At 41.7% G+C, this 264727-nt stretch overlaps 4 protein-coding genes and 1 non-coding gene across 11 annotated transcripts; 2 read left to right on the forward strand and 3 right to left on the reverse strand.

Moving 5' to 3' along the window:
* Positions 1 to 82285: 82285 nt before the first annotated feature.
* On the reverse strand, positions 82286 to 86377 carry Adra2a (adrenoceptor alpha 2A). The gene is made up of 2 exons (XM_028875073.2): positions 85470 to 86377; positions 82286 to 85377 (listed from the first exon to the last, which is right to left on the reverse strand). Exon 2 carries the CDS (start codon positions 85068 to 85070, stop codon positions 83673 to 83675), a length of 1398 nt encoding a protein of 465 aa, XP_028730906.1. The 5' UTR covers positions 85071 to 85377; positions 85470 to 86377; the 3' UTR covers positions 82286 to 83672.
* A 12789-nt stretch (positions 86378 to 99166) lies between these two features.
* Positions 99167 to 182851, reverse strand: Shoc2 (SHOC2 leucine rich repeat scaffold protein). 2 transcript variants are annotated; one of them, XM_028875067.2, is made up of 9 exons: positions 182775 to 182851; positions 141151 to 142088; positions 127183 to 127320; positions 114518 to 114648; positions 105957 to 106145; positions 103682 to 103804; positions 103158 to 103295; positions 102717 to 102834; positions 99398 to 101618 (listed from the first exon to the last, which is right to left on the reverse strand). In XM_028875067.2, the coding sequence occupies exons 2-9, from the start codon at positions 141851 to 141853 to the stop codon at positions 101410 to 101412; spliced, it is 1749 nt and encodes a 582-aa protein (XP_028730900.1). In that variant the 5' UTR covers positions 141854 to 142088; positions 182775 to 182851; the 3' UTR covers positions 99398 to 101409. The 2 variants fall into 2 exon arrangements, with proteins under 2 accessions (XP_037061983.1, XP_028730900.1); XM_037206088.1 differs by lacking the exon at positions 182775 to 182851 and having other exon boundaries at positions 99167 to 101618; positions 141151 to 143037.
* On the forward strand, positions 136923 to 137029 carry LOC114697077. Its single transcript, XR_003735109.1, has one exon. It is a non-coding gene; the product is annotated as a U6 spliceosomal RNA (small nuclear RNA).
* Positions 182462 to 198375, forward strand: Bbip1 (BBSome interacting protein 1). 2 transcript variants are annotated; one of them, XM_028875072.2, is made up of 3 exons: positions 182462 to 182660; positions 197167 to 197242; positions 197878 to 198375. In XM_028875072.2, exons 2-3 carry the CDS (start codon positions 197197 to 197199, stop codon positions 198042 to 198044), a joined length of 213 nt encoding a protein of 70 aa, XP_028730905.1. In that variant the 5' UTR covers positions 182462 to 182660; positions 197167 to 197196; the 3' UTR covers positions 198045 to 198375. The 2 variants fall into 2 exon arrangements, with proteins under 2 accessions (XP_028730905.1, XP_028730904.1); XM_028875071.2 differs by lacking the exon at positions 182462 to 182660 and adding an exon at positions 182667 to 182920.
* On the reverse strand, positions 190989 to 232180 carry Pdcd4 (programmed cell death 4). 5 transcript variants are annotated; one of them, XR_005091645.1, is made up of 14 exons: positions 232051 to 232169; positions 228470 to 228576; positions 226317 to 226619; positions 224750 to 224844; positions 222629 to 222742; positions 210089 to 210310; positions 208648 to 208745; positions 207415 to 207529; positions 203634 to 203741; positions 203104 to 203214; positions 202315 to 202454; positions 200261 to 200369; positions 195899 to 195959; positions 190989 to 193006 (listed from the first exon to the last, which is right to left on the reverse strand). XR_005091645.1 is itself a non-coding variant. In XM_037206100.1 (13 exons), exons 2-12 carry the CDS (start codon positions 228510 to 228512, stop codon positions 200309 to 200311), a joined length of 1410 nt encoding a protein of 469 aa, XP_037061995.1. In that variant the 5' UTR covers positions 228513 to 228576; positions 232051 to 232169; the 3' UTR covers positions 193780 to 195959; positions 200261 to 200308. The 5 variants fall into 5 exon arrangements, 3 of the variants coding, with proteins under 3 accessions (XP_037061995.1, XP_028730902.1, XP_028730901.1); XR_005091644.1 differs by lacking the exon at positions 190989 to 193006 and adding an exon at positions 193780 to 194236; XM_037206100.1 differs by lacking the exon at positions 190989 to 193006 and having other exon boundaries at positions 193780 to 195959.
* Positions 232181 to 264727: the final 32547 nt, after the last annotated feature.

Consider the following 264727-nt stretch of genomic DNA (forward strand, 5'->3'; position numbering starts at 1 on the left):
GATGCTCACATCCTACTGATGCTCACATTCCTACTGATGCTCACATCCTACTGATGCTCACATCCTACTGTTACTCATATTCTACTGCTCAGTTCTCTTTCTCTACTCTTAGACCATCCAGTACTAAAAGTAGGAAATGTTGCTGTTCACTTTTAGACTGGGTCTTTCTGTATCAGTTAATGTAGTCAAAACCATGCCCCATGAACATGCTCACAAACCAACCTCATCTAGATAATCCCTTGAAGAGACTCTCTGCTTTGGTGATTCCTGATGTCTATATCTAGATTCTAGAAATGTCAAGTTGACAATTAAAAGTAACTATTACAGTTCCCAATCTGTTCACAAAAAAATACATTAAGTGTGAACCATGTTTCCTGCCACATCCTTGTATACCTGGATGTACTTACTGCGCCTAAGAGGATACCTGAAAATTTTCTCATGTGTAAAATCTTACATACACACACAAAACTGGCATGATTCATGTTCTTCATTGCTGATTAGCTCATTTGGTTAAAATGACCCAGATATCATGAGGAAGCAGGCCATCCCCCCTGCTCCTATTTCTACACAGCCTGTGAACATTGGAAGTTGAAAGGCCAGAAGCTTCTTTTATTTAGAAAAAAAAATGTTGGCTTGTTTTAAACTGAGATTTAGGAAAGAGCTACTTTACAGTCTTGAATTCCCTGTCATCAGGTTTCTCAGCTTTATTTTATTTATACTAAGATTTGTTCTTGTGGGCTGCAAGAACATATTATAGAGATTCAGCTATATATTAAAGCTAAACCTAGAAATTTCAAGGCATTTTTCTAGAGGAATCCATTTATCAAGGAATATTTGGTGTTATTCAGTTTTTAATATTTCAGCTGTCTTCTGCTATGAAATTCTTGTGGGCCCATATACTACTAGACCATATTGGCAAACAGTGTGAGCTTCTCAGATGCTGATCCACTAGGTAACACTCCCTGGCCCCCCAGAGCCTAAGAGACAGGCAGGTTATAGATGCACAGCTTTGTTCTTGTGCTAATGAAGCTCAGACCATCCCCTTCCTTCAGGCCTAGTGGCATTGCAGAGTGACTGAGGACGATAGGGCTTTCTGCATAACCAGGTGCAGAAAGGACTGGAGTGGGATTCCAGAGGCAGGCAGAGAGTCGCATGGCGAGGAGAGGAAGAACAAGGCAGTTTTCTGTAGATGGTAGGCAAAGCCACATGGCCAGAGAGAAAAGAGAGAGGCAGAGATTCTGTAGATGGCTAAGGCAGATCTCTTGTAAAGTTTTCTCAGAGACAGGAGTATGGGGGCGGGGATACTATGGAGCCAGGGGTTAGTAAAGATGGCCCCAGGGAAAGTGTAGAGGGTGGAACCCATGTTGTTTACAAAAAGATATGATTGGAGCTTCAGGTCAAGAAAGATGATGGACAACACTGTAAATACTGTAGACTAGACACATGTTTGGGTAACCTTAAGCTGATTGGCCCAATGGGACATTTACTCCCTCCTGAGCCTTTGTGTGTGTGTGTGTGTGTGTGTGTGTGTGTGTGTGTGTGTGTGTGTGTGTGTGTGCTTTAAAAAGAGCTTGTTGTTTTTAAATAAACAAGTCCTTGCCTGACTTGGCTCCCTGCTAATTGTCTAATTGTCTTCCAGGAAAGGCGGAGGCTAGGGAAAGGTCAAGCAGCACACTTACCTTTCCTCAGTTCAGGTTGTCCCTTCTCAGGAGACCTAAGTTCCCAGTGGGGCAGGACCCCACAGGAGTAAGGAGCAAGGAAAGAAAGATGCAGGATGAAGGAACAGAGGATGAAGATGAGGTCAAAAGCATAAGGGCTTAGGTATTACTAGGGCTATGAGCGGACAGAAAAAAGTAGGTACAGAGAGGAACTGAGAGCCAGGGCGGAACTGAAGCTCTATAGGTAGAATTTTGTCATAGAGGAATAAAGTAACGGACAAGGAGCATGGTGTACATAGATTCTTTTCCCCCAGATAACCCCACCAGAGTAGCCTCTTCCTCAGGACTCAGGGAGGAATTTTCTCAGGGCAAGCCCCAGGGAAAATTCCATTAATTTGTCACCTTTGAATAACAGACATGGACTGGAGGCAAAAATCAGTGATTGGTCATCTCACTTTGTAGCATAGGGTTTGACAGTGTTACCAAGGTAGGACTCAAACTGTGGGCTCAAACAATCCTTCTACCTTGGCCTCCAAAGTAGCTGGGACTATAAACTCAGCCGACCACTCCCAACCAACCCTAGAACCAGAAAATCAGCCTTTTCTAATAAATTTCATCTGCTTAACTGCTGGCTGCCATATCACATGCATTGTCTCTGTCGTGTATCACGTGTGTATCACGTGTGTATTACGTGTGTATCACGTGTGTATGTATCTCCATCTTCTGCAGTAGCATTCTATCCAGTTCACCAGTAATGAAAAGAAGTGAAAAAGCAGAGCTCCCTGGTTTTTTCACTCTTCTTCAGGGACCACCATACATATGGAGTACCAAGATCACCAGTGACCCCTGCGGGTGATGGATATATATATACATACATACATACATACATAGACACACACACACATATACATACACACATACATACATACATACACACATACATACATACATACACACATACATACACACATACATACATACACACATACATACATACATACATACATACACACATACATACATACATACACACATACATACACACATACATACATACACACATACATACATACATACACACATACATACATACACACATACATGCATACGGATCCATGCTATCTCCATCTTCTAGGCAATACATAGACATTTGGACTCTCTACAGACATAAAACCAAATTGTTTTAGGATGAGAGGAACCTGAGGGTTTCTCCTGAGCTGATGCTTCATTTAGTAAGAGGACTGCCATGGAGCCACTTAACATGACAAGCTCTTTGTGTGCCTTTAAATGGAATTGGATTACACAAATTAAATTCGTATAGATGCTCACATTTCCAGGAATATGTCCACTGTATATAATGAGATGAACTTATAACATTATTTGGCTTATCTTGCAAGGGCTCTAATGTAAACTGGTAAAACACAAGGTGAACATCCCGTGGCCATCGCAGCATTAGGAGACTTCACGTGGTTATTGCTGCTGTCCCAGGGTACACTTCTTCTTCCTCTGCCTACACCAATTACCGTCTTGTTTTTACATCAAATATGTGCACGGCCGAATCTCTGCTTCATCCAGACCTCAGTTCAAATGAATCTCCTCAGAGAAGGTTGGGGGTCACAATTTCAGCTCAAATAATTCTCCCTTCCACATTCTGCTAATGCTAAGATTTTCTCTTCATGGTGCTCATCACTGTGTGGGCTATTGGCTCCATTAATGGCATGTGTGTGCGCACACGTGTGCATGAGTACATGCTTGTGTGTGTATATGCATGTATACAGGTGCAGATGCGCCTCTGTGTGTGCCTATGAGGCCAGAGGTTTGTGTCAGGGATTCTCTTCAATTGCTCCACTTATTTTTTATTTTCATTTATGCTTTGGCAATCATACATGAATACAATATATTTAGATTACATTCAGGCTTTTTTTTTTTTTTAGACAAGTTCTCTCACTGAACCTGGAGATTGGCAATTCAGCTGGACCGGGAAGCCAGAGCCCCGGGGGTTCTCCTGTCTCTGACTGCCCAGCCCCGAGATAACAGGCACACACCACCACACCCACATAAACAGCTGGGTGGGTGCTGGGAACTGAACTCGGGTCCTTGTGCTTACATAGCAAGCACTTTACCAGTGTGGTGATTTAGTAATAAATAAAACTCCTCTTTATTTATTTATTTATTACTAGATGCTCTGACTGAATTGTAAACTTCATAAAAGCACGGATATTGTTTTGTTTTCCTCTGTTCTCCAGCTACATTTCTGGCTCCTCGAAGGGACATCTGGAGCATAAAGTCAATAACTATTGAAGGAAAGAAGAAAAGAGCCAACGAGTTCTCACTCTCGCCTCAAGTAGATGCTGGACCTTCAGGTCCCTGAGCCGCTCTGCACCTGTGGCCACCTCAAGCAATGCTGCATCTGCAGAGTCCTCCCTCAGACACGGTCCTCCCACTGCAGAGCCCTCCCTCAGACACAGTCCTCCCACTGAGGAGCCCTCTCTCAGACACAGTCCTCCCACTGAGGAGCCCTCTCTCAGACATAGTCCTCCCACTGCAGAGTCCTCCCTCAGACACAGTCTTCCCACTGAGGAGCCCTCCCTCAGACACAGTCCTCCCACTGCAGAGTCCTCCCTCAGACACAGTCCTCCCACTGCAGAGTCCTCTCTCAGACACAGTCCTCCCACTGCAGAGCCCTCTCTCAGACACAGTCCTCCCACTGCAGAGCCCTCTCTCGGACACAGTACTCCCACTGCAGAGTCCTCCCTCAGACATGATCCTCCCACTGCAGAGCCCTCTCTCAGACACAGTCTTCCCACTGCAGAGTCCTCTCTCAGACATGATCCTCCCACTGCAGAGTCCTCTCTCAGACACAGTCCTCCCACTGCAGAGCCCTCTCTCGGACACAGTCCTCCCACTGCAGAGCCCTCTCTCAGACACAGTCCTCCCACTGCAGAGCCCTCCCTCAGACATGATCCTCCCACTGCAGAGCCCTCCCTCTGAAGCAGTCCTCCCCACTGTCCCTGGCTAAAGAGACATTTCTGCAATCTCCTCTTTTTCTACTGTTTTATTTCCCAAATTCAATGATTAACCATCTTCCCCCTCCCGATTTCCTCAGTTATTCAATAAAAGACCTGCCCCGTGCCAGACAGTGTGCAGGAGCAAACAGGAAATGACTAACCAGCACACTGGAGCTGGGATGAGAGTGAGTGGCCAGGGAGAGACTGGGACCAGAGCGGGGACTGGGCTTTGAGGGATGAACCAGGAGAGCCTGCTGGGGTTGGGGACCAGGAGTCCTCAGAGGCGCAAGGGAAGGAGCAGGAAGGACAAACAGCTTGGGAAAGACATGAGCAGATGAGGGCGGGACAAAGCAATGAAGTGAAGTCTGACTTTCCTGTACAGAATAGAAGCAAGTGAGACCCGTGACCAGCCACTGTCTGCCCATCTCCACACACACGTGTTTCTCCCCCTGCAGTGGGGACATGCAGTACTCAGGAGCTAAGACATGTGAAGAGTGTCTGAGTGACATTCCACACACACCTCATGTGGGACAGGCCGCCATCTTCCTTTTCAAAGAGGAAGAAAGCAAGCAGCAGACACATGACCCAACAGGCAGTCACCACACTGGTGAGATGTAACCTGAATCCAGAACCCCCAGTGTGCTCAGTGACTTTCTCTGCTGTTATGGAATTCCCACCCCTCACACACATACCCCGGTGCTAGGGACCAAACCCATAGCATCATACATGCTCCCACTGAGCCACACTCCTGCCTGTAGCCTCTGAGCAGGAAGCTGAGCAGTGACTCGATTTACCCATCTTTCTTCCAGCATCCTCTTTGGTATCTGAATTCGCCATTTCCTCAAATATCCATCCCCTCCAAAAAAAAAAAAAAAAAAAAAAAAGCTTCTTCCTCATGAAGATGCTCTGCCCATCTCAGAGGGGTCATTTTAATCTACTGTCACCACCACCCCCATCATGCTATCAGTGAGTCAAGTAGACAAGTCAGACAAGCAGGTTTCTGAGCCAATGAGACAAAGGACAAGTATCTGCCAAGGGAACTAGAATCTGGGAGGACCAGAGTGTGGAGACCAGGGGGGACTGATGTAGACATGGAGGGTGGAGCTGGCCTTCAGGGAGGAAGCAGCATGTCTCTGAGAGATAGAAAGCATCACTGGGCCCCATCTACCATGCTTCAGCCCAGCCAGTCTCTCTCCAGGTGCACAGTTCTGAGATCACACTCTCTAAACAGTGGCATCATCACCCAGCTCCCAGGTCCATGAAGGCCAAATGAAGAAATGTCCACCAAGAGTTCAGCCAGAGCCCTGCACAAGACTGCACTTTACATGGGAGCTTTTCAACAAGAAAGGGGAGAGAAAAGAATAAAAATGTGCGTCTGATGAAGACCAATTTTTAACTCAACCAACATGAAGGGCCTGTGTCCATGAAGGGACTCAGGGTTCAGGACTGCCACAAAGTATACAAGCTACATGGTGCATGCTGTGCAGCAAGAATTTGTGCTACAGCATTGACCTTCACAACCCAAAGGAGCCCCGGGAGGTCCTCCCTTCATGTTTACCACACTACTGTAGACATGGCGCTTTTTACTTGAACACTTTTCTGACTGTAAGTGGATTTTATTAATAAGATTACTAGCCTGACCATTCTGTTGAGACCAGAGTGAAGTAGTCCTTTGTGAAGGTCTGGCACCCAACTACGTATAATGGAAACCCAGGATAATCTGTGCTTGTTCCCATGGGCATGACACAGCCCAACCAGGCCCCCAGCTGGTGGCAGACTGGAGAGAATGCTGAATCACTGACTAGATGGGTTCTGTAAGGGGCTCACAATGGCCTGTGCAGCTGGTCTGAGAACCTCCAGATAAAGATAAGCCTCCCCGAGTTCAGTCACAGCCACAAGTCACTTTTAAAACTATGAGTGTAATACTAGATTTGTTTTGTTTTCTAGACTATGAGCATGGAGAGGTAAGGGAGTGCTCCAGAGTCCCCTGTAGCTCTCCTCAGGATGGGACATCCCCATCACATCATTCAACACCTGATTATATAAAAGGAAACCACCTGTAACCAACTGAAGAGCACCTAGCATGCATGGGCACTGGGGGTGAGGAGGTGGCATCTTGGTTACAACCAAAGGCAGTCGTGGAGCCAAGGCCAAGCGTCCCCTGCCCTGCAGTGAACAAAAACAAACTGAGGAAGTAGCATGATGCTGAACAAGCCGGGTCTCATGCTAAGCAAGGCTGACCTCGGACAGCCGGGACTTCCTCATCTGTATTCAGATGCTGGCTTCTCACCTACAGAGGAAAAGTTATTTGAGAAAATGAAAAGTTGGGACATAATTTGAAAGAGGGAATAATAGTTGTGTGGGATGATGCCACCTGATCCCCATAGCTCCAGGGCCCCAGATCTCATCTTCCTGGAGCCAGTCCCCTAATAAAGATCTAGACCATGTCCCTGGTCCACACTTCATTCCTAGCCCTGTTTTTCAGTCAAAATATACATTCTTATAAGAGATAGCAAGAAACTATTTCAAACAGCGCTCTAAATAGCTTTTGATGGAGAGGGAAACCTCACTAAAGCAAAGTAAGAAAAACAAAGTAGAGGCAAAATGTGCTCACAGAGGAACCTTCAACAGGTAATTACATGTGCCTGGCTGGAGAAAGAGACTGGTCATGGCTGTTGCCATCAACATCTAGAAGATGGGAAATTATGCCAATGATGAAAATGTCTGAACAGCAGCTACTGTAGGACCGTGAGAACTGAGAAAGGGAAGAGATGTCCAAGCAGGGTTCCTCAGTTGCTGGGCTGAGGATACACAGATATAAATGTGAGCAGCGAAGGCATCTGGACTCTGTGAGGCAGAGGGAGAAATTCAGAAAACCCACAGGGATCCCTTTACCTGTTGCCAAACACCAAGCTGGCACTAGCAGGGAAAACTCTGAAGGCCCAGAGGCTTTAAAAGCTGAATACATCCTGTAACCAAAAAGACAGGGAGAGCTTTCCTATCCTCATCTTCAGGGGACCTGCTGTCCAGATACACATTTTCATAAGGATCCTGCGAGGAAGACTACCCAGCTTGGGGCTGAATCCCTGGACACTGTAGAGTGCAAAGGCCAAGCTCCAGCATGAGGAAGGGATTCCTCCCAACCAGTAGTAAGCCCAGAAGATGGCCATACTTTGTCTGACTACAGCATTCCAAAGGAGTCTACCTTTCATCCTGGGTTGAGACTTTGTGGTGGTGCTAAAAAGGATGGAGGAGTCAGACCACTCCCAAGGAAAATAAGCATCGGGTGTTTTAGATAGGCACAGTAACACAGCTTCACAGTTAAACAAATGCAACATAAACAAAAGTAACACATCTTAAAATAATATTCCTCAGCATTTGAGCGTTTGCCTGCATGCACATATTTGCACTACAGCACGCCTTGTGCACAGACAGACTAGAAAAGGGCTTCAGACCCCTAGAACTGGAGTTGTAGGTGGCCATGAGACACCATGTGGGTGCTGGAAACTGACCCTAGCTCCTTTACCAGAGCAGCCAGTGCTCATAACCAGTGAGCCATCTCTCCAGCCCCACTAAATATGTTTTTTATTTTTTATGAAGATAAGAATGAAAGAATTAAAATGGAATTTTAGCCATCAAAAATATATCAAAATAATTTTTTTCTGAATACAGTTGTGTTTCTTGGGGTCATGGGGGGGGTGGCAGATGACCCAGCAGGAAGGCATTAAAACACAGAAGAAATACATTTTAAGGAATTGGTTCACACAATTATGATGCTAACAAGTAAAAAACATGCAGGATAGGGCATCAGAATGGGTGTCCAAGATGCTCATGTTGAAGTCAAGTCCAGTAGAAGCCATTTGCAGAAATCGTTCTCAGGAACTCTGGCTTGGGGGAAGTGGGGGGTCAGCCTTTCTTCTCTAACCCTTTCAATTAATTGTATAAGGCCTGCCCTTATAACAGAAGGCAACCTGCATTCCTCCAAGCCCACCAACTTGAAACTGAAATGTTCACCCCACCCACAAAACAGAGGAATGAATAAACAGCCCAACAGAATGATGTTTGACCAAATGTCTGGATAGCATATCCCAGCCAGACTGACATGTCAAATTAACCACCATCTTTTAATCATGTGTTTGATATCACTTGGAAAGGATCAAAGTACTGAAAGATTCAATGATTTAAAAAAAAAAAAAACAGAAACACATAAAGGGAAGAAAAAAAATGAAATGTTTAAAGGTACCAGAGTCTCAGTGACCAGTGACAGAAAAGCCAGCAACAGTCTGCCATTTATGTAACTAGAACCTCAGAAAGCAGGAACAGGGATAAAGCAGAAAACATCTTTGAAGAATAATAGCCAAAATTTTTCTGAATTTGATTTAAAAGTAAACTATAAACCTACAGATCTCACAAGCTTGATAAATCCCAAGTAATATGACCATGAAGAAAACTGCATAGTGATGTACAATAAAATTGTCAAAAGGCAGTGATAAGAATGTACTGAAGACGGTGGGTCTGGGGGAGACGGGACCTACAGATAAACGAGGTGAGATGATTACAAGGTCAAAAGCAATAAAAGCAAAATGACACCCAAGAGTGAGATTAGTGAATAAATAAATACCTGCTGAGCTGGACTCACACTCTATTGAAAAATGAAGGCAAAGAGCTAGGAATTGCTCAGTGGCCGAGCACTTACTTAACATGTGCCCATGTCTGGGTGCTAGCCCCTCCACTGAGGGGACAGGGGGCAGAAAATAAAGGCAAAATAATGACTGTAAATGAAAAACATAACCTGCATGATTTCATCAACAGTTCAAGAAAAGTTACAAAAGTCTTGACAAAGAGGAGCATATGAGGCGGACTCCAGGTGTGTGAGCTATTGTGGAGCCCACAAAGGTTTCCTAGCAAGATCTGTCCTTGCTTTACCCAGCAGAGCTGCATTAGAGGATTGCTTGACCATGTGTATGGTTACTAGGTCATTGGAAGGGTCTACACTTGGCTGAGCTAGGGGGTGGTCTTTGCTCCACCCCTTGGCATTCCTATAAATAGCCCTTTAGATGTGCTAGAAGGGGCCAGTGGATAATGATCCAGGCCCTCCTGAGACTATCCTGTGTTTCTGTTTCTCTTCCCTCTATCCTTCTATCTAAATATTTCTCACTTCTCCTTCCTCAAGAGTACCCTGAAGGGAAAAAGTGGAAGCTGGTCTCCCACAAGCTATGGAAATTGGGAAACCAATGTTGACATGAGAATTTAGCATTAACTCAAAGGACTGAAGAGCTACAGAAATATACCCCACCTACATTACAGAAAGCACTCTGCTTTCCTCAAAGCAGGTAAACATGAAATTTTAAAAACTGTGAAATAATAGCTATACAAATATAAAATAATTTCCTTTTTAGAGGTATTTTAAAGTATTTCTTTTTTTTTTTTTTTTTCAGTTTCAAAGGTTCTATAGTCTCCAGGCTGAAAATGTTGAACTCCATCTGTCAGGACTGATCGATGACCATGTTTCAGACTAAACTCTCCGTCTTGACATTATGTGAATCCTTACAAGCCCAGTTTCATTCTCCTCCAGGGTCTTCTCTTGGAGTTGTGCCTGATTTTATTACCAGTTTTCATCTAAGTCCATTGAGGAATTGGAAGATTTTGCTTTTGTTTCTTGGCCAGGAATTGCTTGATTCTCAAAGTCGTGAGAAGACATGGCGAGGAGCCAAGTCAGGTGTACAGCGCACAATGGCAGAGGAAAGAGAAGAGCGATATCTCACTTTTTAACAGTACAAAAACGCAATGTGTCTGTAAACATTTAGAAGGAAAGGAATGATCATAGTAGACAAAGAGAAAAGGAAATATGCTCTGTGAGTTTTTACATAAATTTGTAAATCTAAAAGAAAAACACTAAAAATATTAACTGAAACAAAGATCTTTAGCTAATAAGTTAACAATGGAAATATGTAGAATGCTAAAAACAAAACCACAAGAAAGGGAGGGATAGATGGGGCTCCTGGAAAATAATGAGATGATTTTACACTTGATCATGTTGATACTTATATTAAAACTCAGATTGGCAAGCCCGTGAAAGGGCAAGTTCAATATAAGATGCAATAATGGCAGCATAAGAAGAAACAAACACGAAGCCCAGGACAGGGGCAGGCTGCTTTACACACGGAAGCACCTACCCAGCAGATGCGACCTCAGTGTTATGGACCCTGCATGCAAAGCTTCAGAATATAGAAAGCAAACTAACAGACCAAAAGCACAACTGATGGAAGTAGAACTCACGTTCAAGATGCCAACACACCTCTCTTAATAGTTAAAATAACAGACAACTTTGAAGTTTGTAGGGTTATAGAATGATTAAACAATGACGTGGGAGATAATCCAGAAATGTCAGCTCTGGAAGATGCAGTTGTGTTACAGGTGAGCAGACTGTGTACATGCTGCAGTACTGTGGGGAAGGGATGGGCTCCTCAGTACGGTGACAATTCAATTGCAGTTCTATGAGGAGAAAGCAACAGTCTTGACCTTGACCACATACTAATCCCGAACATCCATTTTAGACAGACTGAAGGTCTGAATGCAGAAGAACCTAAGAGAATGTTTTAAGTGTAGACAGAAGTTTCACAAATGTCCACAAAGTGCACTAGCCACAAAGGAAAAATTTGATAAATTGAACTACATTAAATGGTTTTGAAAATTATTCATGAAAAGATTTAAAGATTTTTTTTCAAAAGAAAACAAAAAGCAATTGACTCATCCAAAATATACAAAGAACCTGTAGTAATAAACAAAGACAACTGATACAATCAAAGCAGGGCAAGTGACTGGAGCAGGTGCTTGAAGAGGATCCCCACTGGCTAGTCCACAAGGTGTACGACTTCGTGTGTCATCAGGGAAATACCAGATTACGACGACGATGCCACAAACAGGAACCACAGGGCCTCTGCCCCCACGGAGAAGACAAAGGTGGCCATTTCAAACATCTGTGAGGACTTAGAACGGAGATGCTTTCATCACTGCCATGAATGGACTCTCAATTAATACAACCACATTGAAGTTCATCCCACTGTGCTGCTAAAATTGAAATATTTGTTCACTGTAACCCAGAAATCTCATTTCTGGAATTATAGTCAGCATATATGCACAAATGTACTTGCACAAAAAAAATGCTCATAGTGGCTTACTTGTAACACCCCAAAATCTGAATAATCAAAATGCTCATAAACAGTAGGATGCATATTCATTAAAATGCTGGACAGTGGTAAGAAGAAGGTTCTTACAGGACTCCTCCAAGGCCTGAGCATCAGTTCCTTCCTCCAGGTTCTTATCCCAATGTTCCTGGATGGTGGCTGTAAACTGAAATAAACCCTCGCCACAAAAGAAACAAAATACCAAATGTGTCTCAGTTATTTCCTTTGTTGTAGAAGTTTAGAACGTTTACTAGGTATAATGAGAATAATTAGTGATTTATTACTGCTCCCATCATAAAGTTTAAACTTTGTAGTCCTAAATAAAATTGTAAGGACAAGAAAAAATGTTCAGCCCACAAATTAATCTGTTGAAGCAAAGCGTCAGACATATACAAGGTATGCTTCTGTATTTACAACTAAGGGCTAGAGAGGTGTCTCAGCAGTTCAGAACACTTGCTGCTCTTATAAAGACCCAGGTTCTGTTTCAGCATATACATGGTGGCTTAAAACTACATGTAACTCCAGTTCCAGAAGATCTGATCCCTCCTCTGGGTTCTCTGGGTGCCAAACATGCATATGGCACATATACTTATATGCAGACAAATAATCATAACACATAAAAGTAAATAAATTTTTGGGGTTGGAGAAATGGGTCAACAAGAGTACTTACTTGTTCCTCTCGCAGAGGGCCTGGGTTCAGGTCCTAGGGCCTGCATGGTTGGTCCACAGCCACCTGTAACACCACCTCCAGGAATTCTGATCCCCTCTTCTGGCCTCTTTGGTCAACAAGTATGTGTGCAGTACACATTTACACTTGCAGGCAAAACATTCATATACATACAATAAGATCCTAATTTTTTAAATAAATATGGAAAAACAAGTAGAACTGAACTATGGGTAGCATTAGGAGTTGGAACAGTAGGTAACTGAGGGCAGGTTTGGGGGGCCCTGGTAGCATTCTGTGTCTTGATGCTGCCACTAAGTAGACAGCTGTCCTCTGTCCTCAAGCAATACAGCTAAGACTTGTGTCTTTTCTCCGTGTATGTTAAGGGCAACACACCTGGGGTGAAAACGGTATGCATTGCTCTAAAGGGCCTTAAAGGAGCCCTGCAGGGTGGGAACAGGGGAGAAGTAAGCTCTCCAGTTTCAAGGAGAGCCCAGAGGCCATAAGTGGAGCTTGTCTGTGAAAACTATCCTTTGAAATTGCCTCCCAGTCCACATGGATGGATGGAAGTCTGAGCATGCACAGCTCCTTGCCCTTGCCTAGCCCTTTCATCTCTCCCAGTGAGCTGCCGTCAGCTTCTCTTCTCTAGTCCTCTCCTCTCCATCTTTACCCCCTTCCATTCTTCCTCCCCTTCCTCCCCTCCTCTCTGTCTGGTCAGCATGAGAATGAAATTGGAATCAGAAGACTCACCCTGGACTTTCTCTGCCTTAAGCTGTGCTCCCTAACTAGCTATCCAAATTAGGAACTCAGTCTCAATGCAAGCGTACAGGGAGATGCAGCCAAGAACCCAACTTCAAGGATCAGACAGGACAGAGACAGGTCACCCTGAGTCCACTGAAGTCTTCCTTGGTGAACAATGGTCAGAGCACTGTACAAACACAAAGTTCTTCTTGTCAACAAGAAATGTGAAGCTCTGTCCCTTCACCCTGCTATCAATCAAAGTATCCCAGTGATTTCATCTCTTGATAAATAATTCCTCTGATGATATGGATGTCTTGCCTCAGGATCATAAAGTCAAGATTTAGAACCCTATGAAGCAGGAAGCTTGGGGGCTAATTAGAATCGTCTGGAACTGGTCTTTGGATCACCATGAAGCATCTTTGATTTAATACCAAGTTCAAGAGGAGGGACAAGCAACAGCATTTGACTTCCGCTGACCTTCTGTGCCTCCCTTAGATCATCTGTCTCCCAATGTCCCCTGCATTGACTGGCCTCCTGTGACATTTTGTGAGTCAGAATGACCTGGGGACTGAACTGATTTCTGAGCTACAATGACAATGTTCTGAATCTTGCCTTGGCACCTGTTAACCTAGTTGCCTTGCCAAAGCCACTGTGACTGTCCTTCCAGGCCAAGATGAGGATCCCTTCCATGATGGCTAATCTTGTCAACTTGACACACCTGGGAAGAGGAAGCCTCAACTGAAGGATCGTCTCCATAGACTACCCTGTAGACATGTCTGTAGGGGCATTTTCTTGATTGCTAATTGAAGCTCAGCCCCATGTGGACAGTACCATACTAGACAGGCCTAGACAGGTGGGTCTGGACATGTAAGAAAGGCAGCTGAGCATGACCCTGAGAACAGCATTCCTTGGGTCTATGCTTCAGTTCCTGCTTTGAGTTCCGGTCCTGACTTCCCTCAGTGACAGACTATGATCTGGAAATGTTAGCCAAATAGACCCTCTCCTCCCTTTTAGTCAGTGTTTATCACAGCAACAGAAAAGTAATTATAACACCCTTCTATAATATCTCCCGTCACTGCTCCCCACAATACCAGTGCCCCTTGTACACAGCTCTGTTATTGAGGGCTTGCACAGCCGTATTATTGGCTGACACGGTTTTCTGCTCCATCGGACTTTGACCTTTAGGAGGGCGGAGGCCATACTTATGAATTATAGTCCTTACCTCCCTGCACATTGCTTAGTATATTTATTGCTCTTTTTGATAACACACACAATATGAGGCAATATAAAGTTCAACTCTGACAGACATACAATAGCAGCTGTAACACTGGCCCAAAATCTCTGTGCCACAGGATAACTAGTTAATTTGATGTATATTCTGCCAACCATTTGCATATTAAATATAAATTATTAATGTCAAAATATTCTCTAAAGATAAATTCATTGTCTACATGCTGTCTTACAATTTGCTTTCATTACTAAACAGCGTAAGATAAACACATGGGTTCCCAATGAAGCCCGTGTCTTTACCTTGGATTTTTTAATTTTGAGAAATTATAATGTTACATTTTCCCTTCCTCTCCTAACTTCAAACCTTCCCAGGTACCTCCTTCTGCCTGCTCTCTTTCAACTTCATGACCCCCATTTCTCTAGTTGTTGTTACACACACACACACACACACACACACACACACACACACACACACAGACTGACGTTTGGTGTTGGACAATCAGTTGGTGTGCTCTTTCCTGGGGAAAACTCTTTCTCCCACTCTCTACATTCCTGTAGATTTAGGATTGAGGCTTCCAGAGCTTTCCACCTTCTGTATTATTACCATGTCTATCAGTGTCATCCTTGTTGGGTCATGCTTGGGCACCCATGCTGTCTACCTTGATTTTAATAGCTGTGGAGTATTCCCTGTGACAGAGTGCATAGTTTATGGACTGCTCTTCCATGGACAGAACTGTGGGTCTCACACGTATTCCTCTCTATACAGTCTGTCACTGGGAACCTTTTGTTCGTGTCTTTTTCATACCTTTTAGTGCCCATAGGGGGTTTTTCAAGGAAAAAGTCTAGGCTTTAAACATTAGGTCCAACAGTCCTTTTTCATTCCTCAGTTGAACTGCTGCAGTATCTAGACCCAAGAGTACTCCAGAAATGACAGCTGGTTGCCCAAACAACAGGATTCTGTAAAAAGAAATGGCCCTGAAAAGACTATTCCTGCTTCTTCCTATTTATTTATTTGGGGGGGGGGTTCGAGACAGGGTTTGTGTAGCCTGGAGCCAGCTCTGTAAATCAGGCTGGCCTCAAACTCTCAGAGCCTGCCTCTGCCTCTTGAGTGCTGGGATTAAAGGTGTGTGCCACCATTGCTCAGCTCTTCCTGGATCTTGATGGAATAGCTTTTGGAGAGTGGGTCTAGGTGTTGAACTCAGTCTGTATTTTAAAGAACCAACATAGCACTTTCTCCCCTTTGGGCTAACGAGGAGGATCATATCTTCTTGGTGTTTGCTCACTTTGCCAAATATTTTCTAAGCCTAGCCTAAATTAAGAAACAATATCAGTAGTAATTTCTGATTTAATAAAAAAGTTCATAGTTCCAATGAAATGCCAGTATCTTCTATTAGTTAATTCCCCTCACACTATCTTCTGGGAGTTCAGCTCTTTGACCTAAGGTTGTCCCAACATGCACCTGCTCTGCTTCCTGTCCCAGTCAGGGACAGGGTGGAGCTCAGTGGCTGGTGCTGCCCAACAGGTGTGACCCAGGGTCGGCGCATGTGTGCGTGCACCTTGCTGCAAATTACAACAGATTTGGGTCAAGAATAATAGCAACGGTTAATTTCTTTACAAAGAGTTTATATATGTTGCTTGACCTCATTTTAAAGTCATAGTGAAGGGGAACAAGGATCATCACTGACTGAGGATCAGAAGACAGGGTGATCCACCTAACAGTGTGGCCAGGAAAAGGCAGATTTGCTACTCTAACCAGGACTGGTGATTTTATGACGTAAAAACACAAAGACTAAACGCACTTCTGTACTGAGTCATGTGAACTGTCCTCCACCCTTATTTATGGCTCTGTAGATGCTCCTCTCCCCTGGAGTCTTACATGCTCTCATTCTCCAAGTAAACAAGAGGTTTCTGAAGAAAGGAGAGGTGGCAGAACCTGGCCCAGTGTCAGCCAAGGAGCAAACCGGAAGCTGTCCCGCCTATCTCACCTGCACATCTCTCTCTGCAAGGTGACACAATTCTCAGTCTTATCTGACGCTGGCCTAATTCTTCCCGGATGTCGTCATGAGACACAGGAGAAGAGTGACTGAGAGCTGAGGACTGGACTAGGAGAGAGAACAACAGAAACAAGACTTGGGTCGGGGAGCCAACCCATCTTTCCAGTGTGCAAATGAAGCCCTCCATTTCCTCCTCAGCTCTGTACCTGTGTGAGGTGGGAGGCCCACGCAGTTACACTATTCCTAAACAGGTTGGCTGCAGCTGACAGTGTCTGCTGTGCTTTCTTGTCATTTTGTACCATTAGTGTCCCACCCGTGAGGAGTTTCTCCTCCCTGGGGAGCCCACAAGGCCGGCCTGCTGCTCTTCTCTGCACCCCATGTATTTACAGCCTAGCTTCACCACTTCCCTGGCTAGCTCCTATTGATTTTCTTAGCTGTCTCTCTTAATATTCAACTCCATTTTTCACTGTTCTCTGACATCTTTGGTTTCCTTCCTCAGGGCTGGCTTCCCTGATCTCCAGGGAGTTCTGAAGCCGGTGATCATTCTCCAACATTGACCGTTGGATATGTTATTCTCATCTGCGCCTCAGCTTGTGACAAGCCTATTCCACAGCACCTGTGATGACTGCCTGTGGCCCAGGACCTCTGGACACAAGAGTCCTAAGTGAATAGCAGAAGGCACGAGAGAAGACTAGTACCCCAACAGATTCCAGACATGGCTATTCAACCCCTTAGTGGGTCTGGCACTCTCAAGAGACCTGCATAGCAGCTGAGGTGGTAATGTTTGTCACACCAGGGATGCTTGGAGTTAAGAAAAATTTGTATTAGGAAATGGTGAGATTCCAAAACGATCTCTCTCAGGGGCAGTCCTGGCCTCTAAGAGCTAGTCCCACCTTCTCGATGGCTGTACTTAGATGACTCTGGGGCATCTTCAACCTGACAGGCGCACAGCCAAGCCGGCCATTGTCTCTCCCCTTCAGTCCAGCCTCTGCACCTCAGGAGAGAGCCCATCTGAAGCCCTCACAAATGTCGGCACTGGCAGTATGCCTCGTTTCCCGACATGATGTTACTGACACACCCGTACCTCCGCAATGCTTCTCCATCCATTGTTACTCTGTAACTTCACCACCCTTGTCCCTTCAAACCACCATGATCTCAGTTCTAGACTGTTCTTCTAGCCTCCTGAATGGCCTTCCTGATCCAATTCCTACCTCCCTTGTACTGGTTTTAACTTTTAGGATGAGCAATGAAGGCCACCAGCAACTGCATAAACACTTCAGTGGATTCTTGTTGCTTTCAAAATTAGGTTCATGAACTTGGCCTTGACTTACAGAATCCCATACCATCCCCTAGTCTCATGTCTCTTCACACTGCTGCATCCTCGCCTTCTTCTAGCTGCTCAGCCACACTGTCTCTCCCTACCCTAGAATTTTTGTGCCTGTTGCTCATGAACATCCTTATGGGTTGCTCTGTCTCTACCCAGCTCCACCCAGAGGATTCTTCCTCATCCTCTGGTCCCAGCTCAAACACCACCTAGAGGTGCCTTCCTGACTCTCCACAGTGACCTCTCATCGTATCCTGTATTTTCCAGATTGGATTTAGATCAGAAATGCTGTGGATATTGCTCTGTATAAATAAAACACTGATTGGCCAGTAGCTAGTCAGGAAATATAGGCGGGACAAGCAGAGAAGAGAATTCTGGGAAGTGGAAGGCTGAGGGAAGGGAGACTGCCTGGAGCCACTGCCAGGACAAGGAAGATGTAAGGTACCAGTAAGCCACGAGCCATGGCAAAGTATAGATTAATAGAAATGGGCTGAATGTAAGAGTAAGAGCTAGACAATGACAGGCCTGAGCCAATGGCCAAGTAGTTTAAATAGTATAAGCGTCTGTATGTTTATTTTATATGTGGGCTAAGGGAGTGTCGGGGCTTGGTGAGACCTGGAGAGAAAACTCCAGCTACACAGAAATACTTACCTACTCTTTGTGGAAGGACTATGTCCCTCCACTTGACTCCTATCTAAAGGAGTGGGAAGGGCAGAGGTCACCAGGTGTGATCCTACATCCTGGGTGTCAAATGTAAATATGATGGGTCCAAAGTAAATGTTCAGGACATGGAACTGTGAAGATGGGGCAAGCTGATGGGAAATGGAAGGGAAAGGAAGAGAAGGCTGATGTTTAGATCTGCTGTGAACTTACTCTATGCTTTGAACACAGGAAAGAATATTTTCTTTGATAACTTGAAAGGAAGCTATTGCTTTAGGGGGCAGCGTATATATTTGTGTATACAAATTTATTTTCCTTTTCCATCAAGCTTAAACTAACATAAAAACCTAATTAAAATCTGAAGAAAAGTCCCAGTAATTCGTAAGGACTATATAAGGAAAACTCAGTCAACTGTGGCAAACCTCTGCTTTCCCAGATTCCTAAGAGCTAGAATGGCAAAGACCTGAAGGTAGCCTCTGTTGTTCCTCCACTTGCAGTGTGCTGATCTTCTTCTAACCCTCTGTTCCCTCTTTCCAAACACTGCACATGTCCCCAGAGGATGTTAAAGTTTCAGAATCTTTGGCAGTATTAGTGTCACTCTAGAATCCACAGTCCTGGTGTGCTGTTAAATCTTTCCAGTGAACGTGAAGATATCTGGCCCAACAGCTCTGCCACAGAGCTCTACAAGAGCACCGTCAGATTAGTCTGGAGTTTCCTGGGTTCAGGGCTGCTGTAGAGTGATGAACAATGCTCCCATGCTGCTCACACACCCACCATTCCCATGGACAGCTTCTCCTAAAAGATCAAACACACTTTTCTAACACAGAGCTGTTACTCTAACTAGTGCTGCAACCACCCCTTTCAGATCGTCAGAGGTGGCAACTTATTCTCTGAACTGCAGTTCAGAGAATAAAGTTTGGGGAAGTGTCTACGAGACATTTGACTCAACAAGTATGTCAACATACAGGACAAGTGAGTTGAGAAATACCAGTTTGTTTGATTTTCAAAATACCCACTGTACCTGGGGATGTGGCTCAGTTGATAGTGCTCGTCCAGCATTCATGAAACCCTGGACTCAGTTTCCGGCACCACATCAGACTTGGCGTAGTGATGCATGCTACAGCTCAGGAATGTGGGTAGCAAGTTCAGGCCAACCTGGGTTGTGTGAGGACCTGACTCAAAATACCCACTGCATGTGATCATGACATAAGAAGTCTCACATCTCAATTCACTTTTCTGCAGGTGCCTCTGAAAGAAGTATCCTTAGCTGTTCTAACAAGCACAGGAGGACACTGTCTATATATTTCCCATGACAGAGCAGGCTGTGGATCACCTGTGCAGGCGTCGCAGGAGCTTATTAAAATGCAAGTGTCTGAACACTACCGATGGAGAAATTAAACTAAATCTCCCCCATGAGGAATGGAAAGGCTGAAGGGAATGCCCACAGGAGAAGCAAAAGGCTGAGTGCTTAAATGCAAGAGCCTCCAAAATAGGAGGATATTCCCAAGACTATAAAAGATACCAGACAAGATAGGCAGAGAGGGAGGCTGGGGCAGGGGATCATAGAATGGTCCTTAAAGCCAGTATGCAAAGTCAATTTGTAATCTCGGCCTGGTAGAGAGCAGGACTGTTTCCTCGAATGTGTCGACCCTGGAAGAACCAAGACAGCCTTGTGGGCATGCTCAGCAGCATCTGTGTGTCTGTTAGAGAGGAATATTTCCACCCGGCTGAATGGTCTCTGCTATGACTTCAGAAAACATACAGAAAGCACTTAAGAAAACATGGCAAAATTCAATGTATGCTATTTTCTCATTACTATTATTGTTGCTGCTTATAAAATGCCAAGGTAATTTTTGGTCTACTGAACACATGCTGCAGTATTCCCTTCTCACTATTCTTGTTTTCCTTTGAAACTGAACTGAAGGCCACCAGCACACAAGCTCAACTTCAGAAACTTAAAAACTATAAAAACTGCTTCTCCCTCCTCTTAGTTCTTTTGCAGGGCATCAGATATCACATTCTCCATCCACTTTGTTCTACTTGCTAGCAGGGAATATCCATAAATGTAAGAAGTATGTATCCAGTCCTGGGGCTGAAGCACAGAAGTAAGAGTACTAGCTGCTCTTCTAGAGGACCTGAGTTCAATTCCCAGCACACATGTGGTAGCCAACAAGCATCTGTAACTCCAGTTTCAAGGGATCTCACCCTTCTTCTCAAATCCATGGGCACTGTGCACATGAAATGTCCAGATATACAGACAAAATACCTATACTCATAAAATAAAAATAAATAAAATTTAAACACAGGAATTGTAGCCCTATAGATTTACATATGAAAGCAACTCTGTAAACTCTCAATTCTTCCTATTGATGCTTTATTTCCAGTTTGTTCCCACTTGCCCCCGCCCTGAGACCCACAAGACTTCTTGAAGTTTCCCAGTGCTAGCCCAACCACCCCAGTTCTACTACTCTTGAGATTCAAGACATTTTCACCCATAGAATCAGCAAGCCAAAGGACCCTGCCTGCCATGTGATCATACAGTGGGAAATGTCCAGAAAATCAAATCCCTTAAGAACATTTAAAAAGTCTTAATGTGCTCTAAAATATGCCATGTTTGCACAAGCAGAATTTTTGATGGGTTCTGAGGACTTGAGCAATTCTAAAAATGTTCTCTGGATGAATCTGAAGAGTCACTAGGGAGAAAGCAGAATGTTTGCCATGTCTGTCCTGATGCTATGTGACTGTTCAGTTCTACAGTCATTCCTCATACGATGGTAGACTTGACACCTAAAGTCTCTTGATGTCAGATGAGGAAGAAAGTGATGCCCTGGGTAGAAAGGTCAGGTGAACTGGACGCCATGAATGGGGCTGAGGAGGAGCAGCTTGCCACACCAGCCTCAGCGAGGGAAACTCCAGGGCAGCTCTGCCGGGACCACAGCAGAGGGTGGGGTGCTGTCGGGTGAAGCCTTTGGAAGTCACAGAGAGCTGGACAGAAGGCAAAAGGCCATCCCCCAAACATTTGGCCACTCTGCAATTGATGACAAAAAATAGGATCTGGAGAGACAGCCCAGTTAGTAAAGGGTTTGCTTTACAAGCATAAGTGTCTGAATGTGATCCTCAGAATCACATTAAAGTAGGGGGTGGGAGGTCCTGTGTGATGGTAGATTCAATTGCAGTGCTGGGAAGGCACAAACAAGTAGAACCCCGAGGCTTGCTCACAAGGAAACCTAGTCTGCTCAGCAGGATCCAGGCCAGTGAGAGAGCCTGTATCAAAAAAAAAAAAAAAAAAAAAGTGGGTGGTACCTAAGAAACACTACCCACACTCATGCACAACCATGAATACTCATGCACACACACATTCCCAGAGAGACAGAAAGGGACTGGTAAGGAACATACGTCCTTTGTGCTGCCTTGGTGCTGAAGCTGTCGCCATCTCTTCCCATTTGCTCTGGTGGAACTTCCTTGGGCTTTCCTCATGTACCATCTGCATGGCAGCCTCTCTAAGCAGAACAATGACCACTGTAGGCTCAAAACACTGTCGAGGTAGCAGGACTAGGAGAAATGTCTATCATTGCTATACTCATGGGACAATGGAAGGTAACCAAATCACTTCATCCTCTCCCTGAAACTTTTTCCAAAGAGCACTCAATGCAGGCCCTGCCCAGCAGCACTGCACACCTGGCCCTGATCAGGCAGGACAGAAGTGATGTATTGTCCATTTATAATTATCTTCTAGCCAGCCGGCAGTCAAAAGTCAGGTAGTCCCATCATGATTGTGAGCCGGGGGGGGGGGGGGGGGGGGGGGGTATGAGCATCCAGGGAAGCAATGGCAAAGGCTAGCCTTCCCATCGTTCTGTTACCAAAGGATGGCAACTCAAAACAGGGGGTGCTCAGGCACTTTTTAATTTATTCTTTAATTTTTAGAAACTACCAGGAGAGATTGACTTATAAGTTAAAGGAGACATCTAAAAGACTTTTCAGTTTGCTGTCCATAGCTCAGATTGTTTTTAACAAAGCAGTAGGAGACTATGAGGTAGAGCATATGCTTAGAATGCACAAGGCCATGGGTTCACCCCCAAGCAGCAAAAAATAAGATAAGCAACTGGATAGAGACACATGATACACACACACACATATGGAGGGGGAGGGTAGAAATTCCTATTCTCTTAGCTCTTCCCTCAAGCCCTGTTCCTCAACACCAGAGGCATATGCCCCAGCAGGGTTAACAATGAGCTATCTGAACTGCACATGCTCTGACTATCCTGGCAGCTGAAAAATAAGAGAGAGGAACTTCTAGGCGGAAAATATTTGTCAAATTGGAGGAGTCCCTATATTTCCCTGGTTGTATTCCCAAACACCAGAAAAAAGCATGATGCTGGCCTTAAAAAGACATCTATTGAGTACCAGCTTCATATCAGGACCTCTGCTAGATGTTTGAAGAGACAAGACGTACTAGACACAGAAGCCCTGTGTGCATAAGAGGCCATATAACAAGCAAGCATGCAGGAAAATGAGCAAAGCAGTGCAGAACAGACAGAAGGACAATGGTGCAGGTCCCTGGAGCGAGGGCATCTTCCTCATGAAGGCAGACCAGAATCGTCAGGGAGGCACCGCACTGAAGCCTCTTCCAGCTGTGCAGAGCGCAAAAGGACTGCAGCCAGCTGTGAACAAGAGTCGTGCCCCATCTGTGTGCTTGAGAGTGCGCACACATGTGCAAGTGTTCTTCAACAGAGGCTACCCCATGGGCCTTCCACAGCTGAAAAGTAAAATCTGGCTGGCTGGCTTTAGTTACCAAGCTCAAGGCAGATCCAAATATGAAAAACACAACCAGCTGCACATGCCAACCCAGTTCACAGCACATGGATCACCCACCATTCTACTCCAGCAACAGCTAGGGCTCCTTCTCCATGTTCACTGGGTACAGAACCCCCAGCTTCTCCTGTGCTTAGGGGAAACCATCCTCATCTGTCACCCACCAGGTTCAAGGCACCTTTCCCTCCAAACAGTCTGGGGCAGACAGAGCTCACGTTTCACAATAGGCTGGGACTGGATTTATTCTGGGTCATTGTGCCCCATTAGGGTTGCCGTGGTTACAATGGGTCTGTCTTATCTGGACTCTTGATGTGCTAGACACAAGGGCAACAGCTGTGTTGCCTTTTCTATTATTTGCCAAAAAAATGGCAGAGAAGTCAAAAGGTAAAAGTGCTGAGAAACAACAGGTCTCCAGCGTTTAAGGGAGGGTGGGTAGAAAAAGGTACCATCTGCTAATGAAAAGTCAAGGCCAGTTCCTTCTTAAACCCACTGCTCCTGAGATCCACCAGGACAGAGGCTCAGACTGACAGATCTTGATATGTCCAACACACAGAACAAATGCTCGATAAATATGACTGGTTCCTTGTGTGGTGAGGTGAATATGAGCATTAGAATTCAAGCAAAGAATGAACTATCTCTCTTTGGAAGTCAGGGAAAAAAAGAAATTACAAGTGAAACCATGTACCTCTCTGCAGACTGGAGAACATAGGGTTAGAGATAGGGTTCACTAGGTAAGAAAAGGGACATGTGCAGCTACAGCAGGAATGGCAGCATGCCAGGTTCACTCCCCCGACCCAGAAGCAGAGACCAAGACAGCATCAAATTGCAAGACATTTGAGGAAACACCCATGAAGAAGAGGAAGGGGAACGAGAGACACCTTTGAGCCACAAGGTAATTCCAGCAGCAATGGGGAAGGGGGCTGGGAGAAGATTGAGCAAGAGGCACTGAGGAGAGCAGAACAACCCTGGGAAAGACTGGGGCAGGGGGATGGACAGGCTCTGGATAAAGGTCCCCATTGAGGAGTCCATACTAAGCAGCAATGACAACTCCAGTGTCCCCACTACCCTTGGTCACCAGCCAGGAAGGGCCCAAGGCAAGTGCAGTCACAACATGAATATCACAGTGAATCTAGAACTGAGAGCCCCTGCTCAGCAATGTTCCCAAGCCAAGGATATCCGAGAAAATCTTCCTATGATTCCCAAGGGGGCAGGGATGAGGTAGAGGAGGAAGAAGCAGAAGGTCCCTGGGGGACTGGAGCCAATGTGTGCAGATGTGGAGAATGTCTGCAGAGCACCAAGGTAAGACAAGGAGGTGGTTGGAAAACTATGTCTACACTGATTTTATATCTACTTGCCTTCTTCCATCAGCACAGAACCAGCCTAGATTCCCTTGCAGCTAGTAGTAGCCCTGGGACCCAGTTCTGGCCAGTGAAATATAAACATGGAAGCAGAAATCTATTTTATTTTCCAGTTGAAAAATAAATACACATTAATTTGAGTGGTTTCTTCCTGCGCTTTCCTCTTTCCCACCTAGAGCATGGACCTGAGGCAGGCAGGAGAAGCATGCTACTACATGATGATAAGCCTGAGAGTAGAGTCTACCCACTAGAGATGATGGAGTGCAGAGACAGATAAAGCCTGGAAATTCGGCAGCATAGTAAAGTAGCTGAATGCAGGTATCCTACACCCAGAACCCTTGTAACAGAAAAATAACCCCATGTGTGGTGATATGTTGTGTACCCCGATAACGCTTGCCTGGGGATCAGAGGACAAAGGCAGCCTGTAGCTCAAGTTTTCCTGCCTTGCCCACAGTCAGGACAAATCTCTGTCACCCACCAGTCCCACAGCTGCTCAGACCCGGCCAAGTAAACACAGAGACTTATATTGCTTACAAACTGTATGGCTGTGGCAGGCTTTTTGCTAACTGTTCTTATAGTTTAAATTAATCCATTTCTATAAATCTATACCTTGCCACGTGGCTCGTGGCTTACTGGTGTCTTCACATGCTTCTTGTCATGGCCGTGGCTGGCAGTGTCTCTGTCCACCTTCCTGCTCTTTCTTTTCTCCTCTCTGTTAGTCCCGCCTATTCTTCCTGCCTAGCCACTGGCCCAATCAGTGTTTTATTTATTGACCAATCAGAGCAACAGATTTGATATATAGACCATCCCACAGCACCAGCCACTGTCTTAAACATAGAGGTCAGGCAATGGTAGCACATGCCTTTTATCCTAGCATTCAGGAAGCAGAGATCTATCTGAATCTCTGTGAGTTCAAAGCCACACTTGGAAGAGAGCCAGGCGTGGTGGCACATGCCTTTAATCCCAGCACTGGGAAGGAAGGGCAGAGAAAGGTATATAAGGCATGAGTAAACAGGAAGTCTTGCTCTTGAGGCTGAGGATTTTGTAGAGGTAAGAAAGTGACTGGCTTGTTCTGTTTCTCTGATCTTTCAGCCTTCACCCCAACATCTGACTCTGGGTTTTTTTTTTGTTTTTGTTTTTGTTTTTAAAGACCTTTTAAGATTCATTTTACGCTCATAGAGTTCATCTGTGAAGTCAGGCTAGCATTCATGTAGCCAGAACCCAAGTCCCAAGCAACCCAGAAGAAATTCAGGTGGAGGATATCTTTGAAGCCAGTGATGGACTGCCTCCTCCAACTTTGCATATGACAGCCAGTAAAATCACATGACCAACCAATGTTGTTCTATACCCTTGATAGGAAAGGTATTTACAAAGAGGAGTGGGCATTTGAGGTTACTCTGTCTTTAAAGTGCATCTAGGGTAAGAGAAGAAACAATTCCAAAAGAGCTTTGACATCTATACTACAAAAGGGCAAATCCAACTCTGCCCTCTCCTGGGATGCAAAGCAGCTAAGCAAACAAGGCAGCTAAGTTCCATGCTAATCTCTGTGTTAACCTTTACATTCTGCATTTATTCAAAACCAGCTTAACATTTCACTCTCAAGTCATTCTCTTTAACACACACACACACACACACACACACACACACACACACACGCGCACGCGCACGCGCACGCACGCACACGCACGCACGCACGCACGCACGCACGCACACGTGTTCCATGGAAGTTCAGTAATAGTCGTACTGTTTTTCCATTTCTACCAGGAAGACTTGGTTTTCCCTGCCCCCCAGACAGCCTCTAGCACTCATATGAACTTAGCTCTTGAAATGAGGTCTGTTTTTATTACCTGACTTGACGTCAACCACAAACTTGAAGAATTTAAATCTGTTGTAAGAACTCCTTCATTGGTTGATATACATATCTATCCCCTCCTCATAAGGTCCTAATAGCAAGTCAACATCCACTCGAAGTAACCAATGAGTTTCTTAGGCTTAGTTACAGAGCCTGGGTGGGGGTGATAGGCAAGTAACCAGAGTGGAAGGTCTGTACCCAGTATGTATGATAGCTCTATCTTAAATGGAACCCCCTCCCTCAGCTAACCTTCCCACCCTATATACTGTAGTTCTCAAGGCCACAATTAGGACAGACTTGCTTTCAAATGGCTGAGAGGAGTGGCTGGAAACTCAGAGGAGGATCCAATGACCCTCCCTACTCCCTGCTTCTATGCGGGAATGTCAGCAATCAACATGCATGGTCACAATGGATTCTTGCAAGGAGACACAACTGATCTCATGAAGACAGAAGCAGTTCTGCTGTGTGAACAAGAGTTCCTGGAAAGCAGCTGTGTCTGCAAAGACACATTAAAACTTCAATGGTCTCTGTTAACAGATTGAGATCATTACAGAAAACTACAACCAATCCAAAAATCAGAGCTGTGGAGTCCAATCCCAATGGATACCACTACAAAACAACTCCCGAACCTAAGGCTCAAGGAAGACTATGGAAATGGGGCAGAAAGACTGTGAGAGTCAGAGGGTCAGGGAGTTTACTGTGAAACTGCTGTGTCCCCTAGTAAGGTCAGAAGCTACACTCGTAGTTTCAATGACACATCTGCCTAAATATGACCTGAACAAGGGCAACAATGGACACGCCAAAGTGGATAAGGGAAGCCCGTGAGGCCTCAACCTCTACACACAGAACGGAGTGGAAATAAGAGTCTTCTCTGGGGAAGAGCACACCAATTAGTTATTCAATACCAAATCATCAGCCCTGAAAACATACATGATTCATGAGAAAGGAGGCTATGAATTAGAAAGAGAACAAGGAGAGATATATGAAAAGTTTGGAGAGAGGAAAAGGAAGGATGAAATGATATATTATAAAGCCAAAAATAAAATAAAATTTTCAAATTAAAAAAAAATCAGTGATATGGAGAGGTTGGAATGTTGCAGTTCCAGAGCCTAAATACAATTTGTCTTGGCCTATGTTTACAGCCACCTAAAGAGCCATCCCTTACCCACCTCTGTCTCAGACCTGTCATCCTGTCACTCCTAGATAAAGCCAAACCTAATATCCTGACAACAGATTTAAAAAAGAAAAAAATCTTTGGAATGTTCTAATTCAACAAAACTACTCTCCGCCAGTCGAAAATCTAAGAATTCTGTCATAAAGCATCTGGAGCCCATGGCAAATGTTTCTTCTCCTGGCTATAACTTCCCTCTTTGATGTGCTCATCAGTGTAGTTTTAAAATGCCTTGATTCTTGACTACCTTTGTTCTGTCAGTATAAAAATTCAATGAAACTATTTGCACATTGGACCATGGAATGTGCAATGCCATGAATCTGTGTTCCCAGGCATGGTTACTTATATTTGGTTCTAGAAAAAAGTTTACTTACTTTTAGGTGAGAGCTACATTTTTGCATTGACAGTTATAAGGACCACATTCTACAAGAACACACACACACACACACACACACACACACACACACACACAAAGTAGAATACATTTTTTCCTCTTATCCTAACAGAATTAAGACAACTTACTCCTAGAGATTCCCAGACAATGACTTTTTCTCAGACACTAATGAGTGTAATACAAAGAGCCAGACCCGTTCTTCTTGCCCCATCTTTCGTACTGTGGGAAGTGGAACATTCCCCCATGACGTCTTCTGGCCATGACATCGTCTTCTGGGGGACGCCCCACTTCCCACAGTACAATCACTATGACAAACGGTACAACTTGCAATAATGGAAAAGAGATTGCAGGCTACATGTCACCTGTCAACATGTCAATCACAGAATGTCAAAGAGAGGATGATTTAACACCATGGTTTGTTCTACAGGTCAGGCAATGGAAATCTGATCAGCTAGCCTCTGTGTTCCCTGAAGGCGCAGCTCACAGTCCGGAAAATTAATTAAAGCTTCTGTAGGACATAGGAAACTTCTGGTTTGACAAGTAAAGCCAGTTCCTCCTCCTCCCCACCTCACAGAGTCAGTCTTCTGAAACCAAGTTCCACGTTCATTTTTGATTGTCTCCGTGGAAAAGCTCCCCCGGTCCTTTTCAGATGCTCCTCCAGTCTGGAGAAAATGCACTTGACTGATGACCATGTAAGTACATTTCCAGTCTATGGCCACTGTCACTGGACAGAGCAAACTCAGAGCTGCAACCATGACAGCTGCCAATAACTCTACCAGCCGAGCCTTGGGTTTTTAAAAAGGAATTATTGCAGGCTGAGAGATGGTTCAATCAAGGTCACCGGCTGCTCTTCCAAAGTACTGGGATTTGATTCCCAGCACCCACAAGACAGCTCACAATAGTCTGTCACTCCACCTCCAGAAGAACTGATGCCCTCTTCTGGCTCTGTGGGCAGCAGATGCACACATTATGCACACACATACATGCAAAAACACCCATACACATAAAATAAGTAAATAACTTTAAGGGAGGGTCTCACTGGGGATGAGCAAAGAGGCTTTGTAAATTTTGCAATTCCCATGCAGTTTGGCTGGAGTTTGATATTTGGTAATACTTGAAGAATAAATTCAACTCTATGAAGTAGAAGAGACGAAATTAGGGCAACAGAAGCCAGCAAAAGCTAGGAACTCAAAGGGGACGGCAGAAAATGAAGTCTTCTGTGTTCTTCTTTTCTCAGCCCATTTTCACTCATCCTTTCATTCCCACTACAGACTGCTAAAATGCCCACCACTAGCCTAGAAAGCCTCGTTCTCCAACTCCCAACTCCTTCACTCTGGTTCAGCATCCTGACCATTCACCAGACCTGCTTGGCACAAGTTTGCCAACTAGCCATGATGTCCTCATCCCCTTAGGCAAATGCTGTCACTTGCTGTGATAAAATGGAGTGTCTTAGGTGTCAGCTTGACTTAGCCAGTCCCCAGTTATTGCATCAAACTCAATGCACTGTTGTAGATGTGAAGAAAACCATCATCAGTTGAGCTAAGAAAGGGAGGTGGTTCTAGGTAAAGTCCCATGGCTGATCCAACAATCTGAAAAGCCTCAAGGTAGAGCAAGGCCCCCAGGTAAAGAGATCTCTCTACAGGCTGTAGCATTAGCACACACACAAGCACTCCTGCTCAGCTTTCTGGAAAGCCTGAACTTTGAATTTTGGACTGGCCCAACCCAATCACCCCACAGTCAGACAACTCAAGTCCTTGTCCAAAATTCCTTTTCAATATATCTCCTACCATTTCTGCTTTGTTGTTTTAGCCGAGCTTTAACCAACACATATAATTAGAATGTTTTATGTCAGTCATTCACCTCCAAAAGATGTATTTTTATGCAAAATTTTATATCCCTAGCTTAAGTAGAGAACTAGTACTAGCTTCCATAATAGAAGCAAACTTCAAAGATAAATACAACGGAGACAAAAGTGGGACCATGAAATTCAAGCTAGACTCCACTATCTTCCAAAGACTCCAAGTCTGCCCTGCTTGTATTAAGAGAGAGAACACAGGAAAGAGTTGGCCTGGTGCTCAAATACGTGTCCATCAAAGATAAAGTCTAAAAGATTCTGGTGAGACAAACTGATAGAGGGCTGAGCTGGAAATCCATGTCTCACAAGAGCTCCCTGTTATTTCATGGTGTGTGTGTGTGTGTGTGTGTGTGTGTGTGTGTGTGTGTGTGTGTCTGAAATCATCTTGTGGGACCAGATTCACATCTGCCTCTTGCAGACACAACATTCAGATTGTGAGCAGGTGGCCAAGGAGTGCACACAGAGGGCCTTTAACTGTGATGACTCAGTGTCTACAGAAGATTTAACTACAAGGAAGACGCTCCTCCCAGAGGACAGTGCAATAAATCAACCTACCCCATCTTTACCGTGCACCTGAGACTGAAGCCCAGCAGAAGACTCTCTAGAGGCACACAAGGATGGACAGTTAATGCCTCTCTCTCTCAGAAGTGCAGATGCCACCGTGACCCCTACCTCCAGCAGCTGGATGAACAAACACCTCAAAGCTCTCAGGCTGTGATTTCTGGGGTCCCATGTACCAAAGGAAGAGGCTCCATGAAAGCAATGTCAGAGGGAGACTCTTGTGACTGTACTGCACCATGGGCAGTGCTGGCTCTGTGTCATCTATGGTGCCACGATTGTCTGGCATTGCCCTCAGTTCACAGGGAACCTGCATGATCTTCAGAACTCTCCTCTAAGCTCTGCTCTGTGTGACTGGGCAACCTCTTGCAGAATCGTTGCCCCAGCTGCACAGCGGAGCTGCAGGTCTTCCGCAAGAAGGAAATGCAATGTGTTTGGGTAATTAAAATAAAGGCCAAATGATGGAAAGAAGACTCCAGAATCTAGTGCGTGGGGCCAGCAAGTTTTCTTCTCCTACCTTTTGTCTCTCCGCCGTGGTGTGGGTCCAGTAACAGGATTGTGGTAGACGTCTTATGTGTTGCCTCCTTGGAATCAAATGACCCCCTGCTTCTCCTTAGATGCGCTCTTGCCCTTCTCAGCCTATCTGCTGTGGGTGTGGATGAGGAGTGGACCTTGCTCCTTCACCTCTAGCTTTTTGGTGTGTGCACACATTTACCATCTCCTTCACAACCTCAGCCAGGCCCTGTCACCTGCGAGATAGAGTAGGACATCTTGGGTGTCACCTTCTACAATCAGTCTAGGCCTCTTTCATGGTTCAGGTATGAGCAGGTAATCAACACACCTGGTGGTTCGAAAGAAAATGGCCCGCAAAGTGAGTGGCACTATTGGGAAGCGTGGCTTTGTTGGAGTAGGTGTGGCCTTTTTGGAGGAAGTGTGTCACTGTGGGGGTGGGTTTTGAGGTTTTCCTTGCTCAGGATACTGCCCAGTGTGTCAGGAGACTTCCCATTGCCTACAAGATGTAGGACTCTCAGCTACTCCAGCACCACATCTGCCTGCAGGCTGCCTTGCTCCCCACCAAGATGATAATGGATTGAACCTGTGCACTGTAAGCAAGCCACCCCAATTAAATGTTTTCTTTATAAGAGTTGCCATGGTCCGGCCAAGCACCAGACCGAGCTCCAGAAGTCCAGTCAAAGAGAGGGAAAAGGAATTATACGAGCAAGGGGCATCAAGACCACGATAGGGAAACTTACAAATACAACTGAACCAAGCTATCAGGAACTCGTGAACTTTGGACCAACAGCTGTGGAGCCTGCATGAGACTGGACTGGGCTCTCTGCATAGGCGAGACAGTGGTGTAGCTTGGTCTGTCTGAGGAGCCCCTGACAGTGGGAATGGGATCCATCCCTGGTGCATGAGCTGGCTTTTTCGAGCCCAATGCCTATGGTGGGACACCTTGCACAGCTTTGATGCAAAGGGAGGGGCTTAGACCTGCCTCAACTGAATGTGCTGGGCTTTGCTGACTCCCCATGGGAAGCCATACCTTTTCAGAGGAGGGGATGGGGGGGCTTAGGGCAAGGCTGGGGGGAGTGGGAGGAGGGAGGAGGAAGAATCTGTGGTTGGTATGTGGAATGAATAAAAAATTTCTTAATAAAAAAATATTAAAAAAATGAGTTGCCATGGTCATGGTGTCTCTTCACAGCAATAGAAACCCTAACTAAGACAACACCTTAATCTCTTTTTTAAAAACTTTTAATCAGGTGGGGCACAAATTGGAGCTACCAGTGGACCTTTTTGCTACCTTGTGTGGAGTTTCTTTGGAGAACAAAGTCAATATAAAGGAAGGCAAAGAGGAAGAGGAAGATGGAGAGAGAAGGGGAGATGAAGGGATGGGGGAAAGTTCTGATCCTATCATTTGTACACCGTGATCCAACCACCTCTAAAGTCATCTGGATCTAAGCCAGGGGTGGGTTTTGCTTTCATTTCATAATAAAACTAGCTTGGACATCAAAGAGAATAGAGGTGGGGTACTGTCAGCCACAACCTAAATAACTACGCCTCCTAATACAAGAATCATTTGGAAGTGCCATAAAACCACGGAGTAGCACCTGGCATGGTAAGCCCTCAACAAATACTGCTATTTAGGAGGCTTAAACAAAATCATGCCTTTAAAGCACTTGTCCCCTTGCTCACATTGGGAAAATGTGCTGTCCCTCCATGGCAGCCACCCAGAGCACCAGTTCAGTCACCCAGCAACCCAGCCAGCCTGGCCTTTACAAGAGCAGGTGTATTTCAGAAAACCTACATGTCAGGCTCTAGAGATGCAAAGTTAATGAACTGAAAAATGCTGTGTCTTATGGCGGCAAAGCTCACTGCAGAAACTACTCAGTGCTGGGTGGTTTGGTGGCCCTCAGCATAGCCACCCAAACGACAGAGCATCCCTTTCAGTCAGAGAAAGCTCTGGAAAACAACCAATAGACAGCTGCAGAAGCTGGACATGGGTGGGGCACTTTTTTTAAAGGAGTAAAAGAGGAAATTTTCAACAACAAAAAATGTAAACTTAGTTGTGTATGACACACAACCTCAATTTTATGGCAAAGGATGTTTAATAATTACTCTTCTTGAAGGTTGATGTATTTAACCATTCTTCTAAAAATATCAATATGGGCGGGGGAACAGACGGAAAGTGACGTGATGCGTCAGGTGCTCACATCCCTCCACAGCACGAGCAGCGGTCAGAACTAAGTCAGTCCCCATGCAGCTAAACTGCCATCTTGTCACTCTGCTACAAGGGCAGAAGTCACGTTGCCCCTGCTCGGCTGACAGACACTTCCTCTAAAAGGAGAGAAAAGATGACAGATGGGTATCGCTGGCAAGCCTTTTCCTTTTTGTATTAATTTTAATTTTAAAACTGACTTTTCTTTTGAATGTTCATCATGCACACTTATTGTACACTGCACTGTGCTCTGTCAGGACATTTTCACACACACTGTGTGTTGGACACTTTGCACATGCCCTGAACTCTCTCCTCTTTCATGCCTCCAATTAGTCTCTTCCGTTTCCCTAGACAGTTCGGCTTCAATGTTCACGTCATATGTATACACATGGGTGAGTGTATGTATCTATATAAAAATCTAGGAACTAAGAATAAGAGAAAACACATATTTGTCTTCCTGAGACTGACATGATCATCTCCACATTGCTCCCTTTCCTGTCCACACACGACTTCATCCTCCATGTGTGCATGTATACTACATTTTCTTTTCCATCCCTTAGTTGTTGGATAGGAAAGCTAGGTTGGTTTAACAGTTTAGTTCTTGTGAACAGTGTTGCAGTAAACACAGGCAAGTATCTCTGTGATATGTTAACTTGGAGCCCTTTGGATACAGCCTGAGGAGAAATGTAGCTGGGGCATGTGGTAGATCTTTCAGTCCTTTGAAGATTCACCATGCTGGTGTTCACAGAGAATGGTCTAGTTTACATTCCCATCCGTAATGGATGGAAGTGCCCTTTGTCCACATGAACCCAGTCAGTGGAGGATAAAGTCGCAGGGCTCACACCTATGCATACAACGCAAACATCGCTAGGAGAAGCACCACCTTGGTGCTGACATTGTATGGAGACAAGCCAGCTGCACACAGATCTCAGAAGGCAGCAGAGCTGCAGGACCTAGGGCAGAATGGCTGACCTCTGCATCACCAAAGCTAGAGAAGTACACAGAGCAGAGGACCCAGAGGTGAGAAGTGGCCACACCGCTTCTTGCAGGATCACAGTGTATATGAGGTAGAGCCAGAGAAGGTTCTTTCCTCTATATCAAGACTATTACCCCAGGCTGATAAACTCCAGGAAGTATGATCCATATCTCAAAAAAAAGTCATTATAATAATAAACAGCAGGCCCTCCCTCCAAAGTTGGGCATTGGAGATTTAAGAAGCAGGCTCTGTGGCCCACGTCCTGTCTCCTTGCCTGCCTCTTCACCCCTACAAACCATACTTCTCAGTTCTGGGATGACCTACAGATACGGAAGATGAAGTGAACCGAACCTGAGGCAAGGGCAGGAGGCGAGTGCTGAGAGACACCAAGCACGAGGCCTCTGTTCCATTGGTCACTCAGCAAGTGTTAGTTGAGCGAGTACAGAATGCAGAGCGACTCTTCACCAGAGTGGAAGGTCAGCATGAGATCGGCTCTCTGCCCTGCTTGTCACTCGCCCCTTTGGCAAAGCTCTATTTAGAAATCTCATTCATGCACTGAATTAAAATTGTCCTCCCCATAATTTATCTCCTTCCCTCTGAATACTGGTTTAAACTGCTATATAATTAAATTATGAGTATTTAAATGTTAAGACAAAATTTAAAAAGCACAGAACACAAAAGGATAGTTGAACATATAATCATGGGTCAGGACGGATATTTCTAGGTATGACAGGAAAGACAATTTATGACAGATTTCTCTACATAAACTCTAAAATAAACACAAACAATTTCAAAGCAAGAAGCAAAGTTAATGGAAATATTTGCAACCTAAATGGAAAAGGGCTAATAGCACTGACATTAAAAACTCTCAAAGTAAATAAGAATATATTAGCAGCTGAAAAATTAACAAAAATGAATATATAACTGAGAAGAGATTAAAATGTCAAATATGGTAGAAAAGTTTAGTCTCATAATGCAAAATAGAGATATTAAAACAAGATATCATATTTCACTTATAAACAGGATAAAATAATTCAAAGTAAAATGCCAAGTGCTGGGGAAACACAGGTACTTTCATATTGAAGTTGTATAAGGCACCATTGTTTAAAATATGAACAAACAAACAAACAAACACAACTTTAAATGGCCATAGTTCTTCAAAATCTTCTACTTCTAGGACGTCACATATGGTAAAAAGTCAAGAAAGTGTGCCCCCTGCCAAGGATGCTTATCCCAGGGTTCACTACATAGAGGAAAAAACTGTAAGAGAGGCCAATATACAAAACACACCTTTGTAAATATATTAAATCTTTAAAACAGACCATTTTGTAACACTTAAAAGTAATGTTCAGAAAATAACTTGATGATTTTGAAAATTATAGTATTTAGTTATATTGTTTTAAAAATAAGTTGTAAAATGTGCAAGGCCATACTGTATTTCTTCCTAGGGGAGAACAGAAGATTATAATTGTATGTGTTAACAGAAAATTGTGAAGGATTCACTTAAGTCAAACCTAATGTGCTTCTCTGTGTCTGTGTGTCTCTGTCTCTGTGTGTCTGTCTCTCTCTTTCTCTCTCTCCCTTCCACCTCCTTCTCTCCCCTACTCCTTCCCTCCCTCCCTCCATCCATCTCCCTCTCTCCTAACCATGCTGCCCATAGTTCACACTCACTTGTGATTTTCTGACTTCTCTACAGTGAGTGAGTCCCTGTCTTCACAGCAGGACTTTGTGTCATAAGCTGTGTTGTGCAGTTTTCCCATAACTAGTCCATGTTAACTCCTTTGTAAAACATAAAGTCTGTTTCATTTTTTTCTTGATCTGGCAAAGTTGAGTACTCGGACCCAGATGCCAGCCCTCCTCCCTCCGTGTCCAGCCCTCTGAAGTCCTTTGGCTCCAGTGCATGTCTTTGTTTTCTAGTTTAAAAAGCACACCTTCCTGTTGCTCTCTGACGGTACAGAACTTCCCTCTCTGAGGGTACAGGCCACTGTGGGATCTTTTTGAATCTCTGTTCTCCAGAGTGAGAACCTGGAATGATGGGGCCAAAGCTGTTACCATGACAACCACAGGACCAATGGGGGGGTAAAAGGGTGGAGGAGAGGGGATGGTACCCAAAGAGAGAACAGACAGAGAAGACACAGAAAAAAACATTCTGCCTCCAATCTGATTACACAGCCAGAGAAATAAAACCTCTGAGGCCAGCTCTGCTGGCTGTCTGCCTCATCCACAGACCCAGGCGCTGTGGCTGGCCTACTCTTCATCATTCACTTAAGTGGCAAAGATATCTGACAGAGTGGCTCAAACCACCTCCCCACAGGGGCCTAATGTGGTTAGACTTGGAGAATTATTCACGGGAGAATAGACTAAAGTGTTTAGTGTCCCCTGGATGCATTAGAGGCAGGTTCTGCCAGTCTCTGTGAAGCACCTTTGTGTGTTTACCGTGAAAACGTCAGAACCGTCCAGCCAAGATGCCCTGGGTCCTCATGTCGCAGAGCAATGGCTGTCTTGATGCAGTTGTTCAGATCACTGCAACCCATTTCTCTTTGGACACTTGCCTTCCTCATCAGTGGAGTCGTGATTCCCAGGCAAGACGCAAAGGGCTCTTATCTAGATCCCTGACCTACCCAGCCCAGCATATTTCTGCTGTGGTATATTATTTCAGCTATGTAAAGATGTGTTACATTTGTTTATGCTGAGGAATAGTTGACTGTGTAAAGGTGTGTTACATTTGTCTTTGCTGCATTTGTTTAACAATGTAAGGATGTGTTACATTTGTCTATGCTGCATTTGTTTAACATTAAGATGTTTACATTTGTTTTTTTTTTTTTTTTTTTTCTGCTGCATTTGTTTAATAATGTAAGGATGTGTTACATTTGTTTCTGCTGCATTTGTTTAACAATGTAAGGATGTGTTACATTTGTCTATGCTGCATTTGTTTAACAATGTAAGGATGTGTTACAATTGTTTGCACCACATTTGTTTAATTATGAAAAGATGGGTTGCTGTTTCACCTTGCCTGCCTAAGGTACCTGTTTGGTCTGATAAAAAGCTGAATGGCTAATAGCTAGGCAGAAGAGGGACAGGCAGGGCTGGCAGGAAGAGAAGAAGGAGGAGAGAACAAGGAAGAAAGAGAGGGAGATGCCTGGGGCCAGCCAGCGGACCCAGAGTAGGACATACAGAAAGAAAGATAAAAAAGCCCTGAGGCAAAACAGATAAAGAGAAACAGATTAAAATAAGAGCTAAGATAAGGCCAAGTATTCATAACTAAGACGTCATGATTTGGAAGCTAGTTGGTGGACCAAAAAAAAAAAATCCTGCTACCCATTTCCCCTCCTGGGGTCCCTCCCAGCATCTCAACCTGTCCTCTTCCTGTCCTTCGGGGTTGTGCTGGACCCACCTTTTTCAAACATCTCCTCAGATAGCTGAAGTTGGGAGTTCGCTCTGGTGTCAGACTCCGGATTTTCTCTGCCCTACCTTCCCCCCGCCCCAGGCAGTGAAGGTGAGGCAAGGGTGTGTCCTGGGAGCCTTTGTGACATGGTAGCATCTCTCACAAGGAAGAAGAGCATTCCACACTGCTCTCTCGGGAAGCCACCCGCCTGGGCTCTGTACACATGAACTTGAGTTTCCTGTGGTCTGATGATATGTGAGAGAAGAAGAGTTTTGCCATGAGTCCCAGCATCACACGAACACCCACCTACCTCCTGCTCTGAAGTCTGAGGGTAGGAAAAGACTTCCACTTTCTACTAGAAACCTTGTAACTACTGCCATTATTACTACACCTCGTCTTCATCTGCTGCACCGTTGCTGTGAACAGCGCCCTGTTCCATGACCTCTGCATTGACTTCTTCAAATCTTTGCACTAATGTCACAAATCCTAACTGCATTAGAAATGGGAGATCTCAGTATGGGGAAGTTCAGATTGGGCCAAAGACCTGATTACTGGGATTCATTTTCCCTCCTCCATTCCATGTATCCTGTGAACACTGGAACTCACCCTGCAATGTGTGAGTGCCCAGCTTGTACTTGAGGGTTTTGACTGGGGAGCAGGTGCATGGGTAAGAGCAGGACTCTGCAGCCAGGTCTGCTGGGTTTAAAACCCGACTGTGCCATGGAACAGCTGGGAAACCTCATTCAAGAAGCTTCTCCATCTTCACACAGCTGCAAAGTGGCTCTATGACATCCAGGTTCACCAGCCCTGGTGCCAAGCAAGGAGTTCATTAGACTGTCCAGACAGTATAATCACTTTGACAGGAAGTGGTGGGGGGTGAGGGGGTAAACACTTGGAAGATGCCCTAGAGAACATTCCAAAGAAACCAAAATTATCTTGTAGGTAACTTGGAAGTTACTTTTTTTTATTATAACCACCACCCTTTCGGAAGCATGGGGTTCACCCATCCTAATGGATTTCCTGTGGGAAATGCCTGTCAGGACACGAGGAGCAGAAAAGAAGAGCCCTGAGTTCTCCAAGTCATTCAGCCGGGCAATGGTGGTGCATGCCTTTAATCAAGCACTCGGGAGGCAGAGGCAGGCAGATCTCTGTGAGTTCAAGGCCAGCTTGGATCTAGAGAGTGAGTTCCAGGACAGCTAGGGCTATGCAGAGAAACCCTGTCTCGAAAAACCAAAACAAACAAAAATACCTCTCCTTCAACAGGTCCTCAGTGTCAGTAGGTAAAATTCCAATTGACTGTGGTTGTCCTGTAGGAGCCTTAGCAAGCTAAGTTTTTGGTAAAATTTGTTTCCTCTCACTCCATTTCGCCTGCTACATTACCTGTTCTAACGTCCTCTGCTCATTAGAGACTTCGCTAAGCTCATTGCCATTGTGTCTCTTCTGCTACCATCATTTTGCACAGATGTCTACTGAAGAAAATTCCCACCCTGGAGGTTTCCATTATCAGTCCTGGGCAGTGAGCTGGCTCCCAAAGAGCTTTGAAAGGTTGCAATCTAACAACTCTCCTCACACAAGACAGCTCACTAGCTGATAGCTAAGTACTCAGGGCATTCAAAGGTTGGCCCATCCTTGACTTGGTGCACACAGGATCCATGGTGAATATTGGTGGCATGAGGAGCATTTACAGGATCAGACAGTCTCACATGATGCTAACATAAAAGTTAACTGATCACGTGCCTCTCATTCAGTTACCATGGTAACAAAGGTCCAGGCAGTGTTGCAGGCAAGAGAGTTCCTAGTTGGAAGATCCAGGTTTAAGTCCCAGGTCTTAACGTCTACCAGCTGGGTGACTGAGAAAGTGTACTTGACTTTGGGTAATAATTCCCCTTGCTCCGGTTTGGTGCAGGGCATGAAATTGGTTCTGTGCCCTTGCTGTTTATCTTCCTAACCACCAGCCTCAGGATCCAGAACTGTGCAGAGCTGAGCTGGTAGAGGATCAAGTCTAGTGTAGAAATGGTGCCTTCCCAGTTGGGTATCTTTTGTTAAATATAATGTTTGTATTAACTCTTTGTCCATTCAGCAGAATAATAGTAGTTGTTTCACCCCTGGGGCCAGTGAGCTCCCCAACTTTGGGTTCTTGGCGAGATTTATAGTACCAGACATGAGTTCCCACACAGAGTGACATGAAATCCAGCCATAAAGTGGCTGATTGCTCCCATAACGTGTGCCACTCTTGCATCATAGGCATATATTGAAGGGTAGCATATTTAAAAATCACACACGCATGCGTGAATGCATAAATACATGATGTTGGGGCAGATTTTTTTAAACTCTATTTATTTTGTCAATGTAAAATTTGAAAACACTCTGCTTTATGAAAATCACTTACTATTTACACCCAGCTACAGGTCTAATGTATGATCATGCATTCAATTAAATATCTGTTGACTTTCATGGCTCTGGTCCTCATGCAAACTGAATCCTCCTAATACATCACTTGTTGAAGCAAGACATTTACAAACCTCTAGCAATGAAAGATTATATAGGCACCTGTTCTTTATTATATCTGTGACCAAAGAAAGAGCAAATTTTAAAAAAGTTATCTCTTAGGATGGCTATTATCAACAACAAAGGTAGAAAATAGCACATGTTGGGGATAATAAAGAATAAAAACCCATATGCAGCCGGGCGGTGGTGGCTCACACCTTTAATCCCAGCACTCGGGAGGCAGAGGCAGGCAGATCCCTATGAGTTCGAGGCCAGTCTGGGCTACCAAGTGAGTTCCAGGAAAGGCGCAAAGCTACACAGAAAACAAAAAAAACCCATATGCATTGCTAGTAAGAATGTAAAATGGCAGCTACTACAGAAAAGACTATCTCAGTCTGCATCAACTAAGCAGGGAGATGCCATGCAACCCAGTAATTCCACTTCTGGATATACACACAGACCAATAAATAAAAGGGGGCTGAAATAAATAATAAATAAATGCTTGTGTGTCAACACTTGAGGCAGAAGCATTCACAATAACCGAAGGTATAAACAATTCCTGCATCAAAAGATAAATAGATAAAATTCAGCATATGCACATAGAGGCATGGGATTCAGCCTTAGGAAGAGCAGAAACTCAGACACACTTTACAACACAGACAAACTTGAAAACATTATGCTAAGGGAAAGAAATCAGTCACCACATGATTCTTGAAATGTGATCTGGAGTGGTTGAACTCACAGAGACAGAAACAGCAATACTAGTTACCAGGAGCTGGGACAGAGAGATGTGAGGTTGTCTGAGATGCCCAAAAAGTTCTGAAAATGGAGCCACACACTGTGAATGCTAAATCAGCATGTTAACTACTCAAAAGAGGTTAAGTGGTCATTACATTATATATGTTTATTACAACCATTTAAACCTCAGAATACACGTGGAAGACATGCCGGTATGTTCCAATACAATGTGGTGATTGAAAAACCCTCTAAGTTGCTTCAGTAGCATCGCTGGCCAGCTGGTAATGGGCGCCAACCTGTTCTGTTTTAGGAACCTGCATTTGGAAGGATCCTGAGGGGGCACGATTTTCAATTCCTCTTCCAAACGCTGCTCAAAGGTTGGAAGAATGTAGAGCTGGCCATTCTTCTTCTAAGGCCTGGAACTCTCTAGCAGCTCTCTGATGAGTGTGACACTCCCTTTCTAGTCCTACCCAGCCACCATATCCTGTCACCAAAATGACCCAGAAGAGCTCCTTAGGACCGAATTAGGTAACCAAAGTCAACACACTGTTGTTATATGCTTGATGAACTAACCTGCTGCCTCTCCCAGAAAACATATTTGCATTTCCCTGGGTTTTCTAGAGACAATGGTTTAAATCAAAAGAATGAACACAAATCCATTCTCTCAACAAATATTTGTGGCTTATGAGTCTCATAGCTCTAGGAGAGTTTACAAGGGTGGCCAGGTTCCGTGTCTCAGGGCAGCAGGGGAGGTCTGAGTTAACTTGCCTCAAGGGAAAGAATGGCAGAAAGCTCCCCTCTACATGCTGGGCACTGCCTCTAAGGGAGACCCTTGGCCTCCATTCTCTCTCTACTGACCTAGTTCCAGATTACAAGAATGGCCTCAGGCCGTGAACATCCAAAGCTCAGCTCCAGCCACATGTGCCTCTAACTGCCACATTTCAAAGTGGGGACCTGGAGGTAAGCAACACTGATTCTCTCTCATGTGATCACACAGGCTGCCTGAAGAAGGGGCGAACATCTGTCGTGTCTTCCTCTGTGTTTTATAGTTGTGAGAATGTTGGCCCCACACACAACTTTTCCATCTAAATTCCCTCAACTCAAAACTGGACCTTGAAACAAGCTGAGAATCATCCCCAAATGAACTGCAATAGATTCTAGAGGGAAAAAACATACATTTTGCTGAGAGAAAGAAAGGATGAACTTCCCATCGTGGCTATGGGTTCCAGGCAAGAAGAGGTTCACAGTTTAGCTTCCTTGAAGAAGGCAGAGAAACACAGGGCCCTGATTGCTCAAACCAAGCCAGGCCAGATAAGTAACTCCAGCACAACAGGGTAGGAAAGGGGATGGAGTGAGGAACCCTGGACTTGGTGACAGAGTGACGCTGTCCACTTGTTTAACCAAATAATCCCATCCAAGAACATGGCAGCAGCTGCCACCTCAAAATACGTCTAACAGATCAAGTGAGTCTGCTTTACAGAATCTTTTCATTTAATAGTTGTATGAGATTGGCTCTTTTCCTCCCCTCCTCCCCTTCCTCGTCCCCTTCCTCCTCTTTTTCCTCCTTCTTTTCTTCCCCCTTCTCCTGCTCCTGCTCCTTATCATTTCTGTTTTGAGTCAGTCTAATGTATCCCAGGCTGGCCTTGAACTCTGGTCCCTGTCTCCCCTCCTGGTGATGAAATTCTGGTTGTTTATTCAGTACAGAGTATCAAACCCCGGGCTGCATTTACGCAGGCAAGCATTCTGTCACCTGGGCGCTATCCCCGGTCTTGCTGTCTTCTTTATAAATGAGGGCTCTGAGACACAAAGACATAAGCTGAATATGAAAGAAAAAAACACTTGCAGCTGCCCTCACCTCCCAATAAGTGTCCGAGAGCTACATCCTTCAGCTATTGGCTCATTCATCCATAAAGTACACCTCACCTTTCTAACTAGAAGTGTCATCTCTGTAGCTCCACCCTAGGACAATACTTTGCCTGCCTCTGCTCTTCTCTTTGCACATGGGACACGGTGCCATCCTGTCGGTACCAAGGCAAGTTATCTGTCCTAGGTCCCAACTGAGCTGAGCCCAGTGCTAGAATCAATACCTCTAATGATATATGGGATGTCACAAGAGAAAGCCGCAAGGACACCAGGTGTTCATTCCTGGGGATGCTAACATTGAGACCACTATACACCCTGTCCCCATCCTCAAGCCAAAAGGACAGCCAGCTGATCCTTGACAGATAGATACCCAGGCCAGACTTTGATTGTACAAACCATGTATTTCCTTAGTCTTATGTAGTCATTTGCCTTGAAAATGCCCAACAGCTGTGCAATCCGCTGCCAGTTGTACATTACTCACGCATCACAGGGGAAAGTGCCACCATGGCTTCCAACTCTTCAGCTAGCATCCAGACAGGCACCTAGCTTCTGAGCTGCAAGGGAATAGAGGCGGGTTTCTAAATTCCAGCTGGCCCTGTCCAATGGCTGTGAAGCCTCAGACATCTGGCTAGGGAGGTTGGCAACTGTGTGGTCCCTTGGCTGTGGCAGGCAGGATCACATAAGGGTTTGAGCTTCATTGAACAAAGACAGATCTGCTCTCTCCAGCCCAAGTCTGCAAACGTCTTCTTCCGGCTTGTCTTTCTGTTTCCATTGCTCTCCATCTCTGCCTCATCCATACACCATCTTCCACCCACTCCTAGGTTCCAACAATCCAGGGCAATATATGCTGTTGTTGTTTTTTTAATTAGACTGTAAATACTAACTGTAAATTGCTGTTTGCTGAAGACCTACTAGATGCCAAGGATTTCACAGGCTCTGCCTTGATCCCCATCAGCACCCAGCTAGCTGAGCACTGTGATCCCTCATTTGCAAATGCCGAAGCAGATGAAACTGGGGACTTCCCGAACCACTCAGTTGGGAAGTGACAGAGCCAGGAGTCGAACCCTGAACCCATGGATTCTCAGTGTTTACTTTTATGCTTCAAAATTCTCAAGGGTCCTCCTACTAAGATCAGTATCTCTAAGCCCAGAAATGAGAAAAATGTCACCAGACAGGCTTCCCTGGGGTGGAGCAGGGACAAGGGGAGAGGGACAGGGAATCAGAAGGCTGTCAGAGCAAGAGAAGCCTACCGAGGAGGCCATGCAGAAAGAAACTGCTTGTTGAGAAACTTTCAATTAGTGCCCTTGGGGCTAATTTATAATCAGGGAAATGAAGTGATTCCATTGGCCTCCTGTCGCTTTCCAAAATAAATCTGCCAGAGTCCGGGGCGAGAGGGAAGAGGGGAGGAGATGAGAGCTTCGCTGTTTTAATTCGTTTTTTCCACACTTTGCCAAGTGTAGGCCCAGGCTCCATTTATCCATGGGAAGGAAGCTGGCGACTGTCCTGAGGAGCCAGCCACTCTGCTGGTCTTGGTCCCTCTGCGGCCACATTTCCAAACGCGAACAAAAACAGAGCCCAGCTTTGGAAAATGGGGCAAGTGCCAGTCTGCACCGAAAGAGAAGGGCGGCGGGGAGCGGCAGCCAGCTCTGCCACTGACAGGCCTGGCACTTGGGTGAACTCCCTCCCAACTAACAAATCGGGCTCCGTAATGATGATGCCCCTCCCCCCAGCATCTCCAGGCATCCGCGGACTCCCGTATTTTGGGTCAGTGGACACAGACTAAGAGTGGGGTCCGCAGCACCCTTCTCCTTCCATCAGCACCCCCATCCCTCTCTGAGTCAGAGATGCAGCTCTAAGGAATTAAATGGTGGGGCCAGCTCAGAAATCCAGGTCCGAATGTTCAACTGATGCTCCAAGCTACAGCCCCAAACTGTCGCCTCCATCCCTGCTTGCCACGTTGTGCCAACCTCGTGTCCAAGGCACCGTCATATGAAGTGTTGTCTCCCAGAGCTGTAAGCAACCAAAGACAAGACACCGTTCCTTTATTCTTCATAAACTAGCTCAGAGGCAAAAACAAAAACAAACAAAAAACACGGTGCTTTATTTTATCCCAGTGCATTGCTCTCTATAGAAACCTAAAATACACTTATTGTATTAATTAATCACTCTGTCATACGAGGTGGCACTCTTAACTAAATGGAGAGCCAGATCTTCACCAAGACAGGGGACATATACCTTTTTCACGGACAACTCTAAAAAGACAAGAGCAGAGCTACGAGTGAGCTGGTGATGCCAGTGGAGGGAAACCAAATTATGCTCATTTGCTCAGAACTCCAGTATTCTGAGCAACCGTGCTGGCTCCATGGAGATGAATGTCACCAGCTGATAAGGGTGCCAAAAGCCATGGGCCACTGGAATCTTCCTCTCCCAGATGCCCAGCCCTGACCATGTCTGCAGGGAGCTGTAATCTCTCTCTTGGCACAGCTTCCTGGTCATTTCCTCATCTGTAGCCTTCCAACAGGGTAGCCTTGCTCAACTGCTGTGGCAGAGGCAGGAACTACAGGATGCTAAGATCTGTGTGAGATCTTCTGGAAGGCGCAGCACCCACCAGGGAGTCAGGGTCCTTTAAAGTCAGAACAGACATCAAATCAACACCAAGGCATACTCTCATCACAACGGATCCATGACACACAGCTGCCATCATAGAGAAATTATCCTAGCTCCTAGACACATCAGTGGTCCCCAGTGGGACCACGTGGACTCTATGCCCATCTCATTACTCATGCTTTTCCAAAATACCACAGCGGAAGGAAAACACATCCCAGACACTCTCTGTGAGTGTTTTTAGTCAATTGATAGCTCAGGTTACCAGCAACTACTCAAACTGCCTGAAGATATTCCTGCCAAAGGAGCCAAGGAATACAGGCTGGGAAGGTGACCAGATGTCCAACCAAGTCCTGAATACCTCGGTTCCTGCTCTTCGGGCAAAGATGGGGCAAAGTGCTTAGAGTAGGAGATCATTCCCATCTTTTGAGTGCTGGCTACCCTGGTCTGCTCTCCAGGAGACACAGAGCATCAGATGAGTGCTCCTCCATCAGTGTGTCTCATGCACCAGTGTATTGATGTATCACTTGGGGAAGTGTGTGCAGATTTGGATATAGGACATGTGAGGGTCCCGTTCCCACTGGAAAATCTCAGAAGATACTCAAGTTGCTGCTCTACAGACCTCTCCCAGCACCAACTATATATATATATATATATATATATGAGAGAGAGAGAGAGAGAGAGAGAATTTAGGATTCCTAACCAGTCAGCACAGACTAAGCTATGCTGTATTAACAAATGAGTCCAAAATCCCCATGGGTAAACACAACCAAAATTTACTTCATGATCCTGCTACATGTCTGAGTCTGAGATTGATCAGTGTGAGGGGTTTATGTCCATACTAAAAAGGCTTCATCTCAACATACAAGACTATGACCATCATGGATGAAGGAAGGAGTGTGTTAAGCCACACTCAGGCTCTTGCAACGTGTCTATATATCCCTTTCATTCAGATTTCTGAGACCAAAACAAGTCCCAGGACAATGGACTGAGGATCTACTGTATCTTGCATTCTATGGGGACAACACGATAGACCTAAAGTTCAGGACTGGGGAGATGGCTCAGTGGGTAAAGTACACCGTGTGCAAACGTGAGGACCAGAGTCTGGCGAGTGGTCCCCACATAAAAGCGAGGTGGCCCTACCTGTAATACCAGTACCTGGAAAGCAGAGCCAGAGCAGGAAGGGTAGACTAGCTAAATCAATAAAGTCCTGCTTTGGAGTGGAAGATCATGCCTCCATGTAGAAGGTGGACAACAATCAAGGAAGACATATACATCAACGTCTGGCTTCCACACATGTGCATGTGGCCATACAGGAGAACAAACATACATACACATTCATGTACATAACACACACACACACACACACACACACACACACACACACACACATTAAAAAAAGATACACATAGTCCATGGTCTCATAGAGTTTACATTCTACAGAGGGTGAGCAGGAGGCACATCAGGAAATTGCAGCAGACGGTGAGTGTCCACAGAGTGATGGACAACAGGGTGAGGGAATGGAGGGCGAAGAAGCGAGATGGGACCTCCTTCAGCTAGAAAGGTGAGGGAAGGCCGTTCTGAAGTGAGAAACCAAAAGATGAGAAGGGACCAGTGGGGCAAGATAGGGGCAGGGGTGGAAAGCTGCAGGCAGAGGGAACAGCAATTGCAAAAGCAGGAAGCAGGAAGGAGTTGGCGCCCAGAGGGGCAGGCGGAAGGTGCTGGGTGCTCACTGAGTGCGGTGGGCAGTAGCAGCGGATGATAGGGTCATAGAGATCAGCAGTGTCCTGATAGTGCAGCTCTGCTAGATAGCCCTGTTGCCTGACCCGGATCCTGGGATGCTTTTTCTAAGGTCTAGAGACAGGTGACACTAGACCCAGCAGTCTGAGGGATACGACCTTCCAGAAACACCCACCTATCCAGTTTTCTTGTCTCTCCTTCTAAGGCCTAGCTCCTGAAAGTGCCTCTGTAAGCTCAACAGATTGCTCATTTTCCTAGTACCAAGATTTATGCTCGTCTCTCCGCCCCTCAGCTGTGTGTTTGGTGCTCTATCTCCAGATGGCCTGCCTTCTTAAAATTCTGTTGTGTCCTCTCCACCAGTGCATAGACAACACTTCCTGTTTTTTAAAAAAAGTAATCCTAAATCCCATCTCCTCCATGACATTCTAAAGACCTCCTGCAGCTGGAGCCAGCTGGCCTGTCCTTGAAGATTTGTCTTCTACCACAGGACTAATTTGGTCCTATGGCATGGACTACTACTTCTCCCAGGATCCTTCTCTCTCCAAAGAAACTGCAGGCTCTTGGAAGACAGGAATGATGGAGCCGAGTCAATGCTCCCTTGAGCACACAGCAGAGTCTCCAGCATAGGAGCAAAGCTCAGGAGTAGTTTGATTCCTTAAGAGGCAACAAGTGACTCTGTTACCCATGAGCATGCCCATATCTGTCCAGGTAGAGCACTTCTATATGCTCAGCTCCCTAACGTAGCACCTAAAGCTGGCCAGGGCTCAACAAATGCTTGTGGGATAATTCACTAGCTATTGGGATGTGTGACCTGACATCTTTCAGTCTCCATTTCCCCAGCTCTAGGTGAGAAGTAGTGTGGGCTCCTTCCCATAAAGCCATCCTGAAAGTCAAGCAGGGCACAACCATGCATGGTCCGAGAGTGAATGGACAAAGCCTGGCTTCGCAGACCTTGTAATTTTCCCATGGACACCACACTCAATGGAGAAGGATATGAACTTGAGCTGGTTGAGCACATCCTGCTTCCTAGAAGAGCAAGCCAGACCAAAAGCAAAGAATAACAATGGCATCGTGTTTCAGGGAAGGGTGCCTGTGCTTCTGAAGGAGTGCCTCACTCCTGTCATGATCGGCTGTCAAGGCCACCAGCCCTCTAATTCTTTCTGCTTGAAGGGAAGAGGGAGAGTTGGAGCTGCCTGGTAAAGGGGGGGGGATTTGAATGGTGAAGTTTCACATTTGGGGAGTCACACATCTCCTTCTATCTCTCTTTTTTGTCAAAGGCTTGTTTAAATTGGGTTACCCTCCAAAGGTCTGCTCCACCATCTCACACATCCTCTATATCAGAGAAGAACCCTGGGTTCCTAGAAGTATCCAGAAAAGCCAGTGAGTCCACCATCTGCTCAGAACAAGAGGTTCTGCTCCTCCTGAAGTTGAATAATACAGAAAGGAGACCATTCCCAGTACCTACATTCTCAGGTAACATTTCACAGAAACATAGGGCTGAGTAGAATTCTGACTGCTGAATCCTTTAAACCCTCAGAATTTGAGTTTCCCCCAGCACCCACTTCCCATGATTGATGTAACAATGCATTTGGATGATGCTTACAAGGGATTTAGCAGTGTCTGTAATATGAACATACACAAAATATCTTAACTTACTTTCATTTTTCTACCATTAAGATACAAGGTACAGGGGTTTGACAAGTCTCCATGTGGAAGCCTGGACACTCTGGTCTATGGTTTTCGCATAGCTCTTCAAAATGTAAGTAAGTGTTACCACTTGATAATGCATACTTTTAAGACACGAGTGTCTCTTCCATCACTCTTGCCCACTTACACACTCTAAGAACAGCCACTGGATAATGATGTCTCAGTCCAGTATATCTGCACAATATTCAGCCTATCCAGGCCAAACAACAATGTCTACACCGCCACATTGCCAGGCTCTGATGGCCACACTTTGAAAGGGAGATGGCAGAGACACACGATGAAGATAAAATCAAACACAAGCCCAAGTGCCCACTCAGCACGCACCATGAGGAGCTTCCCTTGTCTTCCAGTGAACCTGGAATTAAGTCTGCCTCTCCTATTCCCCAGAGCAGAATGATAAACTGGAATTTGTTACCTCGCCGTGTCTCTATTCAGATTCTGAATCTTTTAAAGACAGAGACAAGTCTATGTATCTTTAGAGACCCACCACCTGACACAACAGCATACATAAGAAATTCGGTAAGGACTGAGGAGATACCAGCCAGGAGAGTGTCTGCCACACAAGTGTGAGGACCTGAGTTCACCCCTCAGAATCCATATGAAAAAAAAAATCAAGCATGGGAGTGTATGCTTGTAATCCCAGTGTTGAGGGAGTAGAGATAGGTGGATCTCTGAAGCTCGGTGACTGGCTGGCCAACAAGCCTAGCCAAGTTGTCAAGCCCAAACCTAGCGAAAAGACTTTGACTGAAAAATTACGAATGGTTCCTGAGGAATGACCCCAGGCTTGGCCTCCAGCCTCCATGTGTAAATACACACATGTGTGTGTGTACTCACAGGAGCACTCGCAAATGCAAGAAAAGTAAATAAATTAGAAAATCAAAAAAATACCTGTTAGATACAGTGCTTTGAGATCATCTTATGTATCTCTCCACCAGTGCAGAGAGTAGCAGGCTCTTGCTCCATAATGATAGAGGCTGGGAAACCGAAACCTTCATTGTAAGCCTGCAGGGAGTGGGGGCGTGGCAGTTCAAGTTTGAAGGTCCTTTCCCAACAGAAATCCCTCTTCTATATTCCCCAATTCCCCATTATGAGGAAGGTTAGACTTTTCCTATTGAGAAGATCTTCAACTGATAGAACGAAGCCACCCACATCATGAGCCACAATCTACTTTACCCACAGTCTATTCATTTAAGTGTTAAACGCATCTAAAAGATAGTGTTCTTCCTAGAGAGAAGCGGGAAGTAGACAGAGGGGAATCGAGGCAGGAAAGAGAAGATGAACTAGCCAGATAGACTTGAAATGAGGTGACCACATGAGACTGTCCAACTGGCTTGTGAACTAAGTAAAACTCAGGATGTGGAGTATCATGGGAACCCAAACAAGGCCTGGGCATAAACAAAGTTGACAGAAAGTGAAGTAGGTCATGTGGCCTGATTGTGCACCTGCCACCAAGGCCAGTGACAAACTGTGGCACCTCCCTCTGCAAGCCAAGAGGCCAACTCCACAGTTTCATGAGACGTTGCCCCAAGCCCTGCAAGTACCTCAGGACCCAGGACAGCTAAGTGGTAGATCTCCCTGGACATGGGCTCCTGCAGAGTCCTGGCACCATGACCCCACCATTCAAGAGCTAATCGTGGACAATGTTTGCAAATTCCAAACTTAATTGAGACTCATAAGACATTTGTATTCCAATGTCTTCAGTTCTATTACCAAGCTCTTGGGGAGCCAGATGAAACAAAGGATTACCACATGTGCCAGCCAAGAAAGAAGTGTCCAAACAGCCTGTCCCACCCCTACTCCCCCTCAAAACACTGACCTGTTACTTCCTCCAGTTTTCCAGAACAGGGCTGCATGTGCAGGACACTCAGACAGCCACATTTCTTGGTCATATGCTGAATATTTTGTGTATCAGCTGGTATGGCTCCCATTGCTTAGTCTATGTAGCTCTGGCTCAGCTCCTATCCCAGATCTCTCCAAACTGCCCCACCATCAAGCAAATAAAGGGCTCACATCTGGGACAGCAGAGGCCTAGGTGTGCTAAGTTTCCAGGCATCAGCAGTGGAAGCTGTTGTGACACTCAGACCTCCAAGTGAGTGTGCAGATATGACATGGTCATTGTCATCTCAATACTAAAACAGCTGTGTTTACCTGCATGAGACCCTCACCTTTACACCTGCTAGTGAAAGAACAAGAGACTCATAAGAACCATAAGGCCCAACCCCTCCATGGGAATGCAAAACAATTAATGTCTACCCAGGAGGAAGACTCTTAGGTAGTGTACCTGCCCAAAAGTTGTTCATGCATTTGCAAGTAACCCGGCTGGACTTGTGTAGAATCACTTCTTCAGCCTGTGACTTAGTTAGGTTTCTGATGCTACCTACATGCCACTCAGAGACAAGAGCACTGCAGAATTCCAGGAGCCCAGACTCCAATGAGTGAAACAGATGTACATTTCAGCCCCTGCTGCTCAGCTGCTGTGGGACCCCTGCCACAGGAAGCAGGGTGCTTTCCACAGGCCAGTCTAGTTAGCTACAGCCTGAGCTCTCCTCCTACTCCAGCTAAAGGGCCTCTTCTTAGATGCTCGGGCAAAAAATCAGAGGCTGTCAGAGCCACAGCTGGCACAGCTGTCCCCTCCACAGGTACCATCACTCCCTCCCTGGCCAACCCATGGAGACCTACAGGAGACTGTGACCCGGGACTCAGCTCTCAGCTCCCTGAGTCTACCTGCCACTCATCTGAATCTGAGCAGCTCAGTTAGGAGTTGGACATCAGTCATGCATCAGTCTCTGAGCAGGCGCAGGACGGAGAATACTGCACCCATGCCAGTTCTAAAGCAGCAGGGAGAACCTCAGACCTCTCACCAATGCACAGAGATTTTCAGGACTTGGCAATGCAATACCAGGACACATCTACCAGGGAGGTGCTTACAGGTCAGTGAAGAAATGCATCTGGCAGAGGATGGAGAAATAGAACAATGTCTTTGAGGATAAGGCAGTAAGAACATGAAACAGGAACTTTTCTTTATGCCTGGATCTAAAACTAGCGCCCTGGGAATACTCAGGGAAACACTCAGGAGAGAGGCAACCCACCTGCAGGTGTATGGGGCAAGAGCGAGGAAGCTTCTGTGGTTCCAAGGGCTACCTCAAGTCCCTGGGGCTGTTGCAGAAAGCTTACTCACCACCCCATCACAGGGCTACCAGGGAGGGAAGGACAAAGGCCATAACTTCCTCCTCCCTCCTGAGGAGTTACAGATTCTGAGTTCCCATCCCATTCTGCAGGTGGCAGAAGTGAGACCACCAAAAGGTAAGCCTGATGGCTCCAAGCCAATTATGGTGGTCCCTTGGGTCCTGGACATGTGATTCTGACAAGATACAGGACTCCTGGAAGGCTCTAGGAAAAGACCACCTCTGGGGGGGAAAAAGTCATGGCAGTCATATCTGGATTGTCATATGGAGATAATGCACCTATCTGGTGACTTGAGAGGTGCCATTCCAGGGACAGAGCAAAAAGAACCTGAGACCACTCTACTCAGGAGGCGTAGCTGGACAACATAGCCTCTGAACTCATTACCAAGCTAAGTTCTAGATGTGAATGTTCTGATAAACATGGTACATTATGTGAAATATGCTTTGAAGAGATCAAAGGATTTAAAAATAAAAATTTGCCCACTCAAAGAGGAAAATGGCAATTGGGATTGGAATGTGGGCAGTCTCGCTTTAGAATCTGGTAATCTGGGTTTTTAATTTTTTATTTTTTTGGTTGTTTGTTTACCAATGATTGACTTATAAAAATACCAACAGAATTGGAGAGGACATGGGAGAAGGCACAGGAGTAGACAAGCTGATTCTAAAGTTCATAAAGTAAAATAAAGAGACCAAAATACCAGTAGACGCTCTGAAGACAAGAACTATGGAAAAGTGCATGCTATTGAGTTCCAGTATTTAAATCAATGTGTCACTAACATGCCCAGAATAACATCTCAATGAAATAGAAAATGTGAGAAAATACATTGAGTGTGCGGTGAACGTGGCCTCTCAGAGGAGGGAAAGGCGGAGGAATCCCTAAGTGTATGGGTCTATCTGGAGAAAAGGACAACATAGGATCCATGCACCACAGTGAACTCCAAAGGGACCAGAGATTTAAAACTAAAGTGCTAGGGACTGTAAAGTGACCAGAAGGAAGCAGCAGAGTTCCTCCATAGCCTGGGATGGCATCACTAACTGAGGCTCAGATTTACAGGATTCATGAAAAATAAAACGTAGATCAATTTGACTGATAAAAATTAAAATTGCTGGGTTTAGTCAGTAAAGTGCTACAGTTGGCATGGTGGAGCACACTTCTAATCCTGGTGATAAAGAGGTGGGAGAGGCAGAGCCTGGCTTACAGGCCAGTCAGCCAAGTGTCTTACTGCAGCCCATAAGAAGCCCTTCCCAATTTACAGAAAGAAAAAAGGAGCTGATGCCTGAGGATCTGGCCTCACACTCTCATACATGCACACATACACACAAACCAACAAACAAACAAAACTAAAATTTCTGCATGGGAAAAAATGACAAGAGAAATCTAGGGGGACTCTAACCAACCCATGTCACATACTAAGGGCTGACCTCCCTAAGATGTGCCAACCTTTACAGTAGGGGAAAGAGGACTGTGACAGAAATGAGCGAATGGAAGAGAACTTTACAAATGACTCTAAGATATGAAAGGATGCTCAACTATGTTCCTAATAAGAAAAGCGCAAACCAAATTGACGCTGAAATTGTGTCATGTAGCTAGCAGCTTGGCCAAGAGCCAGATTTGAACAGCCCTCTCTTTGGCAAGGCTGTGGAAAACCAGGCTCTCGGACAGCAACAGAGAAGCCTCCACAGAAAGCAGTTTAGTAACTTCCATCCAAGTGCCAATGCCAACCTAGACCTTGACCCCACAATCGCATCCTGAGAGCCTCCCTACCAGACTTGCAGACACCGTAAGCGACATGTTTGCAAGGTTATTTGCTGCAGCGTGACTTATTATAGCAGAGGATGGGAAACAAACGAGCATTCTCCAACCAGGGTGGTGAGATAAATTATGGGTTATGGTTCATCCACCAGACAAAGGGGAGCTGCACAGCTGCTTGGAAAACCGAAGAATGGGGAAGCTCTTTACGCACGCACACAGAAAGCGCCCCAAGATACATTCTGTTTAAAAGAAAGTGCGGGCTAGTGCTCATAATATCATCCTTTATGTATTAAAAACAACTGGGGAACGAGGGGGATTTTCTCTTAATTTACTTACATTTTCAAAAGAAACTAAGTGAACAGATAAAAGTGTTTACCTTTTAGCCTGTGAGGCAGTGGATACAGAGAGGGGAAATTGAATGGGGGTATTTTTTTTTCACTCTAAATCTTTTTGAGGGTTTTATTCCAGGAGAAGGGGAATTAAGGTACATGTGTTACATACACGTTACACACGTGTGGAAGCCAGAGGCCAAACTGAGATGTCATTCCTCCACAGGTGTGGGTCTACTTTGCTTTTAGAGACAGGGATCTCTCTCTGGGGCAGGGGTGGGGGGTGGGGGGCGCTGGTCAGCAAGCCCCAGAGTTCTGCCTGTCTCTACCTTCCCCAGCTGGAATTAGAAGTGCATGCTGCCACACCTGATGTTTTACTTGGCTTCTGAGGCCTGAACTCTGGTTCTCAGGCTTGCAAGGTGGGCACTCCACCATTGAGCTATCTCCCAAGCCTCTAAGCATTTTTGTTTAAATCATATGAATATATTACCTACCCAAACATTCATTTTTTTTAATCTAATATTGTATTTTCAACTTCTTTCGTGGCTTACTAAGCAATGTGTAAGAACAATGTCCTGTGGTCCCCACTCAGCCTCCTCCTATTCCAGATCCTGCTCTGAGGCCGGGGACTGTTTAAGTGGAAAGGGATCAAAGATAGCTAACTGCTGGGGGTGTTGCCTGGAAATAAAAACTATTTTTTTCATTTTGGTGGGTCTGCGTCAAAATACCCCAATGTAATTCCAGAAACAGGAGACTGCAGGGGTACCCAGGTGCAAAACCCACAGCCTCTGCTTCCACTCTGAGCTCCATCTTTCGTGATGGTTCTTGGTCCTACCAGCTCTTGGAAACATCTGGGAAGCTTTAACAATACCAATTATCAATTTAAAACGTTTACCCATGTCAAATCAGCTGGACTTCCCTCTGATTATGGCTGAAATCACACATATGTGTGCATGTTTGATTAGCCACTCACTATCTTGAACAAGAAGCTCATAGGTGCAGGGTCTGTATTTACTCTGCTCGCCTCAGTGGAACAAGTGCCTAGCAAACAGTTGGTGCTCAACGTATTTTAGATGATTAAATGCATGAATGGATTCTAAGATCTGCTGAAAAAACAGAGGATAAGAGAGACGTTAAGGCAAGGGTTATGTGGAGGCAGGCCCTGCAAGGTCCTAAGTGAGACCCTGTTAGGCCCAGCAGCCCCCAGGAAGGTGTCTCAAGCTTCTGTTCCCACTAAGCCCTGAACCATCTTGGCTGTGTTGAGATCCCACCAGGACCTCAGGACATACCTATCCTCAGACATAACTGCTTCAATGACAGCTCTCCAAAGGGCAGAGGACACCAAGTGCTTTGAAAGGAAGAGAGCAAGGCTAGGACTCTCTTCTCTGGACACTGTCCCTTCTAGAACCTCTAATAAAACCCAGATTTGCACACAACAGAAAGTAGACAAATGAAAGATACCCGTGGAATATCCTGCACATGCTCTGGGCCTTTTATCCTCGTCGTGTCTTGGTCCCTGACCTGTAGCTAGAGTTTTTCTGCCTTGCCCACAGTCAGGACAAATCTCTGTCACCTGCCAGTCCCACAGCAGCTCAGACCCAACCAAGCAAACACAGAGACTTATATTGCTTACAAACTGTATGGCCATGGCAGGCTTCTTGCTAACTGTTCTTATATCTTAAATTAATCCATTTCTATAAATCTATACCTTGCCACGTGGCTTGTGGCTTACCGGAGTCTTCACATGCTGCTTGTCATGGCGGCGGCTGACAGTGTCTCTCTGCCTCAGCCTTCCACTTCCCAGAATTCTCCTTTCTCCTTGTCCCACCTACTTCCTGCCTGGCCACTGGCCAATCAGTGTTTTATTTATTGACCAATCAGAGCAATTTGACATACAGACCATCCCACAGCACTGACTCAACCAACCATTTCATCCACTGTTGCACCTGGTCTCTCTAGACCAATGGTTCTCAACCTTCCTAATGCTGTGGCCCTTGAATACAGTTCCTCATGTTGTAGTGACCCCAATCATATAATTATTTTCATTGTTACTTCATAACTGTAATTTTGCTATTATTATGAATCATAATATAAATATCTGTGTTTTCCCATGGTCTTAGGCAAACCATGTGAAAAGGTTGTTTATCCCAAAAAAGGGTCTCAACCCACATGTTGAGAACCACTTCTCTGGACCCTACTTTCTTCATCTGTAAAATGGAGCAGCAATATTGCACTTGTGCTTATTATAGAACAATATATCAGTCCTCAACAGATGCCCTCTGGATCCAAATAAACCCAGTGTCCCTGTCCCAAACCCAATGAACAAAACAGCCCTTAAGGAGATCAAAGGTATGGGGCATATATGCTTTATGGGTTTTTGTTTGTTTGTTTCTTTGTTTGTTTTCTTGCATGTTTTGTGGATCTGTTGACTTCCAACTGTTATTCTCATCTCTCTAGCAAACTCTTAACATATAGAGGAGACAAAAACCAGAGCATGTGTCAGATGCCCCAATGGTCTAGGTTAGACCAGAATAGGGTAGATACTAAGAGAAGGAACCTCTGCTCTCATCCAGGAGTGATGTGCAAAAGCCTTCCTTCCTCCATGGAGAAGATGCTGGGGGCCCAAGTGGTGGGCTGTGCTTCTTCATCCCTGTGAAGCATCTAAGCCAGCTCTGTCCTTGAAGAGAGATAGGTCCTGGGGATACTCGGGGGTAGCCTGAGCTCCTTCTCCTCTCTGTGCATGCTGGTTCTAGATGGCTCATGATTCTCCCTTCCTTCCCTGTGTACTAATTGAGGGCTGACCTACCTAGTCATGAGATAGATAGTAGGCTAGAATGGTGGATTTAAGAGGAAGGGTAGCCCTCAAGCATGACTCAAATGTGTTTCCCAAAAGTTCATATATAGGGACTTCAGCCCCAGTGCAGTGTTGAGAGCTAAGACCTTTGGAGGAATGCCTGGGCCACATGGGTTCTTCCTAACAAATAAATCTATGCACTCATGGACTGGTGGCTTTGTAGGTTACTGTAGGAGTGCCTTTGTTACGAAAGCAAACTCTCTCTGGCCATGTCAGCCCTCCCACCACATTACAATGTAGCAAGAAGGCACCCAGGAGACTCTGTTCCTTTAAGGGTGTGGTCCCTGACAGTTGACCGTGCTCCAATAGATGGTCTCACACTCACTTGGACTCAGTGGATTATGTGAAAAAAAAGACACAAAGTTATGAGAAGATGGAGGTAAGGAGTAGATCTGGGAGGAATTAGGGAAGTTATGTGGATTAAAATGGTCAAAATACACTGTATGCATATATGAAATTCTCAAAAAATTAGTAAACATGTTATATTTTAAAAGAAGGCCCTTGGATGATAAAGGACGCTTTTCTCATGCCGTTGAAGTTCCCTACTTCCAGAACCATGAGTCAGACAACCTTCTATGCTTTATAAATTACCCATTTGTTCTCAGATATTTTATCACAGCCACAGAAAATATCTCACCACAGCCTCCACCCTGTGCTTTCAGCTGGTGGGTATTAGTTGTAGTATTAAAGCCACTCCACATAGTTAAAAGGGAAGTTTATTTTATGGGGTAACTTACAAGTAAAGGGATAGGTTACAGGGTCTGGGAAAGGTGTAGCGCTGTCCGGCAGTGTTCTCTGGAGAGCTCTGCTCATCATCTGGATCTTGGGTCTTCAGGGCTCCTGTCTCGGCCTCACCTTGTAGGCGTGACAGTTACCGAAGCCTCAATGGGGGTAGTACCTCCAGTTCAAAACTGGAACAGCTACCCACTACAGGTGGGATGGGACAAGATGGGTCTAGATCCAACTCAGAGAAAACTTACGGCTCAGCCATCGCTGAACAAGGCCAGGTATCACACATATCAACAGCCACTGAGAAGTGAGAAGCCCCGTCAACCCCTCCTGCGGTCACCGTTCATCCCCACAAGCTGAGGATCTGGCTGACGTACACCTTCCCTGAAGGCTGGGTGTGCCCCATGCCAGATTCGTGCTGTTCCTTGACTGGAACCGTCTCCTCACCCTTCCTTCAAGGCCCAGCGTGAGCTGTTCTCTGTGCCCTCCCCTGGGAGCAGGCCCTCTCAAACCTCTGCTCAGTCGCCTCCTCAGCAGTGACCCCCAGAACAGCACCTGCTGCCTCAGCTCTGCCATCCCCATCACAGTCTTCCCACCTGGAGAAGTCGCCTTGTTTCAGCCCAGCTTCTCTGAGGTCTCTGAGGCCCAGTCAATCAAGGCCCCTTCTCTGCTTTCACCACCGCAGTGCGCCACGTCGTGCGCTAAGCCAGCCACGTCCGGTCAGTGGCAGGCTGGAACAAGTGAGAATCAAAGGTCACTGAAGACTGGGGTGTGGCGTCATATCCACCTGCAATCCCAGCATTTGGGGAGCACAGGCAGGATTGACAGCAAGTTCCAGGTTAATCTGGGCTAGAGCATAAGATTCCCAAACCATTGTTTGCAAGTCACTTTACAAATGCTTCCTGAAGCTCATTCAACTTCACATGGATTCAGAGAAAAACCTTGAGTGAACCCCTTCGGAGAGCCAGGGGCCCCGCTAGGCTACAGTGGCTCACAGACCCCCTGCCTTCTACCGGCTGATGATATAACAGGAAATGGCTCACTGTGTCTTTAGTTTTCTGTCTGTGGGGTCACAGGCAACGACTGAGAAATAAACAGAATGTTCCGAGGAAACCAGTGCCACAGATGATCTTAGAAATAGACACAAAGATCTCACCAAGGAAGTGGCACTGTGCCTGGGTCTTAGATGAGAGAAAAATGGGAGAGTTGTTTCAGATCCCAGAAACCGCAGCACCTGCAGAGGCAAAGAGGTAGGAAGGGGCGCTGAACTCCGGACACCGTGAGAAAGGGGTTGTCATGCCTGCGCTTTAAGGTACATTCAGTGTAGCTAATGAAAGGCGGGGAAAAGGTGGGATCCAAATTTTGAAGAGCCATATGCGGAACTGGAAGCTGCGGGGTGATGTCCATGTTATCGGAAGTTCACTTCATGAAGCTGAGTGGAGGCTAGCCCTCTATGGAGGAAATAAGGCAATACAATAGATACTGGACCCCTGTAGAAGAGAACAGATCTTTTATTTTAGACATCTGCTGACCACAAACTGGATAGTTAGGAATGGGGAAATTTCACTCATTCCCCCAAATAGAAGACAACATGGACACCCTCACTTTTACCTCCCAATGGCAAGCATTGCTAATCAATTGTAGCACTATTTTCTGCTGAGTCTGGCCCTAGCCACTGACTTCTTCCCAGGTGGCCACCATCTTTAACCAAGGTGGCAACTGTCTTTAAGCAAAGTGGCACACAAAATGAAGGCTGTTTTCTATGCTTGCCCCAGGGAAATGAAGCCCAATATTGACATTAGTCCAAACTAAACAACATCAACTAGATAAGAGTCATGTAAAAGTTCCAAAGAAGTAGAATCCACAATAAATACAGGGGTGGAGGGGGAAAGCTTGGGACTGATTTCACTCCAATCCAGAAGACTCATACGGTCACCACTGCACCATGCATCTGGCAATATAAACAGTTTCAAGGCTCTACCACTGCTGTGTCGGCCTTCCAGTTTCCATTCTCACCTGCACAAAGGGAAAGGCAGAGAAATCAAGCTGGGATTCCTGCTCAGTCCTAACAACATGAGTTGTGCCCTACCCGGGAAAGAGCTGAGACTCTGCCTGACCTTGTCCCGCTGTACTACCCAGCCCAGGATTACAGAATGATAGCAGGCCCAGAGCCATAGAAGAACACAGCTCTTGCTCTCTCCATGCAGCTTTTGGCAGGTGACTGGGCCACGCAAACAGAGTCTTTTGATCCTTCCGTCTCTGTACTTGACCTCTGCCCAGGCCTTCACTTCCTTCTCACATCTCAGCGTCACCTGAGAGAAGGAAATCAATATCAGGCTTGTCTGGATAAAAGAGCCATCATCACCAAATCCCAGCATGGTGCTGGGTGAAGGAGTCCGCCTCTATTACCTCCCTCTTCCTTCCCTGGCAGGGTGCCACAGACAACTACCTGTTTGTTATTTGATCTCAGGTACAAAGCCCCAGGTGGTTATGACTGTCTAATAGTCTGAACCTCACACCAAGCTTGAGGAAGAAACCAGTTCCCACATATGACACCAAGCCAGAGCGTATGAGGCCTGGCATTCCTTGGCTCCCAGAGGAAAGCTCACAAGGACCCACCATGGAGGAGAGACTTAATCCAGTGTGTACTTTGGAGACAACGGTCTTGTCCATAGGCTGGTCTCAGGGGACAGTGAGGACTATGACAGAGGGGACGGAGGTCATCTTGTCATAAGCAAGACTCATTTGGGGAGAGGGAACCTCAATTGAAAAAATGTCCCTCCCAGGCTGACCTATGGGAAAGACTAGTATTTTATTGATTGATGATTGAGGTCGGGGAGCCCATCTCACTGTGGGTGGTGCCACCCCAGGGCTGGTGATCCTGGGTGCGATAAGAAAACAGGGCGAGCAGGCTGTGAGGAGCAAGAAAGCAGCACTCCTCCACGGCCTCTGCATCAGTTTCTGCACACAGGTTCCTGCCCTGTTTGAGATCCTGCCCTGACTTCCCTCAGTGATGGACTGTGATGTGTAACTGTAAGCTGAAATAAACCCTTTCCTCCCCAAGTTGCTTTTGGTCATGGTGTTTAATCACAGCAACATTAACCCTAACCAAGGCAGGGGCTTAGCACAGGCTGACTATCATTTGAGCTATGACTTACTAGCTCCTGGTATCCAGGAGTTAGGAGCTGGCCATCCTGCGAGGTGGTTTTCCTAGTCTTTGGAGAGAACAAGAGGCCTGGAGCCATCACACCTTCCCACCAGGCAGCAGGAAGCTTCTCATCCTTGTCAGAGGTAAGGAATGAAGTTTCCACCATGGGAGGAAGCGCTGCATCAACCTCCTTCGCCTGTGTCCTATAATGTCAATATGGACTGTTTTCCTCCAGGCTCAAGTGTTCGATGCTTGGTCCCCAGCTGGTGGGTGCTGATAGGAGAGATAGGACCTAGCTAGAGGAGGTAAGCTACTAGAAGCATGACTTCGACATTAGACTTGGCTGGGGCTGAAGAGATGGCTCAGTGATTAAGAGCACCAGCTGCTCTTCCAGAAGACCTGGGTTTGATTCCCAGCACCCATATGGTGGCTCACTTCAGTCTGTAACTCCAGTTTGTGACAATCTAATGACATCTTCTGGTCTCTGAAGATACCAGTGTGCAAGTGATACATGGACATACACACCAGAAAAACACCCATACACATAAAATAAAAATTTAAAAATAAATCAGTGTAGTTAGACGTGGTACCCTGTGGTGGTCTGAAAGAAAACGCCCCCCATAGGGAGTGGCACTATTAGGTGTGGCCTTGTTAGAGGAAGTCACTGTGGGGCGGGCTTTGAGGTCTCATATTTGCTCAAGCCATGTCCAGTGTGGAACAACAGTTCGCTTCCTGTTACCTGCACATCAAGATGTAGAACTCTCAGCTCCTTCTCCAGCACCATGTCTAACTGAGCACCACCATGTCCTACCATGATGATAATGGACTGAACCTCTGAAACTGTAAGTGAGCCACCCTAACTAAATGGTTTCCTTTATAAAAGCTGCTGTGGTCATGGTGCCTCTTCACAGCCATGGAAACCCTAAGGCATACCCCATCCCTTCTTTGCGGTCTGCTTTCTGCTCACCATGAGGTAAACAGTCTCCTCCACCACAAGTTATTGATGCCACTGTGTTCTTCCCCAGGACATGGTCCTATAAACTAGGGACCAAACTCTCTGGAACCCTGAGTCAGAGTAAATGATGCTGTCTTACACCATTACATCCCTGTCTGGTGGTCACAGCACAGCAAAGGCCAACATGCTACTATCACCTTCCAGGCCAGTGAAATTACAAGCAGATGCTACAATAGTCTTGGAGCCACAGCCAGCCCAGGTTCCTGGAAACCGAGGTCGTTTACTAATGTCACACCCCACATGATCCCATCCCAAAAGCACAAAACCGGGCTATACAGCTGGCCCCAAAATGGGAACAAGCCATGGTTCTCCCATGTGAACATTGACATACACTATGAAAATGGAGAGGGACGGGGCTCCACCCTGTCACTGGCTGGTCCCACTCAGTTGAAGGAAGCCCTGGAGTTTCAGAGCAGGCGAGATCAACAGTGAATTGGCTGGTGGGGAGGAAAGATGGCTTTTTTTTTTTTTTTTTTTTTTTTTTTTTTTTTTTTTGCTAATGGAACTAAAAATACTGTGAGGGTTTTTTTGGAGGCTGAATAGTGCTTCAGGATGTGGCTGCAAGACATTTTTCACAACAGTATGGGCTTCACTCAGAAGCCCGCACAGTGACCCACTGCTGTTCCAGATCACTCTCATTCTGGTGCCTGGCCTTCCCCCACGGGCTGAGTTGCCCACATCCTGAGTTTCAGCCACTTTCCAGGCAATCTTTCTAGAACTTTCTCCCCAAAGCACCTCACCACCCAAGGGGAATTTGCAGTGGGAGAGAGATGTCTGTCGACACCTCTGCCAGCATGCAAGGCCCTCTAAACCTGTCTCAGCCAAGAACTCATGGAAAGGTCTCGTTCTTCTGCCCTCCCTGGAGTTCAGGTTTGCTTTTGTGCTTAAAAATCCATTTCTCTAAGTTATTTTGTTACCTCAAAAAAGAAGGCCCTGTCCTGTCAAGAACCCCTTGCTACCACGGCCAGCCAGGGAGCCCTGCAACAGTGAGGCAAGACTAAGTACCTCAGTCTCTGAGCTCCTGTGGTCCTTGAGGACTCATCCATTAATTCATTCACTTATTCACTAGGCAAAGAAGCCAGGATATGCCATGGAGAAGCTCAGCCCTCCCTGGGACTCAGTGTATGGAAGAAACACACAAGGAAGCTAAGTGTCATCCATATGCGTGATAAGTGCTCCAATATAGAGTAACCAGAGGTCATCCATATCTGTGATAAATGCTCCAATATAGAGTAACCAGAGGGCTCTGGGAGCCTAATGAAAGAGAGAGTTGGCAAGCCCTGGCAACCACTGAGTCCCTCGGCTGTAAAATGGGCATGATAGTCACATGGGTTAAGTGAGTCTTCATTAGAGCAATTCAAAGTGCCTTCCCGTGGTGCCCACCTGGTCCTAAGTGTTCACTGAGTGTTACATATTTACTTGAGACCTGAGGGAGGGCTGGCACAGGGGTGTGGGGGTGAAAGGAGATAAATAACGGAAGTGTTTGCTCAACAAGGGAGCATCATGCTGAAGAACAAACAGTATCTCCTACACAAGTATATTCATTGAGAGACGTGACCTGGACAAGCTCACTCCAGCTGTTGTTCCCTGGCATGTACCGAGTGGGAATTAAGCCTCCGTGTTTTTCCAGGAAGAACAGCAAAGATGCCTGAGGGCGGTGGCGGTCTTTGCCCCTGTGGGATCCCACAGGCCTGAGACAGACTGAAGAGTCTTATTCCTTGGTTCCCCCAAGAATGACCAGATCTCTCCTTTCCCCCTTTCATGTCTTTGACTGTCACTTCCCCACCCGGGGTGGGGGTGGGACAAGACCACTGGAAAGACCAGTGTGGGCACGTAGAGAAGTGCAAGCTAGACCAGTGTGGAGTACATAGAGAAGTACAGGTTAGACCAGTGTGGAGCACGTAGAGAAGTGCAAGCTAGACCAGTGTGGAGTACATAGAGAAGTACAGGTTAGACCAGTGTGGAGCACGTAGAGAAGTCCAGGCTAGACCAGTGTGGGCACATAGAGAAGTACAGGCTAGACCAGTGTGGGCACATAGAGAAGTCCAGGCTAGACCAGTGTGGGCACATAGAGAAGTACAGGCTAGACCAGTGTGGGCACATAGAGAAGTGCAGGCTAGGCAAAGGACATGGGTTGAAGCTCCAGGACAACCAAAGGGTAACGCTACAGCTTTGGCGTGTCACCCAGGACAGCTCAGACAACTCGCTGGACTCCTGGCAGGAGCAGATACAGGGTACAGGGTTTTAATGAGGTGCAGTGGGGTGGGGGATACAAGGGGGTGGGTGTGACAGGGCCTGGGTTTTGGTGGTGAGGCACAATGGCTACCCAAACTGGTTCTCACTGCAAAGAAACAGTTTCTGGATTCAGGGCTTTTAGTGCCCAAACCAGGACAGTCTGAGGCAAACAGACATGAGTCAGTCACGCTATAAATCCCGCGTGGTGGCCCTGGAAATCCATCCTAACTGACTGCCATTTTCTCCTTTCCCACCTTCTACCCCACCGCCCCTTCAGCTCCCAGGGATTCCATGTGGGACAAAACCAAGGTATCCCAGGATTCATGGGATCTGGGCAGTGGAAACTGGAGTATTCGGCTCTCCAAGAGGTCAGAATGGTGGCATTTATGGCCTCCCATGGTACTGACAGATGTCCTACAGTGACAAAGCAATTCTTTTCCTGTGGCCACAACTCTCTCAGAGACACTGAACCCACCACTGTCCTGCAAGAACTCAGTGGGCTAGTCAACCTGGTGTTGCCCTGCTTGGACACGTGGACCAGAGTTTGCAGAGGTTGCACTTGGCCAGGACTCGATTCTACCCATGCTGAGAAATTCAAGGGAGTCCCCAGAAACCTGCCCAGCTCTCAGGGGTGTGCCCTGACTTCAAGATGGCAGCAGGCTCTCTGCCATCCCATCAGAGAGACATTCTGTGGTTTCAGTTACCAGTCTCCACTTGCATCCTGGTCCGAGCTTGAATGCCGGGCTATATTAGGCCATGCAAGCCAAGTCTGTTGCTCTTTCTCATTAGCCACACCATATTGTATTTTAAGGGGTAGTAGAAACAGAGACAATGCCAGAGGGCAAGTTTCTCTCCTGAGTACCCATATGCTACCTCCATAAATATATCACATGTGGAGGTCCGAGGCTTATCACTTCTGCCATAATCTGGGACCAAGCTCTGAGACCAGGGATAAATCACTGAATAAGCCTGAGGCCTATGAGTCTTGTGCTCTCATGTGATTTTTTCCATCCACTCCAGCTACTCCAACATCCATGACCGTAAAATCATGCCGGACGTCTGGTTTCTTGTAGCTCAGGGTGGAAGGACAAAGGTTCCACGCTGTTGAGAGGATCAGATCAACCACCATGGAGCAGCCCTTCCTGTCTGTCTGTCCTACACCTGCCCAGACCACCATGGAGCAGCCCTTCCTGTCTGTCTGTCCTACACCTGCCCAGACCACCAGTAGTGCTGCAGTATGCATGTCCTGTGTTCTGTCATGGCTATGGCAGGACACAGACCGTTTACATGGTATAGCTTCCTCACTAGATTTAACCAAGGAAGGGGAGGCAGGATACCCATTTCCCAGTTGAGTACACTGAGACTGTGAATGGGAAGGTGATGTCATCATAGAGATACCATGTGAGAGAAGGACTGGTGCCTATTTCATGGACCCAGAAACTTGGCTTACGGTCCAGACCTTCCTTTCTGGATGGCCTACAGTGACACCCAATGACATTGGCTTCCTTCCCTCAATGTTTGCCCGCTGGAGGGGAGGAGCACTGGGAGCTCCTCTATTCTTAACTCCTGCTCCTAAGCTCACAGGGCTTTGGGCAGGGAAAGAGGAAATGCTTTCAGTGACCATCCGCTTGTGGTCTGTCCTTTCTTCCTGTGTATTCTTAACAATCTCTCTCTTTCTCTGTCTCTATCTATCACACACACTCACGCGTACACACGTACACACACACACACACACGTACACACACACACACGCACACGTACACACACACACACACACACACACACACACACACACAGTAGAGGCACATGCAAGAGGCCCCAGTTCCCAAAGACCATCTCTGGAACGGGCAAGGGAACAGAACTGTTCATCGGATGAGTCGTGAGCCTGATGCCAGTGTGCCCGGGACTACGGCTGTGGAATGGCTCCCAGGGTGGGTAGCGCTTAGACTAAGGTGAAAGCTTTGGGGATGGAGCCTCATGTCAGTGTCGCTCTTTAGGAACAGGGTTGGATCATGAGATTGCTGCATCCACGATAGCCAATAAGGTTGCAGACAGTGGAAGGGAGTCACAGATCAAACCTGGATGTCCTTCTTGATCTCCACAAAGGAAGGACAACGGCAAGTCCTCTGACCATAGCTCCAAGTCCTTCCCACTCTGTGGGTCAGAACACAGACCACCTACCAGGGATGGTAGATACAAGGGATGTCACCAACTAACACAACTTGACCATGTTAATTTCCCATTTACATTCTATCTGGGCTGCTTAAATACAACACATTAGAGGATGAAATCAGGATCCTCTTCTTACAATATTATTTGATTTTTTTGCTTTACCTCCATCTCTCCCTCCCTTTTTTTCTATGAACCCTTCTCACTTTCCAACTGAAATCTAGCATGGTACCCTGGCAGAGATGTTTGGTATGGACTTGTGGATCAGAGGGCCTTTATTGACAGGCAGACTGTTAGCCAGTAGGTTTGAGAGAAGGAAGAGTATAAAGTCAGAATTGGGTTCAGGAGAATGGAGAAGATGCCAGGAAAAGGATTCTGGAGCCCCATCCTTTTGTTTAATGAGTGTTTATGACTCCACTGAGACTCAAATAGAATGATCTTGCATCACAGCTCGAGTTAGGGACTTGGAAACAGAATTAACCCCAACCACCTAAGCTAGGAGAATTGCCTGCTGCTCTGAGGTCCATCCCCTGGGCCAGCTCTTCCTCTATGCCACCTCAATCAGACTGAGGGCTCCACTGTGTCATATGCCAGTTTCTTTCCTCTGTCAGAGTTCTATCATCTTCCACGATGGCTTTAGATGGCTATCATCTTCCACGTAGGCACAGCATGGACCGTGGAAAGTGATAGACCCCAAAATCTAGGGTACTACCTTCTCGAGTGGACGCCCCAAGAACCCAGACTCCGGTCCAGTTGATGCAACAGCACAAGGTTTATTGAAGCGACTGTACAGACGGGCTACTCTTGTCCTGAGAGCAAGAGTCGCATCTTACTGCAGCCACATAGGTACTTTTAAAGGAAAAACTCACAAAACCCACAAGATTATAATTCCAATACAATTTCATTTTGATTGATTTATGTCTAGAGGCTAATTTCATAAGATCATGGTCTGATCACAGAGTGGGTACAGTCACATCCGCATGCACATTCTTCCCGAAACCTCAAGGGGGGTATCAGGGTGGGAGTGAAGTTTACACAAAGGTTACAGTGGTCCTTCCTGGAACACTTGGAATTATCCCAGTCACAGTTGAGCACATCTCTTAATAGAAATCTCTTTATATTGTTATATTGTGGCAGGAGGGTAGTTGAGTAATGGCTGAGTCAGGTTGCCCTTGGAACTAGATTTTTTAGTTCCTCATTCTCCTGAGGCTTGGGGGGTGTAAGCCTGAAGGGTTAGGGTCTTTCAGAAAGAACATCTGCTCCCTTCTAACAACTCCAGCCAGTCTTTGGCATTCCATTATTCCATTCACTGTAGGTGGGAATACACTAACTAGCCTGGACCTAGCCTATAAGACCATCTTGAAGCCCATCCCAAACTTCCCAGACTGAGAGTGCTAATTTTCCAGCATCTGTTTGTCAGACCACTTATCTTTTATCGGTGTGTGAAACACCTGAGAAACCTAAAGGAAGAAAGATTGGTTGTAGACAACGACTTCAGAGTCTGCATCACACAGCTGTCTGACACCACTGCTTCCAGACTTGTGGCAGGGCAGAAGCATCATGACAGAGAGGGTGCAGTGGACCAGCACTGCTCAGCTCATGGTGCCTAGGAAGCAGAAGAGTAGCAGGAAGGGGCCAGGTCAAATACAGCTTCACTTTCTCCCACAAGACCCACAATTCCACCTACCAATGGTGTGCTTAGATTTTGAATCTATCAATGAATATTGAGACAGAACCCTCATGATTTAATCCTCTCTGGAAATGCTCTCACAGCACACCCAAAGGTGTATTTTTTTTAAGATTTGTTGATTGATTGATTGATTATGTATACAGTGTTCTGTTGCATGTATGCCTGCAAGCCAGAAGAGGGCATTAGATCTCATTATAGAGAGTTGTGGGTGCTGGGAAATTGAACTCAGGTCCTCTGGAAGAGTAGTCCATGTGCTGAACCACTGAACCATCTATCCAGCCCCAAAGTTTCTTTCTTTCTTTCTTTTTTATTTATTTATTTATTTATTTTGGTGTTTTGAGACAGGGTTTCTCTGTGTAGTTTCAGTGCCTGCCCTGGATCTTGATCTGTAGACCAGGCTGGCCTCGAACTCACAGAGATCAGCCTGGCTCTACCTTCCCGAGTGCTGGGATTAAAGGCGTGGGCCACCACCGCCCAGCCAGAGGTGTATTTTTACTAACTTCCTAGTTGTCTCTCAATCTAATAAGTCAACAATTAAGATGAACCACAATAGTGTCCAAATATATATAAGAAGTGGGGTTGTTTTAAGAGAAGAAATATATTTGGTAGGCAAACCATAATTTCACCTTGGAGTGTATAACAATTTATACATAGTCCCCATCATACACATGACACCAAAGAAATACAGACCGAAGCCAGTTATCTTACTAGTTTTATCTCCATTTCCTCTGCTCCAGTATGGGGCAATTTCTAGAAATACTACAGAAAACCTGTGGATATGAAGAAAATAAAAACAAGTGTCCTGCCCCATGAAGAACTTAAGATCTGCAGCCTACTGAAGAGGATCACATGACTTCTGCCTTCCTCATTTAGTTCCCATGGCCTTTCCCCAGCCATGGGACTGGCTCAGACCTCATCTATAAAGCTGGACCAGCCATCTTGCCTTCCACAGTAAGGCTCAGGAACTGGGTCAATGGAGGGATTCCTAAGATCTTCACCACTGTTGCTGGGACAAGAAAGCAGGGCACCAGTGTCACCAAGCAAGTATCATCATCAAGAGAAACCAATACCCATAAGACAACAGCAAATGCCAAATCTAAAGCCTAGACAACTAAAGCATAAAAGAGAAAGTAACCACGGAGGTACAGAGATCACCATAACAACCAAGAATGCACTATGACAGTGTGAATCAAGTGAGTTATGAGAGGCTCAAGATGAACACTAAGGATATGAAGCACAGACCATAACTGTCCACAGATGAACAAGAGCAGTGGGGAGGAGGTCCAGGTCTTGCCAAATCCAGGGCACAGGACAAGTAGCCAGCCTTTCTCATTCTCATGTGCCCAGAGCAACACTGACCTGGATGCTGTCCTTCAGCAGGCTCCATGGAGTCTATTGTTGCACACCAAGCCACAGCCACCCTTAGAGAGTGGAAGCCAGGTTTATCTATGGCATAATAGCACTACACTGCCGCGCACGCGCGCGCGCACACACACACACACGTTCTATACATAGGCTCTACACCTATGAATTCAACAACTATGGATTAAAAAGCAAAAAATGTTCAGAAAATAAACTACATCTGTACTAAAAACATCTATGTGTTGCTGTTTTTCCTCAAACAAGATTATAATATAACTGTATATCATTAATATTGAGTGTTAAAGGTAATACAGAGAAAAATTAAAGTCCATGGGAAAATTATATAAATTATATACCATTTCATATAAGGGAATCACTTCTTGCAATTATGTGATGATTTTATTCACAAACATACACACAAATGAATTTATGTACATATATGTGCTGCTATGTTCTCAAGGTACAGTGAAAAGTTGTTTACTGGAGGATGCCTCCGTGACCTTCCAGCCTGCTCTTTTCAGGCCCTTCTCGGACTCTTTAGCCTGCAGGACTGTCCTAGCATGCCTTTGTATACTACCTTTAGTCTCCAACTGTTTGAGGTTCTTGGAAGTCAAAAGCTCTGGGTCCTGTTGGGTTCAATCTTTTTATTGTTTTGCTTTGCTTTGTTTTGTTTTGTTTGAAAAAGATCTCACCTACCATAGCCTGGGCTAGCCTAGAACTCTCAATCCTGTGACTTTAGCCTACCAAGTATGGGGATTATAAGAATGCTCTTCCACGTCTGGCTCTTATCTCTGTAACTAAATCAACCTTTGGGAATATTTAAGGAGCAGGGACTGTGGTCACGAAGACAGGATACCTCTGCAGGACAGCAGTGTCCTGTTCCAAAAAGACATTATTTCTGTAACACACATCAGCATCTGTGTAGTATGTCTGTCTGCCTGTCTGCCGGTCTGTCTGCATTCCTGTCTGCCTACTTTCAGCTTTCTGTATCACTCTTGACACCATGTACTCACATACATACCCATAGGGCCTGTGTGGTGTGGAATCATTGGAATATGCCCTAAGAGAGACCATTTGGAATATTTTCATTGTTTTGCTAATATAAACAGCATCACAGGGACTGAAAAGATGTCTTAGTGCAATAAAGTGCTTGCAGCAGAAGCATGAAGATCTGAGTTTGGATCCCTTGCATGGCACCCATATAGAAGCCAGGCAAAGCAGTGTGCACCTATAATCCCAGGACTGGGGAGATGGGATGAGAATCTCTAGGCTTTCTGGCCACTGGCCCAGCCAAATTGATGAGCTCTGGGTTCATTGAGGGATCCTGACTCAAACACTAGAGTGGAGAGCAAGAAATGTATCCAACATTGGCTTCTAGCCTCCAAGTATATGCTGGCACACATATACATGCAGCTGTACACATATGTGCACACACATGTGCACAAACACTTATATACACCCACACACTAAAAAAAGAGTATCAGAGATATCTTGGAACAAACATCCCCTTTTCTTTCACATCTTAGTATTTTTTAGGAGCATAGCAATGAAAATAAATGATACAGGGATACAGGCAGCATAGCCCTTTTTATTCGTTGCCACATTTCTTTCTGAGCCCATTGTATATATCCTATCAGTTTATGTATGAACACACATATTTTCAGGGTGTCATTCAGAATATTGGCACTGGAAAGCAGGCAGACATCAGCTGTGGCCATCCTGTACTGCCACAGCCTTCCAAGCACTGGACTTTATGATTCCTCTTTTGCACTGTAACTTTATGATTTCCTTTTTTTTTAATTACTGCTCTGTCAAACCTCACAATTGTTCTCTGACTTATTTCTTATATTGCTAGGACACTGTTGTGTTGGCCAGATGAAAATGCACTCACATCCTCATGTGTCAGCCCTCAGCAAGGATATCGAATTCCCCTCATCATAATTAGCCCATCCCAAATGTGCAGGATATGAGATCTTCCTTGACTGTGCTTCTTACCTCTTGTCATTTCCCACTGTATCTGTTCCCTTTGGATGGCTTCATTCTCGGGTGTGAATCTTTTTAATTCTCATGTTCACCTTCTCTCCTCACAGCAGCACTCGATTCCTTAAAACACCGGTGCTCGTTCGTCTGCTCTCCAGACTGGAAACACTGCTATGTGTCCTCTTTGACCTAAAGAAAACGTCACTTTTGTCACAAAGGTGATGGATGCACAGTCACTATAGGAAAACATTTAGATGTATGCAAGAAAAAATTTCAGAGTAAAACTTGCCCACAAATAGATTTTATAATGTTTTACAGGCCGTTTTTTTTTTTTTAATATGTAGCAGGTTTCTCTATACTTTGTAATTAATTAATGAGATTTTTTTTAATGGTCTGAGTAATTTTATGATGGTCAGAAAGGTTAAAGTATTCGGATCGCCTGGTGGACTTTAGCCTGTGGAGTCGGTGGCAGGAGTAACAGCTGATACTTTCTTTCCCTGAGGACTGTGGTTGGAACCTGGGATTTCGGGCACATGAGCATCCGCTCTACATTGAGGATTTAATGTAGTTTAATCCTTAATTTGTTAGTTTCTAATTGCAAAATGAAATCATAGAGTGCGTACTCATGAGCATTGCTAATTTCTATATAAATCAAGTTTTTGTTGTACAGGTGAGTTTTTATTTTGTTTATTTTTTATTACAAATGGTTATGGATCCAGAAATATTTAAAGTCATGTATTGAAAACTCTGCCTTTACTTACTAAGGTTTTAACATTTTTTCTTTTTATTTTATTTATTTATTTACATCCCAACTACAGTTCCCCTCTCCCTCCTCTCGTCCTAATCCCTTTCCCACCTCCCCTTCCTGGCCCCATCCACTCCTCCTCTGTTGCTCTTCAGAAAAGGGCAGGCCTCCCATGTGCATCAGCCAGTCATGGCATATCAAGTTGCAGTGAGACTAGGCACCTCATCTCCTATTAAGGCTGGACAGGGCAACCTGGTGGGAGGAAAGGGTCCCCAAAGCAGGCAACAGAGTCAGAGACAGCCCCTGATCCTACTGTTAGGAGCCCCACAATTGTAGCTTATGTGCAGAGGGCCTAGGTCAGTCCCATGCAGGCCCCCTGGTTGTTGGTTCAATCTCTGTGAGCACCTATGAGCCCAGGTTAGTTGATTCTGAGTGTTTTCTTGTGGTGCCCTTGACCACTCTGGCTCCTGCAATCCTCCTGCACCCTTTCACAGGATTCCCCAAGCTCCATGTAATGTTTAGCTGTTGGTCTGCATCTATTCCCATCAGGTGCTGGGTGAAGCATCTGTGGTAACAGTTGGGCTAAGCACCAACCTATGAGTATAGCAGAATATCATTATGAACACTTTCAACTATGTTTATAGCAGCTCTATTTGTATTAGCCAGAAACTGAAAACAACCTAGATACCCCTCAACTGCTGAATGGATAAAGAAAATGTGGTACACCCAGTTGTTTAAAACAATGACGTCAGGAAATTTGCTGACAAATGGACGGAACCAAAAAAGATCATCCTGAGTGAGGTAACCCAGACCCAGAAAGACAAACATGGTATGTACTCACTTATATGTAGATATTAGCCGTAAAGTAAAGGATAACCACACTACAATCCACAGACCCAGAGAAGCTAAGTAACAAGAAGGGTCAAAGGGGGATGTGTGAATTTCATTTGAAGGGGAAATAGAATAGACATTGTGGATGGATGGGGGGAGGGGGCTTGAATGGGAAGGAACGAGAACAGGAAGAATCAAGTTGGAGGAGGATGGAGGGAGAGAGTACTGGAAAAGACAACTGGAATCAGGGGCATCTCTGGGATGAGCTAGAAACCTAGTACAATAGAAACTCCCAGGAATCTATGAGGGTGACCCTAGCTAAGACTCCCAGCAATGAGGGATACAGAGCCTGAACCATCCATTTCTTATAACCAGGCAAGACTTCCAGTGGAGGGATTGGGACATCAACCCAGCCACATAACCTCTGACCTATAATTTGCCTTGCCTACAAGATGCGCTGGGCTAAAGGTAGAGCAGAATCGTGGGAGTGGCCAACCAATGACGGGTCCAGCTTGAGACCAGTACCATGAGAGGGAGACCACCTCTGTCACTACCTGGAGGGCCAGGACCCAGAGGCTAGATAGCTCAGAGACCTAGGATAGAGCCAAGCAAAAATGGCAAAAAATTATCCCTAATGATATTCTGCTATACTCATAGGTTTTTAACAATTTTCTTTACCCTGTTTCAGAAATCCATGCTTGGTCATAGCTCCTGTGCTCATATGCCATCATTGTCTCTTAAATAAATTTGCTAATTGGATGCAGGAAATGTTAAAACATGACTGTGAGTCAGCTAAAAGAATAAACATTTGAACAACAACAAAGAAGCATTACCTAAAAACTCTCACTCTGAAGATAATCATCAACAGCTTTTACTGTTGTTGTTATGTTGTTATTATTATGTTGTCGTTGTTGTTGTTGTTGCTGTTGTCTCTGTGTGACCACATTCGACTAGTATTAACCAAGAATCTTCTCTTTGGAAAAATAAGGGACTGGAGAGGCAGCTCGGTGGATACAGCACTTGTCACTCTAGAGCGAGAAACTAAGTTCAGATCCCCAGTCCCCCCGTAAATGCTGGGTAGAAATGGGCACCTGCGATCCCAGCACTGAGGCATTGACAAGGAATCCCTGAGTCCTCTGGCTGGCAGTCTAGTGGAACTCAGTGAGTTAGAGTTCAGGGAGATTCAGTCAATAACGAGCATTTGGGGAAGGTAGTAGACATTGATGGATGGCCTCCATATGCACATGAACTCACACACATGCAAACACACATACACATATGCAGTAAAAAGAGAAATGTTCTATAAATATCAACATAATCTGTAATTTTTCCAAGCAGATCTGATTTCTCTTTAAATATGTAAAATGGTCCATTCTTTAAATGCTGCAGTGTTAAAGCTCCATTTTGGCAAGACTTTACTGTTTTTGGTTTCTCTCCATCTATTCTTACACACACTCACAATGTGTTACCACAGCAGTTTGTGTATCCTCTCCATCACTGACAAGGCAGGGACTAGGTCTTTTCACCCCAGGAAGCCAGAATGCAAGCTAGCAGACCATCACTGATGCGATCGGGAGCTACTTTACAGCAGAAACTGCCATGAACTCCCGATGATGCATCGTTATGTACATGCACACACACCATTTTACAGATGATTCATTAAGGCATAGAGCAGTCAAGAAACTCATTATGAGTTCCCTTTGCTTCTCTTTATTTTACATTTCTTCTCAGAACATACACCTGGACAGGCTGGGCAGGGAGCCTGGGAAAGACACTCAGTAGAGCGTGGCTCTGGAGCATTTCCCTCACAAGTCCTGGGGACCATGGGGCTAACTGGTGGAGGATGACTGGGAGCGAGGTAGAGACATCCACACAGGACTCTTGAGCATCTCTGCCTTTCACAGAATCCCCTCTCCAGTCAGCCCTACACATGTTTAAGGAAGCAGAGGAAGAGCTTCAGGGAAAGCAAGCAGAGTCCTACAGAGACAGAAGTTATTGCATCACATCCAGGAGAGAGTAAAACCAGCCTAGGGCCGCAGAGCCTGAAAGCACTGACCTATTCCAGGAGCCTAGTTTCGAGGGTGTTTCATTAGAAACCCACTAGCCAACATGGGTCTCGTGCAGGTCTGGAAGCTCATCCAGTCCACCCTCTCACTCTATTGGGTTGCACAAGGTCTTTCAGCAGGCTGCAAGAGAGAAAGCCCAAGAGCTCAAATCCCCGTTGTGAATTCCCCTAAAGCCCTGGCTCTGAAGGCTGATGAGGGTGCCACACAAACCTGCCAGTCCAGCCCATTCTGCCTAGAATGGCTTCCTAAGAAAAGGCCTCCCAGCTCCCAAACTGGAAAGGAAAAGGCCAGCAACACAAGCACACATTGACGTGCAAGATGTCACACACAGCCTAAGCCTTGAACACCAGTGATTTCTTGTCCAACTACACCTGAGGAAACTGGGGCCACCTGTTCAAAGCAAAAACCAAAGCTGCATGGCAGGACAAAGATTTCATCAAGTCTTTCTGATCCTGAAGCTTAACTTTAAAATGGCCACCTCAGAAATGCCAGCGTGCTGTTTAGGTTTTATTGTTAATCTAACACAGCCTAGAGTCACCTGGGAGACTCTCGAAGAGGAATTGTCTGGATCAGATTGGCCTGTGAGCATATCTGTGAGGAATCATTTTGATGGTTACTTGAACCAGCCCATTGTGGGCATTACTGTTCCCTAGGCAGGGGATGGTGAACTATTTAAGAATGAAAAAAGCTAGCTGAGTAAGCCAACAGCAAGAATATGTTTGTTTCACTCTACTCTTGACTGTGGGTGTTATGTGACTAACTGCCTTGAGTCCCTAACTTTAACTGCTATGACTTCCCTCGATGGTGAACTATAACCTGGAATCATAATCTAAATGAAGCCTTTCCTCTCCCAGGTTGATTTTTGTGAGAATTGGGGTCATGGAAATAGAAATTAAACTACACTGCATTCCTTCTCAAGCCTGAGCACCTCTCTGTAGGCTCTTGGGAAGTCTCCGAAGAGAAAGGAGAGGGTGCAGGCAGAGAAGCAAGCATAGAAAGCCACAGGAAAGACTTGTCCCAGAGCAGTGAGCTGCCTGGTTCCAGGCAAAAGAGTTAGGGTGTGCCACCGATTCCCTAAAGTCTTTGAAAACAAATGACAATTCTGAGGAGTCTTGATGTGCTGGCACTTCAGTAAAGAGGATGAGACCCAGAGGTGAGGCTTTTCAGAGGAACCCTGGGTGGTGACACTCCGCAAATACTTTTGCCCTTTCCAGCCAATCATGGCCATGCAGTGTGTGCTCTGGGGTTCTCCTCTGAATATCGCACCCACATACCATCCCCGATCCACCTCACCCTCACCCCCACCACTGCCTGAGAGTAGTCGAGGCTGCAGAAGTCAGGAATAGGAAGGAAGAAGGGAAGACCAGCTCCAGGACCAGTTTCTACACCACCAAGGCCAACTGGGAATTCTCCAGTGGAATTTTTGCTTTTAGCCACAAACAGGGATCTCTGAGACCGGGAACTGCCCTGAAAATTGGCTGTTCACACAAGTGGGTACCCTGGTGCAAGCAGGGACAGCTCTAGGTCTGAGGAGATGGGCACTGCAGGGTGACCTTTTCAAGAGGAGGGACCCCAAGCTTCCCCGAGTGTCACCACATCAGCCCCTAGTGAAGCCGTTAGCACCTCTAGCTTGGGTGACTGACACACACTCCTCATCAGTTTCCACCCAGTGGCCACAATGATTGTTCCAAACAAACTCAATCATTGCCCTCTCTCATTTAAAAAGATCAGAACAGCTCCCACTGCCTCCAGGACAAAAATCTTCCACCAGCAGCTGCCTGGTCTGTCGTGCCCGTCTCTGTTCACTCAGCACCACGCCATCCTCCCAGGGGAGACTTCATTTGCTTGCTCCCATCCAGCTCCCCCTCCCCATCTCCTTATCTGGCTCATTCCATTCTGCCCCTCAGTTCTCAGCTAGCTGCATACTTCTCCAGCATCCTTTTTCTCCGTGCTGGGAGCCTCTGTCTCTCATCTGTCACTTCTCTGCTACCATTTGTATCAGTCTCCCTCACAAAAGCAGTAGCTCTGATCTCCTTGTTCACTGCTCTGCCCCCAACTCTACCAGTGTAACCACAGCTTTGAAACATAACTCTTAGATGGAAGAAGGAAGGAAGAAGTGAATCTGTCATTTGCTCACTTCATTGTCTCCATGCCTACACTAGGACCAGAGTATAAAAAAAAAAAGTGTGTCCAGGGAGTGTGCTAAGACAACTGTTGAGGAGGGCCCAGAGATGAGAAGTGAGTGACAGAATTCCCTATGTATCCAGGGCTATGTGATGACTTTGGCTGGGGCCAGTCCCTACTTCCCTGCACCCAGACCTCAGCCTTAATGGCATCTTTTCTGGGCAGCTTAATGGCTGCTTCTTGGCCTCTGAAGTTCATGCTCAGAAGCTCACACTCAGACATAGACAAAGCAGTAAAGGCCCAGAGAAGTATGGCTGTGAGTCTCTGGGGCTCCCCAAACTGCAGAAAAGAAGAGTAAGAGGACGATGTGTGAGAATGGGTGTGTGCAGACCTATCCATCTGTGTGTCTGTGTGGACACACGTATGCACACCCAGTAAGCCATGCTCATGACGGTATGGAAACCGTCTCTCACATCCTCAAAGGAGAAGGCAGGGTCTGCTTTATTTTCTCTACAGCTAGCTGCCCAGTGATGCCAGTGGCTGGCACAGGAGTTAGGCAGACGGCCTCACCCCAGCTCATCTCCCAAGGAGCAATCGTGGTGCCTCGTCCTGGCTTCAGGTCTGGTATTAAATGCTCTGCCCCTGCCTCTGCAGTGGACCACCTGAGCTGAGCCACGGCAGGCTGACCCTGAGAGCTTTCTGTACTCTCTAAGTCTGCAGGGAGGACTGCTACCAGCAGATCCAGGTGCAGTAGTAAAAGAGGCAAGGGTGGAGATTCTCTGCTTCTCCTCCTGCCCAAAGGCAGCCTGGCTAAGGCCTCCCATCAACGGCATCTGCCAACGCCTTCCTTACAGCATCAGCTGTGGGAGTTTGATCAGCAACTCTCTCCCTTGGGCCTAAGGATGCTGAATGCCCCCTGACCAGTACTGTCCCTTCGAGGTGTCTCTCAACCCTGCCTGCACCTTGTGAACAATCCTTCAGTCTCCCTCATTTATCCCTTCTAAGTGTGCCATCATTTCTGTTCAGATCCAAATTGCAAAGAGGTCCTACATTTCTAGCTTTGACCAAGCTGGAAGGAGCACTAACAGCTTCAGCAGCCTGGCCTCCCTCTTTCCCTAGAATTCCTTGAGGCAGGAGAGTGTGGATGCTGAAGGAAATGGAGCTGAGAACTAGTGTTGGTCTGTCCAAGATGCTTACATCCATCATTGATGATCTAGCTCTGCACTGTTACCCTGGTCAAGGGCAACTCTCCAACTACAGAGAGCCTGCTCTAAGCTTGAGGAGGGGCTCCTTGCAGTTAGAATCTGTGAGCCAATTTCACACACCCCTTGATCTTTCTTTGCAACTTCCTCCTCTGACACATGCATGTCTGCCTTCAATATTCTAGATCTTCCAGCCCAGATGAGCCAGATGGTCCTGTGTATCCAAACACACAGAAAGCACATGCACACACAGACACATCATACAAGTGCACACACCCATACATTCCTGTAGTCGCACATGTACACTCATACATACTCACATGTACACATGTGTACAGGCGAGCTTAGCCCACATCTGTCAACAGCAGCCCAGTTCCAACCCTTATGAAGTACAGTGCTGCAGGAAACACCTGCCCTCAGGAAGAACAAGACCCATCCCTACACATGCTTCACCCAACGTGGACAAGAGAAAACAGATTTAGTATTTTCTATCATCTTAAAATGGATCAGCAAAAAAGCCCCAGAGATCCCTGAGACAAGTGTCCCTGCAAACACGATTCACTGCAATTTGTGAAACACAGCAACTAAAGGGACCTGTCAAAATTACATTATACAGAATGAACATATTCTGTGTGTATATTTAGGCACACACACAACAACAACAACAACAATTGATGGAATAGAGGCCATGAATTTGAAAGAAACAAAAAACAAGGAGGGGTGTTACATGGAAGGATTTGGAGGGAGGAAGGGGAAGAGGGAAATGATTTAATTATAATCAAAAAATTATTTTTGAAAGGCACTACATAAATAATAATAGATGAATAGAAATCAGGTGACAAGTGGTCACAGGTGGATGAGAGATCCAAGGTTGATGGCCTTATGATGTATGTTTGATAGGTAAGAGATAAATGCATAGGTACACGGATAGACCAGAGATAGATTTAATTAGCGCTACAGAACACATGTCCACATAACACTACACCAATCAATGAGTTTCCTTTTGCAAATCCTTCAGAGAGATGGGCTCAAGGTCACATAGCTAGTTAACAGCAAAATTAGGGCTAGAAACCCAGCTTCCTGATAGCACATCTACTTTCTTTCCAATGGGCCCTGATCCTTTTTCTGCATCGAACTCCAAACCCCAGGATTTCTGTCAATTGAAGGGATAGATGTTATTTCCCAAGTAAACTCTGATGTTTGTGACTCTGCAGTAGTGTGACCTGGTTCCCATTACAGGTAAACTCTTTCATGAGGATGGTGTTTGTGACTCTGCCATAGTGTGGCCTGGCTCCCATTATAGGACTCTGTGTAGAAGATGGTGTGTCTTTGCAAGACAGACTCTTGGACCCACTTGGAGATTGTCAAAGCCCAAGGTGTACTGAGGGCACACTGGCAATGAGCTCTAGTTCTGGAGAGAACAGGGTCCTGGGGTCCTGGATAAGGAAGACAACCCTTTTAACAGATATCTTGAGTAGGTACAGGAGCTGCCCTTACCACCACCATGAACAGGCTGTTGAAATCAAAGCCAAGGTCTTGGCTGGGCCTAGGGGCCCATGGCCTGACAGCTCATCTGCTAGAACTAAAGCCAATCGCCCTGTTCTGACCTCAGCCAAATCTCAGGACCCCCATATTCCCTTTGAACTTTTCCTTCCAATGTGCCCATTACTCCTTCTGCCACGCTGCCACTATGGCCCTCTCCACACAGGCACATCTTGTCTTCTTATGCAACTCTAAAGCTCACAGAGGGTGGTGAAGACTCCCTGCTAGCTCCTACAGGGACAAAGGATGACTGCACAGTGCATGCAGGAAAGGAGAAGGTCATGCAGCGCACAGCATGGTGCTAGATGCAGAGCAGGCAGAGAGCCAGTGTTTGGGACTTCTCAGCAGCCTTTCACACCCTCCAACCAAACAGAATCTGTGATGGAGGTAGGTGGTAACCGACAGAGTCCAGGGGAAGAGGGGAGTAAGCCTGATGCATAACCAGGCAGCTCTCAGGATCTCTGCTTAGGCAGTGTGGAGGCTGAAGGGGCTCAGGCCACATCTGGGCTCTCAAACTCTGAATTGAGTCATGAAGAAGGGAAAGCCTGAACCATGTTATTTTACCATCTCACCTGAGCTCTTGAACAAAGCCTTGTGGGAGGCAGCTGCTCAACTATCCAAACAAAAATGAGGCTCCTACCCTCCCCCCAAACCCATTGTCCTCACAGCAAGGAACCCAGCCAGACCCAGCAGTTTTACAGCCCAAGAAAACTGTATGAAGTAGCGCCGCTGTCTCTCTTGGCCCAGAGGAGAACCAGGGACCATGGACCCGGGATGCTGGACCATCTCCAACCTTTTGCTCCTGATGGTAAGATCCATTCGTTACCCCCACTTGCTCCCACATGCACCTTCACAAACTGCTGCTTGAGCCCTTTAAATGAACAGCAAGTCCTACTGTGAATTCAGAAGCCCAATAGTCCACCATGGGCTCCAGCCCTCGTGTCCTCATTTTCTAGGCTAAACCCATTTCTAAGGCTTCTCTGCTAATGTATTGAACGGGAGATGCCACAGTACCAGACCCTCCATACACATCACTGCCTTCACTTTTCACTCTAGGCAGCAGTTGGCCTCCGGGGATACAGGGAAGGTAAATACCTTCTCAGCAAGCAGAGCAGAATAAAGCCAAGGGTGAGCTACGATTCTATCTGCCTCTATGCCTGGGTCACACAGCTCTGGTCCTGGAGGCCTGCCAAGCTGGTCTATTGTCTAGCACTGTTTGCCTTTAGGGCAATGGGTGCCCTAGAATAGAGGGATTGGAGTCAGGGTAAGGTAGGGTAAGAGCAGGTCTCAGTACCTGACCAGGGAGCCAGCCTTGGTGTCGCGGGCCTGGGGATGATCTGTGAAGCCCCTGAACAAGGGGTAACTGGAGTCAAGTGCCTGCCTTTCCTCCAGTCTTCAGGCTTGGAGAACCCAGATGACTACAGGACCTCCTCTAAAATCCTTTTGTCTTTCTCTCCCAGGCTCCTCTGTTCTGGGTCTCCTCTCAAGGCCATCTACTGCCCATCTCTGCACATACCCCTTCACAGTAGGCATGATGCTGCAAGCCTGTCCGAAGGCACTTGGGACCCATGTCTGGAGCATGCAGAGCTGGTCTGCACACTTCTGGAGCATGCAGAGCTGGTCTGCACACTTCTGGAGCATGCAGAGCTGGTCTGCACACTTCTGGAGCATGCAGAGCTGGTCTGCACACAACATTCTCTCTCCCATCAAAATCACATCCTGTCATTTGTATTTGTCCCTCAAAACCAGCTCCTCACTAAGGTCTCTCCAAGCAGCTATAGCAGGAGACTTTCCTCCCAGTCATGCAGAGGACTCAGCAGCTCCCTAACTCAGGGTAGCCTGAGGCCAGGGCTCCATCACCTACATGTGTGGGAGCCTAAGCAAGCTACTTCCACTGGGCCGCCTCCTTAGCTGTGGCATCACCAGGTCTCTAAGACCCTGCGGGCACTCAAGTACTTTAACCGTCACTGTGAAGGTCTTGAACACTCAGAGGCAAAGGGGCAGATGTTGACATGAGAGACATACAACAAGGATGCATGCTTCTGGCTAGAGAATAGAAGCCACCAACTAATATATTATGTGCTGATACCAAGCTATGGAGTAGCTAACCACATTGTCTATCAGCACATTTTACTCTAGGATGCACATTTTCAAGTGCATACACATATTGCACTTTGGGATAGATACATGCTTTGAGGAATACACACACTTTGGGACATATAGACACTTTAGGATATGTATATACTGCACACCTGGGATACCTACACTATGTGTGCAATGCACTTACATTCAGAGGAATGTCAGTACCACAACTCTGGAAAGTCTGGGGTTAAGAGCACAGACTTTTCAACCAGATGAAATGGAACATAATGAACTTACACGTCTGTCGACCCCGAGTAAGCCAGTTGCCCTCTGCACTCAATTTCTTTACCTGTAAAATGGGAATAACAATAGGACTTACCTCACAGTGTTCTACAAAAGATTAAAGAAGGCAATGTCCAGAATAGGCACACAGTGGCTGGCAATGGAAGGAACACGGGAATGGTAGTTTGTCACTGCCCAGAGGTTTAAAGATAATTTACAGTGTGTGTGTGTGTGTTATGGATAAGCCCAGAGTTCAAAGACTTGAAAACTCAGACAAGAGGACCACTTAATTCATGTTTATTTCACATTTGATCTGTAAACTTTATTTTTTAAAAATCCACTGTCATAAGCAACAAGTGCTGACATTTAGTTTTTCTTTCGTGAAGTCAGAGCACAGGCCTTCCCTGTCTACCTAAAATAAGTAGAAACCCTGCTGTAAACACGAAGTTCCTGCCCTTCCCCACCCCCACTTTGGCAATTGTTAGTGACATGATCTCAGCCAGAAAAGCCGGGGGAAGGGAACACTTTCATAAGGAAGAGCTCTTGGGGCTGGCCCTGTACAGTGTGGCAGCCCATTTGTCTTCCTCTTGTTTACCTTGCGCAAATTGTATCAGGTTTGTTTCTTCCACATAATTTCCACTCCTGTGTAGCTAAAATCAGCAGCTAAAAGATTCCCCTTAGTCAGCATTTTCTGGGGGAGGGGCAGCACACAGACAAGAAACATACATGTTCTTCTTCAAGCCTTGGCCCCAGAGGAGTGGGAACCACAAAGTCAGTTTTAAAGTGAGTTACTGGGGCAAGTGGTGCCCCAGAGGATAATGGCTTTATACACAGGGCTGATGCAAGGCAGAAGGTTCATTTCCTTCTGTCTTTGTCCATCGCTGTCATATTTACATAGGAAAAGGCAATTATGCTGTTAGGCACAGGGGGGAAAATGAACAGAAACCCTTTCTCTGTCAGAAAATCTCAAAGCAGGTCCGTGTCCAAGGGACAGTCACCAGTTACTGGTGAAAAGCACTGAGAGCCACATAATAACACTAGGAAAGGGCTTGCATTGCAAAGGAGCTTGGTCTGGATCAGGTACAGCCACTGTCTGAGTCTCTAACTGGAGAGCATCTCCACGGCCATGATTCCCACATCACACCAATGCAACATTGAGGACTTCAAAGTATGCTATCAAAAATAATGTATATTTACAGTGGGGGTTGGGAGGGCAGGCAGGGCTGCCCTGAATCTTTTTTTTTTTTTTAAAGAAGGGAGAGTGGTAATTAGCCAGGGCTAGGAATCTTGGTTCATTAACCCTTTGGCAGCCATGCCCTCTCTAGCACTGCGCTTGCTCTGAAGAGTTTGGGAAAAGTCAGACTAGGGAGGAGGATAAGAATAGTATTAGGAAACAATACTGATCGGGGTAGCCCACCAGGAAAATGGCTATGGGTGGAGAGCAACCATAACAGCCACCAAAAGGCGCATGTGTCCCTCTCAACCAGAGCTTTACACATGTAACAAAAGGTGCCCTCAGAGACCAAGGGGCTCCCTCCAAGTTAGATAACACATAGAGCAGGTAGGTCCTGGGTTTCAGGGTGCTGGGGCTGCCTGAGTAGACGCGCCCCCTCGAAGCCCGGAGCCTGCTCGGACAAGCGTCTGTAAGCTGGGCACATCCCACTCGCTCACACGATGCGCTTTCTGTCCCCGCGGCAGAGGATCTTCTTGAAGGCGCGGCGGAAGTCGTGGTTGAAGATGGTGTAGATGACCGGGTTCAGCGAGCTGTTGCAGTAGCCGAACCAGAAGAAGAAGTTGAAGAGCTGGTATGGCACGGGGCAGCCGACCGCTATGAGTGTGTAGGTGAAAAAGAACGGGAACCAACACACCACGAACACGCCGATGACCACGGCCAGCACGAACGTGAAGCGCTTCTCGCGGTTCTGCCGCCCGCGCCAGCGTGACGCTTTGGCGCCCCCACCGCGCTCCTCTCCCGGCCCCGACCCCGAAGCCCCGGGCCCCGCAGCCCCCGGCCCGCGCCGCGGCAGACTGTCCCCCGGCTTCACCTGGCTCGCCCGGGTCTTGCCCTTGGCCCGGGGACCGCGCTCGGGTCTACGGGGCCCCGGGGGCCTCTCGGCGTGCTCGGACGACGAACTCTCCTCTAGGTCCAGCGCATCCCCATCGTGCGGCCCAGCCGGCGCGGGCTCCCCCGGGGCGCCGTTAAGCTGAGTGGGGAGAGGCTCGGCCTCGGTGCCCCCGGGGCCCGCGCCGCGCTCCGGGCCCAGGCCGTTGGGCCTGCGATCGGCGCCCCCAGGCGGCGCGGAACAGGCATCCGGACCCCGGCGGCTAGGCGGCACGCGGGTGCGACGCTTGGCGATCTGGTAGATGCGCACATAGACCAGGATCATGATGAGGCAAGGCGCGAAGAAGGAACCGATGGACGACGAGATGACATACCACTTCTGGTCGTTGATCTTGCAGCTCGGTTCGGCCGGTTGCTGCCCGCCGCCAGCGCCCTTCTTCTCTATGGAGATCAGTGGCGGGAAGGAGATGACGGCCGAGATGACCCACACGGTGACGATGATGGCCTTGATGCGGCGCGGCGTGCGCTTCAGGTTGTACTCGATGGCCTGCGTGATGGACCAGTAGCGGTCCAAGCTGATGGCACACAGGTGCACTATGGACGACGTGCAGAAGAGCACGTCGAGCGCCAAGTAGATCTCGCACCACACCTTACCAAAGTACCAGTAGCCCATAACCTCGTTGGCCAAAGAAAAGGGAATGACCAGAGTGGCCACCAGGATGTCCGCTGAGGCCAGGGACACCAGGAAGAGGTTTTGGGGCGCTTTGAGCGCACGACTGGTGAACACCGCAATAATAACCAGCACGTTGCCAAACACTGTGAACAGCATGAGCAGGCCAGCCAAGCACACCAGGGTCAGTGTCACCTGCAGGGAGTAAGGGGTGGCCCGGGTGCCGCCCCCGGGCGCCTCGGTCCCGTTCCAGCTGGTGTTGCCGGCGTCCGGCTGCAGGGAGCCCATGGGCGCAAAGCTGCCCTCGGCCAGCGGCTGCTCCTGGCGGAACATGAACGCGGGCGCCGGTTCTCCTGGGCCTGCTGCCAGCTGTCTTCCGGCCCCGCGTCCGTGGGTCCTCCTCTTCCTCCGGCACGCGGATCGTCCCGCCGCGCCTCACATAGGGAGAGGGCCGCAGGGAGCCCGGGCCCAAGCTGGGGGACCTCTAGTGGTCCATGGACTGGCGCCGGCGAACTGGCACCGGCTGGTTCTTCCGACGCTCCTGGTGGGCGCCTTCTCTCTTCCAGCTCCCCAAACACAGCCAAGTTTTATTTCTACGCGGCAGGATAGAGTAGGGCCAGCTAGTGGTTAGAGATTTATTCTTCAAGAAAAGAGAAAAGAAATCATCGGTGGCCTGATGACTTGGAAAGACGTCAGAAAATTATACAAATATATTTAAACAGACATCTATACCTTGACTCTTGAGCTGAGCGAAAGCAGGAAGTCTTACCCCAAGAGGCAGCCGAGGGGTGTTGGTGCGGGCTCAGGGTCCTAGGTCTGTCTTCTTATACCCTCGAAGCGATTTCCGACTCTGTCGCTGCCCCTCCGGCGCGATGGCGCGGGCTGGGCCAGACCTCGAGCGAGGGCGCGGACTCTGCCTTCTCTTGGAGAACCACGGGACTTCCAAAGTTGTACGCCTTGCTGGGGCTGGGACGCAGCGCACAGAGCTCGGGGGCGGCGGCGGCGGTGGGGTGAAGGGGGTGGGGGCCGCATGAAGGCGCCCCCCACTCCCTGTCCTCAGGACCAAGCTAGGTGAGCGAGCCGCTCTCCAGGAGCCGCGGCGGAGGCAAGGGTGGCTGTTAACCGCGAGCTGGGTGGGCGCTGAGCGCAGCAGACCCGGTGGGGGTCCGAAGACCTTTCGAGTTTTAGCAGGACTCTGGGCTGAAGGCGCTGGGGCGGCTGGGCGGCTTGCACCGGCTGCTGGGCGTCTGCACTGAAGCGGGAGCCGCTGCTGCTCCGCCGCGCTACGGTGAACTGGTTTTATAGCCCCAGGATGAAGCCGGCGTTGCCGAGCAGCTAGCGTCAGCCCCCACGTGGGAAGCCGACCCTCCTCCGCCCTTCGCGCCTCCCCTCCTTAGGTCTAGAGCCTGCACTAGCGTCGGACCCCAGAGAACGCTGCCTCGCAGGCTGGACCAGCCTTTTGGAAAGGCGGGTACTGTGAACGAGGGGCTTTAAGAGAGAGCCTAAGGAGTGGGGAGCGGCCCCTGCTGGGAGTTGGCCGTGCAGCTCCGGGCGGGCCAGGAGATAGTAGCACCCAGGAACGCACCGATCTAGCTGGGTTCTAGCAGGAAAGGGTGTTAGGGTACTGGGACACAAATTAGGAGACGCAGCGTTGCGTAGGGGGTCGCTGGCGAAGCAGCCCCGCCCCAGGCCAGGCGCAGGTGCTCCTGGTGGCCGGGATGAAAGGGATCCTGGAGAGATAAGAATGTGCAGGTTCCTATGGAACCGCTGGAGCGGAATGGACAGCACCCACGCGTGAGCAGATCAGGCCTGAGTTAGTCATACTTGGGAAGGAGAAGGCCACGTATCCTTGCAGCCATAGAGCTGTCTGCCGGACGCTCGGGGGCCTGTGGTCTGTACCGCGCCCCCTTGAACCGCAGTGGGGAAGGGTCCTGGAGGCGTAGGCCCTGAGCCGAGACAGAACGAGAGAGCACTGACACCTGCTGGCCGCTGAGCGTCACGGCTGGGAAGCGACTTGAGGCTCCAGGCTCCAGTCTCTAGTCCTTTCCTACATCTCCTATCTTGGGGCAATCTGGATCTAAGCTTAAGGGGAAAAAAAAAATCCAAATTTCAAATTTCACTGTGTCATGTTGCAGAAATCCTCGGGTTGTATGTGTCTACCTCCAACGACAGTGAGGCTCGAACCTTCTACAGATGTGAGGGAGTCCTGCGCCCTCCTCTCTGCTTGCTTTAAACTGCTGGGAACCATTAAGCATTTGTTGAGGCACAGATATTTTATGAAGAACTAGAAAAGAGGAGCGCCACAACATCATAAGTAGACGTAAGCCTTAATCACACTGTTTTAATCAGTACATTTTGTGTGCATGTATTAAAGTATCACATTGCAGTCCACAAATGTATACAATTATTATGTGTTAATCAAAAAGGTTTTTTCTGTTTATGAAAATAGAAATGTTAACTTCCCTGATTTGGTCATTACATGCTGTGCAGAATACCGAATTAACATACAGCACCTCACATTTGTACAATTAAAATTAAGAGAAAAAAACCTTAAACTCCACCCCACATACATGTGCCTTCCCCTTACACCCCCAACACACACACACACACACACACACACAACATCTTTCAGTGGAGGCAGGGTGCTAGCCAAGAACGGCTATTCCCATGCTCTCTCTGGGAAGAACGGCAGGAGCGCGGGAAGTGATCAAGGTTCCCGAGCATGCTGGATGTCTGTAGCATCAGATTCACTGTGCCATCTGCACTCCAGATGAGCAGCAGGCAGATTGGGAAGTCCAGGAGAGCAGGAAATGTCAACAGGGTGGACATAAGACCTAAAGAAACAGCTGTCATACTTCAGAGATCACTAAATCAAATGCCATATGCTGTCATTCAAGCCCAAGTTCCAAGCTCTGAGAGGAAACCCCCCTGGGCATCAAGGTGCAGGCTCAGGTCTGGCTGAGGACTGCAGGCTAAATGAATGACCTTGACCATCAGTTCCAACTCCTCCAGCTGATGTTTTCATCTCTGACTAGCAACAGGGTATTTGATGATGCTCCTAAGTACTTCTCGGATGTCTCCTCTGAATGCAGCACCTTTACTCCCCAGTCCTTCCCTGGGTAGAGGGCCTCTGTCCAGTCTTTGTACCGAGAAGACTTTCTTAGACAATCAAGAAAACCAAGGAGGCTGACTGTGACCTCTCTGTTGAGACTCTTGTCCCCTGTCTTCTTCTAAGTCTCTACTCTGAGTCTCTTGGCAGGAGCAGGGACATTGCCAGTGTGTTCATTTGGAAATGTGACTGAAAGTGGTCAGCAGGAAGTGTCCCAATTATGTGAAGATTTTTGTAAAGGCAATGAAAGCTACAAAGAATGAGCTCAGGATGAGAACTGCAGTCTGGATCTCGGATATGCAGACTTCTAGAGTGGTATCACAGACCCTAAAGGAGCTGAGGCGGATCACACAGTGGAAGTTGTCATTGGTGGCCTGAGGGAAATCCATCCCTGAACATACCCATGAATGTCTATAAATATTAGTAAAAAAAAAAAAATACCAAAATATCACTTCTTAGTACTGGCCCAGGCCAGGCAAAACACTAAGCAGTTTATAAGATGTATATTATTTTGTATGATCATTTGCTTATATAAATAGGAAAATAAAGGTCAGAAAGGCTAAGTACATTGCCAGCCATTTATTGGACTGTTTCCTGAATGTAAGCCCAAGAATTTTTCCACCACCACTCCACCAACTGAGGCTCTGCCCTCAGGACACTGGCAAAGGCTCATCCAGAGAGTGTTGTATGGATGTTGCTCAGAGTGGAGTCCTTAACTAGCATGTATGAAGCCTTGGGTTCCATACTCAACACCACTGCATAAACTGAGTGGGGTGGTGCATTCCTGTAACCCAGCACTTGGGAGAAGGGAGCATGAAGGTCACAAGCCAAAGGTCATCCTCTGTTACATAATGAGTTTGACCCTGTCACAAGGAAGGAAGGGTGTTGGGAAGTTACAAGTACCCTTCTGTCCTGGGAGGTCTCCTCCAGTTGTGACTACTACAGTAGGGCACGTGTGGGGCACAGTGTGTGACTCCCTCCGAATCTTATGCTCGCTGTCCTGGCATAGCATGGGCACACTCCATGGGAGACTGAACAGTCCTCATGCTCTGATACAGAGCAGGAAGAGATGAGACTCCCTCTCTCCCCTGAGTATCAGTGCTAACTTGAATAAATTTACCCACTCACACACACAGGGGCTCATGCTCAGCCCCCCACCACACATCTCAGCACACACACACACACAGGGGCTCATGCTCAGGCCCACCCACTCACACACACAATGGGCTCATGCTCAGGCCCACACACACACACACAGGGGCTCATGCTCAGGCCCACCCACTCACACACACAGGGGCTCATGCTCAGGCCCACACTCACACACACAGTGGGCTCATGCTCAGGCCCACCCCCACACACACTCTCTTAGCCACCATCACACACACAGTGGGCTCATGCTCAGGCCCACCCCCACACACACACACAGTGGGCTCATGCTCAGGCCCACCCACTCACACACACAGTGGGCTCATGCTCAGGTCCACCCACTCACACACACAGTGGGCTCATGCTCAGGCCCACCCACTCACACACACAATGGGCTCATGCTCAGGCCCACCCACACACACATGCTCATCTCAGCCCACCACACACATGGGCTCATGCTCAGGCCCACCACTCACACACACAATGGCTCATCTCAGGCCACCACCACACACACAGTGGGCTCATGCTCAGGCCACCACCCACTCACACACACAGTGGGCTCATGCTCAGGCCCACCCACCCACTCCACAGAGAGTGGGCTCATGCTCAGGCGCGCACACACACACACACACACACACACACACACACACACACACACACACAGTGGGCTCATCTTTTATTCCTAGAGCATCCCTGAAGAGGGATGCTTACAAATCACATTTCTGGGAGTGAGGATATCTAGTTTTCATAAGGCCCTGGGTTCCATGCCCAGGACCACTAAATATTTTGGAATAATTTGAGAATGTCAATTCACTAGGATTAAGGTGGGGTCTTAGTATTTGCATTTTTAACATAAATAATTCAATAAATACTGCAGAGAATACACACAAACCATTTTCTAAATGCTCATGACATGAATGAAAGAATGAATTCCACATCTGACTGAGCTGCCAACAAGACAGCAGGCCCACAAGTAGACAACCAAAATGTCCAGTATTTCAGTCCCCAAACAGGATATAGCTACACTATGAACTAATTCATGGATATAGATAGGCACAAGACCCTCCCACTCTTATTTTTTTCTCAAAGGATGTTTAAGTTGGCAGAGGCACTCTAATCGTGTCAGTTAGATGATTTGCCAAAGTGAATGCTGCTTAAGCTAAACAACGTTTGTCCTTGACCTACATCTGGTTCCGGTGTCAAACAAGACCCAAGTGTGCCCTGGCCTCTCAGCCCCACTGTTACAGCTTGAATACAAAATGTCCCTCGTAGACTTAGGTGTCAACAGTTTGATCCCAAGCTGGTAGCATTATTTTGGGAGGTTGTGGCAACATAAAGATTAGCTGAAGGAAGGGCGTCACTGGGGGCATACCTTTGCTGTGCTTAGAACTCGGCATGTCTCCCACAGGCCCACCCATGCGTTTGAACGCTTGGCTCCAGCTGACAGCACTGTTTAAGAAGTTGTGGGTCCTTTAGGAGGTGGAGCTTCACTGGAGGAAGTGAGTCATTAGGGGTGGGCCTTAGGGTTTTATAGCTGGGCCTGACTTCCTGTTCACTCTGTTCCTTGACTGTGGGTAATGTGACCAGAACAGCAGCCTCCTGCTCCTGTCACCCACCATAAGGGACTGTATTCCATCAAACTATATGCCAGCATAAACCCTTTCTTCTTTACATTGATTCTTGTCACAACAAGAAAAGTAACTAACATGCCTTTGAAGAGTTTGCCTAGTCCCTGTCCCTCCTGCTACCATGATATTCTTTCCTTCAAGGGCACGAGGTTAACCATGGACCAAACCCCCTGAACTGTGAGCCTAATTGGTTTCTGCCAGGTATTTGGTTACATCAGTGAAAAGTAATTAATCTGCTTACCTTGATGGTAACTTCAATTTAACAGAAATGGAGAGCTGAGTCAGGGAGAACATTATTATTATTATTATTATTATTATTATTATTATTACTGTTGTTATTTTGGTTTGGGGTTTTTGTTTGTTGTTTTAGAAGATGTGATTAAGGAAAAAAAAAAAAAACAGCATACCTATTAGCATGTACTCCTAGGCAGTGTCAAAACTCTCAAATAGAAATCTGCCACACATTCAGACAAACACAAGCCACCCTCCACCCCCCAGAGAGATGGTTCTTAAACACAATACTCTCACCCATCTGAACATGATGAGAAGGTGTGGAACACAATGTTCCCAACTACTGCTCATGCTGTGCACACAGCTGGAGCCACAAACATCTGTCAACCCCGAGCCTTTGCTGATAAGAGGGGAGAGAGGACTCACTAGAGGAAAATACTGCTTCTCTGGGCTTTTACCTAACTGCCCCATCTTACTTTCCCTATGCTGAAGCTTGTGAGCACGCTATGAGGACTGCGTTGACAGGAGCCAGAAGGAAGGGCCTCTGCAGGCAGGCGTGTTGTGTGGAGCTGCCTTCACCACCCCTCACGACTCACACTGATGCCAGATCTCCATGGCTGTTCACAAGCTCCCCTAAGCCCCGCCCGCCACTGCCTTTCTCTCTTCCGAAAGCATCAGCCCGCCATGTGCTGGCCTGGAAACTGAAGCCAGGTGTTTTGCTTTCTGAAACGCCTCCAGCCAAGACCAGAATCAACTGGTCTTGATATCAGTATCAGCTCCACTCTGAGGATGCCAAGGAAGGTGGAGTTCCCTGCAGGCTCTCTGCTGCAACCTTACTCTACATAGTGTGTCTGTGTCTCCACTAAAGTGTGACTTTCATGAGTTTGTGTGCACACACAAAGCATATCATCACCTACCTCAGGGTTCTGGAACAGTCCTCACAGATAAGTGCCTACCCCACCCCAACAAGCTGAGGAATAATGACCCTGCTTTGTCCAGAGGAAAAGCAACCCTTGAATTGGCTACGGCGAGCAATGGCTATTTGTTCTCACACTTGACATGTGAGATAGCAGCACCAGCCCATGGGTACAAAGTAGACATTTGTCACCGACCGTAATAACTCTTAAGCTAACATTCCATTAATCTAATTAGGTAAAGTGAGTCACCCTTCATGTTTGCTCAAAGAAACTACAGAGACAATGTCCCTAAAGAATGGAGACAGACAGAGAGAAAGAGAGAGAGGACTCCAATTATCACTATTACTTAAAATGATCTTTTTTCCACTCTCCATAGTCAACACCACCAAGCACAAACCCTTCCTTGCTAAAGAAACTCCTGCCCAAAAGGTCCTGAGAGACAATTCAAGTGAGACATTGATATTTGGACTTGGGAGTGAAATAAAAATGAGTTCTGGCCCTGTTTCTGCCATTTAATAACTATTTCCTTGACTTCTCTGGACCCTTGCTTCCTCATGTGGAAGACAGGAAATAGTTCTAGACACTTGACACGTGCTTCTACATGGAGATTAAATGTGTGAATGCATTAAAAATACTCAGCTTAGACTTTGGTTTAATGGCTACAAAATATACATTAGGTATTTTTTTGTTTATCTAGCAACACTGTCTCCATTATTAATCTAAATATCCATGGAACCAATGTAAATAGATCCTATGATCTTAGCAGTGGATTGTTAATAAACCAGCACTAGAAATAAACTAAGCCAGCACTAGAATGTCTTAGCAATGGATTGTTAATAAACCAGCACTAGAAATATGAAGGTAAGCAAAATTAACATAGAAGTGGGAAACACAGTTTTAATAGGTTTAATACATCTTTCTTAGATTTGTGTGTGAAAGGTAAGGATGTACAAAAACAGCAGTTGTTATGAACTGTTCATAATAAAAGAGGATATGCATGGGGTTCCTTACACCAGAGAAGACGTACAAACATTGGTAAACTCAGAGAACCAATAAAGTTGGGCTTAACAGGGAAAGCCTCTTGGCAGGGTCATCCATACTAAAATTTATAACAGATGGAAACTAGGAATCACCTCTTTTGGAGACAATTCAAAAGTAGGATTCACAAGTATGTATGGATCTAGAATGGGATGTAGACTAGACAGCAGGGGTAGGAGGCAGAAAGGAGGAGGGGAATCCAGCTGTTAAAGCTGAGGAAATTTAAGCTGGATAAACAGACTGATGCTTCCAAGATGTCGTCTTCTGCAAGCTAACTCCACTGAAGCTAACTCTACTGAAAACAAAACAGAAAATAGATTCATTCAGGTAAATGACATATGGTTCAATCCAGGGGCAGAGATGGCTTTGGGGCAAGGTGGATGCCGCACTCTCTACCAGTCCACTAAGGAACCGGTTCATCCTCTGCTCTCTTGCTCTCCTTTTCTCTCCTTCCCTCCCTTCATCCCTTGCCAAAGGAAAGAGGATGAAGCAAAAGCATAGGTTAATAGATACAAGGAGCCATACAGTTCTCAACACATCGGGAAAGAAGCCACCACCATCTGTCCCAGCTCCATGTCCAGTTTCACATGTGAAAGTGGTTGAGTCGCTTCTTTCTCTTCCTTCGACCCTAAGTGACCCTAAGAGACTCCACAGCCCACACAACTACTCCCCACTTTCCAGTTGGTCTCTCCTCTGTGCAATCACGCTTGGCTGGAATAAATGGATGCAAGAGCTTTAATTAACAGTAAAACTATTTATTGAGCATCTCAGTGAGTCAGGTCCATTGATGGAAATCATGCACAAAACATAATTCAGTCCATCCTGAGGATTCTGGGGGTAAATTTTATGTTAGGCTTGAAGATACTCAAAATATAACTGAGCTTTTCTGAAAAACAAAAAGTAGTGGAACACAAACCTTTAATCCCAGCACTCACAATGCAGAGGCAGGCAAATCTGAGTTCAAGGCCAACCTTGTCTAAATAGTAAGATGCTGTCTTTAAAAAAAAAAAAAAAGTATTTACAGAAATGATGGCACTCTTAAGATCAGATTTCAAGACTTTTTGTCCAATCAAGTGGAAATAAGAAACAAAAAAAGAGAAATTTTAAGATGCACTATTCTGTAACAGAGGCATTAGGAAGCAAGTCTACCCCAGCCACGAGATAGTCCAGTGACATATACTAAGCATTAACTAAAACATGTGAAAAACACAAAAAGCAACAACCTAAAAAATAAACAAGCAGATTAAGAAGAAAAAACAAAAATTGAAGAAACCTACATGAGAGGTGTCTTTACCTTTTACCCCTCAAACCTGTCCTCTGGGTCTTAAGCTGGAACTCAGTGGGAGGTGTAAACCATAGACAAAGATTGAGAAACTCCATCTCTGTGGCCAGGGAGCTCGAAAAGGGTCCTCTGGGGCCAGAGAAAGTGGGAACTCAAAGGAGAATAATTTCTTCATTTTTCTCCCCTCCACCCCTTGTCTCGGCAATTCCAGTTGGAAAAGTGTTGGTAGCAGGGTGAGGGGGGAAGGTTCCTTTCTAAAGGCTGTATCAAGAAGGAAGGGTTCCAGTGTGCTGTGTCAGGGTGGGGAGGACTGGCAGACACTTGCAGGTACTTACCGTCTTCCTAAGTATAGTGCATTTTGCATCTCCACCAGCAACCAGCAATTTGCCATCATCCGTAGTTTTCTTTTTGAGGCTCTAATAGGTGCAAGAGGCTTCTTACTCGTTTGGTGACTGATGTCCAGGACTCCTTTCAATTTTTTTTTTCCTTTCAACTTCTTTGCCATCTGCATATCACCTGAGTTGTCCATTTTAAATTGTCCATTTTTAAATCAGTCATTCCCTTATGCTGAATTTTTAGAGTTGCTTGGGTTTTTTGTTTTTGTTTTTTATTATTTCAAATTAAAGTCTTTATCAGATTTATCCCTTGCCAGAATTTCCTGTCTATGGTGATTTTTCCTTTTGTTTTCTCATTTTCTTGATAGTGCCTTTTGCAGAAAAAAAAATATTTATAAATAAATCTATTGACACTCAACTTACAAATGCTTTCCACAAACGTTCCTTTGGTGCTACACCTAAAACTGGATAGTCAGACACAAAGGCCTCTAGAATTTCTCCAGGCCCCAGTGCAGTGAGTCTCCTGCCGGGCATGATGATAGCTTCAGGGTTGTGTTGGGTATTCTGGTTTTTTGCTCTCCATAGAACTAGAAGCTTAGAGTTTTACAATCTATATTTGTGCACATGGTTTATTTTAGGTTTTAGGATTTGGATTTGACTAGATACAGACAGACAGACAGACAGGGACATAGTCGGATATTCCCATATCATTGAAAAGGCCATCACTGCTGCAGCTTTGGAAAATTAGCTGCTGAAAGTTACCACAAAGAGGTTCTGAGTTTTATCAAGCAATTTTTCTGCACTGATTGATATGATCATGTGATATTTTTCTTCTTAACCTGCTGGTGTCATTAATCATACCGTGGCTTTCTAATGTTGAAATAGTCTTGTGTATCTAGCATAAACAATGCTTTGTGTTGTATAATTCTTTTTGTACATTAATTTGTTGATATTTTGTTGAGGATTTTTGCATCTAAGTTCATGAGATATTTGTGTATTATCTTTCATTGTAAGGATTTTGGGCTTAGTATTAGAGTAATTCTGAACCCAAAGAATAAAGAAATGGCCCCTCCTCCCATCTTCTGGAAGGAACTAGAGAACAGGCTGTAGAAACCATTTAAACATTTTTTTTTCTTTATATGCTTGATGAATTCTACTAAATAGAAATACAGATTCAGTTTCTTCAATAGGTAACAATATACATATTTTCTTGTGTAAATTTTGGCATACTGTATCTTTCAAAGAAAGATACATTTTGTCTTAGCTATCAAATTTAGGGCCATAGAAATTTTTATACTATTACCTTTTTAGCCTCCATGGGAGCTGTAGTGACATCCTTGCTTCAGTTTATGGTAAGAATTAGTAGGGTAGCAGGTCCTAGCCTGGCTAGGTTATGAGTTTACTAATATCTTCAAATAACTCATTTTTTGTTTTATTGATTTTCTCTATAGATTTCTTGTTTTATACTTCATTGATGTCTATTCTTTGGATTTTTTTAGATTAAATTTGCTCTCTTTTTAAGGTTAAAAGCTTCATTTTATTTTAGTTTTTTTTTTTTTTTTTTTTTAGTAAAGGCTCATCTAGACTCTGCTTTTGCCACAGCTTCGGAGGCAGAGTCCATAATGGCAGAAAGAGGCTTGGCAACAGGTGGCTGGGTCAGGAGGCTGAGATCACCTCTTCAACCAGAAAGCAGAGAGCAAACAGGGAGTGGATTGTCCACTCTTTCTTCCCAAGATACACAATATAGAAAATATCTACATCCTAGATTTTCCAAAGGTGTAGATATACTTTCCAAACTTAGGATATAGGAGAACAAAGAAACACAGAATTAAGACAACCACCCTACAAAACACAACTGTTATTAATTTATATTTAGACATGTTCTGGGTCCTGGGGAAAAATGCAATCTGTCTACAACATCTGCCACTCCTTTACTCCGCTAGACTCCCTGAAGCCGTTTAGGACTGCTGCCAGGAAGCTCCCTTTCTTCAAGGTTGTACTTACAACTCTAAACAACCTCTTCCAAAGATGAAACTTTAAAAAGGTTTCCTCAGTGATCAACTAAACTCCCTGCCCCCACATTCAATGTGACAGACAGAAAAGCACTGCCTCAGAGTGTTCTACTGCATTATGTACTTCTAAACTAGTATTTACCTGAGAAGATAATCTCAAATTCCTTAAGTCATCACCCAAGTTAAAAGTTTCTTGTACTAAAAAAAAAAAAAAAAGCTATGCAAACAGAAACAGCTGCAGATGATGTATACATTACATACAGCAGACTTGAGTCTTGTACTTGAAGTGTTTTGGCTCAGAAGGATAACAAGTGTGAAACTTCAGGTTTAGTATATGCATTTCGGAGGGTCTGAATGCACCAGAATAACTGGCTAGCTCAACCAGGCATCGCTGTTTAATCCACAGCCTGGGCTGTGCGGGTGCTGTTTGATTGAGGGAAGCAGCACATCGGAGTCACAATACTGCTTAGGGGCCAGATGTCCCTGAGTAAGTTCAGCAATGATGTGATACTAGATGAGTATGTAACCCAATCCCTTTCCTAGAAACTCCCTCGTCTTGAAAGTAACATAGGCAAATCGATTTAAAAGGGGGGGGGGATTAATTTTATGACTCAATACACAACTGACCCCTTAAAAACAAACATCTTAAAGCCCTAAACAAAGTAAGTTTTTAAAGGTTTCAGAAAACTTGGATCATATTCAAAAATGTATGATCAAACTGGAATTCTGATAATCCAAATTATCAAAAAATTCATGAACAAGTAACAGTGGAAGAAAATGTTATTAAATTCCTGTTTGGATAATTAAGTATAATAGAACTCACTGCATTAAACTTGAAGGCAGCCAATGAAGAATAATTGATAGTGGTTGTTCTAAAGGCTGACAGTCAGTTCATGGTCTTCAAGTATCTTCCATGTTGTCATCTGCAGTCCCTGGCTGGAGACAGTGCTCTGAAGGCTAAAAAGCCTGGCCGAGAGAAGTAGGCCACTCCGGTCTGGGTCTGGCCAGCTTTCTCTGCTTCCTGGTCCACTAAGCCACACACTCCACACCAGACAGATCAAATCTGCCCTGCCTTCCACACCATACCAGACTTAAGTCTTTCTGAAACTAAACCAAAACAAACCTTTCCTCTCTTACTTCCATCAAATCATTTGCTTTAGTAACAAGAAAATAAACAAAATTGCTACCAAGTAGGCATTTGGAACTCGGGTTTGGGACGGGGGTGGGGTGGGGATTGGAAGAGTACAGTACAACAGAGTAAAGCAGTCCTAGAACTGGAGCTCAGTGGGAAATTCTGGTGAGAATTCACCAGAGCACAGGGCTGACAGAAACACGGCCAACACAAGCTGCTTACATTTCAGGTGAGGGAAAAAAGGAAGATTGGGACGGGTGCTGGAGGCTATTCACGCTACCTTCTGACAGAGAAATTTGGCCACGCTTTGTATGTTGAAATTCTGAGTGAAGTTGAATTTAAAAGTAATGGACTAATAGGAAATTTCAACACGGTTTAATATCTAGGCCCCTGTGGTTAGTGCTTGCAGCTTTTACCCAATTTGCAATAACTAAAAGGTGGAAAAAAGTCAGAAGATTTGAAACATGCAGTTTGGTGAAGAAAGAAGTATGCCATTGTTGATCTATCCCCTGTGATCGGAAGAGATTCAGCATGATTAAAGAGGGACTAGGCACTGGACAATAGGGCAGATACCTTGAGGGCAAGACTCACCCATCAAAAACCCTGGGTAAATGACTTTAAAACAAAAATGCCTGCTAAGCCTCCAGAGCCCCTTGCACTAAAAGGCACAGAGACTGGCATTTCCACGGTTCAGCCATACAGCACTCAGGAAGTTGTACAGCTGCAGCTCAACAGGGCATCTGGTTACTTCTTGAGTGGCAAGAATGGTTTTTTTTGAGGATTTGGGGGGCAGAAGATCTCAATATGTTACCCAGACTATTATTGAACTTGAGCTCATCCTGCATCAGCCTTGAGTTTGAACCATCATGTGTGGTTAAGTGTATTCATTTCTTCTTTTCTTATGAGGTGGTTTTTGTTTGATATTATTGGAGGTGGGGATACTGGGGTTGAACTAAGATCTTGTGAATGATAGGCTACATTTTAGACTTAGCTACATCCCAGCTGAAATTTGTTCACTTTAAATAGCTCAGACCACACAAATTTAATTAGAAACTTTCAGAATTAACTCCAACTGCATTCCCCACCTTTAAAGTAAGTATTAATGAACGTTTGTTTTCTTGTCTCTCCAAGAGTTTCTGTTTTTATTAATATTCATCTATAAACCACCATCTCTCCATTCTGTATGAAGTTCTAAATAAACACCTACATAAGAAACTCTGATGTTTCCATTTAACTGCTACAGATTAACAAACCAAAATTTACATGTTTCTGACAATAGTCTATGATTTTTATTTCATTAGCCAAATCTTATGGAGTGTCAAAACATTATTCTTTTAAAAGAAAGGCAACTTTTTGTTTGTTTTCAAAACAGTTTCTCCGCGCAGTTTTGGTGCATGTCCTGGATCTCACTCTGTAGACCAGGCTGGCCTCGAACTCACAGAGATCCAACTGGCTCTGCCTCCCGAGTGCTGGGATTAAAGGTATGCACCACCACCGCCCAGCTAGAAAAGCAACTTTTTAAATATGGCAATTAGTCCCATTGACGTTTCAAGAAAAAAAAATTAACTCTCATGTAGCCAGTCATTCATCATCCCTTACTCAAGGATTAAGTATCTTTATTTCACTGGTATTCCTCCTCTTAATTGGAGTCTAGTTTCTTAGTAGAAACAGTCATGAAATTAAAGGGATCTTCCAAGACAGCTCTGAAGATCTATAGTTTACATCTGAAAAAGGTTAATAATACACTATATGTAGCATTTCTACGTGTAAGACTGTGATCATTTTCCACCTCTATTATAGAATAACTTAAATAAATGTAGGGAAACCAAATTGTTTAACATTTCTCATATATTTTCATTTTGAAAAACCATGTTTTACAAGGAAAGACACTAGACCACTACCTCTCAAGTTTAAGTTCCATGACCTTAATATCAATACATACGGATATGATTTAAAAAAAAAAAAAAACAAACAAAAAATGCACACACACAAGCTCTAGGTAGAACTGTAATAAATTCCTTTTATAAACAAAATCTTAACTGAAAAGCCACAGTAGATGGAAAGGAGAAAGGATATTACTTTGTAAAATCCAGTGAACATCTACAATAGTTTTACAGCACATTTAAGCACTCAAGGGTTTTATATCTTTACCTGCCTTTCATTTCTTAGTTGCTCCTTACAAATTTGACAATTATGAAATCAGACTTGACCTCAAACCCAGTCTTGAGTTTGAGTGCCAGGAAAAGCAAAAGTCATAATTTTTATCTTGATACTACAGTTTTAATTTTAAAAAATAGTTGTTTAGAACAAAATGCCCAAAAAAATGAGGGGAGGAAAAACAGAAAAATAAGCAGCAATATTTAATTATATATAACAGTTATTCATTATATGGAAGGTATGTTTTGGGATGGTATCTAGGATGCACTTGCTCTGTTGGGGGGTCTCTTCAATAACTAAACTGACCTAGACCAACACTACCAAAAATGAGAGTACTATGTAAGGGGCACACATTTACAATTTTGCTCTTTGTAAAGGCAGTAAAGCAAAAGAAAATACTATCAAATAGTACATGCACATCCCACACAACTTCCATGGAACTACCAATGGTGTCAATGCAAGGTGCCGTCTTTCCCTAACTGTACTACACCACCTCCTAACAAGGAAAAGATGAGACTGAAAATGGTGGTACTGAACTGAATTGTTTGAAGCCAGTGCCCCATACATGGGAAAAGTGCATTTAGTTCAGCAGCAATACAGCACAGTGTGAAGATATTGTGCTTAGACACAGATACTCCAGAACAGAAAGATGTACAAGGCGAGTCAAGATATAAAACCATAGTACACTGTTAAATAACCTTGAAACATACACAGACTGCAGTCTTTAGAGAGACATTCATCTCATTGTACAAGGAAAGGGGAAAGTCTTTAAAGTTACCTACTGTAGTTTATGATATAATAAATACATATCTATATAGCATTGTATATACATATATAGAATGTGAGTTTATGTGTAATTTATTTGCCAAATTTCCATTAAATTTTTGTGGATCTGCAACTTACAGGAATGGAAAAGAAAAGAAAACCTTTCACCACAGATTTCTGCTCCCCAAAAGTAAAAATACTTATTCTAGGAAAGGTCTCAGTACCCCACCCCAAGGATTCACTCCAGATATTTACTTTACAGTTCATTAAAGAAATAAAAGTAATGGAAATTTTGATTTCTAAATGTGTATTTTCTGTTTGCCAGCCTTTTCAACAAAGTATCTTACAATAATTAAACTAACTGATGCAAATTCTTTAACAGAGAATATAAACTCTGTATCTGACTGATTGAAACAGAGCAAATCAAAATAATCCAGTGATTTACTCTGACTGTAAACAATATATAAAATTTAAATTTCAAATTTCAAAATAAGTTAAAGAAAAAGTCTACCTTCAGGGCTTATGCTATTATAAAAATCTGACAATTTTAAGGGGAAATGTATATGAAAAGTTGCAACAAAATTTTTGGCCCACATTTTCCTAAAAGGAACACATATCTAACTATATTACTTTATCCCTTAAATTTAATGACTTCATAATTTGTTGGAAGATTTTTAAACAAACTGGCATATCAGATTACATAACAGAAAACCATCCATCAAATTTAGCAAAGAAAACTTATATAAGCCTTTTTCTTTACAGAATTAAAAAAATCTAAATGGCTATGATTCCTCTATTAGCAGAAACACATAATGCAGTCTTTATAAATCTGCCATAGATCAATATCCACAGATACAGATATAGATATGAAACATAATGGCAGTCTATTTTTGAACAGTGTGTGGGACCAGCAGTTTACATCAGACCATGGCACGATATGGACCCTGCATCTTTAAAAACTGAATAATGAACGAAGGCCCTCCAGCAACAATCTGAGGTGGGAGGTGACTGAGTGGACAGTTCTCAATGCTCATGATTGATAGCTTGCTGCAGAGAGCCAGCTCAAAGGGGAGGCTATGAAGATTGGGGTTGTCATTCAAATACAGTTCTTCTAGGTTTTCCAGTGTACCTGTTCAGGGAAAGAAAAAAATTAATTACTACTCTTCCAATTCTCGCCTTTATTATTATTGAAATCAACTGGGGAGACTTTTTAAAACCCCAATGTATAGGCCACTCTTTATACCAATGAAATCACAGTGGTTTTGAAGCTTCAGAGGTTTGTGGAAAAACTCCATTTTCAGACATTCTTTTGGCACAGTTGAGAGTTCACATAAGGATTTTTAAACCTCTATTTTCAAAGTCAAAACGTGGACTACTTGCCAATGGCATTAGGAAAGTAATAAAACAACAGCCAGCAGGACAGATTGGTCTACATGTAGGATATTTAATCTCAGAACAGCCTATATGAAATAAGTTACTGTCCTGGTTTACAGTAAGACATTAGTGGCAGACAGTCTCTATCCAAAACTACAAAGCAAAGAAAGTGGTAGAATCAAATTTTAAATTGTCTACCATTTCCAAAAACATTCTTTACTACTTTATCTTGCTTCCAGAACAGGACACTATAAAGAAAAGATCATAATTCATAGAATTACTTAGGAACTACTAAAATACTATAAAACAGGATTACAACTTGCACTGTCTAAATTCAAAGTGGTCGTATTAATTATATAAATAATAGATACAAATATTTGGAAAAAATTCTAAAAGTAACTTCAGGCATTGATAGCAATAAAATACTACTGTAAATCTAAATCTAAATCCTAAATCTCTATGAGGAATGTTCTTCTGGAAGCTATGAATGGTGGCTTACACTTGTAGTTCCCATACTGTTTATTATAAACAAAATCTAAGTAAAGATGACAAAAACAGTAATGTCCTCACAGCACAGACATTGCTAATTTAATTCAAGCCCATCTAACTATTAAGTTTGGAAGAACAGAAGATAATTCTACATTGAGAGTCATAGATAAGGTCTATTGACAGCATAAGCACTCTAACCATTCTCCATACAGTATTAATTCTAAGAACTTATAAGAAAACCACTGGCATTCCATTAAAAGCCTTGAGTTTGATGTAAATGACTTTACAAAACAGTGTGTTTATCAAGCCTATATGTTTGAAAGGACAAATCAATCAGCAGTGTTAAGCGTCCACAGGTTCATACCAATTTCCTCAGGAAGGTGAGTTAGCAGGTTCTCTCCAAGGCCAAGGTGTGTGAGGTTGGTGAGGTGACCAATGCCTCTGGGAAGAGTGGTCAACTGGTTGTTTGTCAAGACTAATTTCTAGAAGATTAACAAAATAAAAAAGTTACACATACATTTCCTACAACTGATGTAAACTTAAAATGATATAACTAATGAATAAAATAAACTAACAGAAATTAAATTGGGTAAAACTTGCTTGGTAAATCACAAGATTTTCTTTCAAAATTTTTCATTTGCTAGGAAAATAAAAGCAGACAGTGTATTTTATGTTCATAAAGGAAAATAAGACAAAAATCTTTAGGTGGAGAATTATATCAGAATCTTAAGAAAAACTTGTAATTTGGAATAGTTTCCAAGACCTTTAGTCATCCAATTCTAAGACCACCAGGAAGGAGTTTCACCTGTAAATCCTTGAGATAAGCAATCTCATTGGGCAAGGACTCCAGTTTGTTCTCCTCTAGGTCTAATTCTCGTAACTTTCTAAGGTTTCCAAGACCATGGGGAAGCTTCTTCAGAAGATTGTTCGATAATATTAGAACCTAAACAGAAACGATTGAGAGCATTTCATGACTCATGAAATAACATTACACAGGATTCTTATGCAGATTAAAGCTTATTAAGCAATACTAATTCCCCAAAATTACTATTAAGCATAACAATTATAAAAAAATTAAATATTTAATTGACTAATATATCATTTTAAAACTAATGTAGGTACTACAAAGAGACTTTAATTCAATTATTTACAAACTAATAAAAACAAGGAAATAATTTATTAACTAAATTTTAAAAGGAAAAACAAAATTAACTATTTGCCTTAAGACTGAAGTATTTTGACAGTGAATAATTACAAGTATTAATAACCTGATTACTTATTCAAAATTCTTTAAAATATTCACTTAAGGAAAGTAAGCAATTCACTCACCTCAAGGGAAACAAGACCAGACACATCCTCTGGGATCTTTGTAAGCTGATTTGTGGCTAAATTCAATTCTACCATACTGGTCCAAGTTCCAAAATCCAAAGGAAGTGATGTCAACTGATTGTCCTGGCAGAGACAAGAAGCACCCAGGTAGAACCATAGAAACAAAGCCACCATTTATACTTCCCTCGGCAAGCAAAATTCTTAAACAGAAATTTTTATTCTCATATTTATCATCTAAATAGAAAAAGAAAACAAGAGCTAAAACTTACCAATAAAATCTCTGAACTTCCAACATTATAATTAAGATTTTATTTTGAGGTTAAACTAGGAGATTTTCTTCTTATATAGGTATTTGTAATGAAAATTAAAAAAAAAACAATAATATACAGAGAAATCACTCAAAATTTCAAAGATCCTAGTGACAAGTGGGTTTTATCTACCTCATAATAATGTACAGAAATCACTGAGTAAAATAATAATGTTCAAATTAAGATATGGATAGGAGCCAGGTGCGGGTGGCTCACATCTTTAATCCCAGTACACAGGAGGCAAAGGCAGGTGTATTTCTGTGAGTTCAAGGCCAGCCCAGGCTACAGAGTAAGTTCCAAGAAAGGTGCCAAAGCTACACAGAGAAACTCTGTCTTGGGGGGAAAAAAAGATATGGATAGGAAGCTGGCAAACGAGCTCAGTAGGTAAAGGCATTTGCCAGCAGCCTGGCCAGCAGGACATATATGGTGGAAGGAGAGAACTGACTATTGTCTTTTGACCTCCCCCAATGAGCCATGTTGCTCAAGCATACAAACAAGAACAAATAAATAAATGTAGTTTTAAAAATTATAAAAAACAGTACTAGTGCATATATAAGGAGAAAAATGTCAAACCTCACTTTTTTTTTCCAAGAAAAAGTTTTGTTAATCTTTTATCACATCTGAAGAAATGTTAAGACAATGTTCTATAGTTTCACATTTATTTTACTGAAACCTCAGGCATACCTGACTAGGCAAATATACTCTAACAATATCAGAGCCATTAAAATGTTATGTTCAAATGCAAAAACTAGCAAACACCTGCTTCGCCATAGTCTAAACCTATTAGAAACTAAGACATTACTTATAACTTACACTGGGCCTGAACCCAGGGCCTTGTGCGTGCTGTGCAAGAAGTCTACCACTAAGCTAAGCTACCGGCACTGCTACATCATGAATAATCATCAGGAAGGCTATTACCACCGCATCAATCATCACATGAACAGACGAAGAAATTTTATGCAGATTTTAAGATTATCTTGAATTAACATTTTTTACTTATAGATATTCAAAGAGTTATTATGACAAAGTATAGGAACAAATTGTTGCAGATTTAGATTACTAAAGGCCACAGTTATGGTGCTTAGTTTAAAGAAAGCCAAAACTATGTAGTATACTATGACAGAACATTCTATCTGGAATCAAAGAAACCCAGGTTTCCTGGATTCCTACTCAGTCAGGATTAGGTATATGACCTTTCCATTATTGTCTCTGGACCTAAAATCTATCCATTATAAATTAAATCACAGCACTTATAATTTTTTCCTTCCACAGTAAACTTATAAATTCACTTTATAAATGTGAAAGCTGCTCACCGAAGGGCATATGGACAGGCAAAGAACCTGAGAGTTACTCATCAATCACTCCGACAGCCAAAGAGAAACACTGTCTTAAAAAGCACTGCTAAATGTAATTACATAACACCTAGGAATTTAATATAATAACTAGCACATTTAAAACAGCTTAAACCTGTATATAGAGAAAGTTTTACATACTTTATCTTCTATTTAATAAACTGGGAATACTGAAATAGATATTTAACACTGTCTTAGTCTAATGCAACAATTTTGGTGGTTCCATATTATTTCATTAGATATATTATTTTAAAAAATTAAACCATTCTGGTATAAGTTGGCATTTATGAAATAGATGGTTAGGCAATATATGTGCTTATAGTTATACGTCTACAGACGCCCAGGATTATTTCTTGAGAACAAACTGCTGAGGGTATGCTCAATTTGAAGACATTTGGTATCTAAGAACGGTCCTAAAGCATACTTGTTAACAGTTTAGATTTCATCAACAAGGCATCACCTACTCTCCACACTAGTAGAGAAAATATGAATGAGAATCACAGCATGCATGCGCATGCGCGCGCGCGCGCGCGCACACACACACACACACACACACACACACACACACACACACACACACACACACACACACACACACACCCCAGACTGGCTTACCTTCATATTCAGCTTACTTAACACTTTAGCTCTGGAGAAAATTCCAAATGGGATTTTGTTGATTCGATTGTGTTCCATGTTGAGGGAATAAATGGTGGAAAACTGAGATGGACCTCCCACTGGATATAACTGGAAACAATTTCTAGCTAAGGTCAAGCTATTCAATTTTACAAGACTGGATAAAAGGCTCTGTAAAAACAAAATAAGTATAACATTCAGAAATGAAGTAATATTCACTTTAAACAAAGCAGCAGCCTTGTAGAGGATAACAGCAGGCTGGTTCTGTGACCACATTCAGGGACAATCACTACACAGACCTAGAATTTACAGCAAGCCCATAGTCAACATCAAATTAAATGATGAGAAACTCAAAGTAATTCCACTAAAATAGAGAACAAGACAAGGCTGTCCACTCTTCCCATACCTATTTAATATAGTACTTGAAGTCTCAGCTACAGTATTAAGATAACTGAAGAAGATTAACAAGATACAAGTAAGAAAAGAAGTCAAGCCATCTGTATTTGCATAGGATACAATACTATCCTACATAAATGACCCTAAAAATTCCACCAGGCGATTCCTACAGCTGATAAACATTTCCAGCAGAGTGGCTTGATACAAGATTAACTTTTTAAAAAATCAGTAGCTCTCTTATATACAAATGACAAACAGACTGAGAAAAAAATCATGGAGACATCCCCCTTTTAACTCTAACCAAGCAAGTGAAAGACTTGTATAATAAATACTTCAGGTCTTTGAAGAAAGAAATTAAAGAAAATATCAGAAGATGGAAAGATCTCCCAAGCTCATGGATCAGTAGGATCAACACAGTAAAAATAGCCATTCTACCAAAAGCAATCTACAGATTCAATCAATCCCCACCAAAATTCCAACACAATTCTTCTCAGACCTTGAAAGGACAATTCTCAACTTCATATGGAAAAACAACCCCAAACAATAAAAGAATTACTGCAGGTCTCACCATTCCCAATTTCAAGTTGTACTACAGAGCTAGGAAAAATTAAAAATAAAAATAAAAACAACAACAACAACAAAATGCAGGTATTGGCATAAAAACTGACATGTTGATCGATGGAATTGAATTGAAGACCCAGACATAAATACACACACCTATAGACACCTGATTTTTTTATGGACACACTGGGCAAAAAAAAAAAAAGCATCTTACAAATGGTATTAGTCAAATTGAATGTCCACATGTAGAAGAATGAAAATAGATCCATAGTTATCACCCTGTCAAGTTCAAGGGGATCAAGGACCACAACATAAAACGAGATACACTGAATCTGATATAAGAGAAAGTGGAGAATAACCTTGAACTCATTGGCACAGGAGACTTTCTGAACAAATTGCCAATAGCACAGGCATTAAGATAAAAAACTAATAAATGGGACCTCTTAAACTGAAAAGCTTCAAAAGTCACCATCAATTGAATGAAGTATCAGCCTAAAGAATGGGAAAATATTTTTACCAACTCCACATCTGACAGAGGTCTAATATCCAAAATATATAAAGAAAAATCAAGAAACTAGACATCAAAAAACTAAATAATCCAATTTAAAAATGGTACAAATAAAAACAGAGAATTCTCCATAGAGGAAACTCAAATGGCTGAGAAATACTTAATGTTCAACATTCTTAATCATCAGGGAAATGCAAATCAAAACTACTTTGAGATTCTTACATTTAGCCTGTCAAAATGGCTAAAATCAGTAACACAAGTGACAGTTCATGCTGTGACAATGAGGAATAAAGGTAACACTCACCCATTGCCAGTGAGACTGCAAACTTGTACAGCCACTATGGAAATCAACATGGTGGTTCCTCAAGATCCAGCTACACCACTCTTGGGCATATCCCCAAAGGATGCTCTATCCCACCATAAGGACACCTGGTCAACTATGTGCATAGAGCAGCTTTATTCTTAACAGCCAGAACCTGGAAACAACTTAGATGTCCCTCAACTAAAGAATGAATAAAGAAAATGTGGGACAGTTACACAATTTACTCAGCTGTTTAAAAAAAAAAAAAAAAGACATCATAAAATTTGCAGGCAAAGGATGGAACTAGAAAAAAAAAAAAATCAACCTGAGTGAGGTAACCCAAACTCAGAAAGATAAATATGGTATGTATTCACTTATATGTGGATATTAGCCATTAAAAAAATGATAACCAATCTGTAATCTGTAGACCAGAGAGGTTAGGTATAGAGGAAGGGACTGGGGGGGGGGGACACATGGATCTCCCCAGGAGGGAGAAATAGAATAGATTTCAATGGGTGGACTGGGGTAGGGGTGGGGGACTTGAATAGGAGGATCAGATAGGGAGGGGTGCTGTGGGATGTTCTGTATGTCCTGTGGGAGCCCGTTCTCGGGTTCCTCATGGCTTTACCCAGCAGGTCCGCATAGAGGATGATTAGGACAACGGGCCTGAGTGCAGGTGTCTGAGATGGTCTGCACTTGGCTGTGCTGTGGGTTGGTCTGTATGTCAAGTTGCTCTGATTGGTCAATAAATAAAACACTGATTGGCCCGTGGCTAGGCAGGAAGTATAGGCGGGACTAACAGAGAGGAGAAATAAAAGAACAGGAAGGCAGAAGGAGTCACTGCTAGCCACCACCCTGACAAGCGGCATGAAAAGGTGCCGGTAAGTCATGAGCCACGTGGCAGGGTATAGATTTGTGGAAATGGTGCCGGTAAGTCATGAGCCACGTGGCAGGGTATAGATTTGTGGAAATGGATTAATTTAAGATATAAGAACAGTTAGCAAGAAGCCTGCCACGGCCATACAGTTTGTAACCAATAGAAGTCTCTGTATTTACTTGGTTGGGTCTGAGCAGCTGTGTGATTGGCGGGTGACAAAGATTTGTCCTGACTGTGGGCAAAGGCAGGAAAACTCTAGCTACAGAGGGGGAGGGGAGGTAGGGTAGAGGAAGAAAATGTGGGGAGAGACAGTTAAAATTGAGGGGCACTTGAAGAATGGTATGGAAACCTAGTGCAGTGGAAATTCCCTAAATTATATGAAGGCAATCTTAACAAGGTCCCCTAATAATGGGGAAAGGGAATCCCAACTGGCCATCTCATCACCAAATGAGTCTTCTAGTACTGGGACTAGGCTGCATTCACTTGAGTTGTTGGCCAAGGAAGTCCCACAGAAATCCCCAATCAACCCAGACTGGTGCTGAGACAATGGGTTGCTCTCTGCAAACTGACTTGGGGCTCCATTGCTGAAGACAATACCTACACAACTCACTAAACACAGAGAAGTCAAGATGGTACCTACATGGAGCCTTCACCCCTACATTCTAGTGTCTTTGGTGCAGGAAGGCATTCTGGAGGCTGCCAAAAGAGAAACGTAAACACAAACCCAACCATGAAATCTTTGACCTACAATCTGTCCCACCTGCAAGTTATGTTAGGGCAATGGTGGCAAAGAACTTAGGGGAGTAGCCAAGCAATGTCTGATTTGACCTGAGGCCCACTTCATGAGACAGAACCCACATCCAACACTGCTTGGGGGACCAAGAACCAGACACACAATAGCCCAAAGATCTAGGGTAAAACCAAACACTACTGGTCTTAAAAAAAAAAAAAGTACCATTAAAATGACTTCTAATGATATTCTGCTATACTCATAGATACCTTATTTAGACCCTCTGGCAGATGGGAACAGATGCTGAAACCCACAACCAGACATTACACAGCTCTAGAAGGAATGACTCCATCAAATCCCTCCCCTTAGAGCTCATGGAACACAATGGAAGAGGAGACGGGTAGAATATAAAAGCCAGAGGGAACAGAGAATACCAGGAGAAAAAGGCCCGCTAAATCAACTAAGCAAGGCTCATATGAACTCACAGAAACTGAAGAAGCAAACACCGGGCCTACACAGGTCTGCACCAGGTCTTCTGCATATATATTATAGCTTTCAGCTTAGAATTTATTTGGGACTCCTGAGTGTGGGTCTCTGATTCTTGCATCTACTCTTGGGATTCTTTTCCTTCTTGTGGGTTGCCTTGTTCAGCCTCAGTGTGATGGTTTTCATTTTACCTTGTATATTATTTTGTCATGTAAAAAAAAATTGTTGCCTCACCTGACAGAAATTATGGAGTCACTGTATCAGATTTCTAGATTTCATAAGAAATAGGAAAACTCTCCCAATTTTTATTATTTGGTCTCCATTTATTGGAAACACTGTGGAGTAAAGAAAGCATATCTGTGGATGTGAAGTGCCCGTGGGTAGCTAGTTTGCAACCTCTATGGACTCTATATTTCAGTATGAGAAAGATATGGTCTGAGTCCACTGTGTGATCAATCCTACAGAGGTTTACTAGCATCTATCCCTAAGTTAGTATAAGATTAACATTAACACCTGTGCTGGGTAAGATGTTCAATAATTAATGTTTCCTTTAGGAATATTAAATTTAGTAGATGATTACACTTCCTGATATTGATGTTTTTCTCTATGGTAAAATTTGAGGGCAGAAAAGCATCAAACAAGAGTTTACTAAGTATATAACCTTATTGATCCCCATTTTAGCTTCCCACTATGTAAGGGAAGTGCCAAGCATGCAGACATAAAAGTATCTCTGGAGATAATACTAAACCCTACTTAAAAAAAAAAAAAAAAGCACACTGATTAAGAAAAAAATAGAAATAATATGTAATTGTATCATCATTAGTAATGAGTAATACAGAGGATGCTCTATCAAAGTCTGGATCAAGGGATATCAAATCAGCATCCTGTGAGTCTGTTCATGGGATCTGGGCCACTCCCACAGAACCACAATATTCGTGATGAGACTCATTAGAGACTGGTATGTTCACTAACATATGAGAAATAATTTTGACTGAGATAATTTTGACTCCTAGCTTTATCTTTTAATGCCTTGTGATTTTAACCAGTTACTTTTCTGAACCACAGTTTATTCACTGTGTGAAATAAAGATACCATATAAGCTCAAGTGAAGACTAAAAGAGACAGAAGACACAGTTTTTGCTAGTATGTAATAAATGCTTAAATTTTAAATCTTTGTATTCAAAGAAAAGAACACTGGAAACTGAGAGAAGGTTGAGATAAGACACTCAAAGACACAATCATAGACTACAGTTTAGAGTGTGTTAGTTTAAACTTGGAGCAGTTGAACATCAGCTAGAGATGAATTTGGGGTATCAGTATAAATAGCAAGGGCAGCAGAAGGCATGAAATAACTATGTAATGAAAGAACAGAGCAGAAACGGAAACTTGTTCTTTAGATAGAAAACTGAGAAGGTATTCTTAACATTTTTGTTGTAGTAGAACTGGTAAGTGTGGTGATTAAGAAAACTTTGCATGACAGACAATTCAAGAAATACATTTTCAATCTATTTCACTGAAGTTTTCCTGGGTTTCTTGCCACAAATGTTATTGTAACAAATGACTTTGTTTACTGAACTGAAAAAATGTTAGTATCTGAGATTCTGGGAAGGCGCATCAAGAAGGGAGCTTGGTGAGGCCTCCATTTCTTATGTCAACTGTGAAATGCTACAGGCTGTGGATTCCAACCTGACATCTGCTTTAACAGTTTTTGTCAACTCCAGGAAATTAAAGTCTGTTCCCTGTAGCACTAATCTTAAAGGTACTTATTAATAAAATCAAACCCGGACCAGGTATTGGGGTGAACTCTGGAATGATCAGAGAACCAGAACAAGCCACAGCTAACCTCACCTGGCCAACTTCTCAGCTGGTCTTGTTTCCTCAGACTGGATGCTTCTGTGCCCTCATCCCAGTGGCTCTCAGCTGAACTGCTGCTCGAAAGCCTGAAGCTTAACCAGGCAAAATGCTTCTAGTTTCTGGTCTTTACGCATTATATATCTTTCCTTTCTACCATCACTCCCTGGGATTAAAGGCGTGTGTCACCATGCCTGGCCGTTTCCAATGTGGCCTTGAACTCACAGAGATCCAGAGGGATTTCTACCTCTCTGGAGTGCTAGGATTAAAGGTGTGAGTGCCACCATTTTCTAACCTTTGTATCTAGTGGCTGTTCTGTCTCTGACCCCAGATAAGTTTATTAGGGTGTACAATATTTTGGAGAACACAATACCAACACGTTCCTGAATACAATGGTTATACTGAAGTGTACATGAAACCATAAGTGTACAGCTCTTAGCTTCAAACCTTGGGCACATGTGCCTAGTGTTGTTCAAATGTTTTCTTTACGTGCATATGTCTACATTAATACTAGTCCAGTCTCAGATGTCTTCAAATAGAAAAATGCACTAATTTTTTACCAGCTCTGATTGCAGGAATGAGCCTCTCCTGCAAACTGCTGTCATGATTCATGGTCTCTAATTCAGCTTGAAAGTCTTTTCAGTGGCATCTAATGGATATTACTGTTTTCCTTACTGAGTCTGTTACAAACAGAATCACACATTTGCACTGGATATAGGCTATTTCCAAAAGCACATAGATTTTTTTTAAGTAAGACTTAATGATTTCCCATATTTGGACAAAGCTAATCAAAGGCTTCCCCAGTGTCTCTACTTGAAAAGAGACATATGCATACATATCCATACAGCCTTTCAAATTCAAACCAGAGAGCTGTCCTTTTTATAATGCTCTTATCACAAGTAAAAAGAAGGTTTATACTCCCATGCCCAAGGCATGGAAAAATCTTTGTGGGGTCCCTTGTACCTGTTTAAAAACTAAAGAGAAAAAAGGTCAGGGCTGATTAGAGATTGCAAAAAAAGGGATAAATAGCTGGAACAAAGAGGCTTTTGTGGTAGCATTGTTTTTGTTTTTACAATATCATAGTAATATAGATGCCAATAAATTGATATTTCAGTTACACAACATTAAACATGAAAATAACCACCTATGGCAATGTCCCTATCTTAACAGTCCAATAATTATATTTTTTAAATGTTTCAAAATTTTCAAAATGTTTATAGGGACCCAGTCTTTATCTAAGAATATGGACACAAACCACACCCAAAAGGAAACTCCTCAAGAATTTAGCTGGGCACAGTGGCACACACATAATCTCAGTACTCAAGAATCCTTCGAGGCAAGGGGACAGCTACATGCATAGGACCAGCATGAGCTACATAACAAATACTAAGTAAAAAGCCTACTCTACAAGATCTTGTCTCTAAAAGAAAAAAAGCCATCACCACCACCAAGGAAAAAAAAAGGGACCTAATTAATGTGCTAATTGATCTATTATGGATGAGTCATTAGAAAAGCGGATGGTATTAAATGGTATAACCTCACTCATCTTGATTAATATGAATTATCATTATCACAGGACAAAAATCCAGTCTGGTTCTTGGAGCTGGATCTCATACCTTGGACTTCACTCTTTATCTCAGGTAAATGATACATTTCTGCTAAGAAAAAGTACTGCCATAGTAATCTCAGGGGCCTAGCCTAGCAACTGCAACCATGGGAAACATCTTTATATTCTCCAAGATGTTTCCTGAAAATACATACAAGCCAAACTAATAGATGTGACTCTATGTTTTGTTCCCCTAGCAAACACATCAAATGAGTTAAGTCTTTTTGTAAATTGATATATAGTTGCATTTACCCAACTTTCTTCATACATAAAGCTTGAACTTGAAACACAGAAATACACACACACACACACACACACACACACACACACACACACACTCAGATATCACTTAGAAACTACATTGTAAAGGTCAATGGGTAAGCCTACAGTTCCTTCATTTAATTTGTTACTATGCTTGAACAAATAATAAATAATATACAATATATAATAAAAATAATAAATAATATGTTTGAATAAAATAAGCAAACACATTGCCAAGGATGCAGAACTAGTGACACACTGTTTCAATATAGGAAAGGGAAGAATTTAACTGCATATCACACTGAAACCCATTATCTACAAATGAGGAGATGGCTCCAGAGTGCAATGATTAGTAAGAGCTGTCTCTTCTACTGAGACCAGAAGGAAGCAAGAGTAGGCAGTTGCGGGGGGAAGGGGATTGACTTCCTACTAGACCAATTTTTTTTTCTAATAGAATCAACATAATTCAAGTTAAAAACAAGGTGTTAAAATATCCACTTTGTTGGCTGTTATACACTAAATAGGCTTTGACATTACCGCATCAATGGGGTAATAACGGGTCACAAGAGTTATAGCCAGTATTAATCTTGACAAGAAATCACACTATACAGATAATTCTTCCAATTATCAGACATGTCTATTCCAGCTGAACAGAGCAGTCCAGTTCTAAATCAAGTCACACAGCTTTTTCTTAGAGGTCTTACTCCAGCTTCTCAGCAGTGAAGAGACTACAGCTAGATCCTCACACTCTGGGTTTCCCCTTCTCCACATAAGCAACAGCATGCTCCTATACACAACTTTCTTTTTCAGAATTTACCTTAGTGGTGGTATGTGATTGCATATTCATTGTTTAAACAGTCCCAATCACCAAATTATGAATTCAGCTGTAAGACTGACTAGATTTCCCTCCATTTTCTTGCAGACTAGTTTCAATTTACATTTTGTTTCCTCTAATCTATTTCTTACCTCTGGTAGAGTAGAAATGTTATTATTCTCTAAATTTAACTCCTCAAGTGCACTGCATTTTGCTAATGATCTGGGTATTGCTGACAATCTATTGTATCTCAGGCCAAGACGATTTAAACTGGACAGGTTTCCTGTAAATACAAGAAAAAGGAATTTATCATTCAGAAAATATGATGAGCCTTACACTGTCATAAGCTACCCACTAGATAGTCATTAATTACTCTGAAGTACTATTACAACAGATCTTTAAACCAAGGGGTTGGTATTTGAGAAATAACAAAATAGACAGCTTTAAGTGAATTTCTAAATGAAATATTAGAAAAGTACTGGCATTTATCTAATTAACAAGTTAATCTTTAGATTTAACTTATAAGACGTGGTTCTGAGCATCTTACACAAACGATATCTAAGCATATCCAACCCAAACACACACTAGCTATTACTGAGCAAATAAATATCACTCTGCAGATATTTCCTAGTTTTACTGTCTAGACAACATAGGAAGCTATATATAAGCTCCCTGGATGAATATGGTTTCTACTATCATAAAAGATCCAAGCAAAACTTCCTAAACAATACATATAAGTTTGTTTTGATATTTAAAAGGACGACAGTAACAACAATTAAGTTGGGTATATTCCTTTGTCATGACTGATTCATTTCTAACTACAAATCATGACTGCTGCTCTGACATTTCTGGATGGGTCAGGTTAAAATGTCAAATGTTGCCTTTATTTCTACATTAAATAGTTTCCCTAATGTTAGAAATTACAGAAGTGGATGATTGTGTCATGTGTTATTCTTCTTACTCTGATCACCATATGACCAATCTTCGGAATACCACACTGCTATGATAACGAGCATAGCTAACACGGCACACACGAAGCCTTGACACTGTCGGGGAACAGCTGCTGTGCCCTCGATCCTCACCTCGTCTCTCTTCAGCAACCAGCAACGGAGGTTATCTAACTTACTACTCGGAGTAAAGATTTATCCTTTACGTCATGATAACAGTCATACTTTAACATTATCAAGTAAATTCAATCAACTATCACACAGAAACCCTGCCAAGTATCTCTGCCTTCCCACTAGACTAGAGCTATTCTACAGGTACATCACTTACAATTCTCTTCTACAATCCTGTTGAAATTGCACCACCAAGAATTTACAGCTCTGGTTAAGCAATATTCCAAAAGGTGTAATATAGAATATAAAAGCAACAATAAAACTATCACCTAGCAAAAATAAGTTGAGCTTGCCTTAAAGTGATCTCTAAATTAGCTCAAGGTGCTTCACTGGTATCTTTCTGATGGCACTCTGGTAAGATGTGCCCACTTTAAAGGTGGATGGAGGGACAACACAAAACGATAAACAAAACAGGATCGACTACTTCTCAAAGCACCAGAGAAGTGAGAGATCAGAAATAGGGTAAGAATCATTCTTTACTATTGTTACTACTGCACTATGACTAAATATGAGGGTTGTATATATACTGGCAAAAATGGGGACATCTACATGTACAAGAGAAAAAAAAATTGGAGATGGCAGAATACAATAGGAAAATCCAAGTATTTTATATTATTTATAACATGTGTGCAGAGTACACACATACCAACTAGAAATGTGAAAATGTACCCTGAAGGCTCAGAAATGCTATGGGGTTTTTTTTGTGTGTGGTATTTTGGTTTTTTTTTTTTTTTCTTTTTCTTTTGTTTTTTGCTTTTTAGCATGTCATTTAACTGGGTAATCAGACAGCAACATTTACAAGCTAAGCCTCTAGATTAGTAAGTCTTGAAGAATTACCTATCAAAGGTAGACAATTCTTGAGCCTGGTATTAGTTCAAAGAGTTAAAAGCTATATATACTTTGTGGGTTTTTTTTTTTTATTTCATTGTGTACATGGGTTTGTGTATGCCCACACATGTGAGTGGGTTCACAGGCTTGCCTGTGCTTTTCTGTGTAGGCCAGAGGTTGATGTTCCATGTCTTCCTCAATCACTCCCCACCCTTTTTTTTTTTTTTTTTTTTTTTTTTTTTAAGATATTTTCTTACTGCACTTGGATTTGGCTGACTGGGCTGTACTGGCTGGCCAGCAAGCCCTGGTGATTCTCCCATCGTCACCTACCCAGATTACAGGCACACGTTGCTACATGGAGGGAGACCTGTGTCCTCAGGGAGACTTCAGTCGTTATGCTTTCACAGCAAGTACTTTATCAACTGAGCCAAGTCCTCAGCCCACCTTGTGACCTCTTAGTGAGCAATGGTATGATCACAGAGGCTAATCTTTATGCTCACGACTAAAATGTTTTCTTCTCACATAAAGGCTTTTTAACTACAACCTCTGATCTTAGAACAGACCAGTTTTAAAATGTTTCTGATGCAATTTACCAAAACTATGTTACCCCACAGGACTATTAGACTCAGAGTTGAGATTAAATTTGTGTCCATATTTGTAAGTCTACCTAAGTTATTATATCTTATGTTTCAATCTGTTTTCAAGTATGCAATATGCATAATAAAACATTTCAGATTAACTGCTATGGCTATTTTACTTAGTTGAGTCTTGAGTCTTGTAAGTCAATCTGTTTGCCACCTAGATATGTGGTACCCTAAAGGTGAGGCTAAGGGTGGGGAAAACCCTGTAGGCAGTACACACTTGAATCTTTAACAGAGTAAAAACATCCAAAAATACTATTCTCAAAGATAGTTTCTTGATACCTAAAACTCAACTTTATACTCTGAGATAACCCAGCCCTGACAGGCTCCTTGATGTATTTGTTATACTATACCTAATACTATGCCAATACTTCTGGAATCAATAGGGGTCACACCAATTATAAATGCTTATTCTATTTCTGTATCCCTTTCCATAGCCTCATAAATTCTATTGCCAAAACACTAATGCAGAGCCAGGCAAAGAATATCCATAGCTGAATATTGCTGGAAGTTTATTACAATAGAGCAAACACTGAGAAGCATTAAAGTGGCACTAAATTCTTAAAACTGTTATAGAAAGAAAAAAACATAGATTTCATTCATTGAAAATATTTCCTGATACCAGTGTTATCTTGTCCAAGTCGCTCAATCAGATTCTACATCCTTAAAGTAACTCCTCTCCTCTGTCTCTTTGCTAGTTTCTCCCTCATTACCTCAAAACAAAATTATGCAACTAGCTTTGAAGATTAACCTTTAATACTTAATCCTATACCATAATAGTTGAGATAAATCTACTTTTCTTTTTATGTAACTGAGAAAAAAACTAAACGGCCACTTCTTTTCCTATCAAATGTATTTACATTACTTGACTAGTTTTTAAGGCTCCTGGCTCCCATCTACTGACCCAGATGCTGCTATATAAAATAATAATATCAGACATCTACTCTCTCTGGATGTTTCCACCAATGACTATTATGCTCAGAGTATGATAGTAGCTGAGAGGCCTGAACAAAATGCTTTGAATATTTATAGAAGAGTAGGACAACTCCTAGCAGTCTAGATCAAAACAGGTGAGAGAATCATTGCTACAAAGGAACATCTCTGCCTGGTACAACAGAAGGGAATGAACAGAGAAGGAAAACATAAAAATGTAAAATGGAGAGGTGGGACGAGTGAGCCAGGTCAGCAGGTGGAGGTGCCTGAGGTGCCTGAGGACCTGAGCTTAATCCTTTGGAGGGATGTCACAATGATGGAAGAAAACAGACTCCTCCAAGTTGTCCTCTGACTGACCCTCTTCTGCATGCACCCATACATGACCATGCAAATGTGCACACACGGAATGAATGAATGAATGAATGAATGAATGAATGAAAGGAAATTTACAGTTAAAAAATGAAATGCAGAGGTAAGATGTTTAGGTATTATACAATATGACATTCATTTTCATAATCAACTAAAGATATGAACTCAAAGGTCAAGAAATGTATCATGGCTTGAGGCTTTAGACAGCCATTCTGTGACATTCGATAAAAATAGCTAAGAACGCCTAGGCAACAGAGAAGAGCTGGCCCAAGTGGTGTGGGTACCAGTGAGCACCCCTGAAGGCGTTGAGAGGGGGACTGGCCCCACCCTTTGCTGCCTCACGCATAAGGTAAGCAAGCTAGCCAGGGTAGTGCTGGAGAGCTCACCCTGGTGGTGAAGACAAGGGAGAGCTGGCAGGCTCACCAACCCAGCTACCACCCAGGCCCAGAACCAGAGCTATGAGGTGGCCCACTCCAACATCCACCCCATCTATGAACTACTGGAACATGTGAATGGGGTCAGTCCTACAGATCCAAAGCCGCAGGATCTCCATGACATAGGACAACAATAGGATATCCAAGAGGAGTCCCAGTGAGGGCCCAGTGGTGACAGTGTAGCAGAAGCCAGAGGCCTCAAGCCATACCAGTGACTCACTGCAATGAACATTTGCAAGTAGAGATGAATGGACTAAAGGGTAAAGTGTGTGACTCACTGGGTTGCACTACAGCTTCCATGACAAGATTTTTTTTTCTTTTACACTTTCTTTTATTTAGGGGGTAGGGGTGCAAGGGCAGAGGGCAGACATGAAGAGACAGGGAGAAGAATGGGATCAGGAAGCATGATGTGAAATCCACAAAGAATCAATAAAAACTTTTTTTTTAATGAGTCACAGACATTTTGTAAAATTTCTTTTTTGTGTGTGTTCTTAATGTAGTATAATACAAGAATTACTCAACAAATTCTACAAATATTTACTTAATTTGTAGAAGCATCACTGTAGAAAAATGAGCCACAATTGTGATGAGCAGAATTTTTAATAAAAATCTTAACAATGAAAAAATAATAGCTAAGAAGCAGCAATTAGTTACTTTTCTCATGGCTGAGACCAAATACCTGACATGAAGCAACTCAGGGGAGGAAGGAGTTATTTAGCTCACAGTTTAAAGGCATCATAGCAGGAGAGATGTGCAGGGGACAGACGTACTTCATTCTATTTAACAGCTGTAAAGTAGTATGTGTTGAGTACCAGTATCTATCTAATTGTGACTCAACTACTGTCACATTTGTAATGTTTAGAGGAATTCAGTAATAAAAACCTTCATACATGTATCTGTGCACACACATGGGAGTATTTCATAATGTGTCAGAGGATAGTTATTATAAATTGTTATGAATGTGATGAGCACACAGCAAAATTAATTTCATTTCCACAAAGTGAGAGATCATGTTAATTTATTCACTCTCTACAGGACAAGAAGTAAGATTATACTTTATTCCTTGCCTATGGCCATTGTTACAGTAAAGCCAATGAAGGTGGGAAGTTTCCCTCAAGTAGTGATCGTGACAGCAAAAGGCAACAAATCTTTAAAAAGAACTAGAAGTAGATAAGGTATCTCTTTCTCTCTCTTTACTATGCATGCCTTTTTCTATCACAGAAACATCTGCCAAGGAGTCTCTGAAGTTTACCAAGGAGCAAAGGATTAATAATGGGAAGACCCCGTAATTCTGCTCCACCAACTGGCATGCCTTGTTAAATTACTCTCCACAGCAGAACAAGAGACAAACACAATGCTTTAAATGTCTCTTAATCTCATTCTGTAGTGACAAACATTAGTATGGCAATGGGATTTCTAAATGCTTAGCACCTCAAAAGCCAGTAAAAGACCCAAACTAAATCTCACCCTTACAATCAGGACAGATTTGCAGAACTAAACCATTTCAAACTAAAAATGTTGCTGTGAAAGTAGCCCACGATATTAACTAGGACCAAAACAGTGCCTCTACCTTTCCTGCACCTAAGCTCTGACCTCCTTTATGGTAGGGTTGGAAAGAAGATGAATTTTTAAAAATAAGAGCCATGAGAAATCCATGTTTGCAAATACCTTATCACTTATTTAAGAGAATGTCAAAGAATCGTTCACATTTAGCCAAGATCCTATCACTATCAGCAAAGTAAAAGAGATTGTAAAAATGAGGTAGGAAATAGCAAACTCATTTATGCTGGGGGGTGGGGGTGGGGGTGCGACAGGTGGCCCCAGAGGTTTGACATTTATTGTGATTCTTCAGCAATGGTTCCAACTCTTCTTTACTTATAGTGGTTCTAACTACAAGCTAAACTGTGACTGTAAAATCAAGAAGTGCTCTGCTTTAATGTTGAGACACTACACTAAGAAAACCACCATAGGCAAGTGTCTCTGTATAAATGTGGGCTGATCACTGCCAATCACCGACAGCTTTTAAGTGCTTAACTTTGACTATAAATTGTTCTGTGCTCCACTTTGACAGCCTGCTTTCTTATGCTGTCAAATGTTTAAAACATGGTGAAATTACATGGCTATGAATTAAAATTAGATACTTTCAATTTTGGTAAATATAAAGCATCTTTAGGTTAATTCAGTGTAACAGTTGAGTAAGACTATTTCAAATGGTCTTAATCTTATTTTAACAAAGTAGCAAAAAAATCAGTAGGAAGAGTACACCATTCTAAAGATGAAATAATGTCAAAGATGATTTTTAAAGCAAACTGGAGAAAAAGAAAAACTAAAAGAAATGTAAAAATCCTGAATGTCAAAAACCATAGGAATAAAACTACTACAAAAAAACAACCCATTTGTTCTAGATAATGCTGCACTGAAATCACTTATAGCCCTTTTTTTTGGGGGGGGGGTTGGTTTTTTCAAGACAGAGTTTCTTTGTGTAATAGCCTTGGCTGTCCTGGAACTCTCACTCTGTAAACCAGGCTGGCCTAGAACTCACAGAAAGATTCCCCTGCCTCTGCCTCCCTGAGAGTTGGGATTAAGGTGTGTGCCACCACACCCAGCATAACCTTTGTTTCTATAACCGTAATCTCTCTGCCATTTCTTCAGAGCCTAGTGCAACAAAAAGACCTCGATGAACTGGCCTGTGCTTCAGCCATGAATGTAAGGTTTTGTTGCATTCTTCTCTCTTTATCTAATTTCAAAAAGAAATAAAAAGTTAAATGTTTATTCTACTTTAGGCCCTTTCTCTCTGATTTTATAATGGTTATCAGAAATCCCAGAATATTTTATGGAAAAGCAGGTTCATTTCTGGATAAAATTACACTGTAATTACTAAAGGTTTTCCTTTTGTTCACAGAGAACTCTTGAAGTACAGGAGGTTTCTATGCAGTCAATTGAAGACTCTGACGTAACTGCCATCAGCCACCCTTCTCTGTCTCCGCTCTCTTCCCCTGGCTCAGGAGCTGAGTGACCCTGGAATTGCTGGTGCAGGAACTAAATTATCGACAAGAGGGAATGTTTTCACAACAAGAGCTGATATTACACAAAGCAGTGGAAACAACCTGTCTACCTAAGGTGGGGGTGGCTTTTGGAAATGTCAGGTATACATGACTCCAGAGGAGAATTAGGCAGCTGCTCCAGGACCAGCAACTCCACAGGGCAGAGAGTGGCTCTTGTTTCTCACTGTGGTCACACTTTCAAAACTGGGCTACGATTAAAAAATAATAATGATAACAGTAATTTTTTAAGAAAAAGTATCAAGGGAACCATAGTTCAATTAGATAAAGCTTGCCACTATCTGTTCCAGATGAGCTGTTCTTCTCCAATAAAAAAGAAAAAGAATCTCAAGTAGTGTCAGCTGAGAACTATTGATGACAGAGTACCTGCCTAGCATATGTGGAGCCCTGGTTTCAATCCTCAGCATCCCTAAATAAGTAAAAGAAAAGAGAAATACATAAAATTTACATATGTAACAGATCACAATCCAAATGTCCAAGTTTCTCACCAAATCTTAACCTTCAGCTACACAATCTACACAATTAAAACCTCAACATACCGGGATAGAAAGGATGACAAAGACAAAAATGAATTATTTAATAAATAATACATGAAAAATTACTATAATATAAAAATTCCAATAAGTACTACTAATTAACTTTGCCTTCACCCAAAATAACTATTTTATCTCCTGGCAACTAACAAATTTATTATCTATAAATGCAATATTTTAAATTCTTATTATTGTTTCCATTCTCACAGCTTTCCAATATGTACTTGTGATCTGATCACATAAAACATGTGAGACATGAAGTCTACAATATCATCTTAATTACAAGGGATTAATAACAAAGTCAAGGGCTGGAGAGACAGCTCAGGGGTTAAGAGCACTGAGGTTCAGAGGGCCCAGGCTTGATTCCCAGCACCCATACAGCAGCTTTTCTAACTCAAGTCCCAGGGGACCTGATCTTCTCTATTGGTACCAAGAAAAACACTCATACACATAAAATAATAAGGAAGTCAGATATAGCTATAAAGATACTCGCTTGGGATTTAGCTTGATTAGCATGTACAAGACCTAGGGGTTCAAATCCCAGCACCACATAAGAAACAAACAAATAAAAATTAAAACACAGAATTACCTCTATAAAAAAAAGAGACATATAAAATTAAGAAAACTAGGAGAAAGGTTACGTGGGACAGTTACCTTTCTCAGAGGAAGAGATCCTTATCACCTAGCACAGTCTGTGCTCTCTGTGTGCAGGACTGTACTTAGTACAGTGCTTAGTACTTCTTAACAAAACAGGGACACAGATAAATCCACAAACACACTAAACATCACTAAGACTTCTATGAGAGAAGAAATGGTGGACCAATGATCATTTCCTAAATATCTATTTCATCAGTGGAATGAGTGAAGAAAGTGATTCCTCAGCAGACAAGACAACAAAAACCAAGGCCCTTTGGCTAGAACTTGCTCAAGAAACAATCTAGCAGCCTAAGAAACCCAGTGACTCGCTAGCCTGAGATCTGCACACAGTTTCACAACCTGGAGTAAGCTACATTTGGTCTTCCTGCCTATTTGCAGTAAAGTAAAGCAATGTTTTTTCTTTCTAAGACTAAGCAAAGTTCTGGATTTCATGAAAGATTTTTGATTTTGGTTTTGTTTTAGTAAAGTTATTTTTAATATGACAACCTCATGGGAGAAAAAAATTAACACACTGAAATTAAGCAGTCACTTTTCCCTTTACTATTCAATCAGTTGTTCAAAATTAAGCAAACTTGAAGACATTTATTTCAATGTAGGAACATCCAATAATAGAAACTAAACATTTCACTATGTACGTTTAAAGAACAGATACTAAGGTAAAAATTGACACATCTGTTCAGCTGGCCTAGAAGTATACTACAGAAATGTCATTGTAAAAGATCAACACTGAGAAAACTTAGTTTTTAAACTTCAGAAATAAAGACATCATCCTTTGTATGGTTGGTCAAAAAAAACCTGTCTTTATAATGTACAAAAACATACATTAAATTCCAAAGGGCAGAACCAAAAGGCAGAGCTACTTTCTGACCCCATAAGGCCCCCAAGGGAAGGGCACGGAACCTAGTGACCGTGTGCCTGGCCAAATTGTTCAAACAACCAACAGCTATGGAGGACATTACTGTTCCCATCAACTGTTCTGATAAAACTACTACCAGCCTGGCTTTAGCTAAACAGAAACTGACTAAGGCAACTGCAGCAATCGGACAGCTGATGAATGGAAAAACTAGAACAATAATGAGGATTAGAAACAGCATTACAGTTGTTCTGAAACTTTAACTGACACAGATCTGAAGGGGTAAGATCCCCCAAAAGTGCAGGCTGTGGGGCAGGGTGAGAACACACTCGCTGTTTCAACTGTACTATGATAAACTAACAGTCTATAAAGAAACTAAAATTGTTTTTAAAACACTGCTAATAAGGAAAATTTTTGACCTAAATGTCTTCAATGGTGAATTTTACCAAATATTAATGCCACTTTTTTTTTTTTTTTTTTGTAGTTTAGTATGCTTCTGAGTTTTGTGTATCACTTAAATTCCAAGAGGCCAGGAAAAGGCATTGGATCACCTGGAACAGGAGTTACAGATGGCTGTGAGCTGCCATGTGGATGCTGGGAATCAAACTGCGGTCCTCTGGAAGAACAACCCGTTCTCTTACCCGCTGAGCTATCTCCAGTTCCCAGTTATGTCACTTTCATAAAACTTGCAAATAATGAAGAGGAGCATTCCCAACTTACTATATGTGACCAACTTTACTAAACAAACAAACAAAAAAAAACATTTTATAATGACTTATGAGAATTTGTTACAATACAAGTGAATGAACCTAATTTTCAACTTCTACCAGAATGTGCCTTTTTTCATTATCTCACTTTGGTAAACAATTCCAATCTTATTATCCTCATTATCTGCTCTGTATGTTTTTCTAACATTTCACTCATGAAATAACCAACCTGCTTAGATCTGTCTCGACAGGCCTCATTAATTCCCTAAAAAGAAACTTCTGGGACTTGAGGAGACAGTTCAGACAGATGATAGGTAGGTTGGTAGGTAGGTAAGTAGACTAAGCAGGAATGAAGACCGAAGTTCAGACCCCTAAGCTAGGGGACAAAAGCTCATCTGAGTTTTAATCAAGCTCGTGAAAATATAAACTTGTATTTTATTAGTTCCTTCACTGTACTACCTATCTCTTTCCAGAACTTTTCTTTTTTGTTCCTTTTAAACTTCATTTAAATATTATTTCTATCTTCCTGGTTTTTTTGTTCCAGGGTATTTCTTCAACTTCAGCTAATAGGTCATTATTTTGGGCTTTGTGTTTAATTTTCCAACTAATTTAATTTAATTTGGTAAACACATCTTTTCATTTGTATGCACATGTGTGTGTTAGGAGGAGAACAGGCCAGAGTTCAGTGTCCAGTGTCTTATTACTCTCCACATCATTTTCTCTAAGTTTCTCAATGAACCTGAAGCTCACGAGCTGGCTAGACTGGCTGCCAGTGAGGTCTTGGGATCCCCATTACTCCAGTTCTCTAGCACTGGGTTACAGGGGTGCCCACGAGTCCTGCTTTTGCTGTGGGTACTAGAATCCAGACTCAGTCCTCAGGACTGTACAGCACTTTAGCACTCGGTCATCTCCCCAGTGCTTGGTAGACATTTCTAAGAACTGTGTTTTGTTTCTCTTTGGTATCAGCCTGAACATAATCATGTTCACAAATACAGAACATACTCCCTCTATGCTTTTTTATCTGAGATAACTCTTCTTTCCATCCTAGCCATTTCAATTACTTTAAAAACAAAAAAAGTAGAAAATAATTGTCGTGGTTTCTAATATCCTGAATCACCCATCTGTTCTTTTTATATTTTAAGTTTAACAGAACACTCCTATAACTTGTTACATGATTCAGACAATTTTGCCTTTCCAGTTTAAAGAATAAATATTTAATTTGTTACCAGTATAAATACTAATACGATAGGAAGATCCATGGGCTAAGAACTAGAAAGGCATAAGTTGAATGGTAATTATAATATCTAAGTCTCAACTTGCTTTTCTGTAAGAAAATTATTGACTTACATTACTCAAGATACTTCCCCATTGGCAGGGAAACTATGGCCAGGATGTAAAAAGATAGTTGGATGGATGGATGGATGGATGGATGGATGGATGGACGGACGGACAATAGATTGATAGATAGATGATAGGTAGATAGGTAGGTAGGTAGATAGATAGATGATAGATTGATAGACAGATGATAGGTAGGATGGTAGGTAGATAGACAGACAGACAGACTGACTGACTCACTCCCCACCTAAAGGTTAATAACAACATCCCCCTCTAATTGAAAAAACAAACAAGCAAACTACAACAACAACCCAAACTGAAAACATCCTCCACATTCAAAGATTTAACAAAACAGAGGTTAATATTAGCAGTCTGGAAATAAACTCAGAAACCAGAAACAATCAGATACTGGGAAGGAGTTTGCCCTGAGAGAGCTTTCCCAAATAAAAGATGCACCTGAAGGGCCAAGCTGTGTTTCTGGCAAGAGTTAAACTCTAAGTCCTGCAGAGCTAGAACCCTTCAGGGATATTCCTTGAACAGAGTAAGCCAGATACGAGCTAGTCCTCTAACAGACACCTTTGTGCCATCTAAGAGATGACAAACATCCCTCATGCACCGAACATAGAATTATTAAAATGGCTTCTCTAGATACCTGACAGAAGCAAACAAAATAATTACTGAGATAGAATCATCGTAAACCTAAAATGTTTTATTAACAGCACCTCTGAAATAATTTTTCAAATTATATAAATCAAGTACAGATGACATTTTTCTAAATAACAAAGAATTTATTTAAAAAAACAAAAACTTTTTGGCTTGTATACATTTCTAGGCAATTGGAAAAAAACATAACAGCAGGAATATAAATTATTATCATAGCTCAATTCAACTGTTTGCAATTTGGCAAAATCCTCAAAATATATTTTAACCACCTTCAAAACATCTCTTACCAAATCAACATTACAAATGAACAACTTTTAAGTTATATTATTATGCTTTAAAAATTAGACAACAAAGATTTTATTTTGCAATGTGGTACTTTAACAAAGAGATTCCACTAATATAATAGCATGTGACATTCTGAAATAAACTGAACAGAAATCTCTCCATTCTGCAGTAAGTGTACACTAACTCAATGTTTTATCTTCTTTATAATCCCAAATGAATTCATTTCCTAAGATCTCATTTTTTCTTTATCAAGAAATGGAAAAGTGATTTAAAGTACTATTCTAAAAGTTTTACTACTACTTTGATAATTTTGAGTTTGTATTACCAAAATGGATCAAAAATAGTCCTTTCCATAATCATGTAGCTATAGATATCAGTATCTTCCTTCTCCCCTCATACCTATTGTATCTGGGAGGTCTAGTAGTTCATTGTGCTGCAAGTCAAGGTTGGTTATCTGTGTGCAGTTTCCAATCTCCTTTGGAAGGTGTTCAAGTTGATTGTGAGCTACATCCAGGGTAATGAGGTTACATAATTCACCTGTAAATTGACCAACATAATAAGCATTAAAAACTATATCAGGTAATACTTGTAAGCAAGGGAGCACATTTATGATTCCTAAGTTCTTTTACTTTTACTTCAAAATGGTAAATTATCTACTGAAGACACTCATATGTGGAAAGAAATTTCAGCTCAAGCACAAAATCACAAACTATTATTTTAGAAACTGACAGCTAACGAAATTAAAATGATGCTTACAAACTAATGCTTCATCATCCTGTGCTGTGTGTTCTTGGTGCTGTCTTTTGGTCCTAAGGAATGAACCCAAGGCCTCACACATACTAAGCATGCACTCTGTCACTGAGCTACATACAAACCACCCTCCCCTCTGATCCTGCTTTATATATTACTACAAAAATGCTAATATATCCTAAGACTTTTCAAAAACTGACTAATTTCGTTAACCAAAGTCAGCAAATATTAGAGACATCTTCTACCTCAATATATGTATGCTTTCAAAATGCATGTTCCAGTGCTTATAAATGGCTAAATTAACATTTTAAATAAAAATTCTTTCTCAATTAATAGAAAATGAGGTACATTCTGGGTTAGAAAGAGGTACACTGACAATTCAGATTTCTCTTAGTATTAACTACACATTAAGATCTTTTTCTATTTGTAATAGATTTGTTGTTCTGTACATGATGTGTTTGTTTGAGACAAGATTTCTGTGTAGCCTTAACTGTCCTAGAACTCATTCTGTAGAACAGGCTAGCCTAGAACTCAGAGTTTACCTGCCTCTGCCTCCTGAGTGCTGGGATTAAAAGCATGAAGTTTGGAGATACTGAGAAAAGTAAAACAAAACTCTGAAACTCTGAAATAAGAGTGTGGGACAGACTCCTAATTTAGATGTTTATAGATGAAGGCAACAAAACATAAATGTTTTATTTCATCAAAAAAATACTTCCAGGAGAGTGAAAAGAAACCAAGTGGGAGAAAACATTTACAATCATGGATTTGATAAGGAATCAGAAATATTGAGTACATAAAGACCCACTATAAAACAACACCCTCCTCAGTCCCCAAAGAAGCCAATTTAAAAATTGGCTTAAGCTGAGCAGTGTCACAACCTGTAATCTCAAATGTAGAAGACTAACACAGAAAGTTTACAAGTTAAAAGACAGTCTCCCATCTGCAGTACATGGAAACATGATTCAAAAAGTAAAAAATGTAAAGGAGCTGTGCAGGTTTTCGAGTAACAAACACACAAATGGCTAATAAGCACAAGTAAAGGTAGTCAACATGCCTAAATGTTAGATGAGTAAAAGCGAGACAACTGATCACTGTACCTAGGAGGATACTTACTGTTGGAAAACAAAGTGCTGGTGAGCAAGTACAAAAATTAGAACTTTGGGTTCAGCTGATTGGAACAGAAATTGGTACAGCTTCTGTGGCAATCAGTAGAGTAGAGTAGCTCCTTAAAAAAACTATGAATATAAAAATACCATTACCACAACATAATTTTACCTCTGGGAATTCTGAAATTATCTAAAAAAACAGAAAATGGAAAGCAGGGACTAACTCAAAAGTATAACAACAGTTACCTGTAGAACAGTACTCAGGGAACTATTATTCATCATAGCCAAAAAATGAGGATTACTTCAAATGTCCAGAAGTCAATGAGTAAACAAAATGTTGTATATATTAATAATAAATACCTTATAGTTCTATAAAGGAATGGAATTCTGATACATGTTAAAACTGGGTAACCTTGGAAAAATATGCTAAGTGAAATAAGCCAGACACAAAAGGTTAATAAATTATATAACCCTTTTTATGAGGTATGTAGAATAATATTTATAGACAGTACAGTAGTTACTGGGTTCTGAAGAAGATGGGGGTTGTAGCAGTTTAATGGGCATACAGTGTCGTTCTCATATCATGAAAAAGTTCTACAGTTGAGTAACAATGATAGCTGTACACTATGAACACACTTAATACCACTAAATCTCAAAATAAACTATGTCACATCTACTTTTTAACAATAAAAAAAAAAAAAAGAAGCCAATGCTGAGCTTTCGTTTTACATTGGATAAGAGGAAGAGACTTGGGGCAGTCTTCATCTTGGGGATTGGCAGGTACCAGGCAAGTATATTTAAAAATATGTATATATATCAATAAATAAAAGAATATACATAATAAAACAGAATAGAGATAAGTCAACAAATGTAAATGCTGCATGTTCAGAAAAAAAACAATATTGATATCACTTGCAAGAAAGTATTATAAGCAACTTTATAACCATGAATCATAAATTCAAAAACTTAGGTTATACAATTTTTTAAAACACACACATACACACACACACACACACAAAACTACCAAAACTCAACAAATAGGAAACCTCAATGATATTCTAACCACTAGATAAATTTTGTATGTAAATGAAAAGTTTTCCCTCCAAAAACTGCAGGCAGGCACAAATGGTTTCTCTGGACACTCATATCAAGTGCTTAGACAAGAATTAACTAACACTCATGTAGTCTCTCACAAAAAGTTGCAAAGAGGGATATACTTCCAAATTCATTTTATTAGGCTAGCATTACCTTGATATCAAAAACAGTCAAAGGTGGTACAAAAAGAAAACCCATAAACCAATGGCTAATTCCCTCTTTACATGACACACATTATATACAGGGGAGACATAGAGACTTCATATATGAATTCTTCAATGCTGGTTCTGTGCTTGAAAAATTAACCAATTGTAATTCATTGCATCAACAGTTCTAAAGAAGAAATATTATCTGATGACTCATGTAAGTATTTGATAAAATTAAAAATATTTTTTGGGGGATTGTGCCTTTATTAACAATAAAGTGTATTTTTTTTGGTTTTTTTCCATTTTAATTTAAATTTTTTTCATTTTACGTATCAACCACAGTTCCCCCTCCCATCCCTCCTCCCACTCCCCCTAGACCCCCCTAAACCACCCCCTCATCTACTCCTCCTAAAGGGTATGTTAAAAATCCTAATGAGGAACAGAAAGGAAATTTATATATGAATTTTTAACTTAATTTTCATACTGACACATAAAAAACTTCAAGTCAACACTCCTGTTCTCACAATACTAATAAAAAGGCTATGGATCTACAATTCCTGTTAAGTCTTTCAGAGAAGTGAGGACAAAGGGCAAATTCATGAGCTAAAAACTACAGAGATGTGAATTCAGAGACTGTTACCAGAAGTAACAAATGGAGCTTAGAACAGTTCAAAGGTAACTGCTGCTACAGACTGTGGGATGCAGGGAGGTGACTGAGGAGACTTGCAAGCAGAGCCCCTCCTACAAGCGTCCCTCTCTCTAATGTCCTAATGCAGGCTCTCACAGCAAAGACAGTAGGAAAAGCATTTCTTTCACCTAGGCATTTAAAGCAACAGAAACTCTAAGACAATCCCCACACAAGAACAATCTATTGGGCTAGTTCTGCACTAACATCTGCTCTGCTTGTTTTGATGCACTTCAGATGAGTATTTTAATAAAGACCATGCAGCTATCACCTTTATATACCTGTATTAATACAGAAAATTGTGAGGATTATATTATAGGATGCCAAAGGTTGTTGTGACATTAGGAATGCTCTCTCAACATATTCATATATGTGTGTGTATTATATTATAGGATGCCAAAGGTTGTTGTAACATATATATATGTATATATATATATATATATATATATATAAAATAGCTTTGATTGAACAGCTTATCTTCTACTTTAAATTTATAGAAATATGATGTTAATGTTTTTAAAAGAGGAAGAGTAAAAAAATAAATGTCTTGAAAGAAAAGGAAAAACCAATTTACATACAGAAGAACAAAAATAATAATTACATTAGATTTTTCTTCAGAAACCATGGAAAGACAACAGTGGAATGAAATATAATAAACACAGGCAAGGCAGGGGGATCATAAACCTAGAAGGTCTGTTACCAATAAAACTACCCTCCAAAAGTAAGGAAGAAACAAAGGCTTATAGGACTAACAAAAATTGAGGGTGCCTGAATCCACTAGAGAAGATGTACAAAAAATATTAAAATAAATTCAGAAAAAAAGGAAAATAATATATACAGAAACTTAAAGAATGGGATAAAGAAAGAAGACAGCTAAAGATCTTAACTTTCTTACTCATATTTGATTTAATGGATAGTAGTTTAGTCTGCTTTAATAGCAGTAAGATTATGAGAAATAGAAATGTTTTAAGGCAAAACACAGAAGAAATGTGAAGTATTTGTCATAAGGCATCCAGTGGCATAGTGCTCACTAGAATTAATCTAAATGTACTAAACCTCGACAGTAAGCAAGCAATACCCCCTCATAAGGAAATACAGAGTCTGAGCCAGTGATCACCTGCAGTCCCAGCACTTGAAGCATGGCCAGGAAGATCACTTGAAGCACAAGTGTAAGAACATAAAAAAAAAAAACAGCAGTGAAGGAAGAAACCCAAGGCTAACATTAATCAAGAGAAAATGGATCAGCTGGAGAAATTTCAGACAAAGCATACTTCAAAACAAAGAAAATTATCAGAGCTATAGGAAAATATTACACAATGCTAAATGAATAGGTCAATTCTTTTATTCTTTTCTTTAGAGCTTTAATATCTTTGATTCTGCAATAATCACAATATCCATTCTAACACTTGGTGAATGGTTCTCAATCTGAAGCATCATTTTCTCCGTTCTCAACTAATATCACTCTTTCATGGATCCCCTGAACAAACATCACAGATAAAAGCAGCAACTACTAAGCAGCTAAAAAAAAAAAAAAAAAAACCTCCTTTTCTCCCCTTCCTTCTCTCCTGATCCCCTCCCCTTCTCCCTAGGGACAACAATATACACCTACATTCTTTTCCATGTCTTTTACAGTGCTTAGTGCAAAACATCACTTTAATTGAAAGAAAAAAACTAATTTTGGATCCTAATACTCTTCACATCAGAATAAAACTTTTTAGTATTTCATCTTCCGCCTGCCCGCCCTTTGGCACAAGGTCTCTTTATGTAGTTCACATAGGCCTCAGTCTCCCAAGCATGGGGATTATAGGCATGAACCACCACTCTTGGCTTGCCATCCTCTTTTCTAATAGTAAATGCCTAAAGCTGTTTCAACTCTCATTAAAATAAATTTCCACTGATATAAAGAATGGTGCACAGCAAACCTAAAGGGCTCAGGCAACTAAATACAGCAAGTTAGATGAGATCAAGGAAAACGGCTAACTTTGGAGGCTAGTTACTAGTCTGCCATCTTTCTCAAACTCAGCACTATGACATTTTTAGACTAGATTATTCTTTGTTGTAGAAGACGCTCCTGTACATAAAACAGCACCCCTGCCCTTAACCAACAGTCCTCTCCCCAATGAGTCCTAACAATTAAGATGACATACAGGATGAACGAATTGGCTTTCACTTACACCCAAAGCTCCCTCGTTTGTTTCTGTAACTTAACAGTTCATTCTGACACTGAACAGTACCCCGCTATGGAGGGACAGTTGACCCATTCACTTAATGATAGACATTTCAGTTGCTTCCTATTTTTAGCAACAATAAAGGTGCTAATTAAAATATTCATGTATAAATTTTTATGTAAACACAAATTTTAACCCATTTTGGTGTATACCTAGAAGCAGGCATGGCTAAATATATTATTGTGGTGACATCATTTATCTTAGTAAGAAAGGGACAACTGTCATCTAAAATGGTTGAACCATTTTACATTCCTATTCATAATGGATAAGAATCCTCACCTGAATCAGAGATTATCAGTGGTTTTGATTTTAGACACTCCGATGTGTGTAAAGGTTACAAATTGGAACGAGGATCTCAAAGGCAGTTTTATGGGGGTAAAAAACCTAGTGGTGTGACAGTGTTTCTTCTCAAAAAGCTAGACAGTGAAGAAACAGACTACAATACAATACATCAAATGGATATTCTCATGAAACTGAAAGTTAGTAAGACTATATATAAATGACAGAGGTGAGCTAAAGAGAACCTGTATTCCAAATTGGCCCTTTATTGCCTATTTTAGAAATTTCAGTATTAAGAGCCATTCTTCTGGATCTTCAAGGTCATTCATGATTAAAGATTCCTTCAGGTTTGTTCATTTCTGAGATAGGAACTTTCTGTATAGACCAGGTGGGCCTCAAACCCTTAAGACCAGGATCTCCTCCTAAATGTTAGGATTGCATGCATGTGCCAACACACCCAGCTGGTTAAAGATCTTTAATGATATGACTTAACTAGCTGGTCTTTTAAAGAAAAACTTGTGCACTGACTGAAGAGTCAGCAGAAAAGAAAGCAAGTCTCCATATTCTGAAACTTACACTACAGAAAGCATGGAATCAGGAATCAAAAGAATAGGATAAAATTGCTGTAAGTAAAAATGAAGGGAAAAAATTGAAACTGTACGTGATGAGAGCACTCAGGTTGAAAAATAAAACAAACACATACATGTCAGAACTTAAGGCATGGGAGTGCAAAAATATCTGGCACCTATTAATGTAAAACTAAGGAACATGAACCATTTTGACCAGATAATGAAGTACAAACTGAGGATTTTAAACTGACAGCTAATCAGAAAATTGTTCCAAAAGTGTATTTTCTCAGAGAGGAAACCTAAGAGTCTAGAGTAAGTCACTCCAACTAGACAGCAACCAACACAGTACTGTAAGAGCTACTGGGAGAGGTAGAAAGAGTACCAAGAACTGAAAGAACTCAATCCCTAAAGCAGAGAACATTAACAAGATTTCTTCTATTATAGCCATTATGGTTCATACTTATTACTACTAGTAACTGTTGTAATATTTAATTTGCTTAATATTTAATTAATTCATATACTGATTAAATAATTATCCCTTGAGTGGACTGAACTGAGCAATGTAAGTGGAAGTTTCTGTCCTGCCAGCAACTCCCAAATACCCAGAGCTGCTTCCCAAATAATTGACTCAGAGGCTCAATATTACCTATAAATGCTCAGCTGGTAGTTCAGGCTTATTACTAACTAGCTCTTTTACTTAAATTAACCCATAATTCTTTCCTATGTTTAGCCACGTGGCTTTGTACCTTTTCTCAGCATGACATTCTCATCTTGCTTCCTCTGTGTCTGACGACTCCTGACTCTGCCCTTCCTCTTCCCAGCATTCTTAGTTTTGTCACCCGGCCTATACTTCCTGACCAGCTCAGGAAGCTACTGGCCAATCAGTGTTTTATTAAACCAATTCGAGTGACAAATCTTTACAGTATACAAGAGGGTTATTCCACAGCAGAGCAACTTGCAAAATATGTTTAAAATGATGACATGTGACATCTGTGATTATATTTCAAAAGACTATGACTTCCACCTTGCTATACTCTGATTTCTCAAAGCTTGAGTCCCTTGATGAAGCAAGGTCTCATTGTCAGCTGATCCTGACAATGACATCTTGAACCTAAGTGTAGAACCTTTCCCAGGTGGGCCTTGGCTAACCTGACTGAGAAACCTTGTGAAAAACAATCTTGTATTAGAAGTCCAGTTAAGACAGTTCTGACTGATGAACCAAAAATTTTGAAATAATTGCTGTTTTAAGAGCTACACTTTGATACTCAAGAGATAACTAATAAAAGAATTACATGAAATCCACATTTTTATTATGACATTACTCATAAATCTGCCTGCAGAAAATAATCTCATCAAAAGCCAGAGTTCTATTAGTCTGAGAAGCCAGGGGATGCACTTCAGAGTTATTAACTTTAGTAGCAGAAAAGAGAAAAATCACAAAGAACAGAGTGCCAAAATTTGCAGTACATAAACTCCTCAGACTCCTGTCCAATTAAAAAAATAATGACGTGTGAGGGAAGATTTTTGAGGAGCCGGAAAAGGAAACAATAGTTTGAAAGTAAAAAGAGCAGATCAGACCTCTTATAGCTGCCAACTACAGTGCCATTGTAGAACTGCAGCCCTGCCAAGCCAGGATTAGAAAACAGAGTATCGAAAGAGCTGTATCCCAGGAGTGAAAAGTCACAGCTCAAGACTAAGGCTGTTTACTAGGCTTTTAAGGACATAACCAAGCAAAACCCCTAAGAGCTAAATCCAAGTCTCTGCAAGGTTAAAATTACTTCAAGAAAAGTTAACTGTGGAGCAAAACAAACTTTTAACACGAGAGAGTGATAAGAGAATTCATCCAAATCTTCATACATAATCCATTCAAACCATGAAAACAATTACTAGAAGTATGGCTATAAAGAACTAGAAAATGAACCCAGTATATGGGAAAATGGTTCCTAGGCAGTAGACAAGAGTAGACCATGCTCTCCAAGACCAAGGAAAAGTGTATGAGCCTTCTGGTTGCCAAGTTACTACCCAGGAGTAAGTCACAAGTTATAACAAGCGGAGAAGAACTACAGAGTCAAGACAACTGAAGTGCCTACAAGCTGTTTTAAGGAAGAACGTGAGTGATGGCGCAGCAGTAACAGTCATACAACCTGAAAGGAGGGCCCCACCTAGAATTTGCCTAATCACCATATAGAAAGCAACTGAAGAATGGTCTGGCAAAGAGCCAATAAAAAGCAATCCAACAATTCCCAATCGTAGTGGCACAAGGCTGGGAACAGTCTGAATTCCTGCCATTTAGAAACACCCTCATACAATACAGTCTATCTGGAAGAGTCCTGAGAAAAATATATTGGGGAAAACTTAGATCTAAACAAGCGGCAGTTAGCACCACTATAACCAAAGCTGAAAAGGAAAACACAAAAGAAACTGATTCTAAAGTAACTGAACTGTATGCCAAAATACATCCAGAATTAGTTAAAGTAATACAACAAAATCTAGACACAACAATGCTCTGATATCCAATTAAAATGTAACCAAGCATTCAGTTATAGAAAACATGATCTCTGATGAAGAAAAGAAACAAAAGCAAAAGATAACAGAACTATAAAATAAGAATACTGAAAAGACTACTAAAAATGAGCTCCACAAGAAAAAAATGAGCCTCACAAAATAAAAAATAAAAAAAAAGAAGATATGGAACAAAAATAACACTCAAATATAATGCAGACATTTAAAAATGAAAAGAGCTTGAAATAAATATTGACTGAAATGGGATCAACTGACCAGCAGACTTAGACAGAGACACAAAGATCTGACACTCCAGCATACCCTTGCTCCCCACTTGTTTACAGACTTACTTCATGGGCTCCTCTAAGTACCCTGTGACTGAGTAACACACTCTAAGGTTACAATGATTGCTGTCTCCCTCCCACACTTCAAGCAACACAGAAACTGACAATCTTAGTACTTCTCTGGCTCAAATACTATTTCTAATTCTCTTATTATCTCTTTTAACAATAATGAGAGCTTCTATCCTCCAGGTGTTTATTGTTTTAGTGAAAGACCTGGCAATGTGGGAACACTTCACTTCCTAGTCTCTAAGATTTCTTACTGATCTCCAATTAACAGGAGTTAATTTAGTAGCACCTATCGCCTCTTTATTAAAAGGAATTACTTAATAACACCTATGGCCTTTCTTTACAGATTTCCTTTTTCCTGTAAAGTTATTTACTGGCATTTGTTAAAAAAAAAACACCCAAATAATATTTTTAATAAAGAATGCCTGGGTGCTCGCTTCGGCAGCACATATACTAAAATTGGAACGATACAGAGAAGATTAGCATGGCCCCTGCGCAAGGATGACACGCAAATTCGTGAAGCGTTCCATATTTAAAAAAAAAAAAAAAAAAAAAAAAAAAAGAATGCCTGGATCCATAAAAGTAATTCTACTGCTCCTGGCAAAACTAAAAGAATTTAAAAATTTTTTTAGGGGATTAAGGCTTACTATTTAAAGTAATACTGGAAATAACACTGTAATATTATTTAACACCAGAATGTTAAAATATGATACTAAGATATTAAAAATACAATGACTTGTAAATCTATTAGAATACTAAACTGAAATATAAAATAGCAAAATAGTTTTTTAAAAAAGTAAATACTGGGCTTCAGTAAATTCAATTCAAGTCATATATACTGAAGGCCTAGGACTGATCATCTAAAAAATTCAAAAGAAAAATTACACATCAGAAACAAAGTATACTAAGTTCATTCAATTTTTTAAAAACGGCTGATTCTGTTTATTTTATATTATGTATGAACAAGTGTTTATACATTTATTACATATTGGTTACATACCACTTGACTTAGATAAACTATAACACTGCCAAGTGCTATGAATTGACTTTATTTTCAATAAATGTTACATCAAACAGGTAAAAAAAATTCTACTGACTTTACTTTCTTGTCACATATCTTTGTGAAGGCTGTTTTGTTTTGTTTCAGGGGATGGAGGCCAGAAGACAACTTTAGGTGTCCTCTCTCCTCAGGACCTCAGGCTCACTGTCAGGCTGGCTGCTGCTCACTGGAACCCAGGCATCTGCACATCTTTGCCTCCTCAGCTCTGCAATTAAAAGCCAGTACCACCATGCCTTTTTATGCAAGTACTCATTGATGGCCATCTCTCCTGTCCTGTGTGAGTTGTTTTTAAATGGGAAGAAATGATGATCATGGTCTTCAAAAGGCATACTCTTTAACAATTAGATTATTCCACTAGCAAAGAAGTTCTTTTGACAATCAACACATGAAATTGATGCTATATAAATATGTAATATGTTACTGAATATAATACAGAAAAATACTTTCATAAACATTCTAACTCAGTTGTTTGTATAAAGAATATTTTTGAAAATTGTAATTTAATAAATTACTTTAAAAAATTCTAAACCAGACATGTTCAATGAGAGAAAAGAAATTATAAGACAAAGATGGGGTTTATTTCTGGTTTCAAAACATAATAATCACAGTCTTTCTAGAAAAACAAAATGCTGTAAAAGTTCACTGTCCAGAGCATCCTGAACTAAACTCTAACTCTGACTTCCATTTTAACATACCTCCAGGAAGAGACTGTTCAAAACCATGTCTTTAACTGGGAACTCAAAAGAACCAATGAGAACAATTAAGGGAATAGTTATTTCCTATTTCTCTCTGGAAACAGAAGTTCTTGACTGCTTTTTGTACAATAAAGAGCCCATTTCAAGATTAAAAATGAAGAAAGTGTCAGATCCAAAAGAAACTCAGGACAAATGGCAGATGGCGACGCTATTAGCATACCAAGTGAATGCTGACTTTCAGCTGCAGTACTGTGGCTCACCTCGCCCCTACATTAAACAGCTCCAGCTCATGTGCCTCCCCACCCCCAGCTTTTTATTCCTCTATAACATTCTACTTCTGCTTGGTGTTGAAAAGGCTCCACTGTGACCTCCTAACTGCTGAGCTTAAAGATGTGCAGCACCATGTCCAGAAAAAGACATTTCTTCAGTACCAGGTATTTGAGAGCAAATCCTATGGAAGCACATCCTAAAGAGAAAACTTGTGAATTAACTGATCTTTGGGGACCATGTATAGTACAAACACCAAACAATGTTTAGATAAATACTGTACATTTCTAGGGAAAAATCAGCCTTTCTTTTTCCAGTAGCCTAAACTTCTGTCAACAAGGAGCTAAATGCAAAAATTAAATTCTGACTGAAGCTAATACTAAAGCATGTCACTCAACAGCTACTTTCCTATGGGAGACATGGAATGAAGCATTTCCACCCACTGACTTTTTTTGAGACTATTTTAATAATTCAGGAGTGAATCATACTGTGTATGCACATTACTTTAAAATATCTATATTGGATTTTCTAAATATACTAAGAAAAAACTAATTTCCTTTATTATTATAGTATTTTTTTAGTTTCATGGATGTGCCCTTTGAATGCTGACTGCTCTTATACTCATGTCCTTACCAACCTGTGCATCCTCCCCTTTCCCACAAATCTCTCTCATGCAGTCTTGTCTATTCACTTTGTTTTGTGACCCACAAAGATTAGCCAGGGCCACCTGTGTGACCATGGATTTGGAGCTGTCCACTGGAGCCTGGTGGGTGTAACAGAGAGTATACAACTAAGGACAGTGATTCCTCCTTTCCCAGAATCTACTGGACTAACTGTTGACAGTACTGCTCTTGTGTGGGCCCAGTGTAGGAAACTGCAGTTGATGTGAATTACAATAGCTGCATCCAATGTAGGGAATGGCTTTTCGTAGCCCTTCACCCTATCATCTGGTTCTTACAGACTTTCTGCCCCCATTTCAGTGATGTTCACTGGGCCTTAAGAGGGGTAATAGAGTGATTTGTTTAGGGCTGGGTCCTCTTAAGTGGTTTATTTTCTACATCCTGGGCAATCATGAGTCTCTGAGGTTCCTGTGGTGGTATCAATAAGAATGGCCCACACACACCTAAAATGCTTGGTCACCAGAGAGTGGTACTATTTGAAAGGATTAGGAGGTGTGGCTTTATTGGAGGAAATGTGTCACTGGGGGGTGGGCTTTGAGGTTTCAGAAGCCCATGCCAAGCCCAGGATCTCTCTCTTCCTACTGCTTAGGGCCCAGAAGTAGAAATTTGAGCTACCACCATGTCTGCCTGCATGCTGTCATGCTAATCCTCTGAAACTTTAGGCAAGCCTCAATTAATACTTTTCTAAGAGATTTTGTGGTCATAGTGTCTCTGCACAGCAATAGAACACTGACTAAGACAGCGCCAATGCTCACTGTAAGGAGATACTTCTCTGATTAGGGCTGGAAGTTGCTTAAGATAAAGTTAGTTTTTAAGTGTGTCGAGTCATATATAATATAATAAAACACATCTGAATTTTAACTAATATTTTTAAAGTCAAACATAGAACACTATATCTCTGAGAGCTAAAGAACCTAAAAGTCAGGAAGTTTCCTGTATGATCTACTATAAGACAATTCTTCAGTTAACAAAACACTGAACTCATCTTTGGTTATTCCTAAGCAAACAGGCTGCCTATAACAAAATGAAAAACTTCTCTGAAGTTCCCAAATCCATTTTTTTATTTTGATATTTTAAAAATCCTATCAAATGGGCTCAAAGACATTATCTTTATAAATTTCTCAAAAAAACTGCTAATGAATTAATATATTCCATATGGTTCAGAAATTTATTCCATTACTAAAAAGATGCTCCAAAATTTATTTCAAAAGGATGGAGAGTTGATTTCTTTTTACACTTCTATGCTCCTTTTTCCTCCTATACCATTCTTTTAAAGTTTCATTTGTTTCAGTATAATTTAGTTTACTACATAAGACTGAAATGAAATCTATCAAACTGTCAATAGCAATGCATGCATTATAGGTCTCTTTTCTGCCTGCCTGTATTAGATTTTGTTTGTTATTGTTGTTTCTGAGACTCACTATGTTGCCCAAACCTTGGGCTCCTGTAATCATCCTGGAATAGGCTTCCTGGGTGCTGCACACCACTATACCAGCTGCTACATTTTATTTTTAATGAACATGTAAGTACTTTAAAAAATGGGGGTGGGTAACTACTTTCTTATGGCACATTCTTTCACAAAACTGTAATGTGACAATTGTCTGTGGTAATCAAGTAGAAAGTGGTACACATTTGAATAAACATTTTCAGACAAAGAGAAGGTCAGAATAGGAAAGCTGATATAGCAATATACAGATGATATAAAATATAACTAGAAAGATACTTAAAAAACAGGTGCTAAGGTAACAACTTAAAAATTAGGCAAATCTCTTTCAAATTCATTTTTCTCTCATGAGAAAGCAGATTTCAGTTATCCGAGAAAGGTCTAATTGTATTTGTTTTGAAACTCACTTAAGTCAATAAAATAATCAAGGTGAGAAATTTCTAATATGGAAAGCACTCAACAAAATTACTTAGCTAACAAGTACTACAAATAGCAGCCCAGATTCTCTCACCAATTTCGGCAGGAAGCTGTTTGATTTTGTTCTCTCGGATGCTGAGCATGCTGAGCTTCGGCAGGTTTTTGATGTCCTTTTCCACAGTAGTTATCCGATTAAAGCGAAGGTATAGAGTGGTGAGAGAATCGAGCCTATAGACCACTGAAGGAATTTCTCTCAGTTTATTATGCCGTAAATCAAGCATCCGCAGCTTCTTCAAGTTATCAAGAGAGTCAGGCAAACTAGTGAGTGAGTTCTCACTAAGAGCCAGTGTCATGAGATTTACTAGACAGCCCACCTCCGCTGGAAGGGACTGCAATTTGTTACTGTATAAATAAAGTTCTGTTAGTTGAGTCAACTCTTTAATTGACGGTGGCAGTATATGTATAGACCTCTTGGATAAGTCCAAGCGCATCGAGTTCTCCTCCCGGCATTTGTTAAGCTCCTTAATTACCTCCGCATTGCTCGATTTTTTTCTAGTCCCAGGTGCTGGATTTGGCCGTTTGATCGTATTGTCGACTGAAAAAGCCACCCCTGGTTGGGCAGCACTGGAATCCTTCTTTCCATCTTTGGCATCTTTCCCTTTGGTTTTAGGTTCTTTTTCTTTGCTTTCTTTCCCAAAACCTCCAGAAGCTTTTGCCTCTTTTTCTCTTTCCTTGGCAGATGGCACTTTGGGATCTTTCTCTTTAGAGTCTTTTTCTTTGCCTAAACTACTACTCATGGTGACACAAGCTTAAACAAAACACTACATGAACTCCTTTTATCTGCCAGCAATCCAGATCAAAGATGAAGAGACAAAGATCCTGTACAGTCAAAAGAGTGTTGGCATGAAGACGTAATCAGCTTGGAGTTGCATCCATCTGTTACATGTTGGCTCTAAAAGCACTATGCCCATTTCTGATAACTCAGTCCAACTGGTAAAACGGTGCTGATCAGTCAGTGATTCATTAAAATTCCTGAAACACAACACAGCAGTAAATTACCTTAGGTTATAATTTGTATTATGGAAATTCTCTCCAAGCAATCACTGTGGAATTTCCCAGTTTCCTTATATCTTACACATTATTCAAGTCCCCTCTATTAGGAAACATTTATTGCAAATGACAAAAGCTAGCAGAACACATAAGACCTCCCCTCACAGAACTTACATATACTAAATGAGTTATACATAGAAAGTACTTAATTATTTATTAGCTATTGTAATCTAGCCTAGTTTTGAGCTCTCAAAACTTTGTTCTTGGATTTTTTTTTTTTAACCTTTTACTATGAGACTGTAACAGTCCTATTAGGAATAAATTGTTATCCCCAATTAAACAGACACAGAAGCACAGAAATACTTTTTATTTTTAGTATCTTAACTAACTAGCTCATTAATCTTTGGAGTACTGACAGAATCTAGAACAAATTAGGTAGCGCATATCCATCACCTATACTTAACAAATACACTGACTCTGCTATATCTACACTACTAACCAAATGGTTTTAGATAACAGGAAAGACCTCAAAGCTGACACAGACTAAGGAGTGGTAAAGAAAAGTACAAAACGAATGAAGTGGGATTTGTAAGGGGAAAAGGTACATAGTTCAGGAGGAAGAGTCATAATATGCATATTAGTTGATTCTGATGCATCGAGATATAAGGGCTACCTTTGGAAAATAGTGACAAAAAGTCATCTCCACTGCTATCTATATTTTAGGAACTAAAAACGAAAGATTAATGATACAAGATTCTTTTAGGTATAAAAGGGGAGATCGCTCAGTTTGTAACATGCTTGTCAAACAATCATACACATGAGTTTAATCCAGCAACCATGTCAAAAGGCAGGCATGATGGTGTATACTTATCCCAGTGCTGGACAAGGAACCTCTAAGACTTGTTAGTCAGCCAGCATAACCTAATTGGTCAGCCCTAAGTAAAAACAAAATATCCCAGGTAGCAAAACAAAAACCAAAGAAAAAAAAAAAAACCACTAAAGACAAGTTGGCTTAAATAAAATCAAATAGATTTTAGTGGGCATCAGTTTCCTTTTGTATTGTAACACTGAAATGGACTATTTACAGGATATTGACACTTATTTCTGGATGTTATTAGAAATGAATTTTAAAAAATACATCTTTAGAAGGGGGGCAACAGGAGTGGATGGGGGTGAAGAGAATGAATAGGATTGAAGAACATTTCTTTTATATATATTGGAGAATCTCATAATGAAACCCATTACTTTGCACACTAAATATAAGCTAATAAAAAGGGGAAATCTATCATTGGGACCAATGTGGTAACATACACCTGTTATGCCAGCACTTGAGAGGCCAAGGCAGGAGGACCATGAATACATATAGAGAAATGCTGTTTAAAGACAACAACAAAAAATTAGTCGGTATAAAAACTATAAAGATCATAATATTTTTAAAAGCCAGTAGGCCATATGTACTAAACATTTTCTTTTGCCTTAACTGCAGACATGAAAGTTTTAAATATTATATCTTGAATTACAATGGACACATTAGGCTCCAGACAAGAATGTTCATTACTCCTTACTTCTAATTATCACAACCTAAAACTGTGGATAAAATTCATAAGAAAACAAGAAAAAGACTCTGAAGAGTGTCAGAGAAAAGGTGACAGACTAGGGACCATAAGACTCTAGGAACTACCTAGTAGGAAGTTCCCTGGGATTTTCCTGTTGTTTTGCTTTCTTTTCTTTTGCTGTTTGTTTTGCCTCCTTTATATCCTAGCCTGGAGAGTAAAGATGCCAACAACCAATGGACACTAACAAGCAGCAATAAAGAAATGTTCCAAGAGCAGTTTTTTTCTAGTCAAAGAACTATGGAGAGGGGGCATTGTAGGATGGTACAGGTTTGACTATATTTGAACACAAAATAATTCATTTCTCAGCACCCCTTCACTGCCACTGGGGCCACAAAACTGAAATGAAAGCCTGTCAATCATTCCAACTTTGTACTAGCTTCAAGAAAAGATGCATACATCCCCCTTCACATTAGCCCAGCAGCTAAGGAGTATGAAGAAGAGCTTGCTGACTCTTCCTATCCTGCACTGAGCTAATTACATGTCAGTGGTACCCTCTCCCTGTCCTTCCTGTTTCTCCTCATGCAAAGCTGTATGATGAGGAAGAGCTCTGTTGATGATCTCTTGCCCTGCACCAAACAAATATTAGTGAATAAACGATATATCGTCTCCCAGCAGAAGAGAATAAATATTAAGCAGAGGAGCAGACTACAGAAAGAGATTATTTCAATATGTTTAGTATTCCCAGACATAACTCCTGTGAAATCAAAACAAGTGCTCTGAGGGCCTAATTGTTACACAGGATACTTACTGAATATCCAGCCCAGATTACTATAGCCAGCAAAACTTTCAATCACCACAGATGAAGAAAATAAGATATTAATCAATATCTATCTACAAATCCAATCCTATAGATGGTACTAGGAGAAAAAATCCAAACCAAGGTTAACTACACCTATGAAAGCAATCTAATACCAGCAAAACTAAAAAGAAAGCAAGCCCCAATGCACATACATACCACCAATGAGGATGACGATAATAAAATAACAGGAATTAACAATCATTGGTCATTATTACCTCTCAATATCAATGGTCTCAATTCCTCAATAAAGAGACAGATTAACAGATGGAAACAAAAACAGGATCCATCTTTCTGCTGCATACGAGAAACATCAAGGATAGACATCACCTAAGAAGCAATCTGGTATAGCTGTGGTAATATCTAACAAAACAGACTTCGAACCAAAATTAATCAAAAGAGATGGGGGAAGAACACTACATGCACATCAAAAGAAAAATCCACCAAGATGACATTTCAGTTCTTAACATCTATGCCCCAAATACATGGGCACTCACTTTTGTAAAAGAAACACTGCTACAGACTAAATCACTTATTAATCGTCACAAACTAATAGTGGGGGACTTTAATACCCAACTCTTATCAATGGCCAAGTCATCTAGAAAAAAGCTAAACAGAAATGCTAGAGCTAACAGATGTTATAAACCAAAAGGACCTAACATTTCACAGAACATTCCACTCAAACACAAAAGAATATACCTTCTTCTCAGCACCTTATGAAACCTTCTCCAAAACTGAACACATACTCAGACAAAGCAAGTCACAAGAGATGCAAAAAAATTGAAATAACTCCCTGCGTCCTATCAGACCACAATGGATTAAAGCTGGATATCAACAACAGAAAGCTTACAAACTCATGGAAACTAAACAACTCTCTACTGAAGGAAATATAGGTAGGCCAAGACAAAAATAAAAAGAAATTAAAGTCACTCTAGTATTCAATGAAAATAAATACACAGCATACCCAAAATGATGGAACACAATGAGAACAAGGCTAAGAGGAAAGTTCATAGCACTAAGTGCTATTAAAAAAAAATCGGAGATCTCATATTAGCAATTGAACAGCACATCTGAAAGCTCTAGAACAAAAAGAAGTAAACTTACCCAGGAGGAGTAATTGGCAGGAAATAATCAAACTAAGGACTGAAATCAATAAAAGAGGGAACAAAGGGAATACAAAGAATCAATGAAACAAAGAGTTGGATCTTTGAGAAAAATCAACAAGACAGACAAACCCTTATCCAAACTAACTAAAAGGCAGAGAGAGAATGTCCAAATCAACAAAATCAGAAATGAAAAGGGGACATAACAGATATTAAGGAAATCCAGAGATTCATAGACATAATTTAAAAACCTGTACTCTACCAAATTGAAAACTCTAAAAGAAATGGATAATTTTCTTGATAGGTAACACTTACCAAAGGTAAATAACCAATTTAAATGGATCTATAATCCCTAGTGAAATAAAAGAAGTTATTGAAAGTCTCCCCCCCCCAAAAAAAAAAGCCCAGGGTCAGATGGTTTTAGTGAAGAATTCTAGATTTTCAAAGAGTTAACTCCAATACTCCTCAAATAGAAACAGAAGGAACATTGCCCAATTCATTTTATGAGGTCACAGTTACCCTGATACCCAAAGCACACAAATAAAGAAAATTACAGAGCAATTTCCCTCATGAACATAGATGCAAAGATACTCAAAAAAATACTTGCAAACCGAATCCAACAACACAGAAAAAAGATCATCAACCATGATCAAGTAAGCTTCATCCCAGAGATGCAGAGACAGTTCAACATAATGAAAATCAGTAAATGTAATCCACCATACAAACAAAGAAAAAAAATGATCATCTCATTAGACACTGAAAAAGCCTTTGACAAAATCAACATCCTTTCATGATAAAAGTCCTTGAGAGAGAGATTAGGGATACAAGAGACATACTAAACACACAGCAAGCCTATAGTCAACATCAAATTAAATGGAGAGAAACTCAAAGCAATTCCACTAAAATGAAGAACAAGACAAGACTGTCCACTCTCTCCATGTCTACTCAATATAGTACTTGAAATCTTAGCTAGAACGATAAGACAATTGAAGGAAATTAAGCTGATACAAATTGGAAAGGAAGAAGTCAAAGTATCTTTATTTGCATATGATATGATACTATACATAAGTGACCCTAAAAATTCCACTAGGGAACTCCTACAGCTAATAAACACTTTCAGCAAAGTGGCTGGATACAAGATTAACTCAAAAAATTCAGTAGCTCTCCTTTATACAAACAACAAACAGATTGAGAAAGAAATCAGGGAAACAACACCCTTCACAGTAGCCTCAAACAATCTTAGGGTAACTCTAACCAAGCAAGTGAAAGGTTTGTATGATTAAAAACCTCATGTCTTTGAAGAAAGATATTGAAGAAAATATCAGAAGATAGAAAGATCTCCCAAGCTCATGGATCAATAGGATCAACATAATTAAAACAGCCACCCTAACAAAAGCAATCTACAGATTCAATCAATCCCCATCAAATTCCAACACAATTCTTCTCAGAGCTTGAAAGAACAATTCTCAACTTCATTTGGAAAAACAAAACACCAAGGATAGCTAAAACAATCCTGAACAACAACAACAAAAAAAAACTGCTACAGGCCTCACCATTCCTGATTTCAAGTTGTACTACAGAGCTAAAGAAAAGAAAACAAACAAACAAACAAACGCATGGTTCTGGCATTAAAACAGGGAAAGAGAAACCTGGAGACCAAACCAGCCACAAAACTCTTGAACTACAATCTGTCCTGCATGCAAGATGGGGCATTGGTGGGGCAGAACTTATGAGAGTGGCCAACCAACGTCTGGTTCAACTTGAAGCCCACTCCACTAGAAAGAGCCCAAGCCCTACACTGCCTGGATGGCCAGGAACCAAAGACTGAACAGCCCAGAGCCCTAGGGCAGAACCAAACACAACTGGCAAAAAATAATGAAATGATTCCTAATGATAGTCTGCTACACTCATAGATGGATTCCTTGTCCAGTCATCTCAGAGAGGCTTCCTCCAGCAGCATCAGGAGTAGGTGCACAGACCCACAGCCAGACATTATGTGGAGAGTCTAAATTGGAGGTCTCCATTGGGTCCCTCCACTCAGAGATCAGGAAGCCCCACAGAAGAGGAGGTGGGAGGGGGGCGGATAACATCAGGAGAACATGTCCACTGAATCAACTAAGCAGGGCTCACATGAGCTCACAGAGAAACTGAAGCAGCAAGCACCAGGCCTGTAAGGGTCTGCACCAGGTCCTCTGAGTATATGTTATGGCTGTTAGCTTGGTGTTCTGGGGGACTCCTAACAGTGGGAACAGGTGTGTCTCTGACTCTTTTGCCACTCTTGAGACTCTTTTGCTCCTAATGGGTTCTTTTGTCCAGACTCAATATGAGATCTTTGCCTTGTCTTATTGTATCTTGTTTTGTAGCATTTGGCTATTGTCTCTTGATATTCTGCTCTTTTCTGAAGAGGAAACAGATGGGGAGTAAGTCAAGGGGAGAGGTGAGAGGAAGACAGCTGGGAGGAGTGGAGGGAGGAGAAACTGTGGTTGGGAAATATTGTATAAGAGAAGAATCTACTCTCAATAAAAAAATTATTTAATTTTTTAAGAAATGAAAGACCAATGGAGAAGGTAAAAGAATATAAATAAATAAAATGCAACATTCCTCTTCTTCAATGTTTTACTTTTGAAAGCAAAGATGGCTGTTAACACATAAACAGTAACAGTCAAGATGGCAGTATCATAAAATGAAAAGAAAAAGACTTCAACTATGCTAAGTACATTCTCCTTGCAACGGTAAAATTCTGATACAACTAAGAGTGATAAAAATTTAAGAACAGATACTATGACATAAATTAATCACAAGGAGGAAGAGACAATATAAGGATATATATAATCACTACAGATAAAATGAAATCCTTAAGACAATGTTCAGGTAATTGTGGAGGCCCACAGAGGTATCAAGTGAGAAATTACTCAAGGTCAGAAAATCTGAGCTTGCTTTACCCAGCAGGGCTACGTAAGGAGATGATTTGGCCATGGGTATGTTTACCAGGTGTTTGGAAAGGGCTACACTTGGCTCTACAGTGTGCTTTGATCTTACAAGGGGGAGGTCTTTTGCCTCTCCCCTTAGCATATTATAAAAAGCCCTTTTGAATAAACGAAGGGGCTGCTAGGTATTGACTCAGGCCCACCCAAAGCTATTCTGTATCTCTATCTTTCTCCTCATCTTCTAGGTCTATCTTTCTACCCAATATTTTCTCATTCCTCTCTCCTCCACCCAAGAACCCTTCGAAAGGTGGGAGCAAGTTGGTGCTGGTCTCCCAGCAGACTCACAGAGGTAATCCACAGAGCAGCAGAGAATACAAAGATTATAAACCAGCACATTTAAATCCAAGCACAACAATGTTAAATCTAAACAATTCTCACATAGCAATATACAATTAAAAAGACAGAATGATTTTAAGTACCATAAAATAGTCAATAAAGACACAAAGGGCAGTTATAAATCGGATTTAGGGCCCACTCCAGAGGAACCTCATGCCTGGTACTGGAAACTGGGCCAGGAAGCTGGGGCTGAATCAGTCACAGAAGATTATGGACTACTAAAAGGACACAGAAGCAAACTGTCTACTAAATACGCTTATTGTTATACCCAAAGATTGGTGCAGTTCTCAACCTTCATCATAACTCTCTTTACAAAAGATGGTGGTTAGTATAGTCACAACTAGTCACCATGAATAGAATAAATGACAGCAGAGTACCCAACCCTAAATGAGACATCTCTATCATGCCTCCTCCCTGCTGGACTCAGGGAAGATCAAAGATGAGAGGGTACAAATTGAGCCAGTAGTTGGAGGAGGGACTGCTGTGAAACAGCATTTTCTAGGCCTGACAAGGCCATCGTACACGTGAACTCATAGTGGCTATGGTTGCCTGCACAAGACCAGTATAAGATCAAGCCAGGATGAACAGGGAAGGGCTCAGAAATTCCCACCCCTAGCTGTAAGCTATTGATAGTTGACAGCTGGGGAAGGTAGAGGCAGTTTTCTTAACAGGTGTGCCTCCTGGTAGGTTGTCCATGCTCTAGAGGATGTCACTACACCAGTGTGCATACAAGCAGCACTAACTGGACTGTAGGTTAAAGGAAGAAAAAAAAAGTTGGGGAGAAATGGGAAGGGTGCTGGGGAGAACTGGAGTGGGGAAGAGATACGTGTATGAAATTCTCAAAGAATAAAAATACATTATAAAAAAATATGGGAAAAGATACCATGTAAATATCAATCAACAAAATCTAGAATTAACCAATCAATATCAAAGTAGCATTACGAGGGACAGAAAGAGAGCTGATATAAAGTTAGTCAAGTCTCTAAGAAAATAATACATCACTAAATGCATGTTCTCAAAACTACAGAGCTTCAAAATATATAAGTATTTTCCTCTGATAAAAGAAGAAAGACCTGAGCTGGGGAGATGGCTCAGTGGGTAAGGTATCTGCTGCACAGCATTAGAACTGGAATTCAGGTCCACAGCACCCACATAAAAGCTGGCAATGACAGCATCCATCTGTGATCCTGCGGCTGGGGTGGAGATGCTGGGGGCTTTCTACCCAACTAGTCTGACTAAAGGATCCAGGTTCAGTAAGAGACTGAGTTAGTGTGGAGAACAACTGAGGAAGACATCTGATTACTGACCTCTAGCCCACAAAACACAACACACAACACACACACACACACACACACACACACACCCCTATGGGGGAATTACCTCACTATAGAATAACCAAAATAAACCTAACAGTAACTAGGTGAATAGAAAATAAAAGTAAAATACACATGTATTTCCAGAGTCCATGCAATATATACCAAAATATATTTTATTCTAAAACATAAAGAAACTTTAAATTTTAAAGAAGTGAAATCATACAATGTATGTTCTCTGACAATAAGAAATAAGACTAAAAAGCAGAAGCAGAAAAGATAATAAAATTCTTCAAACTTATGAAAATGAACACACTGATAAATAATCTATGGGCCAAGAAGGAAATTAATAAGGAAAATTATTCATTGAGCAAAATGAAATTGAAAAATATCAAAATCTATAGGATGTGGGCAGCATCTTAGTGGGAAATATTCAAACCTGAATGGTAGTACTAGACTATATAATCCTAATAATTTAAATTCCCACATCCAGATAACTGGGAAAAAAAAAATGAAATCCAAAGAAAGTTGAAAGAAATAGGCAAAAAGAAACCCATGAAATCAAAGCTAAAAAAGCAGAAACTCAACTTTTAAAAATTCATAAAACTGATAAACATTTATCAACTCTGACAAAGATAAAAACAGGCAAATGGGAGAGATCACTGAAGAGCCCATATTACAGGGACAACAGAACACTTGAAGACAATTCTGTAATGAAGTACAACAGATAAAAATGGGCTAAACCCTTTGAAATCACATACTATAAAAACTCAAGATTAATTATATCTGAATAATTATCAATTAAAAAGAAATTGAAAGCAGTTTTAACCCTTCCAAAAGAGGAAACCGTCAGCCACAGATGTGCCAATGAATTGTGAGAAACATCCAAATAAGAGTATCAATTCAGGAGCATGCCCTAAGGTGATGGTTCCCACTCATGATATCCCAATAAAAAGTTCAAAAAATTAAAAAAGAATATCAATTCTAAATAATCTCCTCCAAGGAATAATCATTTTGAGGACAAAGTACCCTATATCAAAACTAGACAAATGAGTTAAGCATAAGCAGCTATACAGGTCAATAATCTTCATGAACAGTAATACAAAAATCTTCAAGAACATGGTTGAAAATTAATTCCTCTTACCACACTTGTTCTACAGAGTTGTCAAAGTCCTAGCTAGTCCAAAAGAAAGGGGGAGGGAAAAAGGAGAGGGAGCAGGATCACACATACAGAGCAAATATACTTTCATTTGCAGACATGATTGCCTGTATGACACTGAACGAAATCTCCAAAACTTCCTTTAAACTACTAAATGAGTCCACCTCAGTCCTAGAAGAAATTAGACAAAAAAATTTACACCAAAATTTAAAACATAATTTCATTTGCATTAGCTCCAAAAATAAAATACTTGTGTATAGTCAATCACATGCACACGAAACCTGTATGCTTAAAACTACAGAACAAGTTAAACCCCTGTCTCAAACAAGGTGGAAGGTGAGGACCGACCGAGGCTGACCTCTGGCCCCCATGCATGCTGTGAGAAGTGCTGTAGATATCTGCATGCTGTGAATGTGTTGCTATGATTGATTGATAAATAAAACGCTGATTAGCCAGTAGCCAGGCAGGAAGTATAGGCGGGACAAAGAGAGAGGAGAATTCTGGGAAGTGGCAGGCTGAGTCGGGAGACGCCAGCCTGCCTCTCCCGTCCAGGAAGCAGCATGTAATGGGCACACAGGTAAAGCTACAGAACATGTGGCAACATATAGATTAACAGAAATGGGCTGAGTTTAAGTGTAAGAGCTAGTCAGTGGTAGGCCTGAGCTAATGGCCAAGCAGTTTTAATTAATATAAGCGTCTGAGTGATTATTTTATAAGTGTGCTGCATGCAGGACTGCGGGGACTTGGCAGACCCGGAGAGAAACTTTCCAGCTACAGACAAGTATGACACTGACACACACACACACACACACACACACACACACACACACACACACACTCACGCACGCACGCACACGCGCTAGGGACAGAGCTCAGAGACAGAGCCATTACCTAGCATCTGTGAGTCCCTAGGGAGCACAAAATAAAAGGCAAGAAGACCAACTAAACTCAATAAATTCAGCACTTTTTTCTTCATCTACAAACTTCCTTATCTGGAAACTCTTAGGATTATTTCCTTCTTTTATAAACTTTATACACAGCTTCAAGCACTACTGCTGAACTATTTCACTACAATTAATCTAGCAGTTATTAGTTTCAAATGAAAAAGTAAAAAAAGGGGGGAGGGAGCACTACTCTGTGGCAGAGAGTACTCACCTAGCATTCATAAGGCCCTGGGTTCAATCCTAGTACTGCAAAAAATGAAATAGATATTTTTAAAACCCTTGTCCTAAATCACTTATTTTACATAAAATTTAACTCAAAATGAATCAAAGACCTAGATGTAAAAAAGTTCTAAAACTTTTAGAAGAAAACTTAGAAAAAAATTACTTAAGAGATGGGGTTGGGCAGAGTCAAGAGGTGACACCAAGTAAAATCCTAGGGAAAGAATATGCCAGCCAAGTTCCTCCCGTGGGGGAAGCATTATGTAAATACTGATTTAAAACAATCCTGTTTCCGACTTTCAAGGTGCTTATATTTTTGTAAGGGGATAAATCATCAAAGAACCTTCCACAATGAGAAAACACATTAAGGGCAGAAAGATCCAAGAACACTAAGTAGAGCTAAACGGAGAAGACTGTTTCCCGATTGTGACTAAGGGAGAACGGGAACATTATAGTTAAGGATTTTTATATTATGCTGTAAGTTCTGAGGGTTTACTATGTTATGATACAAAATCATTTTCCCCAATTTCCCTGTGCTCCATGTATTTCATTCCTCTCTCTTTCTCTTCATGAGCCCCAGCAAGGATATTTCAAATTCCTAAACCATGCATTGATGTCACATACTAAAACTATGGTTCTTTTATACAAAAAAAAAAAAAAAAAAAAAAAAAAAAAAGAAAAAATTGTTTGGAGCTGTTGTAAGTTACAGATGAAACTTGGTTGGAAGCAAATTTCACGAGTTGTGGTTAACCTACTGAATGAATAAACCTGAAGCGCAGTGTTGAAAGAACTGCAAGTTATCCACTAAACTGCCAAAAACTGATTAAATCGTATCATCATCTTGGAAATATATCAACAGAAAATGGCAAAGTCTGTATTTTAAAGCAAATACAGACATTAAATATGTATTAGAGCTACTTTGGGAAGTGCCTATTCTTAAAAAAAAAAATTAAGTTAAATCTTGTTATATTACTCTGATATGCCTCTAGTTTTCAAGGTAACCTCTTCTTATCCCACCCCCCAACTTCTAAAGCCACTGTTTCAACTTTCATTTAAAAAGCACTAGGTACTTTTTGGTTTGTCTTTTTATGATGTCAGGGACCAAATCAGGAAGGTTTTACACATGCTAGACACTCTACCATTGAACTACCTACATTCTCAGCCCCCAAAGTTGTTACAAACATCTATTAAAGTACACATAAAATATGAAATTATAATATGTATTATATCAAGGCATCCTTCCTCTCCTTTACCTCAAAGCACTTTTCTCCAAATATAACGATATACATAATAAATTTGAATTTTACTCATTTCACTCCTGGTACATTCCTTCTTCAAACTAGGATCCACTTGCTTAAATGGATCCATGTCTCAATTTTCAATTTTTATTCAAGTAATTTTCTTTCTGTTGCTTATACCAACATTAAACTTTACGTTTACTAGCTGGATAACCACAAGTATACTGTACAAGTTAAGTAAAGTAGACCTTACTGAAAATGGTTGGAAACAGTAGTGGTTTCAACTTTCGAATTTTCTGAATTTTAGAAAATTTGCATAAACTTTCCCATTTTAGCATCCCTAGTCAAAACATCTAAAATCTGCCTGGAGTGGTGGCAGTCTAGAGACAAAGCCAAGCAAATCTTTATAAATTCAAGGCCAGCCTGTTCTGCATAGCAAGTGCTAAACAAACAAAGCCTAAAATGCAATTTGGAGCATTCGAGAAGTGAAGATTAGGGGTACTCAAATTCTATAAAGGAAAAGAAGAAAAAGGAACAGCTGATTGCTAGAATTAAAAATGAAAATGAAAAATTAATTATCAGAAGGTCACTAGCAACACAATAAAACCAATAAAGGAAAACTCCCTTGCTAGACTAAAAGGAAACTTGAGAAACTTCTGGCTTCACCTTTTGGTCTCAAACTGAAAGATTAGTGAGGGGAAAAGGTAAGAAAGTTGCAAATAGGAGCATACTCCCTTCCCATTGGCCAAAACTAGAAATATATGAGGACCAAAGCAGTAAATGAGACAGAATCCTTCCAACTTCTAATAGCAAGACCCTCAAATTATCAGATATTTAAAGCAACCTCTAATGTAGAGGTAAACTGTTGTTACTCTAAACTCTCATCATGTCAAGTAGAGCTCAACTCATTTTTCTAGATTTCTTCATGAATTCTTTATTAACTGACCCTCAATTAAATGGCTGGTAATATCTAGCATTATTTATAACTAGCATTATTTATAATGAAGTTCACACACACACACATACATATACATACATACATACATATACACACACACACACACACACACACACACACACATTTGTTGAGCTACTAAGATGTTAAACAGTCATTTTGCTTTATAATAAAAGCTGTATAAGTCAAAATTCTAAAGTAATTGATCAAGACGAGCTTAGTGGAACACAACTTTAATTCCAGCATGCATGTGAGAGACAAAAGCAGACTGATCTCTGTGATTTCAAGGTCAGCCTGGTCTACATAGTGAGTCAGTCTTAGGACAGCCAGAACTACATAATAAGACCTTGTCTTCATAACCACCCCACCACCACCAAAGTCAAGAAAGGAAGAAGGAAGAGTAGCAGGAAGGAAAATATGAACAAAGTACAATGATATTTTTGTATGAAAATGTCAGTAAAATCCACTTTTGTACACTAAAAAATTTTTAAAAGAATAATAAATCCATATACTTTCTCTTGTTAAAAAAATTATCAATCATATATCAACCTAATGTCAGGGGAAAAAATGTAAGATTACCTAGTACAAACCTATCATCCTTCCAACCATCTACTCATGAGCTGTTTACTATGCACCTATGAGTAAAATGCTACACTGTATCTGGGGCTTATTGGAAAAAGATAAAAATTCTTACTTTCAATGATTTTAAGTAAGGAAGAAACAGACAAGTTGTAAAACTTTAAAAACAGAGGAATTCAGAATGTGATGAGCGAGACCAGATTAAAAGTTCAACAGGACTTCACAAGCTTGTACTGTAGGCATCAGCTTCCTGAGCACAAGAGAAACCATGAAAGCACTACGAAATAGTAAGTAATTTTCCCATGGCTGGAAGTCAGGGCCCATGATGACTGGAAATATAGGTTGTCAAATCTTGAAAAACTTGTTAAACAAGTTTCATAATTTGGACTTTATCTTGCAGACACCATGATCTACAAATATTCTGGGAAGATGATATGAATAAATATGAAGAGAAAATATATTCCTAAAGGGAAAGGGGGATGTAATCACAGGTAGACTTTTAGATTTATATCTGATACACTCCAAAATTGTTTTTATAAATCAAATGTTCTCTAAGCAGCAAAACAGTTAAAGAGAAAATAATCAAATAATAAAGTCCCGAAAGTCCCATCAATGCCAATCAGTGATAACCATTTGGGATCTTAGCAATCCTAGGAATTGGCCCAAGAATGTTAACCAAATGAGTATCTATGGTAAGAAGTAATCTGTATGTTTAAAGAGTTCTCCAGGTAATTCTAGTGCAGGGCTAAATTTGGAAAACACTTCAATAGCCAATGACAAACATAATAAGGGTATAATTAAATTATTGTAGGAATTTCATAAATTCACTTAGGGTTATACCAATGTTTAGGAATTTTATAGGCAGAATATACACACAAGAACTATCTTTGCATACTATATAATCTTCAAATGCCAACTAGATGAAAAATTGTTTGTAATAAACACACAGAACCTATATCCATTTTACCTATAAGCCTCAACTGTTTTTGAACTTCTTAAATTATAAAGGTAATATATATATTCCAGAGAGACTTTAACTTAAGGTTTATTTATACCTGACAGTAACTGATAACCATACTTCTGTAACAGTTTATACCTAAAGCTATCAGTGGTGATATATGTATATGTTTTATTCCTCGTTATTTTCTAATGTTGCACTTGAGCATTTTCATATTAACATGAAAAATGTGTACCAAATGTATCATTGTTCCTTAATTGTTATTGTGTCAAAAACCTACATGCTGACATATAAAATAAATTTTCTTATATTTTACTTATCAATTGATTATTGATTTATTATGTAAATCAGAGATTAAGTTTGATATATTTTTAAACCACTGGTTTAAAATAACCAAATAAAAATAATAGATGATAGGAATATTTTACAAGACATTTTAGAAACAAAAATCAAAGAAAGGATGAAAGAAACAGACCCAGAATTATGTCTGAGCTGACAGATTAATGGCAATAGACTGCTGCTGCTATCAGAAGGGAAGTCACTGCCTTCAGAGGATAGCCACTGCTCAAATAGTCATGTTCCAGTAGACAGTTCTGCACCCATGCCCTAGGCTGTCTTGATTAGTCCCAGTGGTGCTGTGGGATGTCTTTCTGTACACTGAATATGTGTTGCTCTGATTGGTTGATAAATCAAGCCGTTTGGCCTATGGCAGGGCAGGATGAAGCCAGGCAGGAAAATCCAAGAAAGACAGACAGGAAGAGAAAGGAGAGGCAGAGAGACACCAGCCAGACACCCAAGGAGCAAAATGCCAGCAGACTGGTAAAACCATGGAACATGTGGCAAAACATAGACTAACTGAAATGGGTTAATTTAAGATATAAGAGCAAGAAGCCTGAGCCATTAGGCCATACAATTGATAATTAATATAAGTCTCTGAATGATTACTTTAGAAGCGGCTGTCGAACCTCAGGGCCAGGCAGGACCCAGGGAAACTTCTGGCTAAAAATGGCACCCAGACATTTTCCACTTAAAACATGAGATAGCGTAAGAACAGATTATAAATGTAGCTAACAGCACCTCCCTAGTTCATGTCGCTCATGGCTGTGGCAGTTCGTGGCATGCGGGTTTGAACTACATTATGGCGGATTCCCGCCAAGTTACATAGAGGTTTCTCCAAACCGTGCAGGGAACTGCATGGCAGATTTAGCTTTGCTAGTATAAACAAACAACAACAACAACAACAACAAAAGGTTTTTGGGCTATACACTGCTTTGATGGAGGCATAGACCCACTGCTTCCAAGAGTTGGTGGTGGGCATGGCTCCCAGAGCTGGCGGTAAATGTACCACCCCCATACTGGGAAGCTGAAGTGGGCGGTGTCAGCAGCCACGGCTTTTGCTTCAGTACTAACCACTGCAGTTTAAAACAATAGATTCACAATAAGGCAGATTCAGATGGAATAAGACTTTAAATGGTTTAGAGTGTTTGTAAAAATGTACGTAGGCTTGGAAGAGAGAAGAAAATGAATATAGACAGTTATATAAAGAAACAGTTTTAAAAATAAGTATTTAAAGAGACAGTAAAGGTAATATAAAAAAAATAAGCCACATAAAGATGGATAGTACACAGAGAGTCTGGATTGTGTTGTCTTTGGTATTTTTAACTGCAGAGACATTTGACTGTAAAGGCTGCTCAGTTAATATATATATATATATATATATATATATATATATATATATATATATATATTTTAAGGTATCTCAATTTCAAAATATATGTCTCAGGATACATTGCTTTAGAAAAGAAGTTCTGCTTTTGTTTCCACAGAAGATGAAAACCTGTGGATTGCTTCCAGGTCATATGGTTTGATCAGCCATGACCCCCTGAAAGGTCTCCGAAGACACCATGGCCCAGATGATCTCACATCCAGAACGGCTCCAATGCAACTGGCTCAGACAATGCAACGTCACAGACTATTCCAGTCAGGACTTGACCATAATTCTTAATTTTCTCAGGATCCCCATAAGATTGCCAGCTTCCTCAACCAGCAGGAAATAATATGAGAAGTTACACCCAAATTCCCAAAATATTGTTTATAAATGTTTATTTTTATTTAAAGGGAGTTGATTATAAATGTAATCTCTTTCTAAAGAAGAAAAAGGGATAATATAGATACAATAGGATGAAAGGGTAGATTATTGAATCTACTTTTAAAGAGTAACAACTTATTTGAAATGTTTTACATTGCTATGGATTTTAGTTTATTGACACAAATTTAAAGTTAATTTTGTTATACTGTATATATATTTCTACTTTTGTTTAAGGTATTATGTTTGTGCAGCTCATTTGAAATTGTAATGTATAGTTAAGAAATACAAATTAATATAGTCAAATTTATAGTCATGTTAGTTAAGTTTTTCAGATATATAAAGATACATTTCAATTAGGTAGGTAATCTTCAAGCACTTCAAAGACCTACAGAATATGGCATTTAAAATGTTTTAAAACCTTAGACTTTCCTGGACAATGAGACACATCTGCTCCTGGCAGCACCAATTACTTCAAGGAGGATGACGGGCATTGAAGAAACTCATTATGGAATTTGCTTTCTTTGTGGCAAAACTTAACCACTGGGCAAAAAAGTGCCCTTGCATTGACTGAATGACAATATGTTGCAAAAACTGGACAAGTAGGACCCATAAGAAGGTGACCACTGAACTTTGCAAGGTGAGATGGTCCCTTCAGCTTCATGCTTCGCAGAAGAAACTGCCAAACATTCTACAGGACACAGAGAGAAGCAACTGAGAGACTCTAGACCTATAGGCTGAACAAGGATGCCCCAACGTTACAGAGGAACTTTGGGTGATTGTCCAGGCAGCCAGCTGTCATTCTAGATTTTTGGAAGTTGCTTACAATGTACTTCCTGTTTACTTAGGTAATAATATAGCCTTCTGGGATCTTTGATGTAGTTGAAGACTAGATAGTTATAATTTTCTTTGGTTATGATAAAAAGATAAGTTAGATATGAATCCTTAGACTCACAAATACAGAATAAATAGAATATTTTCTTTGAATTTGCCAAATATAAACAAACTAGATATTGTAACTGTAATTCCTGCTTGATAACTGTTTTGTTATATGTAATTTTACTCGGTTAAAGTTAAAACCTTCCTTTTTGATTAGAAAGAAAAGGGGTAGTACTGTGGGATGTCTTTCTGTACACTATGAATATGTGTTGCTCTGATTGGTTGATAAGAAAAGCCACTTGGCTTATGGCAGGGCAGGATGAAGCTAGGTGGGAAAATTCAAGGGAGATAGACAGGAAGAGAAAGAACAGGCAGAGAGATGCCAGCCTGCTGCCCAAGGAACAACATGCCAGCAGACTGGTAAGCCACGGAAAATGTGGCAACATACAGATTAATAGAATGGGCTGAGTTTAGTTATAAGAGCTGGCTAGCAAGAAGCTTGAGCCATAGGCCATGGCCATACAGTTCATAATTAACATAAGGCTCTGTATGTTTATCTGGATCTGAGCAGCTGCACGACCAGGCGGGACAAAGGAAAACCCTACACAGTGGGGGAAACAAAATAACGAAGTCTATAACATCATCATGATAGAGACCCTAACTAGAGTAGAACTAGAGGTAACACACCTCAGCACATTAAAGACTACATATGACAGACCCACAGTCAACACTATCCCAAATAAAAACTCAAAGAAATCTCATTAAAAGCAGGAACAGAAAGAACACCGATGACCACTATCCCCACACCTTTTAAATATATTACTCCAAGTACTACCTAGCATAAGAGAAGGAAATTAAAGGGATACAAACAGTAAGTCAAATTATCCCTATTTGCAGATTATACATAAAAGAGCCCCAAATTTCTACCAGAAAACTTCTATAAATGATCAACACTCACTGGGCATGGTAGTTTACACTCTTAATCCCAACACTCAGGAGGCAGAGGCAGATCTCTGTGAGTTCTAGACAAACCAGGTCTACATAGTAAGTTCCAGGAGAGCTAGGGCTATATAGAGATCCCATCACAAAACAAAGGAGATCAACACTTTCAGCAAAGTCACAGGACACAATATTGTTCTTGAGTTACTATTGTCATAATCAAACACCACAATCAAAAGCAACTTAAGGAGAAAACACTCCCATTTACAATACTGTGAATAAACCTAACTAAGGAGGTGAAAGAACTCTACAATGAAAACTTCAAGTCTTGAAGAAAGAAACAGAGGAAGACACTAGAAGATGGAAAGACCTCCCATGCTCATATGTTCACAGAAATTGTAGAAATAACTATCCTACCAAAAACCATTTACAAACTTAAAACAAGGCCAACAAAAATATACAGAATATTCTTCACAAAGTAGAAAAAGGAAAATCCTAAAATTTACATAGTCACAAAAGACCCCAAATAGCTAAAGCATGGGGGACAGGGAATACTAGAAGGATGCCTACATCAGACTTCAAACTATATCACAGAGCCATAAAGAAAAACAGCATGATACTGGCTCAGACACAGACATGTAGGTCAATGGAATAAAATAGAAATCCAGAAGTGACTACACATAATTAATAGCTATCTCATATTTGACAAAGATGCCAAAAATACACACTGGAGGAAGACAGCATCTTCAACAAATGGTGATGGAAAATTTGGATGCTCATATGTAGAAGACTAAAATTAGAACCATATCTATCATCCTGCACAAAAATCAATTCCAAGTGGATCAAAGACCTCAATATGAAACCTGAAACTCTGAAACAGTAGTAGAAAAAGCAAGCAGTATCCTACAAGATATAGGTGCAGGAAAGGTTTTTCTGAATAGGACTCAATTAGCTCAAGAATTAAGGCCAAAAGATGGGGCCTCTTAAAACTAAAATGTTTCTTTCTGTATAGCAAAAGAAGCAACTATGGAAGCCCACAGAGTAGAAATTTTTTGCCAGCTATAATTCAATGGAGGATTAACATTCAGAGTATATAAAGAACTTCAAAAAACAGAGAATCAAGAAAATAAACTACCCTATCAAAACTTGGGCTATGAATCTGAATAGAGTTCTAAGGAGAAAAAAATTAAAATGGCTAAGAAGTATCTTTAAAATTATTCAGTATCATTAGCAATGTGGGAAATGGAAATTTAACTACTTTGAGATTTTATTTTACATATATCAGAAAGTGAACATCAAGAAAATAACCAACAACAAATGCTGGTGGGGTGCAGGAAAAGAAGAAACCTCATTCACTGTCGGTGGTTTTACAAACAGGAATCATCATTACAGAAATCAGCATGGAGAATTCTCAAAAAGCTAAAATTAGATCTACTATATGGACCAGTTGTACCAATCTTTGGCACATAGTAAGAATTGTTGGAGTGGGAAGAAGGTAAGGTAGAAATTATGTAAATACAGTGGTCATACATAAAATACTCAAAAAAAAAAAAAAAACTAGATTAAAAAAAATCGAAGTAAGATGGGTCTTGGTGGGAGGAGGAGAACTAGTGTGTTTGAAAAGGGGTGAGAGGGAGGACCGGAATAAGGATTTGCGTGCACAGAGAAGCTTCTTTGAGCTGCCTAGGGCACTAACAATGGACTCTGAAAAACGTTCAGCCCCCAAAGCAGCAGCCAGTGATAAATATTTGTGGAGAGTGTCACACCGAAAATGAAATAAAGTCCAGGGATCCAATGAGATGCAGAGAATGTGGATACAGAATAATGTACAAGAAGAGGACTAAAAGATTGGTGGTCTTTGATGCTCGATGAAAAGTGGGAATTCAGGCCGGGCGGTGGTGGCGCACACCTTTAATCCCAGCACTCGGGAGGCAGAGGCAGGCGGATCTCTGTGAGTTCGAGGCCAGCCTGGATTACAGAGTTCCAGGAAAGGCGCAAAGCTACACAGAGAAACCCAGTTTTGAAAAAAAAAAAAAAAGTGGGAATTCAGGAGTGTCTTCATTCATATATTTGCCCCATTGATGTTTCTCGTACAGCTTTTGACTTAGCTTACTTATGACTACAACTGTAAACCTATGGTTTCATTTTAGAAATGTGATTGTATTTTGATACTTTGTATAAAGGAATTTTTGAATTAAAAGAAAGGGGATGGGAGAAAGCAGTTTTAAATAAAGTAATAAAAAGTATATACATAGAGTATTGTGAAGATACTGACTGGTACTTGTAGAGAAGGTAAATATTCTGGGAATGAAAGCTAAAAAAGGGCTCATAAAGAAATAGTAATACACATGAACCAAGTAAAAATAGTGTCAAAGAAGCAGTAGAGGAGCCAGCAAGAAGAGATAGTTATCAGTGAGTAAAGACATTTACCATACAAGCCTGGCAACCAGAATGGATGCCCAGAACACGTGTGAAAGTATAAAGAAAAGAACCCACCAGAGTGGTTTTCTGACCTTATACATGCACCATGATAGTCCCCTACCCTACATAAGGTACACACAATAATAATTCTTGAAGCTGTCAGTTCAACTATTTGCAACTTGGAAAGAATAGTGAAAAGGGTGTACATATAGCATAAAACTTAGCCTTAGAGAAAAAGGATCATTTTTTTTCTTTTCAAGTAGATTAGAATGGACTCAGAGAAAGCTTATTTATTTAGAAATAGAAGCAGAAAGCAGTTGAAGTATCATAATCTCCAATTATACATAGTGGAAAGGCAGAAGCAAATTCATTGTTGACAACATGATTGGAAAAAGCACAGGGACAAATAGCCAAACTAGTGGAAATGCATGAACTGTGAACCAATGGCTGAGGAGCCCCCATGGAACTGGACCAGGCCCTCTGGATAAGTGAGACAGTTGATTAGCTTGAATTGTTTGGGAGGCCCCCAGGCAGTGGAGCTGAGACCTGTCCTTGGTGCATGGGCAGGCTTTTTGGAGCCTGGGGCCTATGCTGGGACACTTTGCTCAGCCTTGGTGTATGGAGGAGGAGACTGGACCTGCCTCAGCTGAGTCTACCAGGCTGGTCTGACTCCCCAGGGGAGACCTTGACTTGGAGGAGGTGGGAATGGGTGGTGGATTGGGGGGGAGGGCTAGGGAGTGGGAGGAGGGAGGACAGGGGAATCCGTGGCTGATATTGTGAAATTAAGTTAATTATACATATATATATATATATATATATATATATATATATATATATAGAGAGAGAGAGAAGAGAGAGGAGAGGAAGAGAAGGAGAGAGAGGAAGGAAGGAAGGAAGGAAGGAAGGAAGGAAGGGGAACAGATAAAGCAGCTCAGGTATCAACTTGTAATAACAATAACCTCTAAAACTGTAATTTTCCCCCAATCATATTTCATAATTGGTATTTTATTCCTAAATTAATTAAGTTGAGAGAATTTAGAAGGTCAAGTATGAAGAAAACCATAAAGGATTATACAGAGCAGGCTAGGCTGAAGTAAGGCAACTGAAAGGACAATAATAAAGGGGAACGAGGAACTAGAGCACCAGTTGGAAACTGGGTGTACATTTTAAAAATCTGATGCTTTTTGAAGGAAGAATAATTCATTTATCCACAACCATATACAAAATACCAACACAATGCAGTTTGTAAAAATGATAGTCATAATGACACATCATTACATATCTTTCAGAGACCTAAAGTAAAAAACAAGATCACAGCCAAATGCCAATGAGGTTATGGAGAGAACACATATTTTACATGTTATAGTGTGAAGGCAAAACTCTGAGTATAGCTACTCTGGGAAACAGGAGACACTGTACTATACACACCATATATTTTGCAAGTGCAGTTGTTGCATTTATTCCTAAAACTTAAAAAAACACATTGACACAAAAATCTGTCCACCACTGTTGATAGGAATATTAATCATGATGGCAAAAACTGGAAATAGTCCAGATGTCTTTTAATGAGTAGTTAAATGAACCCTGATACATCCACACAAGGGAACCTACTGAGTAATAAAAAGCAACAAACTACTAATGTATGTAACAATGTGGATCTCAAGGGCATTGCGCCTAGTAAGAATATCAAGCTCAAAGAAAGGGTGGCATACTTTATAATTCCATTTATAGAACATTCTTAGCATGATAAAACTATAGAAATGGAGAACAAAGCAGTGGTTCCTCAGGGATGAAAGAAGAGATGGGAGGGAGAACTGGTTTCTTATCAAATAAAGTCTGTATTTCGACTGTGATGGTAGTTAAACGAATATGTTTATGAGATAAATATATGTAAAACTACACACACCCAATGAATATGTGAAAGAATGTATGCTGTTTTATAATCTAATTAATAGTGTTATACCAATGTCAATTTCAGGGTTGATACTGACATTGCACTATAATTATGCAGGATACCAACAATGTGAAAAGCCAGGTGATAGGCTCTTTTTGTAAACTCCCATGAGTCTGTTATTATTTCTAAATAAAAAACTGGACGTAGTTCACTGATACAGTCTTACAAACACTACATTAAACTTCAAAAAAAATTTACGTTTGTCAAGTTTTGATGAAGTATCAAAGGATACCTTCAATTACCTGATAAGGCTACTGAAATAGTCCTTCCCCTTTCCACTTATATATGAGAGGGGCTGGATACTGGCTTAATAACAAGTGGTCAAGAGCTCATTTAATCATACCTATGTAATGAAACCTCTGTAAGAATCTCTAAACTACAGGGCTTACAGAATTCCTGGTTTGGTGAATATACCAAGGTGCTGAAAAGGAATAAAATATTCATACCGTTTTCCCCATATTGCCTAATAAACGTCTTCCATTTGACTCTTTCTGTGCTGTATCCTTTATACTAAACTAATAGTCAAATATACAATTTCCCAAGTTCTATGAATCCTTTTGGGAATTCATTACCTAAGAATAGAGTTTACAGCTAGTTGGCTAGAAGTCTGTGTAGACAGACAGGTGCTTACAGTAAGGGCAGTCTTTTGACACTGAGCCCTTTTAACCTATGGGATCTGACACTAACTCCATGTAGTATTCAAAACTGAACTGTAAGATTCCTACTTGTTTAGAAAATAAACTGGAGAAAATTCCTACTATATTGTCAAGATTGTAGTGAGCAAGAACAATTCAAACATATTTAAAGTTTATAAGCACAGAAAAGAAAGAGTAATTAGTGATTTAAAAAAAAGATAGCTAAAACTCTTCAAGGAAGAAAGTGTGCGCCAAGCCAGACTAACTATAGTTCAGGATTAAAACAACAGTTAAGAACTAGCAAATACGTAGGCCGGGCAGTAATGGCACACGCCTTTAATCCCAGGACTCGGGAGGCAGAGCCAGGCGGATCTCTGTGAGTTCAGAGACCAACAGAGTGAGTTCCAGACCAACAGAATGAGTTCCAGGAAAGGTGCAAAGCTACAGAGAAACCCTGTCTCAGATTTAAAAAAAAAAAAAAAAAAAAAAAAAAAAAACACCTCAGTTCTTATGAACTGACCTTGAAAGTTCAGCCAAGCAACAGCTAAGGCAAAAAGACAAGCTGTGAGCACTGGTCTCAAGACTATGAAAAAGTTGTGACTGCCAAATATACTGTAAATGTTACAATCCCTAGCAATGTTGAATGATCAGCAAAAAGTACAATAAAGGGATTGATGTATACTTACATCTTTATGCTGAACTGTTTTATACCTTTATATTTGTTACAACTGATCTCAACCAGTTATAAAAGAGGATCCCATAATATAGGTAAGTTTAATATGTTCATCTTAAAAGTCTCAGACTATATCACATGTGCTCCATCTCTCTCTCTCTCACACACACACACACACACAGAAATGCAATATATATATATATGTAAAATATATTATATATATATATGACTTATAAATATATATTTATATGGTTACTTGGAGCTGCACGGGAAAGTGCCCTTTCCAGAAGCTATAGGTTAGTAAACAAAAAATCTAGTGTCCAGGGTGGAATACCCCGTGGGGTTATTAGTTAGGGAGAGGGTCCTAGAAACTCCCAAAATAATACAGGCCACTGCCATTGCTCTTGGTTACTCACTATAACTTGATGGTAAGACACCACATGTTTTGATCACAGAATATGGAGAAATCAAACTGATCTGAAAGATTTCTTCCTGTTTTCTCTGTGCTAGAATGTGTTTTTGCAGGATCCTGGGAGAGAAAGCCACCACGAAGTCATACCCTGCTGTGAATCCTGTGCTACAGTAATGACTAGCCCGGCAAGATTTACCCATGGATGCAGTAGTGGCATGAATGCTACCAGAGTAACCAACAGATTTTTTTTTTAATTGGACTTAAGGCCCACTGTATGGGAAGGAACTCATACCTGGTACTATAAACCTGATCAAGAACTCATGGTTTGGGAGACCACAGGCCCTACTACTATTATTTTGCTCAGGACTAATAGTATTAAACCACCATCTAAATACTTACCCTTATACCCAGACTAGTACAATTCTCACCCCTACCAGAGAAGCTTTTTGCGAAGCAGACAGTAGTGAATATAGACTCACAGCTGGCAAAACGGCACAGAATAAATGACTGTCAAGTGCTCTGCCCTAACTCACACCTCCTCCTCCACAGGCTCAGAACACCACAGATGAAGGGGCAAAAGATTTTAAGTGCCAGATGTTGGGGAGGACTGCTACAAAACTGTTTTCTGGACCTAACAAGATGTTATACTCATGAAATTACAGCAGTTATAGTTATTTGGGAAAAAAATCTAACCAGCCAACAGTCTGGCATCAGCGAAAACGTTCAGTAAGTCCTAACCCTTACTGGAGGGACTATTGGCAGCTGATGGCTGCTGTGGTAGAGAGTCAATTTTCTTCAGCACCCATGCTCCAGTGGGTGCTGCCCTACACCCATGCACATTTGGGCATCACTAACTGAATTCAGTAGGCTGGAAAAAACAAACAAACAAACAAACAAACAAACAGGAAATTAGGAAGGAATGTCAGGGGAGTCCAGGAAGATTTGGAGTAGAAGGGGGGGGGTGTCTAAATACTTGTAGTCATGTATGAAATTATCAAAGAATAAACAAAATGGGTGCTGAAGAGATAGCTAAGTAGTTAAGAGTACCCGTTGCTCTCCCAAAAGACTCGGTTCAATTTCCAGGACCCACAACTGTCTGTAACTTCAGTTCCAGGAGATCTAATACCCTCCTCTGGCCTCCATGGGTACCCAGCATACACATGGTGCACATACATACATGTATATAAAACACCCATATACATAAAGTATTTTTATTTAGACTTTAAAAAAACAAAACTAAGCAGAAGTTTCAGAGTAAGACAGAGATTTTATATTTCTTCTTTTGAATATTGTACATTAACCATGTGTTGACTTAACAAAAACTACTCAGCTACCTTTAGAAACCTTAAGGAATCTGCTGCTGAAAACAATGCTGTTAGGTGTTTTTTTTTTCTGACCACCACACACAAAAGTGTATTTCTGTATTTCACAGGTCATATAAATACCAATTTTCAGACACAAATATATTTCTCCAAATTAGAAAAGTTCAGTATTTAATATGTTGTGATGTGCATAAAAACAACAAAACATTGAAAACTTAATGACACTAAAACACAGTATAATCCACTGGAATAGTTATAGACATTAGTTATCATACACAGTATAAATGTATGATACATGAGAATTTCATATATACAGTAAATTATGGACCCTTTCCATATAGTATACATCATCCTTTCTTATTGCCATGACTTGTGGTATGGTTACATCAATTTATTCCTGTATCAACCTACATATAGGCTGATTCTAATTGCTTTCTTCATTTATATTAAAAAATATTTTTGCCAAGACAGATAATGCCATAAACCATCATTCATCAGAACTATTATTTCTGTAACGCACATTGCTGAAAGTTGAATTAAGAACCAATATACATTTAAAGTTTTATAAGAGATACTGTCTTTTTCCCAATCTTTCAAATTATTTATCATCAATCTACTAGATAGATATAAAGTGCTATTTTAATCTATATTGATAATGAGCAAATCTTTCCATTCTTCTACTTTTATAAAATGTTCAGAGAAAATGTGTCTAATAGCTACATTGTTTTAACACATAATACAGCTTTAATTTTCCTGAAATAACTACAGCTTAATCACTGAGAGCTTTACATTAAAAAAAAAAAAAAAAAAAACTAGATCCCTACTTCTCATTAAAAACATCAAAATACTTGGGGTTCACTGGGTCCATATTTCTCAGCAACAACAATCAACTGACACTGAAAAGAAGCTATCCTCTGAGTGGTCTTGGCCACCTACATCATACATTGTTATGCTATGTTCATGTGTTTATGTGATGTGCCTGATCTCCTGTCAGAACTGAAGGTTAGGGTCCCTTTACTTCTTTTTAGAATTTTTTTTTTTTAATTTTTTGCCTGCATGAGTGTATGCCATGAGTGTGTGGGTGCCTGCAGAAGCCAGAAGTTATCAGATCATCTGGAACTGGAGCTATAGTGGCTGTGAGCTACCTAACATGTGTGCTAGGAATTGAATTTGGGTCCTCTGGAAAAGCAACAAGTACTCTCAACTACTGAGCCATCTCTACAGACCATAAGGGCTTCATTTATATTGGGTTACTTGGTTACAGGATCCTTTGCATGAGAAGTATATTAATACCCTGTTTTGTGTGCATGTTGCAAGCCTTATCTGGGATTTTTCTTTTAACCACTCACAAATATGTATCAAATTTTAAAAGTCTAGGAAAACACTTAACAAATGTTAGTGATGTTGCCCTTCAATTAAGGGTGATTTTTAAATTATATCTCTATGCTGAACATTTGTTAAATATATTACAATGGTCAACAATCCTTTTACAACTTGTAAACAACAACAAAAATAATCTAATACTGGCTGGGTAAGTTGGTTTTTAAACTGACAAAGAAGAAAAACAAATAAAACTTTGGAAGAAAGCCTGACCTGTATAATAGAAGAGAGGTTCATTTAATGAAGCCTATAGGAACTTTATTAAATTAAAGAACTTAATTTATATAGTACTTCAAGTCAAAGTTACACATTTTCTACAAAAGTAATATTCAAATGTCATAAAATGATCTAACTTATAAGTGGACAAACATGTTTTGGGATATTAGCTAAAAGACAATTTTATCCAATTATGAACCTTAAAAATATAATTAACAAGTATATCTTCATTCAGTCAATATTTATTATTCTTCACACATTGTGGTTATGTTCAATGCACAATACTTGCTATACACTTACAGATAAGCAAGTAAAGCAATGCAAAAATGTGTTGGTAAGCATCAAGAGAAGACAATGAACGCAGGCCTCAAAGTAGGGGATCAGGAAGGTCTTCCTGAGAGAGATCATTTATGCTAAAAATCAACCCCAACCTCCTACATCTCTGCTATTACCAACTTCTATTATTTTCTTCTCCAAAAACTTCTCCTGACAACCTCTCTGTATTCCCAATGCCACTATCAACAAGGTAGACTCTGATCCTACTCACAATTGGGTATAGGCAGTTCTCCTCTAGGGCTTTCTTACTTGCCTTACCATACCCACCTCCATTCTGTTCTTAACATAATCACTGTAATTAGAGTGATCTTTCAAACAATCAAACCTAATAGGTTACTGTCAAAACTAAAACACTTAGAGGTAACCCTCAAGTTAAATCCTAAAAAACTTAACAGTAATTTGCAATCTTTTTAAGATCTGGTCCCTGCTTACTTTTGCCACAACACTAGTACTTTCCAGTTACACTCTGGTAACATGAACTTTTTTCACAATCACATCAGGGCCTACCATTTCTTGTAACTAGTACTTTGCACAAGTTATTTCTTCTGTTACAAATACAGATATACAGTTCTTCACTAAGCATACTCCCAGGAATCCCTTCTTATTGAAAAGCCTTTCTGCATATCACCTCTTCTGTCCTCCCACTGGGGGGGGGGGGGGACACTGTCAACCAGACTTAGTGGTCTATGCCTTTAATTCCAGAACTTGGGAGGCAGAGGCAGGCAGATCTCTGTTGAGTTCAAGGTCAGCTTGGTCTACATAGTAAGTTTCAGGACAGCCAGGACTACACAGTGAGACCCTGTTTCAAAAACTAAAAATAATAATAATGAAAAATACACTGTCAGAGCACTTACCCTGTAGTATACTTCTCAGGTAAGGTTCTTCCATTTAAAACAATGAGTAAATAGGAACCAACCTATCTTTTTTCAATTATAGCCCAGGAGTTTAGAATAGTATTTCAGTACTTGTATTTACTGAATAATAATTAATAAATGTTCAACTTATGCTTTGGTATTTTATTGTTGTTTTGCTTTGGTCTTTTAGGACAGGGCCTTCCATATATTCCAGAATGACTTGGAATTTGCTATGCAACCCAGGCAGGCATTTACCTCCTGATCCTGTTGCCTCAATCTCTAAAGTGTCAGGATTACAGATGTGTTACCACAGGTGTGTACCACAGGTGTGCACCACCATACCTGATTTTGCTAAGTTTTATACACCATGCTGGGCATCTAACTCCTTACATGAAGAAGCAATTTTTATATGAAGTGCTTCATAACACAAGATATTAGAAATGTATTTAGCATAAATAAGCATAAATCAATAAACATTTACTAGATATGGTTGAAAAATATAACAAACCCTTATCTCATATATGTGTATAGGCTACTTAAAACAATCAACTCTCCTTTACCCAGATTTTTATATAAATACCTAAAAGATGGCAAGACTACAGGTAGAATTTTTTTGTTACTGTTTATAAAGTTCTGAAAAGTTCTTTATTCTTTCAAATGATTTAAGGATAAAAATAAATAATTCCTGCTTCCAAATGACATAAAACTATTTTTCAAGGTAAAGACTTTAAAAAGAGACTCTTCCAAGTCAGAAGGATAAAGTAGCAGTCCAAAGAACAAGAAAATATGTGATAATATTAATATGCTTAAATAAGCACTGTGGTTTTCAAGAGAACTCAAGAAGTGCAACCTTACACAGCTAAGTGAGTCTGAGGTAGGATTAGTTTTAAAGGAATTCTGCCCATGAAAAATTTTTCTGTGTCCATATTAATTAGAATGTCAAGAATTCATATATACAGTACCTTCAAAATTACTTTTCCCCCATTCCTTGATAAGAAAGTAAGATAAAATACTAATAGTTTGGCAGATGTGGAGACAGGATTGATTTATTTTACACTGTTATAAGTAAGTGGAAGTTTTCCCAGGTAACTTGTATTACTTTATATATACCTTAGATTCCAGATACACAAATTTAAAACAAAGAGCTGCTAATTCTTATTTAGCAACCCACAACACAAACCTTAACTGGGACCACAACTCTCTTGTAAAACTCTAATTTACCATGTGTGTTAACTGTAAACTGCTCCAGCAGAATCTCAACATCAGATACTGTAATCAAGCATTATCTGAAAAAGTTTTTATACCACAGGAATACTACAGAGCTAAAAATATACTTATAAATACTCCTTAAACTGTCTTTCTTGCCAAAATCTCCAAACTGGTCCTATACAACCTAAGTATTCCCAGAATTTCCCTGTGTAAACAGGTAGTAAATTTAAAATATTGGCTATCATTGGGGCTCAGAGTATATCACCCAAACATGACTTTTTGGAGACCAGTGTTCGCCATCCAAATGTATTTCCATTGGCATATTTTCATCAGATTATTCTATGACTGACATGTTATCAGAATCAGGAAGAGAGATGCTCTTGTGTTTGGATTGCTGGGGACTGAACTAATGGCCTTGTACATGCTAGGCAAAGCTTTCTAACACTGAGCTACAAGCCGAAGCCCTTTCTAATATAACTATTATCTGGCTTTACATACATCACAAGGCTGTCATTATTGATATACAATCCCTCCAGTCACACACCTATAATATAAACCACTACCATCCCGAGAAGCCCACACTTCTATCCCTTTCTTTATTCTACATCTATTCCTTCTATAAAGATGTTATATTGTCTTTAATCATCTGGTCTGTCTTTGAATCTCTTATTTTGTAAGACTCCTGTTTTAATGTGTAATTAAACTCAGTTTTTCTCTTGTTAATCTATGTCAATTTAATTCATAGTCCAGCCAAGAACCCAGAGGGTAGATGAGTACAAAACAAGAGAAATAAAATGTAATTACTACTTTCTTACATATGCTAAGGTCACTATAATACCCAATAGATTATTTTTCGGTACTTTTAAGTTATTAGATTACATTTAATGCTTCATTTTTATATGCATAAACCCACAGTCCTTCACAGTCAATGACTGCATAAATACTTCTTACTGCTCTATAAAGTCAGAAAGAAAAATTACATACCATAAACAGCAAGTTGAGAGTATATGGTCTTCAAAGGATAAAAACTTATTAGTAATGTGCCATGATTATAAAACAAATGGCCTTTCCATCATTTAGGTAGTCCATTTTTGAGACTTTAAAAGATCTGTGTGTTCAACTATATGATCTGCCTACTATACTAACAGTATGGATTTAATATAACTTTTTATTAAATTCATGTACATAAGTGTTTTTTCATATGTATATGCACTATGTACATGCCTGGTGCCCACAGAAGTCAGAAGAGGGTGTAGAATCCCTTTGAACTGGAGTTAAAGATGGCTGTGAGCTCTCATGTGGGAGCTGGGAACCAAACTCCAGTCCTCTGCAAGAGCAGTCAGTGCTTTTAACTGCTGAGCTAATTCCCAGCCCAATGGTTAATATAACATACATGACATCTTTTAGATTTGAAAAGTATCTGTGCATTTCCAAACATTTCAAAGCAAAACCACTCTTATGAGATCAAAAGAAACATCAAACAGCCGTGACTAATTTAACTTAAGGGTAAAAGGAATTTCTCTCATCAAATGATACTCAAAATACTGAAAGGCAGCAGATATTATACTATCTTTATAATTTAACACATTAAACCAAACCATACAATTTCCAATTGGATATGCAACCTTCTAAATGTAACCCTCCCTGCTATGAACTGAACTCCCTGCTGCTATGGCTTATGCTTCTTAGCCCATTGTGATCTTCATTAGGGACGGAGCCTTTGGGAATAAGTGGGTTTGGTTAGATCATAGGGGAGAGGGATGCCTCAGTGGATTAAATGCTTGTTTTGCATGCATGAGGATCTCAATTGAAATCTGCCACACTCAAGTAAAAAGTCAGCACTAGGGAAGCAGACATAGGCAAGGCATGGAGCTACTGGTCTGCCAGAATAGTTGAGCTGGTGAGCTCCCCATCTTAGTGAGAGACCCTATCTCAAAATACTAGGTAGAGAGTGAGAGGGAAAAACACCTGACGCCAACCTCAACTCTGCACAGGAATGCACACTCACAGGCATAAGTCACATAATATTTTTAATAAAAGCAGATGAAAATCATTCACTAAACTTTTTAAGTACTATACACGGCATTGTGGAATATTGGCTTTGCCGTTACCAAACTTACCCTGGTTTAAAAAAGAAAAGAAAAAAAATTTAAGACAGAGCTTCGTACAGCCCAGCTGGCCTTGAATTTACTATCACTATGACACCAAAGACAGCACTGAACCTCCAGTCCTATCCTCACGTGCCAAGTGCTGAGCACGATAGGCACAGTCCACGTCACCTGGCTTAGCAAAAAACGTTAAAGCTGTTCTGAAAATAGAGACTCTATTTTTAAAAAGTAATTTTATTTCTCAAGCTTCAAAATAACTTTTATACTTCATGCATAAAACATCTACCATTCAATTTATGGCAAACTTTCATGGATCATCTTATCTGATTATGTTAAGGTCTTTAGTGCTCAAAACAAAATCTGCTATCATATACTTTGTTCTTAATCCATGTTCTGCATGTACTACAATAAGCTATTATATAACAAGAAGATGAAAACTTCAAAATACTGCAGCACTACAAGCCATTTAGTATGCCAATTTCCCACCATTGCTTGGTGGGTGTTCTGAATCAAGGCCATATTTCTAGTATTAAGAATTCCAGAACACTACTTACAAAGCACAGAAATAAACGTCTTCAAGATTAAATCATAAAATTTACTATTTTAAGCTTCCTAGTATATAAGGATCTCACTTCTATGAATTCAGAACTATGATTAACACATGGAGATAAGCCAGTTTTTGTTTTAACAACAAAAAGTAACTTTTCTTCTACATACCCATATATAGTCACAGAATTCAAGTATCTTAGTATTAAGATATAAATGCAAATATTTAAACTAGAAATAAAGGCTCTGAGTTAAATGCCCAACCCTCTATCCCAAATACATACAAACTAAAGCTTCACAATTAAATACACTTGCCTCCATCTCATCCAATCCCTTATACAACACTAAATTCTAGTAAAGAAATAACTAATCTTGAACCTACATTTCCCAATCCAGATGACTGAAAGATGACAAGAGAAATAAAGCTTACTTCCAATAAACAATAAAAACTATAACACTTTGGCCATTTTGTCATGTCACTGTAGCAGGCTACATTTTCAAATAACATAATCAAGAAAAACATGCTACAAAATGTCACATATTGCACAGCTAACCCAAAAAGACTAGAGGTTACATACAAAATTCCACATTAGAAAAATTTAAGGTAGTAATGGGTTACTGTACTATTCCAATACTTTCACAGATAATTATTTGTTTCCATTGACTTTGTCCACTAAATACTCATTGAGATGTTATATTTCACCACACTGAGCAAAATTTTCCAGTAACAAAGCTTAACACTAAAAGCTCTAAATCTTATCATTCAGATTGGAGATCTTTCTGAAATATACATTTTTTTAATCTTTAACAAATTATACCAGTTGACTTCTTTATGATACTAGATTATCCCTGGATTATTCTATTTATAAGACAAATGACATCTGGAAAGGTTCCACATGCTTACAAATTAAGGTGCTATAAATAAAATACTATTTTTTTTTTCAAATGTCTTCCATTTGCCCTTTCTGTTTGTTTTGAGACAGGGTCTCTACAGCACACACTGGTCTGGAACTCAGGACAATCAACTGTTGAGATTACAGTCACCACACCCAGCTCTCAACTCTTTTCAAAGAGTTTCCCAAGCTCTTACTGTTAACTCTCTTACAGCCTATAAGAGTAATTTCAGCCTTTTTACCATTTTGTAATTATTTTAATTGCATATTTTAAGAGTTTTTAAAAAAGGTCTAAATTAAGATCTGAGGGGTTATAAGGCCTTGAAAAAAATGTGTATTTGAGAACAAGAATGTGCTCCTATCTCTTTGTCCTTTTTAATGGCCTATTCAGTTTGTCTGGGGCTCCATATTATTAGTAACTTTAAAAGTAATTTTCTACTAAGAATTTACAAGGTCAAAACACTGTGTTAATACATTAAAGAAACAATAAAGACAAGCAGCCAATGCTCAATGTAAATTTCATGTTCCAGCAAAAAGACATTAAGCAAATCATTACAAAATGATGGATGTTACAAAAGAGAAAATATAGATTCTTTAAAACTAGAGGTCAAAAATCTCTCAAATGACATGATATCAAACTGAGGCCTGATGTTCACACCGAAAAGAGAATTGGGTAGTACCAAAGCAGACAGTATCAGAAATTGTTAGTTTCCTAATAACTTTGAGATACACGGGATATTATATACAACATTTTAAGGTAACTGTGAAATATGAAAATCAAAAACAAAGAAGAATATCTCAAATTTCTGTCTCATTATACCCTTCAAGAAATATTAAATAATACTGGATAAAAAATTATTTAACGTCTAAATGGGGTATCACAGGCCCATTATCCCAGCACTTGGGATTGGAGAAGATGGCTGACTCCAGGGCAGCCTATGGTACCTAAGAAGATCCTTTCTCAAACAACAACAGAAAGTTACTCTGTACTCAAGCACAAACAATGAAAGCACACAAAGCTTTCCGTCAGGGTCTAACTGCTGACCAGAGTCAGAATCACATAAAGAATGAGCACTGACAACTGAGTATAAAAGTAAGTGTTTATTATACTCAGAAGGAATATGTTTATATAATAAAATTAACTGTGTTCTAAATAAATATCATTCTTTATGTATCACCTAAAAGAATATTTAAATATAAATTTGCAATACATCATCAATAAGCCCCACAATTATCAAAAACTAAGCTCATCAACCTCTTTGTATTTCATTAAAATATTAATCAAAAACTCACTTAAGTAAAAGTTTTAAGCAATAATCTCAATACCCCTTAACATTAATACAGATCTATATTCAAGGCCCAAACTGAATTAGGTACACAAGAAATAACCACTAAAAATATAAATTACAATGAAAATCTACAGTAGGGCTTAGAATACTGGATGGCATACCAGAGAGTGATGCCACAGAGCCTGAGTTACATCCAGGGACCCACATGGTGAAAGGCAGGACCAACTCTGGCAAGTAGTCCTCTGACCTGCATACATACACTGTAACACTCCTTTGTCTGTACACATATACACTTCAAATAAAATTTTAAAGATTTTCAGAAAATATTCCTGGAATCCAAATAGCTAGTGCTCATAATTTTCAAAATGGACCTAATGTCTAACTCTTGTCTTTTTTCCTACCCTTCAGCTACCACACAGAGAGCACATAAGCAGTCTCAGTCTTAACTCATCTGAGTTTGTCATGATAGAGCTGTTACAGCACTTGTCACATTGTGTAAGTGTGACTTGTCCAATTCATTAAACAAACCATTTAATGGAGTGGCAAACAAGGGGTATTACCTCTGCATTCTCAGCACCTATGACAAGTATGACATATGCAAATTGTAACTATTAAGAACTACCTAGCGTAAGAGAAAAGTAAAAAGACTGCACTACTAAGAAAGGCTTGAAGGCAAAGCGGACAATATAAGAACTACAAAACAAGAAAACCTGAAATATTAACCGATAAAATTAATTTCAAATTCTAAAAATTACCTGTATCAGGACAAGCCATTTACTCATTATTTCTAGGACACTGGAAAAAAATCAAAAGAACAAGGCATGGTGGCACTCCCTATACAATCCCAGCACTCAGGACACTGAAGCAGGAGGCTTGAGTTGCAGAGCAGTCTGGTGTTTAAGGGTTTGCGGCTAGCTTGGGCTATGTAAGTAAGACCGTGTCTCATAAAGGTGGGAGTGGGGAGAGGGAGGAAAAATGAAAGATCTTTTTGCCATGTGTGAGCACTGGTGTACATATGTGTGAACATACAAGTCAGCATAAGGTGTCTTCCTCTTTTTCCTCTTTCATTCTCAAACTTTTTTTTTAAGGTTCTCTTAGCACATCTAGAGCTCACCACTTCACTATATGGGGGCAAACCCCCAGGACCTGCCAGTCACAGCTCCCCTAGTGCTGGGGTGACACAAGTCCATGCTGGGGATCCAAGCTCAGGTCTGCACACTTGCACAGCAAGTATTATACCTACTGAGCCATCTCCCCAGCCCCCAAAGAAAAGGTTTATCAGCTATAAACATCATATACTTAAAATGGTAGGACTCCTAAATAGAATAAATAACATACTGAACCATTATAAATTCACAGTGCTATAAAGATATCACAAAAACAATTCATAAAAATCTCTCGTATATTTAATGGGCTGATTTCATCCTTTTTAAAAATCGCCTTTAATGGTGTAGAGACAAGCAGTATGTTCATTCTTCCCTACAAAAGAATCCTTATACAGAATGCACTACCTTTTGTTATCATTTCTGACCTTCCTAAGTTGTAATGAGGTAGTATGAAATCTAGTTGGCTTTCTTTCAATCCTGACAGTGAAAACTACATACTTACTCAAGAAACACATGTTACCATCTCAAAAGCTTAAAAGTGCTTTATAATTATCATATCCTTTTTGTGTTCCAACTGTTTCAATGAACTAACAATGCTTTGGCTGAGGACAAGGAGAATACATCAAATAAAAACTATTTTACCTTAAACAGGTACCTATTTTAAAACACAATTTTGTTTTCAGATTTAACAAATGTTTTCTCCTTCCTGTACTGATTAACAAGCACATTTCAGATACTCTGCAACATGCCAAGTTCAAGCACATTACAAGTACCTTGTAATTTATGAAACTTCAAATTGTAAAAGTCAATATTAGACAAGCAGATAAGAATATTGGAAGTTTACCTCATTAAAAGAAAATATTTCTCAAAAGACTGGGCACAGCTTTGATTTGGTGTAGCATGCATATGAAGACTAAGTAGTCGCCGGGTGGTGGTGGCGCACACCTTTAATCCCAGCACTCGGGAGGCAGAGCCAGGCCGATCTCTGTGAGTTCGAGGCAAGCCTGGTCTACAAAGCAAGTACCAGGAAAGGCGAAAAGCTACACAGAGAAAGAAACCTTGTCTCCAAAAAAACAAAAACAAAAACAAAAAAAAGACTAAGTAGTTAAAAAAAATGTAAAATTAGCAGATAGTTCATGCTTTAGTTCATTAGCCATAAATTATAAAATGTATAATACAAAATACATAATTCATGAAATATGGTAAGTCTAACAAGAAATAAATTATCTGTCAACCTTATTTACATGACTCATTTCAAGTATGACTTTACATATCAGTCTACTGCTAAATTACAAAGCCAATGTCAATTCATTTACAACAAAACATTTACCCATTCACTAAAAGTCTAATAAACATAAACACTGGCCGGGCGGTGGTGGCGCATGCCTTTAATCCCAGCACTCCGGAGGCAGAGGAAGGCGGATCTCTGTGAGTTCGAGGCCAGCCTGGGCTACCAAGTGAGTTCCAGGAAAAGGCGCAAAGCTACACAGAGAAACCCTGTCTCGAAAAAACCAAAAAAAAATAAAAAATAAAAAATAAAAAAACAACATAAACACTGACACTTCCTAATATAATATCTAAACTTTCTCCCTTAATAATTTAGATAGTTTTGTAAACAAGAAGTCTTACACCCAAGTCTAAGCTCCAGACCTCAGAACTCACTGAGGTAACCTACTTGTTTGATTGCCTTTTCGGTCTGAATTACGTTTTAGTTCAAGATTTTTATGTCTCTTCATACATGAAAGACACATGAAGGGCAGAGCAACTGAACCTCAGAGACATTCTTTCATTTCATCTTCACCCCCTCAATATTCATACCCTTACATCTACACATCTGAGGTCTAGTTTTTGTTTTGTTCTAAAATGCCATCACTTTTTATATGTGGATTACCTTTTGAAAAACACTAGCCTTTTAGAATTATTATAATACATAAGAAATATTGATAATTCAGCATATTTTAAAAACAAGTATGACTGAAATTTGGCTACTTGCACAAAAATACCGATTTTATTCACAATTGATATGGGTAATCAAAGACAAAAAAAATATCCATCTAGGGCTGGAGAGATGGCTCAGCAGTTAAGAACACTGGCTGCTCGTCCAGAGGACCCAGGTTTGATTGCCCGCACCCACATGGCCACTCACAACCTTCTCTAACTCCAGTTCCAGGGGATCTAAGTCCTCTGGCCTCGGCCAAGTATGCATGTGCTACAAACACATGCAAGCAAAGTTCATACATATAAAATAAATACATTTATATCTCAGCAACTGTTCAGAAGCCATCATGAGATTATTTCATATACAACACTTCTAGTTTATACCTGGAACAGGGAGAGCCATTATGTCCTGTCCCAAGTCACATAAGGTACAGCTATTTATTTATTTATTTATTTATTTATTTATTTACTTACTTATTTATTACTGGGCTAAGAAAATCAAACACAGGGCAAATACTCTATCACTGAGCTACATCCTCTGCCCAATGTGATATTTTAAAAGAATTTCTGCAAGCGTATCAAAAATAATAATGTTTTTGTTCCTACTTAAACATAAAGTGCTTCAAATGTATGACTGGTTTGTCATTCACATGATGATTTAGTATCTGTACTTGCTACAATTACCAAAAACAGCTCTGATCTACTTTCTGATTATGATATCTTAAAAAACAACTAAAAAGTAATTCAGGTTCAAAATATTAATGCACCTCTTTAAACTACTTTTCAATCCATACTAACTTCTGAATAATAAGAGAAAAACAATGACAGATCATAAAACAAATGCCAACGGAGACAAATATGGTTTCTTCAGAACTGAACAAGCGTCTTGGGAAAAATGTTCTCTTAAAGTGAGGCCAAGACCATAACTCCAAACTGAGATTTCAAGAGTGTGATTTCATGTTAGCTTTCTGTTATGTTTAATCCTTTGAAAGGTACAAACCTTAGACAAAACCTTCTTTTGTCTATTTTACTTTGCAATGCATACTCAAACTAACATAAAAATACTTTATGTCTTAAAAAGTTTAAAAGACTTTACACTTAAATACTTTTTAAGCACTCAGCCAAAGCTCCATGTGTGGAAAATGATTAAATATTTAAGTATTTATCTAAAATCTTTAACTGTCATATGAAAAAAAATGATAATAAAATATATTTGTAATTTATTTTGTAGACTTACAAATCTCTAAATTTCTTCAAATACACAGCAAAAAAAAAGTTAGAAAGGCCCTGCCAAGGAAGGGTGACAGTGAAGACTGGGAGTGCACTAATAAATCTGGGTCTTTAAAGTCTTTGTCAGTGCTGACGACTAAAACACAAAAACACTTGGTTGCACAAGTGTACCCTAGGATTCTGAAACACCGCAACCCAAAGTTTTTGATTCGGCTATCCCTCTGAGAGGATGCTGGAACTTCTGACATCTATGAAGAGTGTACAAGATTATACAGGTGTAAGCTTAGAGACTAGTCATCATGCTGGAGACCAGTGTAGCACACAATCCACATCTGCAACCTAATTTTTACTTCAGCATTCCTACAATCCTCAAGAATATTATGGTCTAGGTCGCAAAATAGTTTCCTCTTTTATACAAACCAACAGAAAGAAAACATAATCTGCAAGTGTAAAGGTGAGATGAGATGGAAAACACAGCCCCAAAGCATCTTCTTCCCAATTCCACCTGTTTGTAAACCCCTACTTGCTCAGTTAACACAAACCCTCTGAAAGGGAATGGGGGGAAAAGGAGGGGAGGGGGAGAGAAAGGGGGAGAGGCGGGCAAATGACTGCTCTGGAGTCCTTATTCTCCTACCTAGGCATGGGGGAGGGGATGGTACAAAACAATGGATACCGAGGGGCTGGGGGAAAATCGTTTTGCCCTGCAGCCTCCGGCGTTGCGAGCTGGGGGCGGGGAGTTCCACTACTTTTCCTCCAGCCCTCAAAGGCAGCAGCACGGAGATTGCCATCAGGCATGTTGAACAGGGCGGTCTCGGCGGCCACAACTCCTTTCACCCGGCAACACACCCAAAGCCAATTCACCACTCGGCGCGCAGGGTCTGTGGGAAGGAGACCGCCCAGCGCCCAGGGCTTCGGGGAGGAGGCGCAGAGACCCCACCCCGCCGCCCCGCCGCCGCGCCCGGCCGGCCGGCGCCAGCCCGCCCCAGCCGTCCCCACGACCCCCGCCGGCCAAAGCTCCCGCCGGGTGGCGCCCAGAGCCGAGAGCAGCCCGAGCGCCACTGACCGTCCGCCCCGGGCCCGCGCCCGAGCTCCGGGGCTGTCCCGGCCGCCCTCTCCGCAGTAGGCCCGGCCCGGCGCTGTCAGGGGCGGCCGGCGGCTCTCGGCGCCCCGCGCGCGGGCCCCGGGCGAGCAGCGGCTCCCAGGAGCCGGGGCCCCGGGCCGGAGCACCCCGGAAAGCGGCCGCGGCGCCTCCCAGGGCCCCGACCCCTCAGGCCGCGCCCGGCCCCGGAGGCTCGCGCCTGTCAGGACGTGTGGGGCCTCCCCCTGCCGACGGCCCGCCCGCCCGACTGCCCGACAGGCAGGGAGGCGGCAGGACGGCCCGAAGGCGCCCCTCCGCCTCTCCCGCCCCAGGCTGGAGCCCGCACTCCACCATCCCCGCTCACCTCCTTCCTCCTCCTCCTCCTAGTGCTCCGCTCCCAGAGCGACGCTCCCCTGCCACCGCCCCCCCGCCCCTCCCCCACTCGTCCCGCCCCTCCACACACTCGGGCTCCGATCGCCCCGCCCCGGCCCTCCCGAGCAAGCCCGGCATTCGCTAGGGAGCGCGGGTGGGCGGGGCCAGAGCGAAGGCAGCCGTCCAATCAGAGAGAGACGCTGGTGCCAGCTTCCCTCTCCCCGCCCTTTTCCTTTCCTCCGCGGCTGTGCGCGGTCTCCCGCCCACTGGGCGCCGCTGGCTAGCTCTGCCACAGAGAAAGCCTCCAGCTGGCTAGAGCAACAACTCCCAGTCGGAAGTTACGGTTGAAGTCCGGGCAGCCATAATTGATAATGGCAAGAGGCGTTTCCTGTCTCCCGTTTGACGTACACGCGTTTCCTTCGTTCAGCCCCCGTTACCCCGGGCAACAGCGGAGCGGTCTGGAAGGAACGAACCCGTAAGTATACCCCCTGAAGAAGAGACCTGACAGCCCACGGTAGACGAGTTAAGCCGCACTACGGAACTGCAGGTGTTGTTCCCAGGCCCTTTACTGAGACGCCTGATCACTTACCTAGAAGAAATAATTTAGAGCTTCAAAACTCCCTCGCGCCGGAAGTTGCGCTTGGCACTTCCTAGTAGGGTCATAGCCAGAAGGTGGGAATCGTCGCCCCGGCCTGCGCCCCCGGGGTGCCTCCGCTCCCAAGGTTGAACAGTGAGGTGAGTGCCCTCGACGGCCCGCGGCGGGCCGGCCAGGCCGGAGGAGCCGCGTGCAGGGAGCCCTGGGAAGACGAGTAGGGCCCAGGGCTGCTTCCGCTGGCGGAGGGTTTTCTTTCCGGCTGGTGGGGCGGTGGCCAGCCTTCCCTCCGCCCCTCTAGGGTTCCCGGTAGGGCGAGGCCGGTCCCCCGCCTGGGCTGACCCAAAGGCCAACCCGGGAGCCTGGGCCCTAGCAACTGCTAAGCGGAGCTCCTGACCACGCCTCCACGAGTTCCTATCAAGTACAGTACTCCCTGACCTTTAGAGACTGCATTTCAGGAACAAAAAGGAATCAATTTCCACCCCAACAATCAAAAAGATAACTTTCTAGCCAACCAGCAAAACAAGAACTTCCCACCGCCAGTTTTCTTTTTGTCTTGCCTCCCCTTTCTGGGCTCTTTTTAAGGCTATACTGTAGTAGTCGTGGGTGTCTACGATTTAACAAACAATGCTTATGAATCTCCTTTTAAAGAACACTTAACATGCTTTATGTGTCCCCTTCAAGACACTATCTCATGCGATTCCTTCTGTTGGCTTTTTTGAGTCAGGGAGTCAGTCGTTCTAATATTTATATTCAGTTTATTGAATACCTAGAACTACAAGAAACAGATCATTTTCAGGCAAATTAAGAATTGCTTATACCTAACCAATCGATAATGAGAGTGCAAATCTACCTTCTCTACCTATGTTCTAGGAAAAAATGAAATACTCTTGTCTCTTCTGGGGTTAGTCTGATGTCACCTTTTGTGAGTTTGTGTCCATGATTCTGTAATCCTTGGAGATGTGTTTCCAAATTCTCTCCAACAGGAAATGATTTCTTTGGAGTTTATATAGCACTACTTACATATCTTATAATAGACACTATTTAATGTATCAGCTGTTTACATATTTCTAACTTCATGACCATGCTTATGCCTGAATAAAATGGTTTGTATGAGATTCACCTGCTCTGAACGTAATGGTGCCTTGACAAACTGTTGCATAATTAGCTATGTCCTGGATGTCTAAGACACTCCTAGCAGTGTTACTCTTCTTCACTCTATCAGAAATTGAGCATAGTCCCTGATACTCAGTGTTTTCTTAGTTTTAACCTCTGAAATCTTTACAACATAATCCCCCTCCCATATGTTTTATTGTGAAAATGTTCAGACATTACAAAGCTAAAAGAGCTAGGTGTAATGCACTCAGGAAGCTGAAGCAAGAGAATCTCAAGTTCAAAGCCACTATGATACATAGTGAAATCCTCTCTCAAAAAAAGGAGGGAGGATAAGGGAGGAAAAAAGCTCAGAGGCTGTATAGACATACACCATTTACCTATGTAAAATACTTGTTAACATTCTACTATATACACATTTCTTTCCTCTTCACATTCCTACTTTATTACTATTTAAAAATAGGTTATAGGTCTGCTGTTAGGCAGACACCCTAAGATTTCCTACCTGAATTTCGTAAGAATTGTGAAATAGAGAAACTGAAAAATACAGTATCATTACAACCAAGAAAATTAGCAATTTTGTAACATAAAATATAGAGAATAGACAAATCACAATTCTGTCAAAAGTATTGTATTGTACATGGACATTACCACTCTTTAACTTCAGAACTGTCCCCATCTTCTTTCCTTCAAAATGGACATTTTGAAGAAATCAACCCAGAGGTACTGTTGAAAAGGGGATGGATCCCTTTCCTCACTTCATGTGACCTAAAGTTAGACCAGAGGCTTAAGTCTTTCTTGTTCATGACTACATATCAGTATTCTTACTTTCCCAGTTGTGTTCTCAAATGCAACTACATGTACCCTTGCCATGTGTTACTAGTGAAGTCCATCCAATTTAGCATGCTAAGGGTTTGACATTTGATTTGCCTGTGTCTCTAGAGAACCCTGGTACCCTGGGCTGGCAATATAGACTGTCTCCCTTTAATAGATGTTGCTACTTCGCCTGTGGTTGAAGCTGACGCAATGAAATCTACAGCAAAGTATACTGATGTCAGCGTAGTTTCTGGAGTTTCAGGTCCTGGCACCCTCCAGACTGCTGTTGAAAGATGTGTAGCTCTGTAATTCAAATCCATGAACCTTGATGTTATCACAGCAGATACCGCAGCAACTGTTGTCCACATGGCCACAGTCCAATTGAGTCAATGTTATTTTCTCCCTGAAATTCTTCTGCATGATCTAATTGGTCCTGTTGTTTCTGTGATAGCTTTCTGGTAGTAAGCATTGCCTATTAAAAACTGCAAATCAAGATTATGCTTAACACTTAGTTCATTAGGAACATTCTCTGCCTGGTAGATAGAGAACTGTGGAATTTAGTTTATAATCACAAGAAGAAAACTCCCAAGAATGCAAAGCTCGTGTATTCCTCCTACCCTATACTTATTTTTCATCTTGAAAGTGAAAAGAAATCTCTTAGGTTAGTGTAGAATATTTTTAGCTACCATACTGAAAGTTAAAATAACATGTTTGAATAGTTGCTTTCTTTGTATAGGAGGAAGAGTGCTCATATGTGATTTTGAAACAATTTTAACTTAGTACTTAATTCAAGAAGGCTAAATAATATAGTAGTTAAGACTAGGTTTTAGGATCAGACCTGGATTTCGGGAATATGACCATTCACTAGCCAAGTGTCTATGGGCTAAATTTGAACAGAATTCAAATATTATGTGAAGTACTTTAGCTTGCCTCATAGCTCACAGAATGTGGTCAGAGTATGATTGTTATTATTATTAACTTCTAAAGCAGTATAATTTAGGCACATATTAGGCATTAAATATTTAAAGATCAATGAGAGAGAGACAGTTCTCCAAGTTTAATGTCAAAAACAAAAGATTCCATCCAATTCATTGATTCTGGAGGGCTTTAGAAAAGAGTGTACATTTTTAATAATAAAACAAGATCTTTATGCACAAATCTGAGATTTGAGGAATGATCTTTAGAAAATGATGTAAACTATCAATTCTCTTTCCGTACATACTGTGGAAATAACTAACCAATTATCTCAGCTACTAATTAACTTTTTCACAATGCTAAAGGTTAATATTTTTAAGACTGACACCTAGAACTGAATTTTAAAACAGGTTTTTAGAGAACAGTATTTTACATGAGATGAATATGAACTTAATAGTGGTATATGCTATTGGAGTCTTCCAGTGCCTATGACATCATCTAGATTCCCCATGAACAGTTCCTGTTCTGAGACTTAGGCACATTTCAGAAACTAGACACCACACATTTTATTAACATGAGTCGGAGTTAATTAGCCAAATTGAGCATGTTGCAACACATTTATACTAGCAGATGCCAGCGAGCAAAGCAGAAGAGAATCTACTATGTCTCCAACTGTCTCATACCTGATGTTTCAGTTGGCTTCTCCACATGAATGTTATCAGTCCATATTCCACTGACATATGGGCAATTGCTTGAGTAAAACTGGGTGTTACTACTGTATGTTTGCTGGGAAACATAGTCTTTCAGGGCTCACTCTCTCACCTTTTCCTTATTAGCTTACATTGGGCGATCTATATGGAACTGGAGGTGTAGCTCAGGGGTGAATGTGTGGCTAGTATACAAAAGGCCCTAAATTTAATCCCCAGTACTGCCCCATTCCCTATTCCAAAATCTATGCTTTGAAATTTCATTCTTCATATAACTCCAACTTTTGACTATAACAAGATAATTTTTGTCATTGTTCCTACAATTCTATGCCATGCCCCCTTGAAACTGCACCAGCCAAACTGAATTTACTTTGAAAGAGCTAACTTAATGAATTCACAAAAGAATTTGCTTTAAGAGCCCTAACAATGAATATCCTTTATATAACAGGATTGCTTCTGGGGCTTCCATCTCTAGGATTTGAATCTTAGTGCCTAGTAGTCCAGGTTCAATGGTTTTCACCCATAGTACCAGCTACGCTTGAGGATGAAGCAGGGAGATTACTTGAGCCCAGGAGTCCCAAAGCAACCTAAGCAACTGCATCCAGAGCCTGTCTCAAGACAGGGAGGGGAAGTTGGAGAGATGGCACAAACATTAAAGACTAGGTTTACAATTAAAAACCAAACAAACAAAAGTCAATCACTGCACAACTGGTACAGTTAGACAGTTTGGCATATAATGTGTTGTGGCTCTGTATTTTACTGCAAGTTAAATGTTAGATATGCTTAACTGCTGAGCTGATAAGGGAAGGGAAGCAATGGAAACAGTAGAGAATCTGAGAGTACGTGTTTAGCAAATACTGCCAAATACAGCTAAAATTTGAATTTTATGTCAAATCTGCAGGTTTTCAAAATTGGTTCAGATACTTTTTAAACATCCAGCAGACTAGAATAAAAAAAATTAAACTAGTTTGGGACTATACTACTCTATGATGTCTATATTTCTTACATAAAAACATTAGGACTTGGTTTAGAGTCTCAAAATGCTTTAAAGCACTATTACTTCTCTTGGTAAGGCTCAAGTCACTTGTCATCTCTGCCAAAGATTCAAGATAGAATTTTAACATATAACAGATTTCTGTTCCCTTGGTTAAAGTCTATATAGGTTTCTACTCTTCGCTGCTCACTTAAAACCTTCAACATGATTTCAGCCTTGAGTTATATATATTATAAAGTACATTTGTTGTATCATACATACAAAAAATTTAAGAATACAATTTGGCAATGTATGTTGCTTTAAATAAGTTTTAAAAATGTTTAAAGAAAAACACTTTTAAATAAATCATGCCATCTTATTTGTAGGTAATACAATGTCTATAAAGATTCAAAGGTCTTTGGATTTAAAAGATCCCTTAATGGCAGTGTAGAGCAAGTCCATCATGACATGAAAATTTGACCTAGGATAATAAACCATACTGAATTTCTAGGCATTTTTATATCTGCTCTCTACTTGGAGCTTTGAATTTTGGATAGATATTGAAATATAAAATGTTTTGTATGAGGAAACCAAGCTGCATAATGGCTAAGAAATGTATTCAGTGTCACACAGTTATGTATCAGTGTAACTTCAGTATCTCCTAAGTATGTACATGAAACAGAGCAAAAACAGCTAGCTAATTAGTATAGAGAACAACTCTGTGCCCCACTTAAAACAGAAATTAGATTACTAGAAGAAAAACTTTTAGCTCGAGCTTGTTTTACACACGCTTTTGTTGTCATTGCTTGTTTAAAGTACATGGAACTCCTAAACTACTCCGAAGCATTCCATTTCAGACTTGAGAGATGGGTTTTCTATAATTAGTATAAGCTGATAAGTTTATTTAATACAGGGGGAAGCGTGATAGTGAAGACTATTAAAAAAAAAAAAAAAGCACCAGGTTAGGAGTGGTAGGCAATATTAAGGAGACTATGAGAATGACTTCTGGCACAAAACCCAGTATTCCTGTGAGCTAGAACAGTTTTAAAAATGGATCCAAATCGTGGTCTGGGTCTTACTTTTTATGTTTCTGATCCATGTTCTTGTAACTGGAGTTATATTTTAGTAATCTGTCTCCCTTTCTATTTACCACTTTTGTGACCACGGCTTGCATTTTCCAGGTAGCTACACAAAGATATGACCTAAAGCTTATAGCCCTGTTTAGCTATTTAACATATTGCCTCTCTGCTCAAAATGTGGCAGTTCTGATGGCACATTCTTTTAAAACATAATATTTAGGGCTGAGGCTCATGGTAGAGCACTTACTTATCATACACAACACCCTGAGTTGATTACCAGCACTGGAAAAAAAAAAGGTCACAGTCAAATAAAAGTTTGCCTTCCTAATGCTGTTTTCAGGCTGGTATCAAACATGACAACTAGAATACTTGATCTACAAATTAAGAAAGATCATTCAAGTGCTACATGTATTGTCTGTGATAGTTGCTAAAGAGAGAAAAAAAAAGCATACTACTTTAGTTTGTATGCCAGTTACTTTTTAAACATGTACACATTCCTAAGACTTACTGTCTGACTCGTTTTTTTACCTTTCTAACAGTAATTAGTGGCTTAAAAACTGCCCATTCCACATTAACAGCTTAGATGCAAGATTGTAAAGCATCAGTAGCGAACTTCTGCCCTCCGGGGTCCTCCCATTGTGCTGTAAGCCTGTAATTAAGACCTCCTACCCCCTTCAAGAAATGACATTTAACATTTAAAATTAAATATACATATATACACATATATATATATTTGAATGAATACTGCAAATGTAATCTATGAATACCACAAATGTGATTAATATCATGAGTGTAATTTAAAAAATAAATTTAAAAAAAGAAAAAAAACTACCCATTCCAATAGATTGTGAAGAATGTATTGCTTTAGCCTTCACTGGTTTCTACTCACTGAGGTCTCTTCTCTCGTCTAACATCTTAAATGTTTGTGTTCTTTTGATGGGCCTCCAAGCTATTTACCCAGATGTAGCATAGAGAAAACAGAGAAGAGGACCAGGTTAATGGATTATGGCAGATGAGAGTCCAAGTCTTTTTTCTTCACTTAACAACTATATAATCTTAGACATGATTACTTCTTTCTAGTCTTTTACGGTTCACTTTTATATATTGGAAGATGAATGTGAGGTGGGTAATTCAAGTTTTCTTATTTTTTGGCTGCACCCAACGTAATTCAATTCTAACATTACCTTTTTGAGGTTAAAAAAATACACACACACACACACACACACACACACACACACACACACACACACACTGCTCAAATGTCTTAGTTAATATGTGTGACTTTCCACTAAACACTGATACTATGAAGCTAAGGTACACATAGATATATTAATTCTTTGGTTTGTTTTGGTTTGGTTTTTTTTCGAGACAGGGTTTCTCTGTGTACCCCTAGCTGTCCTGGAACTCACTCTGTATACCAGGCTGGCCTCAAACTCAGATTCCCCCCTCCCTCTACCTCCCAAGTAAGTGCTGGCATTAAAGCCATGTGCCACCACAACCCAGCTAGATGCATTTAAACTAATCTGTGTTTAAGATCATTACTAAGAGAGTATGGCTGTATAGAGGATGGGCATCTATAGCCACACCACTGTGAACAGGACTGACCTCAGAAGCTAAGCAGGTTTTGACCTAGTTGATAGTGGGTGGGAGGATGGGTAAATAATTCTGCAATGTTCCTCCTTACTGGTACATTTTTCTTCATTAAATATTAGTAATAAGCCCCCATAACTCTTTTTTAGACTTCATTTTTTTTTCTGAGAATCTAGTTTTAGGACATCATTATAGTGGTACAGTACAGTAAGAATTACTATTCATTGAGCTCTTATGTGCTAGGAATTGATGTGAGGCTTTCTATGAATTCTGTATTTTCCATGCATTAGTATGACATGTATGCACCTACACGCCCACAAAATAAGCAAAATCCTAGAATGCTTTAAAAGAAAAGGATGCTTCTCTTAACTGCTGTGTGTACTTGTCTTTTTTTTTTTAATTTTTATTTTTTATTTTATTTTACAATACCATTCAGTTCTACATATCAGCCACAGGTTCCCCTATTCTCCCCCCAGCCCACCCCCTATTCCCACCTCCTCCAGGGCAAAGCCTCCCCCGAGGACTGCGATCAACCTGGTAGACTCAGTCCAGGCAGGTCCAGTCCCTTCCTCCCAGACTGAGCCAAGTGTGCCTGCATAAGCTCCAGGTTTCAAACAGCCAACTCATGCAATGAGCACAGGACTTGGTCCCACTGCCTAGTTGCCTCCCAAACTGATCAAGCCAATCAACTGTCTCACCTATTCAGAGGGCCTGATCCAGCTAGGGGCCCCTCAGCCTTTGGTTCATAGTTCATGTATACTTGTCTTTTTACTGCTAATCCCACCACCCACCATTTTCCACATCCTTGAGTGACTGAATGTACCTCTAGCGTTGACACTGGTGTGCAGCTGACTCTATGTTCCTCGATCATTCCTATCTTCCAATTGGACTTACACACTTACTGAACCTAAATCTGAATTGTGGTGTCTTAAGTCAGTGTTCTATTGCTGTGAAGACACCATGACCAAAGCAACTCTTATAAAAGAAAGCATTTAATTGAGGACTTGGTTACAGTTCTGGAGGTTTAGTCCATTATCATCATGGCAGAAAGCTTGGCAGCATACAAGCAGAAATGGTAACTGAGAGCTACAACCTTATCCACTGGCCATGAGACCCTGGGCTTAGCATGGGCTTTTGAAACCTCAAAGCCCATCCTCAGTAACACATTTCCTCCAATAAAGCCACACCTCCTAAACCTTTCAAATAGTGCCACTCCCTAGTGACCATGCATTCAAATCTATTACCCAATGGGGGTCATTTTCATTCAAACCACCGTAGTCTTTATTCTTCCTTTCAAATTTGAATTACTACCTGCACAGTCCAACTGTTTTACCTTTTCTCAATCATCTTTGATCATTTTATCACCCAAAGAGAGTGGTGAGTAGAATGGTAGGGGAGATTTATTGAACATCCCTTACATCTTAACATTTGTTCTCATTGCTTTATTTTGTAGATTCATCATCTTAAAACAATTGTGCCTCCCTTACTGATCCCAATGCCCCTGCTGTCTCTTCTAAGCTTGCCTGTCTACAATGTGTTTTTTAAAAAGGGATCACTTTATATACCTTGAAGTCATCCAGTTCCCTGATATCTATATATTTTCTATAGGATAGAAGGTATGGTTCTAGTATATAAGCTTTTACTGTGTGGCCACTTTAGAGATCTATATATGTCTACATTAAAGTCTAACAGATGTCATAAGAACACACTCTTAACAAGTTCATATAAACCTTGGTCTTTGGCTTTCAAAGTCCTTTATTGATACTGTTATTGTGAAATTGCTGCTTAAAGGAAAATATGTATACCATTGCTTTTGTTGGCTTACACTATCACCATCCTCTTGGCTTCTCCTTCAATATTCCATTCCATACTTATACATCCCTTTGTCTATTGGGTGTATGGTGTATGTGTCTATGTGTGTATACATATATGGTACAGCATATATATGCAGCCAAAACCTTCAGCAATCAGTTCTTCCCTGCTACCGTGGATTCCAAGGGTCAACCTCAAGCAAGCACTTTTACTGCCTAGGTCATTACACAGCACGTTTCCTCCTAAGTCTTACAAATATATCCTCATTCACATAGCCAAACCTGAGCATGACCTTGTCATCCGTTCTTCCTTTTTTTTTTTTTTCTTCTCTGATTCCGTGATCCAGCTGGTTGCCAAGACTGAAATATCCATTACTGTACATCTATTTAGGTCCTTTTGACTTCAAACTGTTTTAGTGATTGTGGTGGCCAGTGTAAGACCGTCTTAAAGATACTGAGAGCAACAGAGAGGACACCTGACATCCACCCTAGCCACTGTATGTCTAATGTGCACGCAGCACATAAACAACTGTCAAAATGCTGGACTTGTGTCAGAGTGTTCTTCTGACAGGCAACAGCAAACAGCTGTTATTTTTGTCAATTCCTCAAATACTCTGCAAGATGTTTCTCTTTTTATATTTAAGTAGTTCCTGTAAAAGACAGTTTTTTCCAAGAGTGTCTAAACTTTCTACTTACTAGGGAAAGAAGATAAACCATCTTGGATTGACCTTTACAAATTATTCAGGAAAAAATGATTTCAAATTAGCTTTATTATATTGTAAATAATGGTGTTTCCTTAGTGTGTGCTCCACCTAGTGTCTTATGACACATCTAGTATGCTGTAGTAGATGCTGTACCATAGAACATTTTTAAAGGAGTCCAGGATCAAGTAAGTTTGACAAATAATACATTTCCATTTCTCCTGCTGCAGATTCATTACATACATTAGTATATTGAAGTTTCATGAAGTATTGATGTTAAAAAGAAAAATCATTTTCCTTCCTAGAGCATCTCAAATTTTAGTTAACTAAAATTCTTTCAGAAAATCTATTAATACAGCATAATGTGATTTATTTTACAAATCAGTAGTATTTATGCCAGGGTACACATGCTCCCAGATACCTAAAGACAATCAGGGCAGAATAAAGGCAAGCAGCAAGCAAAGCTAATAATAATGAACTTGTAGACCATTAACTTCCATGTGAAGTTTCTGATGCTTAATTCCCTAAAAAAAAAAAAAAGAGCCTATAGATAATCATGCCTAGTCTTATTTCCTTTACCCCTCCCTTCACAATCACCTAACAACAAAAAAGAAAAAAAAAAAAAGGCATTTTTCCAGCCAGTGTAGAATTTTACTACAATGAAATGCTTCAAGGAATGAAATCTCTTGGGTGCCAGAGACAGTAAGTAAATAAAGACTAAGTCATTTTAAGACTAAGGGCTTGGAATTATTAGGTAAGGTTGAGCTTTCACAGGAGGGACTGGTCAGTGCTCCGCTTCAAAAACTACTCACAGAAATGTAGGCACTAAGGATGCAGCCCATTGGTAAAATGCTTGCCTAACATGCACAGTGAGGAAAACTTAATTTACTAGTTTGTTGTTCACTAAAACTAATCATTAGTGATAGATCACTATGACTTTTAAATATATAACAAGTTCAAAACTTGAACAAAAATTTTTCCCATTCCCATCTCAGTACTTATACCTGTATAATTGAAAAGTCAGACTGTAGCAATGCCTGGATAAATACAAAGTCAGACTGTAGCAATCCAAATAAATTCTCAGCCAAGCATATGTGAACTGAGAAAAGTCTCCTTAATAACAGATGTGTGGGCAATAACTTTATCAATGTGTATTTTAAAGTTATACTTTAAATATATCATTTTGTAACTAGCTAATCTAGTATGATCAGTAACATAACAAGTGGGAAAATGTTACATTAGATTAAAATTGTGATAGAATAAAGAGATCTAGGGATAAAATGAATAATACAAAATCTCTAAGGAAGAACTTTTTTATTTAAAAAAAAAATGTTAGCTACCAAATTGCTGTTTACAGTGAATGTTTTAAAAAAACTGATATTAAGTATGTAGAAATCATGTCCTTTGTAACTATTACAAATGAAAATTGTATGTCAATTTAGAAACATATAAAATGTCTCTAAGACTCTTCAGGTAAGAATTGAAGACAGCTTGCATTCTCAAAGTTAAAAAGGACACTTCGGTGATCTTCTCTTCCATCTTGTCCAGATACATGATTGATTTTAAAAGACTTTCTTAGACCAGTCTTCCAATGCTCCAAAAACAGTGAAATGTCTCATATCAAAGGTTTTGTTTTCCTTTGAGTTCTTTTGCATTCATTTTAGACAGCCACTACTATGGTAGGTTTGCACACCTTCTCAGGATTTTGAGGTACACTGCACATCAGAACTGTGTTCTCTGAGAGAGATTACCAACTTTAAAAAGGAAAGGAAGCGTCAGACTTTTCCAGTTACCCAGACCAAGGGCTTCAAACAATGGTTTATTGACACTGTGTTTAGCAGTGTTAAAAATCTGAGTTCCAATATGGTAAAAGTAAGTTTACTTCGTCATTTTAATATTTGTCTTAATATGCCATCACAATCTGGATCATTTCTTATTCTGAGATAGTATTCTAGTCTGTACATAACCCATAATTTAAGTCTTGGGCAGTTGGTGGAAAAGTGGGCTCAGTATTGCTAAACATCTTGCTAGTCAATGTGATTTTAATGCAATGCTGAATGGGCATCCCTACTCCTAAGCATTCTGCTGTAGTTTTATTAGGGATGATAGCTCTGAAGGAGAATACTTGGTTTTAGGAGATACAGCAAAGTAGCTCTATAAAAAAGGCTGAAAGAGGGTGTCCATTTCCATAAGCCTTCTTTCACTGTGGAAGTTAACAGGCTTTGGATCTGTCCATAGCCACAATTCCAAGGCATAGCACAAAAACTCACACACATCTACTCTTTGCTTAAGTGTCATCCTAATGGGACCATCATGATTTTCTTATTACAACTGGACTGCTCTCTTCCACCATTCAATTTAAACTTGTATCTGCACTTAGCTACCTTCTGTTGTTTCTCTTCTCTTATCCCCCAGCTGTAGGCTACAAAAGGCAAATGATTTTTATTTGCACTGATGAACATTGTCTGACACATGGTAGGCATTCATTTACTGAATGGTCATGGCAGTTTTTCAATACACATTTCAATAATAGGTGTTTGTTGTATTTCTCTTTTGATCCATCCGTCTCTGGTTTTGTATACACCCCATCTGCTTTGATAATGAGCTTAGAAGTAGCCACAACTCCTTAGAAAACACTACACCCTACAAACACTTGTGTTTGGATAATGGCAGACTGCTATGAGGAAAAAAAAAGTTCCTTCCTGTTCCCGACTCCCAGGGCAGTTAATTATCAAAACTGTGTATCCTGGCCAATGCTAGCCATCAGATCTCCACTTTGCTTATTTTAGCCCTTCCCTTCCTGTTTCTCTCCTGTCAAGGCCTAAGGGGCCTAGAACAAGAATCAGTCCTACTAAAGCAGAAACCACCTAAGCAAATGAGGGCGCCGATGTTACTCTCACAAGTGTGTCAACCCACTCTTCGCCAGCCCCACACCCTTTCCACTAACAATGGCTCAAACAGAAATGATCACCAAGTATCACTGTTTTCCTCAGGCTGTATTTTGGATGTGTAAGAGGTACAAACCAAAGGAAAACAAAGGGTAGTGATTCAATTATACAAAGTTGGAGTTGCTCTTTTTATAAATAGCTAAAACTTAACCTACCAAGATAGACAACATTTTGGTGGTATGTATGAAAATAGTTGTTATGCTTTACATTTCTCAAAATCAGTAATGCCCATCCATTTCAGTGGCATGTCAGATCTGTACCTGATGTAGGCACAGTATTTTCATTGTGATGTTTTTAATGGAGAGGTTAGGGGTTCAGTAGCTATATTCAGTTTAATCAAGGATATGCACTGCTATCAGCCTTAACCCAACCAGGAAGAAAAAGGATGTATTAGGTTTCAGGCCTAAGTAGCAAGGAAGCATGTATTAGGAGCTATGCATTCTAAGAGTATTGCAATAGTACACTTACCTCATACTCCATTTAGTGATGAGTGGCTTTCCTGGCCTATTCTTTATATCATGTACTCTCCCTGGTAGAGTAGAGAGAGAACAGGAATAAAGTTTGAAGATAGGAGTTCTGCAAAGCAGATAGAAGTTCTCAGGAACCTAGACATTCTCAAGTAATTTGAATGAGAAGATAATCACTTGAAGGATACAAAGTAGAAAGCTTTCATTAGGACTAAGTAGTGGAACAAGAATGACAAAGAACAAAAGCAGCTTCACTTGGTTATAATTAATTTGCAGTGGGTGGAAAAGCAGGCACCAAGCCAGCATCACCACCTTATAAATAATAAATCTTGGTAGTAACATTGCGAAAGACACATAGTAAGGTTGCGTCAGTGTAGTGAAACATCACTAAATGGGTGGCACTGCCTGGAAAAGCATATTTAAAAAGGCATCATTCCACAACTTGATCCAGACACTTAGAGCAGACAGTATAGTTGAATCTGGGATGTAACATTTGTTGCAAGGGCTGCAGGTAGCATGTGCTTAGATAGCCATAACAACACTAATAGGAAGGTGTATCCTGGTCCTTTTGAATATAGTATCTCGGTAGGACTGCTAAAAGCATACTTCATGTCTGTTTCTAGCTTGTTTACCCATTGTGTTGCTTTCTTACAGATTACAGCTGTGCGGTCAGGAATTGAAAAGTAGAAATCAGCTGTTAGCAACTTAAGAAAAAGCATGTTAAGGAAATGTTGCCTGTTACCACCTCTTTGTGCCTCACCCCTTTTCAGTTGGTAGTGTGGTAGTGTCAGTGGTGTCAGTGAACCAAGATGGCTTCCTATATGCCTTTTCTCAACTGAATGATTTCCTCTTAAAATGAAAAAAAAAAAAAAAAAAAAAAAAAGCCAGGCAGTGATGGCACATACAATTAATCCCAGAATTCAGGAGGCAGAGGCAGGCACATCTCTGTGAGTTCAAGGCCAGCCAGGGCTACACAGAGAAACCCTGTCTCAAGAAAAAAAAAAAAATACAAAAACAAAACTGAAGTTTTACCAATTTTTTTCTTAGGATGGGAAAAGAAGTTAGATAACATTTCACTTACTCACTATTGAATAAATATTGACAAGATCTTGATACACATACAATGTCTCACCTTTATTTTAGAGGAAACTGATGAGAAAATCTTGCACGTAGGGTAGTTTCCTTTCTATAGTATTTGTGATTTCAGTTATGGTCTCTAGTAAGTATTCGTTGGGAATTTTAATGTTAGTAATTGATTTCTCATTGAAGGAGCAAAAGCACTGTATCCAGCAGTTATAGATGGCAGAAGTGAAGTCGATGTTCCATGAAGTCCTTCCAAAACAAGGTATATCTCCCAGGTATTTTGGTTATAGACTACTAGAGACTTATCAGGTGATGGGTGGTATCACACAGCAGAATAGCTAAGTATCTGCAATACTGTGGTTACATGCCTCACTTACTGTCCACTCCCAGGTCTATTGTGTTTTTGTGAGTAGGTTGTAAAGAAATTCTCACTTTTTTCAACAAAAGGACACCAAATTAAATACTGTTTCTTATAACTATAAATCCTGCTATACCTCAGTGCAGAATATAACGTGAAAGTCTCAGTGAAGTGGAATTCAAAGGAAGATTGAAAATATGGGGAAAATAACCTAAAATCAAACTCTAGTAAGAAAAGCTAACCATTCCAGTTAAACAACTCATAATTTGAGCATTCATGTTAAATGTTGCAGCTTGCTATATTTTTGTGTTGTGTACATATTCTTCCAATTAAACATTTGGCCCAAACAGTTCTGTTGTGTATCAGCTCTTGTTTCCTGACTCTTCAGTATTGAGAAATGTTGCTTGTGAGATTACTGCTTTGTCAGTCCAGGAGCAGAAACGTTTTCATTGGCAGTAAGATTTTAGACTTACATTCTAGTTGCAAATCAAAACCACCAGGCATCTTTCTCAAATTAACTTCTTATTTCTTATTAATAGGGCAGTTGTCTGTGGAAGATGTAACCACAATGGTGCTGTGTAAACCCAAACTTTTACCCTTAAAATCTCTGACTCTGGAAAAACTGGAGAAAATGCAGCAAGCAGCACAGGATACAATCCGCCAACAAGAAATGGCCGAAAAAGAAGACCGGCAAATAGCCCAGTGACGAATACCACTTTAAGGGGACGGACGCCCCATCTTACCTGTTCAGGAACTAGAAACTATTCTATAACTATAGGCTGAAAATACATAATCAAACTGGACATCCATAATTTTAAAAAACAAATTTGGGAACTTAAACATTGGTTTGTGTTAAAAAAGAAAGCTTGCTTTGTATCAAGTTAGGGGATTTTGGATAAGTTTTTAAAATTATAAATTACCTTATTTGCTATACCTATTGTTATGAATGTAAGAAATTAAATGCATCTTTTGTGGATGAATGATTTCTTCATGTTTATTAGACACCTAAATCTGAAAATAAACTCTGTTCTTGAATACATTGTTGGGCTTACATATTACCCAAAAACCAACTTAACCGGTTATGTACCATGTTATGTTTAATGGTATGTAGCCTAACCCTAATGACAGCAGCAATAACAAAACTGGTTTCTTAAACAAATTTGATTTTTTGAGAAACCTTTAGCTATTCTGGAGTCAACTAAGCTCTTAATTACATTAATTTTAAGAAATAGAGAATTGCATAACTATTGAGTAACAAATACAAAAACCTAGAAATGCTTATTATAGCCATCATAGTAATAAACCTAAGTAATATGAGCTTAGAAGAGCCCATGAAGTATAAACAGTAAGGAGTTTTCTTTCTAAAAGACTCTTATCAAGCCCTGTAACCAAGAAACTATTTTGAAAATTATAAATGTAATGGTTTACTGCAGTCACTAGACACCTTCAATTACCACAGACCTTGAAACCTTGCTAAGTAATTAGCCTTTATAAAAGAGGCTAGAAATAGGATCTCTCTTTAAAGTAACTTATTTATTGGTAATTACAAATTGGTATTTAGATAAAGTACTTGGAGAATACTTTCTTAAACATGTTAACAGAACTTAAGTATAAGAGCTGTTTATATATTAGACAAACTTCATTAATCTCCAGATCAGTAAACAAAAGATGAAAATATACATGTATTTCCCTAGGATAACTTTAAAAGGCAGTTTTTCAACTATTACACTGCTTTAAGATTTTTATGTGTCTGTGTATATGCTACCTATGTGCAGTGTCCACAGAAGCCACAAGAGAACATCCAGTACCAACAGGGCTCAAATTACTGGAGGATGTGAGCTGCCACCCAATGTGGATGCTAGGAATCCAACTTGGGTCCTGTGAAAGAGCAGCAGTACTCACTACTGCTTAGCAATCTCTCTAGTCCTGTTTTATTTTTTTTAATTAAAATCTGAAGGTTAAAAAGAAAGTTTGTCATAACTTGAATTCACTAAGCTCAAATGTACTTGTTTTGAAAGCCAGGCATGGTGGTCCATGCCTTTATTCCCAGCACTCAGGACACTGAATAGACACAGGAAGACTACCATGAGTTTGAGGACAGCCTGGACTACCTAAAGAGTTATCAGGCCAGCCAGAGATACATTAACAAGGCTCTGTCTCAAGGAAAAACAAAACATTTTTGTTTGTCCACACTGTTAGGATTGAATACAAGACCTAATGAGGTTTAGATGGGAAACCTAAAAGACGTTTTCAACAGACAAAATAAATGAACTCCCACCAAAGAGTCAACACTGCTTCACGGTTTATTTTGTTGTACATTCTTGTAGAACCGGGTTCATTTTTCCAGTTTTGTAGAAAAATAGATGTTCCAGCCACCATTTACTTAACTGTCTAGTATTTAAGACCAATCAATATGTTCCCTGGAAAGATGAAAAAGTCTCATGACTAACTCGTCTTTTAAAAATTCTTTAAGACAAAAATGTATGGGGTGTGTGTGGTGTGTGTGTGTGTGTGTGTGTGTGTGTGTGTGTGTTTACTCCCAAAGCACAGCATTTCCACAGCAGCAGCCAACATGGGGCTTCGTAGCATCACTTCACCCCTAACTAAAGCTTTGTATAAACCAGTGATTTTACTACAAAAAAAAACACTGTCCTTGAAAGAAAGGAGTGGCAGTCAGACATCAATGCAAAACTTGGAATGATTAGGTCATATACATGGCACTTAGAAAAAGTAGCTTATCAGAATGGTCCACACTTAAGTGGTTACTCTGCTGTCCCTCCTTTAATTTCCCCTCAAAGGAAAAAAAAAGAAAAAGAAAATACTTCCTTCAAAAATCCCCATTAAATGTATGTTTATAAAATTTCAGAAATGCCTTGTTACCCAACCCCCCCCCAAAAAAAAAACTGCACTAACAACTCTTACAGTTCAGATCTGCCGTTATCACACCTAAGATTGTAAGAGTTCTTGTGTTCAGTAGCTCTCTGGTTTAAGACGGCCTCCATCTCCTTCACTTACAAAACGCTTTCTTCCCCTGTAACAAAAAGGACAAAAACAAGAGTAGGTAAAAATCTGATTCTATGAAAAACATTAAAACCTTGACTTATTTACATATTTAAGACTTAAAGAGTTCTGCTATTTTAAAGCCAGCGCATCTGAATTCCTTTGAAAAGATGTTTTTTACCTACTAGATACCTTAGCCTTAGAAAACATCTGATAAAGAGCAAATATGAGTAGCTTAGATAATTACTAATGAACTTCCTTATCTACTTAGTTATTAATAAAAGTTAAATAGAAAATAAAGACATTTTAATTAGACTTCAGTATTTACTTCTACCTTATGTGAAAGCAAGTGAGCTGAACATAAGGACTTTAAACATGGAGAAGTATGAAGGATGGAACTATAGAATTTAACAAAATAGTTTTGCCCAGCAAGGTGGTTCAGAGTGGATAAAGGCTCTTGCCAGCAAACCTGATCAATTCTGGGACCCACCAGTTGATCACTGACCTCCACATATGTACCATGACATGAGCACATAAAGCCACATAAACAAATGAAAAATAAATGTTAACAAATAATATTGCCAAAATGTTTAATAACTAAATTTTCCTTGACCTTAGAAAAGTCCTAACTGGTAGACAACCAAATGAGAATCTGGCTCCTTCTAGCCTCTATGCCCCATAAGAGGATTCTTGACTGTTGTTTGAAAACTCAAGAAGTTCTTCTCTACTAAAGTAACTGTACTCTATCTACTATAGCAGCACTCTCCCAAGAAAACAGCTGGCCAGCAGCCTACATCTGTAAGCATAAACAGACCTGTTGCAGCATTAGCCCCTACTCTCTTTGCTCAGACCAACATTGTACAAGCATGCAAGATCATACATGCATGTGCACTTAACACACAAAAAAAGCTAACACTTAAGAGAGGACAAAAGTCAAAGTTGTTTGGTATTATGCTACACAACTGTAGGAACTCTTCAATGACTCCAGAGTTAAAGCCCCAATAAAAATAACCAGACTTCAAACACAAGCTTAAAAAAAAAAAAAAAAACTTAAAAAGCAACCATAAAGTACTGACAGGAATCTGCTCTTGTTCTTAACAGAAAGGCTGAGGACTATGCTCAAGTCAGGGTGGGATGAAACAGTGACAAGAGGCCGAGCCAAGGTGGAAGTTTCACTGATGCTGTGTAACACAGGACATCTATCCACAATCTGCATTTCCAGATATTCCTACTGCACCATCTTCCTCTCTCTGAGCTTCTAAACTTTAGAAATAGTCTGTCTCAGACTCTTTACAAAAACAAAAATTCAAAGCTTACATTTTTCAGACTTAAAAAGAACAAACAAAAATGTATATAAGATATAAGTTTGGCTACAACTATTTAACTTACTACATTACAGCCTTAATTAATTTTAAGAGGAAAAGCCCTTATCACCTCCTTTAAGTTATATCCTAGAAGTACAAATATAATTCCTTCCAAAGAAAAATACTCCCACATGCACAGTTTCTAACAATAAGTTTCTCCATCACAGGAAGCAAAGGAAGCCACTACATAGTACAGGAAAAGTTGTTTAGACCTTTGACGTCTCAGAAAGTCTGAATTCAAACTTTGCCTATACAATGCACTAGTCATCAGACAGTGAAGGTTCATTAAATAATCTTCAATTTTCTGTGTTTCTAGTGACAATACCTACTCTTAAATAACATTTACTAACAACCTGGTAAACTTCTATGCTATATAAAGTTAGTTCCCTCCAAATGGTAGTCCTGTCCACAGTTCCAAGGGGACACACAAGCTTCACACTTGTTTCTCCATAAACTCTTAAGTAGACAGTTCTTGATTTCCAGTCACTCCAAGATAGATACTACTTCATTTTTCTGACAGCAGAATGACCAAAAAGAGACAGAGAGAACTATCTTAGCTCCCCAAGTATCTTGTTCAGTATTTTACACTGAGATAGTATTTAAACACAGTACCTTGATGGACAAAGATCTCGGACTTGTTTGGAAATGATTCCAGCCTGAAAACATTCCTCTACAAATCTCTCCAGCACAGAATATGAGTGTGGGACATCCAGATTAATATCTGGAATTTCATTGTAAATTCTCTCATAACCCTAGAACAAAATTACATATGCAATTGTTAGCATGTATAAAAATGTATGATGCCATGAAACAAGCCACCACTATACCATAAACTGATACAGTGCAAACTGGCAAAACAAGTCAAGATTTGAACCTTGAAAATAAAGTATATTTGCTTTCTTTAAAAACTCTCTAAAGAGCACTAGGCAAATATCAGACAATGAGCAAATTCCCTGACTTTTCCCCATCTACATTTACCATCTTGTATAAAAATGTAAAAATATTACCATTCAAAAAACATGTACAATTTTAAGTAGGAAAAGAAATGCAAGTTAAATGTTTCTTCTAGATGTAAGGAAAGGAAAATATATCTCACAAACTTAACAACTATACTTTAAAAACAATAAAGACTGAAGTGTTGTTTTCCAAAACTAGTTACAAGTTTCACAACCAAAAGATTTAAAAAGTCAAGTGAGCTCCAGGAAAGGCGCAAAGCTACACAGAGAAACCCTGTCTCGAAAAACCAAAAAAAAAAAAAAAAAAAAAAAAGTCAAACAAAATATACCGGCATACTACATATGCACTAAAAGAAATTTTCATTAACAGTTCATAACCTTTATTCAATTATATAGTTGAGGTATAAGCCTTTTAAAAACTTATTTAAAATAATGTCATACATACTCTTTTCATTTGGTCTATGGTAATGGTAGAAGACTTCCACAAGGATTTTAATAAATCTAAGATCATCTTGAATGCATTTTCTCCAGTTGATTCTAAAACAATTACAATGGCCTAAAAATTGAACAAAAAGAGTAAATTAATTTTTGTTCATCAGTTCGTGAGAAATTGCTCCTAAAAATGTTAAGCCGGGCGGTGGTGGCACGCCTTTAATCCCAGCACTCGGGAGGCAGAGCCAGGCAGATCTCTGTGAGTTCGAGGTCAACCTGGGCTACCAATTGAGTTCCAGGAAAGGCGCAAAGCTACACAGAGAAACGCTGTCTCGAAAAACAAAAAACAACAACAACAAAAAAAAAAAATGTTATCAGATCTCTCCTCTAACATATAGTGATTATATGGTTTTTGTAATGATTACATTAATTTATCATTTTAGTAAATTTAAGGAAAAAAATCTTTGTATTATTAAATAAACATTGGTCACTATGGTGTAAGAACCCTTGACAATCCTCTTTGGTGTGAGAATGTAATCTTACTTCATACACAAGCTCGTGGTGAAAATGAGGTACTTCCAGCTCCTTAAGGCAGTGTTCAGCTTCAGAGATATCTCCAGAGAGTAAATACTCTTTAAGCAGCATATCAATCTATGAGATTTAAAAGTTGAAATGTTAGAATTCCTAATTTTTAAAAGATGTGTACTTACCTAAATGATTTATTTACATTCACACCAATATTGAACATAGGGATTTGACATGGTGGTGTCATAAAAGAACTTTTTTGTAATTAAAAACTAAACTCCCACGCTTTGAATGTTTCATTTATGAAGCAAATGCAGTACTTTTCTAAAGAAGTAGTGGTATCTACAAGCAGGTTTTATAATGTGGATGACCTAGCTTGTAGCTATAATGCTCCAATGAATCCTATTAAAAATAAGTGATTTGCCAGGCAGTGGGAGCACAACCCTTTAATCCCTGCACTCTGGAAATAGAGGTAGAGCTCTCTGAGTTTGAGGTCAGCCTGGTCTACAGAGTGAGTTCCAGCCAGGGCTGTTACACAGAGAAACTGTCTCGAAAAACAAACAAATAAATAAAGGATCTGGGGGCTGGAGAGATGGCTTGGCAATTAAGAGCATGCAATGCTCTTGCAGATGACACACACACACACGACACACACACAGACAGACAGACAGACACACACACACACACACACACACACACACACTTAAAATAATCTTTGAAAAGGGCAGGGAGTTAAACACCACTAGAGGGCACTAACGTAAAGTCTGCTCACTTTTTAGAATGCCAACAAGTATCAGGATGGTCTTAATGCAATGAGAACCAAAAGGTAAGACATGATGGAGCATTACTACAACAAAGATTTCCAGTTTCTCTTTTCTCTACAATTGAGGATTTAAAAATCAGTATCTCAAAACATTTAGGAGTGGAGAGATGGCTCAGTGGTTAAAAGCACAACGCCTGCTCTTCTGGAGGACCCAAGTTCAATTCCCAGCACCCACATGGTGGTTAATTACCATCTATGATGATCCAATGCCCTCTTCTGGCCTCTGAGAGCACTGCATACATGCATACAAAACACCCAAACACATTAAAATATTGAATTAAAAAATAACATTCAGTAACTGAGCTTCAGTCAGAGCAAAGGAGCCAATTCTTGCCTCCCAAATAAAGCCTGTATGGTATCATTTCTGGCTCTAGGGAAAAAAAATGATCCTTTTTTTTTTTTTTCCCAGCAAAAGAGTTTTTCAACTAAAAATAATCTTCCTTGAAAATTTTCTGGGAAAAGTACATTTGTATCTAGAATTTTGACTGGTTGAATAAAATTACTTTAAGTATCCTCTACTTCAATTTCTATAGTATATTCATAAAAAAATAAAGTAAAATTCTACCACTAAACTACATCCTAATTAGTAATTTATTTTTTGTTTTAAAAAGTCTGTACTTGAGGCTAGGGATCAGCTCAGTGGGTAAGAGTGCTTGCACTACAAGCATGAAAACCACACTCACATAAAGAATATAAGCAGGCATTATTGTGCATAAATGTAATGCCAGCAGTGCTGGGCAGGGGGATCACAGCAGCTCACTAGCCAGTAGTCAGTGAAGACAAAGTATCACTGGCTGAGTGAGAGACTCTATCTCAAGGTGAGACAGTGGAGAGTAACAGAGGAAGACACCTTATGTCCATGTATGTGCATAGGCGCAAAAAACTCATACCTCATATGATGAGTGCACCACATGATACAATACATATACACTACACACATACACAAAGAATAGTTAACATAAGTATATGTATTATATACTTAATATATTTTGTATAAATATTTACTATTTCTAGTATTTTTACTAAAAACTACAAGATATGTATTACTTAAGTTATATCTGTTATGCCATTAAGAAAGTGAACATGAGGCTGAAGAGACAGTTCAGTGGTTAGCAGCACTTGCAGCTCTTGTGGTGGACCTGGGTTCAGTCCCCAGTACCCACACAGTAGCTCACAACTGCCCCTAACTTAGTTACAGAGGAGCAAAGGCCTCTCTGGCTGCACACGCAAGCACGCGCGCACGCAAACACACACACACGTTACATACAGACAGGCCCCCACACACATATACATAAATCTTTAAAAAATACTTATATTTTAAAAAGTGGGAAGTGCTTTTAATTGAACCCTTGTTCCCATTTAAATGAGTACCCAAAGTAATGTCGATTTCAAATTCATATATTGTTCTCTTTATTTTCAATCTCTTTTTAATTAAAAGATAATTCACATATTCTAAGAGTCTATCAATTTCTCAAAATATCACCTTCAGAGAGTATTATCATCTTAACAATATTGTATTATAATCCATAAATGTATCATATCTTTCAATGTTTTCAGTTTTTAGTGTCTAAGATCTGAATTTCCTTTGTTAATTTTCATCATATTCTATTTTTATGCTTTTATAAATACAACTACATTTTCATTTCTAATTTTCATTCAATCCTAAAGTATAAAGAACTGAATTTCATGTATTGATCTTGTTATTGTGCAAATTTGCTAAAGTATTGGTTAAGTTTAGGTTCTTGGAGTTTCTCTGTAGATTTCACCTGGATTCTTCAACCTATGTATCACTTTGTCTGAGAATAGAGCTAGTTTTACATCTTCCTTTCTAGTCAGGATACCCTTTTTATTGCACTTCCTTGCCTAATATCCCTGGGATATTAACAACTTTTATATTTTAACTTTTCTTATATTCTTCAAATTTTTAAAAGACAATGCAATCATGACCTGACATATCTCTTCCAACCTATGTAAAAGCAAAAGTGGTCAACACTAACTACCCACTTGAGCTCCTTACCACTTAAAGTAGAGATATCAAAGAGACTGAGGGTCAAGACAACAGCTCAGTCAATCAAGTGCTTGTCATGCAAGTTGATGACCTTACTTTGATCCTCATTACCCATGTAAAACACTGGGCATGGCACACTTCTAATCTCAACATTAGAGACCGAGACAAGGAGATACCTGGGGCTTGCTGTCCAGCCAGCCTAGCTCTAGGTAAAATCCTAGTGAAGACTGGGACAAATGAGAAGGTGACAGTTCCTAAGGAATGAGACCTGAGGTTGATCTCTGGACTAAAACACAGACACACATGCATACACACATATGAACATGCATACACACAAAAAACCAATTAAAAATCAAAATAAAGAGTACACTAAAACAAGTACATAAACTACAAATGTTCTAACTGCCGGTCTCTAAGACCTAAGACCGGCAGTTAGACATTACATTTTTTTTCCACTTGTTAAAGAACATGAGAGAAAATCCATAGGAAGCAAATCTTGCATTTTAAAGAAATAACTCAATTACTAAATTCTCTTTTAAAAAATGTAATGAAGATCCTTATATCTACGACCCCGATGTACTCTAATGTTCACAATTCCTAACTTGTAATCTCAGACTACCCAAATTGCTTATTTATATATATTTATTGAATAATTTTAAAAGAAATAGCACTTTAAGTTAAGACTAAATACTACTATAAACAAGATTTCAGGCATCCCTTAGATGTTCAGAGACAGTGTTCTTAAGATTCATGACAGGCCTCTAAATAGTCATGCCATTAAGTCTCAAAAAAGGTAAAAAGAGCAATAATTATGTAATTATTTTCTAATTTGTAGATTATTCCATTTTTTACTTGCAGGTATATGACCACATTGAATTTTTACCCACAAAAGTACTACCTAGTAGTTGTCTTATTGTTTTCTTTTTCAAAGGAACACATATAAGTTGAAAACAATGCTTATTAGGTACCTCTTTAACAAGGTGATTGACAGACTGCTGCCCGCCTCCAGATCCCCACACACTATCTTTGCGCTTTCCTCCTTTAGACATACTCAGAAGCACAGTAGCTTTATCCAAAGCAGCTCTACCAAAAAGACAAAAAAAAAGAAAAGAAAATTTTCACTTTAATACACAGATATGCCTGAGATTTAATACACTGTCAATAGTTTACAAAGTATCTATGTATTGACAACTTTTATATAACAAAAAATACATGATTTTTTAAAATAACTTTACAAATAAAAATTAGGTAGCAAAATATTTAACATTCTCATGTTCCTTTACATCTGTTTCTCATCAAGAAAGACCAAAATACATTGCAAAATAATTGACATATAACCAGGAAGGAACATTTCATATACAACTTTTATATAGATTCACACCTTCTCACCCAAGGAGGTCATTCCACTGTAGTGGGTAGCTGTTCTGTCTATGATCTTGAAGCACCACCCCTGAAGATGCAGCAGGTAACTGCTCCACATGACTATGACCTTGAAGTACATGCCCCTGGGGCGTGGCCTCACAGACCCTTAAGACCTGGGATGCACAGAGGCATCAATCACTCTCTTCTCTCATGGTACTTGGTTGTGGGACTGATCCAGGTAGCCAGAACAGCATTTCAGAACCTGTATCAATTCTGTTCTGTACAGTGAGTTTTTCCCCTTAATAAATCCTTTGCCCTTTAAACAGACTCCATGGATTTCTCATTATATGTAAAGTAGCCCCACAAAGTTAGTATCTGTATCTAGGAAAATCTGAGGCATGGCTTTCTAAATCTAAGTCTCCAGGAAGTTTAGAAAAGTAAAACACCACACTGGGCTTATAATTCATTAAATCAAAGAACAAAAGTGAAAAGCACATTTTTTAAGAAAAGATTTCTACAGAATTCTAAACAAGGTTCACTAACTTCAGGTGTCAGAAACAGAAGGCATGGTGAACACTATCCACCCATGCTTTCATTTCACAAGTAGGGAGATCAGGACCAGAGAAGGGTAACTGGAAATGAGGAAACCTAGTAAATTGGCTCAGAATTCCTGCATTTTATTACTGTCCTCTTCTTGTTAGTTCATGTCAACAATCTTTTAACAATGAAGAACAGATAAATGACAACTACATGTTCACAATATCCGATGATGCGAGTGTCACTTTACAGGATGTTGTAGTTTCCTGTTCTGAAATTCTAAGAAGCAAAAATTAACTTACCTAGCCTGTACACAATCTACAGTTCCTTTGTAACTATCGATATAGGTATTACATAAAATTCCATCTCCAACAGCTCTGGCAATGAACTGGCCCACCAACTATAGTAAGAAAGAAAGAGAACTATGTAAAAAAAAAAAAAAAAAATCCAAAATAAACCTTTATTAGGACACAATTTTGAAATGGATAAATGATAAAAACTTGCTGAACTACACAACAGCTAAAATACATGTTGGGATATGCAAAAATATCAGTTTGTTATGCATGACTTATACTCCTTTACAGTGGCCTTCAAGTTAATGCCACTAGGACTGAAGGCTACATCTGTTGTGCTCACTACTTAATCCTCAATATTTTGCACACTGCCTCATTCTTAACATATAATCAATAATATCTGTTAAAATGACCTACAGTCAAGGAAAAACAACTCCCATTTCTTAAATAAAATAACCAACTATAAAATGTATCTTGTGGAGAAAAGCTATGCACAAATGTTCATTTGAAAGTGTGACCACAGCATGATTTACTACAGAAACTAGAAACAACTTCTGTGACGACAATAGCGGTATGGTTACGCAGTGCACACAAAGCGCAGTACACTGTGGGCCATAGAAGATATTTGATGCATTTTGTAAGAAAAATCAAATCTACAAAACAATCTGTGTGGTACAATTCCTTTTTCTAATTAAATAAAGGTAAAAGAATATTGATAAATAACTAAGAAACTAGAAATAAAAAATTATCAAAATGTTAACAGGTTTATTGTGGGTGGTTTTTTTTGTTCTGGCCTTTCTTCTACAATTAATAAATAATTATAAAATTCTATAATTAATATAAACTCAGATGATCATTTTCAAGTGTGTATATAAAAAGGGGAAAGAAAGTAAGTCCATTTCATTTAGTAACTCTTTATAAATTGATTTTTATGCAAATGTTAACAGCAATTACATGTTTTCAAAGTTACAAAAGGGACGTTATTACTTATATTTATGTTTTTATAAATGCCACTCAAGTAAGTCAATTATAACTGTTATAGCAACACACATTAATTCTTGGTAAAACAGTGTACGGGTAATAAAAATGTATGAGCAGAAAATACATTATATATGATCTAAAACGATGCACAACTGGTTGGGAAAGAGGTCAGACATAAAATCTAGTTTAGTTTCATCAAGACTGTTTGAAAAACAGCAGAAAGGCTGGGCAGGTTAGAGCTCAGTGGTAGAGCACTGCCTAGCAGTGGGTAGCCCTTGGTCTAACAGACAGTACTAAAAATACAAAGTTGGCGGAGAAAGACCTGAAGATGTGAAGAGCTATTTTTTGGATGGTGAGCAATGTGCATCATTTCCCCTCCAGCTATTCAGATTTGCTGGGAGCATGTATTATTTCTACTGTTGTAAGTATAAAGGGAAAGGACGTGAAGGGAAAGGAAAACAGCACAAACCTGCGGTGCTCTAGGAGTATCCAACGCCAATTCAGGTAGGTCCTTCAACAACTTATCAAATGACTTCTCCACATCATTTGTGCTCATTACTGTCCCACAAAGGTCAGAAAGCAGCTTGGATGTCATTTCTCGATGACTGGCCTTCCCCTCCAATGCTAAGGACACTGCCAACACAGGCACTCCACTTTTCATTTCACCAAGGTTTAAATCTCTTAACATTTCCTATTTAAAAGAATAAAAATAATTACTTGTCACTATATTTGGGTAAAATTTTATTTTTGCAGTCATGCTCTTTACCTACATTATACCTCCCTTTCTTTATAAATATCAAAATAGTCATATTTAGCAGGTTTAAAACAGTAATGTTGATATAACCTTTAACTTCCTGAACATTTAGAATGTGAAGAAAACTGAAAATAGTTCATTTGATTACTTAATTAACTAATCCTCTGCTTTACAATGTATTACTATTATTTCTACAAATACTTAATGAACATTTGTGGAGAAACTCATTTTATATTATAGGCTGTTTACATTGCTCTACTTCAATTTTTCTCTTGAAGACTGGGTTTGGTGGTATATGCCTTAAATCCTAGCACTTGGGAGGCAGAGGCAGGCAGATCTCAGAGTTCAAGGCCAGCCTGATCTACACAGTGAATTCCAAACCAGCCCAAGCTACACAGTGAGACCCTGACTTCTCTTAAAGCAAGTGTTTATTCTTTCATGTGAAATTTAAAGTGAGATCGTTAGTGTTTAAATGGGATTACTGTTTTAAATGATGGAATAAAAAACTTTCCTACTAAAATGCAATAGCAGCTAATATTTATTAACCACTCAACTATGTTATCAGGTATTATACCACCTCATTTAATGTTCAAAATAACCTAAAGTGGCATACTTGCAGTAGTATGACCTTAGAGGCAGAGTTCTAACTTGGTTATTTAACACTGCCTACTTCTTAAAGTTTTCTTGAAATTTTTAAGCCATGATACACAACTAGGTATATACTAGTACTACTGTCACAATGCACTAAGTAGTGTCCTGGTTAGTAATCACTTCCTGCACCCTTTCATCTCCCTCAACTGCACTTTAACAAGCCACTGGTTTAAACACCATACCCATCTTACCAGGATAATCTTCAATCATGTTATGTAGCAAACTCAAATTGCTAAGTAGACTTCATATGGTTAAAATCACCTGTTCCATGATCTCTATTTTACACTTCTACAACACCGCTTTTCACACGATTCAATCACAGGACACAAATGCTACAGGTAAAGATTCAAATATCACAGTCCTTGCCTTCACTGAACAGAGCTGTTCCTCTAAACATAATGTTCACCTGTCATTTCCTTTACTTGACTGACCTCCAGCAGGGGAGGACACGCACAGGTCACAAATTTCTCCACATGGTGTGTGTTATGGAATGGTTTCCTCCAAGACTGAAAATACCTTCAGGCAGGGAAGCTCTTTTAACAAGATAAATAACTCAAAAGAACTTCAGGAAGTACCTGAAACTGAGCAGACTTACTAGGTCTTTCCCTACCAGAGTGAAAGAGACAAGCTGCACAGAAGACACTCGGCCAAGCTGAGCTACAAAGATTAAGACCAGAGTAGCTATCTGGAAGCAGCAGAAACCAGACGAGCTGACTACGAGGTTTAGACTAACCGAGGCACCTGTTTTTACAGGTTGTGCAGTGTGCTCTGGGTTCCCAGTTTTGTGAGCCGTCACCCATACTGGAGTACAATTTGGCTGTACAACCATCTTTGGGTCATTTCTTCACCTGCAAGTAACCCCTCTCTCCTGTAAGTAACCCCAATAAACCTCGCTGATTCACTAAGTTGGAGTTTGGTGTATCTGTTCTTTGGTCTGTTGAGGGTTCCCTATCTGGGATGAGTGTATGTGTGTGTTGTGTACCCCCAAGAACAGTTTTGTCACACAATGTAATTGGCACCCAAACAAGAACATGACAGAACCAAAGATGAGTTGGGGAGAACTGAGTGCAAGGTCCTGACTATGGATAGTGTAACTGGCCCCTATGGATAGTGTAACTGGCCCCCATAATCTCATAGGGATTACACTATTAGGAGTGGTCATGGTGTCCCTTCACAGCAATAAAAATACTAACTAAGACAGAAGTTGGTACTTGGATATTGCTGGGATAGACCTGATTATGTTTTGGTTTGGAGAAATTTGGACTTTGGTAATTTGGACTGTGAAAGTACTTAGTGAGCCATAATAGTAGGAACATGGAAGACAGAAGTGCTAAGAGTTATCTGAACTGTTGAGGGCTAACTCAAGAGGTTTCAAAGGAGGAATTCAGTATGTTGCCTAGAGAATCATTCTTGTCACTATTTCGGTGGGGGAAAAAGTGGCTGCCTTTTGCCCTTGTCCAAAGAGTCTGCCTGAGGCTAAAGTAAAGAGTTTTGGATTAATTCCATTGGCAAAAGAAATCTCAAAACAGCCTCGTAGACTCTGTCATGTGGATATTAGTGGTAACTCTACTGAAGATTTATAATGAAAAGGGCAAGCTGAGCAGGGTAAATTACAAAATGTAAATTTAGAGGAGAAAAAAACACCAGGCAATGGAATGGAAAAAGAACACCAGAAAGTGGAATGGAGCTAAATCCTGTGTTCAAGGAAATAAATGATAAGAAATGGAATAAAGGGAGTGGTAACCTCAGGGCAAGAATCCACCCAACTAAGTTCCCAACTTATGGAAAGAAACTGAAGTTTAGAGACAGGTGTGGTGGTACACACCTTTAATAGCAGCACTCAGGAGGCTGAGGCTGGTAAATCTCTGAGTTTGAGGCCAGCCTGGTCTAGAGATCCATTTTCAGGTTAGCCAAGCTTAGGCAGTGAAGGATAGAGACCTGGTGATGATGTAATTGAAGGAGTAAGCAGTAAGCAGTAGAACTTGGCAGCTTCAGCCATATGGTTGAAGGATAGAAGAAAAGGGTTATGGAATCTGCCTGGGGCACCTAAAGAAAACTGCTGAGGCCAGGCATGTGTCCGGGGTGTCCCTGAATAGAAGCCTAGTAGAGAGGCCATTGCATAAGCCGTGAAGTTGAAGCCTGGATTGCCTTAGAGACTCCAGGATGTTGGAGATGCCAGAGTTGTAGAATACCTGATGAGGAGAGCTGCTAACAGGGTGTGGAAACAGTCCAAGAGAAAGAAGTGTGTTGCAGTCAACTAAGCTGAAAGGAGTTGGGAATCTGAAGAGCATTTTGACATTAGACATGGAGATGCAGTTTGGAGTTTGCCCAGCTGGTTTTCAGTCTTGCTTTAATCCGATATTTCCTTGTTATGCTTCCCTTCCCTGCATTTTGGACTGGTAATGAATATCCTGTGCCATTATATGTTGGAGTTATGTGATTTTTTTTAAATTTGATTTTTACAGGTGATTACAGTTAAGAGATTGCATGAATCTCAGAAGAGACTTTGAACTTTGGACTATTAAATACTGCTGAGACTGTGATAGACTATAAGGACTTTTGAAGTTGAACTAAATACATTTTGCATTATGATACTGTTACAAGCTTATGGAGGCCAGGGAGTAGAATGCAGTAGTTTGAATGTAATTGGTCTACATAATCTCATAGGGAGTGACACTTTCAGGAGGTGTGGCTTTGTTGGAGTGGGTATGGCCTTGTTGGAGGAAGTGTGTCACTGTGGGAGTGGGCTTTGAGGTTTCCTATGCTCAGGATACCACCCAGTGTATCTGTCACTTCCTGTTTCCTGCAAGATGTAGCACTCTCAACTCCAGCACCACCTCTGCCTGCACACCACCATGCTTCCTGTCATGATGATAATGGACTGAACCTGTGCACTGTAAGTGAGCCACTCCAGTGAAATGTTTTCTTTATAAGAGTTGTCGTGGTCATGGTGTCTCTTCACAGCAATAAAAACCCTAATGATGATAGATAGCAGGCATGCAACTGAGGCTGAAAAACCTGAGTAGGGAAACATCAGCGAAGGAAATTCCAATAGTAGTCCTTTCCTTTATTGTGTTATGTGCACTTTTGTGTTATAATTGTGCTAGAGATTACATGGGTATTTCTATGAGTAAATGAGACATAAACTAAGGCTGAACCATCAGGAATGTCTGTGGAAGAAATCCCAGGATGTCAGTCTTTGTCTCTATGGTATGAGGTAGCATGTCTGCTTGATGAGTGGGGTCCACCATATGGATATGGAGAGGTTCTGAAAACAGTTAAAAGTTGGAACAGGTTCTCAACTTATGGGGTACAACCCCCTTGGGTTGATATCAGATATCCTGCAAATCAGGTATTTACATTATGATTCATAATAGTAACAAAATTAGTTATGAAGTAGCATTGAAATAATTTTACAGTTAGGAGTCACCACAGCATTAGGAATCTTGAGAACCACTGGTCAAGAGGAAATGTTACAGTCTTTAAGATTAGTACACAAGGGTCAGGATTGTCAGCAAGCAGCAGCAGAGGCTTCCTGGTCACTCTCAGGTGTAGTCAGAAATGCACCTGAGGCTGAAATGGTGGCCAAGCAGGAACTTGTTTGTGCAAAGGAGCAATTGCAACAAGAAAGACAGAAGTGACTGGCATCCTCTGTGTTAGACTCTAATTTGGCAAAGAAACAAGAGAATGGGATAGAGGTGTTGGCTTGTGACTTCTTAAGGTTCAGGGGAGAGAAGGAAGAAAGATATGTGCTCAAAAGTCCTTCCTCGAATCCAAGACCTTGGAAACCATGGGAAGATTCAGGGGGAAGAAGAGATCACGGTAAAACCAATAGAAGATACTCCATAGGCCCAACCTTCAATAGAAAAAAAAGGAAAATCTAGGATCCAGAATATGGTCCAAGGTAAGAAACTGGGATGATCAGCAAATACTCAGTGTTTGAACTACTGGAATTCAAGAAGATTTTTAAACAAGCCAACAAAAGAGCCTGTCACAGCATGCTTGTGAGGCTGTGGATCATGAGTAGATGGGATCAGTCTGACTACTGTGGAGACAAGAAAACTGAGTGATGTAACTTTCCACCCCTCAAGGTAAAGGCTGCATAACCCGAGACAGTGTGAGAGAAATCAGTCCCAGAGGACTGGCTTATCAGAGCCATTAGGAATACATAGTTATCTCCATCTAAAGTCCCCATAAATATCAGGAACTAGAGGATCACAGAGAAGAGGTAGATGCTGTCAAGGGCACTAGGACTAACAGGGTCTGTGTTTGAACCCCGGTTTTCCCTGAAAATCTCAGTGCCAGGGATGGGCAACCACCTTTTGAATTGTTGGCCAGGGAAGCCCATGAGGTCCCACAAATCATAAAACCTATAACTACTGTTGTTGGTTGTATGTCAGAACTAGATTGTTGTGGAGGCCCACAAGGTTTCCTATCGAGATATTATATGTGCTGTGGATATCATTCTATATAAATAAAACACTGATGGCCAGTGACCAGACAGGAAGTATAGGCGGGACAAGGAGAGAGGAGAATTGGAGAAACGGGAAGAAGGGAGAGAGACACTGCAGCCACCGCCAGGACGAACAGCATGTAAAGATGCCGGTAAGCCACCAGCCATGTGGCAAGATATAGATTTATAGAAATGGGTTAATTTAAGCTATAAGAACAGTTAGCAAGAAGCCTGCCACAGCCATACAGTTTGTAAGCAATATAGGTCTCTGTGTTTACTTGGTTGGGTCTGAGCGGCTGTGGGACTGGCGGGTGACAAAGATTTGTCTTGACTGTGGACAAGGCAGGAAAACTCTAGCTACATATATGAGCTTGCTTTACCCAGCAGAGCTGCATTATAGGATTGCTTGACCATGTGCATAGTTTCTAGGTGATTGGAAGGGTCTGCACTTGGCTGAGCTAGGGGGAGGTCTTTTGCTCCACCCCTTGGCATTCCTATAAATAGCCCTTTAGAAGAGACAGGAGAGGCTGGTGGATAAGGATCCAGGCCCTCCCGCGGCTATCCTATGATTCTGTTTCTCTCCCCTCCACCCTTATATCTAAATCTCTTATCCCTCTCGCCTAAGAGTACCCTGGGATAAAATGTGGGAGCTGGTCTCCTACAGATGGCACCAGGAACAGGGACCAGGGACTTGGCAAAAAGAGAGGGGGGCATTGCAGGTATAAGGAGGCATGCCTGAAAAGGAATTAATATATAAAGGCGATGGTGTTTTATTCTTAAAAAGTGAAGCTGCAGCAGATATTTCTATTTAAATTTCTTTCTCTCTCTCTCTCTCTCTCTCTCTCTCTCTCTCTCTCTCTCTCTCTATTTCTATCTATAAAAATTTGAGAAAAAATTTAAGGTATAATATAGGAATATAGTGTAAGAAGAAATTTAGAATAAGAGTAGAATTGGGAATATTGGGTAAAAAGAAACTTAGGATAAGGTAGAATAAGATAAGCAACAAGACAGAGGAATTATGTCCTTGATTTTCCAACTATGGGACTATGAACACAAACTCCTGGGAAGAATCAGAAAAATCTATCAAAGATGAGAAAAACAGGCAGAAAAGATTCCTGTGTAAGCTTTTGGCCGATAGACAGCTTAATTCTAAGTCCTGAGCAGCAGAGGAAAGACTTTTCCCTGAGGCAGAGGCAAATGAAACAAAACCCTCCATTCTGCTGGCAGACACCATTACAACACCATACAATCAGAATTAGTTTCCATTTGCCCATGAAGCCAAAGTTTAGACAACAGAAGTCCTGTAAAAAGTTTAGCAATCTCTCTCTAAAAAACTAAAAGCTTTTCAGACCTTTCCTTCTCAGATCTTTTTTTCCTCCTGTAAGGTCAAAATTAGATTCACCTGGAAATAACATCTATTAGAATGAGAAAAAAATCACCTGTAATTGCTCTAGGGGAGGAAAAAAAAACTCTTGAAAACATGGCAAATCTTCTTAAGTAGTCCTGTCTCTCCTTCAAGCCAGTAAGAACAGCACCCAGAATCCCCTGCAGCCAGAGCCTATGCTCAAGAAAGTATAGGCAAAAAGCTGAGCAGGGGAAGCATCCCCCAAGGTAGAACCACAGCAGACATGGTGCAGGACCTGGGAAGGGCTGCTGGTGTGGAAGCAGTTAACAGAAAAACTGAGCCTTGGCTAAGGCATCAGGGACTCTGTATCTTGGGGAGGGGACAAGCAATCAGAGGATCTATCCTGGGGGGGAAAAATCTCTCTGAGAAAGCTCTCTTTTCTATTGGGGAAAATACCTTCCTGAAAAAGCTTTTTTTTTTTTTGGTTTTTCGAGACAGGGTTTCTCTATGTAGCTTTGCGCCTTTCCTGGAACTCACTTGGTAGCCCAGGCTGGCCTTGAACTCACAGAGATCCGCCTGGCTCTGCCTCCCGAGTGCTGGGATTAAAGGCGTGCGCCACCATTTTTTTCTTTTTTTTTTTTTTTTTTTTTTTTTGCCTGAAAAAGCTTTTATTTCAAGTATTTTCACTTTCTTTCACTGACCCATAAAGGCAAGGGAGCAAGCCCCAAAGGACTTTCACTTCTGGCAACAAGCACCTATCTGAGTGCACACGGACATGTATGACCCACTCCAGGAACAGTGTCAGATGAAAATTCTGATTAGAGAGGTATACCTTTCAAACAGTAACACAGACATCCTAATGGAAGCTTAGGGAATTAAAAACCTCCCCTGGTAAAAGCAGAAGCTTGATTTTTGGCACAAATACAGACCGTGTGAACCAAGTTTTATCCTGGACCCAGAAAGGCAACCTGGGAAATGTAGTTCGAAAAGTAGTTTGGGAAATGTAGTGACAATATACAGAAAGGCAGTTTGGGAAATGTAGTCCACAATGTAATAGCATGATGCTACAGAGAAAGGCAATTTGGGAAATGAAGTCCACAACAGAGATGCCAGTACTACACTGCCCAAAAACTGTTTTTTCAGCTCAACATGCTATTTTTTCCACAAGCTGTTAGCTTTTACCCAGGGAATGAAAAACAGGTGACCAGCTTGCCTGTCAGGAGGCAATTAAAATGCTAATACCATCTGTCAACAAGCCACTTTGAAATCCTTTAGAAAACAAGGGAAAGTGGTCCATACACTCAACAATTACTTTGGGTATGAAAAAGAAACTTACAGGATTGAGTTGTGCTAAAAATGCAAGAGGGAAATATTGGAATCATTAAAAATGCTCAAGGTAATCTTGAAAAGTAGCTTTAAAAAATTAAAAAGAGGGAACTTTACCCTCAGTTAAGCTTAGAGCCACTGATAAATTACGCTGACTTCAAATTCTTAAGAAAACTTTCAGAATGATAGCAAAGGTGAACAGGAACTCCAAATTTTCAGAAATAAAGCAGTGTTGAGTTTACCTGTAATTTTTACTATGGTAACTCATGGTAACTCTCTATCTAGTTGAATGAAAATATAATAGTTCAGTTAAGAAATCTCTTCTAAAAGTTTGTAAAATAATCCTATAGAGTTTGCTTCTGAATGTAAGTTAGTTCTGTTAAGAGATTCTTCTAGATAAGTTTGTAAAATAGTTCTACAGTTTCAATTTGAATGTTTGTAAAATAGTTTCCTTTTGAATGTTTGTAAAGTATATGTATAATGAAATATTGAATGTAAAAAATGTAAATGTTGAATGTAAAAATTGTAAATGTTAAATGTAAGTCTAAATGTTGAATGTAAGTCTGTAAAAAGTGTAAATGTTAAATGTAAGTTCATACTAGAATTGCTTTTATTACTCTTTTACCTTCAGACATATTTGAATACTTTTTATGATAGCTTAAAATATAATTTTATGATGTCAGTAGCCCCTGGAAAACTTAAGTAAAGGTGTCATAATTAGGGGAGTTTTTCTGTCTTCTTCCTAAAAGTTTCCACTCTTCTATTTCTGTTTAAGAAAAGGGTAGGCCTCCCACAAAGGGGTAGGCCTTCCACAATGGAGTTAGTACAGACAGAAAGTCTGCTGCTGTGGTAGGGACACGTACAGATGAGCTACTTAAACAGCTAACAGTGTTTTTATAATTAGCTTGAGTTTTTGTTCACTTGAGTGGATACTTTGAAATGACTTTTCTCCTCAGAATCAAAATCTGGATCATCTGTTAGGAGAGAGTTTTGATCCAGGAAAAGGGCTTGGTACAGCTAAGACTGCTGTAATCACCTTAGATCCATTCCAATAAGGATAGTCCATCTTTATTATCCTCTACTCCTTTACTGGGAGATGTGGCTACTATGGAGATTGCTGTGGATGTTTGCAAGCTCATAGTAAGGACTTGGGTCAGAGCTGAGACAAGCTCTGTACCCCCTCTTGCCAGAGGCTTGTAGCCAAAGACGAGCAACTTTCTTCTTGATAACTCCCTGAATGTAATAAGGATAATCTAAGACAGGCACAGTCTATCTGAGGGGCTTAGGGAGTCCTTTACTATATAAAGAAGGAGGAATTGTGGAGGTTCACAAAGGTTTCCTAGAAAGATATGAGCTTGCTTTACCCAGCAGAGCTACATTAGATGATTGCTTGACAATGTGCATAGTTTCTAGGTGATTGGAAGGGTCTACACTTTTGTTCCACCCCTTGGCATTCCTATAAATAGCCCTTTAGAAGAGACAGGAGGGGCTGGTGGATAAGGATCCAGGCCCTCCCGAGGCTATCCTATGATTCTATCTGTTTCTCTCCCCTCTATCCTTCCTTTTACCTAAATCTCTTATCCCTCTCTCCTCAAGAGTACCCTGGGGTAAAATTTGGGAGCTGGTCTCCCAGCTGGCCTCCCACAGATGGTAAGACCCTACTGCTAAAGACATTACATGTTCATGTTTTGACTATAGGACATGGAAAAATTATGATAGAGCTCAACTGGAAACTCCCACCCTACTGGCTGGCTTTCATAGTGCCAGGAGGGGCCATGCAGGCTGCTGGTCAACACTCCTGCTTGGCTACAGACCCTGAATGCTGAAATACCAAGATACTAAGCAGGATGTTTCTATGTGTTCAATAGTGTCCCAACTATCATGGCTAAGAAAAAGTTTACCAACTAGATTCAAGGTCTATGCCACAAAAGGGAGTTCATGTCTGGTACTGTAAGCTAAGACAAAAACCTGTGGCTGGAGAGGTCACAGGCCCCAATGGGGGATACAACTTGTATGGCTTTTTAGATGAATGTGAAGTGCCTATCCAACTGCATTCTAAATGTGTGTTTATGCCCACAGATCATTGTGATCAGCCTCAACTCCTAAGCACTGGTGAAGCTCCTGACAAGTGATTGTTACTGTGGCATGTTAAGGTGGCCTATTTCTTAGCCATAGGTAGACATCTATAGTCACCCCCTCCAAGGTTCAGAAATCACTACAAAAAAGGTGGAAAGAATATAAGAGCAAGAGTAAGCAGTGGAGTGTTGTATAATAGTTTCCTCTAAGATTAAAACATCCCATCCTACAGGGAAGCTTTTTAAGCAGGAAAGTAAACAACTCAAAACAGCTTCAGGAAGTCCTTGAAACTGAACAGATTCATTAGGTCTCTCCACACCACAGTAAGCAAAGCCAAGCTGCAAAGACGACTCAAGCAAGCCCAGTTGTCAATAGGACTTTGAGACCAGACCAATGGCCTGGAAGAAGCAGAAACCAGCTAAGCTGCCTACAAGACGTTTGGACCAACTGAGGCACTGGAAAGAAGGAAGCTCTAATGTGCTAAGCTGCCTGCAGCTGTGTAGTGAGCTCCAGGTTCCCAGTTTTGTTAGCAGTCACTCCAGCTGGGGTGGGCTTTGGTGATGCAGTTATCTGTGAGTCATTTCTGCTCCTGTAAGTAACCCCTCACTGTAAGTAATATCCTGTAAGTAATCCCAATAAAACCCCTCACCCATATCCTGTAAGTAATCCCAATAAAACTCATAGGCTCACTAAACTGGACTTTGGTGGTTATTTGTACCTTGGACAGTCATGGGTCCCCTATCTGGAGTGAGTGAATGTGTGTGTGTTGTGTCTCCCCAGGAAAAGTTTATCATGCAACAGTATGTTATAAACAAATATTTGTTTTATATTGAAATTCTATAAATCCAAAGATACCAAAACTATGTAACAAACAAACCAAGAAAGTTGAGCCTGGATTTTAAGAATTATAAATGTCTTTCTGTGGTGATATATTGTGTACCCCAATAAAGCTTGCCTGGGGATCAGAGGACAAAGCCAGCCACTATATTAAACATAGAGGTTAGGCAGTGGTAGCACACACCTTTAATCCTAGCATTTGGGAGGCAGAGATCCATGGGATCTCTGTGAGTTCAAGGCCACACTGGGAAGAGAGCCAGGCGTGGTGGCACATGCCTTTAATCCCAGCACTGGGAAGAAAGTAAGATGGCAGGGCAGAGAAAGGTATATAAAACATGAGAAATCAGGAAGTCTCTCTCTTGAGACTGAGGATTTTGTAGAGGTAAGAAAGTGACTGGCTTGTTCTATTTCCCTGATCTTTCAGCTTTCACCCCAATATCTGGCTCAAGGTTTTTTTTTATTAATAAGACCACTTAGCAATTCACATTACATCTTTCAATTAGTACTTTTATGTTTTAGGCCTGTAATTCTAATGAAATCAGCAATTCTATTTTACCCTTCTAGATTTACTCTATGAACAAATCACTATAAACATATTAAGTATTAAGTATTCCCATATAAACTATGATTCAAAATTTAGGTTGATTCTCTTGGTGCCATATTCATTCTTTTTCAAATATCTGTATAAATGTTTTGGTTTTTGAAGAGAGTATAGATACATTTTAATCTCATCCAGAATCATAAAGAAATCTTGAGGCCCCTAAAAAGGTCTCAACACAAGATCTATAAATTCCCTGAAATTATCTAACTTATAAAACCAAATTCTATAAACATATAAAAATAGTAGTTGTGTCAGACCTAGGCCCTCTGCATGTGGATGACAGTTGTGTAGCTTGAACTGTTTGTGGGGCCCTAGCAGTGGGATCAGGATCTGTCCCTGGCACAGGAGCTGGGTTTTTTGGGAACCTATTTCCCCTGCAGGAATGTATTGCCCAGCATTGATGCAGGGGGAGGAGCTTGGTTCTGCCTCATCGTGATATGACATGCTTTGTTGACTCACATAGGAGGCCTCCCCTTTCTGAACAGCAGAAGAGTGGATGGGAGGGGTAGATGAGAGGTGGGGGCAGGGAACAGGAAGAGAGAAGGGAAGGGAAACTAGTTGGTATGTAAAGTAAATGAAAAAATTTTAATTTAAAAAAAAAGGAAAAAAATAGTGGTTGTGTCATTTTCCCCACAAGAGAAATGGAATACAAGTTTCATCAGAGCCCAAAAATATGTAAGAAAAATTACTTGAAGAAAGAAATTTTATTCTTTTCTTTTTCCTCTGGAAGCCCTATATAGTCTAGACTGGCTCAAACTGTCCTACCTAACTCCCCTCACCAGTACTGGAATTTTAGGCATAAACCACCAAGCCCCTTGGTTAAGAAATCTATCATTGTTACAAATGGTTAAGAAATCTGTCACTGTTACAAAACAAAAACCACAAACTTATCCAGAGTAATCCAAAATCATTCTAGATACGTTTCCCTTATACCAGTGTTTTTTCTCCCTTCAACTTAAAACCCACCGCAACTTCATTGGTATCTCCATGCTCAAAGTACTCTTGTATAATTGGTGTTAAAGTCTTCTCAAATGCTGTCTCATCCAGAGGCAAAACCACAGTTTCATAAACACAGTTCTCCTGTAGAAGGGAAATTATAAATTAAATATTTAGATAAACTGAAATTATCACTTCACACTCCAACCAATTAGTGATCACCAGTAAGGCAGGATAAAGACATGCTACCTGTTTTAATCACTTCAGAGTCTGTATGCCACTACTTTCATAAAATTTCAGTTAGCCAAAAGACAGATTAAACCCACTAACTGTGGCAAATACATGATTTTCTCCCAAACTCCATATTTCGAGCTGACTTGGGGAAGGGGGGGACAGGGGAGGGGAGCTGTCTCCCTCTGCGCTCGCTTGCGCTCTCGCTCTGGCTCGCTCTCTCTCTCTCTCTCTCCCTTTCTCTCTCCCTCTCCCTCTGCGCACTCACTCACTCTCTCTCTCTCCCTCCCTCCCTCCTTCTCTCTCTCTCTCTCTCTCTCTCTCTCTCTCTCTCTCTCTCTCTCTGTGTGTGTGTGTGTGTGTGTACAGGTCAGAGAACAACTTTCAGGAGTTGGTTCTTATCTCTGCTGCTATGCAAAACACTTCATTCATCTGATTCTTCCAACTCCACCTCCCATCTCACCATGGCATATACAGTTTTTATGTGGGTTATCCGATTCTGGGGATTAAACTCAGGTTGTCTGGTTTGTGCAATAAGAGCTCTTCCCTACTAAGCCATTTCCCTGTCCCCTCACCTCATGTTTTGAGACACAGTCTCTCACTGATACTACAGCTCCCATTTATCAAGTCCTGGGGTCCTACAGTCTCCACTGCCCAGTGCTGAGATTACAGATAGGCAGCATTATGTCCAGCTTATATGTGGGCACTGGAGATCCACACTCAGATCCCATCCTTGCACAGAGCCATCTCAGCTCTTGTGCTAACTTTTAAACCCCTCTCAAAACCAATTTTTCAATCCAAAACCTTTAAGATGGCACCCTATTGTATACTGTCATTAAAACTTGGCTTTTTAACAAGATTAAGTATTCCTTATATATCAATATCATCAAAAGCAGAAAGTTTCATAATTAATATAGTAAAAATAATAAAGAGATCACATTGTAATGACTGAAAAATGTAAGAAAGAGTAGTTCAAGTGAAATTTCAGTAAGATTAAAAGTCTATCACCAAACCATATGTCTCCTCTACAGAAAAGCTAAAATATTTATCTGTAACTGTAATTTGAAACACTATTTGCAATATATATTTAAAAGACTAATATTTAGCAGATTCCCTGGTATTTCAATCCCACAGGCTTTAAATATTTTTATATTCTCTTAGAAATCTTCCCATGTCTATCTGTCAACCAGTAAGTACATAAATACAGATAATGCAAAGAGACAACAGCCTAGCACACACACTGACATCTTCAAGTTGTAATGTGTTATCACCATTTTCTATCTTACACAAAGTATTTTTTAATTTAGAAAATTTTTCACAAGATCTAGTATTTACTTAAAAATAATCCAAAATATGGAGAAAGGAGATAAAAGGAGATAGAGGACTAAATAAGATTTCCTGTGAGTTAATACAGTGACACTGGTGATGCCCAAAGGTAAGTAGAAGGTTCATTCTAACAAGTCTGCTTTTGGAATTTTTCCACTAAAAAGGTAAGGAACACTTCACAATGATGCATCACAACATTCCTTACTAAGCATTATCCTAAGAGGAAATGCAAGTGACGGTCACGGAACAGAACAACATATATGCTAGTACTCGTGTTAAATAGTGACACAAAAAAGGAACCTAACACCCATAACCCAAAACACCCAAGAAACTCCTTTATCATCACTGCTAATCCAAGTCAACAAAGACCTCCAAGTAGACTATACACTTGACTATCAAAAACCGGTTTTCCTCATCTAAAATTAATTCAGCAACCACAAAGTACTGAGTGTACATGACTTTGCTATACATGTTGTGCGTCCCTTTACTACTATAGAGTATTCATATATAATCATATACCACTTGACATTCTTATGAGGGAAAAGTTAAGAAATCTTACAAACATGAGTATACAAAAAAATAACTGGTACCCACCTGGTCATCATCATAGTTCGGGTCTTTCACATCCACCTCCTCCACATCATACACCTGTCCAGGTGTACCCCAGACACCCTTGCCTCCTGCACCACCTGGAAGTTGTTGATAGTTCACACATGTTAACTGAAATCTGAAATAACTTCAATATAAAAATTCTTATGCTAATCATTTTCCAGTTAAGAATTATACTTGAGATTCCTATTTAGATCATTTTTCAATAGTAGGTTATCTATTTCCAAAAGCATGAAGTGACACTATAGTTGACATTTCTTGGAACTAGAAAGAAGGAAATTAAGAGACGTATGTTGGGCCAGTAAATGTGGCATTAAAACCTCAACCTATGATTCCACAAAGAACCATAATGACCACCATCAAATGCTTTAAAGTCTAATGTTCTTCCACATAAAGGACACATTATACCATGGTTGGAAATTAGCAGTGTGTTAACAAATAACTAATTGCTATTTAAGAACAACAACACTGACAGTTGCTTCTATTTCTGTATACAAACCAAAGAGAGAAACTTCAACTTGCCAAGTCGCTTTTCCATATCAAATGTGACACTTTTATAAGGCCAAATTAGTCTAAAATAATACTTTTTAAAAGTCTTCAGAATGTCATTGCCCCTTTTTAAGTTTTCATTCTACCAACACCCTCCCTTTTTATAAGTTTTATTTCTGACACTGCACCTCTGCCTTTCTTTTTTTAAGTTTTCATTCTGTACTTGGAGTATAATCCTTGCCAACATAGCAGACCAGAATCAGGTAACTATCATTCTGATCCAAATGATTATGAAATTATTCACAAAAATAATTTCTGAAAGACTACTATAGTTTATCTGAATAGTTATATATTTATCTTTCTCTCTTCTTAACAAAAAGTTTTCCATAGTCATCTTTTTGTTTTGGTATTAGTTTTAGGTTCATTAATGGAAGATGCTGAGATCCAATCTCTATGTTCCATCCCCAACCCTCTTCTAAGCACTTTCATCACCAGATCCATTTAAGTTATCAGGGTCTTAATTAAGTGTATAAATTGAAGCTTACAGCATTCAAAATTCAGTCCAGTCTCCAAATTCTACCAAAATCCTACTATAGATCGAAGTTGACAGACCTTCATCCAACTAGTGTTAAATGTCTATCAGTATTCTGGGCACTGGATACAGCAGTGAAATAAATCAATCCAATCCACCATTCAAACAGCAAAGCTAGAGAGAACCCAGACCAAGATCTACAAACATGTTACCAACTGTATTATAGTTACTATTCTTACACAATAGACCAAAATCAGATTCATTTGATAAATTATGATTAATCTGACTACTTTCATAGTGTGTATAAAATCCATAACTGAAAGCATCTATGTTTTACTGTATTTCACTAAGGGAAAAAAATAAAGTTCTATTCCAAAGAAAAAGAATCAACCTTAAGAAAAAGCGATATGGGCTTCTCGCTCCACTGCAAATACATAAGCACCCATAAACCTTACAACTGTCTGTACCGCTGTCCTCTTCCCAGCGCAGGAACTGGGTTTCCCAGTGTTTCTTTGCATGGCACACACTAACCTTTCTTTGGCAGCCCCCTTCCTTTCCCAGATCGGGACCGTCTATCTAACAACCTTCCTTTTGGACTGGTGGGCACAGGCACTCCACTTCTGATGACTTCACTTCCATTATCACTGACGGAATCGCCTCTGCCAGAGTCCCGGGATGAGTTTTTCCGTAGTCGTCTTTTTGCCTTAGCATTAATTCTAGCTTCATTAATAGAGGATGCAGAAATCCAATTTCCATTGATTTCATTCTTTATTTCCTCAGTGCCAGCATTTTCTTCATCACCAGAAAAGAGAGAGTCGCTTAAGTTATCAGGATCTTAAAAGAGAAAACGAAGAAACCAAACTAAGTATTTCCAATACCCATTGTTATGTCAGATACAATTTAACTTTATTACTACCCATGAAATTAACATTTTGTTGTTAGTAGTAGTCATACATTGGCAATTTCACATGGTTTCATCTAATAAAGGACATTACCAAGGAAAGTAAACGAAGATACTGAATTTTAACTAATAAAGTCTGAAAAGGATCCTTATGTTTGAAAAAAAAAATTCTAGTAGAAGATCATAAAACTGTAGACTCATGAGCAAAGAGTTATGAAAATAGAGATAGTAAGACAAAAACTCTTGAGAGAATGGAGATAAACCACACAAAATGTCTATTATGCTTTTTAGGCTCTATATTGGACACCTCAAATTCAGTAATTTACACAAATGAGAAAATTAAGGTTCAGAATTGTATTTAAAATTACTTCCCAAACATTCTCTGTTCAGTTATAAATACTTAGGAAATATTAGTAACTCCCAAAAAGCCTGTAATACTGCCGGGCGGTGGTGGTGCACACCTTTAATACCAGCACTCGGGAGGCAGAGCCAGGCAGATCTCTGTGAGTTTGAGGCCAGCCTGGGCTACCAAGTGAGCTCCAGGAAAGGCGCAAAGCTACACAGAGAAACCCTGTCTCGAAAAATAAAAAAAAAATAAAAAAAAAAAAGCCTGTAATATATATTTGGCAAATACATGTAATCACATGTAATTGTTGAACTGACTGCCTTCAACATAAGGAATATTCTTAAAATCATCATCTCCAACTCCTAACTTATTTCCCCAAATTCCTATCTATGAAAAGTTCCCAGCCTATACAAGTTGGCACATTAGCACCTAAAATCATTCCTATTGTTCTCTTGCTTAGAAGTCATTTAATTACTAATCTGCTATCAGAATTCTTCAAAATATACCCCAAATCTTAATCCTTCCATGAAAATCTCCCTAAAAACTCAAGCCACAGTAATCCTAAACATTCATATAATGATCATTTAGCCCATCACAGAAATCCATGTTTTACTTTTTATAATTCTTTTCACTGGCTATAGCTTCAAAGAAGAGGCTATTACTAGACTGTATTGTCTACCAGCAACACTGAGTAGACTACTCTCCACCCCATTTCAGATGTCTCTGAAGACTGCATGTCAACCTCAGCTTTGCTCTGGAAATGTGTTGTGTTTTTTTTTTTTTTTAGGTCAGAATTCATTTACCACTACAGCAGTTTTGTTCAGGATAGGTAACTCAAGTCAGAGCCAAATCACCCAAACTGTGTGGTGCCTAATTATAATTATGATGTGTAAAATTGATATATAGGACTTTAATATGTTTTGTGATAGTTTAAAAAGTAAACATTAAATCAACCTCTAAAATCTATATTAGTACTTAATCCTTTTCAGTTCTTAACAAAAAGGTACAGATGTCAATAAGGAAATGCTGTGATCCCAAACACACACACACTCAGTGTATTAAGGTGTCCCATGGGTCCCAGCCTCTGCCTTCATTCTTCAGCCTTCTCTAAATCAAGAGACTGGTTCCTAAAGCACACCCTTACATGCTCTCACAGGAATGTAAAGTCTTTACTAGGCAGTGTGACGTCACAGACATCTGGCCCCTGCTAACTGCACCACCCTCGGTGTTGACTATTTTTACTTCAAATCGTCAAATGTAGCTATGATATCTTTTTTTCCTTTCGAAAATATTCCTAGTTCTTACTGCCTTTCTGTAGAGCGAGGGCATCTTCAGCACAGGTAAGAAAGTGCTTTACAAGTTCTACCATCATTTTTTTCACATAAATATGGAATAGTGTCAAGTCTGCTCACAAGCCAGGTTTAGGATACAACTTACCAGTGGGGTTTACATTCAGAATCTGATCATTTTCTACATCCATTTTTCCTTAATTTCGCTTGCACTGATTATACACAAATTATGAAATGGAAGTCTTCCTTTAAAATCTATGTTTTAAAAAAGAAAAAAGTTTCAGCATCTTCTAAGCTGACACAATAAAGGTAAATTCAACTTACTTGAATACAATGTGAAAAAAAATGCCTTTTTAAAGTTTTCTTTACTTTCACAAATAACCTAATTAATACTTAGTTTCAAATTTCTTCACAAGCTCTTCTGAGACCAAGAAAAAAGAAAAAAAAAAACTGAAATTAAAATACAACAGATTTCAGCATGTTTCGAATGAATCCCTTAAATTTGGGGTTTCAAGACCTATTTACAACACATATTTCTTTCAACTTAAAGAAATACACACACACCAAATCTTTTAAGATTTACACCTCCCCCTCGCTGTGTGTGTGTGTGTGTGTGTGTGTGTGTGTGTGTGTGTGTGTGTGTGTTCAGCCACAGGTATACAGGCAGCTGTGGAGGCCAGAAGAGGGCACTGGATCCCCAAAGCTAGACTTCCAGGGAGTTGTGAGCTGACTGATGTGGTGTTGGGAACTGAACTCAGGTCCTCTGAAGAAGACTGGGTACTCTTAATCCATGTTCCATCTCTCCAGCCCATACTTAATAGTCTTAAAATTAACCACACATTCACATACAGGAACACAACTATTGGAATAGTTCTCTAACAGTAACTTATATTTCACATATTGATCTTTCAACCACAGACTTTGGAAGCAGAAGCATCTGCCATTTCCTGTCTTTTTATGAAGCGCTGAGATGGGGAGTCATTCTTTTAAATAACCTTTTCTATTATGAGATTTATTTGTAATTTATTTTTAGCATATTGCTTTTACAATCTAAAATTTTCATTCTTAAAAAGAAATAACTTGTTTAGTAACAAATGAAAGCCAGCCGTGGTAACCAAATCCATAAGCACAGCACTCTGGAAGCACAAGGAAGGATCATCAGGAGTTTACAGCCTACATAAGAGACTGTTCTAAGGGAGGCGTAGACAGCTGACAGGACTCAGTGGCAGCATGTGCGAGACCCCTTCGATTTACATTCTCCTGTTAAAAGGGTATTAACTTGTGAACCAAAAACAACACCTTATGCTGAAGTGATGCCATAATTGTTAGGCTACACCAACATGTTACCACACTGCTTGAGAAACGCAACACAGTAAAAATCATCCTCTAATTCTATTCAGAATTAATTGACACATGGCTCTAAATGATCACTGCCCAACGTTTTAATTTCAAATAACTGAGGATTTAGAAAAAAACGAATTTTTATGTGGAGATTCAAACAGATATAAGACCAAATACAGTTTAGAAATGCAAACACTTAGTACTTTCCATGGCTGGAAATGGCACCTTTGGCTTCCTTTAAGAGTATGAATTACATGCTATAGGAAATCTGTCACATGGGATGTGATCTGAGTTTAAAGTTACATTATAATGTTTTTTTTTTTCATTTTCATTCTTCATGCAAACATAATCTTTGAGAAAATACTTTCTGCAGCATCTACCTAATAAAGGGAAAAGATTATAAACAATGCTTATCAAGCCCTGTATAAATCAAAATGAATTTTAAGTGCAGTATTTCGTGTATTTCATGTATTCACTTTGCATACAATTCAAGAGATTCAGGAGAGTGGGTGATCTGTGCAAGGATGAAGAGTAGCACAGGAGAGGAACCACGACTAGAATCCGGACCTGTAAATGCAGGACCAGAGCTCACTGTGCCCTACAGGGAAGGTCCAGGTTAACAAAAAAAAAGTGACAACACAGACTTGTTACAGCAACTGTTACACACTGCTTTCCAAACACTAAAAATAATTAATCTATGATACAGAAAACAGCTATCAGGAAATGACTATCACAAATAATATACTGCTTTATTAAATAATTATAACAAAAATAAAAATTTAAAAAAAGTTCCTTCTCCAGACCATGACTGTGAATCTCCCAAACAATCAGGAACCGAGTCACAGGCCACAGCAGCACAGCTGTTCTAAAGAACAATATGTCCCACCCTCTTCAGAGTGGCAGAATTTTTTTTTCTTTGTTAAATTTAACAATCCTTACCTCAAACTTAAGGCAAAGGAAAAAAATCTAAACTCCATTTGCTCCACAGTCATCTATACAAAATCATTTTCAATGAGGGGAAAAAAGCATGCTTTACAAGTTAGAAAAATTAAAGCTGAAATTAACTGTTCTCCAGTGTACTTCCTAAATAACCCCATAAATTACTGACATTTTTGGAAGTCAGAGTTTAGACCGAATGTTAACTAGAAAATTACTTTAGTTCTTTTCTGGGATACAATCACCTAATTAGCAACTTACAATCAGCTAAGAGCACTGCACCACAGTAATGCACTTGCAAAAGCAATCAGTATAGAAAATAACCGTGTACATTGGTTGTTGCAGTCCTAAGAAGTATTTCTCCCTTAACATTACCACACTAGACAAACTAATCAAATTATAATTCAAAGATGCCACCGGGGTGTGTGTGTGTGTGTGTGTGTGTGTGTGTGTGTGTCTCAATCGCAAGCACATCATGGGTATAAATGCCAATACAGATACATATGCGAAGACTTGGTTTTTAAAAAGGTATATGGGCTTTCCCAAAGCCTCAAACTCTAAATCATGGAGACTGTCACAACTGTGAATCTCCCAAAATGTTTTAAAAGCCTCCTGTAGGCCTCACACCCACCCCTCACCCAGGCCAGTAGCTGCATTTGAATCATAGCACATAGGACACTAGGCGGCTGGCTACTGAGCCAGTTCCCAGGAGGGTGTGGGGGGAAGAAATGGGGAGACCTACATCTGCAGCTGGGGGGGGGGGGCACCCTCTGTGTACATTACAGCACCGGACAGGCACAGGCAGCAGACACAGCATGCGCTCACAGAAAGGGGGCTCCCTTCTCGGCTTTGTTTTCTCTGGGTGGCATTCCGTTTCTTTTTAGGGCCCCTGTGCAGGAGACGGCAAGGAGGAGTTGGCGCAGGGCCTGGCGGGCGCCTGTCCGCGTCCGGAGCCCGCACGGGCGGACGGCGTTCCCGCAGGACGCCCGCCCTCCGGCAGCACCGGGCAGGGCCAGGCCCTCCCTCCGGGATCGGGGCGCGCAGCCCTCCGCTGACCTCCGTCTGGTCCGCACACCTCCCCTACCGACCCGTCCCCCACCGCCAACTGCATCGGGGACGGGCACCTGAAGGCTCCCCTCGGCCACGAGCGCCCGCGCGCCCAGCCGCCGGGGAAGGGGCAGCGGAGGAGGGGGCGGGCCCGCGCTGCAGCGCCCCGCTCCGGCCTCGGAGACCGAGCCCCGGCGGCTCCCCGCAGCCCCGGGCGTTGGGCGAGCGCGGCTGGGCCTGAGGGCTTCCAGGCGGCTGCAGCCCCGGGCTCGTCGCCCCGACCGCCGCGTCGAGGCCTCCACGCCCCCTCCCCCTCCCAACGTGCGGCAAGCCTCCCCGGACCGAGGGCAAGCGGGAGGAGGACGCCGCCAGCCCGGGCGTGCGAGCCGCGCCCACCGGACTGACCTCCTCCGGCCGCCGCCGCTCGCCCGGGTCTCCGGTCCACCTGGCCCCGACCCCGCTCCTCAGCCTCCGCCGCCGCCTCGGAGCGCCTCTGGCCCCGCTCGCTCTGTTTGTTTTTGTTTTGTTCTACCCAGTAACACGGGGGCGACGGCGTGGCGTTTATTGGCCGAGAGGAGGAGGTCCGGCAGCCAATCGTGGCGGCGAAGCTGCAGTCCCGGCGGAGAGGGAGGGAAGTGAAACGTGGAAAGTCGGGGCGGGGCGCTGGGGGGGCGGGGCACCGACGGTCGGCGCATGCGCAGCGGCTCGGGAGCCGCTCCGCGGGAAGTCGGGGGCGGGTGGAGAGGGCCGGAGGGTTGTGCCTGAGTGGGGGCTGGGGTGCGGCTCGTCGACCCGCCTCGCCTGGTCTCTCCCCAGGGCGTCGGCAGACTCAGCCAGCTCCAAAGCTGTGGATTTCCTGAGGTCCCCTCCATTTCTGGGCCTGTAGGGAAGCCATTCTCTTCTTACTTCTGGCCCTGGCCCTGGCTCACGCGTGGCTCCTACCGTGTGTCCACGTGCTCAGAAGTTTCTCGCAGCAAAGGACTAAGCCCTTTGAGATAAAAAAAATCGTTTCCATTTCCCAGATACAGAGAATCAAAAACTGAAGGCCCTTTGCTAAGCAGCCAGGCCACTGTGGTTCTTGCATTCTGGATTTCAAGGCTGGGTTTCTCAACCACGGCTGCAGTTTGCGTATTGAAACAGCCTTCTGTGGCTGTCTCGGGTGACTTTTCCTTCTGTCTGCCATCTCTGGGGCTCATCTAGCTCTCATTTTGTCTGGGTCGTTATCTCCTGAGATAGTGTGCAGTGCCTTATGGTCTCCCTGTGCCCTTGTAAAAGGACTGACCGGCTTTCTCTGGCCATGTTCACCTTCAGGCTGCAGCAGTAGCCGAATGATCGCTTGATCTTTTCAAAACTGAACTGCCTCCTCTCTCAACAGCAACCACCATCCCCAACTTATGCCTTACTGCCCAGTGTCCTGCCTGGTGTTATCTAATCACACACACACACACACACACACACACACACACACACACACACACGCTCCTTCACAAGCACCCCACTACATCCCTGGGGTTCCTGCTTCTCAGCAGACATCCTACAACCCACCATGTGACTTAAAGGCTTTGAGGCCATGTCTCCACACCCTTCCTAGTCAGTCCATGGATACCCCTTCTCTGAAACCCACTTGTGCAGCTCACTGATCCACATCCTCCCTTGTGTCTTGACAGGTCTTTATCATATCATCTTGAAATGCCTGGTACATCCATGTCTCTTGGCCTCCCTCAGTCTTTGTCAGGTCTCACGCCCATATGATCCACTTTCTGAAACCTGATTCCTCGAAGTATTGGCCTGTCATGCCTCTGAAGGCACTGATCCCATTCTACCTGGCATTCCTTTATCTGAGTCCCTGTCCTGGCTTGTCCCCCTAAGAACATGGCCTTGTTGGACACAAGATCTGTGTCTCACTCATCCTTTGTATGTGTGCTTAAGAAGCCGCTTTGTAGATTTATTAACCCATGCAATAAGTATACATTGTGTGAGTTCACAGAGGATTCTAGCCGTTGGTGGTGATCACCAGCTCTTGGTCGGGGGCTTCTTCACATGGCCAGCATCTGAATTAGCCTCATGAGTCATGATCATTATGTATAATCAGAGCTTCCTAGCCACTCAATTTTGTGGCTTATTTAACTATCTGCAGCTGTCTCCTTTCTCTCCCCTAATCTGTGGCTGCTGGCTTCTTTTTTCCCCATCCCTCTCTTGACTTTAATTCTTGACCTTTTCTCCCAGCCTGCCACCAACTGTAGACGCCTGCTAAGTTTTTCCCTTTGCTCACTTGTTTAGCACAAGGTATAGCCAGGTTTGTAGGGCAAATATCCCCAAACCTCTGAAATAAGAATACAATATAATCCCCAGTTTAAAAAGAGCACCTTAGACCTCTGAAATCATGTTAGCAAATCTCCCCAGAAGAGGGATCTAATAGAGAACAAAATATAAAACTGTTATCAAGTCTGCCCTGGCAAAGAGGACTAATGTAGAATAAAACATTCACATCCATTTTGCTCGCCGTCTCAACCCTCGCCCCAATGTCTGAAATCCCAAAACCCACCTCAGTATGTGGTTGACCAGTCTGGGCCAGACAGGAGTAATGTTCTAGTCCCAGGTCCCCTGCTACCAATAACAACTCCACTTCCTCCTCAAGACTTCTGTTTTCAGAAGCATATGAATTTTGCAATATTTTAATAGGCATCCTAAAAAAAGTGGAGGAGAAACTGTTTCATAGCCACATCTTGGGAAAAAGGAGTTTCAAAAAAGTTAAACTTTCCTTTACTACGCACTCTTAGCATCTTTGTTGGGCATCCCAAGAAACTTGACATCTATTTATTTGAACACAGAACTCCTAGGCTTCAAGATAACCCAGAATATGTTGAAAAAAAAAAAAACAGTTTGGGGGTATAGATGATAGCCACCATCACCAACACTGCTTCTAGCCAAACTGAACCCTGATCATCTGTGCCTTTATAGCTAAATGTTTTAAAAGAATAAAAATTAAAGAATGAACTAGAAATAGAAAAATAGCCAGGTGCCAAGAATTCTGGCCTACCAAATCAATCTACAAGTATTTATTGGCTGCTTATTCTATGAAAAGCACCTAATTTATCCATCTGTGTTCTTGGCAAAAGGCACTTTTCTATCCTAGGAGAGCTAATACCTGAGGCCTAGGACTCCCCAGGCTCTCTGGCCACCATGTGTACTTTCATGGCACATTATAAACTCTCATAGACTTTTTGTTACTTAAAGCCCTTTGCCTATGGGCTTCACATTTATTTTGCTGTTAGATATGAATTTCCTTTCCTCTTCACTCATTCATTCCAGAATAATGGGATTGTAACTTCCATTTCCTTTCATGACAACTCATTCCAGGAAAGAAAAGACCAACAATAACCTAGGACAAGCCACCTGTTCAGAAGTGACAGCAGAATCTTTGCTGTATGATCAGATGGGCGTTACGGAGCTCAGTTTCCCAATATGCCTCAGGTTTAAGCCCTGTTAAGATGCACAGAGAAGTGTATTTGGCTTGTTGGGGTTTGTGAGAAGAAGGGAGATAGAGTTTCTAAGTTTTGCTTTTAAGTTACTGGCTTTGTTCCTAACTGCATTGCCTTGGGCATTTTCAACTTCTCTTCCCTAGATTAATGGAATGCTCCACTATTCTGGACTGTAAAAGAAGGAATTATCGACTCTGAGGGGTCACACCTTGGGATACTATGCAAAGAATGTAGGTTGCACCACAGGAGTCCTGGGAATGAAAAACCAGAGGCGACAGGATTTTCCTCTAATGTCTGAAAGGATTCAGTGAGATGCTGGTAAAATAATTGTCACACTCAATCTAGGAGCTGTCTCTGGGTGCAAGGCTTTAATAATACAACGTCCCCTCCATCCCAAAGGCAAGAAGAGTGATGGCAGAAGCCAGGCATGGTGGCCATACCTGTAATTCCAGCAGTTGGCAGAGAGAAGCAAGAGGACTACCAGGAGTCCAAGGCCAGCCTGGGCAACAGCATGAAGCCATCCCCTAAACAAGCAAATAAGAGAGGGACCGACGGTGGGTGTTAGGCCGGGCACGCTAAGGAGTTCGTATGAGTAAACTGCCTAGAAACACACAGGCGGAACCAAACTCCTGAATGTCTGCAGGTGGCTGTGGAGCTCCTCAGAGCCAGTTCATGCTTTGGACAAAGTCACATTTGAAATCTGAGAGCTCTGACTGAGCACTGGTCAAGCTCCTGCATGAAACTGAGAAGCAGCCATCTTTCTGGGGAGTAAGAGTAGATCTAGGGGCAGGAGAGATCGCTCAGCGGTTAAGAGCACCGACTGCTCTTCCAGAGGTCCTGAGTTCAATTCCCAGCAACCACATGGTGGCTCACAACCATCTGTAATGAGATATGGCGCCCTCTTCTGGCCTGCAGGCAAACATGCTATACACATAATAAATAAATAAATCTTAAAAAAAAGAGTAGATCTAGCCCACTTCCTTCGCAAGAACTTGCAAATGAGATTGTCATTTGCATCAGCTTCATTCATGGGCACAAACAGCCCTTTTGTCTCCTTTTGTAGAAGCCAAGATTTTAGGAATTTCCCCAAGAGGCCATGTCTTCTTTAGCACAAATGGTGAAAGACTTGGAACATGGCCTAAAGAGGAAGCTGCAAAAGGAATGCTAGTGACGACAGCTGATGTTTGCCTTGTTTTGAGGTTTCCTGAGCACTTTTGTGTACACTTTCACCAGTGGACCCAGTGATGTGGATGAGACACTCTGTGCTTCAGAGGCGAGAGAAATGAAGCTCAAGCAGGTCTCTAGTAATCATGGGACTTTTATGCTGAAAGCAAACTTTTCATTTACTAAATAGAGAAACAGATCCAGAGAAACTGAGTGAGTTGTCCAACCCTCATAACTAGTTAGAATCAAAGCCAGAAGAGAAAATAAGGTTTCAGCACACAGGTCCAGTAGGGATCCTACAGACAGGAAGGGTCCAGGTGTTTAGAAGCCGGCTGGACTACATTGTTTCTACAGCTCAGTCCTGAGTCTTTTCAGGGAAAGTCAGATATCTGGACCCCAGCACCTTCTGCTCTCCGGTCCCCATCTCATTTGAATGCCCTACAAGTAAACACGCAGGATGGACTAGGATGGAGAGGATGTGCCTGATGTTAAAAATGCTTCCTAGACATTCTCCAGAATCTCATTCCTGGGCTGCAGAGCATGGCATGATCAGAAGCATAGCACAAGTATGCTCTGCACAGCAGATGCGGCACCTTACCACAGGGTAAACCAAGGAGTGCTGAGTGACTGGAAGCGTTTACTTCACTTTAGCTCCTCAGAGGTTTTGTGGTACTTATTTTGTGGTCTTTTGTAGGGCTTATTTACCAAGTCAGTCCTACCACCTTAACAAGTTAGAAACAAGCTCAACTAGGGATGAGGAACCCCCAAAAAACTCATTTCCCTTTAAAAAAAAAAAGAAAGAAAAGAAAATTTTACCACATCTCCTACACCTACACCTGCCCTGACTTCTAAGCCTATGAAAAATGCAGCTCCTCGGTCTTTTGCAAATTGGTCATGGAGCCCCATGCTTTCCAGCGCTTACTATCACTGCTCCACCCTATCCTTAATTACATGGTGTTGGGCTCCTCCCCTTGCATCTCTGAGGGCTTTATTTGCATTCTTCTGGAACACTGGGTTCTTGGCTAGGCATCGTGTCTCAGAATTAACCCTCTCTCCTCCCTGTTGAGTGCTTGAGTGCACATAGTTACTATTATGGCCTCCTCATCTCCGGATCCACACAGCTTCTGCTTGCCTCCCAAATGCCAAACACGAAATTAGTAGTGTCAAGGGAGCCCGGGATAGAAAGAAGAGAGTTCTTTCCTGATAGAAAATAAAGAGCAATGAATGGCCTGGCGTTGTGATCAAGAGAACCAACTCTACAAGGGAATGGAGAGAGGGCTGGAAAGGGGAGCTGGGGAGGCCCGAGAGGAAGAGGGTGGCACACCGAAGAAACTGATTCAGTAACAGAATTCATCAAACTTCTATTTATGTCGAACAGAAAAATAAAATTAATGACAAATAATAGCATGGGGAAAACCAAAAATGATGTTTAATGCATATTTGTGTGTGTGTGTGTGTGTGTGTGTGTGTGTGTGTGTGTGTGTGTGTGTCTGTTAAATTAACAGGTACTGCAGCTTTGTCTAGACGAATACCTGGTGACTAGGGGTTCAGAGTCCTCAATAATGAGGAACTGGATGATCCCCATATGAGCCATGTAGAGTTGCGTGCGTGTGCCTGTGTGGTTACATGTGTGTATACATGCATATGGAAGCTGGAGGACAACCTCAGGTGTCATCCTCAAGAACACCTTCTACGTCCTTTGAGACAGTCTTTCATTGGTCTGGAGCTCACCAATTATGCTAGATGGCTAGCCAGCAAGCCTCGAGTGTCTCCTTGTCTCCACCTCCTCTGTGCTAGGAGTACCAGCCCAGGTCACCATTCCAGGCTTTGTATGTGGGTGCTCCAGAGAGAACTGCTATCCTCAAGCTAACAAAGTGAGCTATTTCCTGACTGAACTGCCCCCAGCCCCTAGATAGTAGTCTGTGTTATTAAATGTCTCTAACAGAAATGAAGTCAACTCCATGGAAGATCAGAAACAATGGAAGGGCATGGCAGACGGCCTAGTGAGGACAGTTTGCCCAGATTACAAGAGAACAGACAAAAACTAAGTCCAAAAGAAAGGGTGCAGTCTGGCTCCAGGCAAGCGCAGAAAGAACCATGACTGGTCTCGCTACCTGCTACAGCCTGCCTTTACCCACATGATCCTTTGTTTGTGCTTCTCCTTCTGTTTGCAAAACACACACACACACACACACACACACACACACACACACGCGCACGCGCACGCGCACGCGCACACGCGCATGCATGCACGCACGCACACCTTTTTCTTCTTTCCCCAAATCTAGGAGGACCACTAGGCAAACTAGGCCTGGCATTTTTAAACCACAGCTCCAGAAAATCCCCAGACTCTCAACTGAGCATAACCAGGGACATAGCTGGCAGTTCTTCAGCACAAGAGGCAAAGCTGTTCTCCAAACAGGACCTAGCAGGCAACAAGCAACCTCTGGGAACCAAGAATGCCAAGGAAAGAAAAATAACTGCAGAGGGGACAGTATTCTTACCAGTGTGTGTGTGTGTGTGTGTGTGTGTGTGTGTGTGTGTGTGTGTGTGTGTGTGTGTGGTGTGTGTGTGTGTGTGCGCGCCCAAATGTGGTATTTTAGATAGTTCTCTTTGAAGGCAAGTAATCTAGGTCAATGATTTATTGATGGGCTCCAAAGGGTGTAAAAAGATCCTAAAATGTATGCAGGTTTTATTATGAATATGCATGTGATACCACAGCTGCTTCATAATATTTTTCAAAAGATAACAGAAAGAATCATGTCACTAAAACGATCCAGTTTGGGGAGCCAGTACAACCTTGGGTTCTATGCTCAGAGTGAGTCTCCACCAGGATGTGCCATCATGCTTTTCTTTCCTCTGCAGGTCAAGCCAGGTGGCTTTCCCAGGAAAGCAGCTGCACCTACAGCGAACACTTTACAAGGCTGATTAACTGATTAGTACCTCAGGGACTGGAGAGAGGTTGCAGGTCCAGAGACAAATTGCCTTGGGCTACGGTAGCCCCTTAAGTAGCGATTTATTGCCCACCTCTGTGTGACCTCACATCCTTGTGACTATTAGGTAAATTTCTTTGGAATGTACAAACAAACCCCTGGCTTCCCACCAACCCAAAGCTGAGAATGTCGTCAGAGCATAGCAAGGAAGACCTAAAGCAGTGGCTTCCCTGTGGCCTGCCTACCTGAGGTACTCGCCGATGTATTTGAGAAGTTTTTTTTAATTTATGACCTTTGTTTTGTACTATAAAAACTTCATGGAAATGTTACCATGTTAAAACATGGTATTTACAGTAACCTAAATTTGTGTTCTTGGGTCATGGTTACGTTTGGCTCCAGAATAAATTATGTTTTATCCTTTTTGAGGTCAGAGTTGTGGGTTTAGTTTACATCATCACAAAGTATCATTAAAGCAACTACAATTTTAAAAATTGACTTCTAGGACAACAGTGGAAATGCCACCTTAGACACTCTAATAGTTATTCTAGTTATAAATGGCAGCTCCTTTGCCGGCAATATAAGTTGAATCTCCAAAAGTTTCCTAAACAAAATTCACTCATGAATTTATTGTTAAAAGTCCATGAAGTTATTGGAGAAGAAGCATCATTTGCTTCCTCTGGAAATGTGCCCTGCAGGTGTTCTGCCATACAAAGGTGCTGGGATGCAGTAGCTTAAGAGACTGCTTATCTTCATTCAAGGAAAAGTAGTGTTATAGGAGGAAGCCTGTGTGATTTTTCCACAACCCGATGTTTCAGTGAACTGGCATGCTTTTGTGCACATTTCCTACTCATATCTTACGGAACACACACTGGAAAACACCTATTCAAGAGAATGGAATCTGATGTGGTTTTCAGGTCAGCTCCTGAGGCTCCCTGCACAGATGTCCCTAGGTCTCCATCCACATGCTCTTTTCTTTATAGTTACTCTCATTTTTAAATATGTGTATATTTGTATGTTTTTGTGTGAGTGCACACACATGAGTATAGTGCCTATCAAGGCAGAAAATAGCACTGGATCCTCTAGAGCTGGAGTTAGAGGTGGTTGTGGGCTCTTGATGTGGATGCTAAGGTCCAAACTCAGACCTTTTGGAAGACCAGTATGCATTGTTAACCGAAGACCCGTCTCTCTGGTCTAATGCACTAGGACCTCCCAAATAATCTCTGAGTTGGCAGACAACATACAATTCTGCTTCGAGCCAGACCTTGTCTACATTTACACATTCACAACCAGGAGTTTTGATGGCAGTTTTTGTCTTATAAAAGCTACCTTCTCCTAAGCACCCTTCAGAGCGGTGGTTCTCAACCTGTGGGTTGTGACCCCACTGGAATTGTACAACCTAAGACCACCAGAAAACACAGATACTTACATTACAGTTCATAACAGTAGCAAAATTACCACAGCACGAGGCACTGTATTAAAGGGTCGAAGAATTAGGAAGGTTGAGAACCACTGCTTTAGAGGGTCTGGGAAGATGGCTCCATGGTTAAGAGTACTTGTTCGTTATGCAGAAGACCAGGGTTTGATTCCCAGCACCCACAAGGCAGCTCACAACTGTACATACATAAGTCCAGTTCCCAAGGTTCTGACACCAGGCACACAGGTGGTGTACATCATACACACAGACAAAACACTCAGACACGTTAAAAGTAAATCTTAAGAATCCTTTAGAGATAGCAGACAGGTGTTGAGGCACTGGAACTGAGAGGAACCAACACTGCAAAACTGTGTCAGCTTTAATCGTAGTAGTGAATACTGTGCTCAAAGCCATAATCCTAAAGGTGGCCGACTAGCTGGCTAGTGGCCATAAACATTGATGGAGCTAGTTTCTTCAGAACTATACAACTGCTTTGAAACCCAAGTTTTACCAAGCATGATCACATGACCTTAAGAGACAAATGCCACTTTCTCCAAAGGATCAGTTGTTCCCACAAATATTGTTACCCTCTAGAAGAACCTCCTATCTCACCTAGAATGCTGACTCTAGCTCTTCTTCAAAGATATCTGAGTCAGTAATAGCCCTGACAACGGCTTTCCCAGGGAATACTAGAGGCCTGGGAATACTTTTAAGTACTGCCTGTGAAATGTCTCCAGCTCTTGCACAATCAGAGGGAAGTAGCCTCAGGTAGTACATTAAGACTACATTTTCTTTCTGAATCCTAAGCCCAGGAAGCCTTATAAAATCTCCACAGGCAGAGAGCAGGGGGAAGACCTACTTAAAAGTAGAGGCTGCAGGCCTAGAGGGAGCAGGGCCAGCAACAAGCTAGAACGTGTTCCATGGAAGAGCTTCTTCCCAGACACAGTGGTGGCAGTTTATGTGACCTGGTATCCAGGGAGGACCACATGTCCAAACAGGCTGTGCAGGGAGCTGCTTCCACCCCATACAAGAAACCTTTTTTGGGGGGGATGGGGAGGTTGAGACAGGATTTCTCTGTGTAGCCCTGGCTGTCCTAGAACTCTCTCTATAGACCAGGCTGGCCTCAAACTCAGAGATCCACCTGCCTCTGCCTCCTGAGTGCTAGGACTAAAGGTGTGTGCCACCACCGCCTGGCACAAGCAACCTTTTAAAAACACCCATCTTATCTTCTCTTGGCTCCTTAGCCTCACGAAATCTAAACAGATTACTTCCCAGATGAACTTTGCTCAACAAATAAAACATTCCCTTTGAGCCAGTTACCTCACATCCACTTACCCTCAGTCTCCTCTCCTGAAATCAGAGATTATTACCATTTGTACTAGGGTTATTGTTCCAATTAAACAAAGTAATATTTGTAAAGTTCTTAGTGGGAAGCCTGACATCTTGTAACACCTAGTACATTATTATGCCTGCTTGCTATGGGTATTTACTTCTTGAGTCCTGACTGAGTCTTCAGAGTGGAATAATTTTCCCCTGGCTAAACCAGAGTGGAGAGGGTCCATCACTGCCATCATCTGCTTGTGTAGCCTCAGGCTGGCCTCTGGGCTCAGCTTTTTGTTTTCACATTGATTCATTCCCTCACTGGAATTGTGGATTTCTTAAAGACCAAACGTTGGTGCTTGGAGGTGCTTTGCCAACAAATAAATGCTTGGTAAAGAGTAAAGAAACTAATATAACTTCTATTTTCTGTACAAGAGTCTGTCTGGGGCTGTCCTCAGGGTTTCGCTTCCTGGTTTGGCCTAGTGCATCCCTGTCATTTGCTCGGGCTGCAGGGAGCCTTTGGGGGGCGGGCAGGACACAGCAAGCAGCCCTCAGTGCTTGCTGCTGAAGCCTAACCATCTGTGAACATGCCAAGAGCGGAACTGGGGTAATTCTGCGCCCCTTCACTCCCACCCCAGGAATGGCAGGAAGCTCTAGTTCTCCAGGCCCCAGCCACACTGGATCCCAGGCCTTATGATCAAATTTACACGCCCAGTCAGCCTTGGCTGAGGCAGAGTTGAATGCTCTGGCTCAGCCCAGAAGTCTGTCTTCTTCCAGCCAGTGAGCCTGCATCACTGGGGTGAGGCCTGCTTCAGAGGAAAAGCCGGCAAAAATAAAACTAGGGTGGTAACAAGCCGCGCAGGAAGTGGCGGTCTGGGAGCCAGAAGAGAACACAGTTATTTAGGTGACTCACCACAAGAAAAGCTCCCCGAGCAGACACAGAGCAAAAGCTGGAGTCTGTTTGCATCCAGGAGTTCCTTCATTCAGAGGTTAAGCCTGCAAGCTCGCTGTGGTCAGGTAGGTCTAGGTCTGCAGTCACCTCTGCCAGAAAATGGGTTTAAATATAATGAAGTGACCTCTCTGAGACTTATTTCCTTATCTGGGAGCCACTGGGAGAAATACAAAAACAGATATGCCTATGCCAAAAGTAAAATTTTACATAATAAACATTCTCTTCATTATTGAGCATTGAAAGTGAAAAAAAACTAAAAATCTCTACAATCTCATTATAGGCATAACACTCCTCTATACATGCACACACACACACACACACACACACACACACACACACAATTGAGCACACTTATGAAGCAACAACTCCACAGTTCTTCCGTTGGCTGTTTGTTCCCTAACTAGGAACAGCTTGCCCTCCACTCAACTGTTTCTGGACCAGAGTTCCTCTAAGTGGGGGTCGGCTCCTGATGATTTTGTTTCCTTTTTTCAGTCCACGGTCAATCGACACTATTGTGTGGGTGTTCTCTGCAGCCCTGGCCTTTTCATTGGTTCATAAATCTAGGAGCTGATGGGACACTTGAAAAAATTCCTAAGGACTCTGCCACTTATCGACTAATTCATGCCCAGCACACCACAGAATGCCTCTGTGTCCTCACCAAACCCAGAAAAACACTGCTGTTATCCTCTTTGTACAACAGATAAAGAAACTGAGGCTATGAGGTGAAACACTTGCCTGTCCCCACCCAAGCAGTAACAGGCAGGGCTGGGATCGAAGCCATCTATGGACACTGAGTTTTCTACTGTCTTCTGTAGTCTTGTGACATAAAACCCAGTTCAAGCCCTCAAGGAATTCCTTATCCCTTGCCCTGAATACAGCCCAGACCATTTTTCTCCCATGATTCCACTTAGGCTTTGCTTGGCCCAAGCTCCCCACCCCTCCCCTTTGCTCTCCTGGAGCAGGAGGTTCACTGGCAGAGAGGCTGGTGGCCACCGCTTCCCCACCCCCAGCAGTGTGGCCAACACAAACCCTCCGCTGGAGAACACCATGCCCTGCAGACAAAGGCTCTGTGTGATGTTCAATTACCTGCCCACCAGGTCATCTGTGAAAAGCCCCCGCCGGGGTAGCTGGGCTGCCAGGGTTCAGACAAGTAGAGTTCATAAACAGCTTCTCCAGCCACAGAGCTGGGAGTGGACTGCAGCCAGCTACTGCCTCCCAGACCTGGCCGTCCAGAGCCCTTTTCTGGGAAAACAGCAAAGCAGCTGGATCTTTGGATGTGGGGCTATGGGCTCTTTTGTGGGAGAAAAAATGGGCTTCTGTATCAGAGAGAGCCTCATTTAAATCCCAGGCCCCCCACCTTTTACCTGACTTCCCAAAAATGGCTTCTCCTGGCCAAATCTCAGTTCCCTCAGCTCTAAATGAAGGGGTAACCACACTGACTACCCATTGTCTAGCCCTGGCTTTCTGTCTTGGAGGAACTGAGGCACCTGACGTTGAGGTCTCTGTCTGCAATGTTCTCTGGGCAGGCTAGAGTGGAAATGTTCTTCCTGCAATGAGGAATTTGGATGCCTGGCTGCACCTCTAAGGGTGGACCCTGTGGCTATGTTCCTGGTTTACTTCAACAGACTTTATTGAGTATCCCACAATGTATACCATATCAAGGCTTCGGGTACAAAGATAAGCAGAGGCCTTGCCCTTAAGGAACACACTGATTAGGCCAACAGGAAAGATAGGACCCACAAAAATAAGTATCATGTGTAGTTAGGAGTGATAAATGCATTAGCAGGGGGCAGATCAAAGCTGAGGAAGGGTGAGAGCAGAGAGGGTGACTCCACCTGGGGAGGGAGGGAAAGCCATAGCCAATCTCTCATGATCTTGAGAGATAGTTTGGACATGAGAGAAACAATGGTCAGCAGCTCACAGCCATGAGAGTTGGAGCAGGGTGGAGCCTTTTGTTAAAAAAAAAAAATCATCCCAGTGAGTTTTTGTCCCCTGTATTAAATAGTTCAGGAATTTCAACACAAAAATGTGCAGCAGCCTAAGAGTGTTGCTCGCTGCTGGCCAGTTAGTTCCGTTGTCTTGTGACCACTTTCTTCTCTGCCCTCTCAGCCAGCCATCTGTCTGCACAAGAGATACAAAAGTCAGGCATATGGGCCAGAGACAGGCAGCTCAGGGGACGCAGACTTCTCAGTAGACAGACTCCCGTGCAGCTTTTCCTGCTCTAGCAGCTTGTGCTGGCCCACCTCTCAGCGCTCTAAGAAGTCAGCCCTTTGGGGACAGGATGTGTCAATGAGAAGCAGCTAGCCTAGGCTGTATGGTGTGTGTGTGTGTGTGTGTGTGTGTGTGTGTGTGTGTGTGTTCGGGACTGGGTGTTCTGCAGCTGATTTCCATCTGGCTTTGAATTGTGCAGCCCTCAGCACATCTCTATCTAAAGAAGATAAGCTTGACCCAGCTTATCCGCAGGACCCAGCAGCAACAAGCAGCACTCTGGAGGTAAAGACAGCTATTTGGAAAACTCTCTAATCCCTGATGTTACAGACTCCCGCTTCATCAGTAGAGGGAAGGGATCCAGTGCATCATGGAGCTGGTTAAGCCTCCTGGAGAGACAGGGTCTACATCTGGCCTATGCCACTGGACAAAAAGTCCAGGAGTGGCTCTAGGGACCTCTGGTCCAGCCAAGTATGGAATCGAGGAAGACACTCATGATTTGGTGCTTTATCTGTCACTCACTGGCGTTGTATACTGACCAGGTTATGTCTCATTGGCATCCATTCTTCCACTGTAAAGTGGACATATTTCATCAATGTGGAAACCAGGAAGAAAATATCCCCCAAAGACCTGTGAATGAGCAAGAGAGATGACCTCACCACCTCGGTCTTCACTCAGAGAAAAGTCTCATTAGGCTTGCTCCTGGAGGCCTGTGCTTTCTTTGTTTACATATTGACCAACAGGCTTTGTTTTCAGGCTTCCAACCATAGTGACATGTGGTTATTAGCATGAGTTTGGCTGCTAGAGATAAACATGCTGATTATTGATAGAAGGCAGAACCTTAAACGCAACAGGACCAGATATTCCTGGGACAAACAGGTTTATACATGTCAGTCACTCGGGCCATCCTAGTAGAACGATTGCGATAAGGGCTTTTAGGACATTTCAGATGGTGGGTGGCCCTGTAGAGTTTCACAAGGCAACACTTTACAGAATTTCATTTTAGGAAACAAATTATCTTCCAATATTCCCAACTTTTAAAGTTTGAGTATTTAAAGGGGACCGTCTCCAAAGTGTTAACGTCTAGACCCTGAGAAACAGCTGGTCTTTCTGCAGTGCTCTGGCCACAGCTATGTCAGCAGACTGCATACCAAATGTGACCCAGGGATCATGTCAAATGTCAGAGACAAAGAAGTCACTCCGGGTCAGCAGACTGCATATCAAATGTGGCCCAGGGATCATGTCAAAAGTCGGAGACAGAGAAGTTGCTCAAAGGGTATAAAGGCCATCTAAGCCAACAACCAGGGCAGTGATGGGCTATCATATTTGTGCCTGAGTGTTTTTGCAAACAGGTAGGATGGTCCAAACAACTGTACTCATTTATCAGTTGGCCCAGGGTGCAAATTTGTTTGACCTTTACTCATGTTTTTAGAGGGTGGATTTCCTCCCAACATGTGTGGTTTACCCACTCTGGGAGGAGTGGGGGCGGATCAGGAAATAAGATTTGTGGCCAGACCAAACACCTAAGTTCAATGAGTTGATCTGCTGTCATTACATCTGTGTGAACCCGTGGGGTTTTAGAGAAATGGAACTAACTGAGCATGTACCTCTGCTATGTATCTAGCCCAGCGTTTGAGAACAACGAGCACCGAGCTGCCCAGGGCTGTCCTGGAGAACCACAAGGCAGCCTAGGCCAACAGGAGGTCCTGGGAATAAAGGCACCCTCATGACACCTTTCTCTAAATATGTTTCAGCATACAGATAAAGCAGTTTGTGTGGAACAACACGAAAATGCAAATGAAAAGAGAAAAGTTAGAAATATGTGCAGTGCCATCATAAATAACCAGTTACCGCTTATATTAATAACCACCATTAACAAACTGTCATAGCACTCATATAAATGAGTGCATTAATGAGATCATAGTCTGCTTTTTTTTTAAACTAAAAAATAAAAATGAAAAAAAAAATTCCCCAGAAGGGCTGCAAAGTGCCACCTTCAAAGCAAGACACAGAATTTACAATCAGAACTCATAGCAGCTGCAGATGCCTACACTGGGCTTGTAAAAGAATGAGCCTATCAATAGACTGGAGTGGGTGGCGGAGGCTGTTCAGGGGGTCCTACCCCTCACTGTTGAGCTTTTGCTACTGATAGATTCAGGGAGAAGGAAGACCATTGCCTTCAGTTGTAGAGCCACGGAGGATGCCACCAGGCTCTATTGGATAATTCCAATCTAGTGGGAGACGAAATAAAACCAGAAGTCATGAGCCTGGGGAACTGGTCAGGAGAAGGACAAGTGTGGTCCCTTGTGGTCTCCAGGTAAAACTTTCTCAAGGGAAACATAGCCACCCCAGTATGTGCCATGGAATTCTGAGGCTCCTGTAACAGGAACAGGCTAGAAGAAGAGCAGGTACTTAATAGGCATGGAGGAAGAAAAGATAGGTTATGGGGGAGAAAATAATAATACACTATGTGTATGTGTGAAATCATCAAATAACAAAATGAATTAAGAAATCATCTTCCAGTTGGGCAGTTGGGCATGCCTTTAATTCCAGCACTCAGGAGGCTGAGCCAGGCAGATCTCTGTGAGTTGGAGGCCAGGACAGGCTCCAAAGCTAAACAGAGAAACCCTGTCTCGAAAAAACCAAAATAAATAAATAAATAAATAAATAAATAAATAAATAAATAAATAAATAAATAAAAAATCTCCCTAACGCACTTAGAGGGTGAGAGAAGAAACTCTCACAATAAAACTGACTATGCGAGCTACTTAAATCCTTCCTGTATTCCCAAATACAAACTCCTGTGTGAGGAAGATATGCAAATAAATAAACAAAGCTATAAAAATATTATCAGGAAACTAATTGCATAATGTAAAGATGAGGAGGCTGCTTAAGCAAGATGGGAACTCAGAAGCAGATCTGAATACTGGGGCATTCTGAACTCCACCATGACGAAAGACAGGGCAGATAAGTTAAAAAAGCAAATGCCAGCCTTGGGTCAAATACTTTCAGCTTCCAGCAGACGGGGATTAATATTTCTCATCAAGCATGGACCTCTAGTACCCACTACCTTCTGACCCCCACTCCCACACCCTACTGGGTGCTTCAAAACATTGCCTTTTTTCTCTTTGTGGACAGATGTCTACACTCAGTGTACAAAGAGTGCCCAACTTGAACATCTGAAAAGAAAAATAGGTGAGGAATATAAATAAAGAATTCAGAGAAAAAGGAAAATGGTTAATACACCTAAAGAGATGTTCAAATTCACTAGTTGTCAGAGAAATATAAAAGCTTAAAAATTAATAGAATCCAGTGCTCACAAGGATACGTGGACATGGGTGCTCACACATTGCTAATTTGAGTTTAGATCAACATACTTCAGAACGCTCATTTGGCAGACTCTTCTGGGATTCTGTGTATCCACTTCTTGACCCAGTAATACCACTTTTGAGAGACTGAAATAACACAAATTCAGGAACATATATGTTCACTGCAGCAAGATTTAGAATAGGAAAACATTTTAAACAAGCTGGATATTCATCAGTAGGTTGTGTTAATTATCACATGTCCATATTAGGAAACAATTCTTAGCGAATGAGAAGGATATTTTGTGAGTGTGGACTTTGAAATGATGCATATGATATGTTGTTAGAAAGAAACAAAAGATGTGTCAGACCAGTAATATTTGATTTATAAAACTCTATATATTTTGACCTATTTTTGTCAATATAAGCCTTTGGAAAGTCTGGAAGTATTAGAAGCACAGTACGAAGGAAACATGTCTGGGATGGGGAGCTGGTTGGGGAAGGGGAGGGGTTTTCTCTTATCTCCTTAATGGGATCAGTCATTATCTTGACGCTGGAAACATGTTTGCTGACACTTAGAGGAGTTATCATTTGTGGGACTTAGGAGGTGGCTTAGTGCATAAAGGGCTTGCTGTGCCAGCAAAAGAACCTAAGTTTGGATTCCCAGCACACACAGAGAGTCTGGGCATTGCAGCACATACCTCTTCCAGGAGCTAACTGGCCACCTCATCTAACTGAACCAGTGAGCTCCAGGTTCGTGAAAAAATATTTCTTAAAAAACATGCAGAATGATAAAGAAAGGCATTCAGTGTTGACATCTGGTCTCCACATGCACACACATATGTACATATATGTATATGCATGATTGAGTACGGACAAGTGTGCTGCTTATATACATACATACAACACACACACACACACACACACACACACACACACACACACACACACACCAAGCTATCACTTGCCAAGTGACAAACTGCTAAGTGGCAGAACCAGGACTCTAGGAAACATTCCCTAACCCCCCCCAATCTAAATTCATTCCACACTGCCCAGCTACCCCCCAGGTGGGTGAGCAAAACTAGCTTACTCTATTCTGCCTAGTCTCTTAAGGACATAGTTAGGCAGGAGTCAGTCTATAATCAGCCCTGCCGTCATTTCTTGAGTGGCTTCTGGACAGGGGTGAGCTGCTATGTCCTTGGTACGTTCTTCCAGCCTGTCTCTCTGTTAGAGGAGCCTCGGAATTCCATGGCAGGTGCTGGGATGGTCACTGAGGCACACAGACGTTCTTTCAAAGCTATGTTTCCCTTGAGAAAATATTACTCGGTTTAGGTGAAGTTTTCTACCTGCAAAACTGAAGACCAGGAGGGAACCAGACCACCAACTGATGCTGCCTCAGAGCAAAGGGGGCATGGGACTGCTGTTTCTCCTGGGTTTTCTCCTGTTTCCTCAATTAGAGCAGGGGGTGGAGAAGACACCAATTCTGTAGCCTGACCCTCATCCTTTCTGGGAGAACTACTCACACTTCTGAAGGCCACAGCCACAGCAGCAGCATGCCCACAGGACTGAAGGCATGCCTGTGCACCAAGAGGGGCACACTGCACCCCTGCTGTGCTGGGACCTACTGGAGCACAGGAAACTGAGCCATTAGCCATCCTCCCTAGAGAATGGGGTGGGCATGGAGGAGAGCTATTGACCAGGCAGTGCCCTGAGTCCCACGTCTTGTTTTTCACGGGCTGTGCTACCTTTGGCTGATTCTCTGGCCTCCTGCCTGAACCAATATCACAGCGCCACCCCATCCTGGTTGACATTCCGGACTTGGCTTCTTCCCTGCGTGTCTCATGGTGCTCACCTGATCCTACCTTCCTTGTATACCCGGAACTGCTCCAACAGAGCCCTTCTGGGAAGACACTCTCTGGCCAAGACAACCCAGTGACAAGCTGACACATTTAAAGTTCCCAGGGTGATAGGGGTCATCAACTTACCCACAGGCACACAAAGGCTAGCCAGTTTCTGACATCCTACTCTGGAGGGCAGGCTCCCCAAGGACAGTGGCCATGTTGTGTTTCTACACAGAACCCACAGGACTTCCTGCAAGAGCTACACAAATATTGGATGAATCTACTTACACTCCTTTTTTCCTTGCCACATATGACTCCTAAAGACATTGCAGATGACCTACTTAAGCAGAGACTGGCAGGGTTTTTCCAAAAACAAGTAATTAGGTAAATATTTTAGGTTGTGTGAGTCTTAAGAGACAAAAAGGGATGTTATTGTCTAGGTACTTAAAAGGCAGAAAAGAGAAAACAGATTTCTATGAGATTTTTTTTTTAAGAGAAGGGTTTTGAATAGTACAGGCTGTTCTTGGACTCAATATATAACCAAGGATGAACTTGAACTTCTGATCCCCCTGCCTCCACCTCCCGAGACCTGGATTACAGGCATGTGCCACCATACCCTGTTTATGTGGAGCTGGAGACTGAACTTAGGGCTTTGCGCATACAAGACGAGTATTCTATTATGTGATATACATATCCAGCCCCCGAAGATTTTTATTGATGAGGTTAAAAGTATAAAAATAACTGAGTATAGCTTTTTGTAATACAGGTCTCCTAATGAGAAAAGTTAACTTCCTTTGCGAGGAACAATGTTTGGCCTAGTTGGGATTCAAAATGTCTTGAATCATTAAAATCTATTTCAAATGTTTATCTGTGTATGTAACATGATTTTGTACTGCACCTTTGAAAGTGGCAGTTGAATTTAACAATATGTATATCATAAAATTTTTTTTTAGTTTTTTTTTTTTCTTTAATAATTTTTAGGTTGCAGGAGCAATTTGCCAATCCTTTAAGGATAATGTGGATTAGGATATTTTCATTCTTTCTCCTGTCTCTGCCCTTAAAATCTCCCACTTAAAATGTATTATTATTTCATTTTACATGTATGTGTGTTTTGCCTGCATGTATGTCTACACACCATATATAAACGTGGTACTCACTGAGAAGAGGATTTCAGTTACCCCAGAACTGGATTTACAGATGATTGTAAGCTACCACACAGGGCTGGGAATTGAACCTGGGTCCTCTGGAAAAGCTGAATCACTTCTCCAGCCCCCAAAACTTTCTACATTTTTACAAAATTCTTCAAGAAGGGAACAAAGCTGGACCTGAGAGCTCACAACACACCTAACAACATTTGTCCCTGCAACCTGGAGAACTTGCTATCACCCAACAGCCCAGGATTGCAGGACGAGACTCAGAGAGCCTGTGGGCTTTTCCTTTTCCAAGGCTAGCATTAGCTCTTTGTCAACGACATGAAAACCAAAAACCACTGGTTCTTCCTTAGCCTAAACCACAGGGAGAGGGGGAGGCCTCTGAGAGGCTGTATTTAATGAAAAACAGTTGTTCTTGCCTAGTCCTGGCCACTAAGGAAACACATTAAAATCCAAAGAATCTCATTGCATCTTGAAAAACATCATCATAGAAGATGACTGGTCACAGCACAGAGTCCAGTGCTCGTCAAACAACATCAGCAATGTACAGCAGGTATTATTTATTTGTGGGCCTATTTACCAGGTGAAAGAGAGCAGAAGTACAATGGAACCCACTGTGAGAGTTTTTTTTTGTTGTTGTTGTTTGTTTGTTTTTTTGTTTTTCAAGACAGGGTTTCTCTGTGTAGCTTTGCGCCTTTCCTGGAACTCACTTGGTAGTCCAGGCTGGCCTCGAACTCACAAAGATCCACCTGGCTCTGCCTCCCGAGTGCTGGGATTAAAGGCATGTGCCACCACCGCCCGGCCACTGTGAGAGTTTTATTAGGGCGGGGAAAGTGGATAGGCCTACTGGAAATGAATAGTGAGGGAGAGTTGAATCTCTTTTTATAGGTCACCTCGCGCATGCACATATGGGTTTACACAGCTATGTCATGCATGTGCATAGATTATGTGACCATGCAGCTCACAGATTATGTAGGATGTAAGGCCCTGGTGTGGCTAAGCAGTTTGCCTGACTGCTGGACATGCGTGGTCATGTAGCGAGGAGGTGGCTACAGATTATAACATTCCACCCTTTTGTTATTATAAAAATAAGGGGTTAGAAGTGGTGGGTGAATGGGAACGGAGGCTCCATGTCTCCCGAACTGCTTCCAGATGGTTCAGTGTGCCTGGGTTAATTTTTTGAGGGGATGGGGAGGGGGTTTTCTTGAAGTAGCTGGTGTCCTGAGGTAGGCTGAATTGTCTTCACCGCTGCTTTCAGCCCTGTGGAATCTTTCATTGCGGTTTGGATCTGACAGCTTGGATCTGACAAAGCACTGACAAGGCAGAAGAGAAAGTTTAGAAAAAAAATTTACCTTGGGGGGAAAGGGGAGATGAGATGAGGGGGGTCCCCCAGGGGTCCCAGGATGAGGGAGGGGGTCCCTGAGACCATGAAAGTTTGAATGATACTTAACTGAAGTGGATCTGACCTGTCCAGGTTGGTCCAAGTCGGCTCTGGAGCGAGGAATAATTTTTAAGTTTGCGAAGGAGACAAATTTTAAACATATTAAGAAGTAGCCAAAGGGAATTTAAAATCCTGATCTGGTTGCCATATTATAATGTTTAGTACCCTGCTATCAGAATTTTTTTTTTTTTTTTTTTTTTTTTTTTTTTTTTTTTTTTTGGTGCGGGGGAGTTTTGAGACAGGGTTTCTCTGTGTAGTTTTGGGGCCTGTCCTGAATCGTGCTCTGTAGACCAGGCTGGCCTCAAACTCACAGAGATCCACTTGGCTATGCTTCCTGAGTGCTGGGATTAAAGGAGTGCACCACCACCACTCAGCCTGCTATCAGAATTTTATTGGTTAGTGTTAGCAAGAAAGAGAAAGAGAAATCTAGAACATGCTTTTTATTATTATCAATTAGGCTTTTTATCATCACCTGAGACAAATCTTAAGGCACCTGTTTCCTTTTATTATTTCAGCATCCAGGAGACACAGGTGATTGATTGCTGAGGGCATTTAACAGTAATAAATTGCTATATTAAAGTCTGTTTTTTTTGCAGAGTCCAGAACCTTTTGAGTCTGGGGTGTCAATACCTATGGAGTGTCAGTGTTTCTTACCGCCTGGGTGTATTTGATGATCCTCGCACCTCTGGCTCCATGGCTGATGGTGGTCTTGTAACAGTCAGCTGAGTAATTAATTAGAAATTTGAATATGTTGTTAGAGACACAGAGGGGAACTGATGAAGCAGGTCGGTAGAGACAGGAAAATGTGGAGGGGGAATCAGGAAGAAAAACACATCTGGAGTTCCCAATCCGGTGGGATTGAGTACAGTTGTGGGATGAAAACTCATTCTTCTGGAATTGGTGACAAGGCAGTTGATGCCGGTGTCCGCTGGAATTTAAGAGAGCAGGGCCCTGTTTGTGTCACTGTGTATGAGGAGGAATTCCCCTAGGTTAGGGGTGAGGTAAAAGGCTTCAGGTGAATCCAGTGTGGAAAGCCTTCAAGCTTAGCAGCTGTGGAGGTTATAAGAATTTCCTTAAGGGTCCCTGCCATTTAGGAGAAAGGGGTGAGGGGCACTGGCCTGGAAGGGAAAGAAGGACCTGATCCCCGACATGGATTGGCGGTGGGCAGGGGTTGTCACGTGGCTGGGGTAGGGAATGGTCAGTGACATTCCACAGGAGAGCGGAGGTGACAGGGTAGGTGAGCAGGTGGCCAGGGAGGGGCGAAGGTCTGGCTAGGAGGCCCCGGCTTAGAACCAGCCTCCCACACGTGAGTTCAGAAGGAGAGGATGAAAGGGTTGTGCGGGAAGAGCCCAGAGACTGAAGAGAGCTGGAGGCAACAATTTCACCCAGTCAAGGTGACGGTCCTGTGCCATCTTAATGTTTTTTAAAGAGCGGTCGGTACGTTCCACCTTCCCTGAGGACTGAGGATGGTAAGGGATATAGAAATGCCAAGGGATGTTGAGAGCTTTAGATAGGGTCTGGGAAATCTGGAAGGTGAACTCCATCCAGGCCATTATCAGACTGAAGAGAGGCAGGGACCCAAATCAGGGGATGATCTTCCGGAGAAGGAGGTCAGCGACTGTCTGAGTCTGTTTATTAGAAACCAGGAATGCCTCCACCCAGCTGGGGGAAAGAGTCTATGATTACGAGAAGATATTTAATTCATCTGACAGTGGGCATATGGATAAAATCAAGCTGCTAGTCAGTCTCCGGAAGGGACCTTTCGCCTGGTGGGTGGGAAAAAGTTGGCTCTGATATTTGGAATTGAGATCTGACTTTTGGCAAAATTTACAAGAGGCAGTGATAGTTCCTAAGAACTGTAAGTCTCAGGGGTGGGCTGTAGGTAGGCTTTGATGCACTGAGACAGAGCCAGACTATCAGGGTGAAAGAGCTGGTGTAGATAGGACAGAAGTTGCCTAGTGTCAGGGGCTGACTGTGAGGATATGGGTTGTACTGTATGGATTCCCAGTGGTGGGTGGGGTGAGACTTGACCCTGGAGGGCCACTGTCCTCGATGCCTGGTCAGCATGGTTATTTTCCTTAGAGATGATAGAGCTGTTAGTCTGATGAGACCAGCAGTGAATAATTCCGATAGCTTTGGGGAGGTGGGAGGCTTTTAGCATAGCCATGATTTGGCCTGAGTTAGATATGGATCCTGCTTTTGCTGTGAGAAGCCCATGCTCTTTCCAGATAGCAGAGTGGGACAGGAGAATATAAAAAGCATATTTGGAGTCTGTATCAATTTTAGGGCCAGGTGGCAGTGGCACACGCCTTTAATCCCAGCACTCGGGAAGCAGAGCCAGGAGGATCTCTGTGAGTTCGGGGCCAGCCTGGTCTACAGAGCAAGATCCAGGACAGGCCCCAAAACTACACAGAGAAACCCTGTCTTCAAACAAACAAACAAACAAAACCATTTAAGGATTGTCCCTGTGCCAACTGGAAGGCACGGGTGAGAGCTATCAGCTCAGCCTGTTGGTTGGTAGTTTGTGCAGGTAATGCCTGTGCTTCTACCACCCCAGGATCTGACTCTATGGTGTAGCCTGCTTTATGGGTCCCCTCATGTAAAAAGGAGCTGCCATCTGTGTACCAGGTATAAGTGGCCTGAGGCAATGTGCCCTCCTGTATGTATGAAGGACAGGGCAATAGTTCCCCTAGGGTTTCAGTGCAGGAATGAGGTGGAGAACAGTCAGCATTAGGTTGAGGGAGGAGGCTTGAAATATTAAGGGGTGGGCAAGTCTGGAAAGTAAGTGTGGCATCTTCCAGTAATGCCACTTGGAGAGAAAGAACTCAGGAAAGAGGTAAAGTTTGTAAGCCTTTTTAAGTTGAGATGAGACAGGTTGCGGTGGGAGAAGAGAGTGGTGGGTGACCCAAAGCTTAGCTTCTTTGATTCACGAATGAGGAGCTCGGCAGCCGCTGAAGCTGGTATGCAGGGTGCCCTCCCTGAGTGGTGAGGTCTAGGTTTTTTTGACAGGTGTGCTACAGGTGCAAAGGAGGGTCCCAGCTGGTGCCCTAGTTTCCGAAGGGCCCATCCCTCTCTTTCTGTTACATGGAGGGAGAAGGGACAGGTTCGGTCTGGAGGGTGAAGTGCTGGGGCCTGGAGGAGAGCCTGTCGGAGCTTCTGGAAGGGTTTAGTAATGGGGTGAAGGAGGGGTTCATGAGGGATCCCAGAGCTGCCTCATACAAGGGTGAACAAGGAGAGAAAAGGATGGGATCCAGGACCATAAGGAGCTAGCTGTTCCCAGAAGGATAGAATCTCCTGTTTAGTAGAGGGGACTGTAAGAAACTGGATTAAATACTTTCTATCTATGGTAATAGCCTTGTGGGTTGGGGTAATGGTTAGACCCAAATAGGTGACCTGAGGAGTGGACAGCTGGACCTTGGAAGGCAGGACTCTATAACCCTGGCTGGACAAGAAATTTGGTAGAGTTTGAGTAACTTGTAAGGGCAGGTTGCAGAGTAGAATGTCATCTACATACTGTATAAGTTTAGAGCCAGGGAGGGACAAAGAGAGCAGGTCAGAGGCCAGGGCCTGACCAAATAGATGTGGACTGTCCCTGAATCCCTGTGGCAAGACAGTCCAGGTCAGCTGTATAGACAAAAGCCTGTCAGGGTCAGCCAGGTGAAGGCAAAGATATTTTGAGACTGAGGGCTGAGAGGAATAGAAAAAAAGGCATCCTTGAGATCTAGGACTGAGAAATAGGAAGTTCCTGAAGGGGTAGTGGAAAGAAGTGTGTTAGGGTTAGGCTCCACAGGATGGAGGGGGACCACTGCAGAATTAATGAGCTGGAGGTCTTGAACCAAGCGGTAGGTTCCATTAGACTTCTTAACTGCAAGTGTTTGAAGGAGAAGACGTTGGGTGAAGCAGCTTTGTTCTGAGAAGGTACTGTTCTGAGAGGTGATAGGCTTAAGTCCCCTAAGGCTCTGGAGTGCGAGAGGGTACTGAGCTTGGGTGATGTACTGGGGAGGGTCCTGCAACTAGATAACAATAGGGGGTGGTGCCTAGCAACAGAAGGGTTCTGGGTGTCCCAGACTTTGGGGTCCACCTGAGAGGCTGGCAAGGGAAATGACATGTTAGAGCTAGTGGGCTGGGTGGCTAGCAGGAGGTGAAGAGGAGCTGCTGGCGAGTCTGGGGTCAGGCAAATGTGGGGAGCAAATGAAATAGACGCTCCTACCTTAGCTAAAAAATGTCTTCTCATTAGGGGCACAGGGCAGGTTGGCATGACCAAAAATGTGTGGATAAGAGGGATACCCCTGAAAATACAATTAAGTGGTAGGGTCTGATGAGGTAGGTAAGGCTGTCCCCCTACCCTGATAATAGGGAGATGAGAAGGGGAGGTGGGACCCCAAAATTCCCTCAGGACTGAGTAAGTAGCCCCAGTGTCCAAAAGGAAGAAAATGGATCACCCCAATACTGTAATGGCTACTCTAGGTTCCCTGTGGGAGATGACGTTGTTGGAACCAGGTTGGAACCCGGGCACCTTCAATTGTACATCGCCAAGCCTAGGAGATCGGCTGGAGGGTGATCTTTGTTTGATGTCCCCATGCCACGAGGTGCATGGGGTGGGGGGCAGTCAACTGACCAATGTCTCTCTTGGTGGCACTTTGGACAAGGTCCAGGACCCCCCACATGGCCTTCTTAACCACATTTCAAACAGGAACCCGAGGGCCTTCAGGCAGTAGGTCAGGTAGCCTGTGCCAGCACTTGGCAGTCCTGTTTATGGTCTTTCTCATCTCTCCCACGGTACACCATAAAAGCCAGCACTGAGACTTCCGCCTGTGGGGTCAGGGGCCCTCTCCAGATGCTCAAGTTTGGCCCTAATGTCGGGGAAGCTCTGTGAAACGAAATGGCTCTCAGGATCTAGATTAGTATATTGTAAAAGAGCCTTTGTAAGTCGTTCTAGAGTTTGAGGTGGATTCTCTTCCTTATCCTGAATTATGTCCTTTAGCTTTCCATAATTTTCATGGTTTGAAGGTAGCCTTATGAAGACCTCCTAGGAGACAGGTTGTAAAGCAAGCCCTAGTTAGAGTGGCACCTGGGGTATTATAATCCCATTGTGGGTCCCAGTCGGGAACTGCTTCTGCTCCGGGAGGATGTGCTGTGTTAGTCTGGTGGACCTCATCTGCATGTATCCTAGCCTGTCCTCAACTCATCTGCGCCCTCAGGAAGTAGGTTTTCAGTAAGGATCATGTACATATCATGAAAGGTGAGACTATAGGGTTGGGTAATATATTGGAATTATTTAAAGAAGGAAGTAGAATTAGATGTATAAGAACCTGGTTTTTTTCTCTATCTGAGAAAGTCCTGCCAGTGAGAAGGGACATGTACCTTAACTAGTCCACCCTGGCTACCTCTCGCAAAGGGATAATGGCTGCCAGGTTGGCCTGACTGGGGTGGGGTTCCTTAGCAGCTTGAGAACGCACGAGAGGAGAAGTCAAGTGGGAGTCAGGCAGTTGGAGCGGCCTGCTAGTGGAGAGGAAGAAGGAGCTGCTGGATAGGAAGGAGCCGTTGTGGAGGAGAAGGGGCGGGAGGTCGGAAAGAAGGGGGTTCATTCAGGTTCCTCTGGTTCAGGCTGCATAGCCAGGAGCACGTGGGCAGGTGAATAGGAATCAAGGAGAGAGGGTTTTGAGCCGAGACAGAAAAAAACTTGGATATAAGGTAACTTTCCATTTGCCCGTTGCTGACAGAAGTTAGATAACTCCCGTAAAATATCAGGGTCCAGCGAGCCATTGGGTGGCCATTTTTTATTGTTATCTAAGGGATACTGTGTTTTAGTGCAGAGGCGGATAAGCTTAGAAGTCTTTGCTGGGGGAAGGGGAGGGGAGCAGGATGGGGGAGAACAAGGGAATCCGTGGCTGATATGTAGAACTGAATGGTATTGTAAAATAAAATAAAAGGAAAAAAAAAAAAAGAAGTCTTTAAGTAAGGCATTAAGCTGAGAGGTTTGAGGGCTTCCAGACGGCATCCCAGAGGAGATGTGGGGCTGATGGGATTGGAAACTTTGTTTCTCATGGCTGGAGCAGAGAAAAAAATATAAATAAATCAATAGATGAGATCCAATGGCTAAAACATCTCAGGTGTCCCCACGATCAAGTGAGGATCGATGAATGGCACAAGGCCCTCAGTGCTCCATGAGCAAGAGTGAGGCACAGGCAATATAGCCTGAGAACGAGGGTCCGACAGACAAGAAACGAAGAACGATACCTCAGACTGCAGTTGTGGGGAATGGAGGCTGACCGTAGCTGATAAAGACCGTGGACGGGGACCCCAGTCCCAAGGACACCAGAAGGACATCGGACGATCGACAGTTGTTCCCATTGGGTCCAGGGAACTGTTTACGCTGGCTGGTAAAGGGAAAACTCACCAATCAAAGCAGCTAGTTTTGTGCAGAGCGATGAAAAGTGGGCAGTTGCAGATGAACCAACCTCGGTCTAGGATCCTGGCACAGGGCACCGTGAGAGCCTGCTTTGTCAGAGCACAAATGTTATTTATTTGTGGTGCTATTTACCAGGCGAGAAAGAACACAAGGTGCAATGGAACCCAGTAGGAGAGTTTTATTAGGGAGGGGAAGTATAGAGAGTGTGAACAGGCCTACCGGAAACGAATAGTGTGGAGAGAGTGGGGAACAGGTGGAATCTGCTGTTATAGGTCACCTGGTGCATGTGCATATGGGCTTACTCAGCCATGCCACACATGCGCATAGATTACATGATCGCGCTGTGCGCAGATCACGTGACCATGCAGCACAGGGATTACATAGGACGTAAGGCCCTGGGGTGACTAAGCATTTTGCCTGGCTGCTGGACAGCTCATGCATGGTCATGTAGCTAGGAAGTGGCTACACATAATAACAGCAGGGACCCGGCTAAGAGGGTCAGGAACCTGTGAGAGCATCAATCATTCATTGGCTCGTTATTAAGCACATTTCTCAAAGGTCTGTGATGGGGTGGGCATGTATTAGGGCTTAGGCATACAGAAAGTCAGATAGACACAGCCTCTCTTCTTTTGGAGTTTATGGCATTCATCCCTTGGGATATTAATTTCAGAACCCCTCATGGACCCCCAAATCCATGAATGCTCAAGTCCCATCCCTAACCCCTGAGGTACTGTTTCACAAGGTGCATCTTGGAGTACCACGTCACAGGAAATAGTTTGGAAAGCACAGCTCTCAGGACCACTGTGAACTGTCACGTAAGTTGTACAAGGGACAACTCCAGTAAAAGCATTCACATAGGTATATACATCCATGTGACTCCTAAAGGTACAGGACCAGTAGCTATGACCTCTGCAACTGCAGGGTAAAGCCCACATGGGCAGCATGATATTCATATGGCTCAAATCCTAGTTCTTGATGGTTCCTACCACTTGGATGACAAAAATTTTCCTGGGGAGATGTAATACACATGTCTACTCACCCTGATAGGGAGCCCACAACAGACCAAAGTACAGATATACCAAATGATGTTTATTGGTGTTATCTACAGGAATATGAGTGAGGGCTTCTTACAGGAGCAGATATGACTCAAAATCATCCACATCACCAAAGCCCATCCCAGCATGGGTGACAGCTCAAGAAGTCTGGGAACCTGGAGCACACTGCACAGCTTGCAGGCAGCTCAACAGGTAGAAGAGTGTCCTTTCCAAGTGACTGGGTGGTCCGAACATCTTCCAGGCAGCTCGGATGGTTTCTGCTTCTTCCAGGCAGCTGGTCTGATCCCAGAGTCATCTTTGCAGCTTGGTTTGCCCGAGGCTTTGCAACTTTCTTCAGTCTGATGAGGACTCTCATCTTTTATTGCTTCCTCTAACAGGGAGAGGTCTAGTGAATCTAGTCTGTTTCAGGGACTTCCTGAAGCTGTTTTGAATTGTTTAACCTCCTGTGTGAAGAGCTTTCCTGCAGTGTGGAACCTTCCAATCTCAATGGCAGAGGAAACAGTTAAGACAACAGCACTGTTGACACAAGCTGAAGCTACTGACCTTCAATGCTTCCCCAAAGACTAGCAGAGGTACCCGAGACTTTGCTCTCCTTTGTCTTTGTCCTGTTGGTATAAACATCAACAATGAGAAAAGCAAATAAAATCTTAATATGAGTGCAAAAATAGTTTTGACCTTATTCAAAGATCTGCAGTTTATACTCAAATGGTCACAGACTTAAGCTGAGCAAGCTCAGAATAGAACTTTTTTGTTTTGTTTTCTGAGACAGAGTTTCTCTGTGTAGCTTTGGAGCCTGTCCTGGAACTCACTTTGTAGACCAGGCTGACCTCGAACTCACAGAGATCCACCTGGCTCTGCCTCCGAGTGCTGGATTAAAGGCATGTGCCACCACCGCCCAGCTAGAATAGAACTTTTTAAATGTTCCCCTCCCACATCAATAATAAGGGGGAAGTGCTCTGATTGCTTAGGTTTAGAACTGTTGAATACCTACCTGGATAGGACAGACCTAGCCGGACTGTTCAAATTACAGGGAATGCACTCCACAGAGGAGCAGTAGCATCCTCACAGGATGACGAAGGAAGGGACACTCATAGGCAAAGCCAGACTCTGTGTGGCTCAGTAAGTAGTTGGCCTGACCAGGCATTAGATCCACTTTAGAGGAAGCCTTAAGCCAGCGTTAGACAAGAAAATTAAAGCAGAGAGGGTTCCCAGGTGGGACCCTGCCCCCCCTGGACACCAGCTCCTTGTGAACTCAATTCAGCATGCAGGACCCAGAGGCCGGAGCCCATGTTGGCCAGACCATGTGTGTTCACAGAGGTCAGTGCTTTCTTCTGCGGCAACTCTCAACAATGGTGGGTGTGACTGTTTATACATTTCCTATCTTGGTCAGGCTTGGCTCAGGAATGGGATGCCAGTGAGTCTCCAGGGGTAGTTGGTGGAGGCGAGGCAGAGGGGGTTCCAAGGTCAGAACTGAATCAGCCACATGTAATCTTTTGACTTTGTGTTTTGTGAAAGTGTGTGTTCACATGCATGTGGGTGCTGGTGGATGTACATTCACGTGTGCACAAGCCACAGGTTGATGTGTCTTCCTCAGTTGCTCTCCACCTTGTGTATTGAGGCAAGTTCTCACTCTTGAAGCCAGAACTTGCCAATTGGGCTAGTCTATCTAGCCTGCTTTCTGGAGGGGGATGCTCATCTCTTCCTGGAAAGCACTTTATATGAGTCATCTTCCCATCCCATGCCCAGCCTTTTAACATTGCAGCATGACTTTTTCATCTACAAAGTTTATATTGAAGAACTGCACGACTGAATTACAAAAATATAATCCACCAAAGATTTCATATTTTAAGTATGCTTAAGATTTTGTGTTGGGCTGCACTCACAGCCTTAGACACACGTGGCTGATGGGGCACAAGTTGAGCATGCCTGCATCTGCAAATTGATGAAAATTAGCAATGTCACCCAAGGCAACTGTGGCTTTGAAATGGCCTTCGCCCAAATACAGTGCCCCCTGCCTAAGGCTTTGTGCTTTCCCCACTTAGCCCTCTGCACCATCCAGCTTATATTCAAAACCTCAACGTGCCCAGCAGATCTGATCCTTGGAATTGGCCTTGGCTTTTCTTGATGTCGTGTTTTCCAAGATTTCCACCTAACCTTCTGGTTGCTTTTCTCAGACTCCTTTGCAGAGCACTTAAATGATGGTAGGCTTTGGGGACTCTGCCACAAGTCCCCCCATTTTTCCCTCCAAGGCAGTCTGAACTGGCCCCGTCTTCTCAATTTCTACCACATTTCTTTTTTTCTTTCTCTTTCTTTTTTTCTCTTTCTTTCTTTCCTTCTTTCTTTCTTTCTTTCTTTCTTTCTTTCTTTCTTTCTTTCTTTCTTCTTCTTTCTTTTTTTTTTTTAAGACAGGGTCTCTCTGTGTAGTTTTGGTGCCTGTCCTGGATCTTACTCTGTAGACCAGGTTGGCCTCAAACTCACAGAGATCCACCTGGCTCTGCCTTCTGGGTGCACATTTCTTTCTTAAAGCCACTGCAGGCCATCCCCATTTCCACATGCACACACAGACATTCTTTGTGTGTTCTTTGCTCTGCAATTTCTTCAAGAGCCTGGGATAGTCAGAGTAATTAGCACACTGTGGGCACCAAGAATGTCTGTCTGTCCCCCCCCCTCAGACATACATGGGGGAATGAAACCAAATCATCATGACCACCCTGTTGTCTAGACTGTGGTGGTGGGGATGTGAGGTGCTCATGTGACCTGTTTTCTATCCATATTTAAGAATGCTATTCACATTTCTAAGTGCATAGAGATGTTGAGAGAGGATTGGGATGCAGTTCCTTGAGGCTATGTTGTTGTGCCTTTCAGTGCAGTTTAGGAAATGAGATCATTCCAAGCATGGAGAGAAGGTGCTGTGAGGGTATGAGGAGAGACACAGACACGTGCCTAGTCTCATCCCCAGCACACGGCCGCATCTTGAAGAATATAACCTGAAAGTACTGCACGTGTCTACTGGGATACATTTCTTTTGCACACCTGAACATCCCTGAAAACAGGACACATCTCATTAATGATTGTGTGTTGGAGTTTGATTAACGGTATTATTTCTTTCCCAATTATACAAAATATAAGAGTAAGATTTATAATTGATAAGCTAACATTATCTTGGGGTAAAGGAAAAATAGTGTATGGCTTCCCCCAAAGAACATGAAATGAGAGCAGATCTAGAGTCTGCAGAAACACATTTCTCTAGGTTTCCAATTCCCCGGCCGGCCGGCCGCATGGAATAAGCCAGGCCTGGAATCTTCCCCGAGGGGCCATTCTTTCCCCTGCCTCTGGCTGCCTGTCCCCTTTCCCTGGGGCCAGTCTCAGCCATCCCTGGCTATTTCCCAGCCTCCCTCCTCTGGCTTTTCCTCTAAGCCTGTTTTTAGTCTGCTCTACTTAACAGGAACGAGAAGAGAAAGCTAGCTGGGTGGATAGAAATGATTTAGACAGGCGGAGGGAAAGAAGCATGAACAGTCCGTAGGGACAGCTGTTGGTTGGGCTAGGAACAGGGCTAAGGCAGATGCAGGCAGCTTCACAGAGCTGTCTACAGTGGGGCCAAATGGATGGAGGGGGTTACCAACAGCAGGCATCCTGGGAGTCCTTAGAAAGTAAAACCTTCACCCATGACGGCTGCTCTACATGAGCGTCACATGCACATGTGCACATTCACACCTACCAACGCACACAAACACACATCTCTACTTCTACATGTGCTTAAACACTAGGTCAAAGCCTTTCTATGGGTCTGAATCCTATCTCGAATGAGGGAGGGGGAGAGGCAGAACCTAGATAACTAACTGCCTGTTAAACAGATGAAGATGTCCTGATAAGAGAGGAAGAAGTGGCCCCATCAGGTGACCCAGCCAGTCAGGAAATGACCCCCAAGTGCTAGCCAGGCTGACTCAGGCAGGAAGGTTGAGCAGAGAGCTTGGGGATTGGTCTTGTCCCAGGTTAGAAGGCTGTGTCAACCTCCATGGAAACTTGAGTCCCACTCCTGTTTCTCTAGGGTAACGTTAGCCACAAAAGCCTGGGTGACAAGCCAGAGAGATGGCTCGTAATTTAGAGCAATCACTGCTCTTGCAGAGGACCCGAGTTCAGTTCCCATAATCTAAATGACAGCTCACAACTACCTGTAACTCAAGTTCTCCGGGATCTGACTCCCTTTTCTGGCCCTTGCATGAAGGTGATGCCCATAAACTCATTCAGGCAAACACCTACACACATTAAATAAATAATAAATAAATAAAATCCTTTTAAAAGTCTGGACAATACAGGGGGAAAGAAACAAGCCTTCACTCAGTGGAGAAGGCTTCCGAACTGTGGTGAGATGTAGAATCATAAGGAGAAAGGGAGGCTGGAAAG

Source organism: Peromyscus leucopus, chromosome 1 (genome assembly GCF_004664715.2).
Source record: "Peromyscus leucopus breed LL Stock chromosome 1, UCI_PerLeu_2.1, whole genome shotgun sequence".
In the NCBI taxonomy this organism is placed as follows: Eukaryota; Metazoa; Chordata; class Mammalia; order Rodentia; family Cricetidae; genus Peromyscus; species Peromyscus leucopus.

Excerpts from the sequence above, each read along its gene's own strand:
- Adra2a (XM_028875073.2), bottom strand. The coding sequence starts at position 85,070 with ATGTTCCGCCAGGAGCAGCCGCTGGCCGAGGGCAGCTTTGCGCCCATG.
- Shoc2 (XM_037206088.1), bottom strand. The coding sequence starts at position 141,853 with ATGAGTAGTAGTTTAGGCAAAGAAAAAGACTCTAAAGAGAAAGATCCC. Across the intron at positions 114,649-127,182 it reads AGACCTCCCAGATACAATAG|GAAACCTGTCCAGTTTAAAT; the intron begins GTATGAGGGGAG and ends TTGTATTTACAG. Across the intron at positions 103,296-103,681 it reads CTGGTCTTGTTTCCCTTGAG|GTTCTAATATTATCGAACAA; the intron begins GTGAGTGAATTG and ends GTTTCTGTTTAG.
- Bbip1 (XM_028875072.2), top strand. The coding sequence starts at position 197,197 with ATGGCAGAAGTGAAGTCGATGTTCCATGAAGTCCTTCCAAAACAAG. Across the intron at positions 197,243-197,877 it reads TGAAGTCCTTCCAAAACAAG|GGCAGTTGTCTGTGGAAGAT; the intron begins GTATATCTCCCA and ends TCTTATTAATAG.
- Pdcd4 (XM_037206100.1), bottom strand. The coding sequence starts at position 228,512 with ATGGATGTAGAAAATGATCAGATTCTGAATGTAAACCCCACTG. Across the intron at positions 210,311-222,628 it reads GAGATACCAATGAAGTTGCG|GAAATGTTAAGAGATTTAAA; the intron begins GTGGGTTTTAAG and ends TCTTTTAAATAG. Across the intron at positions 208,746-210,088 it reads ATACTCCTAGAGCACCGCAG|TTGGTGGGCCAGTTCATTGC; the intron begins GTTTGTGCTGTT and ends TTCTTACTATAG.